The sequence below is a fragment of the Carica papaya genome, chromosome 2, assembly GCF_054855325.1.
Source record: "Carica papaya isolate Zhongbai chromosome 2, ASM5485532v1, whole genome shotgun sequence".
In the NCBI taxonomy this organism is placed as follows: Eukaryota; Viridiplantae; Streptophyta; class Magnoliopsida; order Brassicales; family Caricaceae; genus Carica; species Carica papaya.
Genome location: NC_142310.1, coordinates 23540908 through 23829265, shown reverse-complemented (window position 1 = coordinate 23829265; position 288358 = coordinate 23540908). Strand labels below are relative to the sequence as shown.

Sequence of the window (288358 nt, the reverse complement as noted above, 5' to 3'; positions counted from 1 at the left end):
CATCAGCGACCATTAGCCATCTCTCGAGCTATACCAGGCCACTCACACACACTCTGATCATTCCCTCTCGTCACCGATATCGGTGACCACTAACCATCTCTCGACCTATACCGGCCATGCACGCACACCATTTTCATTCACTTGCGTCACCAACCTCGGCAACCATCGTCTACCTATCGATCCCTATCAACCACACACACACACACACCACTCCTTCTCGTCCACTTCTCATCCCACTCAAACTTCACATTCTTTTTTGTTAACTTGGTAAGAGGTGCCGCAATACTCGAGAATCCTCGCACAAACCGACGGTAGTACCCCACCAACCCCAGGAAACTTCTGATCTCTGTCACAGTCTTAGGCCTTTCCAATTTCACCACTGCTTCTATCTTTGTTGGGTCCACCGATATCCCATCTCTCGACACAATGTGGCCCAAAAATGCTATCTGATCCAACCAGAACTCACATTTACTAAACTTGGCATATAATTTGGCCTTCCGGAGCATCCCTAGCACCGTTGCTAGATGTTCTGCATGCTCTCCCGAATCCTTCGAATAGATCAATATGTCATCTATAAAGATAATGACATAGCGGTCCAGTAAGGGTCGAAACACCCGATTCATCAGATCCATAAACACCGCAAGTGCATTCTTTAACCCAAAAGGCATCACTAGGAAGTCATAATGACCATACCTGGTACGGAACGCCGTCTTAGCAATGTCTTCAGCTCTTACCCGTAGCTGATGATATCCCGACCGCAGATCTATTTTTGACAATACTTGTGCCCCTTGTAACTGATCAAATAAATCGTCGATCCTGGGCAATGGATACTTATTCTTTATTGTCACTTGGTTCAGTTCTCTATAATCAATACACATTCTCATAGTCCCATCCTTTTTCTTAACAAACAATATCGGGGCCCCCCACGGTGACACACTAGGTCGAATAAACTTCTTATCCAACAACTCTTGTAACTGTGTACTTAACTCCATTAGTTCTGACTTCGCCATCCTATAAGGAACCTTGGAAATGGGCTGGGTGTCGGGCTGAAGTTCTATTGTGAACTCGACCTCTCAACTGGGTGACAGCCCCGGCAGGTCGTCTGAAAATACGTCCGAAAAATCTCTGACCACTGGTATCTCCTAGAGTGCAAGTCTCCTACCCTCGTTCCCTGTCAAGGACATAGATAAACGGTAATTCTTGCATATATTCATACTAACATATCTTTCAACGTAACACTCATTTATTCATTGATTTTCCCCATACAGAAACATATTCTTCGTTTGGCAATTTAAACACTACCCTCTTGCAAAAATAATCTACATGGGCGTGGTGGACCGCAAGCCAATCCATACCCAGTATTACATCAAAATCTTATATGTCTAGCAAAATTAAGTCTACCTTTAACTTCCTCCCCTCTTTCTCTACCCCACAAGAGTCAAATATTACATCAGTACATAAAACGCCATTAGTTGGTGTAGATATTACCAATGCCCGGTCCAACCCCCAAGGCTCTATCCTTAGTCTAGATGCGAACCTAGGCGATATAAATGAATGTGTGGCACCAGTGTCAATTAGTACTCTAGCAGGAATATTTGAATTATAAAGTATACCTTGTATTACTCCTGAAGTAGCGGCCGCCTCCGGAACAGTCATGGCAAACACCTGCCCTTGAAGCAACGGCCGACCAGAATCTCTTGGGAGGGGGCAATCTCGTACGAAGTGTTTTGTGCTCCCACACCGATAGAAGCTTCGACTGCCACTCATACATGGCAGTCCTCCATGGTTTTTACCACACCGTGGGCACATCCCGCTGCTCAGGGCCATCTGATGACCCGGGACTGCCTCCTAAACCACTCTCATCCTCTTCTGTGTTTGACTAGAAGATGGTGGCAGTCATCTATAATTGGAGGGTCCTTTATTATTGTCAGTCTGTTCCTTATACAGTGCCTCTATCAGCTGTGCCTTCTCCAATACCATCTGATATGTAGGCAATGCAAACATAGCCACTTGGTGATACAATTCTGACCATAACCCCTTCTCAAACCGTCGGGCCTTTTTAGTTTCATTCATCATGACTTCGGGCACAAACCGGCCTAAATCTATATATCTCTCGGCGTACTCCACCACAGACAACCTCCCTTGTCTAAGTTCAGTAAATTTCACTTCCTTTCACTGTCTTAGAAAATCTGAAAAATACTCTGCATTGAAAGCTTCTAGGAAGACTTCCCAGGTGATTGGTGGGACCAAGGCCCCTCTTTTCAATTTCCACCAGCGTTTGGCGGACCCTCTTAACATGAATGTAGCCAGCTGTACTCTCTGTTCTATAGTCACAGTCATCACTTCGAATAATTTTTCTGTCTTCTTTATCCAATCCTCCGCCACCAGTGGGTCAAACCCCCTATTGAAGGCAGGAGGGTTCAGCCCTCGGTATTTCTCAATATTGCTCATATCCACCCCCATATGGGGACCCCTTGTTGTGGCACCGATGCTGCCTCTGTCACAACTCTCTATATCTAATCACGGTATCTAGGCTCTCAACCACTCTGCACAGCCGATTAAAGTCCTCCTGCTGTACGCCGGACTGCTCTGCATGGGTTGTCGATGGACCAGCAGCTTATCTCGGCTGTACGGGAGGGGGCACAGTGTGACACGGGGGTCGCCCTTGAAATACAGCGAGTGGTACATGGTGAAATCCCAGGGCTCGTCGTGGGGCCCCTGGGGTGGGCTCACGACGGGGTCGGCCCCTACCCTTCTTCATCACCTCCCTCGACTCACCTGCATAATAGTGGCACCCATCATTAGTACTCTTAATTTGCTCTGATACCAACTGTAACGCCCCATTTTTTTTTTCATATTGGACGTACTTAACAAGCAACCAATTCCATAACAAAACGGTCATGCACAAGGAAACAGTAGCATAATCCATTATCTAGTGATCAAGATTATCCTACAATCATGGACAAGACATCGCACACAATACAACCATACTCAATATCTATGCTACCATCGATTCTACGTATTCCATTCAGTCAAAACAAAACGACACTCTTCATCCTGTACTCTACACATTAGGTTCGAAATCCAACAACTTTGATCCAGACTCCGTCCCTACATCATCTGTAAAAAGGAAACGCTAGCACTATCCAACGATTAAGATAATCCTACAATCATGGACAAGACATCGCACACAATACAACAATACTCAATATCTATGCTACCATCAATTCTATATATTCCATTCAGTCAAAACAAAACGAAACTCTTCATCCTATACTCTACACACTAGGTTCGAAATCCAACAACTTCGATCCAAACTCCATCCCTACATCATCTATAAAAAGGAAAGAGTGAGTTCATTTAACTCAGTACGGTAAAACTCAAAATACATGCATGAGATGCAACAATATAAAACCCTATGCCTCTACCAATAGTTCACTACTGAACTCCAATTTTTCCTCCTGCACCTACAACTCTACCTACCCTAGGTGTCCGTTCCTTGACGGCACTCCAGGAGTGCCAGTGGTACCATTCACCGCCAAGATTGGCAACCATTGACACCTATTGACCTCTAGTGGGTCATGCACGCATACGAGTTTCAATCATTTTCGTCACCAATAGCAGCGACCATCATTAACCTATCGACCCCCTATCAGGCCACACACACACACTCTAATCCTTCTTCCCGTCACCACCATCGGCGACCGTTAGCCATCTCACGACCTATACCAGGCCACTCACACACACCTGATTTTCATTCACTTGCGTCACCAACATCGGCGACCGTTAGCCATCTCTCGACCTATACCAAGCAACTCACACACACTCTGATCATTCCCTCTCGTCACTGATATCGGCGACCACTAACCATCTCTCGACCTATACCAGGCCACGCACGTACACCATTTTCATTCATTTGATTTTCGTCACCAACATCGACGACTGTTAGCCATCTCTCGACCTATACCAGGCCACTCACACATACTCTGATCATTCCCTCTCGTCACTGATATCGGCGACCACTAACCATCTCTCGACCTATACCGGCCACGTACACACACCTTTTTCATTCACTTGCATCACCAATATCGGCAACCATCGTCTACCTATCGACCCCCATTGGCCACACACACACACACCACTCCTTCTCGTCCACTGTCTCTCTCTCCGCCCGCTGCCTGCGACATGTCCTAATTGCCCCTACTTACCCCGTCCTTCTTCCCCCAAGGCTCTTTCTACCCCACTCCATTCCCCCAAGCATCTCACTCACCCGGTGGATCCTTCCCTTCTCCAACATTCACTCCCTGACTCTCCCTAACTCTCTCTCGGGCTATAACCTCCCGCCACACCATCACGCCACACCATCCTTCTCACCTCACTCACCCCGCGGATTGTACCCTTCCGCAGTCTTTCCCCACTGCCTCTACCTATCTCTCTCTCAGACTACGTCCTCACACCACAACATCTCATTATCTCCTTCTGCGTTACTCACACAGTCCGCTCTCTCCTACACCGTTTTCCCGCCCGTACCGTCACCTTCTATCTCCTCCTCCCGCGATCCTCACGCGGTCACTTCTTTCATTCGCGTACCTCTTTTCTCTCTCCCGACCTCCACTCACTCTGCACTCCTATCTCTCTCCCGACCTCCGCCTGTACTGTCACCTTCTCTCTCTCTCCTCCCGCAATCCTCACTCGGTCTGCTTCCTTCCACCTGCCTCACTACAAATCCTCACCCAGCCTCTTCCGTATACCCCTACCTCCGTAAGCCGTGGCCATGCACGCCACACATCCAACCAGTTCACAATCAAATCAACACACACATTTAGAGTTTGGTACCGTACCTCCCATTTCCATTTTTCCCTCTTTCGGCCGAATCTACTATCACCGTCCGCGATCTCCTCTTCTCTCCGCTCCGCTTCTTTTCTCCCTCCTTCTGGAACCTTCCTTCCTCTTCTCTCTCTCTCCCGCTCCCCTTCTTCCTCTGCTCTTTTTTTTTCCTCTTTTTTTTCTTTTCTTTTCTTTTCTCTTCTCCTCTCTTCCTTCCCCCGCCCCCTACTTAAATCATCCCAGTTTTTCCTCAAAACGGCGTCGTTTTCCCCCTTGCAAAACGACGTCATTTTTCCTTTTCCAAAACGACGCCGTTTTCTCCCCTCTGCAAAATGATTTCATCTTTCCCTTCCCTCTCCCTCTTTTTTTTTTCTTTCTCTTTTTCCAGTTATTATAGGTATGGTCCAGTGTGTTTAATTATCCTTAGAAATTGAGAATTATGATATTTGATTTTGAATTTTTTTGGGTGTTATTGGGGATGTACTTTAAATAACAAATTAAATTCCACCATAGAGATATGTTGTTAGTTTCTTAGTCATCATAGTCATCGTCTAAATAGTTGTAGCTGTCATCCTCACAGACATAATTGTCGGGTCCATACATTCATGTACTTAGATTACTTTGTGTTATGATTTTCTTTAAATTAATCTTCCCCTCAATATTTTAAATTTTATGTGCTAGTGCTACTCTTCATTCTTTAATTTCTCCCTTTTCCCAACTTGACGTGGCTGTATTACTATTTGTTAAAATATATGCGTGCTCAATATAAATTTATACTATCAGAATGCCCTTTTCTCTTCTTTCTTTTCTTTTTTTTATACTCAATTCAGAGAGTACAGAAACATTTTTAATGCACTATATGTAGAAATTATGTTTAGTTAGGAAGAAGATTAAACTCGCTAGATACTTAAATTTGTTTAGATTTCAAATAAAACTTTTGTATAGAATTTAATAAATATGATGCACTCTTCAGATCATAGAATTAAAATTTGGGATAATGGCATTGAGGAATAATATTTTCCTCAAAGAAAATCCCAATATAATCCGAATATCTAAAACAATTAATATTTTGATTAATATGAAATTTAAATATAATTCTAAAAATTTTATTTTAGTCAAAAGATGCAATATTTTAAATAACTCAAATATATTGGATTATTCCTGATGATTATAAATAGATTCGTGATGCAATTATTATGCTCAGAATATAAAAAATAACTGAAATAAATAATTTTCGAACTCAACAATCTGTGAATAGCTAATTAATACTTTACGCAAGAAGAAATGTACAATATATACATATACATATACATATTTAAATATATACAATCACATAGAATAATAAATACAGAAAAATATCTTTGACAGCTAATTTCAAATATTTTCAGCAATTAGTATTTTGAATTTCTTTTACACATATAAATACTCAAAAATCAATGATATAAAGTCTTTTGCTATTAAAAAAATGTTACTGATATAAAACAAGACCATATTTAACTCAAGTGACATAAATTACTACTTTAAATTTTTTTTAATATTATAGTATGTTATTGTAGTATCTGTAGTATGATGTTGCAATTGATTCAAAACAAATTTATACTTTTATGATAACAATTTCAAAAATTCATAAGACACAACATAAGTACTTTTAAAAAATGAAGATAGATGTAATAATACAATGAAACCACTTATACACTACTGTCAAAGTGTATAACACCAACATCCACGTGAAAAGTCTAGTATTCAAATTTTAATTGTTCATCTGGTTATATTATAATTAATTTTAACATATGATAGAGTTATTAAAATTTATTTTTATTAATTTTTACGTACAATAAATTATATATCTATTTTTGTGTTACATAAGAGTCGAATTTTCTATTCTTATTTTTGTAGAGGTAGAGAATTACCACTTGCAAGTATTATCATGCCTTAATTATATTTAACTTTTAGGAGGACTGATTTCTATTAAGGCAGTTGGTAATGAAGTAAAGATCCTAGAATTGGAACTATTGGGCCTTTGGCCCGATCATTAAGGGATGGCATTAGTTCCCATTAATGAAGAACATGTCTACTCAGAATTTTATATAACAAATTAACAAATCAGCCAAATTATCACCTGTATGCCTTTTTATACAATCTGTTAACTTCTGATATCAACCATTTTATATTAAAAATGTGTTGAATGTATTTATTTATTTTTTTGTGAATATGTCAATTTCGTGATATATAAAAGTGCTTAAGTTCAGTTACTTTGTTTAAAATTAAATTTGCAACCTGTTTTATTTATGGATTGTAGAATTAATTATATTGATATTAATTGTAACATTTCATTTTCTCACATAATTGTTTAGATAAGATGTGAATGCATGCTGGGCATAATGCAAGAGAGAGTAGGTATATAAATGCATTACAGTGAATCAATAACTTGTTATGAAAAGTGTCGGTCAGGATTGGATGATTTTAGATAAGTGCAGCCTTTTAACATTTTACTAATTAAATTTTGTGAATTATATTCCTTAAATCACAAGATTTTCCTAGATCCCCTATTAAAGACATAATATTTCTGGAGATAATTTGAACATTTCACTTGCAGTTTTAAAATGCACCACATCTTACCTTACATGATATATTCTACTATATTAAAATGCTTCACTCCCCATTCCTTACTAATAACTATTGGATGTTTGTCTCATTTTATACAAACACCCTCTCGCTCCTTGGCCAGACATGACAAAACACCATGACTGGAAATAAGGTTAAACTTGTTTATGTCACTAATGACTCTGCAAGAAAAGCTACGTTAAAAAAAGGAAGAAGGGTTGATGAAAAAAGTGAGTGAACTCAGCACTCTGTGCGATGTCAAAGCCTGTGCAATCATTTACAGCCCCTATGACTCAAAACTAGAGGTTTGGCCTTCCCCTCTCGGAGCCCAACACGTGCTTGCTGACTTTAAGAGGATGCCCGAGATGGACCAAAGCAAGAAGATGATGAATCAAGAGAGCATCTTACGCCAAAGGATCACCAAGGCAACCGATCAACTGAAGAAATAGTGCAAGGACAATCGAGATCTTGCGCATATCATGTTCCAAAATCTTATCGAGAAGCCCCTCCACCAACTCAACCTCATTGATCTCAACGCTCTGAGTTGGCTCATCGAACAAAACCTCAAAGAAATAAAATAGTGTATTGAAACACTTTGAAAGTTACCTCAGCCTCAAGAGGCGACAGTCGTAAGAGTGATGGAGGGTCATAGGGAGACATTCACTAAGATCAAGGAGGATCATCCTGTGGAGAAGTTGCAACAACTACAGACTTGGTTAGTTGATGGGATGAACCTGCAAGCACAACAGCAACCTAAGTGAGCATACGGGGAACATGTAGAGATGATGGTCCCATTCACAAATAAGAACGACCAAAATAATGGACTGATATGATCCAGTGTGTTTCACTGCCCTTAGGAATCGAGTATAAAGATATTTAATTTTAAATTTTTTGGATTGTTGTTGGAGATGTGCTTTAAATAACCAATTACATTCCACTATAAAGATATGTTATCAGTTTTTTAGTCGTTGTAGTCGTTGTCTCAATAGTTGTAGTCATAATAATAGTTGTAACTGTCATCATCATAGCCGTAGTCATCGAGTCGCATGCATAAATGTACTTGGATTTCTTTGTGTTATGATTTTCTTCAGATTAATCTTTTCTTTAATATTTTATATCTCTTGTACTAGTACAACTCTTCGTTCTTTAATTTCTCTCTTCCCCCTGCATGCTCAATGTAATTTTAAGCTATCATAATGCCCTTTTCTCTTCTTTTCTTTTCTATTTTTTTTACTTAATGGAGCGATGAAATAAGCATTGTTGATGTAGTATACGTAGAAATTCAGTCTAGATAGGAGGAAGATTAAGCTAGCTAGCTGCTCAAATTTATTTAGATTTCAAATAAGATTTTTGTATAGAATTTAATACATATGGATACGCTCTTCCAATCTTTAAATTAAAATTTAGGATAATGGCATTAAGGAATAATAATTTCCTCAAAGAAAACCTCTATCTAATTGAAATATCTCAAATAATTAATATATTTATTAATATGAATATTATGCGTGTATTAGGAAAAATATGCTAAAATTATAAATATGTTGTTCAATTATTTTGTTTGATTTATTTCAGGTTATATTAACTTATAGATATATAGAATAATCTATCTTTGTTCCCTATATTTGAAAAGACAAAAAAATTATAGTCACATATATACTACCAATTTAGAGCATTGATGAGAAGTATATGTGTACACTTACAACTAGCTCTTTTAAACAGTTTGGACAATATCTTGTTTAATTTGCTAAATATGTCATATTATTGTGATGTAATAGCAATGTTGTCTAAATAGCAAAGAGAATAAATATTGCTTTATACATATACACACAGATATATAATCTTTAACTATTTTCCGTTATTTATATGTACACCAGCATGCAATCTATAGCATATTGTAATTATCTTAAAGGTTGGAATCAGTAATGGATGATGGATTGTTTCCTTCTAATTGTTTTTTGAACATGACTTTGCCTTCTTCTTGTTTTCTCAATCTCTGTTGTAGTTGTTGGATGTATTGTTGATGGTACTTTTCGTTGTGTTTATAGTGGTTAATTACAATTGATAAATTTTATTTCAATTTTTTTTAAAAAAAAATCAATTATCTTATAGGCAAATATGGATTATTGAGGTTCAGAAGGCATATATTTTAAAACCATACTAGTATCATTTTTTTTTTACTGAAGGGAGACAACATCTTTATATTATTACTGCATAAAATTGGCAGAAAATATATCTTTAATTTCTTTAGGAGTTTATTGGCTATTACATAAGTCAATACAAAAGTAATCATATATATTACTTTAATTGTTATATTTTAAAATTAAATTACTCTAATCATTCCCTAACAGTATGTATAGTATTTTCTCTCTTTATAAAAAAATTTGGATTCAAATTGTACATTCTCATATATTATCTTTAGGAGATCGTGCTAACTAATTAATTAAATGTATGAATTGTCACTATAGAGATTTAAATCCTAAATTTTATTTTCATTTTTTAGAATTAATATTTTTTTTGAGAAGTAATATAACTCTTAACAATAACGCCCAGATTTACAAAACCAGCCATAAGTTATGCCTATATGCCAAAACCAACCACTAGCATCATCTAAAATACATGAGACCTTAGAGTATAAAACAAGAGCATCATATAAAAAGTGACATAAGCAACCATAAAATAGTCTACTCTACATCACACATCTAAAACAACTTATAGATTGTGAGAATTGGAGCAAGTGTTTTGTTTTGATCGGATGTCTATAAGCCCTAACATTTTCTACATTTGTTTTTAGCTATATGAGCACTAAAAAGAAAAAAAACAACTAAAAGTGAACATATTGTTGGGACTAAAACAAAGACTTTTATGGTTAAAATGCAAACTATCATAATTAGAGGACTATATTGGAAATTTACCAAAAGCAATATCAATTTTCTATATGAAAAAAATGGGACGCTTAGTACAAAGGATGGGTGACCTATTTATATGCAATTATTACTGCCTAGTTATAAGCAATATCAATCTTCCATTTCATTGCCATGGTTTACTACCTTAAGACAAGTAATTTCAAGTTTTTTTTCTCTCCCTCTCTCTTTATTTAACTAACCCCAAATATACAGAGAAAATTAATTAAATATTCTAGCAATCTTCTCGTTCATTTCATTTTTTTTACACACCTATACATATAATAGAGAGTAGATATATACATGCATTATAGTGCAGCATTAGCTTTTAATTAAAAAAGACGGTTGGGATTGAATGGTTTTATAAAAGTGCAACCATGCAACAATTCACTAAATAAATTTAGTAAATTACATTACCTTTAATCATAAGATCATTCCATATGTCCTATTAAAAACATAACATTTCTAGATACGATTTGGGCAATCCATTTGTAGTTTTAATCTAACCTTTCATGGTATATTCAATGTTCTACTTCACATCCATTATAAATAAATCTTCAACCCTTGTCTCATTCTATATATATACCATCTTGCTCTTTGGCCAGACACGACCAATACCATGACTATAAAGAAGGTTAAACTTGCCAATATCACTAACAACTCTGCTAGAAAAGCCACTTTCGAGAAAAAGAAGAGGTTGATGAAGAAAGTGAATGAACATGTAAAACATATGTGCTAATTGAGAACAAAACACAAATATCCTTACTTGAGGTTTGCCATCTATACATGCTTTTTCAATATAAAACCATTATAGGCTCCCTCATCTTTTTTTTCGTTGAACATATACATGAAAAGGGCACTCACATACATAAACGTATAGAGAGAAATAGACATATGTGATCTCATGTCTTTATTTTATATAAAGTTTATGTTTTAAAAAAATGTGATGGGTAGGGTAGAATTATAATTAACAAATCAGCCGAAATATTTCAAAAAAGAAAGAAAGCAATCTTATCATTAGTGTAGTAGATTTATTAGTTGCACATATTTGATTGAAAGCAAATATACATAATTTTCTTCTTCTTTTCCTTCTTTCGTAAGCTTTATTATGTATTATAAATATTTTTCAACATATATGATCTTCAAATGAATATTTTTTTCAAAATAATTACTGATTGTTTACTACAGCTTCATGAAAAAAATATCATTTTTGATATGCGTAAAGAATGAAAAACATGGAAGCCCGATTGCATATAGTAACTAATTGTCTACTAAATGTATATAATTGGTTGTAGAGACATATTTTGACTTTAATAATTGTAATTAAAATATTCTTCCATAAAGAAAAAATCAAATAAACATGCACTCTAATAATCATATTCTACATAATGCATACAAAATCAAATAATGCAGGAGAGAATAGATATACAGATTGACTATAGTGAAACATTAGCTCTTAATTAAATAGGACAGTCATGATTAAAGGAATTTTGTATAAGTGGAGCCCTGCAATAACTCACTAATTAAATTTTGTGAAACATTTCCTTAAATCAAAATATTTTTCCATATTCCATATTAAATACATAGCATTCTGGAGATGATTTCGACACTCCACTTCTAGTTTTAGAATGCAGTACATCTAACCTCACATGGTATATTCAATGTTTCACTCCCCATGCTTTACTAATATTCTTCAACCCTTGTTTCATTCTATATATACCCATTCCCTCTCTTAAGCCATATAAAACAACAGACCAAGAGTATAAAGAAAGTTAAGTTTGCCTATATCACCTAATGACCCCACAAGAAAAACCACATTTAAGAAAAGGAAGAAGGGGCAGATGAAGAAAGTGAGCGAACTCAGTAGTCTCTACGACGTTAAAGCCTATACATTCATTTACAGCCCCAATGACTCGCAACCAGAGGTTTGGCCTTCTCTTCTAGGTACCTAACGCGTGCTTGTTGACTTTGAAAGGATGCTCGAGATAGAGTAGAATAAGAAGATGATGAATCGAGATAGCTTTTTACACTAAAGGATCACCTAGACAACTGACTAATTGAACAACTAGTGCAAGGATGATTGCGAGAAGGAGATCACGTAGGTCATGCTCCAAAGTCTTATCGGGAATTCCCTCCACCAACTCAACCTCATTGATCTCAACGATTTGGGTTGGCTCATTGAACAACACCTTAAAGAAATCTAGAATAAGATAAAAACACTTAGCAAGTCACTTCAGCCTTAGTGGACCACCAGACGAAGGAGTCATAAAGGGTCCTCGGGAGATGATAGCTTAAATTAAGGAGGATTCTTTGGCGCAGGAGCAGCAGCAGCCATATGTGTGGTTCGTTGACAGGATGAACTCGTAAGTACAACAATAGTTTTATGTAGGGTTTGCTAGCGGGGAACAGGTGAAGATGATGGTGCCATTCACGAATAAGAACAACCAGAATAATGGACTAATATGGTTCAACAGGTTTAATTATCCTCAAGAATCGAGTATTAGGATGTTTAGTTTTTAATTTTTTTTAAGTTGTTGGAGATGTACTTTAAATAACCGATTACAATCCACCATATAGATAGGTTGTCAGACCTATAGTCGTTGTCTTAATAGTTGTATCATGATAATAGTTTTAAATGTTGTCATCATAATCGTGCAGGCATGTTCATGGCACTGCGATCCGTGCTGGTGCGCATTTGCACATAGGGTATGTGTGTGGGAGTGCCACTACACTCCAAGTAGCTCTGCACATTCCAGTAAGCCTTGCGCGTCGTGTTGACCTAGTAGGCTTCTATGGATGCTGAGGTGTCTTCGTAGATGTGCTCCCCATACTGCAGATGCGGGTCGGAGGGTAAATTCCCTCGAGCACAAGGTAAAATAAATAAATAAAATCTATAATTTGATAAACTAAGTAAATTCTTGACAAATTGGTATTTTAAAAATATTGTATAAATTGGAAATTTGGTATAGCAAAAAATGATGTGGTTAATTTAAAAGAATAAATCTAATAAAATTAATAAAATCTTAAAATTCTAAGAATAATTTTATAAATTTAAAACTCATAAGAAAGAAATTGTAAATCTATAAATAATTATAAAAGGATGAGAATTAACATTTAAAAAAACTTGAAATTAAAAGACTAAAGAAAAAATAAAACAAGAATAAAAGAATCTAAAAAGTTAAGTAATAAAATAAAGAGTCAAAATTTAACAAACACAAAGTCTAGTTAAATCTAGTTTACCATATTTCTTTTGAGGGAAATTTGGTTTTGATTATTTGTTCTGAAACTGCTAGAATATGGGTGTCGGTTTTGGTCCCTTAACGAAACAGTAGTTCAGTTGTCCTTGAGACTCTAAATGATTTGATATTCATGCTCTAAGGCTCAATGGCATGAATGATGGCAACCTGAGAGACCTGAGAGAGTTATATTTGTATTTAATATTTGTGAATGTATGTTTGTATCTATTTAATAACAAGGCATGACTAATTGATATCTCGTTTGCCCTATCTAGAAATAGGTGTAAGCGGCTGCGCATGTCGGTTTGCAATCAGTGTAATATAAATTACATAATAAATTAGTATTAAAAACATTGTGTCAAAAGATGAGTTTCATCCTGCGTGCGTGAGTTGTGTAAACCCATTGAATACAGTATTGAGCGTCTTCATGAGGATTCGTATGAATTCGACATTTGATTTGGATATGAATAATTGGCGATAACTTTTGATTTGAATTTGTTAATTAAAATTATAATTAATTTTTTATTAAATGTGCATTAATGAATATTTTAAAATGTATTTGTGTTTCAGTATTTCTATTTATTTTACTGAGTATTAGAACTCATCCATATCAAATCCCCCCTTAAATGTAGGTTAGGAAAAAAATTATGGTTCACCCCGTTTAGATTCCCTTCAAGAGGAATCGTTTGGAGCAGACTTTGTATTTTGTTTTAAACTTTGAGGCTAGTTTTTATAATTATGCTATCTAATATTTTGTATTCTAAAAGGTAGATGGCATGATTGCCTCAGGATACAGTCTTTTGTAAATTTTTTATGGAATCTATACTTCTACTGCAATGTAAATATCTATCTTATGTTTGCTCATTTGGACGTTGGTGCCCTGTTTGGCATTAGGACGTCACATTTCTTTTCTTTTCTTTTCATTTATACGCAATGGAGCAAGGATAGAAGCATTATTGATGTAGTATATGTAAAAATTCAGTCTAGTTAGGATGAAGATGAAGCTAGCTAGCTCCTTAAATTTTTTTATATTTAAAATGAGATTTTTGGATAAAATTTAATAGATATGGATACGACCTTTATATCTTGGAATTGAAATTTTTGATAGTGGCATTAACAGGTAGTGTTTTCCTCAAAGAAAGTCCCACTATAATCATAACATCTAAAACAATTAATATTTTAATTAATATGAATATTATACATCTATCTGGCAAAACACGTTAAATTAAATGATAAATCGGCTTCTAACTAATTAATAGATATGTAGAATAATCTATTTTTGTTCTCTATATTTTGTAGAACAAAAAAATTACACTCACACATATACTACCAATTTAGAGTGTTGATGAGAAGTACATGTGTACACTGGCTACTAGCTCCTTTAAGTAATTTAGAGAGTATCTTATATAATTTACTAAATATGTGATATTATTGCGATTGCTTAGGTAGCAAGTAAAATAAGTATTGTTTTATATGTATACACAGAAGTATATTGATGTGTTCGATTTTTAAAAAAAAATTATACCCTTTTTACTTAAATTTAGAATAACTTTTGAATTAATTTTGAGTTATAAGTCATTTAATGAAAAAAATTCTTGATGTAGGTTTCCTGAAGGAGATAGAAAAAAAGACTGAAAAGAGAAAAAATGAAGTAGTTCTGAAGAGCAAAAAGGAAGCAACTCCGAAGAGGAAAAAGGAAGCAATTATGAACAGGAAGAATGAGCAGCTCTGAAGAAGAAAAATGAAGTAGCTCTAAAGAGGGAAAAGGAAGCATCTCTGAAGAAGAAATATGAGCAGCTTTAAAAAGGAAAAAAGGAGGCAGCTGAAAGTGAAAAAGGGAGGCATGCAAAACCCTATCTCCTCTTTTTTTACTGCCCACAAAAGGAACCATATCTATAATGTCAAATGGGGAGCATAGGTGAACCCATATATGGTGGGGAGCCGATGTGAACAAAAATCTGGTGAGAAAAAAGAAGTGGCCTTGGAACTGAGCAGCGGAGGAAAATTTGAGGAAAATTAAGCAAGTAATTTATTTTTATTTTTATTTTTATGTTTTTGCTTTCAAATTGTAGATTTTTGAGATGAAAATATTTGTGATTTTTTAACAAAGTCGTGTTAAAATTAATAATTGTTATAAAAAGTTAGTAGTCGTTAATTGATAAACCTAACGAATACTGGGAAGAAAACCAAAAGTACATTAGGTTTGTTCGATCATTGCAAACTAGATTAAATTGATTGTGAAATAAAAACTTGGATATCCCTAAGATTCAGGTGAAATCAATTATTCCGATGGGTTTACACCGATAGTTTTCATTAATTTAATTATTTTGCTTTGATTAAATTATTATTAAATTTTGATTTCTAGACAATAATAGAATTTCTACAATTCTGGTACTTGATACACAATCCCTGTAGGACGATACTCTACTTATCACTTTATTATTTGAACAATTTTGTGCACTTGCGAATTCGCCCGTCGTATGTATAATCTTTAACTGGTTTTACTTATTTATATGTATACGAGTATGCAATCTGTAGAATATCATAATTATGTTAAAGGTTGGAATAAGTAATGCATAATGAACTGTTTCCTTCTAATTATTTTTTGGACACGGTTGCGCCTTTTTCTTTTTCTTCTCAATCTACATTGTGATGATCGGATATATTGTTTAGTGGTACTTTTATTGTGTTTAAAATGGTTAATTACTATTGTTAAATTATATTTCATTTTGAAAAAAAAAATTTATCTGAAAGACTAATATAGAGTGTTAAGGAGAAGGCATATATATTAGTACTAGGCTAGTATCGTTCTTTTATTGAAAGAGAGATAACACTTTTATATTTTTACTGCATTAAATTGGCAGGAAATATATGTTTGATTTCTTTAAGAATTTTGCGGCTACTACAAAAATCAATACAAAAGTTTTCATATATATTACTTTTATTATACCATTTTAAAATTGGATCAAACTAAACTTTCCTTAACAATATGATTGGTATTTCTTCTATTCATGAGAGATTTTATATTCAAATTGTGCTTTTTTGTAAATTATCTTTAAGAGGTTGTGTCATCTAATTAATAAAATGTATGAATTGTGACTAAAAAATCTTAAACCTAACTTTCAATTCTATATTTTAAAAGTAATATTTTTCTGAAAAATAATATACTGTTTATCCATAAAAAGTAGATTTATAAAACCAACCATAACGAATTCTTATATAGTAAAATCAACCACTAGCATCATCTAAAATACATGAGATCTTGGAGCATAAAATAATCGCAAAAAAAGGCATAAATAACGACAACATCGTCTGAACACTACATTACACATCTAAAACAACTTTCTATATGTGTATGTGAGATGATGTTTAACAACAATATGAAAGGGTTTTTCGAGACACCTACCTGTCTAAACTAGTAGACATAGAATTGATTAACTTTAGTTGTGCGTGAATTTCATATTGTATGTATAGAAGCTCCAAGGATCATGCCTATATGAGTTACTGAATGCCTAATAGATTCTGAGAATTTGAACAAGCGTTCCTCTGGCTATATGTGCACTAAAAAGAAAAAAGAAACAACAAAAAGAACACATATCACCCACACCAACCAAAGATCTCCAAGCTTTTACCAATATCCTCTTAAACCCATTCGTTCCTCTCTTCTACCAAGCTTTGTTGCTCGCTCTCACTCATTCACAGACACTTGAAGATAGTGCATATATGCTAAACCTTCACAACTTTGTAAATTCCTATTCACTTTTCCAATTAACACCTCACCCCACACCACAACGACTAGTCAGCTTGTTTTCCTGCTATCGCCAACATCACCATCTCAACACAACCTCCCATACATCTTTCCTATTACACCTCTTAGAATTTGGTCAATAATACATGAAGCTACCTATTAGCTAAAACTCATTAGTGATATATGAAGCTACTCATAATTTAATTATTTTTATGAAAATGGTTGAAATTTTATTAACTACAACTAGCAAATGTGATCCAATAATACAATAATTTATTGGGCATAATATATTATTTCCAACAATATAAATTCGTATCTCATGTATTATTCCAGAATTTTTAGTGCATTTACGGTGTAAATATGTATTTAATTTTCATTTAATTTTTTCTTTATAAAACTATATACATAATATGCCTATAAATAGTGGTATCTCAATAATAAAACAAAATTTTCAATTCTCACAAGATAACATGGTATTAGAGCTGTTAATATATCTAGAAGAATTTAGATAGCTAATATATGAATAAATTGTGTTTTGCATACCAAAATAATGAATAGGGGTGAGTTCGATAGAAATAAATAATGATAGAAGGTTACGAAGAACATTGTGGAGGAAGAGGAAATGGGAAACATGGTTGGATTGATTTGTGAAAAGGATGAGGGAGAAGTTGTATCAAAATATGGCTTTGATAGCTATAACTATATTAAAAATATAAATTGCACAATAAAGTTCTACTTTTATCATCTTTTTTGAAAAAAAATATTTGTTTTTCTTACACAAGATTGTTATTTTTTAATCAATAAATTTAATACAAATGTACTTTATCTTAGGGCAAAAAAAATTTGTTAGATACACAAGAAAACGAAAAAGGTGATATCAGAAGTCCTAGGGGCATACTTTTAAATGTTGGATTGCTTGTAGGGTTACTTTACATGTAAAGCTCCCTCATGCATACATATCGATCATTAATCTTTATTCATCTTATTATGTTACTCTATTAGTTTATTTTATACAGGATGCTGTTAATTAATTCCAAATAATTAGCTCTTTGTTGGCAAAGTAACCGATAATTTTCTTTGGGGATAAATCCTTTTAAGTGTTTGGCTATAGGTTAAGTATGGCATATTTTTCCTTAATTAAAAGATAATTTTATTAACGAAATGGAAGTCGCATGTCCTTTTTCTCTTTGAATAATAAAAAATAATTTTGTCAATAAGGATAGTTCCATCTTTTTTAAACAAAGAATTACAAGAAAACACAAAATCGCAACCCTTTGGAAAATGAAAAGCACAATTTAAGAATAAAATTATATGATAATATAGGTGATTTGAAATAGAAGCTAAACGTGAAAAAAGCATATTCTTAAAACATCTGTTATATGATCCCCCTTCATAGCCTCATACATATACATCAAAAGGTAAGTTACATTTCAACAAAGAATTCTTTTATGAGTTAGATATAGTTATTTATATTTTTGCTATATATATATGCATATACGTACATATACTAAAATTTTTATGTTTTTAAGTTTCTTATCTTTAAAACAATTTATTTTTATTTATCTTGTAACAATTAACTATTTTGACATTTTAGAAATTGTAAGAGGAAGTGAATTGTAACGGCTCCGGAAATTTAAGTGAAGATGTATGTATTAAAAATCTTAAATGCAGAAGCGAAATAAAAATTCTGATTAACATCCCTTACACATTAACCAAAAACATATTCAACATATGAAAAAATAAGCTTATTAAAAGAAATACTCAAAATAAAAACTATAAATAGAACTATAAAGTCTCTAGACGTCTAACTTGCCGTCTTCCTGTGGAACGGGCTCGGGAACCACGTCTTCCTGATCTGAAATGGTTAAGTAAGGAATGAGCTACACTAGCCCAGTAAAGACATCACATTATCTCACTGCCATAGAAGTAAAGGTTGGTAGAAAACAAAAACAACCAATGGAGCATAATTTATAACAAACTCATTTATTAATAATAAAAATTTTTACTGTCCGCTTACCTCGGTGAGATTTATGAAAATAACATATGAACACAATAGCATTATAACCATCATAAAATCATATACACTTAGTAACATAGCACATGTCATAATTTTGCACTTCAATAATCAGATAAAAAATTTTCTCTTTTACCAGCCTACTAGTATCCATGGGGATCTATAGGGGGGTCCTCGCTAAACGTGAACCATTAACATTAATAAGCTGATTCCAGGGCCGTCCCCATACCCTGTCCGGTATGGGCGCCAAAACACATAAGGTCTCCATACCCCGTCCGATATGAGAGACCACGTTCCTGGTAGGGTTCCCTACGGATCCGGTCCGTCCACCATCTCCCAGGATATCTAGTCAGGCTGTCCACGTTATCCATTTATCACTTCACATATCCTTTTTTCTATTTTTCTTGGTCTCAATTATCCAATCATACATAAACACGTAAACTAATAATGAACACCAAACAAAACAACACAACATCGGGTTCACCATAATTCAAACCATAATAAATGAAACCATGATTCATGCATACAAAATCATAAAATAAATACATCAAATACCATACTGTATTTAATACTGAAAAATAGAACAACCAATAACTGACCGACAATATATCATATTCGGGCTCCATTGGCAACCTCAATCAATTATACATATCTATAAAGTCATAAAATACCGTTTTATCATTTATTAGGCTTTAATACTGTGATAGAAAATAGGGTGAGAAATCCTTACTTGTTTCGAGGTCTGAAATCGGCTCTACAGTGCACCTACGGGCTGTCCTTAAATTCCCTAAATTTTTTTTGGGAAACTGAAACGCACTACCGGTACCTGCACGTGTCCCAAAAAACCCCAAATCAGACCTAGGGCCCCTTTTCGGCCAATATCAGAATTCCAACACGGCATCTCCGCCGTGCTCCGGCGACGGCAGTGCCGCTTGAGACGGCGATCCACCTCGGGTTGGCTGTTTTTGACCGTTTTCGACCGAATTCGGCCAAACCTGCATTGGTTCCTACAATAAAACAACCCTAGGGCCCTCGGTGGGCCAAAAAATCATGAAAAATCGAGACTTACTGGCGGCAGAGCTCTTGGCGGCGGCTTCTCCGGCGCGAGTCACGGTTTGATGTTTTGCTTCGGTCAACCTGCAGAGAAAAGGATGGTGATCACAGTGGTGTAAAAATTGCATCAAACAGGAACCGAAAAGGGCCTCATCGGAGGCAAAAATCGAAGGAAGTCGCGGCGGCGGCGCTGGACTTCGGTGGTGTTTTTCGGCAGAATGGCTGGTGGTTTGGCTCCGATTTGGCCATAGGCAGATTCAGCTTCGAAAATTGAGCCAAGGGGAGAAAATTTTCCTCGTTTGGCGATCGGAAAACCCTCCGGTGCAGTGGCGGGTGGCGGCGGCCGGCTCCTCTGGCGACTGGTTCTTATTCTCCGGCAAGAGCACTGGCGGCTAAGGTTTGGGGTCGGGTGTGGGTGAGGTTATTTATAATCTTCCCCATTTAATCTCAGCCGTCCATCATGATTTAATCTAGACCGTCCAATCACGATTAAAATAGGAATAAATCTGGCCTGTCCATCGTGATGCGATTTGGGCCATCCGCATGCATGAGATCTGAGCCGTCCGTGTTCTTGAGATCTGGGCTGTCCGCACGCATGAGATCTGGACCGTTCGATCGTGTGCACGCGGATTGCTCACGTGGCTCCGTCCGTGTGATCTCCTGCGTCAGCTTCCTTGCCACACGGCGTGTTCTGGTTGGCCGAGGCCGCTAACTGGGCTGTTAACGTGGCTGCTGACGTGGCACAACTTTCCTAAATTGCATTTTGACCCATGGTTTCCGATTTTCTTTTTAAAAACACTCCCAGAATCTAAATTTTCACCCCTTTTTCCCAAAATCAATTTCAATTAAATCCCACAAATAATTTTACCCTATTTTATCATTATTATTATTTTTATTTTCATTAAATTAAATTAAATTAAATTAAAACCTTATAAATTAAATATTAAAAAAATTAAACTAAAATTCTAATATATATTAAAATAAATAAGAAAAAAAAAATAAAAATAATAAATTGGGTGTTACAACTCTTCCCCCCTTAAAGAAATTTGGTCCCCCAAATTTGCCTCTTACTCTTGGTCGAACAAATCGGGATACTGGGCTCTAAAATCTGATTCTAGCTCCTAGGTTGCCTCCCTGGGTGTGTGGTTCTGCCACACGACCTTTATAAATGATATTTCCCAGTTGCGGAGTATCCTCCTCTTTCGGTCCGTGATACTGACTGGTAATTCTTCATAAGATAAGTTCTCTTGGAGTGGAAGCAGTTCATGAGCCAAGACATGAGAGGGGTCTGGGTTGTACTTACGTAGCATGGATACGTGGAACACATTGTGGACCTTGGAGAGCTCTGGAGGCAGTGCTAGTCTGTCTAAGATTTCGAAAGGTCCAATAAATTGGGGGTTCAATTTTTCCCTCCTGTCGAACCTACTAATTCCCTTGAAATGAATGACCTTAAGGAACACCCGGTCGCCTTTCTCAAATGCTAGATCTCTCCTTCGGGTATCTGCATAACTCTTCTACCTACTCTGAGCTATCTGAATGTTCTTTCTGATTTTAACTATTTTAAACGTGGTCTCCTCTACCAACTCCGGGCTGAATAATCTTCTATCACCTACTTCGTCCCAATAAATTGGTGATCTGCATGGGCGCCCATATAACACCTCATACGGAGCCATACCGATGCTCGCTTGGTAGCTGTTATTGTAGAAAAACTCTATCAGGGGTAGATGGTCGTCCCAATGGCCCCCAAAGTCAAGGACACAAGCTCGGAGCATATCCTCAAGTGTACGGATTGTCCTTTCTGATTGTCCATTAGTTTGAGGATGGAAGGCAGTACTAAGAGATAGCTTTGTTCCCATAGCTTGCTAAAAGCTACTCCAAAACCAAGAAGTGAACCTGGGGTCCTTGTCGGACACCACTGTCACTGGAACTCCATGCAATCTGACTATTTTCTGGATGTACATTCTTGCCAACTTGTCCAAGGGATCGGTCATCCTGATGGCTAAGAAGTGGGAAGACTTGGTAAGTCGATCAACGATTACCCATATGGCACCATGTCCTGAACGTGCTCTGGGTAGCCCCGATACGAAGTCCATGGTGATATGTTCCCACTTCCACTCCAGGATTGGTAAAGGCTGAAGTAGCCCACCTGGGCGCTGATGCTCTGCCTTGACCTGCTGACATACCAAGCATTTCGATACAAAGTCAGTTATATCTCTCTTCATCCCATTCCACCAAAACCGGGATCGCATGCTTTGGTACATTTTGGTGCTTCCTGGATGCATGGCAAACTTCGAGCTATGGGACTCTGTCATGATGTCTCTTTTTAACTCACTGTCATCTGGGACACACACCCTGTCTTGAAAATGGAGTAATCCATCGGCAGAGATTTAAAATTCTAAGCTCACTCCCTGTTCTGCATCTTTCTCGCGGGCTACCAGGGCGGGGTCGACTAACTGGGCTTCCCTTATTCTCTGGATTAACTCGGGCTGGACTGTCAGGCGGCCCAAACATGTGGCTCTCCTTATGTCCTGGAGTCGAACCTGTTTTGTGGCCCTAATTTGCCTGTATTCTGAAATCATCAAATGGGCTAAGATACCTGCACTTTTCTTGCTAAGAGCATCTGCTACCACATTGCCCTTACCCGGATGGTATAAGATATCACAATCATAGTCCTTAAGGAGTTCCATCCACCTTCTTTGACGCATGTTGAAATCCTTCTTAGTGAATATGTATTTCAAATTCTTATGATCAGTATAGACCTAAAAGGTCTCTCCGTACAAGTAGTGGCACCAGGTTTTCAAGGCGTGTATGATTGCGGCAAGCTCCAAGTCATGGGTGGGATAATTCTTCTCATGATTCTTTAACTGCCTGGACCCATATGCTATGACCTTTCCATGCTGCACCAGGACACAACCCAGGTCTAGATAGGAGGCATCACTATAAACTGTATATCCCCATGATCCACTCGGTAAATCCAGTATGGGTGCAGTAGTCAGCCGCTTCTTTAATTCTGAAAAACTTCTTTTGCAGTCCTCATTCCACTCAAATTTGGCATTCTTCTTTGTGAGTCGGGTTAGAGGAGCTGCTAGGCTGGAGAATCCTTCAACAAACCTGCGGTAATAACCTGCCATCCCCAGGAAACTCTGGATTTCCTTAACTGATGTCAACTTCTCCCAGCCAAGTACCGCTTCAACCTTTTCAGGATTCACTGATACTCCTTCCTTCGATATGATGTGTCCTAGAAAGGCGGTCTGCTCAAGCCAGAATCCACACTTACTCAACTTAGCATATAACTTCTTATTTATGAGGACATGCAAAACTTGGGCAAGATGGTGAGCATGTTCTTCTCTGCTTTTTGAGTGGACTAAGATGTCATCGATGAACACGATAACAAATTGATCCAAGAACTCTCTGAAGACTTTGTTCATCAGATCCATAAAGATTGCTGGGGCGTTGATTAGCCCAAATAGCATGACCAGGAACTCATAGTGTCCGTACCTGGTTCAAAAGGCCGTCTTGGGGATGTCTTCTGTTCTTATCTTCATCTAATGATAGCCTGATCGCAGATTTATTTTAGAGAAGACTTGTGTACCCTGCAGCTGATCGAAGAGGTTATCAATTCTGGGAAGGGGATATTTGTTCTTGATCATAGCCTTGTTCAATCCTCTGTAATCAATACACAGTCTCAACGTTCCATCTCCCTTCCTTGCAAAAGTGACTCCGGCACCCCAAGGGGATACACTGTGTATAATAAAACCACTGTCTTGTAATTCAGTGATCTGTTTCCTCAGCTCTTCCATTTCAATGCGGCTCATGCGGTAAGGAGCAAACGAAATGGGCTGGGTGCCTGGTTGTAGGTCTATAGTGAACTCGACTTCCCTATCCATTGACAGTCCAGGTAGTTCATTTGGAAACACATCTAGAAAGTCTCAGACTACCGGAATCTCTTGGATACAAATTTCTTTCTTGGGCTTGCATAGTTAGAGAAAATAGGAAGATTAAGGTACTCAAAATTTAAGAAAACTTACCATCAAGGAATAAGTACTAAATGATTTTATTAATTTGTAAATGGCTCCTCATTGGGAGGATTAAATACAACCTTCTTGTTAAAGCAATCTATGGTGGCGTGATGCGCCGCTAACCAATCCATTCCTAAGATTACATCGAAATCCCCCGTGTCTAACCCTATCAGGTCTACACTCAGTTTCCTATTTGATATCTCCATGGCACAAGCTCTGTAGATAACTTCCCTTAATAGTGTTTCACCCCCAACAGTAGACACAAATAATAATGAATCAAGTTTATCAAGTGATACATTAAGTTTGGAAGCAAAAACATGTGAAATAAATGAATGCAATGCACCAGTGTCAAATAAAACATGAGCAATATGGTCACAGATAGTGTACATACCCTGTACCATATCCGGGTCGGCGTCGGCATCCTACTAGGTAAGGTTGTAAACCCTACCCTGAAAAGGAGGTCTTCCTTGGTTCTGGTTCCTCGGGCACTATCTCGCATAGTGCTGGGCACTGCCATATATGCAACAGGTGTTGTTGAGGCGGTAGCATGGTCGGTCCCCCTGATCCCTGCCATAGTGCTGGCAGATCTTTCCACGTGCTACCCCTGGAGCCTGAGGAGGGACCTGGATCACTGGTCTGGGCCTTTTATTTGGTTGGACCGGTGTAGTAGGTGCTGGTCTGCGGGGTGGAGCTGAGGGTCGGTGACTCCCTGCTGACTGAGGATGGGTGTTGAAACTCCTCTCCACAATCAAGTGTTGCTTGATTTCTGGGCGGAGGCCCCACTAGAATCTCCTGACCTTCCTGCCTTCATCCTTCAATGTCTCTGGGGAGTATTGGCCTAGCTCTAGGAACTTACTAGCATATTTCAATACCGTCATGTTTTCCTGAACCAACTGAACAAACTCCATCTCCTTCAGGTGTCGGATGTGCTCAGGAAGATACTCTGCATGGAAGGCCGCTAAGAACTGCTCCCAGGTGGCTGGTGTAGGCAGGGTGGCCTGCTTGAGCTCCCACCAACAACCTGCTTCCCCTACCAGCATGTAGGAAGCAAGGGCAGCTCTCTGCTCAAGAACCACTCCCAAGGTCTTGAAAGCTCTCAGTCTCCGCTAACTAGTTCTGGGCATCTTCAAAAGAGGATCCCTCTGTAAAAGTTGAAGGGTTCAGTCTCCTGTACCTCTCTATGTAGCCTGGGTCGATCAAGGAAAGAGCTGGGTCCTGTGGAAGAGGGACTAGGCCCGGCTGGAGATAGACTGGGGGGCCCTGTGGTGGCACCTGCTGATATGGTGGGGGCATCGGATTGTACTGTGGCAGTGCCGGGCAGTACGGTGGTTGGGGCACTGGTTCATACTGTGGCGGTGGTGCCGGGTGGTACTGTGGTGGAGCAAGCTCATAACGGGGTGGCTCAAGATCCATTTGCTGTAGCAGTGGCTCAACCCGTGGTAGTGTGGGAGGTTCGGGTAACTCCCTCCTCTCCTCTCGACCTTGCTGGGTGGCCATGATCCTTCCCAGCATCTCAAATATTCTGTACACATTTTCCCAAAGCAAATCATCCTGGGCTGCTCGGTTTAGTGGGGGTCTTCCTCTCCTCATTTCTTTGCACCTGCATTTCACACGGAAGAGTTGAGTAACGATTTATCGGTGGGTATTTCTCTAAGCATTATTGTGTAAGGGATGAGTCCGAGGAATGCGGCTTTAATACCAACGGTAATGGCCCCGAAAATTTAAGTGAAGATGTATGTATTAAAAATCTTAAATGCGGAAGTGAAATAAAATTTTTGATTAACATCCCTTACACAATAACTAAAAAAGTATTCAATATATGAAAGAATAAGCTGATTAAAAGAAATACTCGAAATAAAAACTATAAATAGAACTATAAAGTCTCTAGACGTCTAACTCGCCGTCTTCCTGTGGAACGGGCTCGGGAACCACATCTTCCTGATCTGAAATGGTTAAGTAAGGAATGAGCTACACTAGCCCAGTAAAGACATCACACTATCTCACTGCCACAGAAGTAAAGGTTAGTAGAAAACAAAAACAACCAATGGAGTATAATTTATAAAAAACTCATTTATTAATAATAAAAATCTTTACTGTTCACTTACCACGGTGAGATTTGTGAAAATAACATATGAACACAATAGCATTATAACCATTATAAAATCATATACACTTAGTAACATAGCACATGTCATACTTTTACACTTCAATAATCAGACAACAAATTTCCTCTTTTACTAGCCTACTAGTATCCATGGGGATCCATAGAGGGGTCCCCGCTACACGTGAACCATTAACATTAACAAGCTGATTCCAGGGCCGTCCCCATACCCGATCCGGTATGGGTGCCAAAACACATAAGGTCTCCATACCCCGTCCGATATGAGAGATCACGTTCCTGGTAGGGTTCCCTACGGATCCAGTCTGTCCACCATCTCCTAGGATATCTAGTCAGACTGTCCACATTATCCATTTATCACTTTACATATCCTTTTTTTCATTTTCCTTGGTCTCAATTATCCAATCATACACAAATATGTAAACCAATAATGAACACCAAACAAAACAACACAACATCGGGTTCACCATAATTCAAACAATAATAAAAGAAACCATGATTCATGCATATGAAATCATAAAATAAATACATCAAATACCATACTGCATTTAATACTAAAAAATAGATCAACCAACAACTGACCGACAATATATCAGATTTGGGCTCAATTGGCAACCTCAATCAATTATACATATCTATAAAGTCATAAAATACCGTTTTATCATTTATTAGGCTTTAATACTGTGATAGAAAATAGGGTGAGAAATTCTTACTTATTTCGGGGTCTGAAATCGGATCTACAGTGCACCTACGGGCTGTCCCTAAATTTCTTGAATTTTCTCTAGGAAACTGAAACACACTACCGGTACCTGCACGGGTCCCAAAAAATCTCAAATCAGACCTAGGGCCCCTTTTCGACCAATATCAGAATTCTGGCACGGCGGCTCCGTCGTGCTCCGGCGATGGCATCGTCGCCTGCGGCCGGCGATCCGCCTCGGGTTGGCCGTTTTCGGCCGAATTCGGCCAAACTTGCATTGGTTCCTGTGATAAAAAAACCCTAGGACCCTCGGTGGGCCACAAAATCATGAAAAATCGAGACTTACCGGCGGTGGAGCTCTCGGGTGCGACGGCTTCTTCTGCGTGAGTTGCAGTTTGATGTTTTGCTCCGGTCAACCTGTAGAGAAAAGGACGGTGATCATAGTGGTGTAAAAATTGCATCAAACATGAACTGGAAAGGGCCTCATCGGAGGCAAAAACTGAAGGAAGCTGCGGCGGCACCACTGGACTTTGGCTATTTTTTTGGCCGATTGGCCGGTGGTTTGGCTTCGATTTGGCCATAGGCAGATTTAGCTTCGAAAAACGAGCCAAGGGGAAAAACTTTACCTCGTTTGGTGGTCGAAAACCCTCTTGTGCGGTGGCGGGTGGCAGCGGCTGGCTCCTTCGGCGAGGGCACTGGCGGCTAGGGTTTGGGGTCGGGTGTGGGTGAGGTTATTTATAACCTTCCCCTTATAATCTCAATCGTCCATCACGATTTAATCTGGGTCGTCTGATTGCAATTAAAATGGAAATAAATCTGGGCCGTCCATCGCGATGCGATCTGGACCGTCCGTGCGTGATTTAATATGGATCGTTCGAACGCGTGAGATCTGGGTTATCCATGCGCGTGAGATCTGGGTCGTCCGCACGTGTGAGATCTGGATCGTTCGATCGAGTGCACACGGATCGCTCATGAGGCTCTGTCCGCGTGGTCTCCCGCGTCAGCTTTCTTGTCACGCGGCGTGTTCTGGTTGGCCGAGGCCGCTGATTGGGCTACTAACGTGGCTGCTGACCTGGCACAACTTTCTTAAGTTGGGTTTTGACCCCCAGTTTCTGATTTTCTTTTCAAAAACACCCCCGAAATCGAAATTTTCACCAAGTTTTCCCAAAATCAATTTCAATTAAATCCCAAAAATAATTTTACCCTATTTTATCATTATTATTATTTTTATTTTTATTAAATTAAATTAAATTAAATTAAATTAAAATCTTATAAATTAAATACTAAAAAAATTCAACTAAAATTCTAATATATATTAAAATAAATAAGAAAAAAATAAAAATAAAAATAATAAATTGGGTGTTACATGAATGGTAGAATATTAGAGCTTATGTACGTTTGAGATAATCAATTGATGAAGATTGCCAAAGCTTAAAACACTACCCAATCTTCTAAATATCTAATAAAGCACGTAGTCACTTGTCGAAAATAAACTAATCATCCTCCCTATTTCATCATCAACTTGAGTAAAGAGATCTATTTGCTATTTGAACAAATACCAACTCCTATTTCTCATATTTATTCGATGACATCCTAAAAGGTTAAAATTTTCACGTAATACTATAAAATAAAAAACAAAGTTAGAAGAAAAAAGCATGCCTCCTTACACAACTTTCTCTTCAGCATGATGAATTGATAAGCTAAGTAAGAAACACATTTAAAAAATATCAACAGTCTTGACATTAAAACTACTGAAGATGATTTCACTTATAGATAAACTCAACTTCAAGTTTAGAGACTTCAATAACTTGGTGAATTAATAAGCCTAAGTAGGCAAAGAATCTCGAAAGCATTTACACTTAATTGGATTCGGACCTTTAGAAGACAAGTATTGGTGATTTTAGTGAGTAATATAGCTTTTATGATTGCTTTACCGAGGATTTTGGACTAGTGGTGAATCAGGAGATGATAGCTGCTAAGGGGTGATTTAAGATGAATTGTATTGATCTTGGAGTATTAAATTGAATAGGAGGATTTTTGATTAATTTTGACTATTTCTTTAGCCCTTTGGATGGGTTTAGGAAGCTGTAACATTGGTTCTAACTGGTCAATGAAAGAGGGCGTTTAGTGGGTATGTATAGGTACAATTAGAACTCGAACAATGCTGGCATTAACTGGTAGTGTTTTCCTCAAAGAAAGTCCTACTATTTTTGTTCTCTGTATTTTGTAGAACAGAAAAATTACACTCACATATATACTACAAATTTAGAGCGTTGATGAGAAGTACATGTGTACGCTAGCTACTAGCTCCTTTAAGTAATTTAGAGAGTATCTTGTATAATTTACTAAATATGTGATATTATTGTGATTGCTTAGGTAGCAAGTAAAATAAGTATTGTTTTATATGTATACACATAAGTATATTGATGTGTTCGATTTTTAAAAAAAATTTATACCCTTTTTACTTAAATTTAGAATAAGTTTTGAATTAATTTTGAGTTAAAAGTCATTTAATGAAAAAAATTCTTGATGCAGGTTTCCTGAAGGAGGTAGAAAAAAAGACTGAAAAAAGAAGAAGAAAAGAGAAAATATGAAGTAGTTCTGAAGAGCAAAAATAAAGCAACTCCGAAGAGGAAAAAGGAAGCAATTCTGAACAGGATGAATGAGCAGCTTTGAAGAAGAAAAATGAAGTAGCTCTGAAGAGGAAAAAGGAAGCATCTCTGAAGAAGAAAAATGAGTAGCTTTAAAAAGGAAAAAAGGAGGTAGCTGAAAGTCAAAAGGGAGGCATGCAAAACACTATCTCCTCTTTTTCTACCGTCCACAAAAGGAACCAGATCTATAACATTAAAAAGGGAACATAGGTGAACCCATATCTGGTGGGGGGCCGACGTGAACCAAAATCTAGTGAAAAGAAAGAAGCGACCTTGGAGCTGAGCAGCAGAGGAAAATTTGAGGAAAATTAAGCAAGTAATTTATTTTTATTTTTTTGCTTTCAAATTGTAGATTTTTGGGATGAAAATTTTTGTGATTTTTTAACAAAGTCATGTTAAAATTAATAATTGTTATGAAAAGTTAGTAGTTGTTAATTGATAAACCTAGAGAATACTGGGAGGAAAACAAAAAGTACATTAGGTTTTTTCGATCATTGCAAGCTAGATTAAATTGATTGTGAAATTAAAACTCAGATATACCTAAGATTCAAGTGAAATTAATTACTCTGATGGGTTTACACCGATAGTTTTCATTAATTTAATTATTTTGCTTTGATTAAATTACTATTAAATTTTGATTTCTAGACAATAATAGAAGTTCTACAATTCTTGTACTTGATACACAATCCCTGTAGGACGATACTCTACTTATCACTTTATCATTTGAACGATTTTGTGCATTTGCAAATTCGCCCGTCGTATGTATAATCTTTAACTAGTTTTAGTTATTTATATGTATAACAGTATGCAATCTGTAGAATATAATAATTATGTTAAAGGTTGGAATCAGTAATGCATAATGAATTGTTTCCTTCTAATTGTTTTTTTGACATGGTTTTGCCTTTTTCTTTTTCTTCTCAATCTACATTGTGGTGATCGGACATATTGTTTAACCGTACTTTTATTGTGTTTAAAATAGCTAATTACTATTGTTAAATTATATTTCATTTTAAAAAAAAATTTATCTGAAAGACTAATATAGAGTGTCAAGGAGAAGGCATATATATTAGTACCATGTAAGTATCATTTTTTTATTGATAGAGAGATAACAATTTTATATTTTTACTGCATTAAATTGGTAGGAAATATATGTTTGATTTCTTTAAGAATTTTGCGGCTATTACAAAAATCAAGACAAAACTTTTAATATATATTATTTTTATTATACCATTTTAAAATTGGATCAAACTAAATTTTCCTTATCAATATGATTGGTATTTCTTCTATTCATGAGAGATTTTAGATTCAAATTGTGCATTTTTGTAGATTATCTTTAATAGATTGTGTCATCTAATTAATAAAATGTATGAATTGTGACTAAAAAATCTAAATCCTAACTTTTAATTCTAACACATCTAAAACAACTTCCTATATGTGTATGTGTGATGATATTTAACAATAATATGAAAGGGTATTTCAAGACACCTACCTGTCTAAACTAGTAGACATAGAATTGATTAACTTTTGTTGTGCGTGAATTTCATATTGTATGTATAGAAGCTCTAAGGATCATGCCTATATGGGTTAATTAATACCTAATAGATTCTGAGAATTGGAACAAGCGTTCCTCTGGCTATATGCGCACTAAAAAGAAAAAAGAACACATATCACCCACACCAACTAAAGATCTCCAAGCTTTTACCAATATCCTCTTAAACCCATTCGTTCCTCTCTTCCACCTAGCTTTGTTGCTCCCTCTCCCTCATTCACAGACACTTGAAGATAGTGCATATATGCTAGACCTTTACAACTTTGTAAATTCCTATTCACTTTTCCAATTAACATCTCACCCCAAACCACAACGGCTAGTCAGCTTGTTTTCCTGCTATCGCCAACATCACCATCTCAACACAACCTTCAATACATCTTTCCTATTACACATATTAGAATTTGGTTAATAATACATGAAGCTACCTATTAGCTAAAAACTCATTAGTGATATATGAAGCTACTCATAATTTAATTATTTTTATGAAAATGCTTGAAATTTTATTAACTACAACTAGCAAATGTGATCCAATAATACAACAATTTATTGATCATAATATACAATTGCCAACAATATAAATTCTTATCTCATGTATTATTTCAGAATTTTTAGTGCATTTACGGTGTAAATGCGTATTTAATTTTCATTTAATTTTTTCTTTGTAAAACTATATACATAATATGCCTATAAATAGTAGTATCTCAATAATAAAACACAATTTTAAATTCTCACAAGATAACATGGTATTAGAGCTTTTAATATATCTAGAAGAATGTAGATAGCTAATATATGAATAAATTGTGTTTTGCATACCAAAATAATGAATAAGGGTGAGTTTGATAGAAATAAATAATGATAGATGGTTACGAAGAACATTGTGGAGCAAGAGGAAATAGCAAACATGGTTGGATTGATTTCTAAAAAGGACGAGGGAGAAGTTGTATCAAAATATGGCTCTGATAGCTATAACTATATTAAAAATATAAATTGCACAATAAAGTTCTCCTTTTATCCTCTTTTTTTAAAAAAATATTTGTTTTTCTTACACGAGATTGTTATTTTTTAATCAATAAATTTAATACAAATATATTTAATACAAATATACTTTATCTTAGGGCAAAAAAAATTTGTTAGATACACCAGAAAACGAAAAAGGTGATATTAGAAGTCCTAGGGGCATACTTTTAAATGTTGGATTGCCTCTAGGGTTACTTTACATGTAAAGCTCCCTCATGCATACATATCGATCATTAATCTTTATTCATCTTATTATGTTACTCTATTAGTTTATTTTATACAGATGCTGTTAATTAATTCCAAATAATTAGCTCTTTGTTGGCAAAGTAACCGATAATTTTCTTTGGGGATAAATCTTTTTAAGCGTTTGGCTATAGGTTAAGTATGGAATATTTTTCCTTAATTAAAAGATAATTTTATTAACGAAATGGAAGTCGCATGTCCTTTTTCTCTTTGAGTAATAAAAAATGATTTTGTCAATAAGGATAGTTCCATCTTTTTTAAACAGAGAATTACAAGAAAACACAAAATCGCCACCCTTTGAAAAATAAAAAGCACAATTTAAGAATAAAATTATATGATAATATAGGTGATTTGAAATAGAAGCTACACGTGAAAAAAGCATATTCTTAAAACATCTATTATATGATCCCCCTTCATAGCCTCATACAAATACATCAAAAGGTCAGTTACATTTCAACAAAGAATTCTTTCATGAGTTAGATATAGTTGTTTATGTTTTTGCTATATATATATATGCATATACGTACTTATACTAATTTTTATGTTTTTAACTTTTTTATTTTTAAAACAATTTATTTTTATTTATCTTGTAACAATTAACTATTTCGATATTTTAGAAATTGTAAGAGGAAATGAATGGTAGAATATTGGAGCTTATGTACGTTTGAGATAATCAATTGATGAAGATTGCCAAAGCTTAAAACACTATCCAATCTTCTAAATATCTAATAAAGCACGTAGTCACTTGTCGAAAACGAACTAATCATCCTCCCTATTTCATCATCAACTTGAGTAAAGAGATCTATTTGCTATTTGAACAAATACCAACTCCTATTTCTCATATTTGTTCGATGACATCCTAAAAAGTTAAAATTTTCATGTAACACTATAAAATAAAAAACAAAGTTAGAAGAAAAAAGCATGCCTCCTTACACAACTTTCTCTTCAGCGTGGTGAATTGATAAGCTAAGTAAGAAACAAATTTAAAAAATATCAACAGTCTTGACATTAAAACTTCTGATGATGATTTCACTTATAGTTAAACTCAACTTCAAGTTTAGAGACTTCAATAACTTGGTGATTCGGACCTTTAGAAGACAAGTATTGCTGATTTTTGTGAGTAATATAGCTTTTATGATAGCTTTACCTAGGATTTTGGACTGGTGGTGAATCAGGAGATGATAGCTGCTAAGGAGTGATTTAAGATGAATTGTATTGATCTTGGAGTATCAAATTGAACAGGAGGATTTTTGATTAATTTTGACTATTTCTTTAGCCCTCTGGATGGGTTTACGATGCTGTAACATTGTTTCTAACTGGTCAATGAAAAAGGGCATTTAGTGGGTATGTATAGGAACAATTAGAACTCGAACAATGCTGGTTTACACTGATTCTTCTATTTTGTTTGTTTAGCTATTGTTTCACTGTTAAAAGTTATAAATGCAGTTCTCACTTTTCTACTTATGTTATTGTATGATGCTCAATTTGACACTTTTCAAGTTTTTACTTTTTCTTATAGGAGATAATTGAAGCTAATATAGAGGTTAAATTAATGAGAATGTTGAATATGGTCATTTTTTTTTATTTCTAACTTATACCTAAGAGAATGACTAGATATTTACAGTTGTCTATGGTTAGAACAGGTTCACTGAGTTGGTGAATTAACGTGGCATCAAGCTTGCTTCAGGGATATAATACATGGAGTTTTTTCTTTGAAGAAAAGAAAATGAAGGGGATTGGTGGTAGTTAAGGCTATAGGAGGATTATGAAAATTATCAGTGTATATATTTAACTTTTCTTGTCTACTTGTACAGGGTCTTAATATAGTGATTAATTACAAATTATATATATGATTTTAGTTGGCAATCGAAAAAATATATAACTTAAATATATAGATATAGAGAATGAAATGTAATACGTTCTTGCATGTATATATATGTATTGTTAATTTTGATTTGCGGGCCTTGTGAAGATCAAAGAAGAGATTAGGCAGTTCTTTGGTTACTTTAAAACTTTGTTGTGACTTGGGAACTGATTATTAGTGTGTCCATATTAGAAGAGTATAAAAACAAATACAAGATTATGTATGAAATATTTGCAAATCATTATAATTAGCTAGAGAGCAAATCTTATATATACATATATATATGCATAAAGTGAGTCAAAAGAAAAGGTGCACATATATATATATGTTTTACATGTTCACTCACTTTCTTCATCAACCCCTTCTTTCTTTTCTTTTTATTTATACACAATGAAGCAAGGATAGAAGCATTATTGATGTAGTTTATGTAAAAATTCAGTCTAGTTAGGATGAAGATGAAGCTAGCTAGCTCCTTAAATTTATTTAGATTTAAAATGAGATTTTTGTATAAAATTTAATATATATAAATACAATCTTCGGATCTTTGAACTAAAAATTTGGATAGTGGCATTAACAGGTAATGTTCTCCTCAAAGAAAGTCCCGGTATAATCATAACATCTAAAACAATTAATATCTTATTAATATTAATATTGTACATGTATATGGGAAATACGTTAAATTAAGTTATAAATTTGCTTTTAACTAATTAATACATACGTAGAATAATCTATCTTTGTTCTCTATATTTTGGAAAAGAAAACAATTACACTCACACTTATGCTACCAATTTAGAGTGTTGATGAGAAGTACATGTGTACACTCGCTACTAGCTCGTTCAAGTAGTTTAGACAGTATCTTGTATAATTTATAAAATATGTGATATTATTACGATTGCTTAGGTAGTAAGTAAAAAAAGTAGTGTTTTATATGTATACACATAAGTATATTGATGTGTTTGATTTTTAATATATTTTTATACCCTTTTTACTTAAATTTAGAATAACTTTTGAATTAAGTTTGAGTTAAAAGTCATTTAATAAAAAAAATTCTTGATGTAGGTTTCATGAAGAAAATAGAAAAAAATATTGAATAAAGATGAAGTAGTTTTGAAGAGCAAAAATGAAGTAGTTCTGAAGAGAAAAAATGAAGCAACTGCGAAGAGGAAAAAGGAAGCAATCCTGAAAAGGTAAAAGGAAGCAACTCTGAAGAGGAAAAAGGAAGAAACTTTAAAGAAATCCAAAAGAGGAGATAAACACTTATCAAGTCACTTCAACCTCAGGGGACCACCAGACAGAGGAGTCAAGAAGGGTCCTTAGGAGACGTCTGCTCCAATCAAAGAGGATTCTCTGGTGCAGGAGCTATAGCAGCCGCAAGTGTGGTTCTTTGACAGGATGAACTCGTAAGTACAATAACAGTTTCATGTAGGGTTTGCTAACAGGGAACAGACAAAGATAATGGTGCCATTCACAAATAAAAACAACCAAAATAATGGACTGATATGGTCAAGCATGTTTAATTACCCTTAGAAATCGAGTGTTAGGATGTTTAGTTTTTAATTTTTTTGATGTTGTCAGAGATGTACTTTAAATAACCGATTACAATCCACCATATAGATAGGTTGTTAGACTCATAGTCGTTGTCTTAATAGTTTTAATAATCATAATAATTGTAGTTATTGTCATCACAGTTGTTCGGTCATGTTCATGGCACTCTGATGCGTGCTGGTGCGAACGCATAGGGTCTGTGTGTGGAGTGCCACTACACTTCAAGCAGCTGCACATTGTAGCAAGCCTTGCGCGTCGTGTTGACCTACAAGGCTTCTACGGATGTTGAGGGGTATAATTCAAAAGAATAAATCTAATAAAATTAATAAAATCTTAAAATTCTAAGAATAATTTTATAAATTAAAAACTCGTAAGAAATAAATTTAGAATCTATAAATAAATATAAAAGAAATAGAATTAACATTTAAAAAAACCTGAAATTAAAAGACTAAAGGAAAAATAAAAACAAGAATAAAAGAATATAGAAAGTTAACTAATAAAATAAAGAGTCAAAATTTAACAAACACAGAGTCTTTTTAAATCCACTTCATCATCTTTCCTTTGAGGGGTATTTTGTTTTGATTATTTATTCCAGAACTGCTAGAATATGGGTGCTAGTTTTTGTCCCTTAATGAAACTGTAGTTCAGCTTTCCTTGGGACTCTAAATGATTTTATATTCATGCTCTACGAATTAAGGGCATGAATGATGGCAATCTGAGAGACATCAGAGATTTATATGTATACTTAATATTTGTGAATGTATGTTTGTATCTATCTACGTACCAAGACATGACTAATCGATATCCCATTTGCCCTTTCTAGAATAGGTGTAAGCAGTTGCGCATGTTAGTTTATAATAAGTGAAATATAAATTAAGATAATAAATTAGCATAAAAAAAACTACGTCATAGGATGAATTTTGTCCTGTGCGTGAGTTGTATCAACCCATTGAATACAGTACTAATCATCTTCATGACAATTCATATGAATTCGACATTATTTGGATATGAATATTTGGTGATAACTTTTCATTTGAATTTGTTAATTAAACTTAAAATTTTTTTTTTATTAAACATACATTAATGAATATTTTAAAACGTATATGTGTTGCATTATTTTTATTTATCTTACTGAGTATTGGAACTCACCCATATCCCACCCACCCTTAGATGTAGATTTTGAAGAAAATTCTGGAGAACTCTTTTTAGTTTCTTTTCAGGAGGAATAGTTTCGAGCAGACTTTGTATTTTTTTTTAAACTTTGAGGCTAGTTTTTGTAATTATGCTATCTAATATTTTTTATTCTAAAAGGTAGATGGCCTAATTGCCTCAGGATACAGTTTTTTATAAATTTTGTATTAGATGTACAGTTCTACTGTAATGTAAATATCTATTTTATGTCTGCTCATTTGGACGTTGGTGCCCTGTTTGGCATCAAGACGTCACATTTCTTTTTTTTATTTATATTTATACACAATGGAGCAAGGATCGAAGCATTATTGATGTAGTATATGAAAAATTTCAATCTACTTAGGATGAAGATGAAGTTAGCTAGCTCCTTAAATTTTTTTAGATTTAAAATGAGATTTTTGTATAAACTTTAATAGATATGGATACGATCTTCAGATCTTGGAATTAAAACTTGGGATAGCGGTATTAACAGGTAATATTTTCCCCCGGTATAATCATAAGAGTTATTAAAATTTATTTTTATTAATGTTTATGTACAATAAATTATATATTTATTTTTGTATTACATAAGAGTCGAATCTTCAATTCTTATTTTTGTAGAGGTAGAGAAGTACCACTTGATTTAAAATTCAAGTATTATCATGCCTTAATTATATTTAACTTTTAGGAGGATTGATTTCTATTAAGGCAGTTGGTCATGAAGTAAAAATCTTAGAATTGAAACTATTCGGCCTTTGGCCTGATCATTAAGGGATGACATTAGTTCCCATTAATGAAGAACATATGAACTCGTAATTTTATATAAAAAGGTAACAAAGCAGCCAAATTATCACCTACATACCATTTTATATAATCTATTAACTTCTAATATAAATCACTTTCTATTAAAATTGTATTGAACGTATTTATTTTTTTGTGAATACGTCAATTTAGTAATATAAAATAGTACTTAAGTTCAGTTACTTTGTTTAAAATTAAATATGCAGCCCGTTTTATGTATGGATTATAGAATTAATTATATTGATATTTAATTGTAACATTTCATTTTCTCACATAATTGTTTACATTAATATTTAATTTTAATTGTAGTTAATTAAATAGCTAGCATAATATTTAATTTTAAAAAATTCAATTACACAATTAACACAAGTACAATATATTAATAAAGTGCCATCATTATTAAATAAAGGGAAGTAAACATGATTAGTGTTATTCGATGAATCACTCTTTTATCATATATATTAAATCCCATACAAAAATCTCATTTGAAATCTAAAAAAAATTTAAGTGGCTAGCAAACTTAATCATCATCCTAAATAGACTGAATTTCTATATATACTACATCAATAATGCTTCTATCATCACTCCACTACATATAAGAAAATAAAAGAAAGAAAAAAAAGAGAGAAAAGCATTCCAATAGTTTAAAACTACATTGGGCATGCATGTATTTTAACAAATAGCAATGAAGCGACATCAACCTGGGGCAAGAGAGAAAATAAAAAATAGAAGAGTAGTTCTAGTACATGAGATATAAAATATTGAAGAGAAGATTAATTTGAAGAAAATTCTAACGCAAACCAATACCTTTACATGCGTGCATGCGATGCGACGACTATGTTGACTATTACGTGATGACTAGTACTATGACAACGACTACAACTATTAAGAATTTGAAGATATATATCTTTGGTGGATTGTAATTGGTTATTTAAGTACCTTTCAACAACAATCCAAATAATTGAAAGTCAAACATCTTATCATTCCATTCCTAAGAATCATTAAACCTCTAGAGCATGTTAGTGTATTATTCTAATTATGCTTATCAAACAGCACCATCATCTCCACTTGGTCCTCGTTACCAAACACTAAATGAGTTGTTGTTGTGCTTACTGGTTAATACCATCAATGAACCATCACTATGATTGCTGAAGCTTATGCGATAGAGAATCCTCATTGATCAGAGACGATGTCTCCCCCGGACCCTTCATTACTCCTCCATTTGTGGCCCCCTTAGGCTGAGGTGATTTACTGAGTGTTTTTATCTTTTTTTGGATTTCTTTGAGGTTTTTTTTTAATTAGCCAACCCTATTGAGATCAATGAGGTTGAGTTGGTGGAGGGGCTTCCCAACAAGGCTTTGAAACATGATATGCATGATTTACTTCTCCTTATTGTCTTTGTGTTTCTTCTTCACTTGGTCAGTTGCCTTGGTGATCATCTATCATAGGAAGATCTTTTAATTTGTAATCTTCTTATTCTGCTCCATCTCGGAGATCCTCTTGAAGTCAGCCAACACGTGTTGGGCTTTGAGAGGGGAACACCAAACCTCTAGTTACGAGTCATAGGTAAGCTTAACCTTGTTCTAGTCATGACGTTTTGTGTGTTTGGCCAAGGAGCAAGAGGGGCTATATATAGAATGAGACAAGGATTGGAGAGTTACTAGTAAGGAATGGGGAGTTGAGCATTATAATATAGTAGAATATGCCATCTAAGGTAAGATATGGTGAATTCTAAAACATTAAGTAGAATGCCAAAATGTTACTTGATGATTTGTTAGATATGCATGTTCCTCCTTAATGTTAGCTTTTACATAAAGAGTTAACAAATCATATAAAAACTCATACATTTTTAATCTTCTATTAAATTTACAAACGTTCAAGCATTCATATAAAATGGTATGCAGGTGGCATTAGCTATGAGTTTTTAATACATTAAAATAAGGGAACATCCATATGATTTATAAAGATTTACTTTGTATTTCACTTATTAACTATGAATTTGGCTTCTCTATAAAGGATGTATTGTGTTACGATTTTTTTATATAATGTGTTATGATTTTTTTATCTTTTTATTTCTTTTTGTATTCTTAAATATTATAACTTTGTTGTGTGTGTCTTATTTAGAGAGGTTATATATATATATATATATACACTTACAATGATAAAAGAGTGATTCATCGAATATAACTAACCATATTTACTTCCCTTTATTTAGTAAAGATGGCAATTTATTAATATGTTGTACTTGTGTTAATTGTGTAATTGAAGTTTTTTTAAATTAAAATTACGCTAACTATTTAATTAAAAATTTTAATACAATTAAAATTAAATATTAATGTAAACAATTATGTGAGAAAATGAAATGTTACAATTAAATATCAATATAATTAATTCTATAATCAATACATAAAACGGATTGCAAATTTAATTTTAAACAAAGTAATTGAACTTAAGTTCTTTTATATATCACTAAATTGACATATTCATAAAAACAAATAAATAAATACATTCAATACATTTTTATTAGAAAATGATTGATATTAGAAGTTAACAGATTATATAAAAAGGTATGTAGGTAATAATTTGGCTAACTTGTTAACTTTTTATATAAAATTGTGAGTAGACGTGTTCTTCATCAATGGGAACGGATGCCATCACTTAATGATCGAGCCAAAGGCCCAATATTTCTAATTCTAGGATATTTACTTCATTACCAACCACCTTAATAGAAATCAATCCTTCTAAAAATTAAATATAATTAAGGCATGATAATACTTGACTTTTAAATCAAGTGGTATTTCTTTACCTCTACAAAAATAAGAATTGAAGATTCGACTCTTATATAACACAAAAATAAATATATAATTTATTGTACGTAAATAATAAAAATAAATTTTTATAATGCTATCATATGTTAAAATTAATTATAATTTATTGTATTATTACATTTATCTTCATTTTTAAAAAAGTATTTAGTGTCTTATGAAATTTTGAAATTGTTATCGCAAAAGTATAAATTGGTTTTGAATAAGTGATCCCACTAAAAAAGCTTAAATATTGGTCATTGTCTTTAAGAATCAATTGCAACATCGTACTACAGTTACTAGAGTAACATGCTATAATATTGAAAAAATTTTAATGTTGTAGTTTGTGTCATTGGAGTTAAACATGGTCTTATTTTATATCAGTAACATTTTTTTTAGTAGTAAGAAACTATATATCATTGATTTTTGATTATTTATATATATAAAAGAAATTCAAAATATTAATTGCTTAAAGTGTTTGAAATTAGCCATCAAGATACTATCTGAATACTCAAAGGAGCTAGTACACATAGACTTCTCATCAACACTCTAAATTGGTAATATATATGTGAGAGTAATTTTTTAGCTTTTCAAAATATAGGAAAAAAGATAAAACAATCTATCTATCTATTAGCTAGTTAAAAGTCGAAATAAGTCTCTTTAAGTAATTGAATAACATATTTATAATTTAGTATAACACATTTTTCCTGATATAAGTATAATTTTATATTAATAAAAATATTAATTCTTTAAGATGGTCATAATATATCAGGATTTTCTTTAATGAAAATATTATTTCTTAATCTCAGTATCTTAAATTTTAATTCTAAGATCAGAACATGTATTCATATATATTAAATCTATAACAGCCCTGGAAATTAAAAAGAAATGTATATATTTATTCTAAGTGCGGAAGCGAAATAAAATAGATTATGATTAACATCCCTTATACAATAATCAAAACGTATTAAAGATATGAAAGAATAAACTAACTTAAGGAAATACTATGAATGAATACTATAAGAAAAACTGATAAATCTTTAGGCTTCTATTCGCCGTCTTCCTGCGGAACGAGCTCGGGAACCAAGTCCTCCTGATCTGAAATGGTTAAATAAGGAATGAGCTACACTAGCCCAGTAAAGATGTCACACTATCTGACTATCACAGTAATAAAGGTTAGTAGAAAACAAAAACGACTAATGGAGCATAATTCATAACAAATTTCATTTATCAATAATAAAACCCTTTACGGTCCACTTACCTCGGTGAGATTCATGAAAACAACTTATGAAAGCAATAACATTATAAACATCATAAGATCATGCACACTCTGTAACATAATGCATATCATACTTTTGTATTTCAATCATCAGGTAACAAATTTCCTCTTTCATCAGCCTACTAGTATCTATGGGGATCCATAGGGGGTCCTCGCTACACGTGAACCATTCACATTAATAACTTAAGTCCAGTGCCGTCCCCATACTCCGTCCGGTATGGGCACCAAAATCATAAACCTCAATACTCCGTCCGGTATGAGGGTGAAACGAGTCGTCCCCATACCCCGTCCGGTATGGGCGCCAAAACACATAAAGTCTCCATACCCCGTCTGATATGAGAGACCACGTTCCCGGTAGTGTTCCCTATGGACCCGATCCGTCCACCATCTTCTAGGATATCTAGTGAGGCTGTCGACTTATCCACTTATAAATTCACATACCATCCTTATTTTTCTTAGTCTCAATTACCCAATCAACATAAATACGTAAACCAGCAACGCACACCAAACAAGGCAACACAACATCGGGTTCACAATAATTCAAAGCATAATAGATTAAATAGTTATTCATGCATACGGAACCACAGAATAAACAATCAGATACTATACTGCATTTAGACTGTAAAATACATCAAACAGAAACAGACTGATAAATACATCAGGTTTGGGCCGCATTAGCAATCTTAATTAATTATACATATCCATTAATTCATAAAATACCGTTTTATCATTTATTAAGCTTTAATGCCGTGATAGAAAATAGGGTGAGGGATACTTACTTGTTTCGGAGTCTGAAATCGGGCTCTCACTGCGGCTACGGGCAGTCCCTAGATTCCTTGAATTTTTCTCCGAAAACTGAAAAACACTTTCAGTACCTGCACATGTCCCCAAAAAACTCCAAATCAGACCCAGGGCCTTTTTGGCCAATTTCAGAATTCTGGCACGGCGGCTCCGTCGTGCTCCGGCGTCGGCGTCGCCGCCCACGACGGCGATCTGCCTCGGGGCCCTTTTTGGCCGAATTCAGCCAAACTTGCATTGGTTCCTGTGATAAAACACCCTTAGGGCCCTCAGTGGGCCAAAAAATTCCAGAAAACTGAGACTTATCGGCGGCGAAGCTCTCGGGTACAGTGGCTCCTCCGGTGCGAGTTGCGACATTAACATTAACATTAATGAATATTGACATTAATGCATAAAAGCAAGGTAAAAAACTATATATCTATGGTTTTTGTTTCTTTCTTAAAAAATTAAAAAATAAAATGGTGGTAGGTGTAGGAGATCAAGACACATAATTAAGTTTGATTTGGAAGGAGGTGGCCACATTAGTTGATGATTAAGAGTAATATCTGTGAGTGTGTATAAGATAAGGAGGTGTGTATGGTTGCCATGTATGATTAATTTCAAGTGTCAATGCATGCTGGGATAATGCAAGAGAGAGTAGGTATATAAGTGCATTACAATGAATCAATAACTTGTAATTAAAAGGGAGGATGGGATGATTTTAGATAAGTGCAGCCTTTCAATATTTTACTAATTAACTTTTGTGAATTACATTCCTTAAATGACAAGATTTTCCCATATCCCCTATTAAAGACATAACATTTTTAGAGATAATTTGAACATTTCACTTGTAATTTTAAAATGCACAAAATCTTACCTTACATGGTATATTCTATTATATTAAAATGCTCCACTCCCCATTCCTTTCTAATAACTATTCAATGTTTGTCTCATTCTATATATAGACTCTCTTGCTCCTTGGACAGACACGACAAAACACCATGACTAGAAAGAAGGTTAAGCTCGCTTATATCACTAACGACTCTGCAAGAAAAGCCATGTTCAAAAAAAGAAAGAAGGGATTGATGAAAAAAGTGAGTGAACTCAGCACTCTCTACGATGTCAAAGCTTGTGCAATCATGTACAGCCCCTATTACTCAAAACAAGAGATTTGGCCTTCCCCTTTCGGAGCCCAATGCGTACTTTTTGACTTTAAGAGGTTGCCCAAGATGGAGCAAAGCAAGAAGATGGTGAATCAAGAGAGCCTATTGCACTAAAGGATCACCAAGACAACTGACCAACTGGAGAACCAGCGCAATGACATTTGCGAGAAGGAGAACACGTAGGTCATGCTCCAAAGTCATATTGGGAAGCCCCTCCACCAACTAAATGTCATTGATCTCAACGATTTGGGTTGGCTCATCAAACAACACCTTAAAGAAATCTAGAAGAGGATAGAAACACTTAGCAAGTCACTTTAGCCTCAAGGGAACACCTGACGGGGGAGTCATGAAGGGTCCTTAGGAGACAACTGCTCAAATCAAGGAGGATTCTCTTGTGTAGGGGCTACAGTGACCGCAAAAGTGGTCCATTGACAGGATGAACTCGTAAGTACAACAACAGTTTCACGTAGGGTTTACCAGCGAGGAACAGGCGAAGATGATGATGCCATTCATAGATAAGAACAACTAGAATAATAGACTTATATGGTCCATCATGTTTAATTACCCTTAGGAATCAAGTATTAGGATGTTTAGTTTTAAATTTTTTTGATGTTGTTGGAGATGTATTTTAATTAACCATTTATAGTCCACTACATAGATAGGTTGTTAGACTCGTATTCATTGTCTTAATAGTTATAATCACCATAGTAGTTGTAGTTGTTGTCGTCACAGTCGTTCGGGCATCTTTATGGCACTACGATGCGTGCTGGTGCGCATTTGCGCACAGGGTCTTTGTGTGGGAATGCCACTACACCCCAAGCACTTGCACACTGTAGCAAGCCTTGGGCGTCGTGTTGATCTACCATGCTTCTACGAATGCTGAGGGGTCTTCACGAATGTGCTCCCCGTACCACAGGTGTGGGTAGGAGGATAAATTCCCTCAGGCACAAGGTAAAATAAATAAATAAAATCTGTAATGCAGTAAACTAAGTAAATTTTGGACAAATTGGTATTTTAGGAATATTGGTATAAATTGAAAAATTGGTATAACAAAAAATGATGTGGTTAATTTAAAAGCATAAATCTAATCTTAAAATTTTAAGAATAATTTTATAAACTAAAAGCTCATTAGAAAGAAATTTTAAATCTATAAATAATTATAAAAGAAGGAGAATCAACATCTGAAAAAACTTGAAAGTAAAAGACTAAAGAAAAAATAAAACCAGATTAAAAGAATCTAAAAAGTTAACTAATAAAATAAAAAGTCAAAATTTAACAAACAGAGAATCTAGTTAAATCAGGTTCACCATATTTCCTTTGAGAGGTATTTAGTTTTGATTATTTATTCTAGAACTGCTAGAATGTGTGACATCTCCAATGCAAATTAAAGCATAATGATGCAAGATACAGAAACAGATTACTAGTGCATTATAAAAATTATATGCATTATAGAATATTATTACACATCCCTTACCAAAATATATGAGTTCCAATTACAATATATATAACTGGAGCCAGAAGTGGCAACATAATACAAAGGGCCACTTCTTTCACTATGCAATTAGACTCATCAGAGTGCAGGACAAGTCATGCACTTAAGATTTGTGAGTCCTTGGGATCCTCATAGACTTCAAGGGGGTAGGTCAATGATTGGTTCCTCACTATCTTCCTCATCTGGGAGGGCATGGAAAGGGTGAGTTCCATATGCTCAGTAAGAAAAATAACATTTAAATAAAATCGTAAGATTTTAAGAGTGAATAATTATATCATTAATACTTACCATTAGGTCACGTCAAGGTTCTTTTTTATTTTATGAAAATAATTTTATTTATTAAAAGAAACATCATCTCATAGTCACAATGATCAAATCAAAATCATATTTAACAATAGAAAAAATCAAATCATGAAATGCTCAAATTTTTGTGTCATGCTTCGCGAATTCATTCCGACTTCTATTTCTGAGGGGAGATACGGATTTCTGACTATCCATGTGGAATGAGCATATCAGATATATAACGACAATTTGCTCAGGTACATTTTTGGCTTGCCAAACCATGGTACAATCTATGACCACAGTCATACCAACCACAGTGGTCTTATCATATATTCTATCACCACGACAGTACTTAACCAAATGTGACCCCTAACAGATATTTGTGTCACCGCTCTCGTTAGAGGGTACGCCATCATCCACAGGAAGTAGTCCTTTATGCCTTTTTTTTGCTATTATTTTATGCTCCAAGGTCTCATGTATTTTAAATGATGCTACTGGTTTATTTTGCTATATAAGCATTCCTTATGGTTGGTTTTATAAATCTACTTGTTATGGGTAAAAGGTATATTACTTTTCAGAAAAAATATTACTTTTAGAATATAGAATTGAAATTTAGGATTTAGATTTTTTAGTAAAAAGTTATACATTTCATTAATTAGATGACACAACCTCTTAAAGATAATCTACAAAAATGCATAATTTGAATCTAAAATCTCTTTTGAAGAGAAGAAATATCAATCATATTGTTAAGCAAAGATTAGTATGATTCTATTTTAAAATGGTATAATAAAAGTAGTATATATTAATACTTTTGTCTTGATTTTTGTAATAGTCGAAAAATTCGTAAAGAAATCAAACATATATTTCCTGCCAATTTAACGCACTAAAAATATAAAAGTGTTATCTCTCTTTCAATAAACAAATGATACTAGCCTGGTATTTATAACACCCTGCCCATTGTTATGCTTAATTAATTTAGAAACTCCTATTTGTTCGTGCCTTTGGTCGCATTAAATTCATTTAAATTACACCGCGTATTATTTATCGTAATTCGTAAATCTTATTGATTTTTAATTATTTTATTTTATGAAATTTTGAATTTTTATTATTTAATTTGCATTTGATTTTATTTAATTTAATTTTAGAAAAATTGAGAAAAATCAATTAAATAGCGAAATAGGAAGAAATCCCACGGGGAAGCAGAGCCACCTATACGGATGCCACGCAGATAGGCCCTATGCGTGGCAGGAGGCCTGTGCACCTGCAGGATAGCCTGCAGTGCACCATTGTCACCTATGGCGGTGCCCTAGTGGCTGGAGGAGGCCCTTCTCCCTCATTTTTTTGTGTTGAGCTCTTTTTCTCCTCTCTCTTCATCGGATTTTGCCACTTGGTGCAAATCCGACCATAATAAAATTTTATAAATAGGCCTTCCCGTCCTATTCTTCCCCACACTTCCATTCTTCCATTTTTCTAGACTTAAAGAAAAAAGGAGAGAGAGAGGAGGAGAAGAAAAGAAAAATGGTGAAAGAGAAAACATCAAGGTTTCGTTAAAGAATTTAGTATTTCTTTTGACGTCTTAAGGGATATTTTTAGATAAAATAAAACTATTAAACATGATGATTGTGATTTTGCCTGCTTGTATGCCTTTGCGTTTATAGTTCAGATAAGTCAAATTTTTCTTGTTTTTAAGTATGTTATGTGAATTATAAACACTTGATGATTTAAATATAATAAAATATAATACAAAGTCGTTATTATTGCCTGGTAAAAATAAAGAATAAAAAGAAAAATAAAAGAGAAAAGTGGTATGAAGCACAAATGATCCAAAATATATGTGTCTTGATATGCATATTGAATCAAATGTCTAATTAGGCTTTTTATCTCTTAGTGATATCTGTTCCCCTAGCCCTTCGAGGTATCTATTTCTCCCTCCCCCATTTGGTCTGGAAAGACGTAAGAGAACCGCTCCCAGTGGATGACGGTGTACCCTCTGACGAGAGTGGTAATGCAAATATCTATTAGGGGTCACCCTTGGCTAAGTGTTGTCGTGACAGTAGATATCAAATCAGGCCACTATGGTTTGTACGACCGTGGTCGTAGATCGTACTATGGTTTGGCCAGCCAGAAATGGGCTTGAGCAAATTGTCATATCTGTATCTGATCTGTTCATTCCACCTGAATAGTTGGAAATCTGTATCTGCCTTCAGAAATGGAAGTTGTAACAACTTCGAAGCATGACACGAAAATCTGAGTATTTCATGATTTATTTGATTTTTTTTTTATTATCTAGCATGATGTATATTTGATTTGTTCATATTAATAAATTATTTCTTAATAAATAAATTATTTTCATAATGTAAGATTGATCTATGATGTGGCTAAATGGTAAGCTTTTAAGTTAAAATAATTCACCTTTAAAACCTTACGATGTTAATTTATTATTATTTTCCTTACTAAGCATATGGAACTCACTCTTTCCATGCCCCCCAGATGAGGAAGAAAATGAGGAACTGCAGGCTAACCTATACTTGGAAGTCTATGATGTTCCCTTGGATCCACAAAATTTGAGTGAAAGATTGTTTCTGCACTATGATGATTCCAATAACATAGTGAAAGAAGTGGCATTCTTTTATGTTTTGTTTTTGTATTCTATAGCCACTTCAGGCCTCAATTATATTTATGTAATTGGAACTCATATATATATTTGTAAGAGATTTGTATTAATTGTTCCACTGCATAAAATTTTATCATGCACTCGTTATTCTGACACCCATTTAACAGCCTTGTATACCTATCTCATATTATGAAAATAATTTGTTTATTAAGAAAATAATACGTTAATACAGACAATCAAACATACATCATGCCGAATAATAGAGAAAATCAAATAAATCATAAAATGCTCTGATCTTCATGTCATGCTTCACGAAGTCGTTACAACTTCTATCTCTGAAGGCAGATACAGATTTCCAACTATCCAAGTGGAATGACCTGATCAGATACAGATTCGACAATTTGCTCAAGCCCATTTTCGGCTAGCCAATAAATGGTACGATCTACGACCACAACAGTACCAGCTACAGTGGCCCTAACAGATATCTATATTCACGATATTACTTAGCCATGGGTGACCCCTACCGATAGTGCGATACCACTCTCGTCAGAGGGTATGTCGTCCTCTATTGGGAGTGGTCCTCTTACGTCTTTCCAGAACAGATAGAGGAAGGAGGAAAAAGATACCCTGAAGAGCTAGAGGAATAGATACCCCTCAGCGATAAGAAGCCTAATGAGACACTTGATGCAACATGCATGTTAATATAGATACACTTCAGACCATACATGCTTCATTATACTTTTCTCTTTTTTTGTCCTTTTATTATTTTTTTACTTTTTATTTTTACTAGGCAATTATATTGGTTACATGCAATTCATCAAGTGTTTTCAATTCACATAACATGCTTGAAAATAAGAATAATTCGACTTATCTTAACAAAAAGGCATACAAAACAGGCTAAATCACAATAATTAGTTTATCAAAAAATACTCCTTGAGATGTCCAAAGAAATACTACATTCCTTACCAAAATGTCGATGTTTTCTCTTTCACCATTTTCCTTTCTTTCGCTTCTTCTCTCACTAGACTACTATCTCTGTCTCTCAAAATTGTGAAAAATGGAAGAATAGAAGTGTAGGGAGAAATGAAAGGGGAAGGGCAATTTATAGAATTTTGGAACCGTTGAATTCACGCCAAGTGGTGAAATCCAGTAAAGAGAGAGGAGAAAAAGATATTTGGCATGAAAAACGAGGGAGGAGAGCCTCCTTCACTTCCTTAACTGGAAGATGCAAGATGTTATATTTAGGAAATATAATTTCAAAGTATCTTCTTATAAATAGTTTGCGTTATAGGTTTTAGCTATTCATTACTATTTTACATAATTAATGAAGTATATATATATATGTTTATTATTATAGAACTTTTAAATTTTCAAATTATCATGAACTTTTTTAATAAGTAAGATAACCTTTATTTATCAAAGAAAATAGCCATACAACATCATCTTAATCTTTATTCATCTTATTATATTACTCTATTAGTTCATTTTATACAGAACACTGTTAATTAATTCCAAACAATTAGCTCTTTGTTGGTGAAGTAACCTAAAATTTTCTTTGGGGGTAAACCTTTTTAAGGGTTTGGCTGTAGGTTAAGTATCACAAATTTTTCCTTAATTAAAAGATAATTTTATTAATAAAATGGCAGTCACATGTCCTTTTTCTCTTTGAATAATAAAAAATAATTTTGTCAATAAGGATAGTTCCATCTTTTTTAAAGAGAGAATTACAAGAAAACACAAAATTGCCACCCATTAGAAAATAAAAATCACAATTTAAGAATAAAATTATATGATAATATAGGTGATTTGAAATAAAAGCTAAACATGAAAAGAGCATATTCTTAAAACATCTGTTATATAATCCCCCTTCATAGCCTCATACAGATACATCAAAAGGTAAGTTACATTTCAACAAAGAATTCTTTCATGAGTTAGATATAGTTGTTTATGCTTTAGCTATATATATATGCATATACGTACTTATACTAAATTTTTTATGTTTTTAACTTTTTTTTTCTAAAACAATTTTTTTTTTTTTATCTTGTAACAATTGACTATTTCGACATTTTAGAAATTGTAAGAGGAAGTGAATGGCAGAATATTGGAGCTTATGTACGTTTGAGATAGTCAATTGATGAAGATTGCCAAAGCTTAAAACACACCCAATCTTCTAAATATCTAATAAAGCACGTAGTCACTTGTCGAAACTGAACTAATCATCCTCCCTATTTCATCATCAACTTGAGTAAAGAGATCTATTTACTATTTGAACAAATACCAACTCCTATTTCTCATATTTATTCGATGACATCCTAAAAGGTTAAAATTTTCACGTAATACTATAAAATAAAAAACAAAGTTAGAAGAAAAAAGCATGCCTCCTTACACAACTTTCTCTTCAGCATGGTGAATTGATAAGCTAAGTAAGAAAAAAATTTGAAGAATATCAACAGTCTTGACATTAAAACTACTGAAGATGATTTCACTTACAGTTAAACTCAACTTTAAGGTTAAAGACTTCAATAACTTGGTGAATTAATAAGCCTACATAGGTAAAGAATCTCGAAAGCATTTACACTTAATTGGATCCGAACCTTTAGAAGACAAGTATTGGTTATTTTGGTGAGTAATATAGCTTTTATGATAGCTTTACCTAGGATTTTGGACTAGTGGTGAATTAGGAGATGATAGCTGCTAAAGAGTGATTTAAGATGAACTGTATTGATCTTGGAGTATCAAATTGAATAAGAGAATTTTTTATTAGTTTTGACTATTTCTTTAGCCCAGTGGATGGGTTTAGGACGCTGTAACATTGGTTCTAACTGGTCAATGAAAGAGGCTATTTAGTAGGTATGTATAGGTACCATTCGAACTCGTACAATGCTGGTTTACACTGATTCTTCTATTTTGTTTGTTTAGCTATTGTTTCACTGTTAAAAGTTAGACATGTAGTTCTTACTTTTCTACTTATGTTATTGTATGATGCTCAATTTGACACTTTTCAAGTTTTTACTTTTTCTTATAGGACATAATTGAAGCTAATATAGAGGGTAAATTAATGAGCATGTTGAATATGGTCATTTTCTTTTGTTTCTAACTTATACCTAAGAGAATGAGTAAATACTTAGAGTTGTCTATGGTTAGAACAGATTCACTGAGCTGGTGAATTAACGTGGCATCAAGCTTTTCTTCAGGGATCTAATACATGGAGTTTTTTCTTTAAAGAAAAGAAAATGAAGGGGATTGGTGGTAGTTAAGGCTATAGGAGGATTATAAAAATTATTAGTGTATATATTTAACTTTTCTTGTCTACTTGTACAAGATCTTAATATAGATATAGAGAATGAAATGTAATACGTTCTTGCATGTGTATATGTGTATTGTTAATTTTGATTTGCGAGCTTTATGAAGATCGAAGAAGATACTAGGCAGTTCTTTGGTTACTTTAAAACTTTGTTGTGGCTTGGGAACTGATTATTAGTGTGTCCATATTAGAAGAGTATAAAAAAAAATACAAGATTACATACGAAATGTTTACAAATCATTATAATTAGCTAGAGAGCAAGTCTTATATATATATATATGTTACAAAACAAGAGATAATTCTAATTTAATCAAATACATTTCTCACATTTATCATAAATACAAACATTAACATATTCAAAAAAAAAACATTTTAATGTCACAAAATCCCCTATTGATTTACAAGGTAATGGTATATTAATCTGTTGTATTTTTTTTAGTTCAACTATTAGTTCAACAACTTTCTAACTAATACCATTGACTTTTAAAAGTATAAATTTAAATTATTGTTAGTATGTAATGAGAACTCTGATATAGAAAAAAAATATATATCTATGGTTTTTGTATTTTTTTAAAAAAAGAATTAAAAAATAAAATTGGGATAACTGTAAGACATCAAGACATACAATTAAGTTGGGTTAGAAGGTGATGGACATATTAATTGATAGTTAAGAGATAATATTTATGAGTGTGGTTGCCATGTATAATTGACTTCAAGTGTGAATGCATGCTGGGGATAATGCAGATAGAGTAAATAGATACATGCATTACAGTGAAGCAATAGCTTTTAATCAAAAGGGATGGCCACAATTGAATAATTTTATATAAGTACAGCCTTGCAACAATTTACTGATTAAATTTTTTTAATCACATTACCTTAAATCAAAAGATTTTTCCATATCCCCGATTAAAGACATAACATTTTTGGAGATAATTTGGGCATTCCACTTGCAGTTTTAGAATGCACAACATCTTACCTTACATGGTATATTCTTCTATATTAAAACACTCCGCCCCCATTCCTTACTAATGGCTACTCAACCCTTGTGTCATTTTATATATACCCCCTCCCGCCCCTTGGGCACACAAGACAAAATACCATGACTAGAAAGAAGGTTAAGCTTGCTTATATCACTAACAACTCTGTAAGAAAAGCCACATTCAAGAAAAGGAAGAAGGGGCTAATGAAGAAAGTGAGTGAATTTAGCACTCTTTGCGATGTCAAAGCCTTTACAATCATTTATAGCCCTTATGACTTGCAACCAAATGTTTGGCCTTCCCCTCTCGGAGCCCAACATGTGCTTGCTGACTTTAAGAGGATGCCCAAGATGGAGCAGAGCAAGAAGATGGTGAATCAGGAGAGCTTCTTGCGCCAGAGGATCACTAAAGCAATCGACCAACTGAAGAAGCAGCGCAACGATAATCGCAAAAAAGAGATAACGGATATCATGTTCCAAAGTCTTACTGGGAAGTCCCTCCACGAACTCATCCTTATTGATCTCAACAATTTGGGTTGGCTCATCGAACAACACCTTAAAGAAATCCTAGAGAGCATGGAAACACTCAGCAAGTCACCTCAGCCTCAGGAGGCGACAGACAAAGGAGTGATGAAGGGTCCTGGTGAGACTTTCACTCAAATCAAGGAGGATTCTACGGTGCAGACGCTGCAGCAGTCACAAATGCAGTTCATTGATGGGATGAATCTTCAAGCACAGCAACAGCATTATGTTGGGTTGAACGGGGAACAGGCAGAGATGATGGTGCCATTCACATATCAAAACTACCAGAATAATGGATTGGTATGGTCCAGTGTGTTTAATTACCCCTAGAAATTTAGAATTATGATATTTGATTTTGAATTTTTTTGGGTGTTATTGGGGATGTACTTTAAATAACAAATTAAATTCCACCATAGAGATATGTTGTTAGTTTCTTAGTCGTCACAGTCATCGTCTAAATAGTTGTAGTCATCATAATAGTTGTAGCTGTCATCCTCGCAGACATAGTCGTTGGGTCACATACATTCATGTACTTAGATTACTTTGTGTTATGATTTTCTTTAAATTAATCTTCACCTCAATATTTTAAATTTTCTGTGCTAGTGCTACTCTTCATTCTTTAATTTCTCCCTTTTCGCGGCTTGACTTGGCTGTATTACTATTTGTTAAAATATATGCGTGCTTAATATAAATTTATGCTATCAGAATGCCCTTTTTTCTTCTTTCTTTTCTTTTTTTTATACTCAATTCAGAGAGTACAGAAACATTGTTGATGCACTATATGTAGAAATTCAATTTAGTTAGAAGGAAGATTAAACTCGCTAGATACTCAAATTTGTTTAGATTTCAAATGAAACTTTTGTATATAATTTAATAAATATGATGCGCTCTTCAGATCATAGAATTAAAATTTGGGATAATGGCATTGAGGAATAATATTTTCCTCAAAGAAAATCCCGATATAATCCGAATATCTAAAACAATTAATATTTTAATTAATATGAAATTTAAATATAATTCTAAAAATTTTATTTTAGTCAAAACATGCAATATTTAAATAACTCAAATATATTAAAGAATCCCTGACGATCATAAATAGAATTTTGTGATGCAATTATTATGTTCAGAATATAGAAAATAACTTAAATAAATAATTTTCAAACTCAACAATCTGTGAATAGCTAATTAATACATTACGCAAGAAGAAATGTACAATATAAACATATAAATATACATATTTAAATATATACAATCACATAGAATAATAAATACAGAAAAATATTTTTAACAGCTAATTTCAAACACTTTTAACAATTAGTATTTTGAATTTCTTTTACACATATAAATACTTAAAAATCAATGATATAAAGTCTCTTGCTATTAAAAAAATGTTACTGAGATAAAACAAGACCATATTTAACTCTAGTGACATAAATTACTACTTCAAATTTTTTAATATTATAGTATGTTATTGTAGTATCTGTAGTACGATGTTGCAATTGATTCTTAAAGATAATGACCAATATTTAACCTTTATTAATGGGATCACTTATTCAAAACTAATTTATTCTTTTGCGATAACAGTTTCAAAAATTCATAAGATACAATAGAAGTACTTTTTAAAAATGAAGATAGATGTAATAATACAATGAAACCACTTATACACTACTGTCAAAGTGTATAACACCAGCATCCACGTGAAAAGTCTAGTATTCAAATTTCAGTGTTCATCTCGTTATATTATAATTAATTTTAACATATGATAGAGTTATTAAAATTTATTTTTATTAATTTTTACGTACAATAAATAATATATTTATTTTTGTGTTACATAAGAGTCGAATCTTCTATTCTTATTTTTGTCGAGGTAGAGAATTACCACTTGCAAGTATTATCATGCCTTAATTATATTTAACTTTTAAGAGGATTGATTTCTATTAAGGCGGTTGGTAATGAAGTAAAGATCCTATAATTGGAACTATTGGGCCTTTGGCCTGATCATTAAGGGATGGAAGTAGTTCCCATTAATGAAGAACATGTATACTCACAATTTTATATAACAAATTAACAAATCAGCCGAATTATCACCTATATACCTTTTTATACAATCTGTTAACTTTTGATATCAACCATTTTATATTAAAAATGTATTGAATGTATTTATTTATTTTTTTGTGAATATGTCAATTTAGTGATATACAAAAGTGCTTAAGTTCAGTTACTTTGTTTAAAATTAAATTTGCAGCTAGTTTTATATATGGATTGTAGAATTAATTATATTGATATTAATTGTAACATTTCATTTTCTCACATAATTGTTTAGGTAAGATTTGAATGCATGTTGGGGATAATGCAAGAGAGAGTAGGTATATAAATGCATTACAGTGAATAAATAACTTATTATGAAAAGGGACGGTCAGGATTGGATGATTTTAGATAAGTGCAACCTTTTAGCATTTTACTAATTAAATTTGTGAATTATATTCCTTAAATCACAAGATTTTCCTATATCCCCTATTAAAGACATAATATTTCTGGAGATAATTTGAACATTTCACTTGCAGTTTTAAAATGCACCACATCTTACCTTACATGATATATTCTACTATATTAAAATGCTCCACTCTCCATTTCTTACTAATAACTATTGGATGTTTGTCTCATTTTATACAAACACCCTCTTGCTCCTTGGCCAGACACGACAAAACACCATGACTGGAAATAAGGTTGAGCTTGCTTATGTCACTAATGACTCTGCAAGAAAAGCTACATTAAAAAAAGGAAGAAGGGGTTGATGAAAAAAGTGAGTGAACTCAGCACTCTGTGCGATGTCAAAGCCTGTGCAATCATTTGCAGCCCCTATGACTCAAAACTAGAGGTTTGGCCTTCCCCTCTCGGAGCCGAACACGTGCTTGCTGACTTTAAGAGGATGCCCGAGATAGAGCAAAGCCAGAAGATGGCGAATCAAGAGAGTGTTTTACGCCAAAGGATCACCAAGGCAACTGATCAACTAAATAAATAGTGCAAGGACAATTGAGATCTTGCACCTATCATGTTCCAAAATCTTATCGGGAAGCCCCTCCACTAACTCAACCTCATTGATCTCAATAATCTTGGTTGGCTCATCGAACAAAACCTCAAAGAAATAAAATAGAGTATTGAAACACTCTGGAAGTTACCTCAGCCTCAGGAGGCCACAGGCACAGGAGTGATGGAGGGTTGTAGGGAAACATTCACTAAGATCAAGGAAGATCATCATGTGTAGAAGTTGCAGCAACTACAGACGTGGTTTGTTGACGGGATGAACCTGTAAGCACAGCAGCAACCTCATTGAGCATACGGGGAACATGTAGAGATGATGGTGCCATTCACAAATAAGAACAACTAAAATAATGGACTGATATGATCCAGTGCGTTTCACTACCCTTAGGAATCGAGTATTATGATATTTAATTTTAAATTTTTTGGATTTTTGTTGGAGATGTGCTTTAAATAACCAATTACATTCCACTACAAAGATATGTTATCAGTTTTTTAGTCGTCATAGTCGTTGTCTCAATAATTGCAGTCATAATAATAGTTGTAATTGTCATCGTCATAGTCGTAGTCATCGAGTCGTATTCATAAATGTACTTGGATTTCTTTGTGTTATGATTTTCTTCAGATTAATCTTCTTTTTAATATTTTATATCTCTTGTACTAGTACAACTCTTCATTCTTTAATTTCTCTCTTCCCCCTGCATGCTCAATGTAATTTTAAGCTATCATAATGCCCTTTTCTCTTCTTTTCTTTTCTATCTTTTTTTTTCATAATGGAGCGATGAAATAAGCATTGTTGATGTAGTATACGTAGAAATTCAGTCTAGATAGGAGGAAGATTAAGCTAGCTAGCTGCTCAAATTTATTTAGATTTCAAATGAGATTTTTGTATAGAATTTAATACATATGGATACGCTCTTCCAATCTTTAAATTAAAATTTAGGATAATGGCACTAAGGAATAATATTTTCCTCAAAGAAAACCTCTATCTAATCAAAATATCTCAGACAATTAATATTTTTATTAATATGAATATTATGGGTGTATTAGGAAAAATACGCTAAAATTATAAATATGTTGTTTAATTATTTCGTTCGATTTATTTCGGGTTATATTAACTTATAGATATATAGAATAATCTATTTTTGTTCCCTATATTTTAAAAGACAAAAAAATTATAGTCACATATATGCTACCAATTTAGAGCATTGATGAGAAGTATATGTCTACACTTGCAACTAGCTCCTTTAAGCAGTTTGGACAATATCTTGTTTAATTTGCTAAATATGTCATATTATTGTGATGTAATAGCAATGTTGTCTAAATAGCAAATAGAATAAGTATTGCTTTATACGTATACACACAGATATATAATCTTTAACTGTTTTCCGTTATTTATATGCACACCAGCATGCAATTTATAGCATATTGTAATTATCTTAAAGGCTGAAATCAGTAATGGATGATGGGGTGTTTCCTTCTAATTATTTTTTGAACATGATTTTGCCTTCTTCTTGTTTTCTCAATCTCTGTTGTAGTTGTTGGATGTATTGTTGACGGTACTTCTTATTATGTTTATAGTGGTTAATTACAGTTGATAAATTTTATTTCATTTTTTTTAAAAAAAAGTGAATTATCTTATAGGCAAATATGGATTGTTGAGGCTCAGAAGGCATATATTTTAAAACCATACTAGTATCATTTTTTTTACTGAAGGGAGACAACACCTTTAAATTATTACTGCATAAAATTGGCAAGAAATATATCTTTGATTTCTTTATGAGTTTTTTGGCTATTACATAAGTCAATACGAAAGTAATCATATATATTACTTTAATTGTTATATTTTAAAATTAAATTACACTAATCATTCCTTAACAGTATGTATAGTATTTCCTCTCTTTATAAAAAGTTTTGGATTCAAATTGTACATTCTAATATATTATCTTTAGGAGATCGTGCTAACTAATTAATTAAATGTATGAATTGTCACTATAGAGATTTAAATCCTAAATTTTATTTTTATTTTTTATAATTAATATATATTTTTTAGAAGTAATATAGCTCTTAACAATAACGCCCAGATTTACAAAACCAGCCATAAGTTATGCCTATATGCCAAAACCAACCACTAGCATCATCTAAAATACATGAGACCTTAGAGTATCAAACAAGAGCATCATATAAAAAGTGACATAAGCAACCATAAAATAGTCTACTCTACATTACACATCTAAAACAACTTATAGATTGTGAGAATTGGACCAAGTGTTTTGTTGTGATCGGATGTCTATAAGCCTTAACATTTTCTACGTTTGTTTTTAGCTATATGTGCACTAAAAAAAAAAACAACTAAAAGTGAACATATTGTTGGGACTAAGACAAAGACTTTTACGGTTGAAATGCAAACTATTTTAATTAGAGGACTATATTGGAAATTTACCAAAAGCAATATCAATTTTCTACATGATAAAAATGGGATGCTTAGTACAAAGGATGGGTGACCTATTTATATGCAATTATTACTGTCTAATTATAAGCAATATTAATCTTCCATTTCATTGCCATGGTTTACTGCCTTAAGACAAGTAATTTCAAGTTTTTTTCCTCTCCCTCTCTCTCTCTCTATTTAACTAACCCCACATATACATGGAAAATTAATTAAATATTCTAGCAATCTTCCTGTTCAATTCATTTTTTTTACACACCTCTACATATAAGAGAGGGTAGATATATACGTGCATTATAATATAGCATTAGCTTTTAATTAAAAAAGACGGTTGGGATTGAATGGTTTTATAAAAGTACAACCATGCAACAATTCACTAATTAAATTTAGTAAATTACATTACCTTTAATCATAAGATCATTCCATATGTCCTATTAAAAACATAACATTTCTAGATATGATTTGGGCAGTCCATTTGTACTTTTAATCTAACCTTACATGGTATATTCAATATTCCACTTCACATCCGTTACAAATAAATCTTCAACCCTTGTCTCATTCTATATATATACCATCTTGCTCTTTGGCTAGACACGACAAAATACCATGACTATAAAGAAGGTTAAACTTGCCAATATCACTAACAACTCTGCCAGAAAAGCCACTTTCGAGAAAAAGAAAAAGGGGTTGATGAAGAAAGTGAATGAACATGTAAAACATGTGCTGATTGAGAACAAAACACAAATGTCCTTACTTGAGTTTTGCCATTTATACATGCTTTTTCAATATAAAACCATTATAGGCTCCCTCATTCTTTTTTTCGTTAAAGATATACATGAAAAGGGCACTCACATACACAAACGTATGGAGAGAAAATAGATATATGTGATCTCATGTCTTTATTTTATATAAAGTTTATGTTTTAAAAAAACGTGATGGGTAGGGTAGAATTATAATTAACAAATCAGCCGAAATATTTTGAAAAAGAAAGAAAGCAATCTTATCATTAGTGTAGTAGATTTATTAGTTGCACGTATTTGATCGAAAGCAAAGATACATAATTTTCTTCTTATTTTCCTTCTTTCGTATGCTTTATTATGTATTTTAAATATTTTTCAGCATATATGATCTTCAAATGAATCTTTTTTTCAAAATAACTACTGATTGTTTACTACAGCTTCATGAAAAAAATATCAGTTTTGATATGTATAAAGAATGAAAAACATGGAAGCCCGATTGCATATAGTAACTAATTGTCTACTAAATGTATATAATTGGTTGTGATATAGAGACATATTTTGACTTTAATAATTGTAATTAAAATATTCCTCCATAAAGAAAAAATCAAATAAACATGCACTCTAATAATCATATTCTACATACTTCATACAAAATCAAATAATGCAGGAGAGAGTAAATATTAGATCCCTATTGCAAGCTTGATGCCACGTTAATTCACCAGCTCAGTTAACTTGTTCTAACCATAGACAACTCTGATTATCTACTCACTCTCTTAGGTGTAAGTGTAGAAATCAAAGAAAATGACCATATTCAACATACTCATTAATTTACCCTCTATATTATCTTCAATTATCTCCTATAAGGAAAAGTAAAAACTTAAAAAGTGTCGAATTGAGCTTCATATAATAACATAAGTAGAAAAGTAAGAACTCTGTAACTTTTAAAGGTGAAACAATAGCTAAATAAACAAAATCGAAGAATCAATGTAAACCATCATTGTACGAGTTCTAATGGTACATGTACATACCCACTAAATAGACACTTGATGATTTGCATATAATAAAATATAATATGAAGTTATTATTATTGCCTAGTAAAAATAAAGAATAAAAAGTAAAAGAAAAGAGAAAAGTGGAATTAAGCATGAATGCTCCAAAATATGTGTCTAGATATGCATATTGAATCAAGTGTCTCATTAGGCTTTTTATCTCTGAGTGGTATCTATTCCCCTAACCCTTCGAGGTATCTATTTCTCCCTCCCCCATTTGGTATAGAAAGACATAAGAGAACCGCTCCCAGTGGATGATGATGTACCCTCTAACGAGAGTGGTAACGCGAATATCTATTAGGAGTCACCTTTGGCTAAGTGTTGTCGTGACTATAGATATCAAATTGGGCCACTATGGTTGGTAGGACCGTGGTCGTAGATCGTACTATGGTTTGGCCAGCTAAAAATAGGCCTGAGCAAATTGTCATATCTGTATCTGATCTGGTCATTCCACCTGGATAGTTGGAAATATGTATCTACCTTCAGAAATGGAAGTTGTAACAACTTCATAAAGCATGACACGAAAATCTGAGCATTTCGTGATTTATTTAATTTTCTTTATTATCTGGCATAATGTATATTTGATTTGTTCATATTAATGCATTATTTCTTAATAAATAAATTATTTTCATAATGTAAGATCGGTCTATGATGTGGCTAAATGGTAAGCTTTTAAGTTAAAATAATTCACCTTTAAAACCTTATGATGTTAATTTAATATTGTTTTCCTTACTAAGTATATGGAACTCACTCTTTCCATGCCCCCCAGATGAGAAAGAAAATGACGAACCGATGGCTAACCTATACTTGGAAGTCTATGAGGATCCCTTGGATCCATAAAATTTGAGTGCAAGATTGTTTCTACACTCTGATGATTTTAATAACATAGTGAAAGAAGTGGCATTCTTTTGTGTTTTGTTTTTATATTCTATAGCCACTTCAGGCCTCAGTTATATTTATGTAATTGGAACTCATATATAAATATGTAAGGGATTTTTATTAATTATTCTACTGCATAAAATTTTATCATGCACTCGTTATTCTAACACCCATTTAACAGCCTCGTATACCTATCTCATATTATGAAAATAATTTTTTTATTAAGAAAACAGTACGTTAATACAGACAATCAAACATACATCATGCCGAATAATAGAGGAAACAGATCAAGGAATTGCAGGATAGTGGGTTCATTCAACACAGTATATCTCTTTAATATGTTGGAGTCACATTTGCAAGAAAAGGGGATGGGTCCCTGAGGTTGTGTATTGACTAAAGGGGATTGAACAGAGTTACAATCAAGAACAAGTACCTCCTCCCTAAGATCGATGATATTTTCGATTAGTTACAGGGTGCTCAAATTTTTTCCAAGATTGACTTGCGCTCGGGTTACCATTAGGTAAAGATCAGGGCAGAGGACATTCTTAAGACAATCTTCAGAACCCGATACAGACACTATAAGTTCCTAGTCATGCCATTTAAGCTAACCAATGCGCCAACCATTTTTATGGACTTAATGAACATAGATTTTAAGTCGTTCCTGTATTAGTTCATCATAGTGTTTATTGATGATGTTCTGGTCTATTCAAAAGCAGAGAGAAACATACTCATTACCTGACTCAGGTTTTACAAGTTCTCAGGAAAAAGAAGCTGTATGTAAAATTGAGCAAGTGTGAATTTTGGCTCGAGCAGATTACCTTCCTAGGGCACATAATATCAAAAGATGGAGTGTTAGTGAATCCTAAGAAGGCTAAAATAGCACTGGGTTGGGAGAAATTGACTTCAATTAAGGAGATTCGTAGTTTTTAGTAATGACAGGTTATTACTGTAGGTTTGTGGAAGGGTTTTTTAACTCAGCCACTCCCTTGAACCAACTTACAAAGAAAAACATTAAGTTTGAGTAGAATGAGAACTGTGAAAGAAACTTTACAGAACTCAAGAAGCAATTGACCACCAGCTAGTTTTAGCTCTACCGAGTGGGATAGGTGGATACATAATGTATAGTGATGCTTCCTACCTAGGGTTGGGCTGTGTTCTAGTGTAGCATGGAAAGGTCATAGCCTATCGGTCCAGGCAGCTGAAAAGTCATGAAAAGAATTACTCCACCCACGACTTAGAACTTGTTGCTATTATCCACGCCTTGAAGACTGGTGCCACTACTTATATCGGGAGACTTTTGAGATTTATACGGATTATAAGAGCCTGAAGTATATATTCATCCAGAAAGATCTCAACATGTATCAGAGGTCTTGGATAGAGCTCCTCAAGGACTACAATTATAATATCTTGTATCACCTGGGCAAGGGTAAGGGCAATGTGGTAGCTGATGCACTCAATAGGAAAAGTGCAGGTATGTTGGCTCACTTAATGGTTTATGAATACAGGGTAATAGGGGTTACACAACAGATACAACTTCAAGATTTGAAGAGGGTTACATGCCTGACCCATCTAGCTATCCAACTTAAACTAATTCAGAGAATAGATGAAGCCCAATTGAGTGATTCCACCCTAGTAGCTCTCAGAAAAGATACAGAACAGGGGGTAAATCCAGAATTTCGAGTCTCTATCGATGGGTTGCTCAAGTTCCAAGACAGGGTGTGTCCTAGATGACAGTGAACTGAAAATGGATATTATGGCAGAGGCCCACAATTCAAAGTTCACCATGTATCCTGAAAGTACTAAGATGTATCAAAGCATGCGACCCCAATTCTAGTGGAGTGGGATGAAGAGGAAAATGGCCAATTTTATCTCCAAGTGCCTTGTATGTCAAGAGGTTAAGATAGAGCATCAATGCCCAGGTGGGCTACTTCAGACATTACCAATCTCATAGTAGAAATGAAAACATATCACTATGGATTTTGTAACAGGGTTGCCTAAGGCGCGCTCAGAGCATGATGTCATCTATGTAATTGTTCACTAACTCACTAAATCCTCTCATTTCTTGGTCATCAGAATGAACAACTCTTTAGACAAGCTAGCAAGAATCTATATCCATAAAATAGTCATGCTACATAGAGTTCCAATAACAGTGGTATCCGACGAGGACCCTAGGTTCACCTCTCGGTTCTGGTCAAGTTTTCAGCAAGCAATGAGGACGAAATTGTCCCTTAGCATAACATTCCATCCTCAAACAGAAAGATAGTCAGAATGAACTATTCGTACACTAGAGGATATGCTCAGAGCTTGTGCTCTAGAATTCAGAAAATATTAAGATAATCATCTACCTCTAATAGAGTTCATCTACAATATAAGTTACCAAGTGAGTATCGACATGGCCCCGTATGAGGCATTGTATGGTCGACCCTATAGATCGTCGATCTATTGAGAAGAGGGGGGTGGTAAAAAACTATTTGGTCTTGACCTTGTAAAGGAGACCATAACTAAGATAGCTAAAATCAAGAAGAACATCTAGACAACTCAAAGTAGGTAGAAGAGTTATGCAGACACCCGAAGGAGAGAATTAGAATTTGAGAAGGGCGATCGAGTGTTTCATAAGGTCACCCTCTTTAAGGGTATCAGCAGGTTTGGAAAGAGGGAAAAGTTAAACCCCAGTTCATTAGATCGTTAGAGATCTTGGACAAGGTTGGTACGTTTGCCTATAAAATAGCACTACCTCCAGAACTATCCAGAGTCCATAATGTATTCCATGTGTCCGTGCTACACAAGTACAACCTAAATGCCTCGCATATCTTCTCTCATGAGCCACTTTCACTCCAGGAGGATCTATCCTATGAGGAGGTATCATTAGGTATTTTGGACTGGAAGAGCAAAGTGCTTCGCAACAAAGAAATTTTCTTTGTCAATGTCTTATAGCAAAATCACAAGAAGGATGAGACCACTTGAGAGCTAGAATCGGACTTCATAGCCCAGTACCCCCAGCTATTTGACTAGTGAGAGGGCGGCAAATTTGAGGGACCAAATATTTTCTTAAGGGAAGAGAGTTGTAACAACCGGGTCCAAAAATTTGGCCTGGGATAATTTAATATTAATGAGAAAATATAATAAAAATAATTTAATTTTAATTTTTATGAAATTTTTTTGAAAATTGAATTTTGGATGCATTTGAAAATATTTTCAAAAATCAGGGCCAAAGTAAAAATAAAAGAGGACCTATTTGAAAAGAAATCTGAAAAACTGGGATGAAAACATAATTTTCAAAAATATGGTCACGTGGGACGGTCACGTCAGCAGCATAACGAATTAGAATGCACACGTGGCGGACATGCTGACACTGGTTCCACGCGGGCGATTCGTGTGCCTGGGTGATCCAACAACTTAATTTCGTTTCTTCTTCAAATGCGATCGGATAGCTTGATTTGATCACGATGGATGGTCTAGATTTTCACACGTGTTGGCCTAAACATGCATCAAATTGGACGGTCCTCCTCTCTCCACATCGACACGAATGAACGGCCAGGATCAGAGGAAGAGAGGTTTAAGTCTCTTCAGTCGACCCCAAAATCCTAGTCGACAACCCTAACTGGAGAAGAAGAAAGAGAGCGGTTGGAGGGAAGATAAACATCCAGAGGGACACTCCTGCCGCCATACCAGAGCCACCATTGATGCCAAAAAAGTTAAGATTTTTCCCTTTACACTTAAAATTGACTTTTGAACTTCCCCACACCCATACTAGAGCAAAAAGGGAAGCTGATGAGCTGAAAATTATGAGCGAAGCTTGCCTGAGCCATCGCGGTTGCAACCCAAAAACCTCTCTGATGACCCCCTTCCCGTGTCCCATTCCCCTCGGTTCTCTAATCATTGTGATCCTCATTTCTTTTTAGTGGAGATTAACTGAAGAAACACCCCGACCGCAAAAGAGGAACGACAGAGATGTCGCACCCAAATACCCTTTCACCAATAGGGTCTCGATTTTCCCCTTTTTCAACTGGTAGAGGTCCCCCTAACTTTGATTTTTATAGGTTTTTATCCAAAACTAACCAAAATTATTCAAAAATGGCTAGACTGAGAGCAACCACTTCCATGGGCAATGGAGCCAGCACTAGAGCACGTGGTAGTTAAACTAATTTAAAAAAATCAACAATCTTGACATTAAAACTACTGAAGATGATTTCACTTATAGTTAAACTCAACTTCAAGCTTAGAGACTTCAATAACTTGGTGAATTAATAAGCCTAAGTAGGTAAAGAATCTTAAAAGCATTTACACTTAATTGGATCCGGACCTTTAGAAGACAAGTATTGGTGATTTTAGTGAGTAATATAAATTAAGATAATAAATTACTATAAAAAAGACTGTGTCAGAAGAGGAGTTTCATTCTGTGTACATCAGTTGTGTAAACCCATTGAATACGGTATTGACTGTCTTCATGACGATTCATATGAATTCGACATTTGATTTGGATATGAATATTTGGCGATAACTTTTGATTTGAATTTGTTAATTAAACTTAAAATTAATGTTTTAGTAAACGTGCATTAATGAATATTTTAAAACGTATCTATGTTGCATTATTTCTCTTTATCTTATTGAATATTAGAACTCACCATATCCAAAACCCCCATAGATGTAGATTTGGAAAAAAATTCTGAAAAACCGTGTTTAGATTCCTTTCAGGAGGAATAGTTTGGAGAACTTTGCATTTTGTTTTAAACTTTAAGGCTAGTTTTTATAATTATGCTATCTAATATTTTGTATTCTAAAAGGTAGATGTCCAGATTGCCTCAGGATACAGTCTTTTATAAATTTTGTATGGGATGTATAGTTCTGCTGCAATATAAATATCTATTTTATGTCTGCTCATTTGGATATTGTGCGCTGTTTTGGCATCAGGATGTCACATTTCTTTTCTTTTCTTTTCATTTATACACAATGGAGCAAGGATAGAAGCATTATTGATGTAGTATATGTAAAAATTCAATCTAGTTAGGATGAAGATGAAGCTAACTAGCTCCTTAAATTTTTTTAGATTTAAAATGAGATTTTTTTATAAAATTTAATAGATATGGATACAATCTTTGGATCTTGGAATTAAAATTTGGGATAGTGGCATTATCAGGTGATGTTTTCCTCAAAGAAAATCTTGGTATAATCATAACATCTAGAGCAATTAATATTTTGATTAATATGAATATTGTACATGTATATGGCAAAATACGTTAAATTAAGTTATAAATTGGCTTCTAACTAATTAATACATATGTAAAATAATCTATCTTTGTTCCTATATTTTGAAGAACAAAAAAATTACACTCACACATATACTACCAATTTAGAGTGTTGATGAGAAGTACATGTGTACATGGCTACTAGCTCCTTTAAGTAGTTTAGACAATATCTTGTATAATTTACTAAATATGTTATATTATTGCGATTGCTTAGGTGGCAAGTAAATAAGTATTGTTTTATATGTATACATAGACGTATATTGATGTGTTCGACTTTTATTATATTTTTATACCCTTTTAAGTTAAAAGTCATTTAATGAAAAAAAAAATTGATGTAGGTTTCGTGAAGAAAATAGAAAAAAAACTAAAAAGAGAAAAAGAAAAGAGAAAAATTGAAGTAGTTTTTAAGAGCAAAAAGGAAGCAACTCCGAAAAAGAAAAAGGGAGCAATTCTGAACAAGAAGAATGAGCATATCTGAAGAGGAAAAAAGAAATTGCTTTGAAAAGGAAAAAGGAAGCATCTCTAAAGAGGAAAAATGAGCAGCTTTGAAAAGGAAAAAAGGAGGCATGCAATCTTGAAATTAATTTGGTTGAGACTTGGCCAAGTCATGTCTTAATTAGTTATTGATGGTTTTAGAGTATCGGGAGTGAAATTCTATTAATTAGACATATATTTTTAATCGTTAATTGCGATTTGAACGAGAGTTATATGTTCGAGTTAACATGAAAAAATTGAATTATCGCAGATTTAGTAGAATCAAATTAGTAATGGTTATAAAAAGTTAGTAATTGTTAATTGATAAACCTAGCGAATACTGGGAGGAAAACCAAAAGTACATTAGGTTTGTTCAATCATTGCATAGTAGATTAAATTAATTGTGAAATTAAAACTCAGATATACCTAAGATTCAAGTGAAATCAATTATTCTGATGGGTTTACATCGATAATTTTCATTAATTTAATCATTTTATTTTGATTACATTATTATTAAATTTTTATTTCTAGATAATAACAGAATTTCTATAATTCTGGTACTTGATACACAATCTCATAGGACGATACTCTACTTATCACTTTATTATTTGAACGATTTTGTGCACTTGCGAATCTTTAACTAGTTTTAGTTTTTTATATGTATACCAGTATGTAATATGTAGAACATCATAATTATCTTAAAGGTTGGAATCAGTAATGGATGATGAATTGTTTCATTCTAATGGTTTTTTGGACATGGTTGTGCCTTTTTCTTTTTCTTCTCAATCTATATTGTGGTTATCGGATGTATTATTTAATGGTACTTTTATTGTGTTCGTAATGGTTAATTGCTATTGTTAAATTTTATTTCATTTGAAAAAAAATAATTATCATAAAGGCTAATATAGAGTGTCAAGGAGAAGGTATATATGTATATATTAGTACTAGGCTAGTCTCTGCAATTCACATAGCATGCTTGAAAATAAGAACAATTTGACTCATCTAAACACAGAGGTATACAAAATAGGTAAATTATCAATCATATTACATTAGTTTATCTAAAAATACTCCTTAACATATCGAAAAAAATAGTAGATTCCTTACCAAAACCTTGATGTTTTCTCCTTCACTATTTTCCTTTCTTTCTCTTCTTCTCTTACTAGACTACTATCTCTCTCTCTCTCTCCAAATCTTAAAAAATGGAAGAATGGAAGTGTGTAGAGAAATGGAAGGGGAAGGGCAATGTATAGAGTTTCGCAACTGTTGGATACGTGCCAAGTAGTGAAATTCGATGAAGAGAGAGGACAAAAAGATGCTTGACATGAAAAACGAGGGAGGAGGGCCTCCTCCACCAGCACTAACGGCACGTCACCCAAGGCAATGGCGACGCACTATAGGCTCACAGGCCTCCTACCGTGCGCGCAGGCCTACTGCACGTAGGCCCCAAGTGCACAGGGCCTTTCTGTGCAAGCCTACTACACAGATGGCGCGTGCATAGTGAGCAGCACCTGTCCGTGGGCGAGGTGACGTACGGACGGCCCACCTATGTGTAACAGGACCCGCGTGCAGATCTTGACCCTGCACCGTGCATGTGGATGGGATATGCGCACTGTGTGCGTATGTGTGCATGCACAGTGCCCAGCACTCGCGTGGGCAACCAGACTTCTTGCATGATTTTTCTTGCGAGAATTTTTTCCCAATTTGCCTTTTTTTAATTTTTTTCTAAATTTTCATTTTCAATTTAAATTAATTAGATTAAAATAATTTTAAAATAAAATAAAATAATTTAAAATAAAATTTAAACAAAAATTAAATAAATAAAAATTAACTAAAATCACAAATCACAATAAATATTAAGCAGCGTAAATTAATTAAGTTTAAAGCAGTCAAAGGCCAAAATAAATAGAGTTTCCAAATTATTTTAGCACAGTGATCGGCAGGGTGTTATATCCCTACCACCTTAAATAATTTGGTCCCTAAATTTGTCTCGAATAAGTCTGGATACTTTTTCCTAGTTTCGTCCTCCAACTCCCACGTTGCTTCTTCCAGGGTATGATGTTGCCATCGTACCTTCACCATGGGAATCATCTTGTTACGTAAGACCTTATCGGTCAACCCGAGAATTTTTAAAAGAACCTCCTCATAGGCCATACCATCCTGTACCTGCACTTCATCGCGAGGAATAACATTAAAAGGGTCATGGTGGTACCTCTTGAGCATTGAGACATGAAAGACATCATGCAATCCACAAACTCTCGAAATAGAGTGAGGTGGTATGCCACAGGTCCAATGTGCTCGATGATCAAAAAAGGTCCCACATAACAAGGGCTCAACTTCCCTCTCTTCCCAAACCACATCTTGCCTTTGTAGTGGTAGACTTTAGGAAAACTTAATCTCTCATGGCAAACTCTAAGAGTCACATACGATTATCGGTGTAGCTCTTTTGGTGGCTCTGGATAGTTGCCAAATTCTTACGAATGATTACGACCTTCTCAGTTGTCTCCTGAATGAAGTCTTGTCCTAACTGGTGCTGGTTCTTGAATTCACTCTAGCAAGTAAGGGAACGACATGGCCTTCCATACAATGCTTAATACGGGGTCAGACCGATGTTGGAATAATAACTGTTATTATAAGTGAATTCACAAAGAAGAAGATATTCATACCAGTTATCACCAAAGTCGAGAATGCAAGCACGCAATATGTCTTCTAATGTCTGGATCGTACGTTCTGACTAACCATCCGTCTAGGGATGATAAGTAGTGCTAAAGTACAACCTAGACCCAAAAGCTTCTTGAAAGCTGTTCCAAAAGTGAGAAGTGAACTGAGGGTCGCGGTCTGACACAATGGATGAGGGAACTCCATGAAGTCAAATAATTTCATTAACATATAGACGGGCTAACTTACTAGTGGAGTTTGTGGTTCGAATAAGCAGGAAATGGGCAGTCTTGGTTAGCCTATCCATGATGACCCAAATGGCTTTTCGACTAGAACAAGTCCTGGGTAATCCGGTGACAAAGTCCTTAGTCACGTACTCCCATTTCTATTCAGGAATCAGAAGACCCTACAGCAAGCCACCAGGTCTTTGATGTTCTTCCTTTATCCATTGATAAGTGAGGCATCGTGAGACGTAGTCAACTATATCCTTCTTCATTCCTGGCCACCAATATTTTCGTTTCAAGCTTTGGTACATTTTGGTACTCTTGGGATGAATGAATAACTTGAAAGCATGGGCGATCTTGAGCACATTTGTACGTACAGCAGTGAGGACCCAAATTCAGTTTTGGAATCTGAACAATCTATCAACAGAGATCCTGAAATCTTGATATTCGTCATAAGTGAACTTACCCAGATTCTTGATGAGTTCTGGGTCTGTGGCCTGTGCTTCCCAAATCTTCATAAAGAGATCCAGTATGGCTCGGATCTGGGTAAGATAGGTGCCCTTACTGTAATAGTAAGGCATAACGATTGTACAGTGTCCATCATCTTTTAATTGGAGGCTATGCTTTGAGCCAACACAGCAGGCTCCCTTCGACTTAGGGCATTGGCGACTATATTATCTCTCCCGGGGTGATAAATGATCTGGCAATCGTAATCCTTCAGAAGATCCATCCAGCATCTTTGCCTTATGTTTAACTCCCGTTAAGAAAAGATGTACTTGAGACTCTTATGGTCAGTGTAGATTTCAAAAATCTGACCAAATAGGTAATGCCACCTTATCTTCAGGGCAAAGATAATGGCTGCCAATTCTAGGTCGTGGGTAGGTTAGTTCTACTCATGAACCTTTAGCAGTCAAGATCCAAAAGTGACTACTCAGCCATGTTGCATCAAGACACACCCCAAACCAATACGAGATGTATCGCAGTAAACTTGAAATCTCCAACATCGTCAGGGAGGATTAACACAGGAGCATATGTGAGACAATTCTTTAGTTCTATAAAGCTTTCATTGCACTCATAATTCCAAACGAAGGGTACGCCATTTCAAGTGAGTCGAGTCATTGGGGCAGTAATCTTGGCGAATCCAATAATGAATCGTCGGTAGTAGCCTGCTAAGCCAAGAAAACTACATACCTCGGCCACATTAGTGGGTGAACTCAATTTGATCACCGATTTCATCTTGGACTAGTCTACAAAAACTTCACTTGAGATTACATGACCGAGAAAAGAAACTCGATCCAACAAAATGAGCACTTACTTAGTTTCGCATATAGTTTGTTTTGGTGAAGAGTCTCCAACACTTCAACTAAATGTACGAGGTGTTCCTCATGGCTGTTGGAATACACTAGAATCTTATCAATAAAAATGATGACGTACCGATCTAGATCATGCCGAAAAACTTAGTTCATTAGGTCCATGAAGGATGCTGGGGTATTGGTCAATAGAACAGCATCACCTTGAACTCGTACAGGCCATATATGCACCAGAATGCAGTTTTTAAAATATCTTCTTCTTTAACTCTTAATTGGTGATACCCAATCCTGAGATCAATTTTAGAGAAGACTATGGCTCCTTACAGTTGATCAAAGAGGTTGTTGATTTGAGGTAAGGGGTACTTACTTTTAATGGTCACTCAGTTGAGTTCCCAATAGTCCACGCAGAGCCAGAGAGTACTATCCTTTTTCTTTATGAACAACATCGGAGTGCCCTAAGGGGAATGGCTTGGGTAAATGAATTTCTGAGTGATAAGTCAGAAAGCTGATGTTCCAACTCTGTTAACTTAGCGCGACTCATGCGATACGTGGGCTTCAAAATCGGTTGGGTTCTAAGCAACAATTCACTCAAGAACTCTACCTCATGTGGGGGAGGTAGACCAGGGAGTTTGATGGGAAAGACATCCAAAAAATTGCAAACAATTGGTATGGAACACATAGCAGGATCAGTGTCCATATTCCTGTTCATTCAATTATTAGAAAAAAATGATAACAATAACGTTTATTCCTTTTTCAGAGATCGTAAGGTTATAATTTTACTTTCACAATCTGTTATAACTTTATATTTTTTCGACCAGTTCATTTCTAATATTACATTAAATCCTATAAACTCTAATAGTATCAGGTTTACACATATCTCTATCCTGAAGTTTTTATCCTATAGTCCTTATTTATGCAATGAGCTTCTAGTAGTCCTTTAGAGGGAGTTTCCACCACAAGCATTTTTTCTAAAGCTTATGGTCTAAATTCTAGGTTACAAGCAAATGCATAAGAAATAAAAGACTAAGTGGCACTAGTATCGATCAAAACCTTAGTATAAGTATTATGAATAGAAAACATACCCTGGATGAGGATAGGAGGAGAAAGGACATCGAATTCCTCTAAGTGGTACACTTGACCTTAATGCTATGGGTCAGGCTACATTGGTCATTGAAGGTAGTCTTTTATAAGGTGTTGCGTGCTTCTGCATTGATAGTAGACGTTATTGATACGCCGACAGGGCAGATCACCATACGAGCGGCAAAATGTTGACAGGGTTGGTTAGCTCGAGCAGGTGGAGCTGTAGAGGTCTTGGAATTCCTCATCTTTCTTTTCTCGAACATAGGCAGGGAAGAAATTATCAAAGAAAGCATTCATAAAAACTTCCCAAGTAGTAGGGGTAGGCTGGACTTCTTTCTTGAGTTGCCACAAGTATTCGAATTCACCGTTTAACATGAAAGCTACAAGAGGGACTTTTTGTTCTTCAGTCAGGTCTAGGACAGAAAAGAGCTTCTCTATTTATAGGATCCAGGCTTTGGCTACTAAAGGATTAGGGGCCACCTTCAAAGTGTGGGTGGATTAAGTTTCTTAAACTTTGCTACATTATGGGAGATAGACCGATTTGTGTTTCGAAATTAAGGGGTAAGGGGTGGAAAAGGGGTGGACAAGGGTTGGCAAGGTTTTATCCTACGGCTGCAGTTAATCCTTGGATGGCTCAGAAAAGTTTTACAAATTCAGCCCTGGTCAGATGATCTGGGGCTTCAGGTCACTCAGTACGCTCTACAGATAGTCTTTCTCACGTCACTCCTACAAAAGAAAGGAAGACACAAGTTGGAGGTTTAATCTTTGAAAAGAGAACTTATTTCTTACTTAGGTACTCTAAAAGGTTCAGCTACCTAAGGCCTCAATGCAAGGGATTTGATCCGTGAAATTTTGCTTTGATACCATCTATGAAATCCCAAGTGCTAATTAAGGTAAATGGGTGTCAAATACAACTTCAAAATAACGAGTGCATGATAAAATTTATGCAGCAGAATAAAATCATTAGAAATCTCCTACAAATATATATGAGTTCTAATACATATATAAACTGAGGGCAGAAGTGGCTACAAAATACAAAACATAAGGTTCACTTATTTCATTATGCAACTGAACTCATCAGAGTACAAGAACAGTCCTGCACTTAGAGTTATGGATCCACGGGATCCTCATAGACTTACAAGGGTAAGTCTGCCTGTGGTTTCTCACTTTCTTCCTCATCTAGAGAGAAGATATGGAAAAAGTGAGTTTTATATGCTTAGTAAGGAAAATAGTATTAAATTAACACCATAAGATTTCAAAAGTTAATTATTTTATCTTACTATTTAACTTCCTCGTTTACCTATCTCACATTATGGAAAAACCATTTATTTGTTAAGAAAATGATACGTTAACACAAAAAATCAAACATACATCATGTAAGATAATAGAAAAAATCAGATAAATCAAGAAATGGTTAGATTTTCATGTCATGCTTTGCAAAGTTGCTACAACTTCCATCTTTGAGGGCAGATACAGATTTCTAACTACACAAATAGAATGACTAGTTCAGATACAAATATGCCATTTACTCATGCACATTTCCAGTTGGCCAAACCATGATACGATCTATGATCACGGCCATACCAGCCATGTGGCCCTAATAAATATCTCCAGTCACAACATTACTTAGCCACGGGTGACCTCTACAGATAGTGCGACACCACTCTCATTAGAGGGTACACCGTCATCCATTAGGCAGTACTCTTACGTCTTTCCAAACCAGATAGGAGGGGAAAACAAATACCCCGAAGGGCAAGGGGAATAGATATCCCTCAAAGATAAAAAGTCTAACGAGATACTTGATGCAATATGCATGTCAATACAGATACACTTCGGACCATACAGGCTTTATTCCACTTTTCTTTTTATCTTTTCTTTTATACTTTTACTGTTATCGATTACACATTATATTTATTACATGCAAATTCATCGTGTTTGCAATTCACATAGCATACTTGAAAACAAGAACAATTCTACTCTTCTGAACATAAAGGCATACAAAACAGGTAAATTAACAATCATATTAAATTAGTTTATCTAAAATACTCCTTAGCACATCGAAAGAAATACTAGATTCCTTATCAAAACCTTGATATTTTCTCCTTCACCGTTCTCCTTTCTTTTTCTTCTTCTCTCACTAGAGTATAATATTTCTTTCTCTCTCTCTCTCTAAACCTTTAAAAAAAGGAAGAATGGAAGTGTGGAGAGGAAGGGAAGGGGGAGGGCCATTTAAAGAGTTTTGGAATTGTTGAATTCGCACAAAATGGAAAAATTCGATGAAAAGAGAAGAGAAAAAGATGTTTGGCATGAAAAACAAGGGAACAAAGCCTCCTCCATCGGTGGCGATGGCAGGCGACCCAAAGTAGCAGCGACGCACTACCAGAGGTGGCAATGCTCCAGCTGGCATGCTGCAGGCTAGCCTGCAGGCACACAGGCCTCTTATACGCATGAAGGGCTAGCCTGCGCAGCCTTAGTGCGCTAAGCACTGCCGGCGTGGGCCTATTGCGCGTAAGCCTCAGGCGCACAAGGCCTATTCACACAAGCTTGCTGCATGGATGGTGTGCGCATAGTGTGCATCGCCTGTCCGCGCACGAGGTGACACACGAACGGCCTGCCTACATGCGATAGGATGTGCGCAGGTCCTAACCTCGCACCATGCGTGCGGATGGGACGCGCACGTCCCCAGGCCACTAGGTGCGTTGGTGCACGTGCACAGTTCCCAGCACCCACATAGGCAACCAGGCTTCTTGTGAGATTTATCCTGCGGGAATTTTGTCCCGATTCGTCGTTTTTCGATTTTTTTCTAAATTTCTATTTTAAATTTAAATTAATTAAATTTAAATTATTTTAAAATAAATTAAAATAAAAATATTTAATATAAAATTTAAACAAAAATTAAATAAATAAAAATTAACTAAAATTACGAATCACGATAAATATTAAGCAGCGTAAATTAATTAAATTTAAAGTGGCCAAAGGCCCGAATAAATAGAGTTTCCAAATCATTTTAACACAGTGATGGGCGGGGTGTTACAATATATATGTATTATTAATTTTGATTTGCTGGTCTTGTGAAGATTGAAGAAGATACTGGCCAGTTCTTTAGTTACTTTAAAACTTTGTTGTGACTTGGGATGGATTATTAGTTTGTCCATATTAGAAGAGTATAAAAACAAATACAAGATTACATATGAAATGTTTGCAAATCATTATAATTAGCTAGAGAGCAAGACTTATATATATGTATAAAGTGAGTCAAAACATAAGGTGCGTGTATATAATTGTGGTACAGTAATGGTAATCGAGGAAGTTTTTATAAATCCGGTTCCTTGCGTGCAGTTAATTTATTGTATATATAAAAATAAAGATTTCTATAACCTATTCATCACATTGTGGGCTTGAGTTCCAAATGCACATTGTCAATTCAAAAATGAATCTCCCTAAAAGTTGAGTCCGGCAGGTAGTAAAAATTGAGAGCTATTATATATGCAGGTATATATATATATATATATATGTATTACCCTTTTTTTTATATTGAATATTAGATGCAAAATATTTAATTGTATATAGAAGAAAATATATACACAAACATAATATTTTAGTGCATCAAACCATATGTATAGTATACAATTTGAAATAATTTATTCCCATATCTATATTGAAGGAAACTAGGTTAATATCCTGAAGGATTCGTTAAATAATTAGGGAGCTAATTAGTTTAGTTATAATAATTTTTATTCTAATTAATCAATATGTAAATTAATTATATGTATGCTATATGTAAATTAAGACCATCAAAAGTTGTGTTTTTCTTGTTGATATTTTTCTTTTTATTGATATTTACCTATACATCATAAAAAATTAGCTCACCCTTCCATACACATATACAAACATCTCAATAATAGTTACCTACCTTAACATGTATTCCTTCCGCTACCTTATATATTACATGTGTATAAATATATATGTATATATCAACTGGACGAGACAACAAACATCCGACCCGCAATTGGTTTATAGTTAATTTACTCGACATGCAAACTTTAATTTGTAAGAGTTATAAATTTTTCGTGCAAAAATAACTACTAATTACACTCCATGAGTATTCTAATACCATAAAAACTTAGTTATGACATATATACGTATATGATAAATATATACATAGATATATATTATGATTAATATTTGTTCTTGTATTGTGAAATATATAAGCCAATTTAGTCAAAAAAAAATCATATAAACAATATAATGATCAAGCCAGTAAAAGTAGAGAAAAGACATGAGAGGATTAAAAAACTATTATTATTATTTAGATTTGATAGAGTAATAACAAGGTCTCAAAGTACAAAACAAGAAATAATTTTAATTTAATCAAATACATTTCTCTTAGTTATCATAAATACAAACATTAGCATATTCAAAAAGAACATTTCAATGTCACAAAATCCCCTATTAATTTACAAGGTAATGGTATATTAATCTGTTGTATTTTTTTGAGTTCAACTATTAGTTCAACAACTTTCTACCTAATACCATTGACTTTTAAAAGTATAAATTTAAATTATTGTTAGTATGTAATCTAAACTCTGATATAGAAAAAAAAAGATATCTACGATTTTTGTATTTTTTAAAAAAAAATTAAAAAAAATAAAATGGCAGTAATTGTAAAAGATCATGACATACAATTAAGTTGGATTGGAAAATGGTGGCCATATTAGTTGATGGTTAAGAAATAATATTTGTGAGTGTGTGTAAGATAGGGAGGTGGGTGTGGTTGCCATGTATAATTTACTTCAAGTGTGAATGCATGTTGGGGATAATGCAAGAGAGATTAGGTAGATACATGCATTACAGTGAAGCAATAGCTTTTAATTAAAAGGGATGATCACGATTGAATAATTTTATATAAGTACAGGTGCAACAATTTACTAATTAAATTTTTTTAATTACATTACCTTAAATCAAAAGATTTTTCCATATCCTTATTAAAGACATAACATTTCTGGAGATAATTTGGGCATTCTACTTGCAGTTTTAGAATGCACCACATCTTATCTTACATTGTATATTCTATAATATTACAATGCTCTGCTCCCCATTCTTTACTAATAGTTATTCACGCGTTGTGTCATTTTATATATAGCCCCTCCCGCCCCTTGGGCACACATGACAAAATACCATGACTAGAAAAAAGGTTAAGCTTGCTTATATCACTAACAATTTTGCATGAAAAGCCACATTCAAGAAAATGGGGCTGATGAAGAAAGTGAGTAAACTTTGCACTCTTTGCGATGTCAAAGCCTGTGTAATTATTTACAGCCCTTATGACTCGCAACCAGATGTTTGGCCTTCCCCTCTTGGAGCCCAACACGTGCTTGCTGACTTTAAGAGGATGCCCGAGATGGAGCAGAGTAAGAAGATGGTGATTTAAGAGAGCTTTTTGCACTAGAAGACCACTAAGGCAACCGGCCAACTGAAGAAGCAATACAACGATAATTGCGAGAAGGATATAATGGATATCATGTTCCAAAATCTTAGGGGAAGTCCCTCCACCAACTCAACCTTATTGATCTCAACGATTTAGGTTGGCTCATAGAACAACACCTCAAAGAAATCCAGAAGAAGATGGAAACACTCAACAAGTCACCTCAGCCTCAGGAGGTGAGAGACGGAGGTGTGATGAAGGGTCCTAGTGAGACTTTCACTCAAATCAAGGAGAATTCTAGGGTAAAGAAGCTGCAATAGCCGCAGATGTAGTTTGTTGATGGGATGAATCCTCAAGCACACTAAAAACCTTAAGTTTGGTCTAACGGGTAACATGCAAAGATGATGGTGCCATTCACAGATCAAAACAACTAGAATAATGGATTGATATGGTCTAGTGTGTTTAATTACCCTTAGGAATCGAGTATTATGATTTTTTATTTTTTATTTTTTTAGGGTGTTGTTGTTGGAGATGTCCTTTAAACAACCAGTTAAATTCCACCATAGAGATATGTTGTCAGTTTCTAAGTTATCGTAGTCATCGTCTAAATAGTTGTAGTCATCATAATAGTTGTAGCTATTATTGTCACAGTCATAGTTGTTGGGTCACATACATGCATGTACTTAGATTGCTTTGTGTTATAAATTTCTTTAAATTAATCTTCACCTCAATATTTTATATTTCCTGTACTAGTGCTACTCTTCATTCTTTAATTTCTCCCTTTCCCTGACTTGACGTGGCTTTATTACTGTTTGTTAAAATATATGCATGCTCAATATTATTTTATGCTATCACAATGCTCTTTTCTCTTCTTTCTTTTCTTTTTTCTATACACAATTGAGAGAGAACGGAAGCATTATTGATGAACTATATGTAGAAATTCAGTTTAGTTAGGAGGAAGATTAAGCTAGCTAGATACTCAAATTTGTTTAGACTTTAAATAAGATTTTTGTATAGAATTTAATAAATATGGATGCACTCTTCAGATCATAGAATTAGAATTTGGGATAATGGCGTTAAGGAATAATATTTTCCTCAATTAAAATCCTGATATAATCCAAATATCTAAAACAATTAATATTTTGATTAATCTAAAATTTAAATATACTTCTAAAAATTTTATTTTAGTCAAAACATGCAATATATTAGAGAATTTCTTACGATCATAAATAAAATTTTACGATGCAATTATTATGTTTAGAAATGGAAAAGAACTGAAATTCAAACTCAATAATCTGTGAATAGTTAATTGATACTTTATACAAGAAAAAATGTACAATATATACATATACATATTTAAATATATACAATCACATAGAATAATAAATATAGAAAAATACTTTTGACAGCTAATTTCAAACACTTTCACCAGTTAGTATTTTGAATTTCTTTTACATATATAAATACTCGAAAAATAATTATATAAAGTCTCTCGCTACTAAAAAAAATGTTACTGATATAAAACAAGACCATATTTAACTCAAGTGACACAAATTACAACATTAACCTTTTTTTAATATTATAGTATGTTACTCTAGTATCTGTAGTACGATACTGCAATTGATTCTTAATGACAATGACAAGTATTTAACCTTTATTAGTGGGATCACTTGTTCAAAACTAATTTACACTTTTGCGATAACAGTTTCAAAAATTCATAAGACACAATATAAGTACTTTTTTTAAAATGAAGATAAATGTAATAATACAATGAAACCACTTATACACTACTATCAAAGTGTATAACACCAACATCCATGTGAAAAGTCTAGTATTCAAATTTTAATTATTCATCTGTTTATATTATAAATAACTTTAACATATGAGAGAGTTATTAAAATTTATTCTTATTAATTTTTGCGTACAATAAATTATATATTTATTTTTGTGTTACATAAGAGTCAAATCTTCAATTCTTATTTTTATAGAGGTAGAGAAGTACCACTTGATTTAAAAGTCAAGTATTATCATGCCTTAATTATATTTAACTTTTATGAGGATTGATTTCTATTAAGACAGTTGGTAATGAAGTAAAGATCCTAGAATTGGAATTATTGGGCCTCTGGCCCGATCATTAAGGGATGGCATCAGTTCCCATTAATGAAGAACATGTGTACTCGCAATTTTATAAAAAAAGTTAACAAATCAGCCAAATTATAACCTACATATGTTTTTATATGATCTGTTAACTTCTAATATCAACTATTTTCTATTAAAAATATATTTAATGTATTTTTTTCCATGAATATGTTAATTTAGTGATATATAAAAGTACTTTAGTTCAGTTACTTTGTATAAAATTAAATTTGCAGCCTGTTTTATGTCTGGATTATAGAATTAATTATATTGGTATTTAATTATAACATTTCATTGTCTCACATAATTGTTTACATTAATATTTAATTTCAATTGTAGTAAAATTTTTAATTAATTTGTTAGCATAATTTTTAATTTTATAAAAATTCAATTACACAATTAACACAAGTACAACATATTAATAAATTTCCATTGTTACTAAATAAAGAGAAATAAACATGGTTAGTGATATTCAATGAATCACCTTTTATCATTGTAAGTATATATATATAATCTCTCTAAATAAGACACACACAACGAAGAAGGGCTGATGAAGAAAGTGAGTGAATTTAGCACTCTCTGTGATGTCAAAACATGTGCAATCATTTACAACCCATATGACTCGCAACCAGAGGTTTGGCATTTCCCTCTCAGAGCCCAACACGTGTTGGCTGATTTCAAGAGGATCTTCGAGATAGAGCAGAACAAGAAGATGATGGATTAAAAGAGCTTCCTACGATAGACGATCACCAAGGCAACTGACTAATTAAAGAAGAAACACAAAGACAATAAGGAGAAGTAAATCATGCATATCATGTTTTAAAGGCTTGTTGGGAAGCCCTTCCATCAACTCAACCTCATTTATCTCAAAGATCTAGGTTGGCTAATTGAACAAAACCTCAAAGAAATCCAAAAAAGGATAAAAACACTCAGTAAACCACCCTAGCCTCAAGGGGCCACAAATGGAGGAGTGATAAAGGGTTCGGGGGAGACATCCTCTTAGATCAATGAGGATTCTCCATCGCATAAGCTTCAATAGTCGTAATGATGGTTCATTGATGGTATTAACCCGCAAGCACAAAAAAATGTCATTTAGTGTTTTGTAACAGGGACCAAGTGGAGATGATGGTGTTGCTCGATCAGCACAACCAAAATAATACACTTATGTGCTCTAGAGGTTTAATTATTCTTAGGAATGGAATGATAAGAGATCACGCATATAATGTTCCAAAGTCTTATCGGGAAGCCCCTCCACAAACTCAACCTTATTAATCTCAACAATCTAGATTGGCTCATCGAACAACACCTTAAAGAAATCTATAAGAGTATTGAAACACTCTGGAAGTCACCTCAACCTCAGGAGGCCACAGATGCAAGAATGATGAAGTGTCTTAGGGAGACATTCACTAAGATCAAGGAGGATCATCCGGTATAGAAGTTGCAACAGCTGCAGATGTGGTTCATTGATGGGATGAACCCGCAAGCACAACAGCAAGCTCATAAAGCACACGAGGAACAGACGGAGATGATGGTGCCATCCATGAATAAGAACAACAAAAATAATGGACTGATATGGTCCAATGGGTTTAACTACCCTTAGGAATCGAGTATTATGATATTTAATTTTGAATTTTTTGGAATGTCGTTGGAGAAGTACTTTAAATAACCAATTACATTCCACCACAAAGATATGTTGTCAGTTTCTTAGTCGTCGTAGTCATCTTCTTAATAGTTGTATTCATCATAATAGTTGTAGTTGTCATCATCATTGTCGTAGTCATCGAGTCACATGCATACATGTACTTGGATTGCTTTGCATTATGATTTTGTTCAGATTAGTCTTCTCTTTAATATTTTATATCTCTTGTACTAGTACTATTCTTAGTTCTTTAATTTCTCTCTTCCCCCTGCTTGACATGGCTACAACTATTTGTTATGCTCAATATAATTTTAAGCTATCATAATGCACTTTTCTCTTCTTTTCTTTTCCATTTTTTTTTTCACATAATGGAGCGATGACATAAGCATTATTGATGTAGTATATGTAGAAATTCAGTCTAGTTATGAGGAAGATTAAGCTAGCTAGCTACTCAAATTTATTTAGATTTTAAATGAGATTTTTGTATGGAATTTAATACATATGGATATGCTCTTCCAATCTTGAAATTAAAATTTAAGATAATGGCATTAAGGAATAATCTTTTCCTCAAAGAAAATCTCGATCTAATCAAAATATCTCAAATAATTAATATTTTTATTAATATGAATATTATGTGTGTATCTGGAAAAATACGCTAAAATTATAAATATGTTGTTTAATTATTTCATTGGATTTATTTTGGGTTCTACTAACTGATAGATATATCGAACAATCTATCTTTGTTTCCTATATTTTAAAGATAGAAAAATTATAGTCACATATATACTACCAATTCATAGTGTTGATGAGAAGTATATGTGTACACTTGCAACTAGCTCCTTTAAGTAGTTTTGATAGTATCTTGTTTAATTTGTTAGATATGCAATATTATTGTGATACAACAGCAATGTTGTCTAAATAACAAGTAGAATAAGTATTGCTTTATACATATACACACAAATATATAATCTTTAATTGCTTTTTATTATTTATATCTACACCAGCATGCAATCTATAGCATATTGTAATTATCTTACAGGTTGGAATCAGTAATGGATGATGGATTGTTTCCTTCTAATTGTTTTTTGAACATGACTTTGCCTTCTTCTTGTTTTCTCAATCTCTATTGTGGTTGTTGGATGTATTGTTGATGATACTTCTTGTTGTGTTTGTAATGGTTAATTATTATTGATAAATTTTATTTCAATTTTTTTAAAAAAGTTAATTAACTTAAAGGCAAGTATGGATTGTCAAGTTTTTTTTTTCTCTCTCTCTTTTTAACTAGACCCCCATATACAAGGAAAATTAATTAAATATTCTAGTAATCTTCCTGTTGAATTCATTTTTTTACACACCTACACATATAAGAGAGAGTAGATATATATATATGCACTATAGTGAAGCATTATATATTAATTAAAAAAGACATTTGGGATTGAATGGTTTTATAAAAGTGCAGCCTTGCAATAATTTACTAATTAAATTTTGTAAATTACATTACCTTTAATCATAAGATCTTTCCATATGTCCTATTAAGAACATAACATTTCTAAAGACGATTTGGGTACTCCATTTGCAGTTTTAATCTAACCTTACACGGTATATTCAATGTTCCACTTCACATCTGCAACTAATAACTCTTCAACCCTTGTCTCATTCAACCCTTGTCATGGTGTTTGGCCAGACATGACCAAACACCATAACTAAAAAGAAGGTTAAACTTGCCTATATCACTACTAACAACCTAACCAGAAAAGCCACTTTCAAGAAAAGGAAGAAGGGGTTGATGAAGAACGTGAGTGAACATGTAAAACATATATGCTGATTGAGAACAAAAAAAATGTCCTTACTTGAGTTTTGCTATCTACATGCTTTTCCAATATAAAACCATCATAGGCTTCCTCATTATTTTCTCTTTTGAAGTTATACATGAAAAAGGCACTCACATACACAAATGTATACAGAGAAAATAGATATATGTGATCTCATGTCTTTATTTTATATGAAGTTTATGTTTTAAAATAACATGATGGGTAGGGTAAAATTATAATTAATTGGTCTAAGTGGATTTATTTTATTTTGAAAAAGAAAGAAAACAATCTTATCATTAATGTAGTAGATTTATTAGTTGCATGTATTATATTGAAAGCAAGGATACATAATTTTCTTCTTCTTTTCCTTCTTTCATATGCTTTGTTATGCATTTTAAATATTTTTCAACACATATGATCTTCAAATAAATCTTCTTTTTCAAAATAATTACTGATTATTTACTACAGCTTCATGAAAAAAATATCAGTTTTGATATGTATAAAGAATGCAAAACATGGAAGCCTGATTGCATTTAGTTACTAATTGTCTACTAAATGTATATAATTGGTTGTGATATAGAGACATATTTCGACTTTAATAATTGTAATTAAAATATTCTTCCATAAAATAAAATCAAATACATATGCACTCTAATAATCATATTCGACACATTGCGTACCAAATGAAATAACGCAGGAGAGAGTAGATATATAGATGCACTATAGTGAAACAATAGCTCTTAATTAAAAGGGACAGTCATGATTAAAGAAATTTTGTATAAGTGCAACCCTACAACAACTCACTAATTAAATTTTGTGAAATATTTCCTTAAATCAAAATATTTTCTCATATTACCTATTAAGGACATAGCATTCTAGAGATGATTTCGACACTCCACTTCAAATTTTAGAATGCAGTACATCTAACCTCACATGGTATATTCAATGTTTCACTCCCCATCCTTTACTAATACTCTTCAACCCTTGTCTCATTCTATATGTACCCATTCCCTCTTTTAAGCCATATATGAAAAAAAACCATGAGTAGAAAGAAAGTTAAGTTTGTCTACATCACCTAATGACCCCGCAAGAAGAACCACATTCAAGAAAAACAAGAAGAAGCTGATGAAGAAAGTGAGTGAACTCAACAGTCTCTACGATGTTTAAGCCTATGCAATCATTTACAGAACCTATGACTCGCAACCAGAGGTTTGGCCTTTTCTTCTAGGAGCCTAATACGTGCATGTTAATTCAAAGGATGCCCGAGATGGAGTAGAACAAGAAGATAGTGAAAAACAACATAAGGATAATTACAAGAAGGAGATCACATAGGTCATGCTCGAAAGTCTTATTAGGAAGCCCCTCCACTAACTCAACCTCATTGATTTCAACAATTTGGGTTAGCTCATTGAACAACACCTTAAAGAAATCAAGAAGAGGACAAAAACACTTATCAATTCACTTTAGCCTCAGGGGACCACCAGACAGAGGAGTCATGAAGGGTCCTCGAGAGATGTCTGCTCAAATCAAGGAGGATTCTCTAGCATAAGAGCTGCAGCAGCTACATGTGTGGTTCGTTGACAGGATGAACTCGTAAGTACAACAACAATTTCATGTAGGGTTTGCTAATGGGAAACATGCAAAGATGATGGTGTCATTCATATATAAGACCAACCAAAATAAGGGATTGATATGGTCCAACAGGTTTAATTATCCTTAGGAATCGAGTATTAGGATGTTTAGTTTTGAATGTTTTTGTTGTTGTTGGAGATATACTTCAAATAACGTATTACCATCCACCATATAAATAGGTTGCCAAACTCGTAGTCATTGTCTTAATAGTTGTAATCATCACAATAGTATGTGTGCTGGGGCGCATTTGCGCACAGGGTCTGTATGTGGGAGTGCCAGTACACTCCAAGTAGCTGCACATTATAGCAAGCCTTACGCACCGTGTTGACCTACCAGGTTTTTACCAATGCTGAGAGGTCTCCGCAGATGTGCTTCTCGTACCGCAAGTGCGGGTAGGAGGGTAAATTCTCTCTTGCACAAGGTAAAATGATTAAAAAATTTATAATTCTGTAAACTAAGTAAATTTTAGAGAAATTGGTATTTTACGAATATTGGTATAAATTGAAATTTTGGTATAACAAAAAATGATGTAATTAATTTAAAATAATAAATCTAATAAAATTAATAAAACCTTAAAATTCTAAGAATAATTTTATAAATTAAAAACTCATAAGAAAGAAATTTAAAATCTATAAATTGTTATAAAAGAAGGAGAATAACATTTAAAAAAAACTTGAAATTAAAAGACTAAAGGAAAAATAAAACAAGAATAAATGAATCTAAAAAGTTAACTAATAAAATAATGAGTCAAAATTTAACAAACACAGAGTTTAGTTAATCCAGTTCACTGTATTTTCTTAAAGGAGTATTTGGTTTTGATTATTTGTTCCAAAACTGCTAGAATATGGGTGCTGGTTTTGGTCCCTTAACAAAACGGTAGTTCAGTTGTCCTTGGGCTCAAAGGCATGAATCATGGCAACCTGAGAGACCTGAGAGAATTATATTTGTATTTAATATTTGTGAATGTATGTTTAAATCTATATGTGCACGAAGACATGACTAATTTGTATCCCATTTGCTCTCTCTAGAAATAGTTGTGTAAGTGGTTGTGCGCGTAAGTTTGTAATCACTGTAATATAAATTAAGATAATAAATTAGTATAAAAAAACTATGTCAAAAGATGAGTTTCATCCTGCGTGCGTGAGTTGTGTAAACCCATTGAATACAGTATTTAGCATCTTCATGATGATTTGTTTACTAAATATGCATTAATTAATATTTTAAAATGTATATATGTTGCATTATTTCTATTTATCTTACTAAGTATTGGAACTCACCCATATCCAACCTCTGCTTAGATGTAGATTTAGAAGAAAATTTTGGAGAACCCTATTTAGATTCCTTTCAAGAGGAATAGTTTGGAGCAAACTTTGTATTTTGCTTTAAACTTTGAGGCTAGTTTTTGTAATTATGCTATCTAATATTTTATATTCAAAAATATAGATGGCCTGATTGCCTCACGATACAATCTTTATAAATTTTGTATGGGATATATAGTTATGCTACAATGCAAATATCTATTTTATGTCTACTCATTTAGAGATTGGTACCCTGTTTGGAATCAGGACATCACATTTTTTTTTTAATTTATACGAATGAAGCAAGGGTAGAAGCATTATTGATATAGTACATGTAGAAATTCTATCTAGTTAGGAAGAAGATAAAGCTAGCTAGCTCCTTAAATTTGTTTAGATTTAAAATTAGATTTTTATATAAAATTTAATAGATATGGATATGCTCTTCGAATCTTGGAATTAAACTTTGGGATAGTGGCATTAACAAGTAATATTTTCCTCAAAGAAAGTCTCAGTATAATCATAACATCTAAAACAATTAATATTTTGATTAATATGAATATTATACATGTATCTGGAAAAATACGTTAAATTAAGTTATAAATCGGCTTATAACTAATTAATAGATATGTAGAATAATCTATCTTTGTTCCCTATATTTTGAAGAACAAGAACATTACACTCACGCATATATTACCAATTTAGAGTGTTGATGAGAACTACATGTGTACACTGGCTACTAGCTCCTTTAAGTAGTTTAGACAGTGTTTTGTATAATTTATTAAATATGTGATATTATTGCAAGTGCCTAGGTAACAAGTAAAATAAGTATTGGTTTTAGTGTAAACATAGATGTATATTGATGTGTTCAATTTTTATACCCTTTTTACTTAAATTTAGAATAACTTTTGAATTAATTTTGAGTTAAAAGTCATTTAATGAAAAAAAATTCTTGATGTAGGTTTCGTGAAAAAAATAGAAAAAAAGACTAAAAAGAGAAGAAGAAAAGAGAAAAAATGAAGTAGTTCTGAAGAGCAAAAAGGAAGCAACTCCAAAGAGGAAAAAGAAGCAATTCTGAACAGGAAGAATGAGCAGCTCTGAAGAGGAAAAATGAAGTAGCTCTAACGAAAAAAAAGGAAGCATCTCTGAAGAGGAAAAATGAGCAGCTTTAAAAAGGAAGAAAGGAGGCAGTTGAAAGTGAAAAAAGGAGGCATGCAAAACCCTATCTCCTCTCTTTCTACTGCCTACAAAAGGAACCAAATCTTCAACATTAAAAGGGAAGCAAAGGTGAACCCATATCTTGTGGGAAGCCGATGTGAGCCCAAATTTGGTGGAGAAGAAGCTGAAACAGAAAGCATAAGCAGGCTTGGAGTTGAGTAGCAGAGGAAAAGTTGAGAACAATTAATCAAGTAATTTATTTTTATTTTTTTCTTTTAAATTGTATATTTTTAGGATGAAATTTTTCATGATTTTTTTAACAAACTCGTGTTTGGAATTTTTTAAAAATTTGTTTTTTATTATTACATGATTATACTTTTTTTAATTACAAGTTCTATTGCTCAATCTAACTTGTTTGGTTAGATCTCTTTCATTGGAGTGATTGATGTAGCATGAATCAAAAGTACGCTTGAAGTTTAATTGTAGCTTCCTTTTGGTTGCAATTTAACACTATTGAAATTAATTTGGCTATGAGACTTGGCCAACTCACAGCTTAATTTATGATTGATGGTTTTAGAATAACGGGAGTGAAATTCTATTAATTAGACAGATATTGTTAATCGTTAATTGCGATTTGAATGGGAGTTATATATTTGAGTTAACGTGGAGAAATCAAATTATCACAAATTTAATAGAATCAAAATAATAATTGTTGTAAAATGTTAGTAGTTGTTAATTGATAAACCTATCGAATACTGTGAGGAAAACCAAAAGTATTTTAGGTTTGTTCGATCACTACATACTAGATTAAATTGATTGTAAAATTAAAACTCGGATATACCTAAGATTCATGTGAAATCAATTACTTTGATGGGTTTACATCTATAGTTTTTATTAATTCAATTATTTTATTTTGAGTAAATTATTATTAAATTTTGATTTCTTGATAATAATAGAATTTCTATAATTCTAGTACTTGATACATAATCCTTATAGGATGATACTCTACTTATCACTTTATTTTTGAGTAAATATATGTTTGATGTCTTTAAGAGTTTTGCGGCTATTATAAAAATCAATACAAAAGTATTCATATATATTACTTTTATTGTACCATTTTAAAATTAAATCATACTAATCTTTCTTTAACAATATGATTGGTATTTCTTCTCTTCATAAGAGATTTTACATTCAAATTGTGCATTTTTGTAGATTATCTTTAAGAGATTGTATCATCTAATTAATGAAATATATGAATTGTTACTAAAAAATCTAAATCCTAAATTTCAATTCTATATTTTAAAAGTAATATTTTTTTAAAAGATAAGATACCTTTTATCCATAACAATTAGATTTATAAAACAAACCATAAGGAATGCAAATATAGCAAAATCAACCACTAGTATAATCTAAAATACATGAGATCTTGGAGCATAAAATAATAGCAAAACAAAAGGCATAAATAAGAACAACATAATCTAAACACTACATTACACATCTAAAATAACTTTCTATATGTGTATGTGTGATGATGTTTAAGAGCAATATGAAAGGGTTATTCGAGACACCTAACTGTTCAAACTAGTTGACATAGAATTGATTAACTATGGTTGTGCGTGAATTTCATATTGTATGTACAGAAGCTCCAAGGATCATGCCTAAATGAGTTAATGGATACCTTATAGATTCTGAAAATTGGAACAAGCATTCCTTTGGCTATATGTGCACTAAAAAGAAAAAAGAAACAACTAAAAGCGCGCACATCACCCACACCCACCAAAGATCTGTAAGTTTTTACCAATATCCTCTCAAACCCATTCGTTCCTATAACACTTCACTCACTACCACACTGAATTTATAACTGGAAACCCCTATTTATTTGGGCCTTAAGGCCACCTAAACTCATTTAAATTTATTTCGCTGCTTTATATCATCATTTGTGATTTAAATTTGTAATTTTGTTTTTATTTAGATTTTTATTTAATTTTATCTGTTATAATTATTTTTATATTAGAAATAATTTTCAGCAGAAAATGAATAAATGGGAAAAAATCCCATGGGAGAGGTTTGCCGGCGCGAGCACTACGCACTGTGCACGTGCGTTCGTGTGCGACCAGGCACATGACGTATGGACTGTGCGCACATCCCATCTGCACGAGGTGCGGGGCCGGTCCTGTGCAAGTGTCTTGTCATGCGCAGGCAGGTCAGTTCGTTTGCGTCACATCATGTGATGACAAAGCAAGGCACCGCGCACCGTCCGCGAAATAGGCCTGCGCAGATAGGCTTGTGCGGATAGGTTTGCGTGCCTAGGGCGTTCATGCAATAGGCTTGTGCGTAGGGCCTTGCACGCTGTAGGCCCTGTGTGCGCGCAGGCTAACTCTTGCGCATGGTAGGGTAGACTAGCGCTTATAGGCTAGGCCTACAGTGCGTGACCGGCCTTCTGAGGCACATTGTTGCCTCGGGCAGTGTGCTTCCGCCCCTTTGGGCGTCGTGCACTACCTTGGGTAGTGTACCACCACCGGTGGAGGAAGTTTTCCCTTGTTTTTCACACTACCATCGCGTCGCGTCAAATTGATCATCTTCCACTCAATATATCTCTCTTTAATGAATTTCACCACTTGGCACAAATCCGACGGTCCCCATTTTCTATAAATAGGGACCCTTCCTCCCATTTCCCATCACTCCCATTTCATTCTTCCATCTTCCAAGAGTTTAGAGTGAGTGGGAGTGATCTAGAGAGAAAAGGAGATGAGGAGAAGAAGAATGATGTAAGAAAACTTCAAGGTTTCGGTAAGAAATTTAGTGTTTCTTTAAACATCTTAAGGAGTATTTTTAGAAAATTAAATTTATAAATCTTTGTTTTAATATTTTGCATGTTGCATGTTTAATAGTTCTAGTAAAGTGAATTGTTCTTGATTTCAAACATGTTATGTGATTTTATTGACACTTGATGATTTGCATGTAAATTAAATAATGTAAATCTGGTAATATTTACCTAAAAAATATTTTAAAAAAGAAAAAAGAAAAGAAAGAAAGAGAAGGGAATGAGCCTGAATGGTCTGAGAAATATATGTATTTATATTGACAAACATAATACATCAAGTTTCTCGTTAGGCTTTTTATCTCTGAGGGGTATCTGTTTTTTTCTCTCCCATTTGGTCTAGAAAGACGTGAGAAGACCAGTCCCTCTGGATGACGTACTACCCTTTGACGTGAGCGGTGACATGACTATCTGTTAGAGGTTACCTTTGGCTAAGTACTATCGTGACTATAGAATATCTGATAGGACCACAGTGGTTGGTACACTGTAGTCATAGATCATACTATGCTTTGGTAAGCCATAAATGTGCCTGAGCAAATTGTCGTTATCTGTATCTGATCTTGTCATTCAACATGGGTAGTTAAAAACCTGTATTGCCCTCAGAGATAAAAGTCAAAATGACTTCGCGAAGCATGACATAAAAATCTGAGCATTTCATGATTTATTTAATTTTCTTTATTATCAAGTATGATGTTTGATTTTGATTGTTGTGACTCTGACGTGATGCTTCTTTCAATAAATAAAATTATTTTCTAAAGCATAAAGAAATCGAGAGTGCTAGTAAGGTAAAATAGAGAGAACAAAATGTGTTGTGCAAACTGGTACTGAAGGGGAAGTCTGGTGTGAATGTGGAAGTAATTTTCCTTCTATCTTGATTTAGGTGAGTCTCATTCCTTCAGAGTTTGTTTCCGTTCAGTTCCAAAATGCTTACATATCCTTCTTTAAGTTTCCTAAAACTAGAAACTTGCAGTAATTTCACTAAACCGAAGTCCTTTTTGCTACTACACCTACTACCACAATTGTGCATATAGGATTTTGGTTTCTTGTTTATGTCCATTTCTAAACTCTAATCTATTCATAATCTTAGGTAATTAATACTTAGGATAAAACTGTTAGAATATTAGGAGTCTAATTAGGAATTGGCTTAAATAGGTCAGTTACTCCAGAAATATGGAATTAATTCCAATTTCTGCAACTCTTGCACATGTTGCAGAACCTTTCTTCAGCTTTTAAAATCTGATTATTCCTTATGTTTTTCCAGCTTGAATCTATCACTCTTTCTTGATAAGATGGGTGATAATCTAATGAATGTAAATATGGGTATTTTTTTTAGGTTACAATACATTTGGTATATCCTTTCAAAACTCAAAAGAAAGTGGTGTTTTAAAATGAAAAGAGTGATTGAGTTGTCATTTGCATTCTGTGATGATTCTTTTTTCATATTGTTTTTGTTGATTTTAACATTGAATGTTTATGTTTGATTTAAACAGACGTAATGTATGATGTTTGCAGATAAAAATGGAAAAAGGGACGATGATAGAAGCTAAATTTGCTTCTATCAAGCATATTGGGCACCACTATGCCACAACGGTTGTGCATAACAACTTGTCGTGCTGGTTCGCATAGGAAGTGTTTTTTTCGAGCACTCAAAATGGCCTGAAAATGTCTCTGGGACAATGCATTTCATGCATATGTCGAATCAGAGAGTGAAGAGTTCTGTCAGGGATTGACTTATGCTAAAAGGGGACGTGCGCAGGTATGCCACATTAGCCATGCCCATTTGGGTCAATTACCTATGCAGTAGGCCAGTGGGTCGTGCTGGCCCAACAAACATCAAAATATGTCGAGGGGTTTTTATGAAAGCCCACTGGACCATGGGCCCAGTAAGAGGAATTTCTCTTGGGGTGGAAATATTAGGTAGGTTGAGCCTTTGGGAAAGAAACTATAAAATTAACAAAATTTGGAAATTTGATAGATATAAATTAAAAAGGAAATTGGGATGATTGGTATGATATGGAAATTGTAAGGGATTGGAAATGTAAAATTGATCTAAAATAAAAGAACTAAAAAACAATAAAAATAAACAATAAAATAATTAAACATTAAAGTAGAAATATTAAAAATAAAGTAAAATAAGCAAATATTAAAATCTACTTAAAAACCTAAATAAATAATCAATAAGAATTCAAACCTTTAGTAAATAAATAGGACGAATTAATATAAAACATAAGAAAGAAATATTAAAGAAAATATTAAAGAGTTTAAAATTTAAATAATAAAGAGTATAGTTACATCCGATTCATTAATTTTCTTGGAAGGATATTGAGGTTAATAGGGGAGCCACCAGGCTTTGGGTGTGGTATTGGGTTCCAGTTTTGGGATTGGGTTCAATAGTCTAAGGACTCTGATCTAAATGTTATTCATGGTCATAGTGCTCAAGGATATGAATGATGCCAATCGGAGTGAAATTTGTGGGATGGTGACCAGAGAGTGCTTATTGATTGTATGTATTCTTTTACGACACTATATTATTATTGATTGATTGCGCTCCCACCTTTAGCCAGGTGGTGACCTGATTCCCTCGAAAATAGTGTAAGTGACTGCGTGCGTAAAATTGTAAGCAGTGAAACCTAATCTATATTTAAAAATTGGTAATAAAACTTAAAGATGTGTATAGTCCTTTGTGTGGATGTGTGAGTTATGTAAACTCATTGAATACAGTATTGAGCGTATATTCGCAATTGTATAGCTATAGTGAAAATTGTATAGTATGGGAATATGGTTCATTGGCATTGAATATAACAATGTTTTTATTTAACTTTGCATTAAGAAAATGTTTTGAAAGCATATTTATGTGACTTTAATATTGCTTATCTTACTAAGTATTGGAACTCACCCAAATCCACCCCCTACATATGCAGATTCTGATGAGTATGTTGAAGAGTCTTACGTAGATTCATTTTAAGAGGATTAATTATGGGAGCAGACGATATATTTTGTTGAACTTTTAGAAGCTAGTATATTTTGTGCATAGGTTATCTCTTTATTTGTAAGTAAATGTTTATAGCATGTTGGCCTCATAATATAGCTTTTGTATTTTGTATTGGGATATATAGTTTTGCTGCTATGTATATATATTCTCTTTATGTTTGCTCTATTAGATGCTAGGGCCCTGTTCGGCATCGGGACATCACAAGTAGTCATTCCAATCCTCCTAAGAATAGGGCTTATGTGGTCTCAAAATTTCTACTTTGAGGAGTTCAACAACATTTCTAACTAATACCATTGATTTTTAAAAATATAAATTCAAATTACTGTTAGTATGTAATGTGAACTCTAATATGCAACTAAACAATAATTTTTTTATATATGAGATTAAGATATCATAATCATGAATTGTAATGTCCAAAATGCTAAAATTAGATATGTTACAAATCATATATTTAAAAGAAAAAATCAAATATGTGTGAAATTCATTAATTAGGCAAAATTATGCATTTAATATGGAGTAAGTGATGAAAATCACACACACACATATACATATATATTCATTTTTGAAACTTTAAATCATTTTATCATAAAATTAATGGATTTGCATTCTGGAATTAAATATGATTCTAAAAATGTTATTTCAATCAAAATATGCAATATTTTAAATAACTTAACTATCTTGGGGAATCTCTTATGATTATAAATAAAATTTCACAATATGTTGTTGAGTTCAAAGTTTGAAATAAATAATTTTCAAACTCAACAACCTATCACTAACTAATACTCTATGCAAGAAATATATAATATATACATATATAAATTTAAATATATACAATCATACAGAATAATAAGTACACAAAAATAATTTTGATAGCTAGTTTCAAACATTTTCAATAACTATTATTCTGAATATTTTTAATAATATAAATACTCAAAAAGCAATAATATAAAGTCTTTTGCTACTAAAAAAATGTTACTTATATAAAATAAGACCATATTTAACTTCAATGACATAAATTACAAAGACAAAATTTTTATAGTATTATGGTATGTTACTCTAGTATCTCTAGTACGATCTCGCAATTAATTCTTAAAAACACTAACATACTAAGATGATAATTATTTAATCATATTACAAGCACTACAATGACCAGAATAATTTTTATAGTATTATGGTATGTTACTCTAGTATTTTTAGTACAATCTTGCAATTAATTCTTAAAAACACTAACATACTAGAGATGATAATTATTTAATCATGTTACTAGCATTACAATGACTATATTCAAAACTAATTTACACTTTTGCGATAATAGTTTCAAAAATTCATATAAGTACTTTTTTAAAAATGAAGATAAATTTAATAATACAATAAAATCACTCATACACTACTGTCAAAGTGTATAACATCAACAATCATGTGAAAAGTCTAGAATTCAAATTTTAATTATTCATCTAGTTACATATAATTAATTTTAACATATGATAGAGTTACTAGAACTTGTTTTTATTATTTTTTAAGTACAATATATTATATATTTACTTTTGCATTACATAAGAGTCGAATCTCCAATTCTTATTTTTGTGGAGGTAGAGAAGTATTACTTGACCTAAAAATAAGGTATTATCATGCCCTAATTATATTTAACTTTTAGGGGGATTGATTTCTCTTAACGTAATTGGTAATAAAGTAAAGATCCTAGAGTTGGAACTATTGGGCCTTTGGCCCAATCATTAAGGAATGACATCAACTCCCTCAAACGAGGAACATGTCTATTTGCAGTTTTATATGAAAAATTAACAAATCAGCCAAATTATCACCTACATACCTTTTTATATGATTTGTTAACTTCTGATATCAACCATTTTCTATTAATACTGATTATATTAATTTTAGTTGTGAATATGTCAATTTAGTGATATATAAAAGTACTTAAGTTTAGTTACTTTGTTTAAAATTAAATTTGCAGCCCGTTTTATGTATGGATTATTGAATTACTTATATTGATACATAATTGTAATATTTTATTTTCTTATATAATTGTTTACATTAATATTTAATTTTAATTGTAGTAAAATTTTTAATTGAATAGTTATCATATTTTTTAATTTTAAAAAAAATTTAATTACACAAGTAACACAAATACAACATATTAATAAAGAGCCATTGTTACAAAATAAATGAAAGCAATCATGGTTAGTAGTATTCGATGAATCACTCTTTCATCATCGTAAAAAAAATCTCTCTAAATAATACATGGACAGCCAAGTTATAATATTTAAGAATATAAAAAAATAAAAGATAAAAAAAAATTTAACACATTGCATCGTTTATAAATAAGCCAAATTCATAGTTGATAAGTAAGATAAAAAGTAAATCTTTATAAATCATATGGAAGTTCTCTTGTATTAATATGTGTTAAAAACACATACCTAAAACGTCCTACATACCTTTTTATATGAATGCTTGAACTTTTACAAATTCAATAAAACATGGTAAAGGCATTTTCAAGATACCTACAAATAAAGAATCCTTTATATGAGCCTCAATATATGACCTTTGTGTCTGACACTCATCCTTACTAATAGACGTATATACATTGATTTTACTATTCAGATTGAAGGAGGAGGTCATTTTGCCTTCTCTCGCCTTTGTGTATCGTTCTATATTATGGATCACATTGTGTTTCAATTCGTATTCCTTAGAGTTCATGAATACATCAATGTAGTCTCTAAATTAAATCTATATGGTCATATTGGATTATGATAAATTTATTAGTTCAACATTCACTAAAAGCTCCATGCTATATATATGAAAAATTGTAGATAGTTTCAAACATTTTTGTGCATACTCGTAAGATCCAAACAAATTATTAACTTTTTTCTCTCCCTATCCACACATTGGCTAAATAGGATAAATGTGAATAGCTTTATGGACTAGTCCAAATTTTATACACAAGACATTTTTTGAAAAGTAGTATGCCAAATGCTTAACTTAAAGTAATAGGGAACCTGCACAAAATAATTTTTTGAGGATGACTTAGTTTTGTAAAAATTACTTTAAAAATATATGTCTAAAAATATCTATATTATTTTTTTTTTCTATAAATTTTATTTATTTAAGTTTGAAATGGACATTTAATTTTATACAAGAAAAGTATGTTATTTAACTCTTTTCTGATTACTCTAAGGTTATGGGTAATAAGTTTGATTAATATTTGAATTACAAAGTATTTTTTTTAAAAGCAATTCATTCAAACATTAAGGGAGCATTACAACAATATTCGGTGGGAGACTCTCTCAAACTTGAAACTCCAGGTACCCATATATAGCTCGAGCAATCCTATAGGCCACCTTATTACAATGTCTTTTTACCCAGCATATCAAAATATTAGGCCGAAGAGATAATAAGGATCTATAGTCATCAACTATGAAGCCAAATTTAGAGTTGTCTTCTACGGTTGTCACTAATGCCTGATGCACCTGCAATGCATCCACTTCGACTATACTCGAGCTTGGATAGTGGGAGGTAATGTAATTCAAGGTGTTCCGACATCCTAAAAGTTCTGCCAAGTCAACCATGGAGTTTGCTTGAGAGAGCAAACAATACCTTACCTTCTAAGTTTCTTATCATCATACCATAATCAGCCTCCCTACTTGTATCACATATGGCACCATCGAGATTGCATTTCTATACTCTAAGCGGTGGTGCTGGCCACTCGGCATTAGAGCTAATGGGTGTCCAGTCCACTAAAAATAAAATCATAGTTAACCAATAAAACTAAATTGTAGTAGTGGTAAGAAGGGTCGAATCCATAGAGAATTAAAAACTAATTTTCTTCATTGACCAATGAACGAAAAGTAAATAAGGGGGGTTTTATAAAACTCAATACGCAAAACATATAATAAGTAATAAGTAGAATAATACTAAACATACACTTAGCTACAAGTTAAAAGTAAAACAATTATAAGAAAAATTCCTAATTGATGCAATAACTAGTTCCAGTAATGTAATTGATCATAAATATGAGGATTTATTTTTTGAAAATTATAGCAAATCAATTATAATTGTCAGAAATGTTCCGACAACCAATTCTTCCTTATTCCTAAACCAATCAAGAAACATTCATTAGTTGGTTCTTCACTGCCAAGAAATCCTGGGAACGTCTAAATAATTTAACTTGTCAATGGCCTTAAGAGTTAGAATGACTTTATTCAAGTTGTCAGATTGATCTAACCAATCAACTAGATGATTTACCTCCTCAGTGTGGCACTGATTGCTACTAGGTGTCGAAACCACTCAAATAATTACATAGTTGAGAAGTTCGACTAGCTATTTGCGGCTTCTCTTCACGTATGATAGACCCTATTCAAACGGATTCAAAATAATAAATATATATAGGTGCAGGAAGTAAATAAATACTAAAATTTAAATAAAACATAAATTAACTCAATTCGATCTCACAATTACATCAATAGAGTTCACTAAATCTCAATTAAGAAAAAAAAAAGGAATCAACCACTCATGGTGGACTTATTAACACAAATGAGTTTTTGAAGAGTAAAGGAAAGAAGAAAGATGAAGAAGCAAAAATTGCAAAAGTAACAAAAACTATTGTGTGTGGCATCTGGAAGAAGAGAGACGATGGTTCTGCTTGGCAGCTGCAATTTATATAGCAAAAGGGGGCTAGATTTTTTTTTCTTTTCAGAATATTTTTCCCTTGACTTTCGACCCCAGATCTTGGCTGAAATGATATCTTTTTCTAAATTTAAAATGTGCACGTTTTAATTTAAATCTACTACTGTGCATGACTCTTAGCCTTAATCAAGGCTAAGTTGTTTATCTGCTGGACCAAGCCTTGCCCAAGACTTGTTTCTAGGTTGATGACTCTTTTCATGAACTTTTTCTCTTTTCATGTTGTTTTTTCTCGTTTCATCTTTATATCTTTTTCTGCAACAAAACATAGAAAATATCTCGGATTAAATAACATACCATTAAGTTTAACAACCTAGAAACAAACCTTGCCCAAGGCTTGTTTCTAGGTTGATGACTCTTTTCATGAACTTTTTCTCTTTTCATGTTGTTTTTTCTCGTTTCATCTTTATATCTTTTCCTGCAACAAAACATAGAAAATATCTTGGATTAAATAACATACCATTAAGTTTAACAACCCAAAAGTAGGTGATAATGATGTCATTTTAAGGTACTATCAAACTCCCCCACTCTTACTTGTGCTTGTCCTCAAGCACCACCCAACACACACCATTAATTCTCATCTTCTCACCTCTAACCAATCCCGATCATTTTGTCACAACTCAAATGTTTTATCTCAACCTTCGAATTACAAAAATAAACAGTACTAGTAGTCTGCAGGATGAGTTTTAGGGAACCACACCAATGAATAACCACTTTGACTAATTTCCAAACATGACATGAGGGAAAATTACAAATTTTATCACACAAAAAGTTTCATTGAGAGGAACAACCAATACCTAGTAGAACATCCACCAAACTTATCTAGAAATAAGGATTTCATGCAATTGGTTCATGCTAAAAAAAAATCTATTAGTGGCCAATTTTTTTGATTGAAATGTCATTAACCTTTTGACCCCCGAGGACAAACATTTGTGATGAATGCACTTGATTACTTAATTAGTACCAATTTCAAGTATTGTGAGTACGTTTTACTCTCCATCTCACACTTTTAGTGAATGCGTTTTACACTCAATCTCACCCATCACATGCTAGCTAATTTGTTATATTCATCCAAACCCTTTTTTTAGTCCTATACATGAACCATAGAATTCTAAACAGACAAATATGAATAAGTTGTAGTAGGGTTCTTTATTAGTACTGACATTCATTCAAAAATAAGAGAAAAATAATTTTTTTTAATAGGCAATCCCCAAAAAAATCATGCTTAAAAATATACAATCAAATATAAGTATTCAAGATGTGAAAATATGAAAAACAAGCTGCGGTTCCTAGGAGACGGTTATAAGTGAAATTCAATTTTTGAAATATCTCATTTGAGTTGTTTAGAAATAATAGACATAGTTGTGAAGATTGGAGCAAAAAAAAATTGTTGGAGGTGTATGTGTGGTGTGACAAAAATTAGGCAAGGTTTAATTACCTATAATGATATGGCAAAAAGAAAACTAGCTACCTAAGATGCAAAATGCATAATGCCTCTCCCCCACACTTAAAATACATTGTCCCCAATGTGATGCAAAGAATGAGTAATGAAATAAAAAAATAATGAAGGGACATATTAACTCCCCTGGTTGATTGACTTGGAGGTGGAACGTGTTGGGAAGCATCATCTGGTCTTGGGGTGAGGGGTGACCTTAACAGCTTGAGCTATTGACTTGGGTTAATTCCCCTTATGCGACTTATGGTTCGGCTTCTACTAGAGGTAATTGTGTTTGTTCTTTTACCTCACCAGCAAGATGCGACCATATGTTTTTATATCAACCATGCTTGGAATGGAGGAGATTTAGTTTAGTGGAGGTTGTAAGTAGGAGGGGGAAGTGCGAAGTTGGTTCAGTAGGAGTGGGAACTCGGTGTCGTCGCTAAGCAAATAGGGTAATGTGGGCAACTTTTTTATTTGAGGTATTAAGGTAAAATAAATAGAATAGGTGTTAAGTGGCCGCGATAAGACTTGGGCAAGGCTTATGCAAACATCCCAGATTAAAACCCAAAAATTTTGTGTGTGCCTCCTCCATTAAAAAGCTGTAAGTGATCAGAAAAGCTTCTAGTTAAGAAAAATAAAGAATAAGACGATATAAAAAATAAAAAATAAAGAAAAAAATGAAATAAAAATTAGAAAATCTTATAAATTAAGGAAAAGAAAATCGAATTGGCTGCCTCCCATTTAACGCCTTTGTTTAATGTCTTAGGCTAGACATTGTCAATTTTTAAGCACTCAAATCAGTTTGTTTTCTTATAGCATGCTTAGCTCGTTAGAACTTATTATCGCAAGGGTACTTCATGTCTCCTATCCTCCCAAAAACACATAGTTCAAATGTTCAGGTGGTGGTTTGAGCTCCAATTTTGGTGCCTGCAAAACAGAAGGTAAACGTTTTGTGTCAAAAATAGGAAGGTCAAAACATGATGCGTTGCTCATTTGAGGATTATGTGCCTCTAATTCGAACACCTTGTGGATTCTTTTCAGCAACAAGATCCTCTTCTAAAATTTTTAAGTTGTCCACATCAAAATTATTAGAAAATACAATATTCAGCTTATCATCATGGCTTGAATCAAAATATTTTTGAGTCAAAGGATCTACAGTATCCACTCCATACACACAAGACACATCACTAGGACACTTCATATCATCGTATACATTAAATTTTGTCATTTCTCTATCAAATGCCAGTGAGTGCACCATCCTATACATTTATCTTCATCTTGGTGGTACTAAGGAAAGGTCTTCCGAACAAAATATTAGAGGGGTTATATGATTTATCATCTTCTATATCTAACACATAAAAATCAGTAGGAAAAATGAGATTATCAACTTTGACAATCACATCCTCTAGAACTCCTCTATGATAAACAACTGATCTATTAGTTAGCTAAATTATAACACATGTTTTTTTTAATGGACCAGCATTTAACCTTGAATAAATGGATAAATGCATGAAATTTATTGATACTCCTAAATCACACATGACTTACTTTATTTTTAAAGTGTCTATCTTGCAAGAAATAGCAAACATATCTTAGTTCTTGTCTTTGGGGGGTAGTTTCATTTGAATTATAACTGAAACATTTTCTCCCACACTTAACCTTTCATAGTAGCTCAACCTTTTCTCATTGGTGCACAGGTCCTTTAAAAACTTGACATATCGAGGTACCTACTTTGTAACACCCAGAAAGACCTTTACGCTTAATTTATAAGGCGAACCCCAATTTATTCAGGCCTTAAGACCACTTAAACTCTTAAAATATTTCATAATTTTAATTTTTGGATAAATATCATTTTCATATTTTAAATTTCGTAATTTTAATTAATTAAATAATTCTTAAAATTTATCATTTTATTTTGTCGTAGAAAAATTATATTTCTCTATTATTTGAAAACAATATTTCAAAAAAAAACAGAGAAAAAGCAAAAATCCAGCTGGAAGGGTCATGCCCACGTAGGCACTGCACACCAGCGCATGTGCACGAGCAGCCAGCACAAGATGTGCTCACTGTGCGCACGTCCAATAACACCCCGCCCATCATTATGCTTAAACGATTTGGAAACCCTATTTATTCGGGCCTTTGGCCATATTAAACTTAATTAATTTATGCTGCTTAATATTTATCGTATTTCATAATTTTGATTGATTTTTATTTATTTAGTTTTTATTTAATTTTAAATTATTTTATCTAAATTTTAAGTTTAACTCATTTAAGTTAATTATAAAAAAAATGAGAAAAATTAGGAAAACGACGAATCAGGAATGAAGACTGTATGGTTCGAAGTATATCTGTATTGACATGCATATTGCATCAAGTGTCTTGTTAGGCCTTTTATCTCTTGGGGGTATCTGTTTCTCACTCCCCTATTTGGTCTGGAAAGACGTAAGAAGACCGCTCCCAAGGTATGACGGTGTACCCTCTGACAAGAGTGCTATCGGACAATCTGTAGGGGTCACCCATAGCTAAGTAATATCGTAACTGTAGATATATGTTAGGCCCATTATGGCTGGTACGGCCATGGTCATAGATCGTACTATGATTTGGCCAGCCAGAAATGGGCTTGAGCAAATTATCGTGTTTGTATCTGATCTGGTCATTCCACTTAAGAAGTTAGAAATCTGCATCTCCTCTTAGAGATAGAAATTGTAACGACTTCGCGAAGCATGACACGAAAATCTGAGTATTTCATGATTTATTTGATTTTCTCTATTATCTGGCATGATGTATGTTTGGTTATCTGTATTAACGTACTATTTTCTTAACAAAAGAATGGTTTTACATAATGTGAGATAGGTAAACGAGGAGGTTAAATGATAAGTTAAAATAATTAACTTTTGAAATCGTACTATGTTAATTTAATACTATTTTTCTTACTAAGAATATGGAACTCACTCTTTCCATACCCCCTTCCCAGATGAGGAAGAAAGTGAGGAGCCGCAGGTTGACTTACCCTTAGAAGTCTGTGAGGATCCTGTGAATCCACAAGTATAAGTGCATGATTGTTCCCGCACTCTGATAAGTCTAATTGTAGTGAAAGAAGTGGCCCTTATGTTTTTTTTTTTTATTTTGCAGCCACTTCTGGCCTTAGTATATGTATGTATTGGAATTCATATATATTTGTAAGTGATTTGAAATAATTTTTTTCGCTGAATAAATTATATCATGCACTCGTTATTCTAAATCTATATCTAACACCCATTTGCCTTAATTAGCACTTGGGATATCACACGTCTCGTCCGTGCGAGGCGCGAGGCCTGGTTTGCACGGGCATCCCATTGCGAGCAGGTGGGTGCAGCTCCGTGCGACTTGTGTGTGCGCTGTCCTCGTAGTAGGCCTACGCGATAAGCCTGCGTGCATGAGCCTGGGCGCCTGTAGGCTAGGCCTATAGCACGTGGCCAACTGGGGTAGCATGCAGCTACCTCAGGCAGTCCGCGTTGCCCCTTAGGCATCGTGCGCCACCTTGGGTAGTGAGCTGTCATCGGCTTGGGCAGTGTGCCATCTATACTTGGGCGACATGCTACCATTGATTGGGTCGTGTGCCTCTATTTTTGTGCCACTATCACGTCACGTCGTCCGTTCATCGGTCACATCCGTCGGTCATCACATCATTTTTTTTCCCATAGACTTTCTCTCTCCTCACCAGATTTCACCACTTGGCACAAATCTGACGGTCCTCATTTTCTATAAATAGGACCCTACCTTCACCATTTCCTCATCACTTCCATTCCGTTCTTCTATCCTCCAAGAGCTTAAAGAAAGAGGGAGTGATCTAGAGAGAGAAAGGGAGAGGAAGAAGAAAAACTATAGGCAACTTCGAGGTTTCGATAAGGAATTTAGTATTTACTTTTAAATATCCTAAGGAGCATTTCTAGAACAAAATTTATGAAGTTTTAATTTATAATTTGCATGATTAAATTTAATGTCTAAACGAAGTAAATTTTATGTGATAATGCATGTTTTATAAGCATACATGAACTTGTTAATTTGCATGTGATTTAAATAATTTAATGCTTGAAATCAATACTGATATGTGATGCAATTAATGGTGAAAAAGTGATTAAGCATGAAATAGTGTATAGACATGATAAATGCATAATTCATAAAGTATTTTGTTAGGTTTTTTATCTTTGAGGAGTTTCTGTTTCTCCCCTATCTGGTTTGAAAAGATGTGAGAGAACTGCTCATTGTGGATGACGATGTATCTTCTGACGTGAATGGTGATGCAATATTACTATAGGGGTCACCTTTGGTAAAATATGACCATGACCATAGTCTTACTGTAGGACCACTGTGGTTGGCACGGCCGTGGTCATAGATCGTGTCATGGTTTGGTAAGCCGTAAATGTGTTGTTGGTTTGACAAGCCGCAAATTACTGTTATAACTGAACTTGTCATTCTACATGGGTAGTCAAAAATCCGTATTGCCCACAATAGATAAAATTTAGAATGACTTCACCAAAAATGACACACACAAAAATTGTGCACATCATGATTTGTTTGATTTTTTTTATTATCAGTATGATTGATTTGATTGATATGACCATCACATGATGTATTTGATGTTTTCTTTAATAAATAATTATTTTCATAATTTAAGGACCCTAACATGACTCTTGATAGTAAGTATTGATGAAAAAATTAATTACTTTTAAAATCTTATGATATTATTTAAATACTATTCTTTAAGTATATGAAAATCATCCATTTCCATGCCCCCTCCAGATGAGAAAGATAGTAAGGAACTGATCGCTAACCTACCCTTTGAAGTCTTTGAGAATTCCGTGGATCTATAAAATTTTTTGAGTGCATAACTTACTCCGCACTCTAATGAGTTCTCTTACATAGTGATAGAAGTAACCCTTTTTATATTTTGATATTTTATATTTTATCGCCAATTCTGTTCTTAGTTATATATGTAATTGGAACTCATATATTTTGTAAGAAATTTATAATAATTGCTCTATTGCATACAATTAACTACCATGCACTTGTAATATGTTTATGTATCTGACACCCTTAGACCTTAATTGGCATTTGGGATATCGCATGCTTAATTACATTGAGTAAATAAATGTTTACCTCGACTTTGCAAAAAGTTTATAGGATCTCCTTGTCTTCTTTTTTCTTCCTTAATTATGTAAATATTTCTGTAAATGATGGAAGGATTATGAACGATGTTGGCTGGTTAGAGTTTGGCTTTGTTCCATCTGTTTTGCCATCAACTGCAACTTCTAATTCTGTGTCTTTCCATAAACCTTGCCAGAGGCTTATTTGATTGGGATTTTTCAGCAATTCTTTACACTTCTCAATGTGATAACACTTACATTTTCTCTTGGATTAACTTCGGTTTGAGATGTCAATTTATCATGGGATTCCAAGTTACTCATAGATGTTGCTAATTGGTTTACTTGAGTCTCCAAAATATTTATTCTTGTTTCCTGTTGAAATTGTTGGGTATTAGTAGCAAGTGATTTAATAATTTCTTCAAGAGACATACCTTATTTTGGAGGTACTGGTTGTTCTTATGGAGGTGGTCTTTGTTGATATTGTCATAAATTTTGTTGTTTTACTCTATAGCCAAAGTTAGGATAATCCCTCCATCATGGGTTGTACATGTTGGAATAAGGGCGATCTATCTTTTATAGTTGGTTAGAGAATCTTTCAATCGCATTAACTTGCTGCTAGTCATCATCTTGAAGTGTAGGACACGTTAGTATGATATCTAGGATGAGCACAAATTTCACAAACCTTTGCTCGATGGTTATTCCCTGCAGCCATATTTTTCACTAAATGAGTTAATTTAGAAATTTGGAATTCAAGAGAAGAAATACTTACATCATTCACTCTTTTGGGGGTGTTTCGCATGTTCCCAAACTATTGCGAAGTGGTGGCCATGATCGTTATCAATTCTCTAGCTTCTCGAGGTGTTTTGTCCAATATGGCACCACCACTTGCTACATCTAACATTTTTCTTTCTGTGGGCAGCAGTCCTTCATAAAGATAATGAATGAGAGATTGTTCTGAGATATCATGTTGTGAGCAACTTGCGTACAACTGTTTGAATCTTTTCCAATAATCATGGAGACTTTCTGAATCTCTTTATTTGATCCAACATATCTCCTTCCTTATCTTAACAGCTCTAAAAGCAGAGAAAAAGCAATCTAGAAAGGTTTTTACCATCTTTGCCTATGTCATGATTGATCTGGGAGATAGGTAAAATAGTTATTCTTTGGCCGCATCATCCAAGAAAAAAGGGAATGCCCTCAATTTTATCTACTCTTCGGACACTCCATGCAGCTTCATACTTGAGCACACGACATGAAATTCTTTGAGGTGTTTATGCGAGTTTTCATTCTCTAAACCTCTTAATTTTAGCAGTAAGTGAATTAGGCCAAATTTTGCCTCGAAAGCTACGTCTATATCTGGATAAGTGATGAAGAGGGGTTGTTGGTTGGTAGGCGGTGCTGCCAACTATCTCAAGGTGTGTTCCTCGGCCATAGGCCTTTTTTCTACTTATGTTTTTACTGTTCTATTCTTTTTTGCAAAACATGTGTTCTGTTGACATGTTTTCCTCTTGAGCTTGGTTTGTTTCCCTATGCTCTTGGCAGTTTTCTCGATTTCTAAATCGTAAAGAATAGGTTCTCCACGATCAAACCTGGTCATAAAAAGGAAAATAATTAGTAAATCTCAATTTTTCGGCAACGACACCAAAATCTGATGGAATTTGATTGGTGTCGAGTCCACCAAAAATAAAATCATAATTAATCAATAAAACTGAATTGTAGTAGTGGTAAAAATAGTCAAATCCATAAGGAATTTGAAACTAATTTTCTTCATTAACCAACAAATGAAAAGTAAATAGTGAGTTTTATAAAACTCAATACACAAAATATAAAATAAGTAATAAGCAGAATAATATTAAATAAACTCTTAACTGCAAGTTAAAAGTAAAAAAATTATAAGAAGAATTCATAGTTGGTAAAATAACTAGCTCTAATAAGGTAATTAATTATAGATGCAATGATTTATTTTATTTAAATTATAGCAAATCAGTTATAGTTGTCGGAAATGTTCTGACAATCAATCCTTCCTTATTCCTAAACTAACTAAGAAATGTTCGTTAGTTGGTTGTTCACTGCCAAGCAGTCCTGGGAATGTCCACAAGATTTAACTTGTCAACAACCTTGAGAGCTAGAAGGACTTGATTCAAGTTATTGGATTCATCCGTGTAAACCAGTCAACTACATGACTTACCTCCTCAGTGCAACACTAATCACTATTAAGTATCGAAACTACTCAAATAATTATGGATTTGAAGAGTTCAATTAGTTGTTTGTGGTTTCTCTTCATGTATGAGGAGCCCTATTAAAAATGATACAAACAACAAATATATATAGGTGTAGGAAGTAAATAAAAACTAAATTTTAAATAAAACATAAATTAACTCAATTTGATCTCACAAATACATCACTAGAGTTTACCAAATCTCAATTAGGAAAAGAAAAATAAATCAGCCACTCATAGTGGACGTTTTAACACAAATGAGTTCTTGGAGAGTAAAGGAAAGAAGAAAAATGAAGAAGAAAAAATTACAGAAGCTATTGTGTGCGGTGTCGGGAAGAAGAGATATGATGGTTCTGGTTAGCAGTCGCGATTTATATAGCAAAAGGAGGATAGAGTTTTTTCTTTTGTTGATTAGGATCATTTTTCTTTATTTTTGGCTTATCTCAAGCTTTGCATAATATTTTTCTCTTGATGTTCGGCCCAGATCTTGGCTGAAATGATTTTTTTTTTCGAATTTGAAAAGTGCACGTTTTAATTTAAATCTGCTACTGTGTGTGACTAAAGCCTTGCCCAAGGTTAAGTTATCTGTTTGCTAGACCAAGTCTTGCCCAAGACTTGTTTTTGGCCTGATGACTCTTTTCATGAACTCTTCCTATTTTCATGCTATTTTTTCTCGTTTCATTCTTATATTTTGTCATGCAACAAAACATAAAAAATAGCTCGAATTAGATAGCATAGTATCAAGTTGAACAACCCAAAAATGAGTTATAATAATGTCGTTTTAAGGCATTATCAAGAGCTTACACCTATACCTTGTATACCCCCTCGTCTTCTGATGTACTGGGCATATCACCATTCGGCCAAGAATTTTTGCACAAGGTAAACAGTAGCCTGATCAGCAAAAACTTTACCCAACTATAACAACTCATTACGTTCAATCCAAAGTCTCCAAAAGTAGGCCTTAGACAACATCTTGGTTTTTTCCTCTACCCAGCTATACAGGTCCCTGATATCCCCTCTGCTAATTTTAAGTCCAATTAACACCATCAATTCCTTGCTTTGTCATACTCCATAAAAGGCGTGTATAATAGTTTCCTCCAACCTGCACTTTGCGCATCCTGTCTCCAACTCCATATCTCTTTTCTTTAAGACTGATTTTATCGAGAAAGCTTTTTATAGTAAACGTCATATAAAGTTTTTTACTCTGGGCGGGATTTCCAACTTCCACTTGTATTTTCAGAGATTCATTTCACAATGTATCGAGGATGAGTGATAACCTCCAAGCAGGTGATATGCAGATTTTATCGAATATTTATCATCCAGAGATAAGTACCAAATGCATTTATCCTCCCTGCGGCGAAAACTTAGGGAAAAACTTAGGGAAACATATTTTCAATTATTAATCATAATAATAATGACAAATTATCATACTGATTCTAAAAATTTAGCATTTGTCACAATTTAGTTTTAAATTTCTTTTCGTTGCAATTTATTCCTAGTGGTTTTTTATTAATTTCAAATTTATAATTTCATTTTGTTTTTTAATGAAAAAACTAAAATAGTTAAATAATGTTTAAATATTTTTAAAAATAACTACAAATATCATTTTTTATTTATTAATTAAATTAGTAAGAATAAAACATAAGCCTCATATTATTACTAATTAATTATTTTAATTTATTAGTTAAAACTATTATTTTAAACTCTTTTTAAATTATCTAAACATGAAATAATTATTTTAAAACTAAACTGAACTTTGAGAAAAAAATATTTTAATTAAATTATAAAAAAAATTAAAAATTAAACTATAACAAATAATAAATTTTGAGAATTAATAAATAATTTCTCAGAAATCCCGTAACACTACGTTACTCGTGAGTTCGAGTTGCTCGCTTTGACTGTTAAACCCTTTTAGAAAACCCAGAACTCCAGGAGAAAAGATTTCGTAGAGACTGGAGGGGAAGAAAGGCCAGGAACGTTCTTCAGTTGAATAAGGATGCATGCGTCCTCTCTATCACTTTTCCCTGCAAGAGCTTTTTTTCATGTGGGTTCCTCCCTCTTTCTCTATATCCGTATAAGTATCTAAAAGTTAATGTTTTTGGATAAATTGTTATTTTGAGGTATAAATAATGTTTCAGAACCTCGATGAGAAGAAAATCGCGTTTGGGTTGACGAGAGACCATCCTCAAATGGCAAGGAAAATGGTGATGGTGAGAGCAGGGCCAAAGAAGATAGCTTTTGGGAGAGATTGCAGAGAGGCCTTGCAAGCTGGAATTGATAAGCTAGCCGACGCTGTTTCTATTACTTTAGGACCTAAAGGTAATCTGGGTCTCGATTGTTTTCTGTTTTCTCTAACTGGGCATTTTTCAAATTTTCAACTTTGTTTAAAAAATCAGATGTCTTCCTTATTGTATTACTAGGATGTCAGATGTCAATATTAATTAGAACATGTTTAACATGGGTATTTCAGATGAAATGAGCTTGCCACTAAATTGTTAGTCGATTCATGCAGGGCGTAATGTTATCGTCTCTGAGTCTGGGAATCTAAAAGTAATTAATGATGGTGTTACAATTGCTAAAACCATAGAGCTTCCAGATGAAATTGAGAATGCTGGAGCAATGTTAATCCAAGAGGTCGTTCATGTTTACTACACAACTCTGCCCCTTAAGCTGATGCAATTGAAAATGTGTTCCAAAGTGACAACATTAAAGTTCCTTGTTTGTTGTAGGTTGCAAGTAGAATGAATGATTTGGCTGGAGATGGCACTAGCACTGCAATAATTTTAGCCCGACAAATGATCAAATCTGGGTTGCTGGCAGTTTCTTTTGGGGCTAATCCCATTTCTGTGAAGAAAGGAATGGATAGGACAGTTAAAGAGTTGGTCAAGGTCTTGAAGAAGAAAAGTATGCCTGTCCAAGGGAGGCATGATATAAAAGGTCACTTATACTACTTATTCCAAAATTCTACCAATCTTGGTTTTAGAATGTCGAAATCTTAAGAGTTTTCACCTTGTTGCAGCTGTGGCTTCTGTCTCTGCTGGGAACGATGAGTTTGTTGGAAACTTGATTGCAGAAGCTATTGATAAGATTGGCCCAGATGGAGTAATCTCTGTTGAATCATCCTCGTCCTTTGAAACCTCTTTGATAGTTGAAGAAGGAATGAAGGTTTTATTAGTTATTTCTTTTACAAAATAAACTAGTAGGCTATGTTTCCATTTTTAGTCTCTGCACTTAGTCCATTTAGTTCAACTTACTCAAGGGTTAAACCCTTCTGGTTGGGATCAGATGCATGAATATTTGCAGTCCAGTCTGCTCTACAGCTATAAATCCTATAATTTTTCCATATTTTGAGGAAAACATGGAATATCAATGTCATCTACTTTGACTGACTATAGATAATTTGGATAAAAAGGTTATAATTTTACATTGGTTTCCACATTTGTGGTTCTCATGCAAATCAATGCCAAGCAATCTCCAAGACCAAAGCTAGGCTCAGATTATAATGTAAACATTTGGATGCTTATACCATTCTATCTATTGCTAAATTATGAAATATTGGGTCAAAGGTGCAAATATTCAACATGATTAAACTGTTCACTTGAAGGTATTTCTTCATGGTGATAAGAATTAATTGGTTGGCTTGCCTGAGCTTTCTTTTCAATATCTCATACATGAGGTTCTTCTTGTTGTTCTATATGAATTAATTTGAAAGTTCTCTTTCATTGTTTTCTTATTAGATGCTTCTTTCTCTATGAAAAATTGTTCCTTTTCGACATAATGAGGAAAAAAAACCTCTTATAATTGTTATTTTTGTTATTTTCTTTGAATAGAACTGGATGTTCCTTTCCTACAGATTGACAAGGGTTATATGTCACCCCAATTCATTACGAACCAGGAAAAGTCACTTGTGGAGTTTGACAATGCTAAAGTGTTGGTGACAGATCAAAAAATCTCAACAGTCAAAGAAATTATTCCTGTACTGGAAAAGACTAATCAACTGAGTGTCCCACTTTTAATCATTGCTGAGGACATCTCAAGGCAAGTTCTGGAGACACTAGTGGTGAACAAAATGCAAGGCTTACTTAATGTTGCTGTTGTGAAATGTCCAGGTTTTGGAGATGGAAAGAAAGCTCTTTTGCAGGATATTGCCCTTATGACAGGTGAGTTGTGTTCTGGATTCTTTACCTAAATCTTGTTACTCTTCCACCGTATTTTTGTTGACAAAAGAGGAAAAGAGGAGATGGAATGATACTGTTATTCATTCATCTGAAGGAGGCATGTGTATGCAAGATAAATTAGGGGTTCATTTACCTACTTGGGGATTTGGAGGATATAAATGTATCACATTAGGATTCTTAGATATCATACATAAGAAGTGTTGAGCGTCATAGTAAAAGTTTGATTGCATTACATACCCAGAAATTGAAAAGATTCTCATACATCACATATAGGTTTTTATAGGCATCATACCTGAAAAGTTTTAAGCATAAAACTTCAAGATTTGATTGCATATCGGGTCCTAAAGTTACAAACCAGGCGAAGAAGATTGTACCCGACCCTCGTCAAAAAACCAGGCGAAGAAGATTGTACCCGACCCTCGTCAAAAAACCAGGCGAAGAAGATTGTACCCGACCCTCGTCAAAAAACCAGGCGAAGAAGATTGTACCCGACCCTCGTCAAAATTCGTTTGAATTTCAAATGAGGTTCAATAATCGAGGATCTCTGACACACACAAAAAGCCGTTTTCAAATTTTGGCTCAAACCCAGTCTGTTGCGAATCCGTCCATATCAAAATTCATGGTGAATAACTCTAATGGGTCAAAGCCCAGATCCTCAAGGGCAGAAAAGGGCAAGAAAACTAATTATAATGGGCCTAGCAAGGACGCAAAGAAATTCAAAAAGCCCGGCGTCAAAGTCCTAAAGCTCAAAAAGGTCTGGAGGCCCAAGCACCCGACCCGCATCAACCACTCTCTAATGGGTAAAATCCCAATCACTATTTTTCATCCGGGAAGCATTGACAGGGAAAAGGAACTCACTCTGAACAGACCATTCCCAAAAAATTCCTAAATGTTTCGTCGTTGAGTCTTGTGGGTACCACGACTAACAATCTTTCACCTAACGAGTTCACTATTCTATCCAATGAGACCGAGGATGATTGGGACAAAAAGATTTCATCAGGTGATTTTTCTCCAATCTCCACATCTCCTTCATTGTCCTGGCCTTGACATGGTTCTTCTTCCTGAACCAGTGCCCTATATACCTCCTATCTTGGTAGTTGAACCATCCATAGAAATGATGGAGCTAACAGAACTTGTGAACCACTACGACGAGAAGTTTTACTCAACATGGGTCAGAAAAAATATTCTCAGAGTTAGTGAACTCTTGGGTGTCACTTTTGAAGGCTGCGAAGAGCAAGCGATGACATTATTTTTCATGTTGGAAACAAAAACCTTTGAAAAAAAAAAAAAGGCGAAGAGATAGCCAGCAAGGGAAAGAAAAAACCGATTGAGGGAGGATCCCGCGAATTGAAAAGATTGCATTTTTCTATCAATTATAAAGGGAGAAACAAAATAGCATCCAACAATGGGACAAAGACCTAGGAAAATCAATGATTAACAAAATCATATCTTGAAATGTTCGGGGTTTAAATGATTCAAAGAAGAGAAATATCATCAAGGGGTGCATGAATCGATGGAAACCGGATTTAATTTGTCTACAAGAAACCAGACTGGCAGTCATTGACAAGATTACGGTCAATAGTGTGTGGGGCTTACAAGATATTGACTAGCTCTATCTTCCGGCAGACAACACTGCTAGTGGTATCCTCATTTGTTGGAGATCAGATATAGTAGCATGTACTGACTACATAAAAGGTGAAATATCTATCTCTTGCTTATTTGTGAACAAGAAAAACAAAGAAAAATGGTTTTTCTCTGCAATCTACTGTCGGGGGAATACATTATATAGAGAGAAATTATGAAATGAGCTCCTTCAGTGTCAAGTTAGATGGTAAATAAAGTGGTGGTTGGTGATTTCAATATGGTCATGCACCAAAACGAACGATTAGGGAAAAATTTCTCCGTTTTTGTGGCCCAAAATTTCAAAGATAATATCGATAGCCTTGGGCTAGAAGACATTCCTCTCAAAGGTGGAAAATGGACATGATTCTTGATTTCTCTAGTGAATAACTTTAAGTCCATGGTCAGTATGACATGGAATTATCAGTTTGAAAGTGGCACGACAAGTTTCAAACTATCTAAAAAGCTTATCAGACTTAAACAAAGTATAAAATCTTGGACCAAGGAAGTTGGTTTGAAAGAAGAAAATAGAACAAATGACTTGTTGAACGAATTGGCTGAAATGGATTTTATGGCAAGTGAATCCGAGCTACTCCCTGAACAAAACGAGAAAAGGAATAGCCTGCGTGAGGAACTTGCTAACAGACTTCATATGGAAACAGTATCCTGGAAATAGAAAGCCTGAGAAAAATGGATTAGGAATGAGGACAAGAACACAAAGTTCTTTCATTGTTTAGCGAACCATAAAAGAAGATTAAATTATGTGGAGGAATTTTTTGTAAAGGTTAGCGGTAATAAGGTCATAAGGGAAGCTGCAAAAAACCACTTCAACTCCTTATATACAGAATCTATTGAATAAAGACCGAAACTCGACAATATCTATTTCAACAAGATTAACAACATTGATAGATCAATCCTAGAATCTAAATTCTCGAAAAAAGAAATTTTTGACTGTTTAAAAGATTGTGAGGATGACAAAACACCTGGACCTGATAGTTTCAACCTAAAATTCTTCCAAGAATTCTGGTATGTGTTGAAAAATGATATTCTTGGTTTCTTCAATGATTTTCACAAGAATGACTCTTTTGTTAAATCGATCAACTCCACCTTTCTTGTCCTAATCCATAAGAAAGAAGGGGCTAGCTATTTTGTCGATTTTAGACCAATAAGTCTAGTGGGTAGTGTTTACAAATTGCTTTCAAAGGTGTTGACTAGAAGGTTCTTTAAAGTTTTAAAGTCTATCATCGGAGATTGTCAACATGTTTTTGTTGAAGGGAGGCAAATTTCTAATGCCATTTTGATTTCAAATGAAGTGGTTGACGATCTTAACAGAAATAAAAGAAGAAGGTTGTTGTGTAAATTGGATATGGAGAAGGCTTTCGACAATGGTAGTTGGGATTTCATTGACTATATGGTCAAGCGTTTTGGATTCGGTTTAAAATGGTGCAAATGGATTAAAAACTTGCATCTCCATAACTAGTTTTGCTGTCATGGTCAAGAGGGTTGCGCTAAGGCAACCCGTTGTTTCCGTTACTCTTCATCATGGTTATGGAAGCTTTAAACAAGCTTATTGAGCAAGCAAGAAACTTGAATCTGATAAGAGGAATCAACATGGGTAAAGAGGAAAACATTGAGATCACTCATCTATTCTTTGCTGATGACACCCTAATTTTTGTCAACCTGATGTTAACATGCTGCTTACTCTTAGATGCATTTTTTTGTGCTTTCAAGCTGTTTCGGGTTTAAAGATTAACATGTCAAAATCTGAGATGGTGGGTTTTGGGATCAACAATGATGTGGATCCTCTGGTTTCGGTTTTGAAATGCAAAACAATTTTGCTTCCCATAAAATACCTTGGGCTCCCCCTTGGCGCGAAACATAAAGATTTTAAAAGTTTGGAGCCAATTTTGGATATCTTTGATAAACGCCTTGCTGGTTGGAAGAGAAATTTCTTGTCAAACGGTGGGAGATTAACATTGATCAAAAACACCTTATCAAACCTCCCAACATTCTATCTTTCTGTCCTAGCTATCCCTACAAAGGTTGCCAAGATTCTTTAAAGAACACAATGCAGATTCCTATGGGGAGATGAGGAAAACAAGAAAAAATTCCATCTTGTAAATTGGGAGGAGGTGAAGATCCCCATCAGTTATGGAGGCCTCAGGTTGAGATCCATAAGGACTTTAAATAAAGCCTTGCATGCAAAATGGGCATGCAGATATTGGAATGATGCTAATAGCTTGTGGAAAAAAGTTGTGGACTGCAAATGGAATATAAAGGGTTGTCTGAACCAGAATCTGTTGAACTGCAACAATCATGAAATGAGCCTATGGAAGAGTATCTCTAGTATGGAAAAAACTGTTATGAAATGCACTAAATGGGCAGTGAGCAGAGGAAATAAAATCCAATTCTGGTCGGACATCTGGTGTGGAAACAAAAATTTGCAGTCCCTTTTTCCTCTCATTTATGCTTTGGCCAAGGATAAACTTATACGCATTGAGCATGCGGTTGACAATAGCACGGGCAATTGTTGGAATATCGTGCTGAACAGGAATTTAAACGGTTAGGAAATTGATAACTTGATGGCTATGCTGGAATCTATAAGAATTAGTGATAAAGATGACAAGCTGATATGGTCTTTGAACAAAGTGGCTCTTTTAGCATCAAATCTTTCTATAACCATATTGTCGGCCAAAACAGCAGGATCAAACAGGTTTTTCCAACAAAAATGATTTGGAAGGCTAGTGCACCCCCAAGAATCTCCTTCTTTGCTTGGGAAGCCTCTAAAAACCGTATCCTTACCATCGACAATCTCATGAAAAGAGGCATTACTCTAAAAAACAGACGCTACTTGTGCAAGAGTAATTCAAAATCATGTAACATCTGTTGCTTTGGTGTCCTATCACTTCTTCACTATGGATCATGGTCTACGGTCTTCTTGGCATTCTTTGGGTTGCAGCTAGTACTGTCAAAGATGAATTACTTGCTTGGGAAATGATAAGCAGAAAGAACAAAACATTCAGATTCATCCCTCTTACTATTTTCTAGGTAATTTTGAAAAAAAGGAACAACAGAGCTTTTGAAGGAAAGGAAGACACCTTTAGGAATATTTTGAGCAAATTGCTCCATATCTTTGGTTCCATTGTGTTAGATCATAGTATTACCCATTCTGATAATTTAGGGTCAATTATAGATATGTTAATTGACTTGTAAATCCTTTTGTACATAGGTTTGGCGCCCCCTTGGCACCCCATATTAATATATTTCTACACTTTTATCTAAAAAAAAAAGATTTGATTGCACTATACAACCAACCAAATTGAGAAAATTCTCAAAGAACTTTTTATTGAATAATTACAAATTAGTAAGGATATCTACAATGACACCGAAATCATCATAACAATCAATATTATGTCCTAAAAAAATGGAACAAAAAAGATGTAGCCATTTATCCTTGATGTTGGCAAAATTTGCTTTAATACCCTCGAACAATCTGTTGTTTCTTTCCTTCCAAATGATCCAGAAGATTGCTAGTGGTATTAATCGGTATAAATAGCCATTTATCCTTGAATAATTGTTCTTCCACCACAAATGGATTGCAAAGCTATTTATATTTTTTTGTTAAGTAGCCTTTTCAAATAGAGGTAGACTAAGAAATACTAATATTAATAAGAATATGAAACTAAATACTTAAAAATGATAAAATCTTAAAGTTACTAAAATTATAATAAGAGACTTTAAATAATACAATAGTTTTTATATTTAAAAGAATTATAACTTATAATTTATTTAGGAAAGCTAAACCTAATTCATTTTCTATCAAGATTGCGAGGAAACCCCTGAGGACTATCCAGGTTCATTTATTAACTCTATTCTCATGTTAGGTAGAAGATCTGTGAAGAAGGGAAGAACTTTCGTTGCTTGGGAGCAAGATTACGAGCAAAATACGTAATGCAGTTAACCAACTTGAGTAATCCACATAGTTCGACATATGAGCATGGAAGTTACTGATTTATCTGCAGAGATATTTATGAAATTTTGGAAATTTTGCTGCTGAATCTTCAATTTAGTTTTTCCCTTAAATCTCAATTTTGGTGAGAGCAATTATGGGAATAGTGGTGATTTTGAATGCAGAACATTGGAAACGTGAGCGTTTTTCACAGTTAATTCGTAGTTTTTGATCAACCTTGCAATATAACAATGCTTTTGAAGAGCCCACAAAATCCCTTCATTTCCCTGCTCGGATTCCATTTCCTTGCTTGTTTCTGTTTTGTACAGTTCGTTTTGAGAGCTAAGAAAACATGAAGAAAGAAAGAAAATCCATAATTCTAATCACAGAAGGGCATTTTTTCTTCATGTGATTAACTTCATGTCATAGTAATCAGGTGCGGACTTTCTTTCTGGAGATTTGGGTCTGACTCTCTTAGGTGCAACCTCAGATCAGCTTGGAATTGCAAGTAAAGTAACTATAACAAGTAATTCAACGACAATAGTTGCTGATCCTTCTATGAAAGCTGAAATCCAGGCAAGAATTTTGCAGATAAAGAAGGATTTAGGTGAAACAGATAATGCATATCTTTCAAGAAAACTTTCTGAGCGAATAGCTAAACTCTCGGGAGGTGTTGCGGTAATTAAGGTCAGTTACATTATAAGCTTCTATATCTTGTAATGCCCTCTTATTGTGGGCCTGCATTTCTGCTGTTATGGTCTGCGTGCTCTTAATTTTGAGCTTGAAGTCTGCTGTTTGGTCAATTACTATTATGTTGACTTCAACTACCATGAAGTGTATTAAGCTTTTCAATTTTCTAATTTTCATGACAGTAATTTAGCTAATTGCTTCTGGTCAGGAATTAAAGTGGGAGTTTGAAAACTTATTTTGTGCTCTGAGTTTTGAGTTTCTTGACTTTATATATAGTTTTAGCTCTGTTAAGCGATGCACCCATGATTTAGGTTGGAGCACACACAGAAATAGAACTTGAGGATCGGAAACTCAGAATCGAGGATGCCAAGAATGCCACTTTTGCAGCCATGGATGAAGGGATAGTGCCTGGTGGTGGTGCCACTTATATACATCTCATAGATCAGATTCCTGACATAAAGGAGTCAATGGAAGACTTACACGAACAGATTGGTGCTGATATTGTAGCAAAGGTGCAGTCTATCTTTCTTTTGATTTGACTTGATATTGATTGAGCTTTTTTATTAAGGATCATTCTCTTTATGCTAGTTAGGATTTAGGGATTTGGTCAATACAAATTAGATTTGTAAAGCTTTTGTATATGGGCGCTCTATTGGTTCTTTCTGATACTACACTTTATATTTTTCTAAAAAAAGATAAGTTACCTGAATAAGTGTTGAAGTTTCTTGAAGATTTATCTTTTTGTCATGGAAGGCAGACTCCTCTCTCTCTACTGGTTGTGGACATCGCTTTGTCTACTCATTGTCCATGGTGGAAGATTTAGCTTTTTGGTAGTTATGAAGACATTTCAAGTTTCTCATCTAATTTTGAAACAAGTGTTCCGGGAAGATCCATTTCCCTCCCCCCCCAATTAACTGTTACTGGTGGAACAAGACAACATAACAAAAAACATACCCAAAAGATTGATACAGGGCTGTTTGTCTGAGGACCTTATAAAGCCATTTGGCAATGTTATACCATTGTTCAAAGCAATTCTATTTGTATGGTTATGTTGCACCTTTTTCTTTTTTCACATTTTGAATAGATTTTTGAAGTGATAAAGAATAATCTTTTCCTTCATTTGCAGGCACTTATTTCACCTGCTATGTCAATTGCAAATAATGCTGGGGTTGATGGAACTATTGTAGTAGAGAAGACTCGAAATTGTGACTGGCGAAGTGGGTACAATGCAATGACAGGAAGATATGAAGATCTTCTCAATGTAGGAGTGATAGATCCTTGCCGGGTTTCAAGGTGTGCACTTCAAAATGCAGTCTCAATTGCAGGAGTTCTTCTAACAAGTCAAGCTGTATTAGTAGAAAAAATAAAGAAACCAAAGCCACCTGTCCCTCATGTTCCTGGAATAACACCATGAAGAAACAAAAGAAACAAAACTAGAGAATCTTGGCAGCTTAGTTGATAGCCAATAGTGAAGATACAGCCTAGAGTGGTCTAAGCTGTTTGTTTAGAATATTTGAGCGCTGCACTGAGTTTAAGCTTGGTTCTTCAATCGATGAAGCTGAAGAAGCATTTGAACCTGCCAGCTAAGGGGAAAACTTGACTAAATTTATAGGGCATGCGATCCATGGCGTTCTTCTTGTAAATGCAATTAGTTATAGGCATTTCAACTGTTCAAGCTCGCTCTTTTCTGAACCGGATGATTGAAATTTTTTGGTGTTTTGAACCGTATGCAACATGCTTCCCATCATAGTATGGTTTTTGTGGATTATGTGAGCATCAAATATTAATGACATCATTTTCAATATAATATCTAAAAGAAGCACATGAGAAATATGTGTATAAGTAAACAATGTGGAGAAATTGTTGTATTGCCATCATATTGTTGATGATGATAGTCTTCATGATGTAACCATTTCCTACAGGATTGCAATTTTATTTGATGGGTATTAACTACGAACAGTAATTAGTGAAATGATTATATTTAATAACATGTTTTAGATTTATAAAATCATTTTAGTTAAATTATTATTAGCCACCTGCCCCTTCCTAATACATAAGAAAGAATGTGATCTCAATAATGATGGTAACTTAATGTGAAAGCCAAGTCTGTCTTCTCTTCCAACACAACGAAGTGAATGGATTTTGGTAAACAACTGCACCAATATGAGATAAAATAACATTATAAACTTATCATCAAATCCATAAGTAACTTCCATATTATACCCTCCACATAATCAATTAATTGCTTTAGTTTGTACTACTAAGGGATGACTCAATAATTGGAAATCTTTATATATAATAATACGGTATGATGGGTTATCATGAAGCCATTTAATCATGTAATTTGTAAGTCTTGATGTATATACATATATACACACACACACACACACCCACACACATATCAGTGTTAGAACAAAAACTAAAAATGGAGGATGGTCCGGACTGAACCCCGAACTGTTTCTCCTTCCTGTTTGACCCATTTCGAAACCAAAATTGCCCGTTATCTATTTTTACGTATACATACACATTATATATGTTAAATTTGTATTTTGGCTTTTTTTAGATTTTAAGGTTTACTATATATATTACATTTATTTATTCTATTCGAATCAGAATATGTCAAACTTCTCCATTCGTAATCTCTTAAACCAAAGATCAACTCCTATATGGATCAGTCTAAAACAAATGAGTTGATATTATATGATTTTTCAGTTTATACTAGATAATAAATACTTTTGTTAGTATCTTGAAATTTTAAAGAATGAATATGTAAAATATCAAAGCTAAAAGAAATAGTATTTATAAATGAATTAAAGGATTATAAAATAATAATTTAAAAGAATAATAATTTTATGAAATTGTGCAGAACTTTTTTTAAAAATATATAATTTGAATCGTAATTTTCATGCCAATTCAAATTATAGACGATACTGCTGTAATTTATTCTAATTTTAATATTTTAATTTAAATTTTAATATTTTTTGGTCAAACTTAAACACAAAGTCTTATTTACTAAAAAGAAATCCTTTTAAGAATGTTAAAGAAATTATTAATTTATACATAACATAGCGTAACTATAATTTTTAGCTTCCAATATTTTCAATGCGCCCCTGCCTTATTACGAAGTACGATCGCAGTAAAAAAAATTTCACTGTTTTCCTTTTTACCACGTAAAATTGCACTATTGACCTGTAAAATTTCAATGTTTTTTCTTTTTACCAAGTAAAAATTTCACTGTCGACTTGTGTACGTATTCATTACTGACTATCCGTCGTGCGTACCCGTTTTCCTCTCTCTCCTGTCTTTCTCTGTGTCACCATCTCCATCCTAAAGAAAAAAGAAAATCCCAAAAAAAGTTAGAGAATTATATCTTTAGTTCCTAATTAAATTAGCAAGTAAGATCCTTGTTTAACCATTAACGAATTTATTGATGTTTCAAAATCGGAAAGCTTTCTGTTCAGCTCTTTAACTTCCATCCTTAAAACGAACAAACTTCTCTTTGCTTTCTTCTCTCTTTCTCAACATCTTCGTCTTCTTGTGATTTTTTCTCAGATCTGAGCTCGATGAAGGGCAGGTAATTTGAAGCTGCTCTCTGTTTGAAGTTCAAAGCTCGGACGTCTACGGCAGTGTACTCTCTCAATACTCTCTCTACAGGTGCTTATCCGCTCTTTGGTTGATGAGAAAATGCGGTGAAAGGAAATTGAATTTGTAGTCAGAAATATTTTCATTTCTTTTGGAATTCGACGTAACGGATGACCTCATTCCTGCTTTTTTTCTTGTGTTCTTAGTTGCTGAAAATGAGCACAAATTGGTTTTAGGGGCTGGAGTGTTGATTTTTTTTTTCTTGCCTTTCTTTGGAACCAGAAAGAGCATTATCACTTGTTTTAATAAAGTCTGTTCGCGCCTTTCCTTTTAATTTATGAAATTGCGATAATTACTGATGGGACACACAGCGTTTAGTCCGGAAGTAGCACTTTTTTTTTTAACACTAGGTAATGAATGAAATCTACTGATAAGAACTAATCCCTTTCTGTCCTGTTTGCCTCTCTGCTTCCTTAGTTGCTTGTTTAAATACGTTAGGTTTCTGTTTTGGAATTCGTAATTCCCGAATTGAATATTCGAATGGCCTTGGTGATGTAACAGAAGTTCGTGTAGATCAAAATTTCATTATCTCCTAGCAAAAGAGTCTATGGTCTTTAATTCAAAATTTTGATTTCAGTTGTAGTGAGTGCATTATTCATGGCAAAATCTCGGCAATATTTTTCTCCCCAAGATGCATCGATGTCCCCGACTTCTGCAAGGTCAAGAGACTGGGAAGGTCCATCAAGATGGACTGAGTACTTGGGACCAGATTTAACTTCTTCAGCATCATCTCGGAGCTCTAGAAATGTTGGTCCTGAGGGGCAGGTTCTGAGTTCTGGTGGGTCCAGTAAGGGTTTGAACATACAGTGGGTGGTTCAACTTATTGAAGTTGCAGAAGGCCTCATGGCAAAAATGTACAGATTAAACCAAATCCTGGACTACCCTGATCCTGCTAATCATTTGTTTTCTGAAGCATTTTGGAAAGCAGGTGTTTTCCCAAATCATCCAAAGATATGTTTATTGCTTTCAAAAAAGTTCCCGGAGCACTTTAGCAAATTGCAGCTTGAACGTGTAAGAAATGAAATAATTTAGGTTTGAACATTAAGCATTGCTTTTCATGATAAAATTTAATTTATTTAAACAAAAATTTGATGCAGGTTGATAAGGCTGCTCTGGATGCCTTGCATGATGGGGCAGAAGTTCATTTACAGAACTTGGAGCCATGGGTGCAGGTAAACAGTTCTCTTGCAACCGTACAGGACGATTTAAGATAAACGAAAATCATATTGATGATAATGAACTGAAAGTTTCACTTACTTTCTACTCTGATCCTGTATCCTGCTTGCTCCTTGTGATATTAGTGATTTAGTGCCCGATATTTTCTTCTCTGATTATGATGGCAAATTAAAAAAATTCTAGCATCTTTGGGATTGGTAATTTGATGCGGGTAAGAAATTCTAAGCAATCTGTTTTAATTTACTCATTTACTGACGACATAAGAGTGCTTACTAGGTCTTTGGAAGTAACGTTACGTAAGAAACATAATCACCATTTTCCTAAATCTTTATACGTGACTATTTTCCATAAAATTTATTTATTTTTTTATCCCCCCTTATAGATAATTGCTTATTTCTTAAATGAGCACTAGATTGCACCTACTCTATTTTTCCAAACAATCCCAAACGTTCTTCTATTTTGAATTATTTACAGATCATTTATTTGTTTCATCTTTCTAGTAATTCATTTTTCTTTCCTGGATCAGCTTCTTCTTGATTTGATGGCATTTCGAGAACAAGCCCTTCGACTCATATTGGATCTTAGTAGCACAGTTATTACCTTGTTGGTAAGTCTGGCATCACCTATTAAATCTTTTTCTCTTATTGGGAATGTTGATAACTTAAAAACAAGAATTTTTTAATTTTGAGACTTGTGGGCAGGGCTGTTGACTCTGTTTAAATTTTGGAAATGCGTCAGCATATATAAAATTGATAACTTTTTCTTAATACTTTTCTTGGGCGGAGGAAAGGGAACATTATGGTTAGGTTCCTTTACAACATCTTCAGTAACTTGGAACAATGTTTTACAGCCCCATCAGAACTCGCTTATTCTACATGCATTTATGGATCTCTTTTGTTCGTTTGCCCGAGTAAATCTTTTCTCTGAGAAGGCAAGGTTACTTTCTCTCTCTCTGTCAATCCTGTATTCTTCCATTTCTCTGTCAATCCTCTTTATTGGGAATTGTTATCTTTTCTTAATTATGTACATATGGTGTCATGAATTGTCTATATCAACCTTTTTTGTTCAATATCACTGATGTTATGAAAGTGACCATTCATGACAGATACCCAGGAAACTGATGTTGCAAATGTATAATCTTTTGCATGCCATATCAAGAAATGAGAGAGACTGTGACTTCTATCATCGGTAGGACGAGTATTTGACTCATGAACTTTCTTGTATTGTTCTGCAAACTAAGTTGGTTATAATGAACTTTGAAAAGCATTTGTTTTTCATTACATATTACACTTTTCCTTAAAAGCTTGAAGGTTTCTTTCTCGAAGAAAAAAAAAAGCTTTCAAGTTTATATAGTGATTGTGTATGCTTGAAGGTTTACCGTCATTTTGCTTGAATTAGAGACGGAAAGGTTTTGAAAATGATTCTTGATAATTGAAGTACCTTTTGGGATCTCATTTTTTGTCTCTCGAGATTGGTGTAGATTAGAACATATACTGCTATAAATCTAATCTCACACAGAAGTTGGGGGACAGGTCCAAGCTTCTTGGTTTGTCTTCCCCCTTTATGCTAAAATAGTTTATGGTGGTTTTTGTCGCCCAGGGCATCCTCACTTTTGTATGTTTCTGGCTGTACTTTGATTGCATTTTAACATTTAATATTTTTCTATTTTTCTTTCAGGTTAGTTCAATTCATAGACTCTTATGATCCACCATTGAAAGGGTTACAGGAAGACCTAAATTTTGTCAGCCCCCGTATTGGAGAGGTAAAATCCTTTAGCTCCCCAGCTAATATGATAAACTTTTTTCAGTATTTTCCTGAAAAAAGTTTTCTATATGGTTAGGAAGATTCCTGGATGCTTTAAATTCTTGCATCTCCCCTCTAAAAGAAAGGGAAAAAGAAAAGGAAATACCTCTACCAACATTTTAATCACAAATGTAATTTACTAATTGTTATAAGGATACAACAGTTTATAGTTCCAAATTTTTGTTTCCAGGTCTTGGAGGCTGTTGGTCCCATTATTTTTTTATCTACAGACACAAGGAAGTTGAGAAATGAGGGATTTTTAAGTCCATATCATCCCAGATATCCTGATATACTTACAAATTCTGCTCACCCCATGGTAAATATATAGATACTATTATTTTATTGTGAGAGTTTAAACTCTGAAATGGTTTTGATGTGCCAGTATATATAGATACTATTATCTTATTGTGAGAATTTAAACTCTGAAATGGTTTTGATGTGCCAGTATATATAGATACTATTATCTTATTGCGAGAGTTTAAACTCTGAAATGGTTTTGATGTGCCAAATATACTAATATATATTTTTAGAATCTTGTGTTAATTGTGGTGTTTACTCATATATTTTTTGTCTTTTTTTTTTCTCTTCTTGTAGCGAGCCCAAGATCTTGCAAATGTTACTTCTTATCGGGAGTGGGTGTTACTTGGGTATCTTGTTTGCCCTGATGAGTTGCTTCGTGTCACTAGCATTGATATTGCTCTGGTACAGCAACACAATTCATGATTCTAATTTTCTGTTTTCATGCATTAGATTTACATTAATAAGTATTTTTTTACAAAATACAAGAAAAATGAGAACTTTCAGATAAATGATCAAGTGCGAATTCAATATACTCTTGACCTACTTCTACATTCTCACATGGATTGTACAGATGGCAAGTCCAATGAAGAGTTTGCAAGTGTAGGGTGCTGAAAATTTTATATTTAAGCATCATGCTGTTAGCTAGATGTGCGAAAATTTGTTTAGTATGTCTCTATAAAGTATCCCTTAAATAGTTCTCACAGATGTCTTTATCACATTCAAGTTATTCAGGCTTTTGGATGTGACAAATGGTGGTGCCATAACTTTTTTCTTTTAAGAAGAAAGTGCCACATATCTTGTTAATTACTCAAGTACCTGCATTTTCTTGTAATTAGCTCAAAGCTTAGAGTAATTTTGCATATTTTTCCTGCCTTTGTATCATATCGAGAGTGCTTCTTACAGTTTTCTTTTCCCTCTATTGAACTCCAGGTTGTACTTAAAGAGAATTTAGTTCTTACATTGTTCAGAGATGAGGTCAGTTTATCTTTCTTTTTTTTTTTCAAAAAAAAAAAACCAAAAAATGATCATTTAAGAAAAGGCATACATTTGAGCAGCTGATTAACATGTAATCTTGAACATGCAGTCTATTCTAGTGCATGAGGACTACCAGTTGTATGTTTTACCCCGGATACTAGAATCAAAGAAGATGGCAAAATCTGGACGAATCAAGCAAAAAGATGCTGATCTGGAATATAGTGTGGCTAAGCAAGTCGAGAAAATGATAAGGTATTAAAAATTTTCACATGTTAGTACCACTAATTGAAGCAGTGTTTTGTTTATAATTTTTGTTTTTGAAAGAAAAGAGAAGTAATATTATTTACATAGATACCAAGGGAATATCACCCAAGTATAAAAACTAGTTACAAGTCAATCAAGTGGTCAATGACAATCTCAAGATCCGCCCAATCATTGATGTCATGACCTAATAAAATAGAATCAAAAGTGTGTATCCATCTATCTCTAACATGTGTAAAGTTAGTCTCATTGTTCTCAAAAGCTCTTGCGTTCCTTTCTTTCTACACAACCCAAAAAATGGTTAGTGGAATAAGAAATAAATGCCTATTCTTTTAACAAAAACCTGCCCAGACCCACAATTCACTGCTCACGTTCTCAGCCATAACCCAATTCAGCCCCAGCAGCCCTAAAACAGAACTCCATAAGGTATAAGTCTTCGGGCACTACAACAATAAATGATTACAAGTTTCCTCATCAGATTTGCACAAATGATTACAATTTAATAAATGTTAATAAATTTTCTCATGTATATTACAGAATCTTAATTATTCTAATATATCTGAACTCCTTAGTTTCATGGGACCATTGGCAGTAAGAATGATGTTTCTGAGTTGGTTCATGTGCAGTGAAGTGCATGAACAAGCATTAGTTTTGTGTGATACAATTCACCGGGAGAGGAGAATATTATTAAAGCAAGAAATAGGAAGAATGGTGCTTTTCTTCACTGACCAACCAAGCCTGTTGGCTCCAAATATTCAGGCAAGGCGGCATTTTAACTATCATCAGATATGCTGTTACATAATACCTCTCAAATTCCTTTGTAATCTTCATCACTTTCATGTGCATGCATAATCTATTTGTTATCCAATACCCAAGAGAAATCTTGAGGATATTAAAATACTCCTGACTAATTGTCAACTACTGAAGAGCTACTACATCTTTTGTTGCCAACTCATCCAAAGTGGAAATGCATGTTTTGTTGGCAAAATGTTATGGAAATGGGGCTGAATCTTAGGATTAAATAATGCATTATCTTTGAAACAATTATGAAGAACTGTGAAAAGCTCCTAAACAGTGTCTTGGAAAATCTGGTAAATTCAAGAAAAAATTTCTAAGTTTGCAGTTAGTGTTTTCTAAATTTACGGTATATATTTGCTCAGTGTTGATTGAAGACACTTTTTTAGTTTCGTACTCTCCACCAACATGTTAATTTACCATTTTTATCATTTTGATACACTTTATTATGAGGTTTGGATCAGTTTAGAAGTTTCCCTGTTTCATTGTCACATGCGTTCCTTCTCTAGAGACTCATGTATAAAGCTGATTTGCTGAAACTCCAGCCAGATAAATATCTAACTGCTTTTGATCTTGGTGAACTGTTTTCTTTGATCTTTTTGTCTGTCTTAGTAGAATTAAAAGGAAGAAGTTGAATTGAGAAAACAAGAAATAATGTCTCCTTTTCTCTCATCCTTTTGTTGCCGTTTTAATTTATGGAATCACAAGCATACTAAAGTAATTCCCCTTCCATGCAGTTTTCTCTAATGATTCGATGTTTCCTACAGATGGTATTTTCTGCCTTGGCACTAGCTCAATCTGAGGTCATCTGGTACTTCCAACATGTTGGAATTGCATCATCGAAATCAAGGGCTACTAGAATTATACCAGTTGATATAGTAAGTCAATTAGCCAAGCTCATCTCTTGTCTCACCCCGATGCTGCTTTAGTTTCTCGTCATGGTTGGGTTAATTTTTTGATTCAAGTCCTTAAGCCTACTATTTTAACTTAAAATTCATATGACTTTTCTCTTTTGTAGGATCCAAGTGATCCAACTATTGGGTTCTTGCTAGATGGAATGGATCAACTTTGCTGTCTGGTGCGCAAGTATATTGCAGGTGAGGGGGTAGGAAGGAGTTAAGAATATGCATACCCAAAGAGAGAATGAGGGGGCAACTGCAAGCTTGTGCTCAGAAAAGAGGAGAGATGATGGTCGTTAGAGAAAGAAAGATTATTTATTAAATTGACAGACATATTTCTTTCTTCTATTAAAAATCATGGATTCCCTTCCTAGCACGCCCTCAAAATAAAATGTGTAAGCTCCTGTCTAAGAGAGAAATATACCTCCTCTTTTCCCCGTCAAAAGAGTTTGATGACTAATGGCTGAAAACCATAGAAAACAAGATCCCAGTTACTTTAAGGTTGCTGGTTCCAATGCAAACTCATCTGATGTCTTGATCAATACATGCTCTAGATCATTGTGCTTGTTCGATATTTGTGGAAGGGAAGCATGTGCTCTAATCTAATTACTACCACCAATTGACAGTAAAGTTCTTGTGATACCTGAGCTTTCACTGTTTCTGATATGAGGAAATAGTTAGTTAAACTGTTTACTTATTGATGTGAAACTGGTATGAAGAAGAGGCTACTGAAGAGTTAGAGAAAAGCCAATTTGTGTAACAGATACTAAACTAATAAAATACCTGTATTTTTTTGCTAGTCAAGTTGTATGGACCTTAACCTTTGAGTTACCTTTTTACTTGCTGTTCAGTTGGTAGAGATGAAGTTTTCTTTGTTAATTCACAATAAATTTTACATCTCATGACTGGTTATAGAGAGTTCTTCATGTTTAAATGCAGCAATCCGAGGTTATGCACTATCATATCTCTCTTCATGTGCTGGTAGAATTCGTTTTTTGCTCGGAACTCCTGGAATCGTGGCCCTTGACCTTGATGCAAGCTTGAAAGGACTTCTCCAAAAAATTGTACTGCATCTTGAAAACATACCCAAACCACAGGGTGAAAACATTTCCGCTATTACGTGCGATCTATCAGTAAGAAATTTGTTTAATGTATTGTCATATATGTACATTAGCTGCCTTGGTGAAGGTTTCTAAGATCTGAACTGAATGCATGGTGGTTATACATGTCGTTATATCACAATGATATTAGTGTTGGCCACCTTAATGGCACAGAAGTTTCTGGTTCATGATACTGGTTCATTATTCATAATTTTAAAAGGTTGTCAATCAACTGACACCTACCTTCGGAGGCTGGCTTTTTAAAATTGAAATTTTTATTTGTTTATTTTCTGTGTATTTACTTTCATGCAACATGGTGTCTACATTTTTTTTCGCAGCATAACTACGATTGAAGAGTTAATGATGCATGAAAGTTGTGATGGGGGCAATTGATTTTAACCGATGTCTTCTTCTGTTAGTTTCTTATACATGATTTGTCTGCACTCACTAGTGCATGTATGTGCACTTCCATTTCTTTCTCTATCATTGTTATTTCATTTTTTATATTCCTATTTTACTTGGTTGCTCTTATTATCGAAACTTGCTTATTATTTATGGTTTGAGGATTTTGTGGGTGAGTTTTTCTAAGATTGAAAACCCTGCAAGGAGAGATTTGGGATAAGCATCTTTACTCACTAATAGATTTTCCCTTATCTTGAATGACCTTGTCATCCGTGTGCACTAAGTTTGCTTTTGAAGATATTACACCAAATCTCGTTCTTAATAAGTTAGGCCTAGTTGTTTTTCTTTTTTTCTTTAGTCTCATGTTTGTTTTTAGTGGGTTAACCCCTTCATTCTTGTTCTTATAGATCTAATCTATATTGGCTTATGTATTAGTATATTCTTGAATAAATTGTGATTTATGATTGTTACTCAGGATTTCCGAAAGGATTGGTTGTCAATTTTGATGATTGTTACATCTGCTCGTTCATCTATAAACATAAGGCACCTGGAAAAAGCTACTGTCTCAACTGGGAAGGAAGGGTTACTGTCTGAAGGAAATTCTGCATACAATTGGTCCAGGTGAACTCTTCTACTTCAATTTGTCATCTGAGAACTGTGGATTATGATTGCATTAACTTCTCTAAACTATATTTGCCCAAATCAATCTGCATTTACAATGACAGAGAAATGCGTTTACATTATATCAGCAGCACACCTTGAAGTACGTATCATTTAGTTTAATCGGTAAAAGCCTCTTTTAGTGTATGACTAAGGATAAAACACTTCACACCCGAATGGAAAGGGAGGAGAATGAAGAGGGTTATCTCCCATTGCACGTGTCATGGACTAAAAAATAAGGACCTTGAAGAAAGGTGAAAAATTGAGTTAGAAATTTATATGAAGTTTAGGTGGTGAATCTTACGCAGCCTTGATTTGTCCTAGTGTCTTCTCTTATACTTGAGGGATAAGTTATGGTGATGTGAAGATAAAGAGAGCTTGAACACATTATTTAGAGAAAGTTTATTAAGAGTGGAGATCTTGATCTCAATAATAAAAAAAGTAACTAAATGGGGCCCGCTTATCTATGACCACTTTTACCAGTGGAAATGAAAGTCTAGGAGCACTCAATGGTGAGGTGTCTCTAAATGGGGTATCTGAGGCCAGTGATAATATTCTGTAATATTAAAAAGAAAATTTTCAATTCATCCCTGATCCTCACATGTAGATGGTGATAATCCCTAATTTAATATAAATGTTTCCTCACCACATAAATAAATTGTCATTTACCTAAAATAATTTAAATATCAAGAATTAGCTTATTTACGATATTTTTAAGCATATTGGCCTAAATGTACATTGTTGAGGATAAGACGAACTTTACTCTTTGGTAGGAGAAAAGTGTTAGGCATGCATGGTAAAGCATAATCAGTTTTAACTTTGAGTCAATTCTCAATAGGAAAGAAAAAAAGAAAAGCATTTGATGTACATACAAAAGCCTGAAACCACTTTGTCACCTCTAATGCAATCTATTTGTGTATAACCATGTAAGGTGTATTGTCCGTGTGTTATTCTAATATGATATCTGCTCTTACAGTGCAGTCTTGAAATGCAGTTCATTTAAAATTCATTTAAATATTGAATTCATGCAAGCATCAAAGTTTGATGAACGAAATCTCACTGAGCACTTGGCTAAAGCAAAGATACTGCAGTAAAATATCTTAATATATTTCAGATGCGTTGATGAACTGGAGTCTCAATTATCGAAACATGGAAGTCTTAAAAAGCTTTATTTCTATCACCAGCACCTTACTGCGGTATGCTTCCCTTACCCCTTGCCATCTAATCTTTACTTTAGGATATCTTAAACATATCTGTCATTCTCATATGAGTTGCTGTAAAAGGTTTTTAGAAACACTATGTTTGGACCAGAAGGGCGTCCTCAGCATTGTTGTGCATGGCTTGGTGTTGCTAGTAGTTTCCCGGAATGCGCTTCTCCAATTGTTCCAGAAGAGGTAAGTCAGGAACTACATCCTTTTTTCTAAGATGAAAGAAGTACTATGAATAGAAAAAGAAAAGAAGAAAGTAGAAGTGAAGAGGATAAGACATCCTTAACTGGTCTCCAAGCAGAATGAGGGGAAAAAAGAAAAGAAAAACAAAGGAAAACTCAATACAAAACTGCAACAGAGTCCTTAATAACAAGGTCAAAGAGACACCTCTAAAACATCTATGAACCTTGGCCCAAAGAGAAGGCAAGAAAGTCATCCTGTCTGAAAGAGGAAGACAATCTTTGAAGATTTAGAATGCCAAAAAGGATTGGCTGCTGGAATAATATAGTAATGTTTGCTTCTAACTAGCAAAATGCCAGTTACATGTTTAGATGCTTTCTTGTTATATTAGATAATATGAAAAGCGACTTCATGAAAGAAAACGTGCATACTACTGGAAGTGAAATTGTTGTTGTTTTTCTCAATTTTGCAACTTGAGAAATAATGCTATTTCTTTGTTAACTAATCATTTGGTATTTTACTTTATTGGAGTTATGGTTTGTTACAGTTGTGTTGTTTTACTAGTTTGACAGATCCACGTGAGAATTAGTTTCACCCTTCCGCTGATTTTAGGGATCTAGAGCACATACGATACCCACGAAAATGAAGAAAAACCCAGACGCTCCTTGAGCTATTCTGGTCTTAGTGGGTTAGGAATTAAACTAGGAAATTGGATTAATTGGGAATTATATATTTCCATTATTAGGAAGTCAGATGAATACAGAATTTATGTCTAATGCTGTTTAGGAATGAGAGCATCTGTGAATAGGAAAATTTGCCTAGGGCTGTGCATTAATAAGATCATCAGAGATCAAACAGTATTACTTCATTCTAGAGATTGATAGGTTCTAATGATCCCTAAATCCTCAAGTTCTAAGATAGCTAGAAGGAATGAAGTCTGGTAAAGAAGCCGCAAATTTGTGACAAGACTTCATGTTGAATCGACCAGTAAAGAGATCCCAGTCATTGGTCTCATAACAGATTAGTAGAAGAGCTGGATGCTGCAGCTGGTTTGATTACATTCCAGCAATAGTTCGAAGGGTTAACGAAGATGTACCAAGATGATTTTAGGAACAACAAAATACTTCCTTTTGAAAGGGTGTATCATAGAAGAAAATAAAAAATAAAATTATGTGTAATTAGATACTAATAATGGTAGACTGTCTTATGTGCAAAATATTGTTTGTAAGCATTAAAATATGTATTACGGGTGAGTAACTGTAGGATGGGATTATTTTATGGGAGAATAAGTCTTGATACAAACAAGAGAGGTAGTTTGGGCAATTTTGGAAATTTAATTCCCAAAACAACTGCTTCTGTAATTGTTTTTTTTTTAATAAAAGAACATTTCTATTCTTTACATTTTCCTATAATCGCATCATACATCTTACATACTGAAAACCATCTGTATGTATATATATCATCAAAGCTATCCCTAATTTAAATCAACCCAAGATAACTTCAAAATGTCTTTTCAACCACCAAGAACACAACCCATTTTCTAATTTGTTCTTTTCTTTTTCTTTTCAAAAATTTCCTTTTCTTTGAACACGATAGTTTTCTATTCTTCAAAAAAGAAAAAATTTTCAAAAAAATTACCTATACCCCACAGCTAATCATCTTATTGTACTAATTCAATGATTCTTGTCTCTGCAACCTCATCTCCTCGTTGAACTTCTTTATAAAAGCCTCTACTCTCCGGCTCAACTCGTCTCAACTCAGAGATGGCCCTTTCCTCAGCTTCACCGGCGACGGTGTCCTCGGTTCCGGCGACTGGTAGTTAGTTCGATTCTCGAACGCCACAAATTTCTTCACCTGATGCAGATTCGCCTCCCCCACATTTAGATGACGGCCGTGATTCTCCCACGTGTCCGATTTCTTCAGGTGCCTTGTCAATGGCATGGCCCTCCCCTTTGTTATCGCCTTCCATGTGTTCTCTAGCGTTTCGTTCCGTTTCGACTTCGCCATTCTCAGTACTGCTCTTCCTCTTTCAGGACTGACTTTAATCGGTTTCCGGTGACTGAATCTCGAAGAAGCCAGTGGTTTCTCCATCGACCAAGGATACTCTGATTGATTATCTGAGAAAAGAATCCTTCTCGGCAGGGTCCATGTGAACTTCGAGATCACAAGCTCATCTCCACTATCTCCAACAGAGCCATCCACCACCACAATCTTCTCTTCCTCCGTCTCCGCCTCTGCACGTACAGTACTCTCCATCTCAGAAACCTTAGCCTTTGCTTGCTTCTCCTCATTAACAACCATTATCGGCTCCACTAAGCAGAATATCAAATTTGAATTCACGGAGACCATCATTGTTGGAGGATGATCAACCCGTTGGATCTAGCTCGGCTAATCGATATGATCTTCTTCCTCGTGATTGCTGTGGTGGAACCTGGAGGATATAGCGATTGAGATGATGATACTGTTGATGACGACGTAAAGATAAGGAGGCTTCAACCAGGAAAGCTAGGAGTTCCATATTCCAGGAGCTCGAGAAACAGAGAAATCCAAGAGTAATGGAACAAAGACCTTGAGGAACAGAGTTAAGATTAACACTCCGGTGGAGATAACCAGAGCCTTGAAGGACAGAATCCAAGTAGTTGAAGACACCATGGTTTTTGTGTTTAAGGTAATAATTACTTCACAAATGGTGATTATCACTTAATTAACGAGCTTAATCAGGGTGATTAAGTGGGTGGCTTCAGAGAGAGAGAATGGGAGAAGGTGGTGAGACAAGTGGATATTGGGTAAACGAAGGTTGTCTTTTTTAAGACAGATTATATAGAATGAAGAATTCTATTCAAATATTGGGTACTTTCCTAATCGAGAGATTGTAGAGTTCTCTCTTAATGAGTTCTTAAACTAGATTAAAGATAAGCAAGGGAGGAAAAATTCAAGATCCCCAGAAAGATCCTACTGATTTCTATGTTTATAGACTCATAACAGATTCATAAGTAGGGACTGTAACAGAAGACTAAACCCATGACTATAATATGCGGAGAGTGAAAAAGAATGGAAGCAAAGCAAAAGGAGCTGACTATGCAGCTTGACCTTCTATCCAAGAATTCTCTGGTGTCAAACTTGATGACCTTGCAAGCTCCAAAGGGTAGTAGTAACTGCAGAAACTAGAGGCAGGAGCATGCAACTGAGATAGCCGAAGGTAAGGATATGTTCTTTTGTACTCAAAACTTGATTTTCACAGGTTTCACGGCCAAACAAATTCACTCGGTTGGCTAAACTAGTGTGAGCATTTTCTTCGAGACTAGTGGACACCAAAAGCGATTAAAGTTAGCCTTGATTCTATCCATTTGCAAGATAGTTTACAATTCTAGTTCCTCAAGTTGGAATAAGGACCTCCTGAGATGAGATTTGGCACCTTCAAACAGAACTATAACTTTTACTTTGAACGCCTCATTTGCAGCAATAAGCTCATGGAATTATCAAACTTAAGAACAAGAGTTCAAGATCTTTGTCAGTGACTTAAATAGAACTCATCACTGTGGAAGTCAAGTTCCAAAACTTGTGGGACCCACCTGTTACCATGATAATACGGAACTTAGGATCAATTAACACGATTAAGAACCCCACATATAACATCAGTATTCAGTATCATAAAACTTTCAACAAACGCTCCCTACTTGACCTACATTCAAATATGTGAATGTCAACCAAGGTAATTGAGATAGTTAAAATTGATTAAAAAATCACAAGTATGGACTTGATAAGTTAGAAATCAATTCGAAAGAAAATTGATAAAACACCACAAGAATTTAGTTTGATAAGTTAAATCAATTCTCACTCAACAAGAAGGTTGACGAAACCTAACTAGTTGAAAACTAAAATTTCATAATTTTATTATTCTCAAACTTGAATGATTACAATTGTGAATTGAAAACTTAGTTATAGAGTATGTCATGTGCATTACAAAGAAATAAATCTGCTAAATTAATGGTAAAAAATTACATGAAAATTAAATCACATTGAATGAAAAAATAATGAAAATTAAGAAAACTTTGAATAAGATCTTATCTCTTTAAAAGCGAATATTTTAATCAATTGTAGAGAAATTGGGGGAAATAAATATGGTAAATTATGGCTTGTCATTAAAAGAGTAAAAATGTTATCCATATCTTTCCTAAACCGTGGGATTAGTTCTTTAAGGAATGAGATTGAATTTCCTCTTCCTTTAAGATATCATATGGTTTAGGAAGAAATTTTTCCTCTTGGCTAATTCTCCCTTTAAATAAATTTTTTTCCCTTTCCTTGCTCACATCACTTGAGCTTTGCAAGATTGTACGACTGCAGGACAGTGAGAAAGTGTCCTGAGTTTCCTCTAGTAAGTGCCTCAATATTGGTCCATCTACCGGTCACCTTTTGTCAAACATTTGAGCACCTTTGAGATGGAGGAAAGGTGGAAGAAGAGATGTTTAATTATAATGAGATATTTCTTGGCAGGTACTTTTTACAAGTTGTTTTAACTAGAACGTGAAGATAATTTGTTAACTGAGTCTGCAATTACTGCCACGTACCAACAGACATAGACAACCAAATATCTCATTCTACTCTATGATGGGAGAGCCACAAAAGCTATGGAGGTACATGATAAGTGATTCAGTGAGACCCTTTTAATCTTGATAAACTTGGAAAATACTCTGCCTCGTGGACCAAACCTTGGTATCTTGTGTAGCCCTTTGTTATGGATGCAAATATGGAAGGCGAAGTAAGAATAGGAAATTGACGTTCAATTAAATATGAAATCCTAATTAGTATTAGGTTTCTAAGTAATATATAAATTTTTTATTAGTATTTGATTTTTAAATAGTGTAGAATTTTCAATATTTTAGTAAAGTATTCGTAATTAGATTTAGATTCCAAATTAAATTAACATTTATAAATAAAAAATTGTAATCTTTATATAAAGGGATGCTTGTTATTGATAAAATAAATTAGAATATTATTTTAAAGTACGAAATTGAAGTTTTCTCTAACGAAGTCCAAGGTAACACCTCCCCTTGATGAGCTGTAATATATTTTTACAAAATGGTCCGCTTAAGAAATCGCAACAAGGAGAAAGATTATGGAACCGAAAATTTCAGATAACCACCCAGTGACAAGATTTTGGTCTCGGGAACAGAACAAATTGCTATCAGAGTTTAACATAATGGGCAACTCAGGAATAATGGAAGATCTACGATTGATGGTAAAGGAAGCTCTTGCTGCAAACGAAGCACGGATGACTGAATTCGAAAGACACTTAGGCAGTCAGCTGCAGGAGTTATCCTCACAATTCAAGAAGATCTTGGCTGGAATTGGTCAGAACATGCGAACAGTTTCGGAATAAACTGTCAGTAGTCATAACTCGCAAGAACAATCATCCCAACCATTTCACACTGGAAATCGTTCGGAAGACATAAACCATCACCCAAGTAATGTGGTTGTTCCTTGCTACACTAAATTAGATTTTTCAACCTTCGACAGTTCTGAGGATCTTCTGATTTGGTTATATTGCTGTGAGAAATTCTTTACCTATCAATACTCACCGGAAGAAGATGAGGTGGAATTGACTGCCTTACACATGTTCGGTGAAGCACAAGTTTGGTATCATCAATTAGAATCCGAACAACGCACAATCAAGTGGGCTGGATTCAAGGAATATTGCTTGCTAAGTTTTGAACCACCAGCCAGAAGCAACCCATTTGGGGTGCTGGTGAACTTGAAACAAACAAGGTCAGTTGAGGAATATCAGAGGCAGTTTCAGGAAAAATTGGCACGGGCAAATAGATTTGTTTGAGTTGATCAACATGTAAGTTTGTTCACAGTAGGATTAATAGATTCCTTCCGTTTAGAGATCGAAATGTAATCACCCACCACTCTTATGCATGCAATGAGTATGCTCAGAGTTTTTGAAAGGAAACAATAGTTGTGCACGATGACCGAACACAATTATAGTGATCATTCTCAGTTCGTTTTCAAAAAACACCAATTCCACAAGGCAGTAACATTACGACACAATCTGGCAATGTTCATCTCCATTTATAAAGAATTAATAAAGGCAGAGATGATAGAAAGAAGGTTAAAAGGGTTGTGTTATAACTGTAATGAGCCGTTTGTTTCAGGTCACCAATATAAACGACTATTCTGGCTCGAGATTGAATGTGATACTAGACAATAAGAAAAGACCAACGAGACAGGTATATCCACATTTCAAGCTTGAGGACAAGCTTGAAAACCAGGAGGGAGTAATGTAATACTAATTAAGATTCCAACTATTTAGAAATCTAATACTAATTAGGATTCCATATTTAATTGAACGACAATTTTCTATTCTTACTGCGCTTTCTATATTTGCATTCATAATACCCTTCCTTCGAACCAAAGATATTCCTGAGAATAACGGTAGCCAACAGAGAAAGGATCCACATACTAGGTGTGTGCTGCGGTATGCTTTTAGTACATGACAAGCTTGGATCTTTTTTGTGCTGCCTCTTAACATGTTTAATTTGGTATTCATAGTCAAATTGGCTCAAAATTCTCTTATGCTTTCCATGCTAAAATTGAAGGTCAATAGTAGTGGTTAATCGAAGCTTAGTTGACCTACTTCACTAATATATAGGAGGGAAACACGGTAATTGAATTTAGTCTTGTCAATTACTAAATTTGCCTACAACAATTCATTTGACAAGTCAACTTGTAAGAATCTTTTTGAGATTGTTCATAGGTCTTCCTCTTGCACACTTATTGACCTTTTTCTATTATCTCTTGGTACTAAAATTTTTTAGAATGTCAAATCTTTTGCCGAACATATTCTTGATTTAAATGTCGAGATTAGGTGAAATGTGTTGCTTTAAGTAATGTGGATTATAAACTAGTGGCAGATGAAATCACAAAACCATAGAATTTCACGTAGTTATTAGTTATGATTTGTATGTCTAGAAACATATCTTGAAAGTTCCATAGAAAACTTATATGCCAAGCTCTTGCCCGTTACCCATTTATTTGATATGTTGGACCAATAAATACTTGCTTGGTTTGTTAACTCAATAAATATTAATTATGTTTTCTATGTGGAAGATTTAACATTTTTGAGGAGCTTTTGAGCTTCCTTCTTTGGCTTCAAGTAGTAATACAGAAAGCAGTTGGTAAGGTTTTTTTCTTGTTGCAACCAACGAAGGACTTAAACTGTCATTGGAGGCATCATTTGTCAGTTCCCTAAAGGTGGTACTTGTTATCTAGTTGAATGGCATTGACATCCAGATTATGATACTATTGAGACTTATGAGGACGAATTTCGTGAATGTGATCTAGATTTCTTGAAACGGAGTCTACTTCGTCTAAGTCAAGCTCTTTTCTAATGGGGGGATGATTTAGAACTAGTAAAGAAAAGAAGAGTTGGGGAAAATTTATACAAAATGGAATAGGAAGATTTATGTTGTGTTTGGTTCTTAAAACATTTTTTAATTTACAATTTCAAGAAGAGAAATTAAAATAGTTTTCATTTTAAAGAAACAAAAATGAGAACAAATTTAGATAATGTATTTGCTAGTTAAAAGTGGAAAATTGTTTTCTATAAATAAAGATCCATTAAACCTCGAAAACATTTTTTAAGGTTTTCTAATATTTTTGTTTTCATTTTCAAATACAAAAAGTTTCATGTTTCTAAAAACAAATGTATTTTCTATTCCGTATAGATTTTCAAAGAAAATGAAAATAGAATATAGTAAGAGTTTTCAAGAACCAACGGACAATGTTCCTTTGTTGTTCTTTTCTAGTGTTTAATTAGTTTTCTTATTTATGTTAGAATATTATATAATATTCTCTAACATAATAGTATGATTATATTTTTAAATATGTGAGCTTAATTAAGAAGAAATTTATTAGAGTAATTTGTATTGTTTACTATATATAAATCTATTTACATGTATATATATCTTTACTTTTGTTTTAATAAAATATAAGAAAATATTCAGTATTCTTTTCTTTAATTCTTACATGCTATCAGAGTTAGGGGTTAGGGTTAGGTAGTTGGGGTTGGGATTTTAGGAGTCAAATTTCATTAGACTAAAAGAAAGGTTAACAACTCGTTCCCGACACCGGAGGAAGTTGATCAACAATCTCCGGTCAGTTCAGAGTGCAGCCATCATGGTGATTTACACGGGAGAAGCCAAAACGTTGATTTGCGCAGCAGATTGAGGCTGTGTGCGTCGGGTTTGCTGGAGGAGTGTATCTCTGTGCGGTTTGCTTTCCCGTTTGAGGCTAGAAGTAATAGAAGGGCTCGGTCAACCGACTATGTGCACGAAACCAGAAGGCCGAAGAAAGAAACGGCGTGGCGGAGCAGATCGCACGACAGGAAGCGATTCTTTGCTCTTCGGCCCAATTTCGGCTATTTCTGCAAGCATCATTCCAGATTAGGGCCAACATTGAAGTTCTATGGTTTTTAGCCGAAAGGAGGCTGTTTGGTAGTTTCAAATTGCAGCGTGGGTAACTCTGGCGGCAGTGCGTGGTTCTCCGGCGGCGGCACAGATCTCCGGTGGTTGACAATGAGGTTCTAGTAGGGTTGTTGATACCCGCACGTGAAGAGGTACTCTGTTTTCTCAAATTTTCTGGTATATTTATAGTGTTTTTGGTGCATCTCTAGTAATTGTATTCAGTTATTTTTGGGTAAAAATTTGTGAATATTCTCGGGTTATGAATGAGTGATAACAAGTTTTTAGTAAGTGAGATAGTCCCGATCATGTCAAAGATCACTGAGTATAAATTAAATGGCACAAATTATCTGAAGTGGAGCAAAACTATTAGAGTTTATCTACACAGTATTAATAAGGATGATCACTTGACTCAAAACCTTCCCACTGATGGAAGTAGACAAATCTGGCTAAGAGATGATGCACAGTTGTTTCTGCGGATCAGAAATTCGATTGACAGTGAGGTAATAGGTTTAATTAATCGCTGTGAGTTTGTTAAAGAACTGATGAATTATTTAGAATTTCTGTATCCAGGCAAAGGAAATATGTCCCGCATGTATGACGTTTGTAAAGCTTTCTGTCGTGCTAAGAAGGAGGGCAAATCTCTCATGATCTACTTTATGGAATTTAAAAAGACATATGAGTTTAATGTACTTTTGCCTTTCAATGCTAATATCGAGGTACAACAAATACACAGAGAGCAGATGGCCATAATGAGTTTCTTGGCTGGTCTTCCGTATAAATTTGAGATTGCTAAATGTCAAATCGTATCTAGTTCCGAGATCACATCTTTTCAGGAAGTTTTCAATAGAGTATTGCGCACAGACTGTTACACCTAATCAGCATACTAATGTTTTTATTAAAAGAGGAAGAAGAAATAATAACATGGGAGGAAACAAAGCAATGGATAGTCGGTATAATGATTCAAGTAATATTGTTTGTTATTACTGTTATGAGCAAGGATATACTTTTGCAAGAAATTATAGAATCAAAATTAGAGAACACAAACTGCAAATATTGCTACTGCTGCTACTACTAGCTCCTCTTCTGAGAAAACTATTATGGTTTTAGCCGAAAAGTATGCAAGGTTCTCTCTGTTTTAAGAATTTTTGAAAGACCCACACCCGCCACTATGTCTGCTGAATCAGGTAAAAGATATCTTATCTCCTTATCAAACCAATGGGTAATTGATTCTAGTATTACAGATCCAATGACAGGTAACTCTAAGATCTTCTCTAGCTTTCGATCACACAGAGCATCATCTTCTGTAATTATTGCTGATGGGTCAACCTATAGTATTGAGGATTCTGGGACTATAAACCCAACTCCCGCCATTACTCTGACCTCTGTTTTGAGTATACTCAAACTTGCTTTCAATTTGATTTCTGTAAGTAGAATTATCAAAGATTTTAATTGTTGTATGTCATTCTTTCCTGATCATTGTCTTTTTCAGGATCTTATGACGAAGTAGATTATTGGTAAAGGACATGTATCAGAAGGTCTCTATATTCTTGATAATTGGGCGCCTCGATTAGTTGTCTGCTGTAGTATTATCTCTCCATTTGAAGTACATTGTCAGTTGGGGCATTCATCTCTCACGGTGTTAAAGAAGTTGTGACCTTAGTTTCATGATATATTTTCATTAGATTGTGAGTCATGTCAGTTTACAAAACATCATCGTAGCTCGTCAAGTCTAAGAATTAATAAACGAACTGAGTCTACTTTTGAATTAGTTTACTCTAATATTTGGGGTCCATGTCCTATTATGTCTAAAATAGGGTTTAAGTATTTTGTCACTGTTTTTGATATTTTTCTCGAATGACCTGAATATACTTTATGAAAAATTATTCTGAAATATTTGTTCATTTGTGTATTTTTCATGCGGAAATCAAAACTTAATTAAATATTTTTGTGCATGTGCTAAGAAGTGATAATGTTCAAGAATATATGTTAAACTCATTTCAAAATTATATAACTCAACATAGGATTCTTCATCAGTTCTCTTGTGTTGATACACCATCTCAAAATGGGGTTACTGGGAGAAAGAACAGATATTTACCTAAGACTACTCGAGCCCTCTTGTTTCAAACAGAAGTTCCTAAGCAATTCTAGGCTGATGTTGTATCCACTGCCTATTTCCTGATTAATTGTCTACCGTCTGCAGTACTCGAATGTGATATTCCTTATAGTATTCTTTTTCCAAACAAGACATTGTTTTCGGTACAGCTGCGGATATTTGGTAGTACGTGTTATGTTCGAGATATTCGACCAAAGATTACTAAATTGGATCCCAAAGTCTTGAAGTGTCTTTTTGGATATTCTTGCCTGCAAAAGGGATATCGTGTTACTCTTAAGATCTCAACAAATATCTAGTGTCAACAGATGTAGTCTTTTTAGAGAGTGTACCGTTTTTCTCCTCACAATCTAATTTTACAAATTAGGTAAGGACGATGAGTGATTCATTTATAAATTCCAGAATAGTACCTCTACAGAGCAACCAGATAATGGTATTTTTTCTGATGTGTCTTCTGAACAAACTGATGATGGTATGCCTCCAACTCAAGAACAACCGCCCATTATTCATGTTTATTCCAAAAGACAATAGACTAATGATACATGTCTTGTACCAGCTTCATCATCTAATTCTTCCACCCATGATGTTGATCTTACCATCAGTTTTTGTAAAAGTACACATCAATGCACCATTCCTCATTCTACTTATCTTATTGCTAATTTCATTTCATATGATCATTTGTCTCCTTCGTTTAGCTCTTTAATTGTTTTTATAGATTCCACTTCCATATCCAAGACAGTTAAGGATGCTCTGAATCACCCTGATTGGCGTAATGTCATGCTTGAAGAGATAAATGCTATTGATGATAATCATACTTGGGATCTGGTAAATTCTCCCAAAGAAAAAAATGTTGTTGGGTACAAATGGGTATTTGCAGTTAAAGTGAATCCAGATGGCTCTGTGGCGAGACTTAAAGTTCGATTGGTAGCAAAAGGTTATGCTCAGACTTATAGGGTGGATTATTCTGATACATTATCTCCAGTGACAAAACGTACATTTGTCTGTTCATTCATATCTATTGCAGCCTCCAGAGACTAGCCCTTGCACCAACTAGACATTAAAAATGCATTTCATCATGGTGATCTCTTAAAAGTATATATGGAGCAACTACCTGGGTTTGTTGCTCAGGGGGAGTACGGGAAAGTTTATCATTTGAAAAAATCCTTATATGGTTTGAAGCAGAATTCCCGTGCGTGATTTTACAAGTTTAGTGAGATAGTATGTGAATTCGGATTAAGAAAGAATAAGTGTGATCATTCAGTTTTCTATATACAATCAACAATTGGTATTATACTTCTTGTTGTTTATGTTGATGATATTGTGATTACAGGAGATGACCATGCAGGAAGATTCTCTCTCAAGTTATTTCTGCATACCAATTTCAATATCAAAGACTTAGGACAACTAAACTATTTATTGGAGGTTAAAGTAACAAGAAGTAAGGAAGGAATTTTGTTATCTCAGAGGAAGTATGTACTTGATCTACTTGCAGAAACAGGAAAAGTAGGAGCTAAGCCATGCAATATTCCTATGGTACAAAATGTACATCTTACAAAAGATGATGATGATCCCCTTTATGATCCAGAAAAATGCAAGTGACTTGTTGGGAAATTGAATTACCTCACTGTGACTCATACAAATATTGCATATCATGTCAGTATTGCAAGTCAATTTATGTCTGCACCTACAGTTAAACATTGGGAGGTTCTGGAACAGATTCTGTGCTACTTTAAAGATGTTTCGGGACTCAGCATAATGTTTAGAAATCACGGATATACTCACATTGAATGTTTTATAGATGCTGATTGGGCTGGATTAAAGATTGATAAGAGGTCTGCTACTGGTTATTGTATTTTTGTTGATGGAAATCTCGTATAATGAAAAAGTAAGAAGTAAACAGTTGTATTTCACTCAAGTACAGAGTTTGAATATAGAGTTATGGCCCAGTTCACATGTCAAGTCTTATGGATACATCATCTTTTAGAAAAAGTGGGTTTGAATCCCACATCTCCTGTAAAACTTCGGTGCGATAATCAAGTTGTCCATATTGCTTCAAATTCTGTGTATCATGAGAGAACCAAACATATCGAAGTTAATTGGCATTTCATATGAGAAAAGATTTAGGAAAACTTTGTATCTATTGGCTATGTGAAAATAGGAAAACTTTGTGATATATTCACAAAACCTATGAATGAAACACAAATTGAGTATTTTCGGAATAAGCTGGACATGATTAATATTTATGCTTCAGTTTGAGGTGGAGTGTTAGAATATTATATAATTTTGTCTAACATAATAGTATGATTATATTTTTAAATATGTAAGCTTAATTAGGAATAAATTTATTAGGGTAATTTATGTTGTTTACCACATATGAATTTGTCTATATGTATATATATCTCTACTTTTGTTTCAATAAAATATAAGAAAATATTTGGTATTCTTTTTCCTAATTCTTACAAGAAGATACCCAAGAACTAGACCTCAAAGATCCTATTTCAATTTTTTATTTAAACAAAAGTTATGGTACCTAAATATATTGTCTTGCTTAATTTTTTGGTAGATTGTTTATATGATTAGTATATAAATAATAAGATATTAGTTTAATTATTAAGATATGAGATCTCTATTTTTGGTTTTTTGCTGCTTTTTCTCTAAGTAGCTTGTTCAAGCTCTCCTTGTCCTGTCTGAATTTGTAAACAAAAAGTTTTGCTTATGGTGGATAGGTAAATATATAGGTAAACAGAGGCATCAACCAAATCATTTCAAAAAGGTTTAGAATGCCTTTATTCTAGAGATTGCTGAGCTCTCTCTGACGAGCCATAAATTCCAAAGTTTCAAGATAGGTAAAAAGGGAAGGAAGTCTGTTAAATAAGGCACAGATGTGTTGCAAGACTTCAGATGACAACATCCTAATCATGTGACCCTAACAGATTGCTTATCTGGGTGACCTGTTAGATAAAATATATAATTCTATCCATTATTTCTGACAATATCTAAATTTAAATCCTCCTCAAACTGGCCTTTATTTTTTCCTTCCATCAGAATGAGGAAAGAACAATGGTGCAAATTCACAGTTTTTACCTTGTGTATCATGTGAGCAGGTAACAAAGATTGGGCGAGATGCAGTTCTATATGTTGAATCTCTTATTGAATCCATCATGGGAGGATTGGAGGGATTAATCAATATTCTTGATTCTGATGGTGGATTTGGTGCCTTGGAGACTCAGGTTAATTTTTTAGTTACTGTTAGCATCAATACATACTTTTGAAGGCAACTGTAAAACTTATTACTAGAGACATTTCAGCTTCTTCCTGAGCAAGCAGCTTCTTATCTGAATAATGCATCAAGAGTTCCAGTCCCATCAGGGAAATCTCCCAAGGGGGTTGGTGGTTTTCCTTTGCCTGGCCATGAAAGCTATCCTGAAAATAACAATTCCATCAAAATGTAAGTTAACTCAGTTGTATACATGATGTGTGCATAACTTCTTTCCTTGAACAATCAAGAACAGATTTGATTAATAGGTCTTTTCCATAATTGCAGGTTAGAAGCTGCAATGCAGAGACTGACCAACTTATGTTCACTTTTGAATGATATGGAGCCTATATGTGTTCTAAACCATGTATTTGTTCTGAGGGAGGTGAGTCATACTGATTTCTTTTTATTATCAAAGCATACATGTTGCTTTCTAGCTTATCACGGCCCTTTAAAATTTTTGCTTTTAGAAGATACATTCCTTATAAATTTATAAATCTTCATTTTCAAAGGACTTTTATATGTCATCTGCTTATTCTTTTTATCTATCAAATACTGTGAATCTAGAATATCTTGAAATTTCTTCTTTTGCTTTATCTACTCATTCTTCTTTCTAGGATGCATGCCAATTACTGTATTGTTCACTTGTGTTTCACATATGATGTGCAGTACATGAGAGAATGTATCCTTGGGAACTTCAGGAGAAGATTGCTTGCAGTATTGAAAACTGATAATGATCTTCAACGACCTTCTGTCCTTGAGTCACTCATTCACAGACACATGAGAGTAGTCCATCTGGCAGAGCAGCATATTAGTATGGATTTAACCCAGGGTATTCGAGAAGTTCTACTAACTGAGGCTTTCTCAGGACCTGTTTCTTCTTTGCACTTGTTTGAAAAATCAACGGAGCAACTTAGTGGATCTGCAGCAGAAGTTGTGTGCAACTGGTACATTGAAAACATTGTCAAAGATGTATCAGGTGCTGGAATCCTATTTACTCCAATGCATGAATGCTTCAAGAGCACAAGGCCTGTTGGTGGGTATTTTGCTGAGTCAGTCACTGATCTCAGAGAACTGCAGGCATTTGTTCGTATTTTTGGCGGCTACGGAGCTGACAGGCTGGACAAAATGATGAAAGAACACACTGCTGCTCTCTTAAATTGCATTGACACATCATTGCGCTCAAACCGGGAGGTGCTAGAGGCAGTTGTTGGCAGCATGCACTCTGGTGACAGAATGGAACGAGATGCTTGCTTGAAGCAGATTGTGGATTTGGATACAGTAATAGGATTTTGTGTTGAGGCAGGGCAGGCATTGGCTTTTGATCATCTTTTAGCCGAAGCTACTGGAGCAGTGCTTGAAGAACATTTGCCCTTGATACATTCACTACTTGCCGGGGTAGTTAAACATATACCAGAAGAAATGCCTGAAAAAAATGAAATCAGGAGGATTAAGGGAGTTGCTAACAGTGTAGTCCTGGCTGGCAATCATGATTCAGAATGGGTGAGATCAATTTTGGAAGAGGTGGGTGGTGCAAACAATGGTTCGTGGAGCTTGTTACCTTATTTATTTGCCACCTTCATGACATCCAATATATGGAACACTACTGGCTTCAATGTTGAAACTGGGGGCTTCAACAACAATATCCACTGTTTGGCGAGGTAGGTAAATTTACTCAACAGACAAGGAGGGGGCTTGATTTTGGGTTTTATTGTCCTCACTGTCTCTTTCTCTACGTATATTTTTAATCTTAAATTATTTGGAAGGACATACCTGAAGAGCAATTGAGAGGTAAATGGGCATGAACCCGTTTCCAAGAGGTGCCTTGAGAAAGTCTTTTGCCACATTGGCTAGCTTTCTCTGGAAATTGCTTTCTTTTAGTGCAAGAGGGGGGAAGTTCATCCAAATTTGAGCTTTTTATTCGTTGTACATGCTGAAGGAAAATGTCCCTGTAATCTGTTTGTTCATTGCAAGGATCTGGCTGATATGTGCATGTGCCTAATATGTGCACCATTCAAGGGAGATGTCCCACATTTTTGCATCTTTTACCTTTTAGCCTATGAAATTCTAGGAGATATTGCTCCCATAAATAGTGGATTTGTTCCAATTATCTTTTCTATTGACTGAATGTTAGAGCATTAAATAAGGAGCAGCCAACTTTCTGGATTGAAGCTTGATAAGCTGTAAATTGGTGTAAATACTTTGAATGCTTGTGAATGTTTTATGCATTTTGGTTCTTTAGATTGTTCAATTTTGAGTTTAATTTTGTTAGATTTATCAGTTTTGTTGTGTGAAATGTTGCATTATTGAGGAAACAAATCTTTATTGGCACCTTAACAATCTAATTTTGTTTGCAGGTGCATCGATGCTGTGATTGCAGGAAGTGAGTATGTCCGCTTGGAACGGGAGCATCAGCAGCGGCAATCTCTGTCAAATGGCCATGGTGATGAAAATTTGGATCTTGAGATACAGACTCGTTTATCTGCCGAGGCAAGCATAAAATCAGCTATGCAACTCTTCATCAAATTCTCCACAGGGATTGTACTAGATTCATGGGGTGAAGCTAACAGGTAAATTAAATATTCATGGTATTTTATTACCGTTAATTAACTTTGGAGATTGCATTTTTAAAAAAATATCAATCTCCTTGGCACAAAGATCTTTTGTTAGTATTCAGATTAGTTTTGAATGTAAGTATTGGGTTTTTATGATATGTGTTTTAAGACTTAAGGATGGTCTTGGTGCATTTTTAATATCTACATGTTATTGCTCAAGTTAATTGTCTATAATTATTAGTAGTTCATGTTAATCCAAATCTAGTACATATCTATTGATCACCTTCTACTGTTACCTGCAGATCTCATCTTGTAGCTAAGCTTATTTTCCTAGATCAAGTCTCTGAGATTTCACAGTATCTTCCAAGATCCTCTCTTGAACCTTATATTCCTTATGCTATTCTTCGTTCGATTTATAGCCAGTACTATTCAAACTCTCCATCCATGTCACTGGCATTACTGGCTGCATCACCCCACTATTCACCTGCTGTATCATTAGCGCACTTGTCTCCTGTGATGAAGCAGGCCCGTGGTGACTCAACTCCTCAATATGGTGCCAATGACTCTGGTTTCTTTAAGGGAACATCATCTCATAGTCAGGATCACCTTTACAATACTGATAGTGGAAGCCTAAGGAGCGGTGATAGCAAACACCGGAATCTTCGGAGATCTGGGCCTTTAGATTACAGTTCAAGCCGCAAATCTAAGTTTGTGGAAGGCTCAACTTCAAACAGCACAGGACCCAGTCCGCTGCCAAGATTTGCAGTATCAAGATCTGGTCCGATATCATATAAATGAAAGATGGTCAGCACCAAAATGAAGGTAGTAAATAATATTATTGTCTGATTAACTATTCATAGCAGAATAACGATTAGAAGGTTAGTCAAAAAAATTTTCCTACAAAAAATGTAAATTTAGATAATCACATACCTTATGGAACCATGTAAGTTCACATGCCAGTAGTTTTTCTTAGTTTATGGAGGTTGTGCACTAGAGCTAGATTTCCCATTTTAGATGCTTGGCCTGAAGTTACACTATTCCCTATTTAATTGATTCGTCGTGTGAAATGCTCTATGAGGCCCTAAATTTAACTTGGAGATACCCTTCCTTTCGTGCAATACATGTGTCAGGAACTAATCTTCTTAAACATGTTGGCTTTTTTTTATGGTTTACTAATTGTTTTAATTTTATACAGATTACTGTATGTATGACAGCCGTCCAGTTTACTAGGATGAGTTAGCAGTAGTCTGAAACGTAATGGCTGTATTTTCTGCTACAAAAAGACCTTGTATGTCCGAAGAATTACTTGCTTCATTTTTGAATGAAATCATTATGTTTTTTCTTTGCAAATTCTCTTGGTCTCTGAGCTCTTACTTCTTTTCCTCTCTTTTATTTTAATTTTTTTTTTTTTCTTATCATCAATTTTCTTTCTATAATTTTTTAGTAGTTTTTGCACATTTTTAAAATAAGTGTTATGTTTTCAGAAGTAAAAATAAAAATAAACCAAGCAAATTTAAAGTATGATAAAGGGATGTATAGCCGGGTTAAACAATATTTATTCCTGGGAGGTCGTTAGCAACAATAATAGAAATGTTGTTGACTTATTGACCCACCTGCTGAAGATGCAAAGCAAAGACAATCCTTATCCTAGCTTGGTCTCGTATCTCTTTGGATGCTATTCAACTTCTAATATCTGAGAATGAGTAAATATTTCCAAGGCAGTTGATGGATTCTCTAAATGTTGGCATCCTAAAACACCATTTTAACGGTGAAGGTTTTGCTAGAGGATTTCTGTGAGCTACAGAACATTCTTCAATCAACTCTCCCACAATGAGATAAGGTCTTCACAAGCTTATTTTCAAGTGTACTATATGAATTTTCACAAATCTGCTATATAAAATTTTACAAAAGATGTTCTCAGTTATCGCTGAAAGTGAATGCAGAAGCTCGTGGTTTAAGCAAATAACAGAAAATTAAGACTTCTTTTGCTTTCCATTTTCCTGTATTTCTGGGTTTCTTATCTGGCGAAGGGGCCATGAGATTATTATAGGTTGCTAAAACATGGCTGCTGGTTGGTGAGTGTTTTATTAATCATTTGATTTGTCTGTGTAATGAAGTTTAATAAATAAAGTCTTGAAAAGAAAAAAAAAATGAAAGGAACGAAAGGCTGCTTTGTGTACCAAGACTTCTTGGGGTTGGGAAGTGGATTTTTACAGTACAAAGGCTATACTAATAACATAACGCTGTCTCGTACAATTAATAATCTTTCATTTTATTATTCATAAAATATGTATATACAAGTTCTTGTTATTCAATAAAGTTCATATTTTATTTTTTAAATGATATTAAAATTATAACTTAAAAAATCTTAAATTTTTTTTATAAATTCTAGTCTAATCTTTATTGTCGAAATAACACCACCTTAAAAAGAAGCTAACTTTTATTGCGGAAATAACAACACTGGCGATCGCAGCACCGGCCATCTCTACCAAAAATTGGCCTTTATAGCGAGCCCTCTCCCAAATTGCAAGGCTAGTATTTTTATTTTATTTTATTTATATATGTTATTATTGTTTAATTATGCATAATATTTAATTTTTGTTTTTTACTGATTAAAATAAAAATTACATCAAATTTACCAAACAAAATGATTAGAAGATGTTTGCATTAAATTTTATATTTTATCATCATTATTATTATTTTTAATTGAAATTATTTTTTAAATTCAGATTAGAGAAAATTAAAATAAAACATCACTTAAACATTGTTCTATACTTAAAACAAACTAATCAAATTCTTAAAATAATACAACATTAGTTCAATTTCACCCGCAATATTTGAAAATCTGAACTTTTGTATGAAAAATAGTAGGGTATGTCATTATACGCATGGCACAGAAACCATTCATACAACTCGCAACCTGAATAGTCGATCAATATTTGTTGAATAACTATTTATTATTTTATAATTTTTTCATTAAAATCTAATATAATATCAGAGCTGGCTGTATTCTTCTTTCATATCTGACCACTGTGAGCACCTACTTTTATGTGAAGGGCAAAAAGGGATATAACATCCCGAGTTTGGGATAGTTAATCTTATTATAGTAAAATTTAAATCTTCTTAAATAATAATAATAGTTGATTTTTCATTTATTATTAAAAATATGAAAAAATAATAATTATTAACGAGAATATATATATTTTAGACATTTTTTAAACAATTTTCAAAAATTATGGCTTATTTATAAAATAAAAGAGGGCACGGTTGAAAGAAAACTAAGAAAAACGGGGTCACTTTATAAATTAAAGGAAACGGGCCACCTAAAACGACCACATCAATAGCACGACGAATCGGGATGTGTCACATCGACACGAGCTCGACGCGGGAAGCCTGCACTGGCAATCCGCATGTTAGGCCGATCAGACGGCTCAGAACCACTCCCCCACGCGCGAACTGTCCAAATCGATTTCCTAAACAGGCTCGATCAAATGGCCCATGTGCCTCCATGCTCTCCGAATCAAATGACCTAGATGGAATTTCTAAATAGGCACGATCGGACAACCCGCGTGCCACCGCGTCTTCCCAAATTGAACGACTCAGATCGATCAAAAAGAGGTATTTAAACTTCCCTTCAGTCAGCTCCCAAACTCTAGCCAACACCCTAACCGGATAAGAAGAAGAGGGCTGGTCAGAGGAAAAGCTCAACCATCGGAGGACGTCGGCGCCACTGTGCCGGAGACCCAAAATGCATTAGTGAGCACGATTTTCTTCTTGTTCTCCCTATTTTATTGCCCTATGTCATTTAAACTAACTCTAATGCAAAAAAAATCAAGGAAGACTACAACCCGAGAGAGAGGTGATGGAGCATGGTTGCACCGCCGTACCAGAGACTGGAACCTACTTGGTAAGGCTGAAATTTCCCTCTTTCCTCTGTAGAACACCCTTCTAACCACGATTTCAATAAATTTTCACCAGGAACTGGACAAAATCGGTTCAGCCGAGAGAGAGAAATGCTAGAGAATGAGGAGCAGGCAACAGAGCCCGGCGGTGCCACTGCGCCGGAACCCCAACCAGACCGGTGAGATTTTCTACCTTTTTCGCCATTCTTTGTGTATTTTCACATTATTTTAACATATATTTTCAATCTTACTAGGAAAAATCAAGAAATCCAATAACCAAGAACCGTCGAGAACCCTGGTGAAAAAGGTGGTGCCCTATACATCGATCCAGTATAAGAATCTCTCACTCTTTTTTCTATGACGGTAAATTAAAGTTAAAATGATAATAAGCAGTAGTTCTAAATAGTTTTATGATTCATTAATGATTAGATACGGGTTGTCGATGGAGCTAGTGAATCGATTTGATTTTTTGCCATTATTAGTTTTATTTTACTTGTCATTCTCTATTTTCATTCGTATCTTTACTTGTGAGTTTATTTTCTTTACTTAATTTTCTTTCTATTTATTTATTTATTATTTATTTCTATTCCGTTAGTTTATTTCGTTCTTTTTTTGCTGCTATTTTGTCTTAGTTTATTTCCTTCCGCTTCATCCTCATATTTTATTTTATTCCGTATACGTCTTATTTTATTCATTTGGCCTATTTATTTACGTAAAAAAATTTCTATCCTATTTTGCCACCCCCCGTTCCACTCTTACGCCCTGGTTGGATGACTTGCATGAAGTTTATTAATATCGAGAACGGTCGTGTATATGCAAGATTTATTAATGTTCAAATTTAATCATGTTTGGATGATAGTCTATTAATGTCTGATAGTGACAGTTATTTTTGTTTGAATTGACAGGATGATATGGTTGTATATTTGAACAAATTTTCTATTTTGCTCATGTTTTATTGTGTATAGTAATAAATGAACAATAAAAAGAAAAAAGATTAAAAAATATATAGTGTTAAATATAGATATATATAAACATATATAATTAAATATATATATATATATATAATTAAAGATATATATAAAATTAAATATATAATTAAAATATTATATACATGTATAATATATAAGTAAAAACATAAATACATATATATAATAAAATAAACATATCTAAATATATTATGTACATGTATTTAATATTTTAATTAAATATATAAAATAAATAGAAGCTCCTGAGTGTAGTGCTGCAATTTCACAAACTCTATTTTGAGAAGAAGAATAATAAAGAAGAAGTGTCGGGTAGAAGAAATTAAAAAGAAGGGTAATGCTATAAATAATAAAAAATATTAAGGATATAAAGAAAAAAAATTATTAAACCATCATAAAAGCACCGAATCGGTGGTTTGAAAAAATGAGAAAAATCATAGTTTTGAGAACCTTGACTCAACCACCACAAAACTATACCATGTGTTTAGAAATGCAAACAAACAAACAAAAATTGTAAAAAAATCATACCATCATTATAGAACTATCATCCAAATAAGGCTTTAATTACAATTTTATCTTTATTGGTTACCAAAACATGAATTACACACTCTTTTCTAATTTAATGTATGATCTCATGATTGTTGATTGCTTGAATAACAGTGAAACATATATATGCATAAAATGGTGACATGAATCAAATGCCTACTGAGTATCATGGAAAAGAGTATACGGACTTGGTACATAGGATGAACTCTATAGTGGATGTTATCCTCAGCCGTACGGGTCTGGAAAGTCCTATACTAAACGGGGTTGGGAGTTAGTTAATTTTGTTCATACCGAACGGGGTATTGAGATGGTTTTAGTATGTGGCGCTCATTACCATAAGGGGTATGGGGATGACCGATGATTTCCAAGGAAGGTGTTATATACCCATGCAGAGCGAAAATTCCTATAAACGCTCAGTGATACTGGTAGTAGAAATGATAAAGATAATACAATGGAAATGAAGATAGTAAGTAACCCCAGTCTGGATAAGATGGTAAAGAACCTAAGGTTATATATTTACTAAATTGCATATTTATTATGATTCAATTATAATTCTGATTTTATCTCTATATATATGTTTGGAAGATTGCTAGTAAGAGAAGGAAATAGGAATGTTTTTAGTAAAAATTGATAAGGGATGCATTATCATTCAGATTTCATAAAAAAAATATACACTCCATCAGTTATTTTATGTTTTCTACAATTCTTTGATTTTTCGTGTCAGTGGTAAGGCATTGATATTCTTACTAAGATAGTGTAGCTTACCCCTTTCTTCTTAACCATTTTATATCAGGACAACCAATATTCGAATTCTGAATAGCAATAGATCAGCTAACCAATCACCTCTTCTGCTTCGTCGAAATTCGAGTAAAGGTTAATCATATTTATTCTTTATATTTTTTCTGTTTTAAGTTCCAAACATTTTCATAACCCCTATTTGGGTATTTTAAGTAAATGTCCAAAGAATGTAACCCTTAAACTTTAGTTCTTTCACTTAATAAAAAATTCCAATATTATTTATATTACTATTACCAGGCTAAACACTCGAAATCTTTATTACAAGTTTGGGTTTTTACAGTTTAAACTTCAAAATCATTCTTTGTACATAAGGTTAAAGTAAACCATACAACCCGAATCTCAAACCATTGTTATGAAAAGGTAAAGAAACATGAGGAGATGAAGGCCCCCGCTAAATAGTGCAGCCCGGGAGGGATCACTTCGGAAGGATGTGGATCAGCTCTTCGAGATGCTTGAGAGACCGATTTCTGCCCAGCAAGCCAGGGAGGAGAGAAGTGAGTTGTTTGATCCCCCTCCACCCCTACCACAATATAAGTCACCTCCACATCGAAAGTATCCAGTACCCCTACGGTACAACTCAGTTCCTCCACAGTACCATCTGACATCACTGCAATACAATCCAGTGCCTCCACTATATAACCCGGTGCTGCCACAAGGTCACCCAGTTCCTTCCCAGCATAATTTAATTCCTCTCTAGCATGATCTAGCTCTACCTACAATGGACCCGTGTTACATCGAGAGGTACAAGAGACTTAACTCATTTACTTTTACAGGAGCATCCGCTTTTGAGAAAGCTAAGTACTGGTTAGTAGAGACAGAGAATGTCTTCATAACACTTGGGGTGATTTCCGAACAGAAGGTTGTCCTTACCATATATATGTTTGTGGGTGAGGCAGGGCGTTGGTAGCAACTTAAGCAGACTACTCTACCCACTCCAATCATTTAGGAACAGTTTTTGGCAGCCTTCAATGCTGAATACCTTTCGGAATATCTCCGATATTTGAAAGAAATGGAGTTTGCGCACTTAGTTCAAGTAGATTTGTTAGTATCAAAGTACGGTCAGAAGTTTCGAGAGTTAGGTCGGTACTCTCTGAGAGCATGACAGATGAAGGCAGGAAGACAGTTTGAATGGGGTCTTTGTCCTAAGAGCAGACAACAGCACTTATTTAGCAGTCTTGGCTAAGGCACAGTTGATTGAGAGGTATTTTTTTCTCAATAATGGACAACTCCAAGCTCTCAGTCTCGCATCACAGACCAGCACCTACAGCACTGAACCAACAGAACAAGAGACCAAGGCCCACACCTCAGGCTCCTTCCCAGGCTCTGATAGCAGGACGCAGTAAGATTTGTCAGTACTGTGGTAAGAATCATAGAGACCGACCCTGTTATCGTCTCAACAACACTTGTTGCATATGCGAGTGTGTCAACATTACGTGAGGAAATGCCCGAAGAATCATAATCAGCCTAGGCTAGTGGTCTAGGACAGAGTTCACACGCTCACCCAGCAGGATGCCGAAACCAATCTAGATGTGATTCAGGGTACGTATGCTATATGCAAATACCTTGCACATGTTTTGATTGACATGAGTGTTTCACATTCTTTTGGTTTATATGCTTTTACTCAATATTTAAATGTACTACTTACACATCTTGATTCTGTATAGTTGGTATCTGCACCTAGGAACGAAATATTACTGGGAGATATTATATACAAATCTTATATTATATAAATAGTATGTAGGGAATTGAGCGTAGATTTAATAGTACTAGATACGAAAGATTTTGATGTAATCTTCGGGATGAACTAGTTGGCAGTATATCATGCTATTATTGATTGTTATCACAAAAGGTTTGTATTCAACATCTCTAACGAAAAGTCTTTCACTAATTAATAAAATTTTAGATATTGTTGGCACATAGTGGTAGTATATTGAATTTAATCAAATCTTATTGATTTAACCATTCTTTTTCCCACGATAGGCAAACCCAATGAAGAAATTTGCATTTAAGATATCTTTATTGTTCAAAATTTTTCGGACGTATTCCCTGATGAACAACTAAAACTGTCAAAAGATCGAGAAGTAAAATTTGCCATTGATCTTCAACCTCACACCCAACTCATCTCGGTTGTCTCATACCGAATGAGTCATATTAAAATAAAAGAATTGAGAAAATAGATCAAAGAGTTACAAGATAATAATTTCATCCGACACAACATATCCCCTTGGGGTGCAAGAGTTATTTCGCCTGAAAGAATAATGGGACTTTAAGATTATGCATAGACTACAGAAAACTGAACAAAGTCACAATTAAGAACAAGTACCCCTTCCCAAGAATTGATTACCTTTTCGATCAGTTATAGGGTACTTGGATTTTCTCTAAGATCGACCTATGTTCATGATACCATCAGGTGAAGATCAAAGCAGAAGACATCCTTAAGATGGCCTCTAGGACCCGGTACAAATATTATGAGTCCCTTGTTATGTTGTTCAAATTGACCAACGCATCTGCAATCTTTATGATTTTGACGAATAGAATATTCAGGTCATTCTTAGATCAATTTGTCATAGTTTTTATTGATGATATCCTAGTTTACTCTAAGAGTAAGGAAGAACATGCCCAGTAACTGAATCAAGTCTTATAGGTTCTCAGAGAAAAGAAGCTATATGTAAAATTTAGTAAATATAGATTTTGACTTAAGTAAACTTTCTTCCTATGACACATAGTATCGAAAGATAGAGTGTCAGTGAATCTCGACAAGATTAAAGCAGATACGGGTTAAAAGCAATTGACCACGATCAAGGAAGTTAGGAGTTTCTTAGATATGACAGGGTATTAAAGTAGGTTTGTAGAAGGATTTTCAAGTATAGCAGCCCCCCCTGACATGACTCACGAAGAAAAATGTCACGTTTGAGTAGAATGAGGAATGTGAAAGAAACTTTATAGAACTCAAATAGCGACTGACCACCGCAACAATGTTGGCTCTGCTGAATAGAACAGGCGAATGATATACAGTATACAGTGATGCATCATACCAAAGTTTGAGTTGTGTTTTAATGCAGTACAAAAGTGTTATAGCTTATGGGTCCAAATAGTTGAAAACTAATGAAAAGAACTATCCCACTCACGATTTGGAGTTCACCACAATTATTCACACCTTGAAGACTTGGCGTCATTACTTATATGGGGAGACGTTTGAAATATATACAAATTATAAGAGTCTAAAACATATATTCACCCAGAAGAACCTCAACATACGTCAGAGGCGTTGGATAAAAACTCTTTAAAGATTATGATTATAAGATCTTATACCACCAGGCAAGAATAATGTAGTAGTCGATGCTCTCAATAGGAAGAATGTAGCTATGTTAGCCCATATGATGGTTTTCGAGTGCAGGTTGATAAAGGTCACACAGCGAATACAACTCCAATACTTGGAACGAGCCAGATGCCTACCTCATTTAGCAGTTCAACTTGAGTTAATCCAAATGATAAAGGAGGCTCAGCTAGCTGATTCCACTCTAGTGCCCTTAGAAAAGATACAAAGTAGGGTTTGAACCTAGAGTTCTGAATTTCTGCAGATGGGTTACTTAGGTTTCAAGATAGGTTACATGTTTCTAGTGATAGCAATTTGAAGAGAGACATAATGACAAAGCCTCACAATTCGAAATTCACCATGCACTCAGGAAGTACCAAGATGTACCAAAGTATGCGGTCCCGATTTTTGTGGAATAGGATGAAGAAGAATATCACTGACTTTGTCTCAAGGTGTCTCACGTGCCAACAAGTTAAGGTCGAGCATCAACGCTCAGGCGCTCTACTCCAACCATTATAAATCCCAAAATGGGAATGGGACCATATCATTATAGATTTTGTAATAGAATTGCCCAAGGCACGTTCTGGTCATAATGCAATTTGGAAGATAGTTGATCGACTCACCAAGTTCTTCAACCTCCTAGCCATTAAAATAATAGATACCTTGAACAAGTTAGCTAGAATTTACATTCGAGAGATAGCCAGGCTGGATGAGGTTCTAGTAACAGTGATATCAAACAAAGACCCCAAATTTACCTCCAGGTTTTGAACCAGTTTTTAACAGGCAATGTGGACCAAATTATCACTCAGTATGACTTTTCACCTTTAAACAGACAAGTAATTAGAGAGAACTATTCGAACACTATAAGACATGCTTAGGGCTGGTACCCTAGATTTCGAGGGGTACTGGGATGATCATTTCCCCCTGATAGAGTTCACTTACAATAACAATTACCGAACAAGCATCGGTATGGTTCTGTATGAAGTATTATATGACCGACCCTATAGATTGCCAATCTGTTGGGAGGAAATAAGTGACAAAAAATTATTTGGCCCAGATCTTATAGAGGATACCACAAGAAAAATTGTCAAAATTAGAAAAAATATCAAAACAGTACAGAGTAGATAGAAGAGTTATGCGGACACATGAAGAAGGGATTTAGAATTCGAAACAGGTGATTGGGTCTTCCTTAAGGTTACCCCCTTAAGGGCATCACTAGGTTTGAAAAGAGGGAAAAGCTGAATCCTTGGTTTGTCAGACCGTTCGAAATTTTAGATAGAATTTGAACGTCCGCCTACAGACAAGCACTGTCACAAGAATTGTCCAAGGTCCATAAGGTCTTCCATGAGTCAATGTTGCGCAAGTATAACTTTGATCTTTCATATGTTTTGTCCTACAAACCTCTTCCAGTCTAGGAGGATCTTTCTTACGAAGAAGTACCCACCAACATCTTGGACTGAAGGAGTAGGGTGCTCCGCAATAGGAAAATCCCTTTTGTGAAGGTCTTAAGGTAGAATCACTTGCAGGACGAGGCTACTTGGGAGTTGGAATCATAATTCAAGATTAGGTATCCTCATTTATTTAACTAAGGGTAGCAAATTTGAAGGACCAAATTTTCTTTTAGAATGAGAGAGTTGTAACATCTCAGGTTCAGGATAGTTAATCTTGTGATAGTAAAAGTTAAATTTTCTTAAAAAATAATAATTGTTGATTTTTTTATTTATTATTAAAAATGTGCAAAAAATAATTATTAAAAAAAATATATGCATTTTGAACATTTTTGAAACAATTTTTAGAAATCATGGTCAATCTATAAAATAAAAGGGGGCACGTTTAAAAGAAAACTAAACAAAAATGGGGTCACTTTGTAAATTAAAGGAAACGAGCCACATAGGATGACCATATCAACAGCACGATAAATCGAGATGTGTCACATCGACACGGGCTCCACACGAAAAGCCCACACTAGCAATCCGCGTGATAGGCCGATCGGACATATCAGGACCGCTCCTGCGCATGCGAACGACTTAGATCGATTTCCTAAACAGACTCGATCGGATGCTCTTCAGATCGAACAACCTAGATAGATTTTCTAAACATGCATAATCGGATGATCCGTGTGCCTCCACGTCTCCCCAGATCGTACAACTCAGTTCGATTAAAGAGAGGTATTTAAACCTCTCTTCAGTCGACTCCCAAACTCTACTCGACACCCTAACCGGAGAAGAAGAAGAGGGGTGGCCAGAGGAGAAGCGCAGCCACCGAAAGATGTTGGCGCCACCGTGCCGGAGACCCAAAACGCGTTAGGGAGCATGATTTTTCTTCTTGTTCTCCCTATTTTCTTGCCCTAGGTCGTTTAAACTAACTATAATACAAGAAGACCATAACTTGAGAGAGAGAGGCAGCGAAGCACAGTTGCATCGCCACACCAGAGACTGAAAATCACCCAACAAGGCTGAAAGTTCCGTCTTTTCTCTGTAGAATACCCTCCTAATCACGATTTAAATAAATTTTCACAAGTAGCCAGCCAGAATCGGTTGAGCAGAGAAAGAGAAGTGCTGGAGAAAAAGAAGCAGGCGGCGAAACTGCCACGCCGAAACCCCAACCTGACCCACGGTGAGATTTTTTGCCTTTTTCGCTTTTTCTTGCATATTTTCACGCTGTTTTGATGTATTCTTTCAATCTTACCAGAAAAATCCAAGAAATCCAAGAACCAAGAACCATCAAGAACCATGGTGAAAAAGGAGGCATCTTTGACACCGACTCAGTGTAACACTATTTTTCCTGTTACAGTAAATTAAAGTTAAAATGATAATAAACAATAGTTCTAAACAATTTTATGATTCATTGATGATTAGTTATGGGTTGTCGATGAAGCTAGTGAATAGATTTTGTTTTGTCCGTTATTAGTTTTATTTTACTTGTCATTCTCTATTTTCATTTGTATCTTTACTTGTGAGTTCATTTTCCTTACTTAATTATTTTTCTGTTTATTTATTTATTTTATTTATTATTTATTTCCATTCCATTAGTTTATTCTGTTTTATTTTTTGTGTTATTTTGTCTTAGTTTATTCCCTTCCGCTTCATCCTCATATTCTATTTTATTTCATATACGCCTTATTTTATTCATTTGGTCTATTTATTTACGTGAAAAATTCTATCTTATTTTGCCACCCCGTTCCACTCTTAATTACGATTTTATTTTTATTGGTTACCAAAACATGAATTACAAACTCTTTTCTAATTTAATTTATGGTCTCATGACTATTGATTGCTTGAATAACAGTTAAACATATATATTCATAAAATAACGACATGAATCAAATGCTTATCGGGTATCATGAGAAAGAGTATAAGGACTTGGTACATAGGGTGAACCCTATAGTGGATATTATCCTGAACCGTACGAGGTTGGGAAGTCCCATACTAGACGGGGTTAGGAGTTAGTTAATTTCGCTCATACCGGACGGAGTATTAAGACAGTCTTAATATGTGGTGCCAATTATCGGACGAAGTATAGGGATGGCTGATGATTTCCAAGGGAGGTGTTATATACCCACGCGTAACAGGAATCCCTATAAGCCCCCCAGCGATAACGGTCGTAGAAATGATAAAGATAATATAATGGAAATGAAGATAATAAGTAACCCTAATCTGGGTAAGATGGTAAAGAACCTAAGGTTATATATTCACTGAATTGCATATTTACTGTGATTCAATTATGATTCTAATTTTATCTTTGTGTATGTGTTTGGAAGATTATTAGTAAGAGAAGGAAATTAGAATGTTTTCAATAAAAATTGATAAATGATGCATTAGCATTCAGATTTCACTATCGATTATTTCTATTTTCTACAACTCTTTGATTTTTCATAAAATTGGTAATATATTGATATTGTCACTAAGTTAGTGTAACTCACTCTTTTTTTATTAACTATTTTATATCAGGACAATCATGACTTGGATCTTGAACAGCAAGAGATCAGTTAAACAATTACCTCTTCCACTTCCTCGAAATTTAAATAGAGGTTAATCATATTTATTTTTAATGTTTTTTTCTGTTTTAAGTTCCAAATATTCCCATAACCTCTATTTGAGCAATTTAAATAAACGTGTAAGGAATATAATTTTTATATTTTAATTCTTCTTAATAAAAAATTTCAATATTATTTACATTACTATTATCAAACTAAACGTTTGAAATTCCTGACAAGAGTTTGAACTTTTACAAGGGATGTTTGTCCTATATGACCAAGTATAAACATATATAATGACATTATCTATTGGATCCTCTACCTATCATTATATGAAAACCTAAATACCTTTTAAGGGATCCATCTCCTCTCTTAACTATTATTTTATATGAAGAAAAATATCCACAAATTTATATACAAATTAAAAATATAATTACATTAAAGAGTTAATACATTATTCTGTTGGGAAAGAGAGTACATCTTCTAGTGCGGTTCCCCATCTAAATTTAGTACCAGGAACCATTTACTACCATTTTCTGGAACATCATGTGTACAAACTCCAGGAAAGCACATACAGGATTGCAAAATACTGCCTACTTCCTGCAACACTGTATAAACTTTGTGGAGGTGATGCTCAGCGGAGATGATGTCTGCAAAATGAAGACAAATAGGATACGAAAGAATCATCAAAATGGTTGCAGGTGACTTTAATAAAATATTAGCAGGATGATCAAACATAACTCAGAGTTTCTTTCGTTCCTCGTCGTACTTTGCACCGAATTGTTGGGAGCCCGAGTCGTTGATGAGCCTCGTACCGATGACAACCAGAGAAACCTGCAAAAGTGAGACATCCAACCTTTGAAAGTGGCAGAAAAATGAGCTCAGAGTATCTCAAACAAAAACAAAATGCTGATTTAGAAGTGGCCTAAAGACTGCAGGAATGTACAATCAGAAGTAGCAGACCACTCAATCATTTAGAAAGAACCATAAATGAGCACACAAACCGTAGTAGGCGCCATCAACTTCAAGTACATCAATCTGCAAATAACAATCAAGGGATATATCAATAGAAAGTACATGAAGTGTAAGCTTGGGCATGGACTAAAAGCCTCAAATTTCAGGCATGGCAGTCCTTGAAGTACTCTACAATCCTACCAGCTCTGATTTCACATTTGAGTAGATTGTGAGTCAACAAGGGTGAAGTATATCTTCTGGCATTTGCCAGAGAGAACCATTTGCAAACCAATTAATCTTATTAACGCAATATTTCTTAAAAACAGTTCTGTGGCTTTTCCCTTTTTTGCAGTTTTGATTATTTATCTGCTTGGTTGACTGCCTATTTATAACATAGGTAGGGAAAGGAAATACCCAATGTGGTACTGTTGTCCTAGTCTGTTTTATGGAATAATATGTTAGAGGAAGACAAACTCTCTCCCAAGCCCCAATTACTGGCCTCAGAGCTCTTAGTTCTGTGATTTGCTATGTGTAAAATGGGAAACCCCCGCAGTAGCATGTTTAAGTTGATATTATCTATTAAAAATGAAATAAATCAGAATGTTAAAGTAAAAAAGAAGTAAATCAAGTTAAAAAATATAATTGTTAAAGAAGTAAAACAAGATATTAGAGAGGAAGCAAATGAGGCTAAAAGATAAAGGGTAAAATTATACTTTTTGTACTTAATTGTAATTAATTGTCTATTTCTTTTTCTGTCATCGAAAACATGTATATATAGAAGTATAATACTCAATAAAATATATATCAATCAAAGAATCATTCTTGACATGATTCTTTTTTTTTGGTGCAGCTACCATTCTTGACATCATGCATTTGACTATCTTTTGGGTCATTTGAAAAAAGAAGAATAAAAGAGCTTTTGATAGTATTGAGAGTAGTATAAATAAACTAATAGATAGGTGGATACATATTTTTGGATCGATGTTACTAGGTCATGACATTAATAATAATGTGAATTTTAGAAATGTTATTGATACTCTAACTTCATTGTAAATCTTTTTGTACATGGATGGTATCTCCGATTTTTTAATACCTTATTAATACATACTTTACACTTTTTGTTTCAAAAAAAAAAATATCGAAAGTAACATCCTAAAATATTGGAGCATATTCTCACATGGGAAATTCCTTCAACGAACTTCAGCCAGTTCAAGCAATCTATCGCTTTACAGGCAAAAATTATTTAAGCTTGGTCCTAATTAATTCAAATCACCCTTAAAATTAAAAACAAACTTAGCCATCTTCTGGGTACTGGATCCAAACCCAAAGATTCCATATTTGATGCATGGGACGAAGAAGACTCTATGATCATGAAATGGTTATGAAACTTTATGACTTCAGAAATAAGCAAAACTGTAATGTTCCTTCTTACAGCAAAAGTAGTGTGGGATGCAAGCATTGAATTTATTCCAAAGTCAAGAACATTGCGCAAATTTATGACCTAACAGTTAAGACATGATTTACGAAATAAAGACATAAGTCAGTAAATGAATATTGTAACATGACTAAAAACTGGTGGCAGGAGCTGGTTCAATACTACAGTTTGACCATGAATTGTAGCAAAGATGCAACCCATCTTAAAAGGTTTTTAGAAAAAGACTATGTATATCAACTTTTGTTAGGATTAAACCTAAAGTATGATCAAGTATGAATCCTGATAGTGGGAAAAGAAAAAATGTCATCACTCAATGAAACAATTTCCATGATAACATCAGAAGAATGCAAGAGAGTAGTCATGGTATAAACCTACACCGCTGATAGCTCAGCCCAAATCTTACGATATTTCAACCCTGAGAATGCAACTCCTAGAGCCTATAGTAGGGATAATCTTTAGTGCACCTTTTGTGAAAATCCTAGATACACCAAAAACAAGTGTTGGAAACTACATGACAAGCCGAGTACCTCTAGCAAAGAATAAAGAATTCAATAATACCTCACAAAAAATTCATAAACAGGTTCATATGCCTAACCAACAGGAAGAAGAAACACCTACTGATATAACTGCTTGTAAAGCCAAGATTGAATGACTATGAAGTTGATTGGAGAACCTTAGTAAGCCTACAGGTACAAATGTAATAAAACACTTTTTTTTTCACACAGTATGAATACCTTAGATAAATCTTTTAAAAATTATTAAATCGTAAAGGCAGAAGCCACTAATCATATGACAAATATTTCTAAACTTTTTAATACAAATGTTCCATGTCCAAATAACAAGAAACTGTCACTGCAAATGATTTTCTAACTACCATTGCAGGCAAGGGAAACATTAAGCTTAGTTTTAACCTTATCTTAGAAAATGTGCTACATATTCCTAAATTATACAATAATATGTTAAAGGAACGTAACACCCTCTCCCAACCCCAAAGACATCCAAAGTCAAATCGAACTCGTAAGGATTACTTTCAGGTATTGGAAGGCCTATTTCACAAATGCCATCCATGAGTTCCTTTACTTTGTTTCGAGCATTAGTTTTTGAGTGCATTAACAATCTCCTTATCTTCTCAAGTGGAATCTCCAAAATCACCAGAGCTCCATTTTGTGCACCAACAATCTTTGCAGGGGCCCCTAAATGTTATTAACACAAAGCACCAACACCTCAATTTAACACAATACTCATGCACACACCCTATTAACATCCACCTGTATACTTCAAATTCTTATCTCCATAGAAAGTAGTACGAAGGGACCTCAATTAACTGCTAACAAACGACTACCTAATCTCGAACACCCTCCCCCCCCCCCCCCCCAAAAAGGAGAGAGAACTACTTGCTCCTTTTTTTCTTATTTTTATTTAGCTCTACACGTAGAACCAAAAGAAAACATGTTGACTACTCAGCTATCAGAATTAACACACCTTGTCTAAGAAATGAACCTAACCACATTCAAGAGCCTTCTTAACCCTATTTCTTCTGATTTTCCCACGTTGCCCATCTTAATCCAGATTTAAGCACATCACCAATCTTTATTCAGGTCTATTCCGATTTAAGCCAGATAGCCCTTCTTCACTTGATTTTTGCCACGTTACCAACAGCTATTCTCCTCTTATAGACTAACACAGGTTTCTTTTCTCTGTTCTCAGCCTTCTTCTTTCCTTTGTGAATCAGGTCGTGACACCTGATTCATCTTTCTCATTCAGTTCTACTAAACAGAGATGTGCTAGATAAAGCGTGGATAGAGAAAGATGTATGTTCAATTCAGCTTGGAAGTGTCTGGCTGCAGGGGATTTGAACAAATCCCAAGAGATGCAAGTACCAAAGCTTGACAGTAAGTCCAAGCAGTATAATTTTCAGGGTTATAGTCGTGAGGAGTTTGGCTACAGGCTGTGGGATATAATTGACAAGAAAGTTATAAGAGGCAAGGATGAGGTATTTTTAACCCATTAATCCTACTCGGTGAAAGATTTTTCATGGACTACCCTCCGCAGTTTTTCCCTTCACATTTGATAGTTTTCCCGCCAGAAATTCTGGTATTCTTGGGTCCTTTTACGGTGCTGAGTATTTGTCGGCTTGGTTGATTACCCATCTAGTTACATAATTGGAGCAACAAGCTAATAGCTGTACTATTAATGTCCTCATTTTATACAATAATATGTTAAAGGAACACACACCCTTTCCCAACCCCCAAAGATATCAATAGTTAAATCAAACTATAAGGATTACTTACAGGTACTTGGAGGCCTATCTCACGAATGCTATCCATGAGTTCCTTTACTTTGTTTGGATCATTAGCTCTAGTGCGCATTAACGGTCTCCTTATCTTCTCCAGAGGAATCTCCAAAATCACCGGACCCCCGTTTTGTGCACCAGCAATGTTTCCAGGAGCCCCTGAATGTTGTCAACACACAGTTCCAACACCTCGATTTAACACAATACTCATGAACACACCCCATTAACATCCACCTATACACTTCATAATCTCATCCCCATAGAAAATAGTACGAAGAGACCTCAATTGACCACTCAGTTATCAGAAATAACACACCTTATCTGAGAAAAACCACAACTTTTCATGTCTATAAGCGAAATGAACGAGTAGGAGGAAGTACCGTTTGATGAAGCAGAAACAGAGAAGCTCCTCAAGTTGATTGGTACCCGCAATACTAAATTCGCCATTCTTCCTCCTTTTTTACACTACTCTCTCTCCTTGCCGCCCTCTTTCTTTATTGTCATTGTTATTATTTTATTTTTTTATGCGAGGAACTCGCTGCCCTCTCTTTTTTTAAGATAAGGGAGGAGACGTTTGAAGGATCACAATGGTCAACAATTTCAACGGTCTAGATTATAAGCAACCGAATATCCATTTCCCGGCTTGTGTCAATGGTGTATCTTGAGCCGCCGAATCATTATAGCGTGTATATTAAGTCGTGCTGTGCACCAGCAGCACAGGTTAGCAAATCTGATTTCTGAATTTAATGCTTATATATTATATATATATAAAGAGAGAGAGTGGCTGGTAGATATATGCTTAGACTTTGCTGTGTCCATGGCTGCAGCGGCTTCCTTCTCTCTTCTTCGGTACTCTCTCTCTTCTCTATGTATATACATACAAACAAGTATCCATACTTAGAGATATATGCATTTATGTCCAGAAAAATTTGGAGTCAGTACTATTATTAAGACTCGCCTGGATTCCTGGTTTTTTTTTTGTTTTTCTTTTTGTTTTCTTTTTTAAGCAGTAATTGTGCAGCGAGTGCTCGGGCTGTTGCTGCTTTAAGGAAATCGGAACCATTCTCCTCTGCTTGCAATTTTGTTCCATTTCTTCTTTCTCGTCGCCCTTGCAGGTTCTGTTGTTTCATTTTTCTCGAGTCTTCTCAATTTGAAATTCTTTTTTTGGTTAAATTTTAATTCTTTTGGCAGTGTATCTACGATGCTAGATCAATTACCGAGTTATGATACTATGGATTGTCGAATAATATTATTATTGTTTATTTAGCTTGTAATGATTTTTTTTTCTTGCTTTTGTCTTCTTTAGCTCATTACGGGGGAAGAAAACTGTTAATCAGTTGCTGAGAAATGGGGTTTCTCGGCATCTCCAATAAAATTTTATGGAAATTGTTTGTTGTCGAATTAGTTTGATGATATTGTTAAATTAGCCATTTTCTACTTGCAAAATTGTAATTAAGCTCTGGTAGCGCATTGTCTCTTTTTCCTTTTATTGGGGAACACTGGGAGTATAATGTCTGTAGCGGAATAAGATGCAATTAGTTCAGCATGTTTGGAAATTTAATTTAGTCTCTTATAAGATCTCGAATCTTGACAGACCAATAAAGTTTTAAATTTCAAGGAAAAGTTGATATTTGTTAGTCAGAAGCCAGACCCAATAAAAATATCATAAAATTTTGATTTGTCTTTTCTATGCACAATATTGGAAGCACAAACAATCTGTACAGTGTTAGATTATTAAGAATCAGTTAAAATTTATTCTTATCAGCTTAAATTTGAATTTTAAATTTCAGTTTTGAATTTAATTGTAATCAGATAGGGTAGAATTTGAATTCAATTGCAAGCCTATAACTTGCACGAAAAAATAGGATTTATGGTTGTAAACTGACTTATTTAAGCCATGCAAATATAAATGAAAAGTGCAGACCTTTTCCTCAATTGGCTTCTTCAAAAATCAACTAAGCACCGAAACAGAGGCGTTTGCAGGGTTGCACTCTGTTTCGGTGCCATCTCTCTCTCTTACTTTCTCTCTCTACAAAAGCTACGTAAATAGCTTTTGCATACAGCAATTTACTATGTAAAAATACTACATGGTATCAGAGCCTCTTGTCTTGAGGGATATGTGAAAAGAATATAGCTTACCCACCAATCTAAAAATCCCAAAACCCGTTACAAAAATGGCAACCTGTTCTGGTTCATCTGCACCTCCACACTTCAATAGCGAAAATTATCATGTTTGGGCACTGAAAATGGAGATTCATTTGCAATCTTTGAATCTCTAGGATGTGGTTCTCAACGACACTGAGCCACCTCCATTGCAGGGCACTATGTCCCTAACTCAGATCAAAAGGCATGAAGAGGAACTTATGAAGAAACCTCGTGCACTTGCTTGCATTCACTCAGCTATCTCAGACACGGTTTTCAGTAGGATCATGCCTTAAAAAACTCCCAAGCTAGCTTGGGACAAAATCAGAGAAGAATTTGAAGGTGGTACCAGAAGCAGGAGAACAAAGCTGCTGAAACTAAAAGCGGAGTTTGTGATGTTACGGATGAGAGAAGATGAGATGGTGAGACAGCACGCGTCTAAGTTGATGGATGTTGTGAACAAAATAAGGCTGCTAAGAGAGAACTTTCCTGACTCACGGGTGGTAGAACAGATTCTAATCAGTTTACCAGCTCGGTTTGAGTCCAAAATCTCTGTGTTGGAAGAGTTGAATGATACTGATACCATCACTGCAGCTGAGCTTATCAATAAGCTGGAGTCGCAGGAGCAGCGAGCCAACATAAGGGAAACTAATTGCACAGAAGGAGTCTTGTTCATAAAAGCCAAAGCAAGAATTGATAACAAAGGAAAGCAGACTGGAGAGAAGAGCTCAATTGAGAAGCAACTTGGAAACCAAAACCATGGTAAGCAATCAAAATTTCCTCCTTGTAAAATTTGCAGCTTGACCAACCATCTAGAAAATGATTGTTGGTACAAGGACAAGAAGGCAATTCAGTGTCATTTCTGTAAAAAGCTTGGCCACAAGGAAAGAAACTGTAGGTTGAAGCAGAAGCAAAGCCAACCTAAAAGAGAAATTCAACAAGTAAACATCACCGAAGCAACTGGTGAAGCTTCAGCAAATTTGTATATGGCCTCAAATGAAGTCATAGATGAGGATGACACAAAATGGATCATCCCACATGTGCAAGAACGAGTCCATGTTTACCTACTTAAACAAAGCTCTGAAAGTTAAAGTGAGGTTGGGAAATGACAAGTTTGAGAATACAAAAGGTAAGGGCACTGTCTCTGTAAATACCCACCTAGGTATACGGTATATTACAAATGTGTTTTTTGTACCTACATTAAAGCAAAATTTGTTAAGTGTGAATCAAATGACAAATAATGGGTATAAAGTTCTTTTTTAAAGCAAATGTTGCAGGATTTATGATTCTAATGGGAAGCAGATCGAGACAGCACAAAAGATTAATCAGAATTACTTGTTGTGCATGCAGAAGCCAGCACACATGGTCTGTTATGCTAATGCAAATGAGGGAGAAATTTGGCACAGAAGGTTTGGACATTTTCATATGTCCAGCTTGAAGAAGTTGCAAATTGAGAACCTGAGTCTCAATCCCCGTACACTTGGTGAAACCAATACTGTCTGCAGTGTATGTCAAATGAGCAAGATACACAGAACAACATTCCTTGCGCAAGCTAGCACATAGGCAACAGAAAAGCTTCAACTTGTTCACTCTGATATCTGTGGGCCAATGAGCCAATATTCCTTGAATGGCAGCAGATATTTCTCCCTTTTTATTGATGATCAAACCCGGATGGCTTGGGTCTACTTTCTCAAAAACAAAGCTGAAGTGTTTGGTAAGTTTAAGGAGTTCAAATCTATTGCAGAAAGGGAAAGTGGGCGTTCACTTAAAATGCTAAAAACTGATAATGCCCTTGAGTATAATTCACAAGAATTCAGGGATTTTTGTAGCTCTCAAGGGATCAAAAGGCAACTTGCTGCCCCTTATTCACCGCAGCAAAACGGTGTTGTAGAAAGGAAGAGCAGAATTGTGGTGGAAATGGGGAGATGTCTGATGAATGACAAACAGTTGCCCAAGCAGTTCTAGGCTGAAGCAGTAAACACATCTGTTTATTTGCTTAATCAGCTGCCCACTCAAGTCCTGGAGAAGATCACGCCATTTGAAGCTTGGCATGGCAAGAAGCCCGAGACTACTCTCATCAGGATCTTTGGCTCTGTTTGCTACAGCTTAGTTCCTGATGAAAGAAGAAGAAAATTAGATGACAAGGGAGAGCTCGGAATTTTTCTAGGCTATAGTACAGAGACAAAGGGGTACCAGGTGTATATGCTGAGCTCCAGAAAACTTATGATTAGGAGAGATGTTGTGATAGATGAAGGCTCACACTGGAATTGGGCAGAAGAAAAAATAGAACGTGATGAGGTAGGAAAACTGGTGACAGGAGGAGATGAACTTGTACTGCTCCATTCCCCTCTGAGTTGGAAAATGATGAGGAAGTTGGAAATGATGGAAGTGTTGATGGAGTTAGGATGAGAAGTTTCTCTAAAATATACGAATCATGCAATTTTGCCTTCAAAGAACCTATAATCTATCAAGAGGCAGCCAAATATTCCTCTTGGAAGGATGCTATGATAAAAGAAATTGCTATGATCACAAAGAACAAAACCTAGACTTTGGTCCCTAAGCCTGAGGGCAAGAAGATAATTGGTATCAATTGGATTTACGGACTCAAGTTGAACCCCAATGGTTTTGTAAATCGACACGAAGCTAAGCTGGTGGTAAAGGGATATGTCCAGACTGCGAAAATTGACTTTGGGGACACCTTCGCTTCAGTTGCAAGACACGAAACCATCAAAATGATCCTGGCAGTAGCAGTGCATTCTCAGTGCAGGTTATGCACCTGGACGTCAAGTCTGCCTTCCTAAACGATGATCTCCAAGAAGAGATCTATGTTGATCAACCGAAAGGATTCACAGTTGAGGGAAAAGAGGACCACGTTTATCTGCAACATAAAGCTTTGTATGGCCTTAAGTAAGCTCCACGAGCTTGGTACCAGAAGCTAGACGAATACCTACTGTGTTGTGGATTTGAAAAGAGTAAGGCAGAAGCAACGCTATATGCAAAATACGATGAAAATAGCAGGAGGTTGATCACTGCCATTTATGTGGATGATATACTGGTGACAGGAAACGATCGATGCAAAATAGAAGAATTCAAAGGACAGCTTGAGGAGATGTTTGAGATGTCCAACCTAGGTGAAGTAACATACTTCCTGGGGATGGAAATAAAGTAAGCTTAGAACGGGATTTTTCTGTCACAAGCAAAGTATGCACGTGAAATCCTTAAAATGTTTAATTTGATGGAGTGTAAAGCTGTATCTACTCCGTTAATTCCAAATCTGAAGTTAACCAAAGATGAAACAAGTGATAATGTGGATGAGGGAAAGTACAGGAGCTTAATTGGGAGCTTGCTGTATCTCACAATTTCAAGGCCGGATATGTTATTTGCTGTGAGTTTGCTGTCACGGTTTATGTCATCTCCAAAACAATCTCACATGGCAGCAGCAAAGCATGTATTGAGGTATCTAAAGGGTACCCAAAATTATGAAATTTTATATGAGGCAAAGGGAGAAGGAAGGCTGCTCGGGTATACTGATCGCGACTGGGCAGGGAGTCTTGATGATACACGCAGCACTTCTGGCTATCTATTTTCGTTTGGCTCTGGTGCTTTCTCCTGAGCATCTAAAAAACAAGAAGTGGTTGCACAATCTACAGCTGAAGCTGAGTATATTGCTGCTGCAGGTGCTGCAAATCAGGCGGTATGGCTGAGGAAAGTAATGCAGAATTTGAAGCTTGATGCGTCTCTGCCAACCGAAATTCAGGTAGATAATAAGTCGGCCATAGCAATCGCTAAAAATCCAGTGATGCATGGTCGAACCAAACACATTAATGTAAAGTTCCATGCAATTAGAGATGCTGAAAAGAGTGGTGAAAGCAAGTTTACTCATTGCTCATCCGATGAGCAACTTGCGGATATTCTAACAAAGCCGCTTGGAAAAGGGAAATTCGAAAATATGAGAGAGAAGTTAGGAATTGTATGGACTGATTCTTAAGGAGAAGTGTTAAATTATTAAGAATCAGTTAAAATTTATTCTTATCAGCTTGAATTTGAATTTTAAATTTCAATTTTGAATTTAATTGTAATCGAATAGGGTAGAATTTGAATTCAATTGCAAGCCTATCACTTGCATAAGAAAATAGGATTTATGGTTGTAAACTAGCTTATTTAAGCCATGCAAATATAAATGAAAAGTGCAGACCTTTTCCTTTATTGCCTTCTTCAAAAATCAACTAAGCACCGAAACAGAGGTGTTTGCAGGGTTGCACTCTTTTTCGTGTCCTCTCTCTCTCTTACGTTCTCTCTCTACAAAAGCTACGTAAATAGTTTTTGCATACAGCAATTTACTACGCAAAAATATTACACATAGGGTATTGTGTGAGATTTATCATACATGATGCTTGTCTCTGCCTTTGTCACTACTGCGTAGAGTGAAACAAGTCTTGGTCTCGAGTTCTTCAATGTTTCTTTCAATTTTTTGTTAAGATTTTATCGGGAATAACAATGTGGCTGAAGCCTAATTTGCAGTGAGGAATTCTTTCTTTTTGAAGTTGACCTTGACCTTGATGTTTTATAGCTGTAATGGAGTTAAAATTTGTTGGATTTCATCCATGCTTATGTCTGTAATCATGTATATATATAATACATGCATTATGCAAATTTATGTGTGTGTATAACTACAAATCAGGAATTCAGTGCTTTGCAGTTAAGAATAATTGTTTTGAAGTTGAGCTGATATTGTAGTTGTCAGCGTTACGAAGTTCATTTGAATCCCATCCATTTCCCTCTTCAAGCATAAATATTCGTGGCATTAAATTGTCAGCTAATTGGGAAAATTTATGTATTGCTGAAAGTATCTGTTGAAGTCTTTCTTTTTTACTCAACTTTTTGTAGATCCTTGGTTCATGTCAGTGCAACAAACAATGAAGAGGCTGCTGCCAAAGTGGCTGCAGTTAATGCTGACAGTGGAGCTCCTACCATGTATTATCTCTTGTGAAAGAAACCCTGGTTTGGTTCCCTGTTCTGATGATTGTATGAAATTAATTTTCAAATTGTGTTTCTAACTTTTAGAACTTTGGTTCATGAGGATAGGAAATTTCAATTAACATTTCGATTTTTACAGCATTATATCATCTAAAGATGATTATAGAATTCGTAGCAGATTGAGAAGATTTTCAATAGTTTCACCTTAGACTCTTTGTAGCATTAATCAGATTCTGATATACTGACATGCATATTTATGTTTATTGTTACATATAGCAATTACATAACCTGAGAGATTTAACTCAGAGAGAACAGACACACCTAGGATGTCTGTACATACCTGCAGAAACACAAAGTGTGTTAGACATTAATAGATAAAAGAATCTGTGTCCCAACTGTTGAAAGTGTCAAGAGGGTCATCAAGAATACATTTTTTTACGAAGAGAATTAGGCTTTTTTATAGTGAAATATTTTACAATGTCTAATTAAGAAATTACCAATAAATTACATGTCTAGTCAATAAATTACCAATAAATGCTGATGAAGAGAATGGGGCTTTTTTGTAGTGAAATATTTTACAATTGACAAAAATTAGCTCAACTGTTAACAATTAATTATATTTGAAAAATAAATATAAGTAAGAGAAGCATCTCAAAATGTTTCTTTTTGGTAAGATCTCAAAATAGTAATACCATGCTGTTTGCAAATACCAGAAGGAGCTCGCAAGGAGGTCTTATCTGTAGGTCTTGGGTGCTTTTAGATTGAATGCTAGATATGTTCTTATTCTGTTACCGATTTGTGGGACCTCATTCTGTGCTTAGCTTCTCTTTGGCTAAAGGGCATGAACTATTTTGAGGATTCGTCTTTCTACACTTAAGAGGTTTTAGTTACTATACTGATTCTTTGGTTTTTTCTGTTCTCTAGTATGGTTTCCTTTTCTTTCTTTTTTTTTTGTCTTTCTGAAGAATAATTTATCCTCCTATATATCGTATCTTCTCTTTCTTTATCTAATATATTTCTTTTCTATTAAGAAAAACACCTGAAGGAAAAAAGAATCAGATCACAAGCTCGGAAGTAACATATGCTGCTTGGCAATTAGATTTTCGTTTCCCCTTGGACTTATGTTTTCAAGCATAAAAAGTACCAGTTAGCCAATAGAATATGAATACTTTTTTCCATTTACATTTGTTCCATATTCAGATTTGACAAGATAATAGCTAAAGAAATTCCCTCAACTATTGTATATGAGGATGATAAAGTGCTAGCATTCCGTGACATCAACCCCCAGGCTCCTGTTCATGTTTTAGTTATTCCAAAGTTGAGGGATGGGTTGACCAGTCTTGGAAAGGTAATGCTTGATTAAACTTTTTCTGTCCTTACATTTCCTATCGATTGGTGACAATCATATGGACTTATTGCACGTTTCTCTTCTTCAAATTGCTTGCGTTGAGCTATGTGCTGATTAGTCTCCTAAGCATAGTTGTTCAATTGAAATTTAAATTCTGAGTCAAAATCTGAACTTTTCTGTTTTCAATTGAGAATCAAATCAAATTGTAAAATTTGGAACTTATACTAATAGATTGTCTTTATACATATTTGTATTTATATATATAACATTAAACAAAGAGAAAATGCTCAGAAATAAGATGTTTCGAAAAAATATTGATAAAAAATACTAGTTACCTTCAAGTTATGTTTGTGGAAATCCTACCATGATCATGGTTGTTTTATTTTTCAAAATATAAAAAATGTATGTAAATAAAAATAAACAATCTACCTATCTTACTAGGTTCATATGTTATCCAATTATATATCATTATCAAATTCAAGGTCAATGATAGATCTCTCCTCCATCTCCTAGTACAATTATTGCCTTCCTCTTGTTCAGACACCTAATATTTATTTCATTTTTCTCATCTTATTATATGGAAAATAATTTTTAAAATTTCAAGTTTGGATTTATACTCATGATTTAATTTGGATCCAATCAAGTTAGATTTGACCTAGTATTCCATACTATTAGAATAAATTAAGTTTTGTACTATTTGCAATTGATTCACATGATTCTTCTCCAATTAATGATAAACTCCAATTCATCTATACAATTTAAATTGGCATATCAGTCCACTGATTAAGTAATCTGTTATATGGTATGCTATTGTCCCCTAGATCTGATAACAGGACCTTGTAATGCAAAATTAGATTGGGAAAAACCAGAATGTTTCTTCATCTCCATTTTTGCCGTACCTTGACTAAAGAAACGAACCAATTGGGCACTAGAGTGGAGGAGAAGCCTCTGGACTTTGTTAAATAGTTTTATCTTCTGATCATGGAGGTAGTTTTAGGTTCCTTTTTTCAATTGAGGCAAAGTTGTTTATGGTCTCAATTGAAGATGGAGGTAATTCTGTTGTAGATATCGAGTGCTATCAGGGATCTGGCTCTTGTGGACATTGATATTTACGCATATCTGCTGTAGGTAAAGGTTTCAAAATTACATTCTTCTTACCAAGAATAAAATGATAAGTATTGGTACTCTCATAATGCTAAACATGTCTATCATAAAGTCAAGGTCGGCCTAAGAATACGTGTCAACATGTTGTTCTGGTGGTGTTACTTAAATTGGGAGAGTATAATTCTCAGGGAACCAGTTTGATCCAATAGAAACAAAGTTTGAAAGTGCTAAACAGGCCATTTAAACAGGCCATCTTATGATTTGAATTGTCCAGTCAACGTATTAAGTGGTGCACTAATGTGGTTAATGATATCAGTAAACATGGTGTGTTGATGTAAGTTATGATATCAGCACAGAGATAACAGAGATAATGTCGTGTTTACCAATGTGAAGATAATGTCGTGTTTACCAATGTGAGGCTAATGTGTCTTGTTGACATAAACAATGATATGCGAATACTTTTTGGGTCATGGGTTGAGATTGAGTTGCCAAACCAGTCTTTTGACTCATCGTGTTAGCAATAGTGATATGGCCAAAACTATGATTGGGAAAAGAAATTATTTTGTATGATGGCTACATGTTAATATTGTATCATATTTTTGTTGATAACTTGATAAAAATTTTACTATGAATTTTATTGGTGAACTTCAATTTTTGCAAGTTATTAATAGAAAGATAATACCATGTAGTGTCTGCTTGTTACATAAAATGATTTCTTGATAAGGAAACACCACAACTGATGGGTTTTTCAGTAAATGGAAGGAATAACAGCTGCTATGATGTGAAACATAGGGTCAGTGTGTTCATTAGGAAAAGCTTTTTTATATGAGAAATTGTAGGAGACCTGTCAGCAGCAAGAGGTGGTGGTGACAGTGATCACCCAGGAAGCAAGTCTTATATCAACTTGAAATAAGAATAACATGGAGAATTATATTTACGGATTACATATTCATAGAGTTGTTTGTACATCCCTATATATTGAAGAATATATTTGAAATAGGTATAATCAGCCTATGATCGTGAAATCACAAAATCATCTTGTGACTGCTACAGTTACTCTATGATTGCTTTAATCATGCATGCAATATGTTAACAATACTGAATGCCTATGTTAATTCCATATTCTTCCATATCATGCAATTTGTTAACGTACTAAATGCTTATATTAATTTCCTGTTCTTTCCTATCAGGCTGAAGCTAGACATAGTGAGATACTGGGTCAACTTCTTTATGCCACCAAAATAGTGGCTGAGAAAGAAGGTATCACTGAAGGATTTCGTATTGTCATTAACAATGGTCCTGATGCCTGTAAGTTCTTTTGTTTTCTCTAATTCTTCTCGTTTCTGTTTTGATTGTTTCCCCATTAACAACCTTCTTGCTTTTTCACATCTCGGTAGGTCAATCTGTTTACCACCTCCATTTGCATGTTCTCGGCAGACGGCAGATGAAATGGCCACCTGGTTAAGGTTCTGGAACAAAAATTTCCCTCTATGCACCTTTTTTCTTTCTTTCAGTTCAGTTCAGTTCAGTTCAACATCTATTTTACCCAAATTAGAAGCAAACGTTGTTAAATTTTTTGTAATTGCCATTTTCAGTATAGAGCTGTATAATTGGCGATAAAATTAATGGATGTTTTTGTTGTTAGAAAGACAAGAAATTCTGATATTTATACTTGAATCGCTGCTTATCGCAATAAATCCGCCAAAAGCAAGGAACAAAATTGTTCCTCTTTTTGCTTTGTTTTGTCTTTTTTTCCATATTTGTTCCCTTTTTGTTCTTTAGTAATGAAGATAAGACAACAATTTTTTTAGCGCTTAGTCTCAAGAATTTACTCGCATCAAACACTACTCATGGATTTATAATACATAAAGAATACTTGAGGATAAAATAATTTTTTATATTGATAAATTTAATGAAGATTAAATTATCTATTAATTAAATGATTGGTAAGTTGGTTTTTTTTATAAAAAGTTAAATTGTTAAGAGATTGCATCATAATTAAATATTTACGTATTACATAATTAATTAAATATTTTTTTTCTCATGAAAATTGGTTAGACATCAAATTAATTCATATTTGTCTAAATTAATCATTTAAATTGTTAATTGAAACATTATGGAGTATTTTATGTAGTTAAAGAAAATACAATTCTGATTAGATATGAAATTGTCAGCATCAACAGGAAATTGTTTAAGGAACAACGAGGAGTAAAATTGAAGGAAAAAATAGGAGACAAACATTAAAAAAATAAAAAAAAAAAAAAAGCTTAAAAAGAAGAAATTCCAACTTATACACGGTGCTAGCTCCAATCTATGTGTTTGAGCAAAGGATGAAGAGTTATCGTTCTGGTAACAACAAACACACTGACAAACACACCTTGCTTAGTGTGTGTCCTTCACAAGTTATTGTTGAGGCCTTCATTTGTCACCAAAATTGTGGTGGTGGTTCGGTTTCGATCTCTAGATGATATTCTTTTAAGTTTTGATTATTTTTTTTTTTAATATTTAAAAATGAAACAATTATGATAAGACTGTGATTTGTTTTTAGATTTCTATATTTAAATTTAAATTTAAATTTAAATTTAAAATTTTCTCGATTTTGATATCCTAAATTTTTAAGCTCCAATTTTATCTAAAAGTCCCATGTTTGCATTATATTAATGCTAATAGAAGATCTTGTAAGACCATCATCAAATGTCACTTGTTTTATTAAATTTGTCTCAATATACGTAATGGTATAAATCTTAAAAGTTTCACATTCAATCATAAAATAAAAAAAAAAAATTCCAAAATTTTGAAATTTAAATTCTTTTGCTTTAAGATTCCTAGTTGTAGGCATCATAAATTTCTCTTACAATTTTGATTTGGGTGACCTTTGTGTTTTTGAAAAAAATCTATATTAGTATAGCAATTTTTTTCTCCCTTTTTCACAAAGGGAGTGATTAATAAGAGGAGGAGAGAAAGAGAGAGAGAGGGATGTTAGGAAGACGAATAAAATTAAAATAATATATATGTTACGTGTGTGTGTGACACGTGGCACTTACGTAACATTCTTCTTGTCACATTTTTGTATACATCGTAACTTCAAGTTAATAGTTAATAAATATCCGTAAATTTGTTAAAAATTAAAAAAAAAAAAAAAAAAAAAAAAAAAAGTTTTAAATGAAAAAAATACAAATAATATGTGCCTTATAATTTGTAATATTATAAGTCAACGTCGAAGAAACATTCATTATCAAAAACGTTTTTTTGTTTATCATCTCAAAATAGAAATCGAGATTCATACCTTAAGACTCCTAAAACGATTTGAAATAGACAAATTGATGTAATATTACTACAAACAATTGGCGCAGATATCAATGGTGATTATCATATACAATACGATTGAATGTTCTTGAAAACAAATATTTGAATCGTCCTTTTTATCTTCATCCTTCGACTAGGGTTTACTGCGCAGTAGCATGACCCCTCCACCGGAAACAAAGGAGAAAATAACGATACCAGCTCAAATCAGTGACAGATCAAATTCAAAACCCAAACCCAGGAAACCCAAATCACCGGATGCACTCAATTTGCAAACCCTAATTACCCACATGGCGCGCAAGTCATCTTTCCTCAAGAAGGCCCTGATTTTTGTCCTACTCTTCATCGTTGCGATCTATGTCTTCTTCAACTCTGTCTTCAACTCTTCTCTTCCTTTTAATATCCCAGACTTCGACCCAACCCTCACTGTGGTAGATCGCTCACAGGCTTTCGCGGAAATCCGACATGATTTTTCCGGAAACCAATCACCCAAAGTGAAAGTCTACATGTACGATCTCCCCACCAGGTTCACTTTCGGCATCATCCAGCAGCACGCCATAGCTCGTGGCGCCAGCAAAGACTCCGTTGCTGACTTGTCGACGTTGAAGTACCCGGGTCACCAGCACATGCATGAGTGGTACCTGTTCGCGGACCTAAACAGACCCGAAAAAGAGCGGGTCGGGTCTCCTGTGATAAGAGTCATGGATCCTTCGGAGGCTGATCTGTTTTACGTCCCGGTGTTCTCTTCGCTGAGTCTGATCGTTAATGCGGGTCGACCCGCAGGGTCTGGTTACAGCGACGAGGAGATGCAGGATAGCCTGGTGGAGTGGTTGGAAAAGCAACAATGGTGGGGACGGAACAACGGATGGGACCATGTGATCATTGCCGGCGATCCCAATGCAATGTATCGGGTCGTGGATCGGGTAAAAAATGCTGTGTTGCTCGTGGCGGATTTTGGGAGATTGAGACCGGACCAGGGGTCTCTCGTGAAGGATGTGATTATTCCCTACTCACACCGAATCAGCGCCTACACTGGTGAACTCGGGGTTGAAAATCGGGACACCCTGTTATTTTTCATGGGAAACCGGTATCGCAAAGATGTAAGAGATTCCTTTGCTGTCATTTCTTGTAAAATTCTCAAAGAATTATACTGCCACTTAGAAGACTTCCTTGTCATCTCAGAGGAAGTTTTCATCTTTTCTTAATCGTTCTATCTTTAATCATCATTCCTTCATTAGCTTCCAATAAGTTCGACACAAAGTTTTTGTCTTCAATTTTATATGTTTCTAGTTGTTGTAGAACAATTAAACGTATCATGTTGTTGATGGTTGAGTTTGAAGGATTTTGAAAGGGTTTTCTTGTATGCTTCTACTTACATTGCTATGAAAAAGTTCATGTGCTGACAATCTTTTCTTGTCTTTCATTCTTGTGTTTGTATTCTTAGGGAGGCAAAGTCCGAGATTTGCTTTTCCAAGTACTTGAAAGTGAAGAGGATGTTGTTATAAAACATGGAACTCAGTCCAGAGAGAACCGCCGTGCTGCTTCTAAAGGAATGCACACATCAAAATTTTGTTTGAATCCTGCTGGTGATACTCCATCAGCTTGCAGACTCTTTGATTCCATAGTTAGCTTGTGTGTCCCAGTGATAGTGAGTGATAGTATTGAGTTGCCTTTTGAAGATGTTATAGACTACAGGAAGTTTTCAATATTTGTGCATACTGATGCTGCTCTAGAGCCAGGATGTTTGGTTAAGATGCTGAGGAAAGTGTCACCCAAAAGGATTATAGAATATCAGAAACAAATGACTGAGGTGAGTAAAATTTTCTCATATTTTTACTTCCAACTTAATGTGCTATTCTTGGCTTCGCTATATATGATGTTCTATATATGAGATTTAGGAATAAATTAATAGGTGACGAAGGAAGATTACTCTGCAATGGAAGCTAAATTGGGAATTATCCTTGAAATTTTATCATTTGTTATGTCTCTATCAGACAAAAGATTCTACTTTCTTAACTAAATATTTTTTTTTTTTAAATAACTTTCTTAAGTAAATATGAAATGTTCCTGTGCATTTTTTCCTACCTAGAGGGAACGGAAAATGTTGCTACGACTAAGAATCAGCTCTTAAAATTCAAGAGATTTGGAAGAAGATAAATTTATTTTCTAAGCATAATGTGCTGTGACCTCACAATGCTGTGGCCCTTTTAATACTTTATGGTTTGACAACCTAATGAAAAGAGGTTTCATGATCGTCAATAGATGTTTCCTATGTAAAAACAATTTTGAAACCTGTAACCACTTGCTCTTAGGCTGTTTGGTTTCACAGCACTTACAGAACACCATTATTAGTCTTATGGGGCTGTTTTGGGTCATGAACAACAACATTCATGCTGAACTCCCAGCATGGGAAGGCTTCAGCAGCAAGAGGAAAATGTTAAGATTAATTCCACCCACCATAATATGGGTCCTTTGGAAAGAGAGAAATAATTGCGCTTTTGAAAGAATACAACTTGATTTTAATAAACTCACTGATTGTTGGTTTCATTATTTTGGTTCTACTATTTTGAGTCATAACATCAATTGTTCTGATAATCTTGGTTTTATTGTCGATAATTTAATTGACTTGTAAATACATTGTAAATGGGTTGTGCCCTCTTGGCACTCTAACATTAATACAACTCGTCGCTTTTATTCCAAAAAAAAATTACTTTATGGTTTGGAAGGAGGGGAATAGTAGGACTTTAGATGGTATGGAAGAAGGGAAATATAAGGAGTTTTGATGCAGTAGAATCTTTTTTAGCTATTTCCAAAGATAAATTGTTTGACTTTTGGCTTAGCAGGCATCTTTAGCAAATTAGGAAGAGCCTGTAGGTTCTTCGAATGTGGGGTTTTGCGTTGTAACTAGCCTTTTGCCTTGGAGTCTGCTATAAAAACACCAAAAAACAGGAACAGATTGCGTAAGTTATAACTTAGCCTGTTAAATTTCCTATTTATGTCCAATTCCAAATAGAAATTGCCTGATCCCAGTTTGGATCTTTGAATATTCTAAATCTTATCACCCTAAATATCTGGCACTTTCTATATAAACAATTTCAGGAAAAAAAGAAGAAGTAATAGCGTATTAGGCATTTTCAGCTTCTTAAATGCATTTTCATTAGTTGTTTTGGTGATCTGCATGTGCATATCTGTGCATCTAAGATGTGTCCGGGAATGCGCACAGGAAGAAAATGCTTATTTTCTTACTCATCATGTGCTTAATTTAATTTCAAGTCACTAAGAATTTTATTTATTATATGAATGTGTCAACTTCCCATGGTCAGTGTCACTAAGAATTTTCTTGTCGCTATCTTAGGGCTGTATATATATATATATTCTAGTGCTGTGTTTGACTGAGTTCAATGTCAGATTAGTGTTCATACCTGGTTTAACCAGTCAGAATGGCTTTGGTTTCCCATGGTCAGTATATTTGATGTCCATGTTTAACGGACCTTAGAGACAAAGTCTTAGGTGGCAGAATTTCTTCCGGATTTCATGTGGTTCAACATTTTCTTTAAAGTCTGTTTTTTTAGAAATTCAACTGAGCTTAATGATAAACACGAACTTAATTGCTAGTAAGTGGCATGATTCTTTCTTGTTTGAATAGTATATTATGATTCGCCCAAAAAAGAGTATGGGAGGCATTGGTGGAGAATGGGTGCTGGCAAGGGGCATGTCATTATGTTCGGGAGTCCATTAGGCTTTTAAAGTCCATGAGATGGCTCAACATATAAATTTTTAAGTTACCAATTAAGGAAAGTGTGTAATGGATTTATGCAGCTACTAGGTCTTCCAGGCTTTCATCTATTATTATGATCTATTTTCATACGTGTTCATAGGGTTATAGTTCCCAATTTGAATGAGTTTATTTTATGTTTTGGTCTAGTTGTTTCTCTGTTTCTCAATTTTTTTTTTCTTATTGTTATCATCAAAAGAAATTCATCAACTGAATGATATTCCTATATACCTTTTTGTTCCAGGTGAGGCGATACTACGACTATACGAATCCTAATGGAACAGTGAATGAAATCTGGCGCCAAGTCTCCCAGAAGCTGCCTCTTATCAAACTGATGATTAATCGTGACAAAAGGCTTGTGAAAAGGGAGATGACTGAACCAGACTGCTCATGTATGTGTTCAAATACAACTGGAATTGTTAGCTCTTTCTGATTGCCAATTTACCTACATTTTACTACTGAAAGTGAGAAGAGGAAGATACCTGCAGAAATTGGATGAGTTCATGGTAAAGGAGTGTGATCTCTTTCCAGTTAAAGGCGAGAAAGGAGACAAGAATAATTTATGCAGAAGTCTATTTGTTTTGTTTAGTGGGTTGTTTCTATATGATATGACATTTAGCAGTAGGTTTTCGTACATGTAAATGTTGTTGTAGAGTTTGATCTGGTAGCACGCCAACGAGTGGGTAGAAGAAATTAGCTGCTAGTTAATTGTTTTGTACATGATAGACGATAAAATCCCATAATTACATTCGATTCGTTTATTCATTATCATTATCTTATTCTCTGTAATCAATTTAAATAGCCCTGTTAACTGCCATGGTGGCTTATGTATTATATTTATTAGGGCCCATGGCCGGTGAAGATGTACTATTTTTTTATTTTTGTTTATTTTTCAAAATTTATTATGTCCAAATGCAAATAAAAAGCAAGCATCCGATTGTCAATGCTAGGGATGGCAAGACTGGATTGGATTTGATTAATTTGCAGAAATCGAATGCGGTCCAACACAACTTTTTACAAAAAAAATTAGGTCCTGAACAGGTCAGGTTTGGATTGACAGGAAGTTTATGAAGTAGAGTTCTTTGACACATTTGTTCCTGTTGCAAGGCTAGATACCATCAGAGTCTGCTAACCATTGCAACAGAGGAGGGATGGAAAATCTACCAACTTGATGTCAAGCCACTGTTTTTAAATGGATTTTTGGAGGAAGCAATCAATGTCTAGCAACCTAAAGGCTTTGCTGTGAAACAACATAACAACAAGGTTTATCTTATGAAGGTGGCTTTGTATGGTCTAAAACAGGCCCAAAGAGTATGGTACAGCAGGATTGGTGGCACTTACTGAAACTAGACTTTGTTAAAAGTCTTGGTGAATCCAGTTTGTATATCAAAAATAATGAAGATAACTTTACAATGATCTCCTTATATGATGATGATCTCTTGGTTAGAGGTAGTAATATTGAACTTATTCAGCAATTCAAGAAAGAGATGATGCAAGTCTTTGAAATGACAAACCTAAAAGAATTGTCTTATTTCCTTATAATGGAAATTAAGCATAAAAAGGATGAGATTTTCATCTATTAGAGGAAGTACGCAAAGAAGATTCTAAAGAATTTCAACATGGAGAACTACAAAAGTATGAGAAATCCTATATGTCAAAAGGAGAAGCTATACAAGGATAATGGAGCAGAACAAGTGGATAAAACACTGAAAAGAAGTTTAATTAGCTGTTTGATGTATCTCGCGGCAACAAGACCAAATATCTTGTAAGTGTACTTTCAAGATTCATGAATTGTGCAAATGAATTTTATTTTAAATCAGCAACAAGAGTCCTGAGGTATATTAAGGGGACCTTCAGTTATGGTATCACGTTCTGTTCATCACAAACTTTTCAATTGCTGGTTACTCTGATAATGGTTGGGCAGAGTCCTTAGATGATATAAAAAGTAACTCAGGTTATTGTTTCAACTTTGTATTAGGGATATTCAGTTGGTGTTTGAAAAAATAGAAAATTGTTGCACAATCAACAACTGAATCAGATTTTATAGTAGCTATAGTAGTCGGTAATCATGCCTTATGGCTGAGAAATATTTTAATTGGTTTGCACTTGGAGAAAGAGAAGAGTACAGAGCTGTTGGTAGACAACTAGGCAGCCATAGCCATATCTAATAATCCAATTTTTCATAGAAAAACCAAGCATTTCAGTATAAAATTGCTATTATTAGAGATGTTCAAAAAGATGGTGTAGTATGTTTGAAGTATTGAAAGATCGGAAATCAACTTGCAGATATTTTTTACCAAAGCTCTTCTAAGAAGTAAGTTTGAATTTCAAAGAGAGGAACTTAGAATTTGCACCTACTGACGCAAGGAGGAGCATTAAATATGAAGAAATGAAAGAATAAGAATTTGAACAAAGTGAAAAGGAGAATTCCTTTCACTATTTTCCTTAATTTTTTCGGGTACAAATAGTGCTATTATATAGGCACTAACCCTGACAAAAGAGGTTACAAAATATTCTAACAAGTAAGTGGAAGAAGAGAAAAATTGGTTGTTAAGGTTGAGGGCATGCCCAACTGTCATAACAACCAAAAAAGAAAAAAAACTAGAAAATACTAAATTACCCCTTATTTATCTATATATGTAAATATATATACATTCTACACTTTTCCTCAACGTAAGTTACAAAAATATTGAGTAATCTTAAATTGAATACAAAATTATTGAACTCCATTTTTGGTAGTGCTTTTATGAGTATGTTTGTTGTTTGTTGTCTGGTTGGGATGTATGTTGTTTGATGAAGTAGCGGTCGATCTCAACATGTTTAGTTTTGTCGTGGTGCATAGGATTCTTGGCTATACTAATAGCCAATTAATTGTCACAACAAATTCTCATAGTAGTAGGAGCAGAAAATCTTAATTCTAGTAATATCTTTTTCAGCCACACTCATTCACATATTTCATGAGCAAGTGAGCATAACTCAGCTTCAGCACTGCTTCTTGATACAATAGATTATTTCTTGTTACGCCAAGTGACTAAATTACCCCATACATATGAGCAATAACCGAATGTGGATCTCTTATCAATTACAGATCCTGCCCAATCTGCATCAGTAAAGATCTCAATTTTTCTGGCTATAGTCTTCTAAAAAAATAATCCATATTTATGTGTCATCTTTAGGCATCTCAAAATTCGATAGACAACGCTCATATACTCCTCAGTAAGTTGAAACATGAACTAACTCAAAGTGCTTACTACAAAGTAAATGTCAGGTCTTGTGTGAGCCAAGTAGATAAGCTTGTCTACAAGTATAACGACCCCAGAAATTCCAAAATAAAATGTGTATTAAAAATATCAAATGCGGAAACGAAGTCAAAAATTCGATTAACATCCCTTACACTAAAATAAAAAACGTGCTCACAAAATATAAAAGATTAAACTACCTAAAGGAGAAACTTGAAAGTAAAAGCTACGAATATGAATATGGAGTCTTTAGGCGTCCCCTTCATCGTCCTCCTGCGGAACGGGTTCGGGAACAATGTCTTCCTGATCTGAAATGATTAAATAAGGAATGAGCTACACTAGCCCAGTAAGGACATCACGATATCTCACCGTCACGGAGGTAAAGGTGGGTAGAAAACACAAAAAGACCAATGGAGCATAATTTACAACAAATTCTTTTATCAATAATAAATCCTTTACCATCCACTTACCTCGGTGAAATTCATAAAACAGTATGCGAAAGCAATAACATTATCATCATCATGAAATCATATATAAACTGTATAACATAATACTTATCACGCCTTTTGTAATTCAATCATTACACAACAGATTTTCCTCATTTACCAGCCCACTAGTATCCATGGGGATCCATAGGGGTCCCGTTACCCGTTAACCCTTAACACTTGAAATCAGATTCCAGGGCCGTCCCCATATCCCGTCCGGTATGGGCGCCAAAACTATAAACCCCATTACCCCGTCCGGTATGATGGTGAAACGGGCCGTCCCCATACCCCGTCCGGTATGGGCGCCAAAACACATAAGGTCTTCATACCCCGTCCGGTATGAGAGACCACAATCCCGGTAGGGTTCCCTACGGACCCGGTCCGTCCACCATCTCCCAGGATATCTAGTCAGGCTGACCACATTATACAATTACCAATTTACATAATCTTTCATTCCCCTTTTCCTCAGTCAGCATCATCAATTCACATACAAACAAACAAAACAGTAATTTATGCCAAACAGGCAACATACAGCATCAATATCTCAGTCATTCAATCCATAATCAATAAAATAGTAAAATATGCACACGAAACTATAAAAAGAAAACATCAAACCTCATACTGCATTTGAAACTGTAAAATAGGCCAATTAACAGTTAACCGACAAACACACTAGACTCGGGCTCCATTAGCGACCTTAAGTAATTTCACACATTCGTTGATTTAAGAAATACCGTTTTATCATTATTGAACTTTAATACCGTGATAGGAAATAGGGTGAGGGGTCCTTACTCGTTTCAGGGTCCGAACACGGCTTCACAGTGCGCCTACAGGCTGTCCCCAACTTTCCCTGATTTTTTTTCGGGGAACTGAAACGCACTACTGGTACCTGCATGTGTTCCAAAAAAATCCCAAATTAGGACCAGGGCCCCTTTTTGGCCAATATCGTAATTCCGGCATGGCAGCTCCGCCGTGCTCCGGCGACGGCGCCGCCGCAAGCGGCGGCGATTCGCCTCGATTTGGCCGTTTCCGGCCCAATTCGACCACACTTGCATCGGTCCTTGGATAAAACAACCCTAGGGCCCTCGGGGGGCCAAAAAATTACGGAAAATCGAAGCTTACCGGCGGCGGTGCTCTCGGGTGCAGCGGCTCTCCGGTGAGGTTCGTGTTTTGGTGATTCGGCTCCGATCAACCTGTAGAGAAAAGAATGGTGATCACGGTGATATAAAAATTGCATCAAACGGAGGCCGGGAAGGGCCTCATCGGAGGCAAAAACCGAGGAGGGGCGCTGCGGCACCGCTGGGTTTCGGCCGTATTTTCCGGCCGTTTGGCCGAAATTTTCGCTCCGATTTGGCCACCGGGGAAATCAGCGTGGAAAAACGAGTCGGGGGTATGAAATTTACCTCGATCGGCGGTCGAAAATCTCCCCGGTGCGGCGACGGGTGGCGGCGGCCGGCGTCTCCGGCATCTGGTTCGTCTTCTCCGACGAGGGCAGGCGGCTAGGGTTTTTGCGGTCAGGTGTGGGGGTTCTATTTATACCCTTTTACCTTTTGATCTCAGCCGTCCATTTTGATTTAATCTGGGCCGTCCGTTTTTGATTGAATCTGGGTCGTCCGTGCGATTGCATCTGGGTCGTCCGTGCGCACGCTTGATCTGGGCCGTCCGATCGCGCGTACGCGGATCGCCAACGTGGCACGTCCCCGGTCGACGTGGTTTTGCCACGTGGCAGGTCCTGGTTGGCCAGGACTGCTGACGTGGCTGCTGACGTGGCATTTTTTTTTTAAAACCTAATTAAAATATTTAAAATAAAATAATCAATTTTTTTTCCATATTTTCCGGGTGTTACAACAAGTCTCTGATACATTTCTTTATCAACAGATTTATTATCATTTGTAAAACTAACTTTAGCATTTGACTCCATAGGAGTTTCTGCGGGTTTACAACTAAGCATATCAGTTTAGTTCAGAAGACCTAAGATATATTCCCACTGAGATATAGAAATTTCTTTCTTGAACCGAGCTATTTGCATTCCAAAAAAATACTTGAGTATCCCAATGTTTTTGATTTCAAACTCTTTAGCTAGAAATTCTTTTAGTTTTTGAATCTATTCATTATGATCAACTGTTATGATAATATCATCAATATATACAATCAGTATAGCTCTCTTTTCTGTGATATAGTGTTTGACAAATAATGTGTGATCAGACTGACACTATTCATATCTCATATGTTTCACTGTCTTGGTGAATCTGTCAAACCATGCCCTCGGTAATTGTTTGAGTCCATAAATTATTTAGTTTATATATCTTTTGTGGATTCATTTCAAGTCCAAGTAGGACTTTCTTATACACCTCTTCTTCTAGATCACCATTGAGAAAAATATTCTTCACATCTAGTTGATAAAGATGTCAATTAAAATTAGAGGCTAATGAGAATAGTACCCGAATAATATTATGCTTGACAACTGGAACAAATGTCTCTTGATAATCAATTCCATATGACTGAGTGAAACCTTTAGCAACAAATCGTGCTTTATATCGATTCACATTACTATCAAGATTGTATTTAGTGGTGAAAATCCACTTGTATCCTACTGGAGTTTTTTTTTAAGGCAGATTAGTTAACTCCCATGTTCCATTCTTTTCAAGTGTTGTAATTTCTTCTTGGATAGCAACATTCTACTCAAGAATTTTTAGAGCTTCATGAATTGTTCGGTTCTGAGAAGCTACTATCAAACTTACTCATAAAAGCATGATACTTTGAAGACAGTTTGTCATATGAGACATAATCCTATATGGGATGTATTGTGCAAGAACGAACACTTTTTCATAAAGCAATAGGCAATTCAATGTTAGTAGTTGAGTTAGAGATTTTATTACTTGCGATATTCTGGGTGCTTGGTCCAAGAGTTGATTCATGACAGTGCATAATTATTTCAAATACTTTACCACCACCCTGAGTCTTGTTCCTCCTAGTATAGACACATAACTTACTCACTGCAGGTAATGTGCTATCAGTTTCTATGACAAGTTCAGACTCTTTGGTAGTTTTAGGGACGATTTCTTTTTCTGATATTGTCAACGGATATGTAGTGGAGGGATGTTCACATCCCACAATTGATATTTCTGAGTAAAATTCTTCCCCTGAATATCAAGAGTGAGATAAAATAATTGATTTTCAAAAAATGTGACATCTATAGTATTATAGAACCGACGGGTAGCTGGACAAAAGTATTTGTTATCTTTCTGATTAAAGAAATAGCCAACAAACATATATTTAAGGGCCTTTGGGTCTAGGTTCTCCCTGAGATTGGTATGAATGTGTACATAAGCAGGGCAGCCAAATACTTTAAATGGGATTGTGTGTAAGATGTGAGAGTTTGGGAATGCTTAAACGAGTGAATCGTAGGGTGTTCTGAATTTAAAATACGGAAAAGTATCATATTGATTAGGTAGGTAGCAGTGAGAATAGTCTCTCTCCAAAAAAATTTAGGAACATTTGTAGTAAACATAAGTGATCGAGATATTTCAAGAATATGTTTATTTTTTCTTTCGACTACATCATTTTATTATGGGGTGTACACACAAGAACTTTGATGTGCAATGCCTTAATCAGTGAGGTATTTTTCTAAGTTGGACTCAAAGTATTCACATGCATTGTCAGTTTTCAACATTTGTATTGTTATCTGAAATTGGATTTGAATCATAATGTTGAATTTTTAAAAGATTTGGTCAATCTTTTATTTTTCTTTCATAAGATAGACCCAAATTATTCTAATGTGATCATCAATGAAGAAGACAAACTATTTTGTATCAGTAATATTTTTTACCCGTGCTGATCCCCATACATTATTATGATTAATGTAAAAGGTTTTGAAGGTATATATGTACCTATGGATATGAATTGCGAGTATGTTTAGAAAACTGACATATTTCACACTAAAATGAACTTGAATTTTTATTTCTGAATAAAACTAAAAATAGTTATTTTAAGTACATAAAGTTTGAGTGTTCTAATCTATAATTTCATAATATAATAGAGTGTTCAATATTAGAACATCCTACAGAAATTGAATTAGCACATACTGTACTCAAAGTTTGTCCATTTGAAAAAAAAGTTGTGACTGGTAGAAGGTATAGTCCTGAGTCCTTCATAGCACTGCCAATCATCTTCTCCGAGGCTAAGTCCTGAAGAGCACAGAAATTATTGTCAAATTTAACCACACAATTCAAATCTTTACACAATTTGCTTACAGATAACAAATTACAATCCAAATTAGGCACATAGAGGATGGAATGTAGTATCAAGCACGGTGATATATAGGTTGAACCAACTCCTACCACCCTAGAACTCGTTCCATTAGCAATCTTAATGAAGGGTACTTCCTTACATTCACTATATTGATGGAGTGAAATATTTCTAGTCATATGATCGGATACCCCTGAAGCAACAATCCATACTTGCCTTTTTGTGGAATAAGCAGATAAACTAAGAAAGCAATTTTCTTTCTGAGCAACGGAAGCATTACCAAGAAGACACTTTTTGTGAAAACATTTACAAGAGAGCCTCCATCTAAGCTGGACTGAAAGGAGCATTTTCAGTGGGTGTAAGAGTAAGGGATGATTCTTCATTAATCACCGAATTTCCATTATGTGTCTCTATTCTCAGGTTTTTCTTCTCACCAAGCTTACCATGCAGCTTCCAGCATTTATCACGGATATGACCGGATTTTTTACAAAATTCACACCACGTTCTACCCTTTCTTCCTTGACCTTTAGAAACACGACTGGTGAGGGCAGAGGCAATCTCGGAAGCGTGAGCACTAAACTAGGATTCGCCTAGTAGGGCTTTCTTCTGGGCAGCAAGAGCCGAACTAGTCTCCGCTGAGTTCGGGCCAAAGAGACATTCACCTATTATGATTTTCTTCCTGTTCTCTTCACGACGGATTTTCGAAAATGCTTGTCTGAGGCTTGGCAGCGGTTTGGCATCCAGAACACGTCCATGGACTTCATCCAAATTCTTATTGAGACTTATTAAGAATTTGAAGATTCATTTACATTCGGTGATGGATTTGAACATTTTTGCGTCATCGGGGCAACTCCACTGGTATTCTTTAAAGACATTGAGCTGTTGCCAGTTACGGGTGAGAGCGTTGTAGTACTGAGTTACGGAAAGCTCCCCTTGTCGTAGGTTGTGAAGATGAGTCTCTATTTCAAAGATTGCTTATGCGTTATCACAGTTGGAGTAGAATTCGCGCATGGCAATCCAAATGTCATGCGTGGTTTCATACAACAAAAAATTTTCTCCAATCTCATTTGTCATGGAGTTTGCCAGTCATGACATAACGAGATTATTTTTGACTTTCCACGCACGAGCTCTTAGGTTATTGGCTTGAGGTGAAACGAGTTCGTCAGTGAGATATTTTTCTCTGCCCTTCCTTCGGATGAACATCAAGACCAATGATACCATTGGAGATAGTTGCTTCCATTTAGCCTGTGTCTAATGATGAATGAGGGTGCCTGATCAATGAGTGAGTGGTTGACTATCATGGGAAGGTAGGAACTCGAAAGAACTTCGGGTGGAGAAGAGGTCTGCTCATCCGTGGCCATTTGGCGTGATTTGAATGATGATTTTGGATTAGGATTACTCTGATACATGAAGAAATGAAGGAAGAAGAATTTGAATAAAGTGAAGAGGAGAATTTCTTTCACTATTTTTCTTAATTTTCTCGGACACGAGTAGTACTATTATATAGACACCAGTTTTGACAAAAGAGGTTACAAAATATTCTAACAAGTAAGTGGAAGAGGAGAAAAATTGGTTGTTAAGGTGGAGGGCATACCCAGCTGTCATAACAACCAAAAAAGAAAAAAAAAACTGAAAAAGACTAAGTTATCCCTCATATATCTATATATGCAAATATATATACATTCTAGAAAATGTATGCATCAGCCGCTTCTGTTGAATGCTTAAAAATCTGCTGTTGGATGCCTAAAGATCTGCAAACTTGAATTCCTAAAGTCTGCAAATGTGACTCTAGGTTTCTTTAAGCAATTTTGTTTTGATTTTCTGTTATTTGCTAGCTAGCTATAAGTTCAGGAAGTTTGTTGCTTTTATTTCCATTTTTCTATTGCAAATGCATGTATTTAAGCAGATCATTAATCTATGAAAAAAATATCTTCTCACATTTTTCTTTTGTTCTTTTTATGCTTTCTTCTTCTTGTTCTTAGTTAAAGTTTAACTAAGTCTAAATTACCTACACTTATCGTGAAAAAACAAGTTTAATAGATTCAAAGAGTACAATTAAAACATTTCATATTGAAATAATACAGTACTTCGGAAGAAAAATAGTTTAAGGGGGTATTTAAGGATTACAATTTTCTCTTTTCTTATAGTAATGGTCTTGATCAATGTAAGTTCAGTATAATAAATAGTTCCTTTTGCAGAAAATACTTGAATCCGTATAGGCATGAGTGATCGTTTCAAGAAGAAGAGGAAATTGTAGCAAAACAAACAAAGCAACCGGGACACAAGCTGCAGAAGTTAGAAGAATTGGCACCCACATAAACTTATGCCCAAATATAACAAACAAAGTGGCACAGAAAGATATCATCATCGTCGCAATAGACACAAAGAGAGTAGCCAAGCCAATTACCAGTTTGTTCGGTAATGAATCAAGAAAATCTTCTTGTGCATAGCGTGAGGTGAGGATTGACAAGAACATTAGAATCGACATGGAGGAGGAGAAGAGAGAAAGTGAATCTGAAATAATGAAGACCAAGAAGGATTTCTCTGTTAGATGGTTTGCCACTCCTGTCTCATCATTCTCACCGGGTACAGTAAAAGCAGCAGCAAACATCACAGTAGCAATCAGTGTAGCCACAACCATGCATGAAGATGCTGTGTTTCTCATCCATTTTTCACCTTCTGTTACCAAACATTTATGCTCTTCTGCAAATATGGTCTGAGGTGTTTTCCCTTCTTTGTTTACCATGTCCTTAAATGAAGGTTGCACAATCTTTTCAACTTCCTGCAATTACATAACAACATTTACAACATGTTTGGTTTGGTGGAATTTAATAATTTTGCAATGTAATAAGATTTAAATCAATAATGTAAACATAATTGAGAGACTCTAGAAACAAGTAATTTTGCAATGTAATAAGATTTAAATCAATAATGTAAACATAATTGAGAGACTTTAGAAACAAGTAATCTTTTTACATTATAATTAGGAAATTATTAAAGGGAACCACACATGCTGTTAGAATGTAGGAAGCCGTCTCTAATTAGAAAATTAAGGAGTAGGATTGATCACCTTGAACCAGCGGAGTTCTTTGCGCAATTGCAGTGCTGCACTGGAATCAGCTTTAGCTCGATCCAAAGGAGGTAGTTTTCCAGCAAAGTGGAGCATGTTGTTACCATCAGCATCTTTATAAGCTGCAATCAAATCCTTAAGACCACCAATTTCATAAATGAGACTAAAAATCATTTCTTGGCGGTGCATAACTGCAATATGAAATATGCTTCGGTTTTTATCATCAACTTTCCAAATAAGATCAGGATAAGAGCGGATAAGAATCACTATGAACTCAACAATCCCCAGCTCTGCAGCTGTAAATAATAATCTTGAAGGAGACCTGATTAACTCTTGAACATATGTCTCATCTTCTAACAAGACAAACCTCCAAAGTTCTTTGGTCAGCTCAAGAGCTTGGCTATGCATTAGCTTTGTCTTGTAGATACTTTTTGTACCTGGCACTAAGTAGTAAATACATGCATACAGATTAAAGTTGCAGAAAATGAAGGAAATTCAAGTGGTATATAATCAAGTTTATGGGTTAACTTTATACCTAGAAATTTAATGACTCGTGTGAATATAATTTTCATGTAACGTGTCACTGCATAAGAAAGAAAAACTCTACATTTTAGATAACTATGTATACATATATATACATAAAGTTAAGTAGGAAAAGAGAGAGAATGAAAAACAACCAGAAGAGTTTGTGGTTGATTGTCGAGGTGCAGTTGAGGAAGAATGGGGATTTTTTGGCAGCTCCACGTAAAGATCTATGTGGTCCAAAGCTAAATTGGATTACTATAAACCTACCCAGAAACAGATAGAAAAGAAAAAGAAATTGGAGCATGTATACGATGTAAGATTAAAGTGAATATTACTAACATGGATAGATGAATCTCTTCCATATACCCAACTGAGTTTTGCTGTTGAAAACAGAAGGCTTTCGAGCCAATGCATGAAGTGCCGTTTCTCCTTTCTCATCCGTAGCAATGGCTGTGTCTGGGTGGCGTCTAATTATGTCCAAGGCTACATCTGAAGCAAATATAGATCTTGATCAAAATATTTTACTTGTCAAGTGAGTTACATATATGTATATATATATATCGAATCAATAAATTAATCCTTGAAGTGTAAAACTTATTATAATTTGGTTTATAATACTTTTTTATTATTTAATAGTTTCTATTTTTTTCAAATATTTAATTTCATTTTATCTTCTTGTGAAAAAAGTTTAAAAATGAATGTCACATTTATATCCTTTAAAAAATAAATTAACAAATAATTTTTTAATTAAATTAATAACAATAAAAATATATTTAGTATTATTATTAAATTAATTAATTGGTTAAAATTATTTTTTTAACTGTTTTTTTATATAAGTATTTTAACTTTTTTAATTAAAAATAAAAAAGAATTAAGCATTTAAAATAAATAAAAAATATCAAAAATTAAAATATAATAGAAAGAAATTAAAAATTAAATTGTAATAAATACTAAATTCAAAAACTAATTTAATAATTTATCATTAAATATGTTTACCAAATAAATCCGAAGTGATGGCTGCAACAAGAAGTTGAATACGTTGTTCATCGTTTATATACTCATGAGTGATAGAGTAAAGATACCACACCATATCTTTGTGGCCTAACAAAGTAGCCATGTAGAGAGGTGTTGCATCTTGATTTCCTCTAATGAAAGGCAAGTTTGCATTCTTTTTCACCATTGCCTCTGCAATCTCTTTCACCCCAGAAGCAACTGCAAAGCAAAGAGCTGTATTGCCTGCTCGGTTCTTCTCAGCCAAATCGCTTTGTGTCATCTTTCTAACCAGATTTTCCACGAATTTGGTATGTCTTGCACCAGCTGCAATGTGAAGAGCAGTTTCTAAACCTCTTGTAATCTTTGCAGAAGCTGCTTCCGGGTTTCGAAACAGGTATGCTTCAGCAGTTTTCCAGTCGCCTTTAAGAGCAGCAAGATATAAAGGAGCGTGTCTCGTGAGACCAAACACACGTATTTCTCCTGTAATATGTATTTTTTTCGTGTAACAAAAAAAAACTATTAGATACTGAAAATAATTAAGATAAGTTCATAGACTTGGAAATGTTTAAATTTTTTTTTTTTTTAATTTTTTGACAAAGTAATGATTATTTTGTAAATTTTACTATCTAATCAAAGAGTAATAAAGATTAATGTAAAAATTATAATTTATTTTATTTATTAATTTAAAATTAATTAAATTTAAATTTATCTTTTAATAAATTTAATTTATATTTATTTTTTAAATTTTTTATAATTAATGAAAATTTATTTTTCAAAAAATTTAACATATATTTATTTTTTAACTATTTTGTTATTAACCGCAACTTATTTTGAAGAAATTAATTTATATGTAAATATATTTAAAGGTAAATTGTTAAAATTCTTGAATTAATTGAAATTGAAATTTTTTTCACCTAAAAAAACGCCAACAAAGGAATACCCACCAGAGTGAACCACTGAAACTAGAGGGGATGATACGACATGAACCGGTTGCGGTAGAACTCGAGATGCTCCATTGGCAGCAGACATTTTTGGATGAAAACTTTCAAAAGCTTAAGTTTTAAAATAGGTCTTCAAATCTCCAGGAATATTATGCGACGAGCAGACTGTAATGAGTACCGGCCTGCTGAGGAAAAATTGTAAGTGGAGAAAGTCTCAGTTGGCTTCATACTTGCGAGCTAGATTTATGTGAAAAGAAACTAAAGAAATTAACGTTATATAACTGCCAACCACCTTAAGATTTCATGAAAACCTTAAGATTCATATACATACATATATATGTATATATATATATATATGAATCAAGAAACATATAGAATATGAAAGAATATTACCTGAAGAGCTGGATATCGTCGCTGGCAAATGATCCAGACGGAACTAATTAATGAGTAGCTGTTTATCGTAAAAAGCAGCTGAAACAGCAATGGAAAACATATATTAAGTATATATGTGAAAATCTTACAAAGATTAATTAGAACTGAAAAAGAAACAAAGACAATATATACAAATTAATGGAAGCACGAATGCATATGTGTCTGTATATAAATGCAGAATTGAAAGATAAGAAATGTAAGAGAAGAAGGAAGCAGCAATGAAGAAGCTTCTGTTAGAATATTTTTTAATTGTTTCTGGGGGTGTGAATCAACTGCGTTGTAAGTTTCTCGAAGACCTTCTAAGAAAATTAGTGAAGGTTTCTTTTATTTAATTTACATGGTTATTTAAACAATTGAACTTTGAAACATTCCTCACCTACAATTTCATTTATTTTTTGGATCATGATTTTATACATTAAGCGAAGAATTAGAATGCGTTGACATTTTTTCTCAAAAAAAAAAAAACAAATAGTCGTTAGGTTAGAACATATATATATATATATATATTATCATTAATCAGTAATTGCTTTAAGATATCACTAATTAAAACATTTAAAATATGCACGTTGGGTAGGTGACACTTGGGCTGACGGCATCTCTTGCAAGTTTGGTACAAAGCCGAAGAAAGAAATTAAAATCTGTCTCTTTGTGAATGATTTCATAAGTTAGAACTGCCCGATAAATTAATAATAAAAGAAATTTAAAAGTATATAAAATTTACATGTTTTATAGATTAATCAAAAGTATAAATAAAATAGTTTTTACCACATTTAAAAATTAATGATTTTTTAATTCTCTATTTTTATTATTTTTGTTCATTTTATTATTAACTATGTAACGATCTCAGAAATTAAAAAGAAATATATAAATTTATTCTAAATTCGGAAGTGAAATAAAATAAATTATGACTAACACCCCTTACACAATAACCAAAACGAATTAAACGTATGAAAAAATAAACTAAGTAAAACAAATACTATAAATGAATGCTATAAGAAAAACTAATAAATTCTTAAGCTTCTACTCGCCGTCTTCCTGCAGAACGGACTCGGGAACCAAGTCTTCCTTATCTGAAATGGTTAAGTAAGGAATGAGCTACACTAACCCAGTAAAAACATCACACTATCTCATTGTCACAGGAGTAAATGTTGGTAGAAAATAAAAACGACAAATTGAGCATAATTTATAACAAACTCATTTATCAATAATAAAAATATTTACTGTCCCCTTACCACGGTGAGATTCATGAAAATAACTTATGAGAAACCATAAAATCATAAGATCATGCATACTCTGTAACATAATACATATCATACTTTTGTATTTCAATCATCAGGTAACAAATTTCCTCTTTTATTAGCCTACTAGTATCTATAGGAATCCATAGGGGGTCCCCGCTACACATGAACCATTCACATTAATAACTTAATTCCAGGGCCGTCCCCATACTCCATCCGGTATGGGCGCCAAAACCATAAACCTCAATACCCTGTCTGATATGAGAGTGAAACAGGCCGTCCCCATACCCCATCCGGTATGGGCGCCAAAACATATAAAGTCTCCATACCCCGTCCGATATGAGAGACCACATTCTCGGTAGGATTCCCTATGGACCTGGTCCGTCCACCATCTCCCAGGATATCTAGTTAGGCTGTCGACATTATTCATTTATCAATTCACATACCTTTTTCTATTTTTTTTAATCTCAATTATCCAATCAAACATAAATACGTAAACCAGTAATGAACACCAAATAAGGAAACACAACATTGGGTTTACAATGATTCAAATCATAATAAATGAAACCGTGATTCATGCATACGAAACTATATAATAAACACTTCAGGCACCATACTGTATTCAAAACTGTAAAATGAATCAAACAAGAACAGACCTGTTTTATCATTTATTAGACTTTAATATCGTGATAGAAAATAAAGTGAGAGATCCTTACTTGTTTTGGAGTCTGAAATCGGGTTCTCACTACGCCTACGGGCAGTCCCTAAATTCCTTAAATTTTTCTCCGGAAACTGAAATACACTTCCGGTACGTACACATGTCCCCAAAAAATTTCAAATCAGACCCAATGCCCTTTCGGCCAATTTCAGAATTCCAGCACGGCAGCTCTGTCATGCTCCGGCGACGGCGTCGCCGTCCACGGCGACCATCCACCTCGGGTTGGCTGTTTTCGGCCGAATTCAGCCAAACTTGCATTGGTTCCTGTGATAAAACACCCTAGGGCTCTCGGTGGGCCAAAAAGTTCCAGAAAACCAAGACTTACCAGCTGCGAAGCTCTCGGGTACGGCGGCTCCTCCGACGCGAGTTGCGATTTGGTGTTTTGCTCTGGTCAACCTGTAGAAAAAAGGACGGTGGTCACAGTGGTATAAAAATTACATCGAACGAGAACCGGGAAGGGTCTCATCGGAGGCAAAAACTGAAGAAACCCGCAGCGGTGCCGCTAGACTTCGGCGGTGTTTTTCAGCCAATCGGCCGGTGGTTTGGCTCCGATTTGGCCACAGGGAGGTTCAGCATCGAAAAACGAGCTAATAGGATAAATCTTACCTCGTTTGGCGGCCAAAAAATCCTCCGGTGCGGTGGCGGGTGGCGGCGACTGGTTCCTCCAGTGGCTGGGTCGTCTTCTCCGGCGAGGGTTCTAGCGGCTAGGGTTTGGGGTTGGGTGTGAATGCGATTATTTATAACCTTCCCCTTTTAATCTGAGTCGTCTATCATAATTTAATATGGGTCGTCCAATCGCGATTAAATTAGAAATAAATCTGGGTCATCCATTACAATGCGATCTGGGCCGTCCGTGCTTGATCAAATATGGGTCATTCGTGCACGCGAGAACGAATCTGAACCGTCCGATTGCGCGCACACGGATCGCCCACGTGTCTTCATCCCACATGGCTTCCCACGTCAGCGTCCCTGCCACGCAGCGTGTCCTGGTTGGCCGGGGCTGCTGACGTGGTGCTATTTTTTTAAATTGCGTTTTGACCCCCGATTTTCGATTTTCTTTTCAAAAATATACCCATAATCTAAATTTTCTCTCATTTTTTTCAAAATCAATTTCAATTAAATCCCAAAAATAATTTTACCCAATCTTATTATTATTATTATTTTTATTTCTATTAAATTAAATTAAATAAAATAAAAACCTTATGAATTAATTATTAAAATAAAATTAAAAATAAAAACAAAATAAAATAAAATAAAAATTTTGGGTGTTACAAACTAAACTTATAAAGTTTTGTGCATGAATTATATAAATTTAAAAAATAAAATTAGAAAATATTTCCTTATTTAGAATAAAGAAAAGATATTATAAAATTCATATCAAATTTTGGTAAAATATATTAAAAAATTTATCAAATTTTAATGAGAAAGAAATGATAAAACTCAAGTTAAATGCACTTTTACTAATTTGATTTTTTAATAAATATAGACCATCATGTTAGACGTTAAAAAAGAAGAAGAAGAAGGCAATTGTAAGAGCCTAAAGGACAAATGATTCATACAAAATTATAAAATCAAACCACAAATATTGAATGGTCATACAAAAAAACTATTTTACTTAAACTAAATTAAAATTAAATCCCAAAAGGGGAAAACTATAGTGTATCCTAAATTATATGATACATTTTGGAATATCTACATATACAATAGTAATCCTTACGTATAGGAGGATTGGTAACAAAACTCTCCTGTTTATCACATTCTGGTAAAATCTGGAACCCAGATTTATCATGTACTTGATTGTAAAACCCATATGTACCTAACAAGACCTTTGCCATTGCGGGCTTAACGTCCATCTCATATCTCAGGCTCCAAATGGATCTCGCAGAGGAACAGGAAGTGGAAGAATCTTTACCTCTATCGTCATCGTGTCCAAAATGAAATGGGAGTAGTTTACTCTGATCATAAAAAGTTGGAAGAGTCTTGAGCTGAGTTAATAAAGCAAATCTGCCTTTCTTCGCACAAAAATGCCAGACCCGTACGAGGAATGTATCATATCAGACAGAAGATGAAAATGCAAAAATGCAAACAAAGTTATAGGTATGCTAGAAAAAAGAGCAATAGGTCCAACAATCCATGCCAACCGCTGGCCAAGCACAATGAAAAAGGTTGCACTAAATGCTACAAGCATAGATGCTATAGAGCAGAAGAGAGTTATTAAACCAAGTATCAACCTTTTCGGCAGGGACTCTAGGAAATCTTCTTCTGCATATCGTGACGTAAGGATGGACAAGAATATTAATATAGAAGTGACAGATGAGAATAGAGCAAAAGCATCTGACATGGCAAAGATAATGAAGGATTTGAAACCTAAAAAGATAGGGGTGCCATCATCATTATCATTCCCTCCTGGTACTGTAAAAATTGCAGCAAACATTACTGTAGTAATGAGGGTGGCAACAAGCATACACGATGAAGCAGTGCTCTTCATCCACTTCTCTCCTTCTTTAAGTAGTCCCTTGTGTTCCTCACTGAATAACATACGTGGTGTTCTACCAATTCCATCCCTAGCTTCTCGGGCCAATGGCTGTACGTTCTTCTCCACTTCCTACAAAATCAAGTAAGAAGAACCATATGACAAAAGCTAAAGCAGGCAGCATTCATATGGAACAAAAGCTAAAATTTCAAGAGTCGCTAAACCTTGAACCACAACAATTCACGTTGCATTTGAAGGGCTGCACCAGAGATGATACTAAGCTGATCTGGAGATACTAATTTTGCAGCCAAATGCAATATATTCTGATTATTCACATCCTTATATGAAGTAATCATATCCTTGTGTGCTCCTATATCATGAATGAGATTAAAGATCTTCTCTTGGCGATGCACAACTGCAATGTGAAAGATGCTTCGATTATGCTTATCAACTTTCCATATTAAATCAGGGTAAGAATGAATAATCTCAGTGACAAATTCTGCAATTCCAAACTCTGCTGCAATAAATAATGGATCTGAAGGGCTTTTGAGTAAGTCAGTAAGTTTTTTGCCATCAAGCTGCAAAACTTGTTCCCAAACCAGCTTTAGTAATGCAAGTGCTTCTGCATGTAAACGCTTCTTGTCATAAACTGCCTCGATCCCTGGGACTACAATGGGAGATAACTCATACATTAAACTTATGTACATGGAACTAAAAATATATAATACACATGTATTACCCACATACCTATTAATTGTAATGTGAGGAGAAGTTTTCCGATTGAATGAAGAAACACTGAAAAATGGAAAACCCACCTTTTCGATTAATCTTCAATGGAGAAAATACTTAAATTGAACATGTCTAAAGGAAGGGAAAAAAAAAACCCTTATTGGGGGTAAAATGTTTCAATGAATTGAAGATCTTCTAGGTTCCAAAGCCTTTATGATGTCAACCTATATAGTGTTGATCTTGTAACCTTGAGCAATTTAAAAGGCAATTACTTTTTTGTATAAACTGAAAAAATTAGGCATTCTTTAGTCTTAGAAAGCTTTTCTAAATCTTAATTTTATAAATTCATTTACACATTTATGACTCTAAAACATGTGGTTGAAAATAAAAATGAGATATGAAAAATAATAGTAAAATTCCGACACGAGTTTGAAAACTTTGCAACTCATACCATTTTCATTTTTAATTCAGCAACTATATATTTTTGTCTATAAACATATGTAACTTTGTAAAATAAAATTTCAAAATAATTTTCTAAAACTATGATGGGGTTTAAATTTCCCTTTCTAAACAGATCATATCAAGGAAAAAGAAAAGGAAAAGATGTTATACATACAATCAAGAGAAAGAGACAGAGATAGAGGAAATAAATGGACCTTGATTGATTTTGAAAGTATGGTTCCCATATGTGCTTGGGCAGATAGACTTAACCACCGGTTCCACATATGTCCCTAAAAGTGGAATCAACAAACATATTGTCTTAACATATTCAAACAATGATAATTCAAGAATCATCTAAAAACAACTAAGTGACGACAATAATACAACTCCAAAAACTTGTAGTGGATTCGTCATCAATAGTTCATGAGAATGAAGAAACTAAAATTGATAATCTAAAAAGTCACTCTTTTCTTTTATGTTTCGTTTAAATATCAGTACATGCATCCACTGACACATAAAACTATATAACTTTAAACTCTCAAAAGTAAACATATATTTAAGAAAAAGTATAAAAACAAACTATATAATACATTTAATAAGTTTGGACAAATATTTTCTCATCATTTTTTAATATTTGATTGAATCAGACTCTAAACTTTACATGAATGCCAAAACATATTCTCAGAATAAAAAATTTAAGCAAAAGTCTCATATAATCGAACACGTTCAGTACTTCTAATAAAATTAGTTTGGACAAATATTTTGTAGCCATTGTTAAAAATTACATTGAATAGACTAAAATTCACAATCTAAAAAGTCACTCTTTTCTTTTATATTTTGTTTAAATAGCAATACATACATCAACTGACACATAGAACTATACAACTTAAAACTCTCAAAAGTAAACATTTATTTAACCAGAACTCTAGAAACAATTTATATAATACATTTAATAAGTTTGGACTGTTAGTAAGGTGAATAGTTCATTAGAGAATTAATATTTTCTATGTATATTTTAGGAATTTAATAACTGTACATGTTTTTATAATTATGGTTTAAATATTTTGTAATTATGCTGTAAATTATTTTCCTTTCTTAGAGTATTATTTCAGCTACGAATAACAGATTTTTAGGAATATAAATCAAAATTATTTCTATTTAATGGAAAGCTGATGAAGGACAAAAAGATTCAGCTCAAAAACATGATATGGTATTAGAGCCTGAATCTATGTTTTTTTCCTAAGTGTTTTGATATTTTTCAATTGTGTTTTTCTTCTGAATGCTTTGAAAATTTAGTTATCTTTGTGATTTTCGTCTTGGAATCTTTGTTATTTTTTTATTCTCTTTCGTTATTTCAAAAAGATGATTCCCGAAAAGATTACGTTCGAGTTTTTCAATGTTCGATTCACCGGAAAAAATTACTTTGCCTGGAATTTTCAGTTTCAACTATTTGTATAGGAAAAGAATTATGGAGTCATATAGATGGAAGCGATCCAGCTCCTATAGATCCTAAAAAGTTACTTCAATGGAATGTCAAAATGCTAGGGTGATGACTTGGATTTTAGGGTCAGTTGATCCTCTTATTGTACTTAATCTAAAGCCATATAAGAATGCAAAAGCTATGTGGGATTATCTCAAAAATGTGTACAATCAAAACAACAGTGCAAGACACTTTCAGTTGGAGCATGACATTGCTAATTACTCTCAAGGAAGTCTTTCTATTCAAGATTATTTTTTTGAAATTTGAAATAAATTTACTGATATTGTTTATGCTGACATATCTTATGCATCTCTATTTATGATTCAAAAGGTTCATGAACAGAGTAAGCAAGATCAATTTTTGATGAAATTACGGCCTAATTTTGAGAATATTCACTCAAACTTGATAAATCAAGTTCCTTTTTCTTCCTTGGATGTTTGCTTTGGAGAACTGCTTCGTGAAGAACGTCTTTTAACCCAACCCACTTTTCAGCAAGAGAACACCATCAATCTTGCTTTTGCAGCGCAAGAAAAAGGAAAAGTAGAGATATAAGCAAAACACAATGTTACAGTTGCAAAAACTATGATCATATTGCTACCAATTATGGAAAGAAGTTTTGCAATTATTATAAGCAACAAGGACACATTCTCAAAGAATGTCCCACACACCCACAAAATCGCAAAGGCAATGCTTTTCAAGCTTGGCTTAAATAATTTTTCTTCAGCAAGTATCAACAATCAATTTGCTGCACCAGCTGTATCTATAAATCCTACAATAACCCCATCAACACCTGCACCAGTTGTAGTTACTCCTAAAATAGTACAACAAATGATTGTTTGAACTTTTTCAATCTTGGGTCTACAAAGTAACGATACTAAATCTCAATTTTGGCTTGTTGATTCTGCTGCTTCATATCACATGGCCAACTCATCTCGTGTGCTTAAAAATATTCATAAGTATTATGGTTCATCAGAAATTGAGATTGCTAATGGAAGTATTTTATCAATTACTAAAATTGGGGATATTAATTAAGTTTTCAAAAATATTTTTATATCATCAAGGTTGTCTGCTAGTCTTATTTCAGTTGGTCAATTGGTAGATAATAATTGTGTTGTGCATTTTTCTCATAATGGTTGTCTTGTCCAGGATCAGGTGTCGAGGACGACAATCACGAAGGGGCCTAAACTCGGGATATTATTTCTTATTCATTTTTTTCATTTCTCCCGCCTTATCTTTAGCTTGTACCACTATTAACAGTAAAAGTGAAATATAGCATAAATGTTTAGGACATCCGAACTTTAATATTTTATTTTATTTGCTGAATTCTGGTTTGTTTGGTAATAAAAATCTTTTCAAATATTTCTTTTGATTGTTCTACATGTAAATTAGGTAAGAGTAAAACACTTCATTTTCTATCTATTGGTCAGTGAGCTGCAAAATATTTTGATGTTATTCATAATGATATTTGGAGCCCTATATCTGTTATTTCTCATACTAAGTATAAGTACTTTGTGACATTTATAGATGATTACAGCCGATTTACTTAGGTATATTTTCTTCGTACTAAATCTGAGGTGTTCTATGTTTTTAAAACTTCTTTTGTTTATATTGAGACTCAATTTTCTACACGTATTAAACTGTTAAGATCTGATTGTAGTGAAGAGTATATGTCGCATGAATTTCTTAATTTTTTATTTGAGAAGAGAATTATTTCACAAAAATTATGTCCATATACACCATAACAAAATGGGGTTGCTGAGCATTAGAACCGACATCTTTTAGATGTAACTCGTATTTTACTAATTAAGCCATCTGTTCCATCAAAATATTGAGTTGAAGCTTTGTCCACAGCCGTTTATTTAATTAATAAACTGTCATCTCAAGTATTAAAACTTGACTCTCCTTACTATCGTCTTTATAGTAAACATCTTACCTATCATAACTTACATACATTTGGTTGTGTTTGTTTTGTACATTTGTCTTCCCATGAGCGTCATAAACTTTCTGCTCAATCTGCTAAATGTGCTTTTATGGGGTACAGTACTTCACAAAAAGGTTTTGTTTGCTATAATCCTAATTCTAACAAATTTCGTATCTTTAGGAATGTTGTTTTCTTTGAAAATCAAAATTTTTTTCTACCTATGTGAAGTCATCTCTTATTGGTATTTTTCTTCGTACCTTTGGGGACTCACAATCTTTTGAGTGTTTCAAACCTGGATGTATCTATCAACGACGTCAACTGACTTTACTCCTTCTGAAATTACTCCGCCATCTGAGATTGCTCTTGAACCTATCTCTAGTATTTCTTCTGCGGCTATTCCTCCAGAGCTTATCAGTCGATGATCTACCAGAGTATCTCGTCCTCCTAATTGATATGGTTATTCCTCTACTTTGTCCTCTATTTTTGTTCCATCATGTTATTCACAAGCTGTCAAGCATGAGTGCTGGCAGAAAGCAATGAAGGAGGAACTCCAAGCTCTCCAAAAGAATCATATTTGGGACATTGTATCTTGTCCTCCATCTGTTCGACCTATTGGATGTAAATGAGTTTATTCAATTAAACTTCATTCAGATGGACCTCTAAATCGATATAAAACTTGCTTAATTGTTTTTTAGAACAAATAGGAGTATGGAGTGGAATATGAGGAAACTTTTGCACCTGTGACAAAAATGACAACTGTGCGAACTATTATTGTCATTGCTGCTTCACAAGGCTAGCCGCTTCACCAGATAGATGTAAAAAATATTTTCTTCTATGGTGATCTCGAAGAAGATATGTATATGCACCTCCACCTGGTTTGTTCTATACCTACATCAAATGTATGTAAATTAAAAAAATCTTTATATGGCCTGAAACAAGCTCCCAGAGCTTGGTTTGACAAGTTTCAGACTACTTTGCTCCAATTCTCTTTCGTACAGAATAAATATGACTCATCTTTGTTTCTTCGCAAAACAGTTACGGATTGTGTTCTTCTTCTTGTATATGTAAATGAAATTGTTATCACCGGAACTGATTCTTTATTGATCACTAGTCTCCAAAAACATCTTAGGATTCTTTTCGTATGAAAGATCTTGGCTCTCTTAAATATTTTTTGAGATGGAGGTTCATTCTGATTCTTCTGATGTGTTCTTACATCAACACAAGTACACTTAAGATCTTATTGCTTTAGTTGGCTTTCAAGATTCTTCTTCAGTTGATACTCCATTAGAATTGAATGTGAAATATCATCGTGAGGAAGGGGATCCTCTTCTTGATCCTACTATGTTTTGGCAATTGATTGGAAGCTTGAATTATCTTACTATTACACGACCAAATATTTCCTTTGTCGTTCAACAGGTCAGTCAATTTATCCAAGCCCCACACCATCTGCATTTGGCAGCTGTTCGTCGCATCATTCGGTATCTTACAGGCTCACCTAGTCGCGGCTTATTCTTTCCGACTGGTTCTCCAATCTGTCTTGTTGCATTTAGTGATGCTAATTGGGCTGAATATCCTGATACTCGTCGTTCTATCACTAGCTAGTGTCTATTTTTTGGAGATTCTTTAATATCTTGGAAGAGTAAGAAACAAGATCAGGTTTCAAAATCTTCCACCGAGTCTTAATATCGAGCCATGTCTGCAGCTTGCTCTGAGATTGTTTGGCTTCGAGGGCTACTTGTCGAACTTGAGTTTCCTCAATCCAATCTTACTTCTCTCCATGCAAACAGCACAAATGCTATTCAAATCGCTATCAATCCTATTTTTCATAAGCATACCAAATATATCAAAGTGGATTATCATTCAATACGAGAATCTGTGGATACTAGTGTCATCTCTCTTTCACATGTTTCTAGTGCTCTCCAAATAGCTGATGTACTTACAAAATCCATGACTAGGCAACGTCATCAATTCCTAGTTGGCAAATTGATGTTTCTTGATCAACCAGCATCAATTTGAGGGAAGATGTTAGCAAGATGGACAGCTCATTAGAGAGTTAATATGGACAGCTTATTAGAGAATTAATATTTTCCATGTACATTTTAGGAATGTAATAATTATACATATTTCTACAATTTTAATTTAAATATTCTGTAATTATACTATAAATTATTTTCCTTTTTTAGAGTATTATTTCATATAAGAATAACATATTTTTAGGGATGTAAATCAGAATTATTTCTACTTAATAGAAAGCCGATAAAGGGCAAAAAGATTCAGCTAAAAAACGTGATATGAACAAATATTTTTTAATCATTTTTTAATATTCCAATGAATCAGACTGTAAAATTTACATGAATGCCAAAACATATCCTCAGAAGAAAAAAATTTAAGCAAAAATCTCATATAATCAAACACATTCAGTACCTCTAATAAAGTTACTTTGGACGAATATTTTGTCATCATTATTGAACATTACATTGAATACTGAAATGTTAAATTACTTGGCAAATGGAAACTGCATGAAATTAATTTAGGGGTTGAAAGAAAGTATATTAATTTTCAAAAGGGAATTTACCAATGTTCAAGGAGTTTACCAAGATGGCAAATTAGGATATGAATTTGGTTGTCAATCAAGCAAAGGAAGCACTAAAGTTCGATGGGCAATCACCTGCCTGTGTCAGGGTGCTATCATGATCGGCCACCAATGACCATTGATATGGGAAAAATTTTAATTTAGATAATTGGTGTAGGAATTTAAGGCAAGAAGTTGACTTCAATCTTATAGTAAGATATCCAACAAAGGCACTTACATTGATAAACAAAAGTCTGCCAGAACCCTAACCCACTTTTGCTGGAAAATGCTGATGGCTTCCGGGCTAAAACATGAAGAACTGTCTCCCCATTTGAGTCTCCGATAACAGCTAATTCTGGATACTTCTGAATTATGCTTAGAGCCATATCTACAAGAATATTAGAGAAAGTCAGACATCAATTCTGCAAAAGTTCCTCAACAGGCAACCACATTCAATATAAGATTATATTACCAAACAGATCAGTCTTGATAGTGGCAATAAGCAATCCGATTAAATCTTCTTGTGTCAAATCTTCATCTCTGGTCACATGATTGAGATAATGCACCATTTCTCGATGTCCAAACAGTGCAGCAACATAGAGAGGTGTCACTCCCTTATTGCCCCTGATCCCAGGGAGACTTTTGTTCTTGTTCACCATCACTTTGGCAATTTCAGTGACTCCTGATGCAGCAGCAAAACAAAGTGCTGTATGACCAGATGAATTCCTTAACGCTAAATCTGTTACACTCATCGATTTGACCACTTCTTGTACAAACTTTGTCCGCTTGGCTCCAGCTGCAATATGAAGAACTGTATCCATTGCCTTCGTAATCCTAACATTTATTGCACCCGGATGTGATCTTAAGAAGTTCTTTGCCATCTCCCAGTCACCTTTCATAGCAGATTGGTATAAAGGTGCATACAAAGTAAGTTGTTTCACACTTCCATTTCCTGTCATGAGTAACTAGAATTTCTTAATACCCTAATAATGTCTAAGGTACTTGCAAGATTAAAATCTTGTTTGCTCCTATTACGAAAAAATATATATACATAGATTATGACCATAAAGACTTTTCAATGGAGTGCTTTCTCATTTCTGTCATTGTGAAATTGTATAGAGACTTATATACAGAGGCTAAGATAAGTGCAAGATTAGATAAGATGTACATTTGAATTTTAAGTTGAAAATTTAAATTACAACTGATTAGCATAACATGATTATGTTTTTTTGGTGACCTATTGATGTAGGACAAAGAAAGTTTGAGCATGATATTTGCAGAAAAATTTATTAAGAACCAAAATTAGAGATCTCGATTTTAATAATCAAATCAAACTCATTACAGGATATGGTGCATACAGCCTGCTAGAAATTGTCATATCCTTGACGACCAGCCTACTTCGACACATGAATTGGGGGACGTAATGACTCTTTTGCCACTTTATGAATTAAGTCACATATATACTTATAATAAGCATTTCTGACCTACATTGAAACTGGGACATTTATATTTCTAGCGTATTAGTGGAGGCTGCCTTATTCAGTTTTGTATTCTTTTATTCTCCATCCTTAATAAATCTTCTTTTCTTATTAACAAAAAAAAAACAAAAACAACAAATCAAACTCAATATTTATACAATGAACATATGCATAAGCTACCAAATAAGTAAACTAGGTTACTCTATTTATAGGTAACATATTACAATCAATCAAAATAAAAGTTTTTAAGTTTGTTTAGGACATCTACCAACTAGGAAAAGAAGCTAATTAATTGGAATAACCTAAAATAGAAAACAACTAAATAAGATCCCAACTAAATATAAAATATTGAACTCATACATTAATAAGTCTAGGAGAGAGCAAAATCGAACACAAACTGATTAAACTATTTAAATCGAATCTATAAAAATTAGAAAAAATGGATTCACCAGCTAAAGCAGTTATATTGATTAGTAACTGAACAACTAGTTCTTGATCGGTTCGGTTTCAGTTCCTTAAAACTAACTAAAAAATGACTTTTTTAATTGATATATTATATATTTTATAATATAATTATAATATATATAATCTAAGTATAGTTTGATTATTTTATATTCCTATTATATATATGTAATATATATAAGGACTGGGCAGTGTCCCTAGTCCGAACGTACAGAGACACAGGCCAGTCCACTAAGATTATACGCAAGAAAATTATATATATACATATAAAATATGTTTACATATATAAAAATTAATAAATCAAATTACTACATATAAGATATGAGTAGAAAAAAGATCTTCAATAATTCGGTTTTTCCGATTTGGTTTTTAATTGGTCGGTTTTGCCACGTTGGTCAGCTGGTTTGGTCGGCCAGAACACTCTGGTCAGTTAGGTTCTGTGGCTTAACGGAATAAAACTGATCAATGCTCTCCCCTAAATAAGTCCATAGATACTACTTTCTAAATAAGTTAAATGTCTTAATAATAAATCGGCATTAGTTTTGAACTATGTCTATTTAAGAGCCTTACTGTTCTACATTATTCTACCCTATTTGGTGAAAACACGAACTCCAATTTTGAAATATCAAAGTAGAAAGATATCAGTTAGAACTTGTCCTCCTAACAATTGAAACTTGCAAAACTTAAGATTGTCGAAAGAAGACAATAATGTTACCAATATCAAGGATTCCAAAAAAGGTAGTGAACCAATTATAAATTACAAAATTCATAAAAAAAGGACTATACTTTCTTTATTACTTAGAGCTAAAGAAAATCTTTGGATAGCACGTTCAGGTAAAGATCCTTTCATCTTGATATCCTTTTTCTCCACATGTACAATTTTGCTGCTTGGTACTAAACTAGGAAATCCATCACTAAATAACTCAACTTGATAAATAGGAATAACAATGTTTTCCATGATACTTTTGTCGCATCAAATCTACCCTCAAAACAATAACACATCCCCATAATTCAAGCACACATAGGTTACAACAAAAAACATACCCTTGCATAACCCATTTCATACCTATCAACTCCTCTTTGCTGATCATTTTCTGCCTATAGGCTACAACAACTGCCAAAGGTTTCCTGTGTACTGCCTTGCTTCTTAATCCATCATCTATGACCCTATCCATGAAGGACTAGGAACCCCACTATTAAGAAAGAGAACAACTTTTTTATGCTCTAGGAGTCTCCTTATCTTTATTATGCCTCCTATAGTGTTTCCTTCTATGGCTTGTAAGATAAGGTTCTTACTGGCCCTTCCCCTTCAAGCAATTCTTCTGTTTTCTCTTCTGTCATCCATTCCTCCCTCTCTTTTGCATCCTATACATACTGCTCCATAGCCATCACAATTTTTAGTCTGCACTGTTGGCCAGGATGGTATCATTCTCCACATCTGTAACTGAGGTTGGTGAATTTCTTCAGCTCAGATGTATGGTAAGTTTCGGAGTAGGTAATATAGTTGGTGGATTTTTGGCTGGGTAATTATTTTGTTTGTGTATTCAGAGAATGGTAGTATTAATGTGGTGTGGACTTCAGAAGGGCCTTGGGCTGGTAAAGATCTACTGGGGAGGCCCTTTGGCTCTGGAAGTGTTAGAGGAGTTACTGCACCTCACTATGGAACCCTCGGTTTGTTCTTGTAGAAGGACATGCTTAAAGGCGTAGTTGAAGATGGGAGGTTTGAACATTTTTGCCATCAACCTCAATTCTTCATTAAGACTGCTGACAAAAGTGGATGAAAAAGAAATTTCAGTGAGCTCGGGCTTTTCTTGCATCATTGCTGAGCGAAGTTCCTCAAACTTCTGTTGATATTCAAATATAGAACCATTATCCAATAGTTTAGAAAATTCTTCCACCATATCCCTCTGAGAGAGGTCACTGAACCTCTGGCGAAGCTCCTCTAGAAATATCTCCTAATTTTGTGGCCTGTTTTCCCCCAGAGTACCCTTGATACAATCGTTTGCCTTCTCTCCCAAGTACAGAGTGACTACCTCTTCCAGCTGCTCATCGGCCACCCTTTGTAAGTGGAAATATTTAAGGCAACATCAAACCCGATCATCCGGGTTGATGTCCTCTAAGATGATATTTCCACAATTGGCAATGTACTTCCAAGCAAATCTCACTGAGGAGGCTACAAACTGCCAGCACCAGTATCTTGGTGTTTCAATGTGGAAAGAACATCACGATCATAGTGACTACAACAAGAAGGGGGAATTATAGACAAGCTTGTTTCCAGGGGGACAATTCAATCCTCGGATGAAGATTGATCAGTTGTTCAAGCATTATTCCAATTGAGCCTCCATATGTTGTTGTGACTCATAAACTTCGGCCATGAAGTCATTAAGCTTCTAATCAACAATTCAGACTAAGTCATCCAACTGTTGGATCTTCTGTTGCTTAGTTATGACAGTTTTTCCCTTATACTTTGCCATGGACGTGGTCACACGCTACTCATCAAGATCATGCTGCTCTGACACCAGTCCAAGACCAAGTCATTTTGTGTGTGAGAACTAGGTCGATGTGACATTTGAATTTGGATTAGAAAAAATTTGGATTAGAAAGAATATGACAGAATAAACAAAGGAAGAGAGAGAGTTACATAGAGAGGAAATTGAGAGATTTCCGAGTAACTGCTAATTCAGTAGAGATTTTTCTGAAGTTGAAATTTTTCCATAAGCAAGAACTCTATTATATTTGTTGAGTAAAAAATTTTATTATTTCATTATTTAATTAGTTCATATGATATAATTAAAATTCTATTATAATAGTAATCTCATATAATTATAATTATATTAAAATAAGAATTTCTTATCAATAAGTTAAGAATTCTATAAATATTCCAAATGTAATAACATAAACAGTGAGAAATAAAGTTAATATTTTTTTTCTTCAAAATCTACGTGGTATCAGAATCAAATAAAGTTATTTTAGAATTCTAATTTCAAATTTTTTGCAAATTCTAAAATAACAAAATAAGCTGAGTTGATATTCATCTATCAAAATTTAATCTTACCATCACCCTAAACGGAGTCGGAGCCTCACCGCCAACCTGTCCCTCGACTTAGGTGACCATCTCCTAAGCACGTGAGTCACATGCGCCACTGCACGTGCCATTGCTGGCCGCCACGTTCTGCCGCGATTTCACCGGGAATCATTAGAGAAACTGATGGCAGGTCCAGATCCAGCACGGATCTGGCAAAAATTGCGTCGGAACTACTCGGATCTAGCTTTCCCGCAGCCTGGCCACCACAACTCTTCTTCTTCTCCTGCGTGCAAACTCTCTCTCCGGCTCTCCAGCTGCGCTACACACAAATAGGCCTTCTCCATGTGAGAGCCACTCTGACTGGTCTTTTCTAGTCTTTTTTGCGGCTCTTAACCGCACAGCCGCCTCTAGTTTCACGATCCGACGCATATCCGTCTCCTCTGCGTGCGAACCGCCTCGACCAGCCTTCTTTGATCTTTTTTTTGCCTCATCCATGCACGTCCGCCTCTAGTTTCGCGATCTGCAGCATATTCTCTTCCTCTGCACGCGAGCCGCTCCAACCAGCCTTCTCTGGTCCTTTTTCTGCCTGCTCAGTGCACATTCGCCTTTGGTTTCGCGTTATCGGCACAGATCTGCTTCCTCCATGCACAAGCCACTCGGATTGGTCTTCTCTGGTCCTTTTTCAGGCTCCTCCGCGCACATTCGCCTCTAGTAGATTGCAAGATGGCCCTTCAGAACTTAATTTATTAGTTAGGCATGTATGATATCATTGCACCAACTTGAGGGGAAATATTAAATACAATATTTTATTATTTACTTAATTTATTATTTAATTAGTTGGGATAATATACTTAGAATTCTACTAAAATAGTAATCTAATATATTTAGAATTCTACTGTAATAAAAAAAAATTTATTAATAGGTTAAAAATTTTATAAATACCCCAAGTGTAACAATATAAAGGGTAAGAAATAAAGTTAATTTTTTCTTCTCCAAAATCTACAATATTCTCCTTTTACTAACTCTGTTATATGGAATTCCAGCTACCAATAAAGAATAGCGACTAACACAATAATCAATAACAGAAAAATGGAATCTACAGCTAGCCATAACCAACTCGATTTATTCTGAAAAATTCTAGCAATTCAAGACTTGGATACTCCACACCAGGATATCCAGCTCATGAATAATTTTTATCCCTTTTACAACTCAAGTACACCAGCAGAGGCTAACAAGAACCTTCCAGTGGCAGCTTAGCTTTAGAGTCAGGACAGGCTTGAGCCTCTATCCTCAAAGTTGCTTTAAGAGATGGAACACAAAAAACATTAGAAAACTGGAACAGTAAAACAGAGTGAGTGGGTGTAATGCTTTCTGTTGATATCCACTTGTTCCATCATCAAACAGAATTTTATCAGTGCGTCATAGTCCATGGTAAGAAAGAGATTTTCAAGGTTTGCTGTCACATGGCAGCTGGCAACAGAGTCCACCAGCCATGTTGGAGAAGTAGTGGAAATAGATACTGCACTGGTATAATTCACTGTCAGTATCGAGTTTGATTTTTTATTTTGAATACATTAGCAGTATGTCTAAGAAAAAAGAGTGATGCATTCCCAGACTTTTGTTGAGTACTTGAATTATTGGAGGTATGAACAAGTCACTGACAAGATCAGATTGAAGTTTGGTAGGTGATCGTAGGAGTTTTCCTGGTGTAGATAACAGGGATCTGGCAAGATCAGATTGAGAGGAGGTACATTTGAGAAACTTTCATACTCCACTAACTTTTTGTGGAGTTCCTCAAAGGAAATGGGACTGTCATGAGCTGGAAGGGCTTCAGCCAACTCTCAAAAATCACTCCATGGAAAGTGATATCATCACTGAGGGGGGCATCGATCAAGGCAAATTCGTACATGGTGGCATGGATATGTCAAAGGCAGTTTCCAACAATTTTGCTTCTGCAAGGAAGACTGAGCTTTCCTTTGAGATGCATGAGTCTTCAGCATGACCTGTTTGCGAAAAGATATGCACCTTTGGAGGATGAGGAAGCAGCAAACAGTGAAATTATCTGGTCAGATAATAAGGCTAGAATTGCATGTATGGTTAAGCTTTCTATGTGCTTCCAGGATGGGAGTGGCTGAGCTTCATTTTGTAGAAGCCATGGTAGGTGCCATGCGGATATTTCAAAGCTGTAAGTTTTAAAGGGATTTGGGAGGCAGGATTTAATGATGAGGAGGGTGTTAGAATTGTCTAGAGGAATGGTGTTGTTGGCATATTGGACATAAAGGATTCATTGGACGCTGAAATTTTTCCCATGGGAAAGTGCTGAGGCTAATGCTCTGACATCATAAAGGCTTTTGATGAAGAATTCTCTGATTTAATTCATTGCAAGCGTACTAAAAAATAGTAGGATAAGGCAAATGTAAGATGGGATGTGCACTTACATCACAAACTACAATTTTAAATTATAGCAGATTATGATAACAGGATTATGTCTTATCCTTGATAGACTTCACCTCTTCTGGTTTATTGAGAAAAGAATTAGTGGATTACATGGAGAAAAACAGGAAGCTGCAGAAATGAAAGTGAACATGGCATTTGTAACAGTGGCAATAATTGTAGTGGAATTTATTAGTTTCTGAAATAACACCTATTTTAGATTTAGATATTTTCTCTAACAATCTACAAGCATCAAGATGTCCACATTATTTAGTCCTGCATGGCAAATATTAAAAGTCCCAATATATAATTTTAGTAAAATCATAGTGATGTGAGCACATATGGCTTGCACTATTCAAGCAACCAAGCAAGCCAAGAAATGAAACGGCCCTTAAAGAAGTTAAAAGCCCATGGGAAATCTTTCCCCACCCACGAGAGACTTTTTCCCACTCGAGATATTTTTCTCTCAAGAAGAAAAATTTCATTTTCCTCTTCATATGTTTCTCAAATGGCAAAAAAGTAGTCATGATCAAAGAATTTTGGAAATCTATCAAAGGATAATCAACGCTATATATTTCCAAATTTCTAAACAAAGATCATATCTTCCTAAATAAACATATTCACATATAGAGAAAATCAAGAGAGATCATGGATGGATTTAGGCATTTATCACAAGATCATGAGATTTACTTTATTAAGGAATCAAAATATCTTCTTTAGTTTAAGCGATCTTCAAAAGATCTTCTTTAAATAAGAGATCTTCAAAATATCTTATTTAATTTAAGAGATCATCACCATTTAAAAGGTTTCCAAAAAGGGAGATCATCTTTAACTTATTTTAGTTATAATCCTCCTAATTTTTATTATTTTATTATTCAAGTCAAGATTTAATTTCCTATGTCATTTCTACCATTAATTATTATGTTATTTTTTTTATTATTTACATAGCCTACAACTATAAATTGGTTTTCAATTCACAATTGTATTATAATAAAATTACAAAATTTCAGTTTTCAAATACAAAAGTTTTCTTCAACTTTTTTGTTGAGTGAAAAATTAGTGTTTATATCAAGATAACTTGTGGCGTTTTCATCAATTTCTTTCTTAAATTGATTTTAACTTATCAAAATTTTTCTTATGGCGTTATAATCAACGTACTTATCCATATTACTTTAGTTCCAACCGAAAGTTGATTATAAGTTAACTAGGGAGGGTTGATCCAATAATTAAATTTTTTATGCTAATTGAAATTGTGTGAGCTTTTTATCACATTGTTGATTATAGGTTTCGCATCACTAAGTCTTTCATAGATTTGACAAGAGATTATTCAAAAGTCATGATCCCTGTGAAACAAAAACTTAAAAATGGATCAAAAGATATGAGCTTTTAGATTTGAGGCAATCATTTTGCAGTAGGGTGCTATATGACTTCAAGTAGTAGGAGCAAACCAAGTAATGAAATTCTTTTTAATTAAATAAAATTTAGAAACTTTATATCCCAACCTCTTCGTTTGAAGCTTTTCCAAGAAGCTTCTATTTGTTGAACCTTTGCTTCCCCTAATTCCAAAACACAAGAATAGACTTGCAACTGGAAAAAGCTTCTCTTTGATAGCAGGTATAAGGGGGTTCAGAAAGGATCTGATCGTAGATAAGTGAAACCTGTTCGGGGGTAGGGGCAGATGTAGCCAAGTGGATCAAGGCAGTGAATTGTGAATCCACCACACATGGGTTCAATTCCCGTCGTTCGCCCATAATATAAATAACTAATAACTAATGGTAGATGCCCGAGACCAAATTCTTTGTCTTTCTTTTTACACCTTTGTATAATATCTATTTTTCTTAATAAATGATTTGCTACAAAAGAATTTTTTTTTGTGAATGTGTTACAATTAATTAACTCCTATTTTTTCTTTAAAGACGAAGAAAGAAATTTGTTTTTCTCTCCTATTTATATCGGTTGTGAAGAATCAAACTCTCACTATATTTCTTCCTTTTTCTACTTCTTCTTCCAAGTGCAAGATAACCCCAGGGGGTTTTAGGTTTTTTTCTACCAATTGGAGTCCTCCGTTCACCACCTCCATGGGGGTAGTTTACAGAGTTCATAACTATTTCTTTTGCTACAGGATGCACGAGAGATATGTAAAAAGTAGGTCCAATATGCCTATTCCTAGTCTTAAATGGAATGTAACAACGTAAGGGACTATGAGAGCAAAATCACAAAATAGTCTAACTCACAGCATTTACTTACTAAGAAAACTGGGTATTGGAAATGGAGGAGTAGGAAGGGAGCTTCTTGATATCTTCTCATCTTGGGTAGTCGGTGCCGGAGCAGAACAATTGATTTGATCTCTGAAATTTGTCTTAGCGTGTTGTCGTGAAGGCCAGATTGAAAGTGGTGATTCTGAACTTTTTGGAGACATGTCGGGTGGCACGGGGCGTTCAACTATACCAAGTACAGTGAAAATCTTTCAATCATATAAGAGTTGGAGAACCTTTCTACTATGAGGGCAAAATCATCAAAAATAGACACAACATGTACTTACTATGAAAATTATGTACTGATAGTAGCGGGGTAGGAAGGGGACTTCTTGATGTTTTATCATCTTGAGCAGATCCAATGACATGATCATTTGTTGAAGCATGCTGTTGCACTAGAAAACTTGAAAATGCAGGTGCTGAATTTTTAGAACATGTTTTTGGCACCCCTGGCTGTTCAACTATAAGATGTTTATCCACTGGGACATGTGGAAGTGGGACAGGTGGCAATGGATGGAGAATTGCTGAAGGATGGCATACTGTGGAGTTATTTGAGCTCTCATCAAAGTTTAGGCCAGAGAACCTTTCCGGAAAGCAAGATGAGATTGAAGGAAGTCGTTCCAATCTTGACTCACTCGTCATACTTTATCCTTACTTCAAAGTGCTAGACGCAGACAATGGAGTACCTTGGCAACTTTATACTTTCAGCCAAGTACCAGCAGAATGGCAGGCACGAACAGACATCAACATGAAGAGAATGCAGGCAAGAATGTGGTTGAAACTATACTCTTTTTCACAGGACAAGTCAATGCAAGAGCCAGCTGAGAAAAGACCCAGCTTAGGTCAGGAAAATGTATCTTCAAGATGTGTTGCCTTTTAGAGAGGGACGGCGCTCCAGCAACTGCAATTTAGCGAGTAAAATCTTAATGAGTCCCCTCCTGAGATTTGAATGATCAGAAATATGATTAGATTGTTTAAAACCTCAACTGGCACTAATTTCTGTTCCTGTATAATTCCACATAACTAGAAAATAATGCAGCCCTGCCAATTCTAGAAACCCAATCAATAAAAAACAGAAGTAACACTGGTGGAACTGCAAGGTTCTTTAGAATTTCAACTAGTCTCCATGCTAAAGTCATGATACTTAATGAAGGACTTTAACCTTGTTTAGTAAATCCAAATATAACGAGCAACATCTTGTTCCATTGGTATAAAGCATGAAACCGAGTTCAAATTCATTGCAGAAATTAATCTTTGAAATTAAAAATTGAGCATTCAAGGAATTTCTAAAAATTTGCAGCAAAATTATGCATGTATAGAAATATAAACAACACAGTCAACGACAAGATTGATAATCTACTATCAGAAGATTCAACTTTACCTACAAAAGGCTTGAAGTTACCTAAGCATAAATCCAAGTAGTAAAATAACGAACAATGCAGTGAAGTTACCAAAGCATAAACTGAAGAATCATCAGAAAAACGCTCGTAAAAACACAAATAGTCAAGTCCAAAGAATTTATAGAGTAACAGCTGACAACAAAGTCAATGCAAAAGTAGGGAAGTTAGATAAGCATGAACAAGCATATCAGAGACGGGAAGTTTCCTTACTCCAACTTTCGCAAAGAAGCTTCTACGCTTGAATGCCGCGTTTTGCTCTGAGTATACTTAGCAGAAGATGGAAAGGAGGAGGAAGAAGAGTGGAAACTCAGAAAGCAAGTGAGTGAACAGTGAATAAACAATGTGGCAGTTGCCCAAGACTATCATCATCTGGATTTAATAATCCTCTCCTTTTCACAAAATTGGTCAAAGTCCAAAAAAGACACCCAATTAATGGTATATTAATATCCGTGTTAACTAAAAAAAAAATTTAACTTAATCATCATTATAATACCCAAGGCATTTAAAAGTTCCTCGAGCAGAACTGTTAATTTAAGAAAACAAAAGCTCAAACAAACCATATATTAAATTAAATGCATGGTTGATATTTCTACATTTTATTTATGAGAATGTGCATTTCTTTTTTTTTTTGTATGTTTTTATTAAAAAATCATAGTATTATTAGTGTACAGAGTCATTTAATTGAAATATATAAAAATTTATTAAAAATTATTTAATATATATTTAATCATATTTTGCTATTTGTGTAACAATTTGATAAATTATATTTTTAAAATAGTTTCATTTTAAATTATCTGTATTTTTTTTTTTTTTTTGTATAACTACATATCATAATTGAAATAAAAAAGGAAATAACAATCAAGCACTATAGTCAATATTTAGTTTCTTCATTATTTTGTCATTTTCTTTTGAATTACATGCTTTAGAGGTCTACTTTTCTTTTCTTTCATAGATTTTCATTGAAATCTATGAAATATCAATGTCCAACGTATCAGAAACTTGGTTAAGAATGGAAAAAAAGGACAAAAAAACAAGGCAACTAGGTAAAAAGATTTCAGGAGGAGAAGTTTGGAAGAGTATTCCTGCAAATCTTTACTTTCCTTTCTTACTTAGCTTCCGTTTCCTTAATTGACTTATTTTATTATGGGATTAAAATCCCATGCAGTAATAAGATATGTAACAGTAAAATTACAAGAACTAGGGAGCTAGATTAGGCAATACATAATTACACAATATGCAGAGAAACAAATTAATGATGATTGCTGAAGACTTGGTCTGCACTGATTGCAGGGTTGGGTGGAGGACCTGCTTGATATCAGCAAATATGGAGTTTCCTTCACAGGAACTAGATGGCTGCAATAGAAAACTCATTCTTAAAGCATCAGCTATTGTTTGAACCCAATATTCATTTTCTACCTCCCAAATTTTCCTCATTACCCACCATGAAAAATTAAACTATTGAATATGATGAATATATATAGTACAAGAAAAATGTTATTTTACATCTGGGTCTAACCTCAGTTTTTTTTTTTTTATTGACAATTATATAGTGAATAAGTTATTTCTAGGACGAAACAAAAGGCTAGAACTAAGTACATGCCTGATCATATCTGCAAAGAGTGGGAACTGCAAAAGTCCAAACAAGGTGACAGGGACACAAGCAACTGTGGCAATGGGAATAGTAAGCCAAACAAAATCATGCCCAAGAACAATGAACAGACTGGCTGCAAAGGCTACCATCATGTTGACTATAGATATGAAAAGGGTCGCAAGCCCTATGATAAGCCGGTTTGGCAATGAATGAAGAAAGTCTTCTTCAGCATATCGTGAGGTGATGATGGACAAGAACATCAATATGGAGGATGCAGAAGAAAATAGAGCTAATGCATTTGATACAGAGAAGACCATAAATGACCTGTGGTGAAGAAATATAGGCCTCCCTGTATCATTATTATTACCGCCAGGAACAGTGAAGGCAGCAGCAAACACTACTGTGGCAATGAGAGTGGCAACAACCATACATGAAGAAGCGGTATCTTTCATCCATTTTTCCCCTTCTCGGACAAGTGCTCTGTGCTGCTCCGTGAACAAGATATGGGGAGTTTTCCCTTCTGAATTTCTCATATCTCGATATGAAGGCTGGACAAGCTTTTCTACTTCCTGCAATGATGTGCAAAGTCAAGTCATAAGCCATTAAAGTTATAATGAACTGCTTTTCAATCTAGTTTTAGGTTTGCTAGAGTAGTATCCATCATCTAGCAAGAAGACTAGATTAGGTGTTCCCAGTTAAAATAAACCATTAATTCTATAATTTAAATTGCAGTTAAAGCATAAAAAGTTCATAAAGCACCATAACTTTGAGAGCCAATGAAGAAAAATCCAGAGATGAGCTAAATGGAATGGAAGATACAAAAACAGTGCAAGAAGACAAAGACAAAGATTTATTCAATTCTAACAAGAACCTAGAGTTCAAGCTATAGTTGGAAGCTCAGATTAAACCTTGAACCAGTGTAATTCTCGCCGAAGTTGCAGAGCAGCACCAGAGTCAATTTTGAGTCGATCTGGAGGAGCTAATTTTCCAGCCAAATGTAGAATATTATTATTGTATTCATCTTTGTATGCAACTATCAAGTCTTTGTGTGCACCAATCTCATGTATGAGATTAAAAATTTTCTCTTGACGATGCAACACTGCAATGTGAAAAATGCTTCGGCTATGATTATCAGCTTTCCAGATCAGACTAGGATACATTTGGATCAGCACAAATATGAACTCAAAATTCCCCAATTCTGCTGCAGTGAACAGCAATCGTGAAGGCTTCCTAATTAGTTCTCCTATTTTTGAGTCATCCAGCAACAAAACATGCTTCCACAGTTGCTCCACCAGTTCAAGTGCTTCGTTTTGCATTAACTTTGAGAACCTGAGATCTGGGGCTGCATAACGATCGAGTCAGAGTATGTGTAGTAAACACGAAAACATTCTAGACCAACACCATACCTATAAAATTGGAGAGATTCAAGAACAAGACCTTCAAAATGGGCTCCCTGCATTTAACAAATTCTTATATCTCAGTTTAAAGGGTTTACGAAAAAATTAATGATCGCCAAACAACTTGAAAATTATTTGACTTTGCTTTCCATGAAAAGAACTATAGCCTTATAACTGTGTAACTAGCATGGAAGTCAGATATTTGGACACAGGCAACTGGAATTTTATGTGGAGGACAGAGCAATATTAAGCCAACACCACAACAATTTTAGTCAAAGAGAGAGACAACAGTGCTTTCTCTTTTAATATGAAATGAAAATGCACAACAGAAGAAACCATTTATGTCAACATAGTTGCAATAGGTAGACTAGGAGACGAAGCATTTTTTGTGAAATAGAAGTAAATATGACATCTAAGAAAGCTTTAAGGATTATAATTATAAGGTACAGCAAGTAGGAAAGTGATGGACATCAGTACATGCACCTCTTGAAAGTGCTTAATAGGCTTTTACTTTGCAATGCCAAGGGCTTTCGAGCCAAGACATGAAGAGCTGTCTCTCCATTTCCATCTCGAGCTGTAGCTAATTGTGGATTATGCTGAAGTATTGCCAAAGCTATATCTGGCAGCAAAAATAAGTTCATAGCTGTCAAGGAGCCAGTACACAACCACACCATCATATGTGTAAAAAATGATGAACAAGGTTATCTTTTCTCAACCCTTAATGTTTATTTTGTCATGTGGTTTAGCTCAGATGAAACTAGAAAATATAATATGAAACTAAAGAGACCAACCAAAAAGGTCAGCATTGATGACGGCAACAAGAAGCCCAATCAAATCTTCATCTGTAAGGTCATCTTCTTTGGTCACAGAATAAAGATACCAGACCATATCTTTGTGGCCTAACAAAGCAGCCATAAGCAATGGTGTTGCTCTCATACTGCCGCGAATAGAAGGCAATTTATTATTCTTTCTGACCATTGCCTCTGCAATCTTCATGATTCCAGATACTGCTGCAAAACATAGAGCTGTATTCCCATCATTGTTCTTCATTTCAAGATCAATAGGCTCCATCAGCTCCACCAGTTCCTGAACAAAGGTTACATGTTTTGCCCCAGCTGCAATGTGCAGGGCAGTTTCTGAATTCCTTGTTATTGTAGCACGCACTGCTTGTGGATTCAAATTCAAAAATTCTCTAGCGAGATTCCAGTCACCTCTAAGCGATGCAAGAAACAAGGGAACATAAACTGTAAAGAACTTCTCCCTTGTCTCCACTGTCAAAATTTTCAATGTCAAGATACCAGGAAATTCAATTGAATTTGACTTGTTATACTGAGCATGAATGGTTATTTCTTCCTTCTTTTTTTCATTTTTCCTTTTACCACATGGCGTATGTGTAGTTAGGAGGAAACAGGGGCAGGAGGGGAGAAGGAAGAACTATCTGATTTCTAACTGTGTAAAAAGGAGTGTAACCATCTTTTTGTTGTCATATAAGTGTAGCCCACATGCTAATGAAAATAATGATATTGCTTTTTCATAACTGTGTTTCTCAACAAGGTATCCATAAGCACTAGTTAACTTGACCTTACTCGCCAAAAACTACATCATTAACCCTTTACCAGTTCTTCATAGTGGCCTTAGCTTATCTATATTCCCCAATAAAAGCAATACCTACTAAGCACGAAAAATATCAATTATGAATAATGACTTCAACTGAATCTGTAAAGCTATAAAAGTTTCAACCAACATTGTTTTGATTGCATACTGATTTTGAACAATGAATCCAACAGGATAAGTACAGCCATAAAAACTTCATTGATAAATTACATGATTGATTGGGTTTATTCTAATAAATAAGTGAAATTAATGCTAAACCAATATATGAGTAACACAGTAAAATTAGCTCTCTATTACCTTGGCCTATGCATTTTCATATGAACCGACATGGGTTAACCAGAGAACAACAAATCAACAAGACGAGAGATCCACTTACCAGTATCTGCAACCGATTGAGGCATTGCTGCTTGTGGAAAAATGTTAGATGCATCATCTGTTTCTCTTATTAATTGCCTAATAGCTGGTTGGATTTGACTGTTTAAAGCGTAAGCAGACCTCCAAACGGATGAATTTAGGACTTGCGTAGCATCTCCTTCATCAACTTGTGAAAAATCTATTGAGTTTGGAATATCTTGATGAGGCTGGAAATAAGGAACTTGTCCAGAAAAGGTCATATTGGAGCTATGCAATTGTTGAAATGAATAGTTAGATTGATTGAAAGCATTAACACCAAAAGAAAATGCGTGATCAGCATGATATGGTATTCCCTGGGACGCAGCATCATTGAGGCTTATTTCATCGTCAGAGAGTATAATATTTGTGTTTACATCGTCTCCCTCCAAAGATTTAACTGATGAATTTGCCGTAGATCTATTTACGGGAAAACATGATTGGATAGAGAGGCTATCTCCAAATTGGGATGAAAAATGGCTTTTTGTAATCATCCCTTCAAAAATTAAAAGTAGAATATGAGTAAACTAGCATAGATAAGTGCATCCCGGATCTGCAAGTTGTGTGTTTGTTTTGTAGTTAATAAAAGACAGAAGCAACATTCGCCATGTATTTAGAAGCAAGTAAACAAAAGACTGAACCTTTAACTAAACATACTAATAGCACCAGGCCAAGGGAAAACTTTGTTTTCTTAAGTGGTGTGGTGAGAGCAGCTAAATTGAATATGAGAACAACGTTGCTGGTGCCACCATCTCCTTAATAGAAACTCAAGATCTAAAGATCATCCAAATGTTTCTGCAACAAAACCATCAACAAATTGTTCCCAACCATCAACCTCACCACGAAAACAAAATTACTTCAAATTCACATTTCCACCCTCATGCCGAATTCTCACCTTTTCCTTATAAGCTCTAACAAGTACTATATCTTAACCAGCACCACAAGAAGCACCAGATGCCCCGTTCAACCTCTGAAATCAGTACCTAACCACCATCAGCCCCACAGAAACCACAACTCACCAACTTTGATTTTTACAAATTTCTAAAATTAACCATCCCACTTCCTCTGGAGCTGCTTATGACTATCAAACTGCCTATGTTTTCACAAAATTTTGATTTTAATGTTTCCACTCTGGATTCTAGAAACTAAACTTTTGTTTTCTCCCATCTGAACAGGTAGATAGAATAAAAAGAAATGAAATCGCTTTGGAAAAGAAAGAAAGCGAAGATAAAACAAACGACCATAAGGACATACCATAAAAAGCACATAAGAAGGAATAAGCAATCAGCACTGCAAGTAATGCTAACTAGTGTATAGATACACAAAGAAAAGACAGACACGTAAGCTTGTAATTGAAAGAAACTAAGTTTATGGTCTAAAGTTGTCTTTTACTGTGTGTATCTGAAACAGTGTAAAGTCGGATTCAACCGCTTAGAGAATCATAATAAAACTGTATTACATCCCAAAGATTTTACTCTTTGTTGAATATGAATAGACAAGTTCATTGGTCACGGATTATCAATGATCACCTGCCAAATTTTCAACTAGCGGAGAACAGCTCCTGAATTGCTTGACTGAGTTCTACAACCCGAAGATTATGTGGAAATAACCAAATAAAAGTAGCACAATTCTCACTGGCAATGAATCAAAAGCAGGAAACTTCTAGCCTCTTTCCATTTTCACTGCTTTCTCGGTAACCAAACACTCTTTCAACTGTCGAAATTAAATAGTTAGAGAAGCATGAAAAATGGTAGAGAACAGATGGCTGGCAAAGCTGACTCGCGATACATACGAACATCAAGAAGACCACGAAAGTAGCTAACGCGGTTTCAACGTTCATTTGGTGAAAAGCAAAAGAATTCAACACGGTACGTTGAATCGTTATCCCGTCTCCTCTTCTTCTTCTTCTTCTTCTTCTTCTTTGCTTTTGAAGGAAGTGCCGTCATTACCTCTCTCTTCTCTTCACGTTGACTATCACTATGTTTTTCGGGGGTTGACTGAAGTGGCTTATAATTTTTTAAATCGTCCTACAATTAAAACTGTGGAGTCAATTTTGTTGTTTGAAGGGGAATAATATGTTTAATGAGTATTATTATTAAATTTTTTATATTTTATTAAATTATTAATCTAATATATAAATTTATTGAATAATAATTTAATAGATGAAAAATCAGAATATTTATAATTAATATTTATATTGAATAAAATGAAAATAATTAAAGAAAAATAAATAACTTCAAGTAATTAAATTATTATAATTCTTTAAGGAAAAATAATATTATTTCAATAATTACAATAATTAATTATACTTTTTATATTATTTTTATTATTAAGAAAATATATATAATATCATATTTCTTACCGCAATATTTTTACTACAAACTAATTTTTAAACACCTTTAATAACTAACAGTACAAATATAAAATAAGTTGATGAGAGATAATGAATTGATGATATTGATCTATTTAAATTACTTATGGATTTATTTAAAAAATGATATTAATTTTTTATAAATAAAAAAAACAAACAATCGTTGTGTCTAATTTAACAAAGTTCAAACAGTATCACAAAATGAAGGTCTACAGGATTGGTGTTTAAATCAAATGAACAAGGGTAATCAGTACAAAGAATATGAGATATTTGTATTTGTGAACTCACGAAGAAAAATTCTCAGACAAATATGCGATTCAACAGTCATATTTTACAATTTTCAATAACTCTTAATTATTAATCAATATACATATTTTACAGTTTTTATTTGTATACTTCATTTGTACGTTATTTTAAGTTTGTCTCGTACTATACTACGGTTGAAATACATTTACATCTTGTGAATAATGTAGGCCCTCGTCATTTTTTTTTTTTTATAATTTGTTCCACAAAATATTAAGATCTAAAATTTGGTCTGAAATTAATTTTAAAATTAGTATATATATAACACCCAACATTTTATTTTTTTTTTTTAATTTTTTTTTATTTAATTTATTTTAACTTATTTTGTTTTAATTTAATTAAAAAATTGTTAAAAAATTTATTAAAGATTAAATTGAAAATAATTTTGAAAAAAATAGGTGAAAATTTTAGTTCTAAGAGTATTTTTAAAAGAAAAATTAGAAATTAGATATCAAAATACAATTTTAAAAAATTGCACCACGTCGGATGCCCGGTCAACAGCCCCGACCAACTAAGAGGCGCCAGATGGCAGAGGCACTGACGCGGGACACCACGCGGGGGGAGCCACGTCGGTGATCCGCGTGCGCGCGATCGAACAGCTGAGGTCCGTTCCCGCGCGCACGGATGACCCAAATTGAATCGCGCACGGAAGGTCCGAATTGAATCACGCACAGACGATCCAAATTGAATCACGCACGGACGGTCTAGATTGAATCGCAATAAACGGTCCAGATTCACTCCCTATTTAATAGCAATCGGACGGTCCATATCAAAAATGATGGACGGTCCAGATCAAAAGCGGATGGGTATAAATAAGTCCATCCACACCCAAACCCTAACCCTAGCCGCCAGAACCCCTCGTCGAAGAAGACAGCCCAGCCGCCGGAGAGCCGACCGCCGCCACCCGCCGCCGCACTGGAACTTTTTCCGACCGCCAAAAAAAGGTAAAAATTTCTCTTCTTGCATGAAATTCAATTTTGAACCCACCCATGGCAAAATCGGAGAGAAAAAACTGGCCAATTGGCTGAAAAATGTTAGCAAAGCCCGGTGGCGCCACCGCGGGGTATTTCGAAAAATGCCTCCGATGAGACCCTTCCCGATTCCCGTTCAATGTGATTTTTTCACCGTTGTGATCACCGTTTCCTTCTCTACATGTTGACTAAAGCAAAACACCCAACCGCAATGTGAGCCGGAGGAGCCGCTGCACCGGAGAGCCCCGTCGCCGGTGAGTTTTGATTTTTTACGTTTTTTCGGCTAACCGAGGGCCCTATGTGTGTTTTCTCGCAGGAACTTATGCAAATTTAGCTGAATTCAGCCAAAAATAGCCAACCCAAGATGGATCGCTGCCGCAAGCGGCGGAGTTGCCATGTTGAATTTTTGAAATTGGCCGAATAGGCCCTGTGACTTATTTTTGGGTTTATTTGGGACATTTTTAGGTACCGTAAGTGCGTTTCAGTTCCCGAAGAAAAATTCAGGAAACCTAGGGACCGCTCGTAGGCGCAGTAAACCATTTAGTTTTTCGGCATCAAATTAAGTAAGGACCCTTCAACCTATTTGCTATCATGGAATTGAAGTTTGAATAAATAATAATATGGTATTTTGTACAAATTAAATAGATGTATATAATTAATTACTGATTGCTAATGGAGCTCGAACCGGACATTGTTCTCTATTTATTTATGTTGATTGAGTTTGCAGTCTAAAAGCATGATGGTTTCTAGTTTATCTATTTTATAGTTTATATGCATGTATTATTGCCTTACTTGACCATTGTTTGATTTTATGATCTAAGATATGATTGCATTACCATATGCATGTTTATTTGTTTATGTAATTATGTTAATTCGGTAATGGAAACTAAGAAAAAATAAGAAATGTGTGTGATCTAATAAACAAATAAGATGACAGTCTCATTAAATATCCTGAGAGATGGTGGACAGACCGGGTTCATGGAAAACCCTACCGTGAATGTTGTCTCATACCGGACGGGATATGAAGACTTGGTCATTTGGCACTCATACCAGATGGGGTATGAAGACGACCAGTTTCGCCCTCATACCGAACGAGGTATTGAGGTTTAATGTCTTGGCACTCATACCGGACGGGGTATGAGAATGGCTCTGTAATTAAAATTATTAAGAGAAAGAGTTCATGTGTAGCGGGGACACCCCTATAGATCCCCATGGATACTAGTGGGCTAGTGAAACGAGAAATGGTTATGATTTAGTTATTTTTAATGAATATGAATTTATGATATGTTCTATGTTACTGATTGTGCATGAAGTTATGATCTGTATGATATTATTGTCTTTATAGGTTATTTTCATAAATTCCACAATGGTAAGTGAATGATAAATAGTTTTATTTTTAATAAATGTATAGGTTTAAATTTAGTGCTCCATTAGTTGTTTTAATTTTCTACCAACATTTGCTTTTGTGTCGGTGATATAGTGTGATGTCCTTACTGGTATAGTGTAGCTCACCCCTTATTTAACCATTTTAGATCAAGAAGACCTTATTCCCGAACCCGATCTGCAAGAAGATTGAGAGTAGATGTTAGATACTTTATATTTTCCTTCATTTTTCTCATTTCTCGTATTTCTTTCAAAGAATTCATTCTGTGATGTTTGTTTAGTACTTTCAAGTTATTGTATAAGGGATATAAATCTTAACTTTTTATTTCGCTTCCGCACTTCAATTATTATATATTTCTTTTTCGATTTCCGAGGTCGTTACAATATATAATATAGATATAATTTTTAAATTTATAAATTTTTATTTAATGTAAAATTAGGAAAAAAAATAGGTGAATGAATGAATGAAGTCTTATTGAATATCCTGATAGATAGTGGACGGATCGGGTACATAGGAAACTCTACCATGAATATCATCTCATACCAGACGGGATATCGAGGATTAGCATTTTTGGCACTTATACCGGACGAGATATAAGAACAGTTTGTTTCACCCTCATACCGGACGGAGTATCAAGAATTGAGATTTTAGCGTTTATACCGGATGGGGTATGGGGACGGTCCGTTTCACCCTCATACCGGACGGGGTATTGAGAGATAGTATTTTGGCACTCATACCAAACGGGGTATGGAGACGGCCGTTTAATTAACAACATTGGATGTTGGTTTATGCGCAGTGAGACATCTTTATAGACCTCATGGATACCAGTAAGCAAATAAAAAGAAAAAGTTGTTATTCTTACTTACTTGAATATGACATTATGATGTTGTTTAGCTATTGTCTCTATAGGTCGGTTTTGAAAATCTCACAACGGTAAGTATGCAATAAATAGTTTTACTAATGATAAATGAATTTACTTAAATTAAGAGGTCTATTGGATGTTTTTATGATTTTTACTAACTTTCAATTTCTATATTGGTGAAGAGTGTAATATTCTTACTAGATTAGCGTAGCTCACCCCTTCATTAACTATTTCAGATCAAGAGAACCAATATCCAGATCCCGATCAACAAGGGGTTGTGAATAGTTCATCACCCGGACTCCTTCAAAAGCTAGTGAAGGTCGTTCTAGGATGCTCAGTTGTTTACTTTTCATTTATTTTTGTGAGTTTTATTTGTTCTTTTAGAAAAGACATTTCTATAATTTTATTGGGTGTTTTAAACTATTGTGTAAGGTGTAACGGCCCCGGAAATTTAAATGAAATATATGTATTAAAAATGTCAAATGCGGAAGCGTAATAAAATTTTTGATTAACATTCCTTACACAATAACCAAAACGTACTCAAAACATGAAAGAACAAACTAACTAAAAGAGATACTCGAGATAAGAACTATAAATATAACTATGGAGTCTTTAGGTGTTCCCTTCGCCGTCTTCCTGCGGAACAGGCTCGGGAACAATGTCTTCCTAATCTGAAATGGTTAAATAAGGAATGAGCTACACCAGCCCAGTAAAGACATCACACTATCTCACCGCCACGGAAGTAAAGGTGGGTAGAAAACAAAAATGAATAATGGAGCATAATTTATAACGAACTCGTTTATTAATATAAAAACCTTTACTGTTCACTTATCTCGGTGAGATCCATGAAAACGACATATGAAAGCAATAACATTATCATCATCATCAAATCATATAAACTGTATAACACAACACTTACCATACCTTTACATTTTAATAATCAGAAAACAGATTTCCTCTTTTACCAGCCTACTAGTATTCCTGGGGATTCATAGGGGGTCCCCGCTACACGTGAACCATTAACATTTACAACCTGATTCCAGGGCCGTCCCCATACCCTGTCCGGTATGGGCACCAAAACTATGAACCTCAATACCCCGTCCGGTATGAGGGTGAAACGGGTCGTCCTCATACCCCATCCGATATGGGCGTCAAAACACATAAGGTCTCCATACCCCGTCCGGTATGAGAGACCACGTTCCCAGTAAGGTTCCCTACGGACCAGGTCCGTCCACCATCTCCCAGGATATCTAGTCAGGCTGTCCACATTATCCATTTTGCCTTTTTCCTTATTCTCAATCATCCAATCATACACAACATGTAAACCAGTAATTGACACCAAATAAGACAATACAGTACCGGGTTCACCATAATACAAACCATAATAAAAGAAACCATGATTCATGCATACGAGACCATAAAATAAATACATCAGACATCATGTTGTATTCAATACTGAAGAATAGATCAAACAACAACAGACCAACACTGTATCAGACTCGGGCTCCATTGGCAACCTTAATCAATTATACATCTATAAAGTCACACAGTACAGTTTAATTTTTTATTTAGCTTTAATACCGTGATAGGAAATAGGGTGAGGGGTCCTTACCTGTTTTGGGGTCTGAATTCGACTCTACAGTGTGCCTACAGGCTGTCCTTAATTTCCCTAAATTTTTTCCGAAAAGCTAAAACGCACTACCGGTACCTGCACGTGTCCTAAAAAATCTCAAATCAGACCTAGGGCCCCTTTCGGCCAATATCGAAATTCTGGTACGGCGGCGATTCGCCTCGGGTTGGCCGTTTTCGGCCGAATTTGGCCACACTTGCATCGGTCCCTGCGATAAAAAAAACCCAGGGCCCTCGGTGGGCCAAAAAATCACGAAAAACCGAAACTTACCGGCGATGGTGCTCTCGGGTGCCGCGGCTCCTCCGGCGTGAGTCGTGTTTTGATGTTTGGCTCCAATCAACCTGTAAAAAAAAGAACGGTGATCACAATGGTATAAAATTTGCATCGAACGGAGGCCAGAAAGGGCCTCATCGGAGGCAAAAACAGAGGAGGGGCGCGGCGGCACCGCTGGGCTTCGGCTGGGTTTTTCGGCCGTTTTGTCGATGGTTTGGCTCCGATTTGGCCATTGGCGGACTCAGCATCGAAAAACGAGCCAGGAAGAGAAAATCTACCTCAATCGGCAGTCGGAAGCTTCCCCAGTGCGGCGGCGGTTGGCAGCGACCGGCTCTTCTAGCGTCTGGTTCTTCTTCTCTGGCGAGGCACTAGCGGTTAGGGTTTTTGTGATCAGGTGTGGGTAGGATTATTTATACCCTTTGCCTTTTAATCTCAACCGTCCATCAAGATTAAATCTGGACCGTTCGATCACGATTTAATTGGGATTAAATCTGGATCGTCCATCGCGATGCAATCTGGGTCGTCCATGCCTGATTGAATCTGGGTTGTCCGTACGCGTGAATCTGGGCTGTCTGTGCGCACGTTTGATCTTGGTTGTCCGTGCGCGCGGGAACGGATGTGGGCCGTCCGATCGCGCGCATGCGGATCGCCCATGTGGCCCGTCCCCTGGTCAGCATTTCCTTGCCACGCGGCGTATCCTGGTTGGCCGGGGCTGTTAACCGAGCCGCCGACGTGGCACAATTTTTCTAAATTACGTTTTGACCATCGGTTTCTGATTTTCTTTTCAAAAACACCAACAGAATCTAAATTTTCACCCATTTTTTCCAAAATCAAATTAAATTAATTAAAAATCTAAAAAATTTAAATAATTAAAAAATAAAAATAATAACACTTGAATGTTACATAAGGAATGTAAACTATAAATCTATTGTTATGCTTTTGCATTGAATTTATGTTTTTATTTCTTTTTAAATTCTGGGTCATTACAAAAAATTTTATTGGTAAAATAAAAATGTTTGTACTACTAAATTCACTATGTAAATTATTAAAATCTATAAAAAAATAAATAAATAAATAAATAAGAACCATTCTCTTACACAAACTATTGAAAAATAATGATGGACTCAATGGAATGATTATATGATTTAAAAACAATAAGTACAATTTAGAATTCTGCACCATAATAAAGTAAACTGAATACAACAAATGTAGTTAAAAATAAATTGCAGGAAAATTTATAGTAACTAGTTAGTTAATAATATTTTACATGACCAAATCAGAAGCTGACATACTATATTTTTAATTGATAGAGTGCTAATAAATTAGCTTTTTAAAATTTAAGATATAATTTTATTGGCGATTTAGATGGAACTATCTTTAAATTTTTAATGATTAAAATAAATCAAATTCTTTAGGTCTAAATTTGCACTAAGTTTAGAATAATACATTTTTCAATTAGTTTATAAATCTCTAGACTTAAAACTTTCTAAGTGTAATGTAAAATCATGAAAAAATTACACAAAGTTTAAACTCACTTACTATTTTCCTCTTGTCTATTTTTGTTCGTTGTTTTATCGTAAATATTTTGTTAGTCATTCTATAAAAGACTATTCCACCGAATGGTCATCCCTTCCCATTTGGTTTTGTTTTCTGAACTTAGTTTTTCTTTATTTTTTTTTTATGTATAATCTCATTTTAAATGAATTAGTGATGATTCTTTTTTTTTTTTTTTTAGTATTCGCTTGCAAATTTATAACCATGAAGTTTATAATGAACTTGAAATTACTTGTAATGGAACATTTATAAAAACTATCCACGTTATTTTTTTATATGATAAATTGTAAATTCAAATCTACTAATATTTTTATTAAGAGTATATTGTGATTTGTGTATATAAATCACAATATTCATTTATTTAAGCGGAAAATTGTAATTTTGAAGATTAAGGAGTATGTTTAATAAATCATTTAATTATATATTTGCAGGCGCGCGCGCGCTGGCACACGCGCACACACACACACACACAAATATTTGGCTTCGCCTTTGCAATTCCTTTGACTATAAATATATATATATATATTATATTTTCTTGATGAACTTTAAATTAAATCCTATTATTTTATTCCTTAATTTAATAATACATGGGACTGGGAAGACCATGTGAAACTGAAATAATTGATGGATTGAAATGGACGTGAAACTATCTCTATTCCAGTTTCGGCCAAACAAATCCTTCGCAGTATCCTCTACTCTGACTCACCATTATATTCTTTAAAATTAATTAGTGAACCTAATTAATGTTTGCATCATTGTTTAATTTGGATAAATTAGAGCAAAATATGATTGACCATAAATAGCAAGTGCTAATTTGAGCTATTAATAACAACTGGTAATTTAAGTGTCAGCTGTGACTCGGTGACATTTTTTTTTTTTTTTTTTTTTTTTTAATTTCTCAAATTAGTTATAAATAACTTTTATTGGTATGATCATCAAAATTAAATTGATCTAATCATACTGATTCACTGGCTTGTCATTAATTGAACCACTAATTCACAAAATTATGATTTAAAAAAGAAAATAAAAAATTACTAAATAAAAGTCGTCAACATTAAAAATGTTTTAGAAATTGAATATATACTAATTAAATAAATATTTAATGTAGATATTTTAAAACTGTATATATATGATTCATGTGTTTGAATTTAATGGTTTTGTTCTATTTTAAGTCTAAAGTTTAAGTTTCCACTCAAAAGAAAAGTTTAAAGGTGTAATTTATATTTTAGTATTTAAATTATTAATTAGATTTAGGCGATAGAAATAAGGTTTTACTTATAATATATTTCTGGTTTTATTCTTTCTATTCTTTTAGAAATTTAAGAATAAGAATTTATCAGTTTCATTAATTTTTCTATATATTTGTGATTTTAATAACTATTATATATTAATTAATAAATAAATAAAAAGTACTACAAGCGTGTTTGATTTCTTAAATCATGTGAGAAAAGTTTTTCTACTTAAAATATTAGAAATTATTTAATTTTTTATTTATGTCAATTTTAGCTTTCTTTTAAAACTGTCAATCTATAAATATTCATTATTTATATGAAGCTTATAAAGATATTATGTATTTTTAATTTATTTCTCAATAGTTTTTCAAGATTAATGAGTTTGTAAATTAAAAAATAATAATAATTAAATGATCTATAACTTATATTCTTGTAAAAGTTTTAGATGATGATGGGATTTTGACACGCAATTATCAAAGGAATATACCGATTTCGTGTAACATATTAATTAAGAGGAAATGCTGGTAAAAAGATTATCTCATATTGTTGGACTTGCTTTATATATATATATATATATACATGATCCTTCTCTTAGCATGACTTAGATGGTTGTGTAATGTGTCAATATGCAAACATATATGTACGTATAATGAAGAATAAGAGGGAATTCGGTAGCAAATGAAGGCACTAGCTAATTAATCCGGTAGCAAATAAGTGACTTTTGGCCTTATTTGCTGGAGCTTGTGGAAGCATAGAAATAAATTTATTTTCTAAGAGAGTGAGAGCAACATCGATGAACTTGCTAAGGATGTGTCTATCATGGCTAATAATATAAATTTTTATTTTTTTAAGTTTATATTTAAGAAATGTAACGCTTCTTCAACTCTATTATGATTAATAAAGTTAAGTCATTTTACTTAAATTGAGTTTATGTGATTTAAGTAAGTATTCTTATGTCATTACTCTATAAGATAGGATATGGTCCATAACAAGTGATATCAGAGTACGGTTTTATGACATATCTTGAATATGAGGCTTAAAGTTACATGGAACTTAGAATAGAGTATTTGAACTTAGAATGACATAGCAGAATATTATAGAAACTTTATTTGAACCCTAAATTTTGGATATGGAAAATGGTAAGGCCAAGGTGAAAGCATGTTTATTAAGATCTAAATGATAGGACAAGATAGAAATTCTGTATAAGCAGAAGCGTTAGATGAGATATTTTGGAGCCCGATAACTTTTTAAGCATCTAAAAAATAACAAATTTAGGAAAAGTATTTTTTTAAGAAGTGAAAAAAAGTTCTATTATACCCCTTAGGTTTAAATAGTTGTTGTCACCAAAGAAATTACTAAGTGAGACGAGCTTCCATATGGTTTAGAGTTGGAATAAGATATATTATTAATATTATGGAGGTCAAACATTGTTATGTTCAGAAGTATGAATTTTGAGACCATGTGAATAATGTATATACTTTGGAGGATATAAATTATCTTGTTGATTAAAGAGAAAGTATTATTAATGTTACTAGGAAAGAATGTTACCCCTTACTAAGGACTAGTTTGAATATGAGAATATACAATACCCTTGTAAAGACTAGCTCTTAAGGAATAACTTTAAAAATCCTAAGAATAGAGTTGTTATCCCAACTGAGGACTAGGAACACACCATAACTCTTAAGTAGTTTTTCTGAACAAAGTATAAAGGTGTCTTTAAACTTTTAAGATCATATACACTAAATTAGACTAATATTACTAAAAATATGACTAAACCTGTTAGACACTGATCCAACAAAGAGGAAGTGTATGCCAAGTGAAAGTTGAATTGAATAAAAATGGCTACCTTAAGACCGATGAAGAATTTGGCCCATCATAAGGATGAAACATTTGTGAATGTGACTATTAAGCATAATTGTCCTACTCTAGGAGTATATGGAATGTAGGAGACAATATATTGCATGTACTATACTATAATTTCATAATATTATTTATTAAAATATTTTATCTCAACCCCCTATCACCCTTCATATACCAAAAATACTGCTACAGAGTGGGCAGTGATACGGATAAAAGTTTTTGAAGCTAGACTATAATATTACAATTATTATTTTGTATTTTTATTTTATAATGTAAGAGAGAAAATTTAGAGTCTCATACATATTTATATGCTTTACATTTAAGAAGTGTAACGTTTCTGCGACTATATTATAATTAATAAAATTAAGTTATTTTACTTAACTTGAGTGTATGTTGTTTAAATACGTATGCTCTGATTATTATCTTATAAGAGAGATACTGTTATTAGGATATTTTATCTCATCACCCTTCATATACCAAATATACTGCTACAGAAAGAGCAGTGATATGGAAAAAAAAGTTTTTGAAGCTAAACTATGAGATTAAAGTTATTGTTTTGTTCTTTTATTTTGCAATGTAAGAAAAAAATTTAGAATCTCGTACATATGTATATGTTTTACATTTAAGTGCTGTAATATTTCTGCGACTATGTTATGATTAATAAAGTTAAGTTATTTTATTTAACTTGAGTGTATGTGATTTAAATAAGTATGCTCCGATCATTATCCTATAAGAGAATGTATGGTTTATGATAATAAATATGGATATGAATTTGGTCCAAACATACGTCATATAATTAACTTTTATTACTTTATTTTTAATTATTACATAAATATTACTTTATTTTTACTTTTTATTAAATTTGTAATAAATTATAATTACATATATATCACTTTAAAATTAATATATGAAAAACTCACATAATATACTCTTAAAATAGTTTTAATTTAAAGTGAGAGAAGCTTAAAGATAGGGAATGAGTGGGTCATGTTTGGCAAATGATGTCATTTGGTAAAAGATACATAAAACATTAAGAGGTTTAAGAATGAGTTAGAAGTGCTTTAAGTTTTTATTGGTAATTAGTACTAGTTAATCACAAAAAAATGATATAAGATTTTCTCGAGGATCAGGGTCGAGTGAATGATGTGTTAATAAAAGAGTGGGGCGTGCAAACTCCTATGGACCTATCCATTATGATCAAATAAATAAAGCAGATAGAGTTGTGAAAAAAAAGGTGATGGGATCATGTTTAACATGAAAAATCAAGAGTAAAAAGCTCCTCACCAAAAGTTTGGCATAGAAGGAAGATCATCTCTTATGTTTCTAGTCATTCTAGAAGTTATGCATAATAGGGAGATTTTAAACGTAACTATTAATTTTATATCTTTAAACCTACATGCAGATCCCATAAGTTCATTCTCTTCCTTACCATATTCATTCACATTAGTTCCATAAAACCTTCCATTATTTTTAATTTAAAACCTTTTATTGATATATCCTCTTATCTTAACAATCTCATCCTCACTAATTCAAATAATTACTTAAATTCCTCCTCTAATGGCCTAAAGCTCCCTTATGGATGAACTCATCTTATAATTTTATGGCCATCTTCCTTCCACAAGCATGAAAAGTATATTATTCTCACATAACTTCCTCATCTTTTCTTTAGTATTATTAAAATAAACCTACTACTTACAAGTAAAAAACCTTAAGATATGAAGAATTACAATGGGCGAAAAATTTCATGCTCATTGTTAATTGCACTTAGTCCTTAGTTTCGAAGTCTTTTAATTTCTATTTAGATAATAACAAATAGATTTGCAAGATTAAGCATCCAAATGCTTATATTGAATAATGTAAAGAACATCTTGTTATAAAGGGAATCAACAAAAAGGAAGGGGTCAAGTACATAAAATTTTTTTAAGTGCAATAATCAAGTACAATGTTATTTACTTAATATTATCTCTTGTTGTATCCTTTTATTGATAGATTCACATATTGGATGTCTTAAATGTCTTCTTTTATTGATACCTCAAGAAAGAAGTGTACATGACAGAAGTCACTAATTTTGTTGTTATGACATTTTTATATCATGTGTCATCTTTGTAAAAATCCATATGGTCTTAAATAGTCCAAATTTTTGGTTCATTAAATTTTAAAATTTTTTATATAAAACGTATAACTTTGTTCCCTCGAATGTCATATGCTTCTTATTTATATTTAAATAAGTTAATTCTTATCTTAATCATCATTTCTGTTGGCAATATTGTAATACAAATTTTTTTACATATGATTTGTAAAATTACTAAAAGTTTCTAGATAATTATTTGCCAAAACATTTGAAAAAGCTTCACAATTTGTTAAGCATTAATTTTTTATTTTATTTTTTTAAAAAATAACATTCTTTCTTAGCATAAAAATCATTTTGATTTGCTCAATAAGACCAACATGACTAACTCTAAAGGATGATTTAGACCCTCATGGCTACTAGCTCTATCTAGTCAAGACTTTTGGGCAACAATTTCATGATCCAAAACTATCAAAACGGATAGCCGGTGCACTACCATGTGTCATTCTCGCTAGAGACTTGATTACTCAAATTTAGATACAAATGGCAACTTTGTTCACACAGGTATCATCAACTTATAAAGGCTGCTAAAGGAAATATAATATATATGCTATTTAATTTCCTTAATTTATTGCTAATGTACTTATCTTTTAAGTTCCAAATCGATTGTATTTAAAATTTTTTTTTCTGTTTCTCATATTTAAGATATAAATTCATGCCAACAAACAAAATTTGCCTAATAAGTAATACAATATATACATATATTTTTTAATATTTAAAGTTCATATTTAAGATATAAATTTTAAGCTAATAGTACTTATCCTAGTCTCCCAATTTCTAACAAAGAAAGCCTACCTCACCCCAGCCACTTCTTAATTAGAGAAGTAACGTATCTACTTAATTAGAGAATACTGCAATATGGAAATACACAAGGGAAAAACTAACTGTGAATTAAGTGAATTGTTGGGTTTACGCCCATCAATTACTTACAATATATATGACCAGATATAATCAAAGGGAAGTGAGTTTAATTAATTGGTTCATAAATTTGGGTCAAAGGTCAGACGTATGAACACATGTCATGCAGGCAAGAAAGAAAGGCAGGAGGTGTAGGGTTTGCTTTGATATCTGTTTCAGGTAAGCCCTTCTTTTCTTCCTATGTTCAAAGCTTACCGATTTTGGCAAATTCCATAAAAGAATATCTGGGGTTGGTTAAAAGTCACAACTCAAGAGATCAACTTTTTGTTCTTGTTTACACTAGTGAAAAGAATAGCTCATATATGCCATCATTGCTGTTTGCCGAGCCATTTTGTTGTGTCTACTTTGCACTAATAGCTTCTATTTTTTAATAGACAAACAAAATACAAAATAAAAATAATATATTATATATATATATATATATATATACACATGCATGACCTACGAGAAAAGACTCTCTTAAGAGTTCATGCAAGAGGCATAATAGTAATTTGGTATGAAGTGGTAACCCTCTTTCTGGAAATGGTGATTTATTTTATATGTACACACACACACACACATGTATATGTCCTTATTATAAAGATGAGCATTTCATCCAAAATTATTTCTTACCCAGACTTTAAATTCAGCAATCAAAAGGAAGAAACAGAAAAAAGGTATGTTTAACTTTCTCCCCTATTTTCTTTTTATGCTTCTTCTTCCCTCTTTCTCTCAGCTTTTTTAATTCCTTCTGTCGTGATTTTACAAATATGAGTGTAGGTTTTCTTAATTAATTCTCTGAGAAAATACCATGCACCAAAAAGGGTTAGCTAGGTTTTCTCTTTTGTTTGGCTTTCCCTAATTAAAACAAGATGGTACAGGATATAACAAATGGGACAGGGAAAAATACCCATCCGCCGGATCGAGAACACAAGCACAAGGCAAGTTACCTTCGCCAAACGCCGTGTAGGGCTTTTGAAGAAAACCCATGAGCTGTCCGTGCTCTGTGATGCCGAGATCGGACTTGTCATCTTCTCCAGCTCTGGAAAGATGTTTCAGTACTGCAGTCAATCTTCCAGGTGCATTTTCACTTAATTATTTACTTATTAATTGATATAATAATTGGGTTTCATATTAGTTCAAAATCTGGTGAACTATTGTTTGGAAATCTTGTTGCAGCATGGATCAGATCATAAACAAGTACCATCTTGCCCGTGGGATTCATCCAGAAAACACTAACGACCCAGTGTTCTCTCATTGTGTATGTATATATAAGTTCATATAATTTTGAATTAATTAACTAATTACAGGCTATATATATATATCTAGATGTTGATTTAGGGTTGGAATGTACAGGAACAAATGCAAGGTGAAATGAGAAGAATGAGAAAAGAAACTCACAATCTTCAATTAAGTCTGCAACGTTACACGGGTGACATCGACCTGACGGCCGTCCATTACGAAGACCTAGTTGAACTTGAAGGCCAACTGGAGAACTCAGTTAACAAGGTCCGAGCTCGCAAGGTATATATACGTATATACTACATAAGTATATTTTGCTTTCCCTTTTTCTTTGATTAAAGCTCATTACTTCAATATTTGTACTTCTTTTGAAAGTTTATTTTTTCAATTATCTTACTAATCAAATATTACATGATTATAAAAAGTGAGCTATTTTCTTTGTGTTAATTGGGTGAATATAGTTTCAACTCCTACAGCAGCAACTGGACAATCTTCAGAGGAAGGTATTAAATATATTCATATAATAATTAATAGAAAATTATACAACATTTGTTGAAGAAATTGATGATATTTATTATTGTTTTATATACATCTTCTTGCTTAACTTGTAGGAGCGTATGTTGGAAGAGGAAAACCAGCAAATCTACCAGATGGTAATTAAGGACACAGCTTTTTTTAATGATGCTATTATATATACATATGTCGAGATTGTGATTCTGAATAGTTGATAATAATTAAGCAAGGATGGAAATGACAGTAATCTTAAAAGGTTTAATTATTTGATTTAAGCATAAGTAAAACACATGCATGTATGTATAGAGTAATTAAAAAATTTGAATTAATTGTGTAGATTAAAGAGACACAGATGGCATGGGAGCAGCAGCAGGTAGCAATTGCTGGACATCCGAAGCAAGAAGCCGAACATCGACAACTGCTGGATCTTTTCGATCCATTTTCTGGAGAAGAGCAACCCAGCAGTTTTCTTCAACTAGCCCTTCTCTCCCCACGCTTCCAACCACCTTATCGCCTCCAGCCTACTCACCCCAATTATCTTCAAGATTTCACTCTTCATGACAACGCCACCTATGGTAACATATTTATATATACACATATATTATATATAATATATAATATCAGTCACATATTAATGATAAAGTACATATATATATATATATATATGACTAATTTGTTCAAACATTGCAGAGTGATCAGATGTACATGCTACAAATTTTAATCTTCTCATGAAGTGGCAAGATATGTAGATGAGATGATAACAAGAAAACACCTTTAGTTTGGATTTCTTATCGCTAGTAGGAAGGTTATTATTAATAGAATATGCTTTGGGTGTGTGACAACTAAAATAAATCGGTCAATTTTCTTGTATCGTAATTTTTCATTTTACTTATTTTGTATGCACAAGAACATATTAAAATCTATATAATTAGCCTTTAAATACCATGATTATTCTATGCTAATTTTATAAGTACATTTAATTTAATTTTTTTCTACTATGTTCATATATTCATTAATTAGGTCATGCATATATAACAATAGTAACATTATAAAAGTAAAATATAAATAAAAACATAATACAGAAAATTATAATTGGTAAAATAAAAAATAAAATAGAATGAAATCCTTCATTCTTTTTAGCAATAATGTTCCTCATGGCACAAGAAAACCAGTTTAAATTATAAACCTGTTGTCACTCTTCAAAAAAAAAAATTAAATACATATAACAAGGATGAAAAAAAAAAAAAAAATGCCTTCTCTTGTACATATAAGAGAAGCTTAGTTATTTCCACTTACTTGCTTCTTAAATGATTGTTGGGGATTTGGAACAAAACATAAGGAAACTGGGAGGGGAAGAGGAAGCTAATCATGGTTGAGCGAAACACTTTACAAAATACATGGATTCAGTAAACTTTGATTATTAAACATACGTGACACATTTACATTAATTTTTTCAAATCTTGGTGCCAATATATGTGTTATAATATTTAAAAGATATTATGTTATAAAACACAGTTTATGAGATATATAATTTATAATTTTTTTTTAAAAAAATGTCTAACATATTTTATATCACAACATATAAAATAAATCTTTTAATAATATTTGGATAATGATTATTGAAGTTCTTATTATGAAATTTTATGCAATCTTGCCAAATTCAATTTGAGTTTACTTTCGTAAACTAACTAATTAATTTGATTTTTATTACATAGTGAGATATTCTTATTCTTGATTGATATTTTCGGAATATGTTACTCATATTTTAATCAAAATTATGTTGTATATAATAAACACAAATGATAAATGAACTTAGATTATCGATTTTAAATTGAAATCTTTTTTGTCAACTTATAACGTAAAATGGTGAACTAAAAACTTTGTCAGACCTATCTATAAAATTATCAAGTTACGTCCAAAGTAATTTTAAAATGAAAATTCTTCATACAATTTTGAGCATCATTTTTATTTATGGCATCTTCAATATTTTTATTTATTTAAAAATATTAATTAATTCAATAACAAATAAAAATAAAGAAAAATCTAATATATAAAAAAGATGGATGCAAACATCAAGGACATGAGCCAAATTTTTGAAGCGTTGGAACTCAAATTTATAAAAAAAAAAAAAATCATTAGCTGATATTCAAATGGAAGGTAGCTTATCAATCTTCTTTTTTGTTGCTCGTGAACGTGTTCTGCAACAGAGTAATGGATCAATAACTACATCTTGCACTACACTAATATCAATGACTAATTTACTCAATTTGGTTTTATACTATCATAATTATTCTTACATGTAAATTTAGTATTATCTAATTCGTTTAATTGTATTTTAATTGACTTTATAGTTGTTTATGGTCTTTTATTGAATTGTAATTATGATTTTGACATCTAACATTCACTACTTAATTTTTCCTTCACCATGTTCCTTGATTTTTTTTTTTTTTTTTGGTTGTCGCTCTAAATTGGGTTTTATATTGCAATAATCACTTATTTAATTAGTTTTTATTCAAAATTTAATACTATTAGGTTTTTAAAATAAAATTAATGATTTGGGACTCAAATTATAATTAAAAAAAATTTTGAACTAAAATGTAAAGTTAGTACCAACATTTTTATTATCACCATGAATTTAAGTCTTCTATACATTATATGTGAATCAACTCAACCGTGACAAACTCAGACGGGGGTGGGTCGTGTGCAATTGAATTTGGCTTAGGTAAGTGAAATGATTTGTTTTCTCTAGCAGATCCAAGATACGACAGTAACAATTCTGGGATTTCTCTGTTTTTCTTTCATCTTTTCATTATTCGGACGCTTTAACTTCTATTCATTGAAGAATCGAATAACCAGTAAATCTGAAGTTTGTGTTTGTACGTAGATCTGGAGCCGTCTAGTTTTTGTTTCGTGTTCTTGGATCTCTTAATCCATTTTCTTCTTTATTTTCAGACCTGTGAATCTCCCGAGAATCAAAATCTAATTTTACATAATGTTCCTTTCTGTATAGTGTACCCATTTTTTCTTGCCTTTTCGAACTCAATTTAGATCGCGATTCAAGTTTCTGATGTTTTGATCTCAAGAAAAATTAAGATTTGACTCACTTATTGGTGCATATGTTTGAGCTGCTAATGTAAAATAATGCTTTCATTTGCTTATAGAAAGACGAGGTGATGATGTGCCTGTTGATTTGAAAGCTATATGCTGTATCTTTTTTCTGTGCGAGCATTTATTTTATGCTCTGAAAATGTTTAGGTCATTGGGACTTGGAATGATTGATGATTCCTGCTTCTTGTATATATTTGTCCGCTGGATTGAACTTTTGCTGATTTGTTTGCACTCTGACTTGCTGATCCTAACCCAAAATTTCGTTTCTAGGTTATCTGCACAGCAGTGGCTATTATCTTTCAGTTGGTGGTTGTTTTTGCCTGATAAACAAAGATGGTAATTTTTGCCCCTTATTATAATATACCATGTCAGTTTTATTTACTGGTGACTAGAATTTGAAGTGAAGTTCACTATCTTAGTTAAATATATATGAATTTTTGCATTGTTACATTTTGAATTATGTTTTAAAGGTCTAGTAGTTGCCTTTGTCACTTTTATTAATGTTTTGAATTCTTAGACTTTTGTAATCTTTTGCTGAATAACATGTTTTGCATAATATGAACATGTTTTTCAATCAGCTCTAGGCTGTTTCATTTTACAATCAGAATAAATTTACGTGACTTGGGTAGAGATTGTGTTTTATCTGAAGAATTTTGATAAGTGTAATTGCATGTTTTGCTTTTAAGTGCTTTGTTATCTTTTTTGAGTGGATTGTCGCCATCTTATTTACCTTTTACGTGATTTAGGTTGTGCTTGCTGCATCTATAGTGAGCAAATCTGGTAAAGGTGAGTTATCTACTTGTTTGCTGGAGTTTTCTTCTGAAAGTTATCTGTCTCTACCTTTTGTCATTATGTTCTTTAGTCAGGACTCTTGGCATTGAGATATAGGATAATAATGTTTTGTAACTGATCTTATGGGTTCTCAACAGGACCAGAATATAGTAAAACTTAGAATAACTAGATGTGTTATGCTTATACAACTTGTTTCTAACTTAGAGGAGAATTGGAGGTTGGATTTGTAAGATAAACATCCAGCCAAGTCATTTTTAAGCCCTTTCAGGGTCTTGTTATCCCTCAGGTAGCTAGTGTGCAATTGAAGCAAAAAAAATTTTGGATGTATTTAGTTTTTGAAAAGAAGGTGTTTTACAAGAAAATTTTCTAAACATGTTTTCTGCTGAGGAAACATGTTTAGTTGATTTTATATTTATGTTGTTTTGGAATTCTTTCCCAAGTACGCATAAGAAGGAGAATGCATTTTCTCTTTCCTGTTTTCTACGACTGGAGAATAAGCTCAATGGGGCACAAGCGTGTGGTTTTTACATCTGAAAAATCATTTAGAACTCTATTAACTGAACAGATTGTTTTCTTTTTTTCTTATGGAAAATGAGAGTAGAAAAAGCAGATATGAACATAAAACAAAGAATAAATGTCTTTAACAGTCCAATAAGAAAATGAAAAACATTCTTTTGTTATCAAACAAAAACAAGTTTTCGTTCTAAATGCACCACATCCTTTGAGTTTCTTTCTTTATCCTATTTTTGTTCTGCAGTTCTTGTGTCCAGGCAGTTTGTGGACATGTCTCGCATTAGGATTGAAGGTCTTCTTGCTGCTTTTCCAAAGTTGGTGGGCACAGGAAAGCAACATACATATGTTGAGACTGAGAATGTCCGCTACGTTTACCAGCCAATAGAAGCTTTGTACTTGTTACTTGTAACAAACAAGCAAAGCAACATTCTTGAAGATTTGGAGACTCTGAGGCTGCTTTCAAAGCTTGTATCCTTCTGCTATTTCTCTGTTACATTTTTATGTTCTAAAATTGTCTTTATTTTATACATAAGCATATATTCTGAGAGGATGGTTTTTAAAATTTTTACACGTAGCAGCAAGGACCTAAATAGTTCTCTTTCAATGGCCTATTCTCATTTCTACCTTTTATTAAATTGTTCAGTGCTCGTATTTCAAAATTATTTCAATAATGCGAAACATCATTTATTTTAAATTATATATATATATATATTATGATACCAAATAGGGGATATTTCTGATTCCTTAAGATTATCTAGGTACCTGAGTATTCCATGTCTTTAGATGAAGAAGGCATTTGCAAGACTGCTTTTGAGCTGATATTTGCTTTTGATGAAGTCATTTCCCTGGGGCACAAGGAGAATGTGACTGTTTCCCAGGTTAAGCAATACTGTGAGATGGAGAGTCATGAAGAGAAGTTGCACAAACTGGTAATGCAGAGCAAGATCAATGAAACAAAAGATGTTATGAAGCGCAAAGCCAGTGAGATTGACAAAAGCAAGGTATTTTTTCAGGGCTAAGGAATGGCTCTTATACTACCTTTTTGCATTCCATTATTTTATTGTATTTGCGGATCCTACTAACTTGATCGCTTACATTTTGTAGATTGAGAAGAATAGAAGTGATAAAGGAGGATTTATGTCCTTGCAATCAATGGGGTCTGGAAGAATAGAAAGTAGCTTTAGTGATATGAGCATTTCTAGTGGAGGTGGTGGCTTTGGTAGTGGTTCTGGGATTGCAATCAGCAATGAAGTTGACTCCTTCTCTGCCAAATCTAAAGGTTCGTGGCCTTATGAATGGAATAGATTCTCTGATGTCTTGTTTTCTATGAGATAGCAAGTATTAAATCTTGAGATTTTATTCCTTGGGTTATGTTTCTTTAATGCCAAAAATCTTTTCTCTTGATGGGCGGTTTTATTGATTGAAGAAAATCCTTTTTGAGTTCTTCCTGTCACCAGGTCGTCCTCCATCAGCTGCTACTGCTCCTCCTAAAGGTCTTGGCATGAAGCTTGGTAAATCTCAAAGGACAAACCAGTTCTTGGAGTCTCTGAAAGCAGAAGGTGAAGTTATTTATGAAGATGTGCAGCCAAAAGCTGGTGTGTCAAAATCTGCAGCTCCACCTCCAACTGATCCAATCACTTTAACTGTTGAGGAAAAGCTCAATGTAACACTAAAAAGAGACGGTGGAGTCAGTAACTTTGATGTTCAAGGGACCCTGTCACTTCAAATTCTTAACCAAGAAGATGGGTTTATCCAAGTTCAGGTACCTTCGTGTTCCTTTAATCGAGAATCACTTTTTTTCTCCCCCTATCCCCCCTCCCTCCTCCAGCGACGTTTTCCTCTTAGATGTTTTCCTCTTTTTCTATCTTAAAAAAAAAAAATTTCTAAAATAATTTGTTTTCTGCAGTTTAAAGTTGTTTGTTCATCATTGGGCCATGTTTATAGGCTGTAGCTGGCATACATGAACTTTGGATATAACGTGAAATCGTTAAGATGAGCATTTAGGTTTACATTAAAAAATTATGTTTGCACTTGTGCACTCTTGTTGCTCACTCTATTATATTATATTCAGCTTTAGTATACTGGTATCATTGTTAAATGGGATTGATGCATAATGGATTAGTTTTAAATTGCATAAATAACCAAGAAATTACTCATCAATTAAATATAAAACTGCTGTCTTAGCTGGGAGTCTATTATTATAGTTTTAGTAATTTTAAAATTTTATTATCACTAGTATTTAGTTTCCCTAATTGGATTTCTTTTTAATGTTGTTAGCACTTGTATTTCATGTCTAATTATGAATAGGATTTTTAATATTTTTACTCATAATATGTCATAGTCTAATTTTACTTGGGAAAGGATTACTTGGCACTCCATAAATATTTTTGTAATATCTTTGAGATCATTATTCAAGTATTCAATAAAAAGTTCTCAAAGTTTCTCAATTTTCTAGTTGTATGGAACAATCAAACTCTTAGGCAGTAATTCTTAAGATTTTTTTTATGTAATGTGTAAGAAACCCTAGGTGTAATGTATAGGTTTTTGTTCCCAAATCTGTAAGTAGGCAAATTGACCTTAATTTGTGTTACATCGGTTGATCAGAGCTAAAAGAATCTTACGTTACGAAGGATTAGAAGACAACACATCAGAAGGTTTTAAAGCATTGAACATTGTCTCATTTATGTTTAGGGGAGTTTAGGGATTCAGGTTAAAGAGAGTTTGGTTTGACAAATTCATTAAGGTAATCAAGTGATTTGGGCTTGCCTACAGATTGTGGACCTTTGTGCATGGTATTTTGGGCATTAATTGGGTCATTGTTGGGTCGGTGAAGGGTGAGATTTGGGCTTGGGATGGTCTTAATGTTAAAAATAATTTACTTAATGTGATCCCTTTAGCGGTTTTTTGGCTTTTATAGAAAGAAAGGAATAGTGGAGCTTTTGAGAGTGAAGAAAACAGTTTTTCTAGGCTAAAAGATAGGTGGATTAATTATTTTAGGTCTATCATAGGTTACGACATTATTTGTGATGAGAATTTTGGAAATATCGTTGATTCACTAATTTTATTGTAAATCCAAAACTACATGGATGGTACTCCCATTTTTGTTGGTACTTTGTTAATATACAGCTTACTTTTTTATTTTAAAAAAAAAATTGTAATCAAGAGGTTTGGATATAATCAATGCCAAAGAAATTATGCTACATTTTAGAGCATAATTCTTCAGGAAAAATGACAATCATCATAAATATAGATGATATAATAATTATGGGGGATGATACAAAGGAGATACTCATACTAAAAAAGGTCTTAATTAAAGAATTTGATGCTAAAGATCTAACAAATCTCAAATGCTTCTTGAGAATTGGAAACTAGTAGGTAAAGGAAAGGAATCTCAGTTTCTTAGTGAAAATATATAGTGGATTTTTCAAAAGAAACTGGAAAGTTTGCTGCCAACACATCACCCATAAAATCCCAACATTAAATTAGAAAGTAATTGACAATAACTTCTGTAGACAAAGAAAGATACCAAAAAACTTTCAGTAGGTAAATTGATTTATCTTTCACATAGCGTACCAGATATCAATTTTGTTGTTAGTATAATAAGTTAACTCATGAATAACCTACAGAGGCATTGTTTTGGATTTTCAAATATCAAAAAATGACAACTGTACAAGTTTAATTTTTCAAGAAAAACAAAAATCAAGAAATTGAAATATGTATTGACGCAAACTGAATTGATTCTATAATTAATAGAAGATCCACCTCTAAATGTTGTACATATGTCAGGAAAATCTAGTTACTTGGAGAAGCAAAAAGCAATATGTGATATCGAGTAATATTGAGTTTGGGTTTAGAGATATAGCACACGGTATCTATGATGGAATATGGCTACAAAAAATATTGTGTGAATTGAGAATTCTCTCACTAGAGCCTATGAAAGTGTTATGTGATAATCAATCCATAATAAATATGACAAAGAACCTAATTTATCATGATTGAACTAAGAATTTGGAGATTGATAGACACTTTGTTAAAGAGAAGATAGAGTCAGGAGCACTATTATTGCGACACATTCAGTCTTGCCATTAAATCACAAATATTTTCACCAAGTTAAACTTTCAAAAATCGAGTTACGAGCTTGGTTTGCTCAACATCGTCAAACCAGCTTGAGGGGGAGGGAAGGAACCCGACTTCTTGTAGAAGTCTAATTCTTGTACAAATTGACATCTTCAAAGAAATCTCCAAATAAAGCATAATTATAGTCGACTTTCATAACCAGAAATTCTTTTCTTTTTATAGAACTGATTTGTATTTAGTTTTCTACTAAAATTCTCTCTAATATTCTCCTATCTATATTCAATTGTTGTAGATTAAATATTATGAATAAAATTTAAGTAAACAGAAAATTTAGTTACAAACTTTCAAATCATTATGTCTTCCTATTGCTGAATATCTTTCCTCAAGACTCAATTCTATGAAAGTTCCATGCAGTAAGGGATTTGACATACCAATTGGTCAAACATTTCATCATCCGATCAAGATTTAACACTCTTAAACAATTATGCCTTTCTATTATCTTCGGTATTGGCGAGGACAACCGAACACAAATGTTGCTAAGTTTCCATGGGGAAGCTCGAAGGTTAGTGGTTTACATCGTTTGCTCTTTCAAAACTTGTGGACGAATTTTCTCCAACCAGGGGAGCACGATGCAGAATGAGCTAGTACTAGATCTCCTAAATAAATTAAAAATTATAATTATATTACATGTAAAACATCCATACTATTTAGGAATCTATTATTATTTATTTAGGAGGATAATTAAGATGTTATTCTTATTACTTTATTTGTATTAGGTTTAGTATTTCCAATATGATTAATATTAGTTGTTTATTCTTATTAGAATTCTTATTTCTACTAGGCTTACTATTTCCTAGTCTAATTTTAGTTAAAAAAATTATTATTAATATTTTTGTAATTTTACTTATTATTTATTCAGTTATTCAATAATATTTTTCAGGGTTTTTCAATTTTCTTTTTGTGTGATACAATCAAACTCTTAAATGTGATGCTTAACAATCTTATATGTGATGTCTTAGAAATCTTAAGTATGATGTATAGTGTCTTTTTATCCTTAAATCTCTAATTGGACAAATCAATCCTATTTGTCCTACATCCAAAAGTCTACAGGACTAGAATAGGGATACTTTTTTAGTATTCAAGGGAACATAACACTTAACCTCCCTCCTTTCTTTCTCAAGCTCATTTTGACTCAATATGAGGATCATTCGTGATGGTAACATGGGAAACAACCTCAAGCTTAGATTCTTGCTCCTTAGTATAATGAAAAGGTTTAACAGCTATCAATTTCCCTTATATTTAAATGTTTAGTTCATCCTTTCATGAAGGTCATAAAATCAAGGGTGACAAAAACAAAATGATTATTTTCCATATAAGATGAATGGGGGATAAAATTCGAAATCTGTTGGGCCTCTTGGAACTGATTCGCCTATCATCCCAGCCTAATATCGAAGTTTGGTTTTCAAATCCTTGGGTTTATACACTTGTAAGTCTCTCTTTGACCACCTCACTAAAAACCTTACCTTTAGCCAATTCCATATTGCTGACGTTCTTTAGAAAGCTCTAATTCCCTTGAAAGTAAAGATGTTAAAATGGATAACCGCATTTCAAAGGCTTTACACCAATAAGATGCTACAAGTTTGTCGTTCTAACTGCACTCTGTCTCCAAATATCTGTGTGATGTTCTATAGAGGAGGAGAGACATTCATACGGAGGCAGCTTGAAAAGAGAACAAAATTATTTAACATGTTTAGTTTCAACTGAGTTACCCCTCTAACAACAGAGAGCTTTTTATCCTCATACATTTGAAGGAAGAGGGTGAGAAAGGGAGTGAGACCTCTGTTGCGAGCTCAAGGTTATGGAGCTTATGGCTTGACAAAATTTTAAGATTTCAAATAACTGCTATACCTTCTTCTATGAGGTGTGGGAAAGAGTAACTTCTTTTGCAACTTTATGGGCCAAGGCCCACAGAACTACTCAGACATCATGATGTCCGATCTCCAAGCGAATTGGAAGACCATTATTCTTGGCCCTTAAGACGCATCATTTTTGTTGTTTAGATTACTCTTTTGCTTGTACGGTTGCTTTTCGTTTGACTTCTTTAAGAGGATGTCTTATTCTCCATATTTGCAATTGTTTTTCTCTCTGTGCTCAATAAGATTTCTTCTTCTGTCAAAAGAAAAAAAGTTTAAGCAAGAAGGCACGTTTTTGTTGTTTGGATAACTCTTTTGCATGTATGGTTGCTTTTAGTTTGACTCCTTGAGGAGGATATCTTATTCTTCGTATTTGTATTTCTCTTTCTCTCTATGCTCAATAAAATTTCTTCTTCTATGAAAAGAGAAAAAAAAGATTAAGCAAAGAAAGCACATTAATGATTTTTAGATTATTGAGCATAATGTCAATATTATATCATCCCTGCAGATGGGAATATCTATTCCCTGATACAATATGCAAATTTCGTGCAAATTTACAAACCTATATGAAGCTTTAACTGTTTTGTAATCTTTTCCTCTTCGGCTCTATTTAAAAGCCTTGTCAAAAGTACCAGTTGACATTTTTAACATTTCTATGTTTGCTGAATGCATAAGGTTTGCATTGTGAATTTCAAGTAATAATTTGTTTGGTGCTTTGATCTTGTAAGTTAATAGTGGTTTATATGGTGCTCATCTCATTGATAGTTGATTCTATGCTATGTTTTCTTTGAATCAATTGTTTACAAGCTTTATCTTCAGATTGAATCTGGGCAAAATCCAGGCATACTTTTCAAGACACACCCCAACGTGAACAAAGAATTATTTGCGAATGAAAATATTCTTGGCTTAAAGGACCCCAACAGGTCTTTTCCTACTGGTCAATCCGGTGATGCAGCAGGAGTTGGCCTTTTGAAATGGAGAATGCAAAGTGTTGATGAGTCAATGGTTCCCTTAACTAGTGAGTTTTAAAGCATTAAATGCTGCTATTCTCCGTAGATTTCTGTTATTTGTTCTTATCATCTAAAACTTGGTCTGTTGCAGTCAACTGCTGGCCTTCTGTTTCTGGAAATGAGACATATGTTAGCATCGAATATGAAGCTTCATCAGCATTTGATTTACGAAATGTTGTAATTTCCGTACCTCTTCCAGCTGTTCGAGAGGCTCCAAATGTCAGACAAATAGATGGGGAATGGAGGTCAGAAACTTGGATATTATCAGGGTCTGAGAGTAAATATTTGAATGACTTGGGATGTAGTTGCAATCAGAAACTGTTTTTATTCAATATATGTTTCAGCATACAAATTCAAAAGCTTTGGCTTTTTAGAAAATTAAAATTCAAAAGATACTGCAGCATACACATTTAAAAGCTGCTTTTGGATAGTCCTTTTTTCTTTTACTCCTTTGAGATTTGGATATACATGAAAATGGTTGCTATAAATTTCTAATGTCCAGGGGAAAATAGAATATCAACCAATGACATAGGTACTAATTGTCTAACTGATTTATTAAAACGGAGTTGATTATTGCTTTACTTGATTGGTTTAAGTAGTAGTCTAAAGAAAATCTTAGTTGATTCTGGGCAGCTACTAGAATAGCTGACTGTACACTGGAACTACTGGTTTGGACATTTTAAGGGTTCCAACGGTTAGGCCTTTCCTTTGCAATTCAGAAATTTAAGATATAAATTGAGCTTAAATTTTGTGATAAGGACATGTAGTACTTATCGTGGTATATTGTTTCTGGCATTCTCTAATTGTTGGTTTTTTTTTCTTTCTTTTTTTGTGTGTTTTTTGCATGCTTAGCACTTTAATATCTGCTGTACTTTTGACTTGCAGGTATGACTCCAGAAATTCTATTCTAGAGTGGTCCGTACTTCTCATTGATAATTCTAACCGCAGGTCAGGCCAATAATGTGTCTTATCACCTTTAGTGTTATTTTGCAACCTATTTATCATGCACTAGTGTGGTTTTCTTACTGACTATTGGTTATGGGACAGTGGATCAATGGAATTTGTTGTGCCACCAGCAGATTCCTCAGCGTTCTTTCCCATTTCTGTGCAGTTTTCAGCCACTAGTACCTACAGTAATCTGAAGGTATATTTAGCTTTCTACGAAGTGCTGCTTTCTTCCATTAAGATGATTTGTTGTTAATACTGTTTATATTATAGAACAAACTTATGCAATGGTACCGAGGAATATTCTTTAATGCTATCAAGCATTATGATCCCTCTCATTTGCTTTTGGATTTTTCCGTATGGTACTGTTTATTTGGTTGTGCCACTAATTAAATCCAACATATTGAATATGATGACCAACATTAGATACTGAGTCTTGTTTCCCTTCTAATTTTATCATGCAAAAGATCTTAAACTCCATTTGCATTAAACATGTGAAAATAATTTTTAGAAAATGATATTTGAAAACATGGTACGAGTTTAAGAAAATAGAAGATTGCTTTTAGTATTCTGACTGACTTTTTCTAATACTTGCATACACACAACCATATTGCTACTAATGTCTTTAACATGCACAAATGCATTGAAATTTTTGAAAACTAAAACTAAAACATGTTTTCATGCATCAAATGGACCCTAAAACGTAAATATTCCTTGCGCTGGGAACTTCAAATCAAAACTCTTTTTTGGTGGTTATGCAGTTGAACACACACGCACACTCTGACTCTCTCTCTCTCTCTCTCTCTAAAATTCCCTAATCATCTCTCTTACCCTTCTATGTGATAAAGGATGATTTATAATGAAGTTCTATCATGGCTGCAGGTTCCTTAAGTAGAGGACTTTTTAGATCTTACAAGCATATTTGATTCTTGATAGATTGGTTTTTCAAATGTGTTTCCTCATTATTTTTGTTTTCAATAGAATGCAGACAATTCTAAATTTACATTCTTGTAGGTTGCAAATATCATCCCTGTCAGAGGTGGACCGCCAGCCAAGTTTTCTCAGAGAACGCAACTGATCACAGAAAATTATCAAGTAGTCTAAGTGTTGTTGTTTGTGATGATGATACTTGAGCTCACAAATTTTCGGACATTTACAGAAGTCTGTTTTCTATTTTATAAAAATATGATTACTGTGGGTCTTTCCTTTTTTTTATAATTGCATCGTTGTACTCTTGTTCTCAAAATTTTGAATCTCCAACCATGATCGTTAGTTGCATTGGCTTTGACATTATAATTTTAAATTCTTTCAGCCATTTGAAATTTATGTTTGCATATTCTAATTTTCTTCTATTAAAATGTTCAAAGTTGATGGTTTGCCAGGGTATACTATAATTCAACACATTTTTATAGTCAATCAAGAATCTAGTTGTGAACCCAGGGAAGATGAATCATTTGGAAGTAGGTATGCATTAATCTTTATATCCTCCTATATTATTATTGAAAATAAAACAAAGAAATTGCTAGTAAATTCATGAATGCACCAAGTTTATTCAAGAGTGTGAAAAATAATGAACTGCTGTCAACTTAAATTTATATCCAAACTGAAAACTTTATTCATATCATATATGGTGCATTTAATTATCGTCATGTTGGATATAATCTATGATTATCTTAGTTTGTCTGTATATATTTAACAATAATTGTATGTTATATATTATTATAAATAAATAAAGTGATCAAATAAAATTTAATATATATTTTGTAGAGGCAACACCAATAACAATCACCTTTTGTTGGCATCATATTTTCTTGCCTAGTTAACTTTTCCTCATCGATCAATGACAGACAATAAAACTTTTTATTGCTCAAATTGTGTAAGCTAATTTTTATGTTATTCACGCTAGTAGCAAGTTTTTTTGGACGTGCAAAGATTAGAAGAAATGTTTGATAATGTTAACATAGCTCATAATGTGTGCTTTAAATAGATATTTCAACTGTTGAAATTTTTGATAAGTAAGGAGCTCTCTATCAAATAATGTCGGGATAACTAGATTATCTTTTCTTTATATTATTGTACTAATAAGTTCAATTATATTTGTTGTTTTAAAGAACTTTCTCTTTAATTATTTACGATTATCAATAGATTGAGCTACCAAGTGGATTTACTAATCGAATGCATTTCTCTTTTTATGACAAGGAGATTCCTATATATATATATATATATATATAATGTGTTGTCTTGGTATATCTCCTTTGTCCAACCCATGAAACTTTGAACCATTTGGTAACCATTAGTAATAATGAAGTACGTATATATATATATATATATATATATATTTGTTGTGTTAAGCAATAATACGTACACAGAGATAGTAAACATTACTCTTATCTATCAACTTGTAACATAAAATGGTTTGGACTAGAACTTTAATGGGCTTGTCCATGGAATTGTTAAATTCTCATCCAAAAATTATTCTGGAGAAGCATAATTTTTCTTTGTGGCATCTTAAATATTTTGTTTATAAAAACATAAATTAATTAATTAATAAAATAAGTAGAAATTTTTAAAAAAAATCATCATGTGTAAACAAGGCTGAAACAAACATCAAGAGCTCTAGCCGAGCCGAAGTTTCCAAGTGTTACAACCCAAATTTAAATGGAATGCAGCCCACCGAATGCCCATATTGAAGTAAGCATTTCTTCTTCTGTAACACTCTTCTTCGTCGTTGCTGTTGAAAGTGTTGCAACGGAGTAGTGGATCGAGTAAGTTTATTATCAGATTTAAATCGTAAAGTCTCGCGCTACTCTAATATCAGTGAGTTATTCACTCCATTTCTTTTCGAATTCTCATAGCTAGTCTCATATGTAAATTTGGTATGATATGATTCACTTAGCTGTAGTCGGCTTCTTTGGATAAAATCTTTCCGAGGTTTTGGTTTGTAATGATCGTTTTGGCATCTAGCATCCGCTTCTTAATTTTTCCTTCCTGACGTTCCCTGTTTTTCCTATTATGTTGCTGCAATCTGGACTTATATTACGTGGTCGCTTCTTTAATCAGTTTTGTTTTTTTAGTTAAGTAATGAAATAAATTCAGACCAGGGTGGGTCGTGTGCAATTGAATTTGGCTTAGGTGAGTGAAATGGTTTGTTTTCTCAAGCAGATCCAAGATACGACGGTAACAATTTTGGAATTCCTCTTATTTTCTTTAATCTTCTCATTATTTATTCATTGAAGAATCGAGGCAGAAAGCATCTCATACAACCAATGAATCTGAAGTTTGTGCTAATACCTAGATCTGGAGCGGTTTAGTTTTTGTTTCGTGCTCTTGGATCTCGCTTTCTTCTTTATTTTCAAATCATGGACATCTAAATCTAATTTTACATAATGTGTGTTTTCTGTATATTTTACGTATTTTTCCTTGCTTTCTCCAACTGAATTTAATCGGGATTCAAGTGTCTGATTTTTTTTTATCAAGTACATTAAGATTTGACACACTTATGTTGCATATGTTTGAGCTGCTAATGTAAAATGGTGCTTTCATTTACTTATAGAAAGAGGAGCTGATGATGTGTCTGTTAATTTGAAAGCTATATGCTGTATCTCTTCTCTGTGCGAGCATGTAGTTTATACTCTGAAAATAATTAGGTTGCTGGGACTTGAAATGACTGATGATTCTTGCTTCTTACATCTATTTGTTCTCTGGATTGAATTTTTGCTGATTCTTTTTGCACTCTAACTTGGTGGTGCTAACCCAAGTTTATGTTTCTAGGTTATTTGCACAACAGTGGGTATTGTCTTTCAGTTGGTGGTTGTTTTTGCCTGATAAACGAAGATGGTAATTTTTGCCCCTTAGTATAATATACTCTGTCAGTTTTATTTACTGTTAATTAGGATTTCAAGTGAAATTTGTAATCTTATGTTAGTTAAATATCTATGAATTTTTGCATTACTGCATTTTCAATTTTTGCATTATTGCATTTTTAATTATTAACGCTTTGAGTTCTTAGACTTTTGTACTCTGTTACTGCATAACATATTTTCCACGATATGAACATGTTTTTCAATCAGCTCTTGGCTGTTTCACCTGACAATCAGAGTGAAGTTAAGTGACCTGGGAATTTAAGTGTAATTTCATGTTTTGCTTTTAAGTGCTATGTTATCCTTTCTCAGTGGATTGTTGGCATCTTATTTACCTTTTACGTGATTTAGGTTGTGCTTGCTGCATCTATAGTGAGCAAGTCTGGTAAAGGTGAGTTATCTACTCGTTTGCTGGAGTTTTCTTCTGAAAGTTATCTGTCTCTACCATTTGTCATTATGTTCCTTACTCAGGACTTTGGCGCTGAGATATATGATAATAATGTCTTTTACTGATCTTATGGGTTCTCACAGGCACCAGAATATAGCAAACCTTAGAATAGTTAGACTGTGTTTATGCTCTTACGACTTGTCTTTAAGTTAGAGTAGAATTGGAGGTTGGATTTGTAAGACAAACATCAAGCCAAGTCATTTTAAGCCCTTTCAAGGTCTTGTTATTCCTCAGGTAGCTAGTGTGCAATTTTAGGACAGAATTTTTGGATGTGTTTAGTTTTTGAAGAGAAGGTGTTTTAAAAGAAAATTTTCCTTAAAATGTTTTCTGCAGGCAAAACATCTTTAGTTGATGAATTGATATTTATTCTTTTGGAATTCTTTTCCACATACACAATAAGAAGGAGAATGCATTTTCTCTTCCCTATTTTCTAGTACCGGAGAGTAAGAAGCCTTTGGTTTTTACATTTGAGAAATCATTTGGAATTCTATTAACTGAACAGATTGTTTTCTCTTTTTTCTTATGGAAAATGAGAGTAGAAAAGGCAGATATGAAAGAAAATAAAGAAGAAATATCTTTAACATTCCAGTAAGAAAATGAAAAACCTTCTTTTGTTATTAAACAGAAAGATGTTTCCATTATAAATGCACCACATCCGTTGAGTTTCTTTCTTTATCCTATTTTTGTTCTGCAGTTCTTGTGTCCAGGCAGTTTGTGGATATGTCTCGCATTAGAATTGAAGGTCTTCTTGCTGCTTTCCCAAAGTTGGTGGGCACAGGAATGCAACATACATATGTTGAGACTGAGAATGTCCGCTATGTTTACCAGCCAATAGAAGCTTTGTACTTGTTACTTGTAACAAACAAGCAAAGCAACATTCTTGAAGATTTGGAGACTCTAAGGCTACTTTCAAAGCTTGTATCCTTCTACTATTTTTCTGTTACATGTTTATGTTCTAAAGTTGTCTTTATTGCATACATAAGCATATCTTCTGAGGGTATGGTTTTTAAATTTTTACACGTAGCAGCAAGGACCTAAATAGTTTTCTTTCATGGACCTATTCTAATTTCTACCTCTTATTAAACTGTTGGTGCTTATATTTCAAAATTACTTCAATAAGGTGAAACATCATTTGTTTTAAATTACATATATATATATATATATCATGCTTTAGTGATAATAGGGGATATTTCTGATTCCTTAAGATTATCTAGGTACCTGAGTATTCCATGTCTTTAGATGAAGAAGGCATTTGCAAGACTGCTTTTGAGCTGATATTTGCTTTTGATGAAGTCATTTCCCTGGGGCACAAGGAGAATGTGACTGTTGCCCAGGTTAAGCAATACTGTGAGATGGAGAGTCATGAAGAGAAGTTGCACAAACTGGTAATGCAGAGCAAGATCAATGAAACAAAGGATGTTATGAAGCGCAAAGCCAGTGAGATTGACAAAAGCAAGGTATTTTTTCAGGGCTAAGGAATGGCTCTTACACTACCTTTTTGCATTCCATTATTTTATTGTATTTGCGGATCCTACTAACTTGATCGCTTACATTTTGTAGATTGAGAAGAATAGAAGTGATAAAGGAGGATTTATGTCCTTGCAAGCAATGGGGTCTGGAAGAATAGAAAGTAGCTTTAGTGATATGAGCATTTCTAGTGGAGGTGGTGGCTTTGGTAGTGGTTCTGGGATTGCAATCAGCAATGAAGTTGACTCCTTCTCTGCCAAATCTAAAGGTTCGTGGCCTTGTAAATGGTATAATTTCTCCAATGTCTTGTTTTTTATGAAATAGCAAGTAGTAAATCTTGAGATTTTAATCCTTGGTCATGTTGCTTTAATGTCAAAAAACTGTGCTCTTGATGAGTGGGTTTATTGATAGGAGAAAATCCTTTTTGAGTTCTTCCTGTCACCAGGTCGTCCTCCATCATCTGCTACTGCTCCTCCTAAAGGTCTTGGCATGAAGCTTGGTAAATCTCAAAGGACAAACCAGTTCTTGGAGTCTCTGAAAGCAGAAGGTGAAGTTATTTATGAAGATGTGCAGCCAAAAGCTGGTGTGTCGAAATCTGCAGCTCTACCACCAACTGATCCCATCACTTTAACTGTTGAGGAGAAGCTCATTGTAACACTAAAAAGAGACGGTGGAGTCAGTGACTTTGATGTTCAAGGGACCCTGTCACTTCAAATTCTTAGCCACGAAGATGGGTTTATCCAAGTTCAGGTATTTTCATGTGTGCCTTCAGGTTAAATTGCTGGCTATCTCTTATCAAGAGTCACATTTTTTCTTTGCTCCCTCCCTCCTCCAATGATGTTTTCCTCTATCTCCATAAAAAAAAGTGTCTGAAATAATTTGTTTTCTGCAATATAAAGTTGTTTGTTCATCACTCGGCCGTGTTTAGGCAGTAGCTGGCATAAATGAATTTTGGATATACTGTGAAATCGTTAGGATGGGCATTTGAGTTTTGCATTAAAATATTATGTTTGCGCATATGCGCTTGTTGCTCACTCTATTATATTATATTTAGCTTTAGTATAATGGTAGCATGTTCGAATAGGATTGATGCAGGATGGATTAGTTTTAAATTGCATAAATAAATAAGAAATTACTCATCTATTAGATATAAAACTACTGTATTATTTAGGAGTTTATTATTATGCTTTAGTAATTTTAAAATTTCATTCTCACTAGTGGTTAGTTTCTCTGATTTGCTTTATTTTTAATATTATTAGCACTAGTATTTCATGTCTTATTATGAATAGAATTTCTAATATTTTTAGTCATGATATTTCTTAGTCTAATTTTACTTGGGAAAGAATTAATTGGCACTCTATAAATACTTGTGTAATATCTTTTAGATGATTATTCAAATATTCAATAAAAAGCTCTTAGAGTTTCTCCGTTTTCTAGTCGTGTGGTATAATCAAACTCTTAGGCAGTAAGTTTAAGATTTTTAGATGTGATGTCTAAGAAATCCTAAATGTAATGTATCAGTTTTTGTTTCCAAATCTGTAAGTAGGCAAATTTACCTTAATTTGTCCTACATCGGTTGATTCAGAACTAAAAGAATCTTACATTAAGAAGGATTAGAAGACAACACATCAAAAGGCTTTAATGCATTGAGCATTATCTCATTTATGTTTAGGGGAGTTTAGGAATTCAGGTTAAAATTAGTATGGTTCAACAAATTGATTAAGATAGTCAAGAGGTTTGAATATTATCAATGCCAAACAGATCATATTATGTTTATCAAGTATGATCCTTCAGGAAAAATGACAATACTTATGTAGATGATATAATAATTATAGGGGATGACATAAAAAAAAGTCTATTATTAATTATATAATATGTAAAACAACTATACTATGGATCAGTTTTCTCCAACCAGGGGAGATCGATACTGAATGAGCTAGTACTAAATATCCTAAATAAATTAAAATTTATAATTATATTATATGTAAACAACTATAGTATTTAATAATCTATTATTATATTTTCTAGGATTATTATCAAGATTTTAGTCTTATTAGTATATTTATATTAGAATTAGTATTCTCAATATTATTAGTATTAGTTTTTTATTCTTATTAGAATTTTTAATTCTATTATATTATTATTTCTTAGTCTCATTCTAGTTAGGAAAAGATTATTATAAATAGTTTTATAATTTCACTTATTATTCATTCACTTATTCAATAATATTTTTTGAAAGTTTCTCAACTTTTTGGTTGTATGATGCAATCAAATTGTTAAATGTGATACTTAAGGCTTCTTATATGTCTAAAAAACTTTAGGTATGATGTCTAGGTTTTCTTATCTCTAAATCTCTAATTGGATAAATCAATCCTATTTGTTTTACATCAAAGAGTCTAGATTATTAGAATAGGGAAACTTTTTAGTATTAAAGGGAACATAACACTTACCGTCCCTCTCTTCTTTCTCAAGTTCATTTTGACTCAACAAGAGGATCCTTTGTGATGGTAACTTGGAGACAACCTCAAGTTTAGATTCTTGCTCTTTCTTAATATAATGAGAAGGTTTAACAGCTATCACTTTCCAGGATATTTAAACATATAATTTATCCTTGCATGAAGGTCATAAAACTTAGGGTGACCAAAACGAAAATGAGTATTTTCTGTAGAAAATGAATGAGAGATTCCTGAAATTCGAAATCTTTTGGGCCTCTTGGAACTGATTTAGCTATAATCGCAGCCTGAATTTGGTTTTTGGAATCCTTGGGTTTATACACTTTGTAATTCCTTCTTTGATCACCTCAAAACCCTACCTTTAGCCAATTCCATATCGCCAACATACTTTAAAAAGCTCTAGTTCCATCGAGGGTAAAAGTGTTGACATGGATAACAATGCATCAAAGGCTTTACACCAACAAGATGCTACAAGTTTATCATCCTAACTGCACTCTTTCTCCAAATATCTGCATCATGTTCTATAGAGGAGGAGAGATGTTCCTATCTACTCCTTCTTCATTGTGAGATAGCTTGGAAGAAATGGACAAAATTGTTTAACACGTTCAATCTCAATTGGGTCACCCCTCTCACAATAGAGAGCTTTTTATTCTTATACATTTAAAGAGATGGTGAGAAAGGGAGCAATACCTCTGCAGTGAGGGGCGATTTTCTCAAGGTTATGGAGCTTTTTTTATTTTTGAGATAAAAACAATCATAAGATTTTCGATGGCCATTATACCTACTTCTATGAGGTGTGGGAAAGAGTGACTTCTTTGGCAACTTCATGGGCCAAATCCCACGGGAACAACTCAGACATTGTGATGTCCATTCACCATCAGAATTGGAAGACCATTATTTTTGGCCCTTAAGAGGCGGTATTTTTATTGTTTTGATAACTCTTTCGCTTGTATGGTTGCTTTTGGTTTGACTCCTTTAGAGGATGTCTTATTCTCCATATTTGTAACTCTTTTTCTCTCTATCCTCAATAAGATTTCTTCTATCAGAAAAAAATTAAAGCAAAGAAGGCACATTTTTGTTGATTTGATAAATCTTGTGTGTGTATGATTGCTTTTAGTTTGACTCCTTGAGGAAGATGTCTTATCCTCCATACTTGTAATTCCTTTTCTCTCTACGCTTAATAAAATTTCTTCTTCCATCAGAAGAAAAAAAGATTAGGCAAAGAAAGCAAATTAATGATTTTTGGATTTATTGAGCATATTTTCAATATTATGTCATCCCTGCAGATGAGAATATTTATTCCCTGATGTAATATGCGAATCTCGGTGCAAATTTACAAACCTAGATGAGGCTTTAATTGTTTTGTAATCTTTTCCTCTTAGGTTCTATTTAAAAGCTGTGCCGAAGTACCAATTAACATTTTGTGCATTTCTATGGTTGCGTATGCATAAGGTTTGCATTGTGAATTTCAAGTAATAATTTGTTTGGTGCTTTGGTCTTGTAAGTTAATAGTGGTCTATGTGGTGCTCAGTTCTCATTGATAGTTGATGCTATGCTATGTTTGCTTTGATAAATTGTTTACAAGCTTTATTTTCAGATTGAATCTGGGGAAAATCCAGGCATCATTTTCAAGACCCATCCCAACGTGAACAAAGAATTATTTGCAAATGAAAATATTCTAGGCTTAAAGGACCCTAACAGGTCTTTTCCTACTGGTCAATCCGGTGATGCAGCAGGAGTTGGCCTTTTGAAATGGAGAATGCAAAGCGTTGATGAGTCAATGGTTCCGATAACTAGTGAGTTGTGAAGCATAAAATGCTGCTATTCTCCATAAGTTTCTGTTATTTGTTCTTGTCATCTAAAACTTGGTCCATTGCAGTCAACTGCTGGCCCTCTGTTTCTGGAAATGAGACGTATGTAAGCATCGAATATGAAGCTTCATCAGCATTTGATTTACGAAATGTTGTGATTTCAGTACCTCTTCCAGCTCTTCGAGAGGCACCAAATGTCAGACAAATCGATGGGGAATGGAGGTCAGAAACTTGGATATTATCAGGGTTTGAGAGTAAATATTTGAATGACTTGGGATATAGTTGCAACTAGAAACTGTTTTTATTCAATATATGTTTCAGCATACAAGTTCAAAAGCTTTGGCTTTTTAGAAAATTAAAATTCAAAAGATACTGCAGCATACACATCTGAAAGTTGCTTGTAGATAGTCCTTTTTTCTTCTACTCCTTTGAGGTTTGGATGTACATGATGATGGTTACTATAAATTTCTAACGTCCAGGGGAAAATAGAATATCGACCAATGGCATAGTTCCTAGTTATATAACTGATTTATTGAAACAGAGTTGATTATTGCTTTACTTGATGAGTTTAAGTTGTAGTCTAAAGAGGAGCAATCTTAGTTGATTCTGGGCAGCTACTAGAATAGCTGACTGTATAGTAGAACTACTGGCTTGGACATTTTAAGGGTTCCAATGGTTAGGCCTTTCCTTTGCAACTCAGAAATTAGGAAATAAATGGAGCTTAAATTTTGTGATAGGGACATGTATGACTTATCATGGTATATTGTTTCTGGCATTCTGTAATCATTGGTTTTTTTTCCCTCTTTTTTATTGTGTTTTTTGCATGCTTAGCATTTTAATATCTGCTGTATTTTTGACTTGTAGGTATGACTCCAGAAATTCTATTCTAGAGTGGGCCGTACTTCTCATTGATAATTCTAACCGCAGGTCAGCCCAATACTGTGTTTCATCACCTTTGGTGTTATTGTGCAACTTATTTATCCTGTACTAGTGTGGTTTTCTTACCGAACATTGGTTCTGGGACAGTGGGTCAATGGAATTTGTTGTGCCACCAGCAGATTCCTCAACATTCTTTCCCATTTCTGTGCGGTTTTCAGCCACTAGTACCTACAGTAATCTGAAGGTATATTAAGCTTTGTAGCACTTTCTTCCATTAAGATGATTTGTTGTTAATACTATTTATATTGTAGAACAAACTTATAAAATGGTACTGATGAATATTCTAACCCTTCAATTTCTTTTGGATTTTTCCTTTGGTGCTGATTTATTCGGTTGTGCCACTTATTTAATCCAGCATATTGAATATGATAACAGACATTAAGTACTGAGTCTTGTTTCCCTTCTAATTTTATCATGCAAAAGATCTTAAATCCATTTGCATTAAAAAAGTGAAAATAATATTTAGAACATGATATTTTAAAACATGGTATGAGTTTAAGAAAATAGGAGGCTGCTTTTAATATTCTGATAGACTTTTTTAGTACTTTAATACAATACAACCATATTGCTACTCATGTTTTTAACATGCACAAACACAGACATTTTGAGAACTAAAACTAAACATGTTTTCATACACCAAGTGGACCCTTAAACTTAAATATTCCCTGCATTGCGAACTTCAAATCAAAACTATTTTGTGGTTCTGCAGTGGAACACGCACGCACACACACACTCTCTCTATAATTCCCCGACCACCTCCCTTAATGTGATAAAGGATGATTTATAATGAAGGTCCATCATGGCTGCAGGTTCCTTAACTAGAGGACTCTTTAGATCATACAAGCATATTTCACTCTTGATAGATTGGTTTTCCAAATGTGTTGTCCCATTGTCTTTCCTTTTCAAATAGAATGCGGAGAATTCTGATTTACATCCCTGTAGGTTGCAAATATCATCCCTGTGAGAGGTGGAACGCCAGCCAAGTTTTCTCAGAGAATGCAACTGATCACAGAAAATTATCAAGTAGTCTAAGTGTTGTTGTTTGTGATGATTATAAATCAGGTCACAAATTGTCGGACACAGAAGTTTGTTTCCTGTTTTATAGAAATATGATTACTGTGTCAAGTCTTTTTTTTTTTTTTTCCTTTTTTGTAATTACATTGTTATACTCTTGTTCTCAAAATTTTGAATCTCCGACATGTTCCTTGTTGTATTGGCTTTGACTAATGTTTAAATTTTTTTTTCTGGCTATTAAAGGGTTCAAAGTTGATGGTTTATATGCTAGCATGTATGTGGATTTGTATTATTATCATTGTTATATTTTATTATGAAGGAAAAATACGCCAGTCACAAGAGATCATTGTAGACCAAAAATTTGAAAAGTCAAGATGAATGATTATAGTCCTAAATTATATAAGGTGCCATTGTCAAAGTTATATAAATTAAAACCAAGTTGTAAAGAAAAAGTTAAAAAGATTCTCAAAATATAAAAAAAAAAAACTGCACAATTTAAAAGAACCAAAACTTTCTTTCAGAGTTTAAGAAGCAAAGGTCTTTTCAATGACCTATTTTGTTTGCAGGCAACTAGGATCTAGGATGATAAAGAGGTTGAGAAAAATTCTTTAATTTTGAGTTCGCACCTAACTTTTTTCTACTTTTTCCAGTTTCCGAACAACCATTAGTCAAATATATGCTTGAAAACTTGATTCTAGAAGATTTAAATTCAGCTTAGGTATACATAAAATTATCAACCTAGATAAAATTTCTATCTTTTCTTCTGGTCCTAACATAAGATGACCTCCAAAATGGGAATAAATGTCACATGGCATATCCTAAGTTTTTATACCTTAAATTGATATTGAGATTAATCATGTACTCGGTGCAAATCTTGATTCCACATCCTTAACCTACTCAGTTTACATATCTACATGACATAACAAAATGAAGATAAATTTTAAAAAGAAAGAAAATTTTGATCCCAAACATAAAAGTCCCACTTCTTTTTTAGCACAAATCCTACTTACACCATCCATTTTTAAGTTTTAGTTTTACTACAAGAGAATCCATTTTATCCTCCCTTAGTTTTGTATCCATGAGAAGGATAATATATGAGACTTGAAGCTTCCCTAGTTTGTCAATTATTTTCGGATCCAACATATAAAATTATTGTGCTTATGAGATTGCTTTACAACAATTGTTAATAAAATATATGTTTATGTTATCTAAATACAAATCTCACCACCTATACGAAAATTCTTTAAATTATTTGTAATGAAATTTATTTTCAATATATTTTTATTTTTTTAAATAATATAACATATATATCAATTATTTATAATTAAAATTAATTAAAAATAGTTAAGTTTGTTGAAATTACTACAGAAAGTTAATCTAAATTAGATAAATTTAAAATATCCTCTAGTAATAAAAAAAATATGAAAGATTAAATTAACTTGTCAATTATGTTCTGAATTTCATCATTCTTTTTTCTCTTTCCTTTTATTGCGACTGAATTTGAACTGAAATACACTTAGTATATAATCTAACTGCTTTTTGCACAAATTACTACCCTTTATAACAAATACATCCTTATAAATCTTTTCCAGCATTCTCCTACTTTACATACAGTCACAAAAAATAATTTTTTTTTAATATTACGCTAAATAACATATAATATTTAATTAATATTTAAATTAATTAAAAATGTATTATTTATTATTAAATTTAATACGTCATACTAAAATTAATTAGTGTTAGTTTTTATTAATATGAAATAATTAAATCAATATTTTTTTTTATAAATATATATATTTATATATATAAAAAAGAACTAATTTAATTAACAATTAAAAAAGTAATTAATTTAAATAAAAATAAAGATTAGGTTGATCAAATCATTATTTTTGTTTTAAATTTAATATCAATGGCGGCCCTAAAATTGTGGTTCAAGCTGCCATTAGAACTTTCTTCATATCCTGACGTTTATGTATACTTTTCAAAAGCTTCTCTATAGATTTTTTTTGTTTATTTTTATTTTTAATTATTTTTTGTTTTTACTTTTAAAAATTCATTTATTTTTAATTATATTCATTGAATCTTGAAAATCGTAAATCACACAATCTGTTGCTGTTTAAATAATTTCAAATAATATCAAGAATTAAAGAAAAAATGAAAGTAAATGTTTTAGAAAATCATCAACAACATAATTCACAACATCTATTTTCTTAGCTGACCCAACCCAAATAATAAGCAGCTAAAAATCACACATTTTTCAGTGGAAAGCTAAAACCCAATTCTACTTTTAATTAAAAGTCTTTCTATGTTAATTAACGATTATACTTTAATTAACATGCCCCAATTTACTGAGTTCATTTTAGAGAGCTTCATTCAGAGACCCCAACAAAAAAAAAAAAAAAAAAAAAAAAAAGTTCATTTAGAGAGGGACAAAATTCCCACTTTAATTTGGCCAAAATTAGGTGCATTAATCAATTCATATCTCATAAATTACTTATATATATATATATATATATATATAGATAGATAACTTAGAATTTTTTTAAAAGTAAAACCAATTAGTACTTACCTATTCACAAAATAAACAAGAGTAGACGAAACTGAAACCCAAATAAAATTAGAAGCCACATTTGCTGGGAACACTCCAAGATTTGCTTTGAGCTCTTTGGGTTTGATTCAAAGACAAGAAATTGCTCCAATCCTCCAACACAAGATTAAGGTCATGAACTTTCTTCCAAAGACCAACACAACAGTTAGCATGCATTGTGCAAACCACGTTCAAATCTTTGCTTGGCTCGCAAAATCCTCCGAAGTAAACAGTGTCTAAGAACCTTATTTGTAGTCCTATCTCTCGGATAAATGGGTGTTTCTTGATCACGTTAAGTACATCCTGATCGTGCTTGCCCGGATAGGTTAGTCTAGACGAGTACCAAAACTTGTAAAATTCGATGCTTCGATTGTTTGATTTAACATAAGTAAACCCTCCATTTGGTCGATTATTCAAGTCTAGAGGATTTCCGTAGAAATTGTCACATGCTATTTGAAAATCTCCGTTGGGGAAAAATCGTGAAAATGGATCCCGAAGCCACATTATATCGGCATCCTGCGTGCATCACGACTATATATTTTATCTTCTACAAATCGATACTTTGAAAAAAACAAAATTAGATTTAAGTTAATAAAGTCAAATAAGTTTAGCTGCTGAGAAAACGTACAGAAAGCAACAAATTGAATATAAAAAATAAAATAAAGATTTTGTTGTGAGGAAGATGAACTGGAAATTACAAAACTACCCCCATATATATATATATATATAAAACTAGGAATAATTTTTAAAATTAGAAGAGTTTGTCATTTAGACGTACGGTATGATTTTCTTTTTCCTGCAAGTAATTCAGTTTAACTAAAACTCTTACTCTGCCGAAAAAGATCAATAATTTACAATCTTGTTTCTTTTAAATCAATCAATAATCAAGAAAAGTCTCCCAAACTAGCACTAATAAGTCTCTCTCTCTCTCTCTCTCTCTCTCTCTCTCTATATATATATATTAACAAAAGTGAACGAATGACCTGAATTCGAATCATCGACCATTGTGTTCATATACTCTTGGCAACATACCCATATATATACATATATTACTGCAATAAAAAGAAAAATAACTTAACCAAAGACTTAGAAACAAAAAGGAAAGTATGTATACATAATACGTACCGTGAAGACAAAGCTGTAACCGAGCTCAAGGACAGAAGTTAAGAATTCAATTCTTCTCCACATCATATCTAAATAACTCTGGCTCATAAAAAATGCCTCGTCGGTGAAATTATTTCCGGCGGTTGTAAGTGAATAGCAAATAGAATGCACCTCCAAGCATCGATTATATGCAATCGGATCTAAACACACCGCCACTAAATTATTCAATAACTTCTCCGTTCCTTGTCCAACTCGAAAACTCTTCAAAAATAAGTCGAACGTCGAGTTTGGCTCCGCCCATGCTCGATTCAACGTCGTTATGATCACCGTTTTGTTTTCATTCGACGCTCTTTCTAGAATTACCTCTAACTCGTTGACCTATATCAGTGTTAAATTATCAACTAACATGTAAATATAGGTAGATGTATGTTGATATATAAATAACGATGTAAGTAGAGGTTTGTTGAATTACCTGAGTTGAATTGGTGGAGGGAGAGGAAAAAGAAAGAGAGGTGGAGAAAGGAAGGAATTGAAGAGGGTTAGCGGATTTGTAGAGGATAAAGCATGTTATGATAACTCCGGAGAATAACAGAATGATTCCGATGATGGGAGATTTAGTTTGACTGCTCATCATCACACTCGTTCTAATCTCTTCTTCCTGATTTCTAATCTTCCCTCTCTAATGAATACACACACATATATACGCACATGTACACCCGTGTATTTCCACACTAAATATATGTGTGTGTGTGTGTGCGCGCGCGCTAGGATATATAGCTAATAATATAATATTGATCAAGTGGGATATACCCTTATAAAGTTTATAAACGATTTGGGAGTAATCGATACATATATAAACATATATATATATATATATGTAATTAGGGGCGACTAGCTTTTTTATGTCAAGAAAAAAAAAAAAAAAAAAAATCTTAGTTGATATAACAAGTGCATATGACTTTTAGAAACTAAATTATATATATATGTATGTATGTATATATTATGTGACGTGGTCCTAACCTTGATACAGTCATTTATATAAAATATAATATGTGAAGAAATCCGAGTTACGTTTTCCAATCAGATTAAACCCTTCAATTGATGGAAAAAAATTTAAAGATATTAGTGCACATGTGAAATATTTACAGCCGACATGGTAAAGTATAACGTAATCTTTTTTTATTTTTATAAAATAAGATTTTAATATATTTAAAAAAGAAGCAACATCCTATGGACCCACATGGCATAAACTAAATTATTAAAAGTATAACATAAAGTATTTAATTTTTTTTTTACTTGTATTTGGGAAACTAAATTATGAGTAGAGAATCAATTAAAATAAGTTTACTCCTTTGTAAATTTAGTTTGAATTAGACCAAGAAATATATATATATATATATAATAATTAATTAAATCACGTCATGGTTATTTGTCAAAGTCATAAGTCGTCAGCTTCAAGCAACAACTAAATCATATAGTCTGTGTGGACTAAACCCAGATTTGATTATTTTAAATATAAATTTTGTGAAAAACAAAGGAGGCATTAAATAAGGGAGGGAGGGTGGATGACAAATTAATACAATTGAAACCAGGCAGGCTGTTCAATTAATTATGATTAATTATAATTTAACAAACTTTGATTTCCAAACAATTTAAATTAATATTTGATTAGCTGCCAGATTTTGACCTTCATCAATTGTTTATCTCCATAATCCCAACATCTACGTTTCTTTCGCCACAATATACATTCTCAAATTCATTTTGTAATTTGATTTTTAGATTTTTTGAGTTGTTTGTTTATGTATTTTTCGTTAAATTATTATTTTATTATTAATGTATAAATATCATCTAAAATTTAAATTTAAAAAAATATTTTATTTATTTCTTTTTGAATATTCAATTAGAATATTATATAATTAATAATCTAAAAAAAAAAGTATTTTAGCAATCACTTTTTTAAGAATATTCTTCTCTCTCTCTCTCTTAATATTATTTATTCATACCTAATACAAAACTGAGAAGATATTTATAATGAACATTTTAATTTATTTTTAATAATAAATAACTCAATTAGAAGAAAAGACAGAGAGACTTGGTCAGCTCTCTAATTTTCTTAAGAGTAAGCAATTTCCTTTTTTTTTTTTAATAAAAAAAAAAATCATGTCTTAAAGATTCTAAAATCTAAATCCGTAATCCCCACCATTCTCTCTTTCAATTGAATGAAATTTACAATCTGACAACAACCAACACTATTTTATTACTTCATTATTGATGACGGCATCAAAAAAATTATACATAGAATATCTGTCCCACATTCAAAAGACTCTCATGAGGAACGTTGAAGATGACACTGTTCTCCCTACATATTTTCCTAAGAAATGCATATATATAATCAACCGCTATCTTCTTGTAAAACCTCGATTCCCTCCTCGCTCTCACCACTGTATTCCCCAGTATGTGCACCACCCCTGCATCCCTACAGTTATTCAAAAATTCTAACTCATCCACATCCGTGTGGCTGCTCATCTGACTCGAATTCACTGTATTATTCGCCTGCACTGCTGATTTTGAGGGTATAATCGAGTCCAGAGAGGAAACCGTATCCGCGTAGGAAGAAGTTGCATTTCCATTGTTATTCAGTAAGCCATCCATGGATCTCTCAGTTTGCTGGCCGTATAAACTGTATTCATCAGAATCCGAACATCCCTCCATCATGGATTCCAGCCGCACGAATAAGAAGAGGCCGTCAAATAGCTTTTTCTCAAAGTCATCATCTTTCTTGTGGAGATCTTTATACCCATATCTTGCCACGCAGCGGAACATGTGAAAATTCTTGGGTCCAATTCGCTTTACAAGGAACCTCTCCTCTTCTGGGACTGTGTAAACAGGAAGGTACTTCACGCAGACAAAAACAACAACAGAATGTATGGCTGGTAGATTTGTGATGAAGTGAGAAAAAATGTGGGGCACCCCACTGGCTAGTTCAGTGTACACAAGTCCAATGCCAGGCACCCGAACCAGTCCTAAGCTGGGGCCAAGCCCAAGGATCCAAGCCATTGAAACCTTGCTATGCATCTCAAACTCGTACCGTTTCACTGTACCATAATGCCATACGTACATGATGAGAAGAAAGGCTGCTGCAATCACGAGGGGAACCCAACCACCTTGGTCGACCTTGAAAAGCACTGCAGAGAAGTATGTACACTCCACAACCAATGACAAGGCAGTAAAGATCAGGACAAGAATCCAATGACAGCGCCAAACTAATATCATGATTAGAATCATAAGGAATGTGGTCACCAACATGACAATCACAACTGCTGTTCCTGTTCAAACATAAACCACTATGCAATTTAGTACAAGATAAATTTGGATAGTATATGAGAAAGCCATTAAGGAAAAAACAAAACAGGATCAGATCCTCAATCAATCTTCACCGGTTAGTAAAATATAGGCATACTATCCTTTCTATCTCTCTCTCATTCTCACCTCACCATTTTCTTACTTGGTTACATCCAACTAGACACCCAACCCATCCAACATAAAAATGGAAGATATTAAGATCATATAACTCTGACCAGTAAAGTATAATTGCAGTATCACTCAACCATATAATCTATGCAGTGGTATTACTAAGGAATGTAATCCAATATCGACCAAACATTAGGATATATAATGGTTAATCTAACATGGTATCAAAATTAATTTTGTGGTTCTTCCTCATAGCTAAAGGGGAGGTAATTGTTGGTATTGAATACCTGTATTCCATCCATACCCTGCCTTCTCACATACACGCACAGCACGAGAGGAATATTGAGGAATGTAATTCCACATGACTAAATATGAAAATCTATAATGGATTTAAATGAAAATTAACAATTAGATGTATTCTCATTATATAAATATTGTGTTAGAACCAGGAATTAGGGGGGAAAGAAGTGCTAAGATAATTCCATGAAAATGCCATTAATACTATTTTGTGTTTCAAGCCATTTATATTCCTAACTGATATTTACATGAAAACATACTTTATAAAAGTTAAGGCTTGTACAAACTAGCCGAAGCCTTTGTCCCTTCAATGGCATTATCTCCCTCAATGAAGTAGTATAACCAAGGTTTGAACACCTTACATCCCTGTAGGGCTGTGCCCAAAGAAAAAAAAAAGCCCATGCCGAAACTATATTCACTCTCTGGTTCCTTTTTGTTTGCTCCATGGTATATGAAATGAATCAAATACTTAACCAGAGCCTACTCAACTATTTGAGACAAAGGGCAGAATGGGAGAAAAAACACCCAAATCAAATATTGGGCGGGTTGAGATGGACGTGCTCACTTTTCAATTTAAAACACATTTTAAAACAAGAAAAGATATCTTGTTGAAACTTAAATGCAAACAAACTCACAGAAAAGATAACTATAGACTAGGGTTACGGAAGGGCAGATATGTAGAACCTCACTAAACCTCCCACTCGAAAAACTTCAATATTTCTTTTCCTTGTTAAGACTTGTCTGGGCTTTGTGAACTTTGGGGAACTCCATTACTAAAGGCCACAATGGAATATTCCAGTCACTGAGCACACAGGATCTGTTGCATGTATTTTTGGTAAGCAAGAAATTAGTAGGCAGAGAAATTATCGTGTGTAGGTAGAGCAAAGAGACAGGGTAATTTGGGACATTATTTTCCCAAGGGATTTGGCGAATTGATTTTAGTCATAAAATAACAAAGATTTGATAGAACTCTAGTTTTCCTAGAAAATAGAGAATAAATCTCTGTTAGATATGATATTTTATTATTTTATTATTTAATTAGTTAATATTATACAATTAGAATTCTAATAAAAATTTTCTTATTAGTAAATTAAGCATTTTATACAGGTGTAACAAAATAAAGGGTAATAAATAAAGTTTATATTTTTTTTCTCTAAAATAAACATAGTATCAGAGTCAATTAAAGGTATTTTAAGATTATAATTTTAAAATTTTTTTCAAATCCTAAAATAGCAAAATATGTTGATTTGAGACTCAATTATAAAGATCTAATATCACCACCATCCTAAAAAAAGTCACAGCCTTACCGCCGGCCTACTCCCGACTGAAATTACCGTTATTTGCAAATGCTGCCGCACGTGCCACCGCCGGCCACCACGTTCCGCCACGATTTCACCAGGAATCACCACAGAAATTGTCGGCAAGTTCAGATCCGACATGGATATGGTGAAAATCGCGCCAGAACCTCTCGAATCTTGTTTTCCCGAACCTGGCCGCCACAAACCGTCTTCTTCTCTGCCTTTCCAGCTATGTCTGCACACAAATAGGCCTTCTTCGCACGCAAGCCGCTTCAACCAGTCTTCTCTAGTCCTTTTTCGGCTCTTACGCGTGTGTCTGCCTCTAGTTTCGGAATCCAGTCTCTCCGCGCATGTGTCCACCTCTAGTTTCGCGATCCAGCACATATGTGCTTTCTCCGCGCGCGAGCTACTCCGACCAACCTTTTCTGGTCCTTTTTCTGACTCTTCCGCGCGCGTCCGCTACTAGTTTGCAACTTGATCTGCAAGTTGGCCATATGTGATATCGTTGCACCAACTTGAAGGGAGGTGTTAAATAGAATATTTTATTATTTAATTAATTTATTATTTAATTAATTAAAATTATGTAATTAAAATTTTATTAAAATAATAATCTTATGTAGTTAGAATTCTAGTAAAATAAGAATTTTTTTATTAATAAATTAACTCTTCTATAAATACCCCCAACGTAACAACCTAAAATGTGAGAAATAAAGTTTATATTTTTCTTCAAAATCAACAATTTCTCTCTAATAGATTTATTCTGTACATCAAATTTTGACTTACCAAGCATTTATATGGATATATGCTTACCTATAAGCCTCTCCTAATCCTCCCTCTAATAAAATTAAACAAGTACGGAGTACTTAAACAAATTCGAACTACAAACGACTCAACTTGGCGTAAACTCCTTACTACAAGGAAAAATAATTTAAAATAAGAACTCAAAAAAAATAGTAATATATCATAACACGATACCAATTGATTGACTTTCATACCAAGTTACTGAGATAATTGTCCCAATTGTAGGTGATTACCACGCAACAGGAAATTAATCAAGATGCATACATGCAAAAAAGGAAACACAGAACTTATCGTAGCTCAGGTTAGTAGTCTAGTTCACAGACAAACATAATGGAAATTTTTCATTATGAACTTGAGAGATTACATGGACAGGTGAGATTCAAGAGCTCTCAAATCCCATATACACCAAATCTCATGTCACGACAAAGACTTAAGAGAAGAAAAATCGGCTTGAGAATAGAGTAAACAAACCCCTAATGGTGTACAAGGGCAATCTGACGTGGCTTGTGGTCCAGGTTTGAGTAAGGAATAAAACAGATTCTTTGACTCAATAAAATTAGTTATGGATTCCTTTTTCTCTTATAACCATTTTATTGTGTTTGGAATTTCTTGCCAGAGACTGGTAGAGGAATAATATATTACCTATGTAGCCTGATTTCTCAAGTATGATGAATGTTATCAGAATTTTATCTAATTTAGCAGCTCTTGACAAATTTCTCTCTCTCATTCTCTCCTCTTACTTGTTGTCTCTCTCCCTTTATATATTCATCTCATCAATTCCTTCATATATTCTCACAACCTAAATTGTTACTGGTATACATGTTAAAGGCTCCTGAAAACTTGGTATCAGAGCCTATGATTCCAACAAGCCGCTTATGAATACGGGAAAGGATGTGGTAAATGAAAAAAAAAAATGACAACAACTAGATGACAATGTGTCAGATGTGGACCAAAAGCTGTCAGACTTTATGGCAGAGATGCATGAAATGCAGCGCAAGACAAAAGCGCACACTGACTAGCATTTCAAACAGCTAATGGAGATGCTGCAGAGAGGAGCATGGCCTGGAGAATCGACTATGTTGGTAAGTCATTCTCCTCCCTACCAAACCTATGAGCAGGGTATTTTTCCAACTCCAAAATACCGTGAAGTTGGGGGAAGTAGTGCACAAAACCCATAGAATAACCCGTTGGAGGCCCCCATACCAAAGGTGGAGATTCCCAACTTCGAAGGTCAAAAACTAAGAGTTTGGATTAGATTTTGCCCAAAATATTTCCAAGTGATTAACATAGCTAAAGAGAACAAAGTAAAAACAACCTCCTTGTACTTAGGAGATAAGGCCAAAGTTTGGTTTCACTGGTGGGCGAGCCCGCTGGACAGGTAGATTGGGGTATGTTTATAGATGAGTTATGCAGAAGATTTGGAGAGTTGGCAGGAATTGATGTGGTGGAGGAATCCAATAAATTTGTGCAAGAGGATTCAGTACCTAATTACCAGGAAAATTTTGAGGAGATGAGGTCATTGTTAATTACCGAAAATAGTATATTTTATTTTTATGCTTCATGTGGGTTGAAAGAAGAGTTATGACCCACCTTGAGAATACAGATATCTCTCATCCTAAACCATGCTTTCGAGTTGGCCTTGTGGCAAGAACAATCCATGGAGGATATGTATCGCCATAGCTCGGTTGGTCACCAATCTTCTCTTGCTTACAGCCCAAAAACACATTTTTGACCAACTAGTCCCAGAAATTCTCCCTATCCACACCAACCACTTCATGACAAGGACCATAAATCAACTACCATCTAAAAACTCCAGAAAGCTACAACCCACAACCCTCCGGAAGGCAGACATAGTAACTCATGCTATCAGTGTGGAGAGAAATACTTTCAGGGGCATTAGTATACGAACAAAACAGTTATGGCTATAGAGGAATGTAGGAGGAAGAAGAGAAAGAAAAAAAAAGGAGAACCAGGAAGCTCTTGATGACACGAGAACCCTTTCTTTGCAAGCCACTGAAGACCTATCAACAAGGGGAACCGTGAGGATCAAAGGATCACTAGAAAAGTGGGTTGTCCTGATACTTCTAGATAATAGGACTTCTTAGTCCTTCTATGGATACTGCTGTAGCAAAAGGATTGAAAAACAAGACAGTAAATAACAGGTTTCTCGTGGTGGTAGTGGCAAATGGTCATAAGGTGACTAGTGAAGAAGAATGCACTGGGGTGCAAGGGAGGATGTAGAATTATATGTTTTCTGCAACTTCAGTGTCATTCAATTGGACGGTTCTGATGTGATATTAGAGGTGGACTGGATGAGGCTGTACAGCCCCATTATTTTTTATTTTGTGGAACCTAACTTATCTTCAAAATAAAAGGTGATATTGCGTGGGATAAAAGTTTCGACAGGTTAGTTAAACTGACTGGTGAAAGGCTGAAACAATGTCAAGAAAGGGAAGCGACCATAGTACAGGAATGGTGAACTGCCTTTGGTCCATGGAAGGCTCACCCACAGATCTGCCTAATGGAAATGCATCCATGGAAAGGGACATCTGATGGACTAAGCATCGCAGACATTTTAAGATATTTTTCACGAGCCTAAAGGATTATCACCTTCTATGACTTTGGACCATGGCATACCCCTTGCGGCCAGAAGCTCCCCAATGAACTTAAGGCCCTACTATACCCTTACTTCCAAAAGCAGGAAATTGAACAGCAAGTGAAGAAAATACTAGACGCTTTAACCATCTGCGTTAGTCATTCTCCATTTGCATCTTCGTCAGATTAGTGAAGAAAAAGGATGGCACTTAAAGGTTTTGCGTTGATTATAAAGAGCTCAACAGAGTTACATTTAAGAACAAGTTGCCAATTTCAGTTATTAATGATTCTCTTTATGAGTTATACAAGTAGCGGTATTTTCAAAAAATTGACTTTGAGATCCAAGTATCATCAAACATGTGAAAGAGAATGTTTATAAAACAGCTTTTAGGACACATCATGGAATAATAAAGTCCTTGTTATGTCCTTTGGCTTAATTAATGCTCCAGCCACATTTCAAACCCTCATGAATCATATCTTTGAGGTGTATTTGAGGGTGCTTATCCTTGGCTTAACCAAGGACCTCATATTATGTCTTTGGGCTTAACCAATACTCCGGCCACATTTCAAGCCCTCATGGATCATATTTTTTAGGCATATTTGAGAGTGTTTGTCCTTGGTGTATTTGAGGGTGTTTGTCCTTGTTATGCCCCTTAGCTTGACCAATGCTTCGGACCCATTTCAGGCCCTCATGAATCATATCTTCGAGGCCTATTTGAGGGTGTTTGTCCTTACATCTTTTGGAGACATTCTAGTGTACAGTCCCTTTATGGAACAGCACAAACAGCATTTTGTGTTTACTTAACCGAAATAGTACCAGCTCTATACTAAGATATCTAAATGTTACTTTGCCTAAAAGGAGATCGAATACTTGGGACACATGCCTAAAAGGAGATCGAATACTTGGGACACATTATTCCCAAGCAAGGAGCCAAAACAGACCCCCAACAGGTTGAACACCAAGACAAGTTGAGTTCAAAAAGAGACCACATTGAGTACAATAATATCTTCCGTCAGCTTCTTCAGTTTTCACCTCTTTTATTTCTCTCTCTCTCTTTCCCCTCTGATAATATATTTTGTCTATACATTCCTCTTGTTCTGCTTCTCAATCCTAATTTCCTCTAATCTGTCATATCCCATATGGGTTAGCATTAATCACAAGATTCTGTGACATCAACAAACTTCACAAAATTCAAAAGATTATAAACTTACCATAAGCATTCCCAATTTGATTTTGATTTTTGAATCCGGCAGTCACAGCAATGCAAAGAATCATAAGGATCCAATTAATATCTGGAACATATATCTGACCAAGGAACTTCTTTGATGTATGTACAACTTTCACTCTAGGAAAACAACCAAGGGCAAGAGCCTGCTTGATTATTGAAAAAGTTGCAGAGATGGTAGCTTGACTTGCAACTATAGCGGCTGCAGTCGCAACAACAAACATTGGCCAATATATACTCTCTGCAGAATGAGAGATTATCAGCATTTGTATAAAACCATAGGTCTCTTTTTAAAACTATATGACACAATTAATAAACTAATGCACCCTCCAAATATGCACGCTTACACATTCAAGATGTAGATATTGACCCTCATTAATTTTTTAACATGGGATTTTTAAATTTTTTCTCCAAACAGAATGTTAAAGCTTTGTTAACTCTGAAAAGAAAACATTAGATTCCTACATTAAAATTACCTCTTAAGCTACTTAGCACATTTTTAAACTTCTATCCTTCACTCAGAAGTTTCAAATGGCATCAGTAAAGACTGATTTTGGGTTCTGCCAGAAATAGGCTAGATTCTTAGGTACTCATAGCATTGACTAGAGAATCTTTTGAATATACTTGACCATTTTTCTAAAATGCATTATTTATCTTGAAAGCAAGAAGAACCAATTTCAAATAATTTTTTCAATATACGTTCAGATATTTCTAAAATGCATTGTGTATACTGAGAGCAACAATGCAAAGTAGAAGAGCCAGCTTCAAATCCCATTTCCACTTTCTTCTTCAAGAATACTAAAAGAGAAGGTCAGCAGCATAAATTAGTTATCATATTGAGGATGACAAGGCCCCTTCCAATAAGTTTGCTGAGCATTATATTTATACACTTCCTCATGCACCGAAAAGGACCTCAGTTATTGTGGCAAAAATATCAGAACAAACCTGGAATAGAACGGTAAAATGCATCAGCCACATGTTCCTTGTTATTCATAATATATGCAGCTTGTCCACTGTAGGCTAAAAGAAGGCAAGGAAATACTACTACTGTAAAAGCAATTTGTATGGCTGACACTGGAAAATGGGCTAGATCAGCAAAAAGTGCCTCTGTCCCTGTAGTAATTTAAAAAGAAAAAAGAAAAAAAAGAATTTCTGAATCCACAAATGCCAACCAAGTTTAAATTTCTTTAAAAGGGTAAAGGAACCATCAAAATGAGGAAGAAGTAAATGACCTGTGATGCTAAGCATAATACCACCAAGTGAAGTCCAACTATCTCTCCCTCCTCTTTTAAGGTATCGATATATATACACAGGTGAAAAGGCTTTCAAAACGCTGCTATCATGTTTCCAAATGTTGAAAATGCCAATACTTCCAATTAAAAGAAACCAAAGCAATACAATTGGGGCAAAAAGCCAGCCAACCCTGTCGGTACCATAGTGCTGCATGCTAAACAAGCCTACTAAAATTACAACAGCAACAACAACAACTACACCTGTACCATAGATAGCAAAAAACAAGAATTAGATACAAAGAATAAGCCAGTGGAAAATTAAGACCCAATACAACAGAAATGGTCCTGTTCCTGAGACATTTGAAAATGTATTATTGGAATAATCGCATACCATTACTCATGCCAGGATGGTCAACCTTGATCCCACCAGCAGCTGAAAGAACTGCGAAAGATAGCATCTTAATCATCCACTAGGAAAAACTGAAGAAAAATTTTTTTTCACAAGATGACAAGGTAATCATTTAACTGAACTTTAGTTGTCTCTACCACAACTAGATGAGAATGCTATGAAGCCATCTGAGCACCTTATTCCCTCCCACCCCATGAGAAAAGAACAAAAGATGTAAAAAGAAATCAATCTGTGTCAGCTCTTGAGAAAATTTTAATATAAAACCCCTAATATTTACAGAGAATACTGGATTCCTTAGTCTTACTTTTTTCCACTTCATCTCAGTTCCAGTTACAGAAATCAAATTTCAAGCGTGTCCTATCTAGAAGGACGCATGTTTTACTTCCTTCTTTTTTGAATAAAAATTTGTGTTTCTAAAACTAGTAAACAGAAGTATTATCCCAGTCATGTAAACCCAGATAGATCCGATAACAATTCAAGTTAAGCCAGAAGCTTAAAGAGGGGCTTTCTGCAAGCAAAGTTCTTGTTCAAGGTCTATCGGTGACAGAATAGTGAAGGATGTTCAGAGGCTGTATATGAACAAGACATGTACTAAAAAATGAAGTGGAAGATTGAGATATGATAGATTTATTAAAGTGTCTCGCAGCATTTGGCGAAAAACAAAGAAATATTAACCACAAGATATTGTTTAACATGCTGTCTATCTGGCTAAATCTTAACTAAGGTCTCTTTTTCTTATGGCTTCTATAGATTGGAAGTGTGCTCTCTTAGTGTATGCCTACATCTTTTCATAAAGCATGATGGTTTTAGATGGACAGAAAGAAAACAGAAATGGCCTAACAAGAGTCGAATATGAGACATACCTGAAATTGCTGGAGTTAAAATACCATCACCAATCACCATGCAAGTGCCAACAAGGACAAGAATAAGAAGTGCATTTTTCCTTGATGCACGTCTTTCTAACCACCTCTTGGTTTTTGCAGCGAAGGACTGTTCATGAAATGTAGAACGACTATATGTTGTTAGCTCCTCATCAGTGCGATGCTGATTGGGAATTGTTTTTACTTTTGCATGCCGGCAAAGTAATGAATATAGGGCAAATGTTCCACCTGCACCACAAAGAAAGGTTGATATTATGATGCTCATCAGAGTTGAAACACAAAACTCACAAGCACAGTATAAAAATTGGTATACTGCACCTTACAAGCACTGGTGAACATAAAATTTAAATAGTTGAACAAAACATAGCATGAAACTCAAACTGTTTTGGATGTAAGGGACATGATACAGCATAATATCATGTTCATTTTCGACATAGAGTTTTATAGATGCAAAAGGCAAGAGCATTAAACAACTTTCATTTGTGATTCTAATCTAAAATGCTCAAAAAATGTGTTACCAGGTATTCTATTCAGTTTATTTGATCACAAGCCAGATATTTAGAATATAAAAAAATAATTTTTAAGAAAATAAGAGAGAGAAAGAAAGAACTATTTAAGTTAAGTAAAATGTTGACCAGTGAAGCAGGTTTCTGCAAATGTAGTTAAATAAAAATGCACTTACCACCACTAACTCTATAGCACTGTAGTACAGGTGTTTTTTATTTTATAATCAATCTCTTTTGCTTCATTGCAGCATAACAACATTAAAATTTTCAGTTCTTCCTTTTTTTGATAACTAAATCTCCATATGGAATTAATCAAAAATAATATCCCTCCAATTTTCTCAGGAATAAGGCAGTTCGTGATGGGTTTTGAAGATAACAAGACCATAAGTGTGTCTGGAACAAATGAACTTCTTTTATTTCATCAGCAAAGTTGTATTTTGTTTAACTATTAAATGATGGAATGGAAATTGAAACATGTTGTCTCAATTCCGTTTAAAATGTCCTTAGAAGTAAATCCTTATTCTATTGTAGTAGAATTTTTAGTTTCTGATATATGAATTAATTGTAGATCTTCACATGAATTCCACAAAATTCATTAATTTGTTCCAAACAAAGTCTACAGAAACAGTAGCATCTGTTACCTCAGTATAAGATTTCCTAGTGAGTGGATGTAGACAAAAGCATAAACTATTTTAAAAAGTAGTACTGGAAAGTCCTTTTTATTTAAATGGCACTAAGCATAGAAGGAAAGAATTTTGATGAAGGCCATGAAAAAATATTGGCTTACCTTGACCACTGTCGTTGGCTTTACAAACAATGAAAACATACTTGAGGAGCGGGATAAGAGTGAGGGAATATATAATCAGGGAAAGAGCTCCAATCACATCCTCTGGATCTTCAACTCCCCGAGGAAATGTATTGTAGAATACATACAATGGAGAAGTGCCCAAGTCTCCATAAACTACTCCAAGACTCTGGAATGCAAGCCGCAGTAGCAATATCACAGAAAATTTCTGCACAAATCAAACCTTATCAGAAAAGGAAGCACATCCAAGGCACAAAAGCAGTTGCAACTATCCTTCATATCCTTTTCTTTTTCAATCAATCCATATTAAGCATACTCTATGAGAACTTGCTAAACCAGTCAGAGTAGCAGTAATACGGTGCCTTATAAAAGTGAACCTGAACCAAAGGACACTCCTAGACTAATTCTGTAACATTCACCATGAAAATCCTCACTTGCAAATAACAGAATGACCGAATAATTATATGGAAGAACATCAAAAAGTTGAATTCGTAAATACTTTCCCAAACTCAGTTCATACAAGTAATACTTATGCATCCCAATAAGTGCTAGGTGAGGTTTTCACTGCAATAAGCAGCAAGTAGATTCTAAGGCCATACCTTTTCTCTGTACATATTCCTAAGCCTCCCGGCCTCTTCATCCATAGGCTGATCAAGCTTTTGATCCAAAACCCACATGCTGCCTTTGTTGGTTTCACTGTCTTCATCAATCTCGACTCTTGATTCCATTTTCAATCTCAATTCAAAATGATTTTCAGCCTTTCACCCCCAACTCTATCTATCTGACTCAACTATTCCCCTAACTAGAAGGAAACCCAGAAATTCCTACCAAAACAAATTTTTTTCCGATTAAAAAGAACTGAACTTGAAATAAAATGAATAAGCTTCACCAAAAGACCAAGTTCCAAATATTTAATTTTCACTCCCAAAAGCATCCCTAATTCAACGGAGAAGCAAGATTCAACCTAGCAAAAATTTCCACTAGAACAAGAGCAGAAAACTTTCGAACCTATATAGTAAAAGAGAGACTGAAAGCGATATACGAAGTTCAAATCATCTCTACTTCACTTTATAGTACTCAATCCATCTGAAAAATTGATGGCCACTAAATCTAGAAAAAGCGATCAAAACAGAAAGGCTTAAGCTAAAACTAAAACCCACACAAGATAAACTGAAAGCAGGCACAACAGTAACGATTCCAAACTCGAATTCTTCGAAACTAAATAATACTGGTATAACACCAAAATTTGAACACATACACGGTAAAACTCAGCAAAAAGAATCGAGGATAAACCAGCTCAAGGAGACCCAAGTTTGCTATAGAAAAGCAATTGAATTGATGAAGGAAAAAGCTGCCAGACTTCACGTACCCAAGTGGGGTCAGTTGAATACCAACCACAAGATCAAGAAGCCAAAACCCAGTAAAACTAACCAAAAACATAGATTTAAACAAAACCCAGGTCGGTTTTATGTTGAAATAAGCACCAAGGCCGTAAACAACCAAGAGTTGTTTTTACGTTTGCAGATTGTCAGACTCTTCTTTGGCAGTTTATTTACTAGCTGCAAAACAAACAGAGCTTTCTGTGCATAATGAGTTAGCTGCCAAAAACTGTGCCAGCTTAGAGAGAGAAAGCAAAGCAGGCATGGAAAAACATTTTGAGAGGGAGAAAGGAAGAGGGGGGATGGGATGCAATTTGTTTATTTATATTATTTATGTTATTTTTCCCGACGGACACATTTGTAAAATTGGCAGATCTATCGAGATTTCGTTTTTTTTTTTTTTTTTTGAAAGGTAATTAATTAAAAGTTTAATTTTTTTTAATTAATTTTGTAAATTTTACCACACCAATTAATTAATTAACTTTTTTTATAAAAAAAAAAAAAAAAAACAGTGTTAGTTTCGTTGCGGGACCCACTAGAATTTAGGTATTTAATCTAGTGGGCCCCGCAGGCTTTTTTAATTTTTGTCTTTCTTTTTTTAAAAAAAATATTTTTTGTAAAAATAATTCATAATTAGGGTAATCCAAAAGTATTCTTCTATAGAAAAATTAGATAACATTCTTTTTTTTTTTTTTTTGTTTTTTTGGTAACCTTATTTGTCTTCTTTCTTTTAATAATTGTTGATGCATTTGCTTTATCAAATACATTATTCATCAGAATTTCTGATTATTTCCTGATGCTTCTAAACAATTATTGATTTTTAAAATAAATAAAAAAATAGAGAGAGAGAGAGAGAGAGATAGAGAGAAGCTAAAACCAAATACAATTATACATACATATATATTTATATATATTTTTAATTTACATGTTTTTATTTTTAAAATTAAAAATAATGCCAATATAAAGTTTAAGAATGAATTATATCTACACTACATAATAAACTTGACAATACATGTACATACTGTAAAGTAATTAATAATATATATTTTTTATATAAATTTATAATAGTTCGTATCAATCTTTTATCATTTGATTTTTTTTTTTATAAAAATTTTGAACATGTAAATCTATTTTCTATTTTTTAATATAAAGTTGAGTTTTTACCTTCAAATAAAAGCCAAAAGAGGATAATAACTCAATCTACCGTATTGAATTCAAACACCAATAACTTAATAATTTTTTAAATTCAAATCAATAATTATCAAAAAATAAAATTTGAGTTGTCGATTAATGATTAATAACTTAAATATTTATACGATGATAAAAAAAAATATATTATAATTATTATTAATTTATATATTGTCAAATATTACGTCACAATTACAATCAAAAATTAATATGAAATCATAATAAATAAATAAATAAACCTCACAAAATCTAAGAGTTCTTTAGTGCAAAGTCAATGATTGTGCTCATATATATTCAAGTGTATCTTAATACAATGAAGAACTGAAAATGACTATATTTATATATTAAAAAATTTAAAATGTTGTATAAATAATTTACATGAGATAAGATTGAAAATATCTAAATGTATTGAAACGAAATAGAGCTAATAGTACTATGTATGTTATGTATATATTTTGATGTGACGGGAGTATGGAAAGATAACAATGTGACTAATATGATAAGAAATCAAATATTTCACATAAAATCGTGATTGATATAATGAGGAATTGGTATTTTTTTCTCTTTAAAAGATGTTATTAATTTGAGTCAAACTATATATTTTCATATGTTCTTATCATAATACCTTATTATAATTGATATGTAAGTATCATCTAATTAATAATATGTACGAATTTTCATGTAAAAGTGCACCATGTTAATCATTTATTGATAAAAAAAATAAAAATAATAATCTTAATAAATATTTTAAGGAGAGAATTAGTAAATTAAAGAATTTTTCGTAGATTAAGTAGACTTTGGAACGAATACAGTTTGGGTTATTAATTTTACGAATGCTATTAAACTAATTGTTTATTAAAAAATACTTTTAATTAAAAAAAAAGCTATTTAACATTTGGTAGAATTAATTATAGGAACTGCAATCACTTTAAACAAACAGAAGATAAATATAACTTTTGATATTTAGAGTATGTATTTTTATTAAAAATCAATCAAATTCATTTTTCAAAAATTACAAATTGTAATTTATGTATATAAACCCATGAACAACATATTTTGTTTTTGTTTTTTGTTTTTTTTTTCCAAAAGTATATTTCATTTGCTCATTTTATTATAAAAGTACTTTTAGAACTTAAAAGTCAAACCTAAAAACTACCATAAACTAGATCTAAATGACATTTTAGTTTTCTTTTATAGAAAATGAAAAATGTATATATATATATATATATATATATATTGAAGTTGTATTTTGAGTTAAGGTTAAATTTGTGAAGATAGAGATAACATAGCTTATTATGTTTCAGAAAATAATAAATATGGTATTAATTTTCAGAAACATTAAATTTCTAGTCAATTGTACTTGTAAAAATGAAAGCAACTAAAAATCTATCTTACCAACTAAAACAACATTGGGTTTGATTCAAATGAATTATATATATATTTTAATTTATTCGTACTATTTATTTAATACGTAAAAAATAATCATAATTTATATTATTTAACGTGAAAGAAAATATTATAAAACTGCTTGATTAAAATTTGCATTGAATATCTTATAATCACATTATTGATGTTGTTTAAATTTATCTTATGTTTAAATTATGCTATTATTTACATTATATAGATATTGACATTTAAAATAAATTCAATGAACTAAGAAAAAAAAATAGTGTTTTTAGATTTTTCAATGTTGAAATTCAAAAATCATAAATATGGTTATTTTATTCATAGTATATTATTAATTTTTAATATCAAAAATCATATCGGGATAAGATTTCTTTGAACATTTCTTAACTTTGTATATTATGTAAGATATATATATAAAAAAAAAAAGAATTTCTTTATTTTTGTAGTCTTTGTAATTATCAGAACAATTACTCATGAAACATTTAAAATACTTGTTATGCATGATTAGACAAGTAGTCAACAATCTAGAACAATTTTTCATTACTTTTAAAATAATATATATATATATATATTTTTATCTCTCTCTCCTATATGGGATGATTTTGACCGAACCAATTTTATATGATATCTGTACAAATTTTGAAAATTTAAACATAAATTTATATTTAAGATTTTTTTTTTTTTTTTTAAAAAAAAAAGCAAAGGTGATTAGAATAATTTATAATAGTTTTGTAGAACTGATGAAATAAAAATTATTGATGTAAAGTATAATAATTTATACGGGGCACTTGAATTTTATATGTAGCACTTGCCTTTACTTTCAGTTTCTTCAACATTGGGTTATATTAATTAAAACAAAAAACAAAAAACCCATGAAAGTTCTATCTTTTAACGTGTAGTGCTTGAGATGATCAGATCATTAGACTCGCAAACATAATGTTAAAAGTTTGGCTTTATGTTAGATTAAAATAATAATTTCATCTTTATACTTTATACTTTTTTTAAAAAAAAATTAATCCTTATTTTATGTTAATCTAAATTAATTTCTGTATTTTTGAAAAAATTTCAACTTAATCATAATTAATGCTGTTACTAATTGAATTTCATATAATTGTAAATTAAATATTACATTACATGAAATTTAAATACTACATAAATTTAAAAAAATAATAACAAAATCCCGAAAACAGGCTCATGACCATTTTTTTTTTCCTTCTTCTTTTTCTTTCTCCTCCCCCCTTCCCCTCATTTCCATAGCTCTGTACCTCTGTACCTGTATCCATTTATGAGCCGTATGATCAACTTTGTCTCCGGCCATTTGTTGTTATGCTTCCGTGCTCATTACATTGATACCTATATTCTCTCTAACGAGACTTGTCCTCTCTGTCGATTTCTGGAGAAAGTTAGGAAGATTGGTGTTAAAACAATTATAAAAGTATCTGATTATCTAGTAGACATAGCCGGCCATATCGAGCTTTTCGAAAAATTGAAGTTGAATGAGTCATAACAAGCTTGAGAGAACTCGCCGTAGCGGATGATTTCTTTACGGAGATTATCAAATGATTTTATATTCAAGATCAGTAGGAAAGTTCACAAATTCTGGAAAAAAATGCAATCATTGATTCACACTCAAAAGAGTGCCCAGATGTAGCAGCCCCGGAAATTCATAATGGAATTTATATTCAAAAATATCAAATGCGGAAGCGAAGTCAAAATTTGAATAACATCCCTTACACTGAAACCAAAACGTGCTCACAAAATATAAAAGATTAAACTACCTAGAGGAGAAACTTGAAAGTAAAAACTACGAATGTGACTATGGAGTCTTTAGGCGTCCCCTTCGTCGTCCTCCTGCGGAACCGGCTCGGGAACGATGTCCTCTTGATCTGAAATGATTAAATAAGGAATGAACTACACTAGCCCAGTAAAGACATCACGATATCTCACCGTCACGGAGGTAAAGGTGGGTAGAAAACACAAAAAGACCAATGGAGCATAATTTACAACAAATCCTTTTATCGATAATAAAACCTTTACCATTTACTTACCTCGGTGAAATTCATAAAACAATATACGAAAGCAATAACATCATCATCATCATGGAAACATATATATGAACTGTATAACATAATACCTATCGCACTTTTCGTAATTCAATCGTTACACAACATATCT

The 288358-nt window shown here is 34.0% G+C and overlaps 13 protein-coding genes and 3 pseudogenes across 42 annotated transcripts; 9 read left to right on the top strand and 7 right to left on the bottom strand.

Annotated features, from left to right (window-relative positions):
- Positions 1-52871: 52871 nt before the first annotated feature.
- LOC110817380 (agamous-like MADS-box protein AGL80 pseudogene) lies at positions 52872-53697 on the top strand (annotated as a pseudogene).
- Positions 53698-77663: 23966 nt separating this feature from the next.
- LOC110824457 (agamous-like MADS-box protein AGL80 pseudogene) lies at positions 77664-78160 on the top strand (annotated as a pseudogene).
- A 30504-nt stretch (positions 78161-108664) lies between these two features.
- CPN60ALPHA2 (TCP-1/cpn60 chaperonin family protein) lies at positions 108665-119045 on the top strand. Of its 2 annotated transcripts, none has more exons than XM_022045851.2 (9): positions 108665-108845; positions 108940-109120; positions 109314-109435; positions 109531-109738; positions 109821-109966; positions 110655-110961; positions 117039-117235; positions 117550-117750; positions 118365-119045. In XM_022045851.2, the coding sequence occupies exons 1-9, from the start codon at positions 108798-108800 to the stop codon at positions 118650-118652; spliced, it is 1698 nt and encodes a 565-aa protein (XP_021901543.1). In that variant the 5' UTR covers positions 108665-108797; the 3' UTR covers positions 118653-119045. The 2 variants fall into 2 exon arrangements, with proteins under 2 accessions (XP_021901543.1, XP_021901542.1); XM_022045850.2 differs by having other exon boundaries at positions 116985-117235.
- A 1440-nt stretch (positions 119046-120485) lies between these two features.
- Positions 120486-148172, top strand: GRL (transcription activator). 2 transcript variants are annotated; one of them, XM_088213759.1, is made up of 25 exons: positions 120486-120633; positions 120791-120892; positions 121458-121891; positions 121978-122052; positions 122583-122663; positions 122907-122987; positions 123162-123244; positions 123734-123818; positions 124050-124175; positions 124454-124561; positions 125090-125134; positions 125244-125386; positions 126022-126154; positions 126958-127068; positions 127209-127287; positions 128029-128222; positions 129067-129212; positions 130366-130447; positions 130535-130645; positions 144319-144444; positions 144523-144662; positions 144759-144855; positions 145140-146131; positions 146828-147040; positions 147328-148172. In XM_088213759.1, the coding sequence occupies exons 3-25, from the start codon at positions 121478-121480 to the stop codon at positions 147821-147823; spliced, it is 4161 nt and encodes a 1386-aa protein (XP_088069885.1). In that variant the 5' UTR covers positions 120486-120633; positions 120791-120892; positions 121458-121477; the 3' UTR covers positions 147824-148172. The 2 variants fall into 2 exon arrangements, with proteins under 2 accessions (XP_088069885.1, XP_088069886.1); XM_088213760.1 differs by lacking the exons at positions 120486-120633; positions 130535-130645 and having other exon boundaries at positions 120647-120892.
- On the bottom strand, positions 132308-132940 carry LOC148268868 (uncharacterized; annotated as a pseudogene).
- Positions 148173-160955: 12783 nt separating the features above from the next.
- SRX (sulfiredoxin) lies at positions 160956-165767 on the bottom strand. Its single transcript, XM_088213758.1, has 5 exons — positions 165609-165767; positions 165227-165387; positions 161551-161584; positions 161288-161380; positions 160956-161196 (listed from the first exon to the last, which is right to left on the bottom strand). The coding sequence occupies exons 1-5, from the start codon at positions 165673-165675 to the stop codon at positions 161030-161032; spliced, it is 522 nt and encodes a 173-aa protein (XP_088069884.1). The 5' UTR covers positions 165676-165767; the 3' UTR covers positions 160956-161029.
- A 152-nt stretch (positions 165768-165919) lies between these two features.
- On the top strand, positions 165920-176542 carry LOC110821270 (HISTIDINE TRIAD NUCLEOTIDE-BINDING 2). 2 transcript variants are annotated; one of them, XM_088213756.1, is made up of 6 exons: positions 165920-166077; positions 166239-166343; positions 172258-172344; positions 173548-173695; positions 175990-176107; positions 176197-176542. In XM_088213756.1, the coding sequence occupies exons 1-6, from the start codon at positions 166046-166048 to the stop codon at positions 176262-176264; spliced, it is 558 nt and encodes a 185-aa protein (XP_088069882.1). In that variant the 5' UTR covers positions 165920-166045; the 3' UTR covers positions 176265-176542. The 2 variants fall into 2 exon arrangements, with proteins under 2 accessions (XP_088069882.1, XP_088069883.1); XM_088213757.1 differs by lacking the exon at positions 172258-172344.
- A 1498-nt stretch (positions 176543-178040) lies between these two features.
- On the top strand, positions 178041-182645 carry ARAD1 (Exostosin family protein). Its single transcript, XM_022045982.2, has 3 exons — positions 178041-179202; positions 179547-179912; positions 182122-182645. Exons 1-3 carry the CDS (start codon positions 178261-178263, stop codon positions 182308-182310), a joined length of 1497 nt encoding a protein of 498 aa, XP_021901674.1. The 5' UTR covers positions 178041-178260; the 3' UTR covers positions 182311-182645.
- A 2438-nt stretch (positions 182646-185083) lies between these two features.
- On the bottom strand, positions 185084-196113 carry LOC110817377 (uncharacterized). Of its 5 annotated transcripts, none has more exons than XM_088213755.1 (9): positions 195772-196113; positions 195382-195563; positions 194441-194917; positions 193784-193933; positions 193597-193671; positions 193455-193502; positions 192920-193362; positions 192257-192631; positions 185084-185424 (listed from the first exon to the last, which is right to left on the bottom strand). In XM_088213755.1, the coding sequence occupies exons 2-9, from the start codon at positions 195464-195466 to the stop codon at positions 185317-185319; spliced, it is 1761 nt and encodes a 586-aa protein (XP_088069881.1). In that variant the 5' UTR covers positions 195467-195563; positions 195772-196113; the 3' UTR covers positions 185084-185316. The 5 variants fall into 5 exon arrangements, with proteins under 5 accessions (XP_088069881.1, XP_088069880.1, XP_088069878.1 ...); XM_088213754.1 differs by lacking the exon at positions 185084-185424 and adding an exon at positions 189543-189788; XM_088213752.1 differs by lacking the exon at positions 185084-185424 and having other exon boundaries at positions 189799-192631; positions 195772-195849; positions 195943-196113.
- A 3205-nt stretch (positions 196114-199318) lies between these two features.
- LOC110817376 (uncharacterized) lies at positions 199319-225095 on the bottom strand. Of its 12 annotated transcripts, none has more exons than XM_088213740.1 (9): positions 218646-218813; positions 217323-217973; positions 217028-217222; positions 207855-208334; positions 207621-207770; positions 201625-201699; positions 200987-201034; positions 200464-200906; positions 199319-200371 (listed from the first exon to the last, which is right to left on the bottom strand). In XM_088213740.1, exons 2-9 carry the CDS (start codon positions 217675-217677, stop codon positions 199757-199759), a joined length of 2361 nt encoding a protein of 786 aa, XP_088069866.1. In that variant the 5' UTR covers positions 217678-217973; positions 218646-218813; the 3' UTR covers positions 199319-199756. The 12 variants fall into 12 exon arrangements, with proteins under 12 accessions (XP_088069866.1, XP_088069867.1, XP_088069865.1 ...); XM_088213741.1 differs by having other exon boundaries at positions 217323-217936; XM_088213739.1 differs by lacking the exon at positions 218646-218813 and adding an exon at positions 218438-218595 and having other exon boundaries at positions 217323-217936.
- Positions 219515-225098, bottom strand: LOC110817382 (uncharacterized). Of its 4 annotated transcripts, none has more exons than XM_022045880.2 (8): positions 224957-225098; positions 223414-223923; positions 222215-222694; positions 221907-222042; positions 221433-221479; positions 220935-221368; positions 220036-220595; positions 219515-219788 (listed from the first exon to the last, which is right to left on the bottom strand). In XM_022045880.2, the coding sequence occupies exons 2-8, from the start codon at positions 223919-223921 to the stop codon at positions 219641-219643; spliced, it is 2313 nt and encodes a 770-aa protein (XP_021901572.1). In that variant the 5' UTR covers positions 223922-223923; positions 224957-225098; the 3' UTR covers positions 219515-219640. The 4 variants fall into 4 exon arrangements, with proteins under 4 accessions (XP_021901572.1, XP_088069875.1, XP_088069876.1 ...); XM_088213749.1 differs by having other exon boundaries at positions 224069-224962; XM_088213750.1 differs by having other exon boundaries at positions 224085-224962.
- A 14287-nt stretch (positions 225099-239385) lies between these two features.
- LOC110817426 (MADS-box protein FBP24-like) lies at positions 239386-241592 on the top strand. The gene is made up of 9 exons (XM_022045959.2): positions 239386-239407; positions 239530-239569; positions 239774-239971; positions 240072-240153; positions 240249-240416; positions 240596-240637; positions 240746-240787; positions 240985-241222; positions 241338-241592. Exons 3-9 carry the CDS (start codon positions 239784-239786, stop codon positions 241340-241342), a joined length of 765 nt encoding a protein of 254 aa, XP_021901651.1. The 5' UTR covers positions 239386-239407; positions 239530-239569; positions 239774-239783; the 3' UTR covers positions 241343-241592.
- Positions 241593-243223: 1631 nt separating this feature from the next.
- LOC110817388 (coatomer subunit delta-like) lies at positions 243224-254283 on the top strand. Of its 3 annotated transcripts, none has more exons than XM_022045896.2 (12): positions 243224-243369; positions 244026-244091; positions 244502-244541; positions 245305-245528; positions 245819-246061; positions 246165-246339; positions 246518-246822; positions 251870-252068; positions 252152-252305; positions 252946-253008; positions 253108-253204; positions 254020-254283. In XM_022045896.2, exons 2-12 carry the CDS (start codon positions 244089-244091, stop codon positions 254107-254109), a joined length of 1593 nt encoding a protein of 530 aa, XP_021901588.1. In that variant the 5' UTR covers positions 243224-243369; positions 244026-244088; the 3' UTR covers positions 254110-254283. The 3 variants fall into 3 exon arrangements, with proteins under 3 accessions (XP_021901588.1, XP_021901586.1, XP_021901587.1); XM_022045894.2 differs by having other exon boundaries at positions 251858-252068; XM_022045895.2 differs by lacking the exon at positions 243224-243369 and adding an exon at positions 243384-243523 and having other exon boundaries at positions 251858-252068.
- A 1361-nt stretch (positions 254284-255644) lies between these two features.
- LOC110817407 (coatomer subunit delta-like) lies at positions 255645-265260 on the top strand. Of its 5 annotated transcripts, none has more exons than XM_022045934.2 (12): positions 255645-255770; positions 256777-256842; positions 257217-257256; positions 258008-258231; positions 258528-258770; positions 258874-259048; positions 259226-259530; positions 262831-263029; positions 263113-263266; positions 263909-263971; positions 264071-264167; positions 264926-265260. In XM_022045934.2, the coding sequence occupies exons 2-12, from the start codon at positions 256840-256842 to the stop codon at positions 265013-265015; spliced, it is 1593 nt and encodes a 530-aa protein (XP_021901626.1). In that variant the 5' UTR covers positions 255645-255770; positions 256777-256839; the 3' UTR covers positions 265016-265260. The 5 variants fall into 5 exon arrangements, with proteins under 5 accessions (XP_021901626.1, XP_021901624.1, XP_021901625.1 ...); XM_022045932.2 differs by having other exon boundaries at positions 255684-255822; XM_022045933.2 differs by lacking the exon at positions 255645-255770 and adding an exon at positions 255822-255881.
- A 2260-nt stretch (positions 265261-267520) lies between these two features.
- Positions 267521-269526, bottom strand: LOC110817413 (uncharacterized protein At4g15970-like). Its single transcript, XM_022045944.2, has 3 exons — positions 269161-269526; positions 268710-269066; positions 267521-268100 (listed from the first exon to the last, which is right to left on the bottom strand). Exons 1-3 carry the CDS (start codon positions 269320-269322, stop codon positions 267615-267617), a joined length of 1005 nt encoding a protein of 334 aa, XP_021901636.1. The 5' UTR covers positions 269323-269526; the 3' UTR covers positions 267521-267614.
- Positions 269527-270922: 1396 nt separating this feature from the next.
- Positions 270923-283896, bottom strand: LOC110817448 (potassium transporter 11). Of its 3 annotated transcripts, none has more exons than XM_088213734.1 (9): positions 283468-283896; positions 282809-283033; positions 282192-282417; positions 280881-281126; positions 280000-280050; positions 279609-279869; positions 279322-279489; positions 278363-278617; positions 270923-272014 (listed from the first exon to the last, which is right to left on the bottom strand). In XM_088213734.1, exons 2-9 carry the CDS (start codon positions 282935-282937, stop codon positions 270978-270980), a joined length of 2373 nt encoding a protein of 790 aa, XP_088069860.1. In that variant the 5' UTR covers positions 282938-283033; positions 283468-283896; the 3' UTR covers positions 270923-270977. The 3 variants fall into 3 exon arrangements, with proteins under 3 accessions (XP_088069860.1, XP_088069861.1, XP_021901686.1); XM_088213735.1 differs by having other exon boundaries at positions 283579-283896; XM_022045994.2 differs by having other exon boundaries at positions 282809-283896.
- Between the last annotated feature and the right edge of the window lie 4462 nt (positions 283897-288358).

What these genes read in the sequence shown, in the direction of transcription:
- CPN60ALPHA2 (XM_022045850.2), top strand. Translation starts at nt 108,798, where the DNA reads ATGCATGCGTCCTCTCTATCACTTTTCCCTGCAAGAGCTTTTTTTCAT. An exon ending in CTGCAAGAGCTTTTTTTCAT is followed by an intron (nt 108,846 to 108,939) that starts GTGGGTTCCTCC and finishes ATAATGTTTCAG; the next exon opens with AACCTCGATGAGAAGAAAAT. An exon ending in GAGGTGTTGCGGTAATTAAG is followed by an intron (nt 117,236 to 117,549) that starts GTCAGTTACATT and finishes CCCATGATTTAG; the next exon opens with GTTGGAGCACACACAGAAAT.
- GRL (XM_088213759.1), top strand. Translation starts at nt 121,478, where the DNA reads ATGGCAAAATCTCGGCAATATTTTTCTCCCCAAGATGCATCGATGTCC. An exon ending in GACTGTGACTTCTATCATCG is followed by an intron (nt 123,245 to 123,733) that starts GTAGGACGAGTA and finishes TTTTTCTTTCAG; the next exon opens with GTTAGTTCAATTCATAGACT. An exon ending in TCATGGGGTGAAGCTAACAG is followed by an intron (nt 147,041 to 147,327) that starts GTAAATTAAATA and finishes TGTTACCTGCAG; the next exon opens with ATCTCATCTTGTAGCTAAGC.
- SRX (XM_088213758.1), bottom strand. Translation starts at nt 165,675, where the DNA reads ATGGCGAATTTAGTATTGCGGGTACCAATCAACTTGAGGAGCTTCTCT. An exon ending in TGTTTCTGCTTCATCAAACG is followed by an intron (nt 165,388 to 165,608) that starts GTACTTCCTCCT and finishes GACAACATTCAG; the next exon opens with GGGCTCCTGGAAACATTGCT. An exon ending in AGTTGATGGCGCCTACTACG is followed by an intron (nt 161,381 to 161,550) that starts GTTTGTGTGCTC and finishes TCACTTTTGCAG; the next exon opens with GTTTCTCTGGTTGTCATCGG.
- LOC110821270 (XM_088213756.1), top strand. Translation starts at nt 166,046, where the DNA reads ATGGCTGCAGCGGCTTCCTTCTCTCTTCTTCG. An exon ending in GCTTCCTTCTCTCTTCTTCG is followed by an intron (nt 166,078 to 166,238) that starts GTACTCTCTCTC and finishes TTTTTTAAGCAG; the next exon opens with TAATTGTGCAGCGAGTGCTC. An exon ending in GGTTGACCAGTCTTGGAAAG is followed by an intron (nt 173,696 to 175,989) that starts GTAATGCTTGAT and finishes CTTTCCTATCAG; the next exon opens with GCTGAAGCTAGACATAGTGA.
- ARAD1 (XM_022045982.2), top strand. Translation starts at nt 178,261, where the DNA reads ATGACCCCTCCACCGGAAACAAAGGAGAAAATAACGATACCAGCTCAA. An exon ending in GAAACCGGTATCGCAAAGAT is followed by an intron (nt 179,203 to 179,546) that starts GTAAGAGATTCC and finishes TTGTATTCTTAG; the next exon opens with GGAGGCAAAGTCCGAGATTT. An exon ending in ATCAGAAACAAATGACTGAG is followed by an intron (nt 179,913 to 182,121) that starts GTGAGTAAAATT and finishes TTTTTGTTCCAG; the next exon opens with GTGAGGCGATACTACGACTA.
- LOC110817377 (XM_088213751.1), bottom strand. Translation starts at nt 195,466, where the DNA reads ATGTCTGCTGCCAATGGAGCATCTCGAGTTCTACCGCAACCGGTTCAT. An exon ending in ATCAACCACAAACTCTTCTG is followed by an intron (nt 193,503 to 193,596) that starts GTTGTTTTTCAT and finishes TTTCTTATGCAG; the next exon opens with TGACACGTTACATGAAAATT. An exon ending in ACGAGTCATTAAATTTCTAG is followed by an intron (nt 193,363 to 193,454) that starts GTATAAAGTTAA and finishes TTTACTACTTAG; the next exon opens with TGCCAGGTACAAAAAGTATC.
- LOC110817376 (XM_088213740.1), bottom strand. Translation starts at nt 217,677, where the DNA reads ATGACGAGTGAGTCAAGATTGGAACGACTTCCTTCAATCTCATCTTGC. An exon ending in TCCAATACCCAGTTTTCTTA is followed by an intron (nt 208,335 to 217,027) that starts GTAAGTAAATGC and finishes TACTCATGACAG; the next exon opens with GAAATGGAAGTGTGAAACAA. An exon ending in CCTCACATTACAATTAATAG is followed by an intron (nt 200,907 to 200,986) that starts GTATGTGGGTAA and finishes CTCCCATTGTAG; the next exon opens with TCCCAGGGATCGAGGCAGTT.
- LOC110817382 (XM_022045880.2), bottom strand. Translation starts at nt 223,921, where the DNA reads ATGATTACAAAAAGCCATTTTTCATCCCAATTTGGAGATAGCCTCTCT. An exon ending in CATCAATGCTGACCTTTTTG is followed by an intron (nt 222,043 to 222,214) that starts GTTGGTCTCTTT and finishes TTTTGCTGCCAG; the next exon opens with ATATAGCTTTGGCAATACTT. An exon ending in GAGAATTACACTGGTTCAAG is followed by an intron (nt 220,596 to 220,934) that starts GTTTAATCTGAG and finishes ACATCATTGCAG; the next exon opens with GAAGTAGAAAAGCTTGTCCA.
- LOC110817426 (XM_022045959.2), top strand. Translation starts at nt 239,784, where the DNA reads ATGGGACAGGGAAAAATACCCATCCGCCGGATCGAGAACACAAGCACA. An exon ending in ACCCAGTGTTCTCTCATTGT is followed by an intron (nt 240,154 to 240,248) that starts GTATGTATATAT and finishes TGGAATGTACAG; the next exon opens with GAACAAATGCAAGGTGAAAT. An exon ending in ACAAGGTCCGAGCTCGCAAG is followed by an intron (nt 240,417 to 240,595) that starts GTATATATACGT and finishes GGGTGAATATAG; the next exon opens with TTTCAACTCCTACAGCAGCA.
- LOC110817388 (XM_022045894.2), top strand. An exon ending in GTGAGATTGACAAAAGCAAG is followed by an intron (nt 246,062 to 246,164) that starts GTATTTTTTCAG and finishes TACATTTTGTAG; the next exon opens with ATTGAGAAGAATAGAAGTGA. An exon ending in ATTGATAATTCTAACCGCAG is followed by an intron (nt 253,009 to 253,107) that starts GTCAGGCCAATA and finishes GTTATGGGACAG; the next exon opens with TGGATCAATGGAATTTGTTG.
- LOC110817407 (XM_022045934.2), top strand. An exon ending in ATGGGTTTATCCAAGTTCAG is followed by an intron (nt 259,531 to 262,830) that starts GTATTTTCATGT and finishes CTTTATTTTCAG; the next exon opens with ATTGAATCTGGGGAAAATCC. An exon ending in GTACCTACAGTAATCTGAAG is followed by an intron (nt 264,168 to 264,925) that starts GTATATTAAGCT and finishes ACATCCCTGTAG; the next exon opens with GTTGCAAATATCATCCCTGT.
- LOC110817413 (XM_022045944.2), bottom strand. Translation starts at nt 269,322, where the DNA reads ATGATGAGCAGTCAAACTAAATCTCCCATCATCGGAATCATTCTGTTA. An exon ending in CCTCCACCAATTCAACTCAG is followed by an intron (nt 269,067 to 269,160) that starts GTAATTCAACAA and finishes ACACTGATATAG; the next exon opens with GTCAACGAGTTAGAGGTAAT. An exon ending in GTTACAGCTTTGTCTTCACG is followed by an intron (nt 268,101 to 268,709) that starts GTACGTATTATG and finishes TGATGCACGCAG; the next exon opens with GATGCCGATATAATGTGGCT.
- LOC110817448 (XM_022045994.2), bottom strand. Translation starts at nt 282,937, where the DNA reads ATGGAATCAAGAGTCGAGATTGATGAAGACAGTGAAACCAACAAAGGC. An exon ending in TTTAACTCCAGCAATTTCAG is followed by an intron (nt 280,051 to 280,880) that starts GTATGTCTCATA and finishes TATCTTTCGCAG; the next exon opens with TTCTTTCAGCTGCTGGTGGG. An exon ending in CCATCCTGGCATGAGTAATG is followed by an intron (nt 279,870 to 279,999) that starts GTATGCGATTAT and finishes TCTATGGTACAG; the next exon opens with GTGTAGTTGTTGTTGTTGCT.